Source organism: Eubalaena glacialis, chromosome 11 (genome assembly GCF_028564815.1).
Source record: "Eubalaena glacialis isolate mEubGla1 chromosome 11, mEubGla1.1.hap2.+ XY, whole genome shotgun sequence".
In the NCBI taxonomy this organism is placed as follows: Eukaryota; Metazoa; Chordata; class Mammalia; order Artiodactyla; family Balaenidae; genus Eubalaena; species Eubalaena glacialis.
In genome coordinates, this window is record NC_083726.1 from 9,941,023 (window position 1) to 10,189,315 (window position 248,293).

The following is a 248,293-nucleotide window of genomic DNA, read 5'->3' on the forward strand; positions in this document are numbered from 1 at the left end:
ACATGCCGCGGAGCAACTAGGCCTGTGAGCCACAATTACTGAGCCTGCGCGTCTCGAGCCTGTGCTCCGCAACAAGAGAGGCCACGATAGTGAGAGGCCCGCGCACCGCGATGAAGAGTGGCCCCCACTTGCCGCAACTAGAGAAAGCCCTCGCACAGAGACGAAGACCCAACACAGCCATAAATAAATAAATAAATAAATAAATAAAACCAAAGTTTAAAAAAAAAAAAAAAAGAGCAGCCATTTGAGAAGATAACATACCCAGATTTAGGGGTTTGGAACACAAGATTTTGTGAGCAAGAGGCAGGGTTCCAAAGAGGCTTCAGTTTCAGGGATCTACTTGAGAGTTAAGAGGCAACTTCTTGTTCCTGTCTGCAACTACGATCAAATCTTTTTTTTTTTTTTTTTTAATATTTGGCTGCACCAGGTCTTAGTTGCGTGGCACACGGGATCTTAGTTGTGGCACGTGGGATCTAGTTCCCCGACCAGGGATTGAACCCAGGCCCCCTGCATTGGGAGCGTGGAGTCTTAACCACTGGGCCACTAGGAAAGTCCCCAATCAAATTTCATCTGTACAAACACAGCTGGGAATCTGGGATGAGAAGTCACCCAACTCCAAAGGTCTTGATAATAGTTCTTCAATTTTTTTTTTTCTGGCGAAATTGCTCACCACTATCCTACATATGCCTCTATGAGGTAGATTAAAAAAAATATTAAAATCTCAATTTGGCAGAAGAGCCAAATATTGTGGCATTATACTCTAGAATAATATTGATATTTAGAATCTTACCAACTGGCTCTTCCAGAAAAAGTTCAAGTTCAGAATGTGCTGACACCTGATGGTAAGCTAAAAAACATGCCCTTCTCATTACAGGGCTTTACCCAGAAAAAAAAATATTCTCAGAGAAGGTGCTTCTTGAATAGAGAAATCTGAAATCACATTTTAGAGAGGGAATTCCTTACCATCTTTACATCCTCTTTCGGAAGACAGGTTAGAACCTAGGTTCAAATCCTAGGTCCACTATTTACTAGCTACGTGACCTCAAGCAAGTTAATTAACCTCTCTGTGCTTCAGTTGTCATCTCAAAAAAAAAAAGTACCTACCTAACAGGGTAGCAGTAAGTGAGTTAATGTAAGTAAAGCACTTAGAAGAACAATGTTTGCAAGCCTCAATTACGAATCATACACAAATATAACTGTAATCCTTAGGTGGCTTACAAATTATAAAAATTTAAGATAACTCAAAAGTTGTTTGGACGAGGGCAGAGGACTCCCAACCACATGGTAGGCACACAAGCAAATGTGTTAAGTGATAATTCTGTGTTTAGTGTAATGGTGTTGTTAAAAAGAAACAAGCCCAAAATGGAGTCACTTGTGTTGAGCCCCACCAAGATTTAACACCTAACCTAACTGCAGTTTCAACCTCTATCAGGAGTAGAATCTTAAACCAATCACTCTGGAATTTCCTGAACAACACTAGTGAGGTAATCTGCCTGATTAGACCCCTTGCTTCCTATAAGGGAATGTGACCTTCCCTAATACAATCCACTCTTTCTTCTGCCTATTAAAAACTTTCCATTTTGCACAACTCCTAGGAGCGCCTTTCTATTTACTAGGTGGGATGCTGCCCGATTCATGAATTGTTCAGTAGAGCCAAGTAGATTTTCAGATTTACTCAGTTGATGTTTAAGTGTTGAGCTGTGTTGAAGCAGGATTAAAGAAATGACTGAATTCAGTGATCTTTTCTTTTATTGTTTTTCCAACTTCCTGAACAAAAATCCAAAAGGATAGCAACACTAAAGTGGATGATGAATATTTGCTGAATCCTTCCACATGTCTTTGGGTTAAAAAAAAAAAAAAAGGAAAAACAATCCATGTGGGACTTAGTTCATGTTCCTGACACACACAATGCACTTACGCCTTGAGAAAACTCAGAGGAAAGCTCTATGGCAGCCACTGTGAGAACAGACGGGAACCCGAAGGCAAAAGGGCAGTGGTCTGTGAGCAGCAAGCCGAAATACGACACCAAGGAACTGAAATAGGACTATTCCACTTGAAACGTGACTCCCGGCGAGGCACTTACCCTCAGAGCTCCTGGAAAGTGAGGGCGGTCGGGCCCACTAAACAAGAGAATTTGCGCCCGACCGCGTCATTAAGGTGCTTTGAAATCACCTGGCGAACGGCATGCTAGACAAACATAAAACGGCCAGCGCAGGTGAAACTAGTCCGGGTTCGCGAAAGCACTCTGCCCAAAAAGCCTGATCAGAAGGACGGGAGGGCTGGGGAGAATCGCGAAGTGTAGCCGCAGGATGGGTCGCCGCCCCGGAACTGAGCCGACGCCCGGGGGAGGAGAGGGGCGGGACAGGCACCAGGGCGGGACTCCCGCCGGCCGCCCGGCCTGCCCAGCCCCGGAGGGAGAGAGCAGAGGATCCGGGCACCAGCCGAGGAGTCGGGCACTAGCTCTACCTGCGGCGAGACGCCGCTGCAGCCGCCGCCGGGCTACCCACCCCACACCGCCAGGGGGCCCAACGCAGCCTGCACCCGCGAAACAGACGCACGGCGGCCGCGGCCCCAAAGCCGGCGCCGCTGACGTCAGGCCGGCGTCAGAGGGGACGCCGCGGCGGGGCGGGAGTTGGGACGGCGAAGGAGGGCGTTTTCGGAGCACGCGCCGGGCTGGGGCCGCTGACGTCGGGCTCAGGTGCGCGCGCTCACTCGCCCGCCCGAGCGTGGCCCAGGTGGCGGCCCGCAGCTCCAGGTGGCGGCCTGCAACGGTGAGGGGGCGACCGGCGGCGCGTCCGCAAGCTGTCCCAGCGGCGCGGGGGACCGGGCGGGGGCAGGGTTAGGGGAGCGGCGGGAGGGCGCCGCGGCTTGCACTCACGTGACGGGCGGGGAGGTTGGGGTGGGGGCGGCGAGCTGGGTGGGCCCGGGCCCCCGAGGGCGAGACGAATTGTCCGGCCCCACCCCTCGCGGGCCTGCCCGTCGCAGTGCAGGACCTTCCTTGGGGCTGGGGCCGGACCCGCCGCGCAGCTTCCCTGGGCAGCGTGGTCCTCTGCGGCGGCCCGCCCGACCGCCGGAGCTGACAGGAGTTGTCTCCCCCGTAGGGCCGCGGCGAGAGGGTGAGAGTCCGCGTTTTCCGAGGGAGCTGCGCCGGCCTCGGCCCCGCGGGGTCCCACCGCACCCTAGAGGATGGAGAGCCTCCCCCGACGCCCCAGGAGGGCCCGCGATCCCACGCTGGCCGGCCCTCGCTAGCTGCTCGAAATTTGCGTTTTATCCACCACCTAGGCCTTGTCTCCTGAGTCAGTGGCGTTGTGGTTCCAAAGAAATGGAAGAAAAGGAGAGATGTGACCGACTCCGTTCGGTCCTTCTGCCTTGAGGCCTGGTTGGCATTTGCAGAAAGGAAAATACAGCAAGAAAATCGTGTTTTTTTGGAAGCGGTAGAAGAGGAGGGTGGAAGAAGGAAAACAAGGTCTTAGATTTTATATGATTTTTTAAAACTTCTGCACTTCGACAGTGGTGGCAAAATACACTAAATCCAAAAGTTATCTTTCTTTTGAGAAGAGGGGGATTATTTTTCCTTTTGATTACAACGTTTTCTCCCCGTGACAAAGCATAAATCATGGACACCAGAAAATAAGGTAGACCTCAGGAATCCTGAAAAGACTGAGAAGCTTACATTCCTCCTCAGGAGGGAAGAGTGGGGTGTTTTTAGCCCTCTCTGGAACCTAAAGCGAAAAACATGAGTTGCGTGCCATGGAAAGGAGACAAGGCCAAATCCGAATCATTGGAGCTGCCCCAGGCTGCACCCCTACAAATCTACCATGAGAAACAGCGCAGGGAGCTTTGTGCTCTGCACGCCCTCAATAACGTCTTCCAGGACAGCAATGCCTTCACCCGGGAAACGCTGCAAGAGATTTTCCAGAGGTAGGGGCCTCCTTCTTGGTGTCTCTATACTTTTGTGGTCTTTTTGAATTTTTATGCATGGGGCAACGTCTCTGCTGCATAAACCTTCAAACCAACAGGGATTGTTAGCTAAATGCTGTTAGCAGGTATAAGAGACACAGGAATGGGAAAGAGAATAACCAGGACCATTTACTGAGCACTTACAGTGGCCTGGGCACAGTGCTAAGAGCCTCAGTGGTGTTATCTCAAGTGATCCCCTCTACAATCCATTGGAATCTGTGTTGTCATTTCCATTTTATGGATAAAGACAGGGCTCAGAGAAGTTCAGTAATTTGCCCAAGGTACCATAACAAGAGATGAAGCCAGGCTTGAATCCAGGTTTGTTGTTGCTGTGCTGTTGACCACTATGCTGTTAATGCCTCTCAAGTCCTGCCCCCAAGGAGTTTAGAGCCTAGAAGGGGGACAAGATATGTACACACTCAGTCACCTGTCATCAGAGTTGGAATGTAGTGGGTTCCATAAGAAGGGAATATACACAGTGCTCAGCTTTTCTATGAGGCCATGTGCTGGCCTTGGTGCTCTTCATATGGTGTTTTGTGTAGCTTTCCTAACAGTAGATTTACTGTCTCTATTTTACTGATAAAGAAACAGAAAGAAAGGTCAGGTAATTTGTCCAAATACCTTCTAAGTAGCAAAGCTGTGATTTGAAGCTGACTCTAGGTCCCCTCCCCTTTCTACTTCATTCTAGAGGGCCTTTCTTATCCACTTTCCAAATGCTACCGGACAGGTTGATAGAAGTTCAGCTTTCTTCTGTCAGCTTTGACGTTCTAAAATTCTTCTCTCAAAGGGTATGAGAAATGGTTCTGCAGTGGCTGGTTCAGCACGTGTGCTGTCCATAGCAACTTTTGACAGTGAGCCTGTCTCACTACTCCAGCTTATAAAGAGTTATCATGCTCAATTCTCGGTGCAGAGAAAGCCCAAGAATTCTTCAAGCAATGTATATTGGCAGTTCCAGAAGACCCTTCTCTGACTCCATTCAGAGATGAAATGATTGCCCCAGAGGGCCTGAATTACAGCTGGGAACAACCTGTTTGGGGTGATCTATGAAGCATAGGTATGGACCACTTACCCTGAAACAACCATAGGCCCTCTCTTAAAAGAGTGTTAATCCCAGTGTGCTGACAAAATTGTAATGAGAGTAATTATTTTCCAGTGCCAGTAATAACCATAGTAATGCCTTAGCAGGGCAGATGTGTCCTTTGCATCATGGCCATCATCTGGCAAGTAGAATTAACTCTTCTCAGGAAATAGGGCCCTGGGAGGTGAGATAATTTGTCTCAGATTGCTAGGTCTTGTAACTGAAAGTAGAAAAGAGGCCAGTCCATTAGACTGCTTCCTTTTGGCCAGCCATTAATATATCTTCTACTCCGAATTGGATATTTGCAGATTATTTCCTAATCGAAGTCTAGGGAGAAGAAAAAGACTGACAGTGAGTCCTTGAATGTGCTTGGTACTTGGTACTCTGTAACAGTCCTGCAACAACCTTATCAGTAGTGATCCTAGGAAACTAGGGTTCCATTTAGGCAATTTGCCCAGTTTCACTCCCTAGTAAATGTCAATTCCAAGATGCGGTGTGTCCATTCAGAAGTTTTCCACTTCTCTAAAGTTGGCCTGGATCTGACATGATGATGATCACTAACACAGATGTACCCTCACTCTGTGCAAAACACTGTTCTGAGTGCTTTCCTTGTGTTAACGCACTCCTGACACCAATCTTAAGGGTAGATCCTGGGACTTCCTTGGCGGTCCAGTGGTTAAGACTCTGCACTTACACTGCAGGGGTCACCGGTTGGATCCCTGGTCAGGGAGATAACATCCCACATGCTGTGCGGCCAAAAAAAAAAAAAAAAGGTAGATCCTGTTATTTTTCATCTTTCCAGATGAGGGAACAGAGTTCACAGAGCTGTTAGTTGTAGGATTTGGTCCCAAGCTTTGTGAATGGAGGGCCTGCTTTCCTATCTGCTCTGCTACTTCCTGAGTATTGGGAAGGTGTCTCAGAGCAATTGCATCATCAGTAGCTGTTCACCCTGCTGGGAAGTTGGGCCTGGGTTTGAAGATGTGGGCTATAAGCTGTTTGTGGGTAATAGCAGGACTCTTTCAGCTGTGTTTTCCCTGATTGAAAGAATGCTAAATATTTGCTAAACACTCACATGGAACCAAAGTTCTCCTCCTGGCTTTTGAAGCTTTAGCAAGTTGTACTACATTCCCCCAGGTACCTATAAGCACAATGTAAAGATCCACCTCAGAGTAACAGCAGACCAGTACATATGAGAATATATGTACCCTACCACTCCAGAGGTGGAATCCTGTATGGAGTATTTGATATGGGAAGATTCTGTGTGGATAAATAGAAACAAAGAAGTGTGAAAGGGATGAGAGGAAACAAAGGGAGGAGAGGTGAGGGAGAGGAGATAGAATTTTTTAAACAAACATTTACTAGCTGCCTTCAGTATGCCAGGCACCACTACACACTGTAAAGAAAACAAGCTGAACACGACTCAGCTGCTGAGAAGTACGTCTTAGAACTATCCATTGACCTGGCCTTGAGAAAAGACTTAAGTGAATTTAGAACCATGGAATTCGGAACAATCTAAAGGGAAAAAGATAATCTATTTGGATTTTAACAGAAAAGAAGAGTAATGTTGGCAGTAATGTTAACTAGATAATTTTGAATTCCCACATCTTAAGTTCTATGCTTTTTTGAAGATGTGGCTGATGAATGGTAGAAATGGGACAAAATTTTTGATTAATGCCATTTATTGAGAGGAAGTTCATCCTAGCAGTTGAATTTTAGCCAGACAGAAGAAATACACAAGCAGGGTGGAGTTTCAATGCAGTTGTGGGTAAGAGATGACTCATGGTTGGAATAGAAATGAATAGGAATTTAGACAGGACTAAGCTAATGACTCGGCAGCAACACAGGAACAGGGAAGAGAGGAGTCAGGTGTGACAGGCTCAGTCCAGGATTTGAAGATAGTGGTCACGATTGCAGTGATAGCAAAGAGATCATTGGTTTGAAAAGGATGAACAACTGAAATTGGAGAAAAGGTCAGACTATAAGAGATTATAGATACTGGTGAACATCCTCTACCACAGAGAAGCCCTCCTGCCTCCCCATTAAAAAGTGCCTGAGCACACATTTAAAGGAAGGAGCCACATTTAAAGGTATGGTGGTTGTAAATTGAGAAAAGGTGTTGTTGAGTGTTAACCTCTAGAGATTTAAATTTTCTCATCCAAGGGCCAGGCGGAGTCCTCCTCGTCATCATCATCGCCAACACCTACAGAGTACTTTTGTGCCTGGCGCTGTGATCTGTGCTTTATGTATTTAATCTGTGCTTTATGTATTTAATAATTTAAAAACACATTAGGAAGTTCTGAGCCATATTTTCTAAGGTCACACCTCAGAACTTATAAAAAGGAAAAAATTAAGGGAAAAAAGGAATCTTGATGAAATGTTTCCACATCTCCTTTTCATTCAAACCTGAAACATCACCTTAGCCAGACACAGTGGTAACTACAAGAGAGGACCAGAGACTTAACTGAGGGCACAGACATCAGTGGAGAGACCTGGACGAGAACCCATCTTCTCAGTTGTAGATCACTTCAAATCTTGTGGCTCTAACCTCTGCCTATGGTGACAAAAATGAGAGGCTAGCGTATAGTCCAGAATTTCCGTGGAAATAATTAAGACAGTCCTGAATAGGAGTTTGCCGAGGAGTCCCAAGAAAACATTCCATTGGGACAGAGTAGAATTCCCATGGAATTCAGTGGGATCAGTGTGTTGAAATATCCAGGAGACTGTTCATTGTAGCTTTAGGTTTAGAAGTGGAATCCTACCTCTGCCACTCAGTAGCTGTATATGACTGTACAAGTCACCATAACCTCTTTGTACCTCAGCTTCCTTACTTACACTATGGGGTTAATTTCTATCTCAAGATTGTTGGAAGGATTAAGTGATAAATCTCATAAAAATAGCTAGCACAGTGGGCACTTGATTATTGTCAAAGTAAAAACAAGCACTGGTATAATGGGCACACTGGATGGATCCCACTTATTCAAATGGCCACTCTTCTAGGAGTGAGATGGAAACCATTCTTAGCATTTCCTATATTGATTGGTTTGACAAACACATGGTTATGCAGTTGCCAGTGCCCAGCTGTGAGAGAGAGAGGAGATGAGTCATCCCCTTTGCTTCGGGAATTTACTATTTTGTTGGACATGTATAAAATAAATGAATTCTTCAATGGTCCTATAAGATAGGAATCATTCCCATTTTTACAGAGAAGCTAACAGGCATGGAGATTAAATCTCAGAATTGATATTGATGCTGCTTGGATGTGAACTCAGATGTGTGTGGTCCTCCTGATCTCCCTCCTTTTTCTACTGCACTGGAGCCAGGAAGGATTCCATGGAAGAGGTAGGATGTTAGGCTGAGCTTGAAGAAGCTTTAGGATTTAGCTTGAAACAGGAACTAGGATAAAAGAAGAGAGGCCACGTGGTCATGGTGCCTGAAGTACACTAAGCCCAATGAAAGGGAAACAGCAGGTCAAGTGGGGCTGGGAGGGTTGGAGTTGGCCAACCAGGCAACTGGTTCCACTGACAGTTCTTATGTAAGTGAGTGAAATGATACCTTGGTGAAGGTGGCAGGAGCATAAAGGCTGAATAGGTGGAAGGAGCATTTGGAAGCAAGGAGGTTAATTTAGGAACCTGTTTCAAAAAATCCAGGTGTGGGACTTCTCTGGCGGTCCAGTGGTTAAGACTCCACGCTTCCAATACAGGGGACGAGGGTTCGATGCCTGGTCGGGGAACTAAGATCCCACATGTCGCATGGTGCAGCCAAAAGATTTTAAAAATTTTTAAAAAATCCAGGTGTGACAGACCTACTAGAGAATGGACTTGAGGATATGGGGAGGGGGAAGGGTGAGATGAGACAGGGTGAGAGAGTGTCATGGACATATATACACTACCAAATGTACAATAGATAGCTAGTAGGAAGCAGTCGCATAGCACAGGGAGATCAGCTCGGTGCTTTGTGACCACCTAGAAGGGTGGGATGGGGAGGGTGGGAGGGAGGGAGATGCAGAGGGAAGAGATATGGGAACATATGTATATGTATAACTGATTCACTTTGTTATAAAGCAGAAACTAACACACCATTGTAAAGCAATTATACTTCAATAAAGATGTTTTAAAAAAAAAAAAAAATCCAGGTGTGAGGTGAGGGGCCTCCAGTTAGGGGAGAGATAGTAGGAATAGACAGGCAAGGATTTGAATCTGAGATTGAATATGTAGGACAAGGAGAAGAGACACTTGGAACACTAGTCCTAGAAGGTGCACCTCAGAAAAAATGTGTGGTCAAACCTGTTTGGGAACTGAAACCTTTTGTACACCCTCTCCCCGAGACTCAAGGTAAATATTAGCATATTAGGGGCTTCAAGAAAACCTGTAGGAAACCTGTTTACTTGATTCATTCAGCTATTGTATTAAATGCCTCTGTGATCCTCTGAGGAGCGCATTGGGGGGAAACGCAGCACTAAGGTTTGAGCCTGGTAGGGAGTTAGATGGTGAAAGAGGTGGAAGACTCAGCAGTTTCTTTGCTGGAACCTTCATGCCTCTACTGGCTGGAGACTTCTCTGAAGGTATTGAGAAGCTACTGAAAAGTTGGTGAAGGGAGAGGAACTTGATATATCTTCAGATAGACTTTCATATGCTTTCTCATTTAATCCAAGTGCCCAAGAACCCACTGAGAGCCTTTGTCCTGTTAAGCTACATTTTAGGCCCAGGCCAAGGGACTCAGCTGGCCTTTCCTCTTATCAGCCCACTGCCACCAGCCACTCTGATTCATGAGTCCTTGCCGTAAGACAGCAAGCAGAACTTTGGATTCAAACAAACCCGAGTTTGAATCCTAGTTCTGTCCTTTATAAGGGAAGTGATCATGGGCTAGTCATTTTAAATCACCAAACTTCAGTTTCTAAACCCATAAAATGGTAATAATGCATAGCTTCTTATAGGTTTATTGTGAGGATTAAATGAGACATATATGAAAGCATCTGTCATCAGGCGTGGCAGAGAAGTTTTCACTAAACGGTATTTATTGTCACAGGTAGAACAAAGTTTGGTTGCAGAGTGGAGTTTAGTGTCCTTAGATCCCCTTCTTTGCTAACTCTGGAGGCTAGCATATAAGCCCTTATTATTTTAAGGGTCCACTAATATTTACAGGGCAAGAGAGAGGGAAAACAAAATAAACATGGAAAACGTTTCAACAAACGTCCCTTGAGCACCTGTCACGTGCCAGGTATTCTTTGAGGTCTGGTGATGGGTAGAGAAGGCCCCTGCTGTCATTCTAGTGTGGAAAAACACGCAAGTCAGAAAACATGTCCAGTAGTAACACGAGGTATAATTAAATTAAAGCAGGTGGATGTAAGAGGAAATGACTGGGAGAAACGTAAGGTTGGGTGGTCAGAAAAGGTCTCTAGGGCAATAACACTTGAGACCCAAAAAATGAGCAGACCAAGTGGAGATCTACGGGAAGAGGATTCCAGACAGTGGAAACAGTGAGTGCAAAGGCCCTCAAGTGAGAAAGAGCTTTGTGCGTTCAGATAGCAGAGAGAAGGTGTTTGTGCTAAGAGGTAGGGATGAGGTCAGCAGAATCCTAAGGGCCTTGCAGTCCAGAGGAAGTAGTTTAGATCGTATTTAAGTGCTTTGGGAGCCTTGGAGGGTTTAAGTAGTGGCAAGAGTATGTTTTATGTTGGAAAAATATCAGTATGGTTGCTGTATATAGAGTATAAGATTTCTTAAGTTTTTAGAGTTGACCTAAAGATCTGATTCTCTTCTGGAGATGGCATTCAGCAACCTCCTAGACATCCGCTCTCCACTTTTATTCCTGAGGAACTCACGACATTTCCCTTCCTCCCCTTCACACAGAGGTGAAAGGCATGCTGCCCCTTCCTTCAAGATGGCCTTTCCTCAGGTCCTGGCCTGCGCAGCCTATGAAAGCAAATTAATAGGATTGGGAATGCCTTCAGAACTGACCTTGTCATGAGATGGAGGAGTGGCTAAAGAGGCCTGGGCAAAGATGGCTTAAAGCCAGTGAGCAAACCAGACTGCAGTTGAGTTTTGTTTATCTGGTACAAAATTTTTTTCCAATTTGTGTTTGTTTTTTTTTTTTAATTCAGGTATTTTACACACATGTATATTCAGAATACCCTTAGGTGGTTCATGAATCTCAGTTTAATATGGGCCTAACTACTTTTTATTGCCTTATGTGGCCCCAGTTCATACATTTATGTTACCTGTCTGAGCCCCTGTAGGCGTTTGAGTATTTAATGATTGATGATTACCAAGTATGCAAGCCTTAAACAGAAAGCATTTAAAGTGTAAGAAATAAGAGTAAGAAATACCACCCATGCAATCAAAATATCAAATACTATTTTTAATGTTTAAAAAAAAGGCTGTATCAAGGCAGGAAGATCAACAAGGAAGAAGACTGCAGAAATGGGAAGACTGGGGATTTCATAGATGAGACTCCTTCATGGAACATTCTCTGTATCCATTGAATTCACTGGAGACACACTTTCTAAATGGCAGGCAGATAGGCCCCACCGCTACTGAATTACTGTTTTTCATAAAAGGAAAGGTAATCCCTAGGGCAGCAGGAGCCCAGACTTCAAAATACTTTGGTAAAAACTCGTTACATTTACTTGAATGGGAGGAAACAAGCTTCCAGGGGCAGTGGTGTAAAGTGCTCTTTTGTCCCTGCCAGTGCAGGGCCAGGAGGGGTTAGGTTGACCAGTAAGTCTCAGCTTTCCTCCTTTCACATTTGCAGGTTGTCTCCAAACACCATGGTGACCCCCCACAAGAAGAGCATGCTGGGAAATGGGAACTACGATGTGAACGTCATTATGGCAGCACTTCAAACCAAAGGCTATGAAGCTGTTTGGTGGGACAAGCGCAGGTAATTGAACCAGGCTTGACTTAATGAGAACTGGCACTTGCTGGGGAGGTGGCCAGTGGTGGTGCTACAGCTGGGGAATCCTGGGGAGTTGGCTGCTGCAGAGCCTGACACCGTTTCTGTTCTGCAGGGATGTCGGCGCCATTGCTCTCACTAACGTTATGGGCTTCATCATGAATCTGCCCTCCAGCCTGTGTTGGGGTCCACTGAAGTTGCCACTCAAAAGGCAGCATTGGATCTGTGTTCGAGAGGTGGGAGGTGCCTACTACAACCTCGACTCCAAACTGAAGATGCCCGAATGGATTGGAGGCGAGGGCGAGCTCAGGTACCTGTGTGGCTGATGTAGTGGCAAGTTGAGCTTATCTTTGGACAAAGGAAATGAAATTCCTAGCTCCTTGGATCCTCTCCTTATTGTTACTTAGAATCATAGGGTTTCAGACTTCAAAGACCTGAATGTTTGATGGCCCGTGAAGACATTAAATCCCGTTGGTAGAGAAGTCCCATTTCCTGGGATGCTGACTTTCTAGTCTGGCGGGACTGGCATTGTAACGTTCTCCGCCTTGACAGTATAGCTGCCAGTTCAGTGAAAGGAAGGCAAACATTTGGGCCAGAGGGGGCTAAATTTCCCTGGAACCAAAGAAGAAACTCTTTCTTCTTCTTCTTCTTCTTTTTTTTTTTTTTTTTTTTTTTTACAATTAGAAGTCCTTTCGAGTACTTTGGGCTCTGTTCCTCACCGAACTGGCTACTGTTGGCAGTAACACATGAGGATGAGCAAAAATTCAGATTGGAAATTTAACTGGACAGATTGAGGGGTAACCAAATGTGGACTCCTCCAAGAACAGATCACCACTAGAGTGTGTTTAGGGCAGCCAAGGGTATAAATAACAAGGGTCCTGTCTGGCGAACACGTGGCCCCAAGACTGGAGTTTGCAATTTTACTAGTATTTTCATTTTCTCTTTCATCTACCCTTTTTTCCTGTAGGAAATTTCTAAAACATCATTTGCGAGGAAAGAACTGTGAACTCCTGCTGGTGGTACCAGAAGAGGTGGAGGCCCATCAGAGTTGGAGGGCTGATGTGTAACACAGTTCTACCCAGCCTTCCCTCACCTCAACCCCCGAAGTCCTCCGTGATGTGCTGTGGCCTCTATAGTGGGTCTGCCCTTGCCATGTCCCCAAACATCTCATTGGGTTTTTCCCCTCAGATTTGACAGTGCAATAGGACAGACGTGGGGACTGTTACAGAACCAACCAGCGTTACTTGTTCTGGGAAAGGAAAGTAGGAGCTCTGTGTGTGTAGGGCAAGCTCTGGAAGACTTTTGTTTTATTTAAGAGAGGAGAAAGAAAGGTGGGTCTTAGCTTATTTCCCCGTTTCTCTGAGGACTTGCCAGAGGCTCTGCTGGAGTTCACTGCTGCTCTGACTCACCTGGAGATGCTGCCTCCACTTCCCCTTTCCTGGCAACCAGTGGGTCTGAAGACACAGTACAGGCAAAGCCCATGTGACGGGTTTGAAGGACTTAGAGCAAAAAGGCCTCTCAGGAAACCATCTCCAAAACTGCAGCAGCAGTATAGCATGCTGTCTCCAACCCTTAATGCCGCCCTTACCCCATTTTTAAGAGTAGTTTATGGCCATCCTTGGAGTTTTATAATGAAAAGTTCTCTAATATTCCATGCCGGGTGGTTGAATCCTGCGATATTCTAGTGTGACAGGGTGAGCTAGATACCTAAGAGGATGTGGCCAGAACCAGGCTGGGGCAGGCATGGGCAGCCTGTCCACCTCACTCCAGCATCGTCCCTCCCACTTCACTGCATTGCATTGGTTTAGGAGGCTTTGGGGCACAAGATAGGCAAAAGGGCAGTTTTCCCAGCTGACCCACTCTGGCAAAAATCAGGAAAAAAATAAGACTGCCTCTGACATCAAATTCTACTAGTTTGAGACAGTTGGGCAAGGAAAGTATTGGGAAGATAAGCCTTCAGAGACTTGGAGCAGCTAGAATGGGTAGAAGTCCTAGGCTTGGAGCCCCTGTAGTGACAAGAAGCAGAGCCCTCACGTTGGGTGGATGTGTGCGTTACGCTTTGTCATCTCTGTAGCTTCCTTTACAGATCAACTGAGAATGGACCCGCCCCCTACCTCTTTAAATAGTTGTAGGCCACTTTTCTCCCCGTAACTTGGGAAAACAAAAGGAGAAGTAAGGGTCATACTACACCGCCTGTCACCACAGTGGCTGTGGTTGTCTCAGGGCAGGCGGGCAGGCAAGGATGGCCTGTCCAGCCCTCACAGGTCAGTGGTTTCGGCAGGTCTGAGAGCTGCCCCACTGGCCAGACCTCTCCAATAGCAGAGCCAGCCTGGGGCTTGCATGTCCAGCCTGAGCAAGCTTAACGGGATGAAGCTGAGGCTTTCTCCCCACTGTGACTGGAGTGCATGTTTACACCAGCACTTTTTCTGCACATGTATCTTCAATCCAACAAGGCCATTTTTTATGCTGAGTAACAGAGGCCACCAAGCGGCTACTGCATTACACCCTCTCAGCAAGTGGCCGCATTCTCTTCTGCACCATTTTCTACACCAGACCTGCTTGGCACCACAGGGAGCTCTTCGCCCCTGCACAATGACATTCCAACCACCACCAGCCAGAAGTTACAGCCAACCTTGCTGATTGTCACGAGCAGGACCTTGGGTCCACTGGCACTGTCAGTGACGTAAGCCATTTCCTGGGAGGAGGAGGAAACTCCTCGCCACCAATCTGCTTGGGCCTGTGCAAATGGCACTTCAAAGGAGTCCCCATGCACTTGGAGTCCATGAGCCAGTGGGATATATGCAAAGACGCTTAAACATTTCAGGGCTGGTTTCTCTGTTCATATCCAATTCTGGTGCTTAGGAACAGGGACCTATGCTGATGCCCAAGGGCAAAAAGCCCCACTTCCTTTAAGAAAGGGGGCAGGCCTGACCCTGATGCCCAGTAAGGGGCAACCCTAGGCTTTTTGTTTTTCTTGCTTTTATTCCTTTTTGTTGGCCTTGTGCTGGGTTTGTTTACAAAAGATGTATTTTGTTTAACCAAATATTAAAAATGGAAAACTCCATACATAAATTTCATCTGTCTGAATTCTGTAATTATGTACATTAAAAAAAGTGAAGTTTAGTATGATGCTGCTTTGGAAGGAATTCACTACCACCATAAGTCATCTTTTAGAGACATACTGTGCTTTGGCCAGACCTCTCACTTCAAAAATCCAGACAAAATACTCACCAAGTAGGACTTGATTCAAAAAAAGCCCGAGACACTTTTTGATTTAATTTGTAAAAACTAGACTCCACAATATGAAGAACCCTAACCCTAATCTTAAGTACAAGTTTTCTTTACTGACAAGTGACTATTTTTCCCTGGTTAACAGGTGGAAGATTATGTATTTACACAGAGGACTTGGGAGTCCCCAGCACCAAGTACATAGCAGGATTCTGAGCCAGACTGCCTAGATTTGAATTCAGATCAGGGATTTTCTATTCAGCCTGGAACAGATCACTTAACCTTTCTGGGACTGTTTTCCTCCACTGTAAAATGAGAATACTACCACCTCCTAAATTGTATAGTATAGTTCCAGCAACCCACATAAAAGACTTAGTACTGTTACTAGCACAATGCCAATAAAAATGTGTGTGAAATGGAAAAATTACAAAGTTCAAAGATAGAGCTACAGTTGGATTCACTGTCAATAGCTCATCAGCAATTACAGTTGGTCCTCAAACAAACAGCACAGGTTTGAACTCTGGGGGTTCACTTACACGTGAACTTTTTTCAAGAAATACTACAGTGCCACATGAACTGTGATTGGTTGGACAGCAGACACATCGAGGGCCAATGATAAAAGAGAAATGCACAGGCTTTTGACTGCAAGGAGGGTTAGTTCCCCTAACCACGTGTTGTTCAAGGGTCAACTGTATTGTCGAAAAGAACAAACCCAAGATGTTCTATTTGCAACCTTCCTATCCCCAGACTAGATAGCAGTACTGTGTCATTCCTTACAAGTCCTTTATAATTATTGTGTTTTTTATTTTTTTTCCCTTTGGCCGAGCTTCACAGCATGTGGGATCTTAGTTCCCCAAACAGGGATCGAACCCGTGTTGCCTGCCGTGGAAGCACAGAGTCCTAACTACTGGACCACCAGAGAATTCCCCCTTTATAACTGTATAATGTCATTGTAGACTGTGCAAGTACATGGACCCAATCCTTTGCTGGTGGATCTGAAACTGATTGCTTGAACTCAGAGAGGTTCTTGGTCAAAGACGAATTTTTTTTTACCTTTGGGAATTTAACTAACTTGGGCCTAAGGGGTCAGTCGTGGTGCTGGCTCAGGTGAGAGAAAATGTGAGGGGCAGTTTTCTTTGCCCTTCTAAAATGGTCTAAATAATTTCAAGGTATGTATGACAAGCACTTGGAAGACAATTTTGGTTGGAATCATTTTTTAATATTTAAATAGAAAAAGTGAGCACTGACTTTGTTTTCTCTTGTAGACACACACACATCTAACAGCCAAAATATGCAGAGGAAATGAGCTCCTGCTCTGTCCTCCACAGTCCCCATCTTGTGGTTGAAGCTGTTGCCAGCCCTCCTCCATCCTTTCCAACATACACAGAAATTCACAGCACAGCTGTAATGCATTTTATCTCGTGTGCACGTCCCTCCCCAACATCCCCATTCTTAAAAACCAAACAGTCGTTAATGCTCAGGGGCACATCCTTCCCGATGGCATCAGTTCCTACCCCACAATGGGATAGTGAGGAGATCTTCCGTCAGAAGTAATTGAGTGAAAGGGGTGGGATGGCCGGAGCTGGAGTAACCGTCTGTACTGCTGCACTCTGGTATCAGAGTGAGGACAGAAGAAATAAGTCAGGAGAGCGTGGAGGGCACAGCTGCAAGTGAGGAGTCTCTCCATGAGACAATGTGGGGAGAATTCTCCCCACCAGGTTTAGATAGATCAATGTGCCAAAGTTAAAAAAAAATAAAATAAAAAAAAAATCCAATAATCAGCAGTTCAAACACTATTGAATTTTCAAACTTCTCCCACCAAGACAGGCCAAACAGCAGTAACAATCTAGATCTTTCCGGGAAGTGAAGGTAGAGCCCCGGGCATTCCTCCTGACAGCCCTGTATTAGGCCCTAGAAGTATCTGGAAAAGAAAAGGAGGGGTGTAAAGCATTGTACAGACCTAGGGCTCTCATTTTCATCATACCTGTCGAGGCAGACAAGGTCTATGAAAACAGTGCTGAGGGCACAGTCAGGCACCTCAAAGAGTGCGGGCCGGATCCCGATCCCTACCGGCACGTTACCCGCCCTACCTATAGGTGCTGGAGGAATAAACACCCTGCGTCTCCACTACTGGCAAAAAGCCCAGGGTCCGGGCTCACCTGCCGCTGCTGCAGCTGCTGCTGCTGCTCCATCTGCAGCTTCTCGGTCTCAAAAACGACCGGAAGCACCAGGATCATGAAGGAAGTGGTTCCAATCCACAAGGCTGCCCTGGAAAACCTGCAGCGGGAGCGTGAGCATGATGGCAAGACAAAAACACGCAGCTTCACCGAGAACTCAACCAGTAACCAAATCTCTCACCCTGCACGCGCCAATGTTTTTGGTAGGCGTGTTCTACCCAACTCCTGCGCTGTACTCCTACCGGAAACAGGAGGAGCAGTTCCAGGGACTGTACATCTAGTGAGAGCAGTCTGAACATTCTCCTGAGTTCTCACAGTGCTACTTATACGTTAGTTATATCACATAATCTGAGATGATCCTCACAACGACCCAGCCCAATAAGAATCCTCACTTTACAGACGAGGAAATAGAGACCAAGAAAGGTTAAAGTAGCACCAGTCCAAGGTCACTCAGTGATCTAGCTGGCGGGCTGCCCTCCAACCCAGGTCTGCGCTCCCAAAGCCCGTGTTCATTCAGGGCACCTCAGTCACCCCAGGCACACCCCAATGTCTTTGCCCTCGTCCCTTACCTGTACATTTTTTGAGCCACGAAAAGGGAGAGATCAAAAGTGGCTCCAGCCGCGGACCGGACTCTCTCCGGGAACATCTCCGTCAGACCCCACAGTCTCTCCGACAGAGTCTCATCTAACTGTGGTGGAAGAGGCGCGGATATGGGCCGAAGCAGCGGTAACCACCCCCCGACGCCGGGACATGCCGGTCTCCTGGAGCTAGGGCACCCCGGCCCCAGCGGGGCCTCACGCCGCCTCCCGGAGACGCCTTTGCTCGGACCTCTCCAGGCGCCACGACGCGCCTTCGTCCCGCTCCTGCAGCACGCGGAGCCCTCACCCCCGCTCCCCGCCCGCACCCTCCCAGCCCGCCCCGCGGCGCCCAGTACCTCCTCGTCGTCTTCCTCCTCCAGCTCCTCCTCAGGCTTCTCGGCATCGCCTTTCGGAAGCAATTCGTCCGGGGACAGCGGCACCCCAGGGCCAGCGGCGGCGGCGGCGGCGGCAGCCATGGCTGTGGGGGACACCGGAAGCGGAAGAGGAGAGGCGAGTGCGGCGCCGACGGCGGACAGAGCTGCCCTTCCGGGAGCCGGAGGCTGGAGGGCTGGGGAAGAGCGCCCCCTCTGGTAGGCGGGCTTCACCGGCCTTCAGCAAAGGGCGGCCGAGAGGTCGGAGAACGTGAGCCATATGGGAAACATTAAAGCCCTGAATCGGGGTGCGTCAGCCGTAATTCTGTTCTGTGGGCTTAGGGTGAGCCCGAAAATCTGCATTTTAACAAGCCTCCCAGAGATCACACGTAGACAAACACGAATCCAGTTTCATTTCCCTGAGGGCTGTGTTTGGTAGGAGTAAATTAGAGATTTGGAGATTTATTGGTCTTCTGGGAAAACGTCAAGTAAACAGTCCCAATGTACTAAAACAAAGGCGAGTGTGTACCAGGCACTGTTTGTGCGTGCGAAGGGCGGGGGTGGGAGGGGCGCTCATTTAATCTCTACATCAACCCACTGAGGTGCTACTATCCCCATTTTTTTTTTTTTTTTTTTGGCCGGGCCGTGCCGCATGCAAGAACTTAGTTCCCCAGCCAGGGATGGAACCACTGCCCCCTGCATTGGAAGCCGAGAGTCTTAACCACTGGACTACCAGGGAAGTCCCTATTGTCCCCATTTTAGAAATGAAGAGATTGAGGCACAGTACAGGGTTGCTGCAAGTATTTCTGGAGGATGGATTTCAAGACGTGGGTTTGCTGGCCAAAAAGTATGAACATTTAAAAATTTGGTAGGTATTAGCTAATTGCCCTCGGAATTATTATATCACATACTTTCACAATAGTAAATGGAAGTGTCCTTTTCTCCACACCCTCCCCAGCATTAGGTATTATCCATATTTTCATATGATGGATGAAAATGCTTCTTTTTATAATGTGTCCCACAAGTTATTAATACAAGGGTAATTAGATATACCTCTTTAGACAACTGACCTTGGAACCGAAGAATCTCAGGATTGGACAGTCCCGATCCTTATCTGATACTTGAGAGACTTGTCCTGTGCTTACATATTCCGGGGAGGGCGGGCGGGGGTTTGCACTTTCTCCAGATAGAGTCCTCAGTCCTCTTTACCTTTGGATAGGGCAGCTCTAACTACAAAAAGTCTTCATGTCACAAAAGGGTGCCTACTGTCTGATTCCATTAGATAAAAAAAGACAGGCAAAACCAATCTATGGTGAGAAAGGTAGTGATTCCCTTTGAGGAGGAAGAGGAGGTAATATTTGGGAAGGCAGGAGAGTTTCTGGGGTGCTAGTAAAGTTCTATTTCTTGACGTGTGTGGTGTTTACATGGGTATGCCCATTTTGGATAATTCATCGGGCTGTACATTTATGAATTATACTTTTTGCATGTATTTAAATTTTTTTTTAAAGTAGGCTTGAAACCAAGCAGGACCCTGTGGGTCCCTCCTGGGTACAAATCCTTTCCCTGTCCCTGTTTCTTGTTTGTAGGAAATAGGCTTCTTTCAGCTTCCCTGACCTTCCCTGAGTTCCAAAGGGCAGGTTCAAACAGTTGCTAATCAGGGAAGGGAGGGAATGCAGAAACAAAGGAGGAGCAGTCAAGAAACAGTGCAGCGATCCTGGTTCCTCCTCAAGAGATATACATAACCTTTGGGTTCTGCTGCAGGAATTAAGGTCCCCACGCAGGTGGAGGATGGTAAACTCAGGCTGAGAGCAAGATTCCTGCAGCACCGCCCTGTTACCTCACCACCAACCAATCAGAAGAAAGTCTGCACACAGTGGAAGATAAGGAAGACTCTGACCCTCTCCCCAAATGATTCTCCCAGAATCTTTGGAGTTGGTTTTTGGACATGAGTCCGCCTTCTCCCCAGGTTGCTGACCTCCTGAATAAAGCAACCTTTCTTTTCCAACCAACACTTGTCTGAGTATTGGCTTTCGAGCAGTGAGTAGCGGAACCTGAGTTCAGTAACAGGCTAGCTCTACATAAATGCAAGGGCAATCAAATGCCAATGGCTTTTGATTTTCTTATGGGCTCTTTTAAGAAATGCTGGAAGACCAACACTCTTGAAGGGTAGAGAAGGCAGTCTTATGTGGAAACTACAGACATCATTGACTCTGATGAAATAAAATTCATATTTTATGGCAAGACAAGAAAAATTTAAACATAAAATCTTTCTTTGCCTGTTTGGGCCTCCTCCCTCCCCTTTAGTGTGTATTGTGCACCTGCATTAACCAGACCTCCTTAGGAGATAGCCTTCCTTCTTGTAAAAGGCCATGATGACCCATGACCCACTACTCCCTGTGTACACATAGATCTGGATTGTGTAGACTGTCAATAATACGTCATTTAACATATAGCACTCTGTCTCAAAAACTTATATAACTGTGCTTTGACCTCTAACAGATGGAAAAATTCTCAGAGCTTTCTGAGAGGCTTTCTCCAGGTTATAATCCTCAATTTGGCTCAAATAAAAGCCTCCATTTCTTTCTTAGATCGACTGATTAATCTTTTTTTATTTTTCCATCGACAACTCCAAGTGGAAAGTCACAATGCTAATATGAAGAAGTTTTTGGAAAACTTTGACCAATTAATTTTGTTTATATTCACAAACAGTACATGATTTTTTAAAAAATCTATGTTTAAGGCTGAAAGAGCTCTTTCAATATTTATGAAATTGTCAAAGGATTAGAAAAAATATTGGGAATCATGCCATGCAGAGCATTCAAACCTTAGGAATAGATGTGATGATCTAGAAAAGGCAAAGTGAGAAAGACAGAGCCCTGTGGAATCAGACAGGTCAGGGGGTACTTAGTCAAAATCATAGACAGAAAGTAGAATGGTGGTTGCCAGGGGCTGGCAGGAAGGAGGAGATGGGGAGTTAGTTTTTGATGGGTATACAACAGCTTCAGTTTTACAAGATGAACAGTTATGGAGATGGGTGGTGGTGATGGCTGTACAACAGAATGAATGTACTAATATTACTTAACTGTATGCTTTAAAATAGTTAAGATGGTAAATTTTATGTTATGCGTTTTGCCACATAAAACAATTTAATTAAAAGCAAAATAAAAATCAGAGTAATAACAACAAGAAAAACAGAACAACTATCCCCCAAAAAAGGTCAGGGGTGGGGAGGGGCACCTTCTTCCCCCAATCCAAGAGATTCGAGGAGGAGCTGCTGGAGATGAAGGAGGGAAACCTTCACTGAAGGTTTCAAGGGGAAATGCTCAGTGGCAGCAAAGAAGACGTATGGTAAGACTGATGCCAGCCTAGGGGCCTCAATCGAGGCACAAGTGAGGGTGCCATCAAGTAAGTGGTAATGTCCCATGCTGGGCACAAAGCTGACTCTGCCATCTGGATGGTGACGAGGTGTTCTGGAAACCCACCCCCTAACTCCTCTCATTCCCTATCCCTCAAGTCCATGGTCTCCACCTTTCCTGTTCCTGTCTTGTCAGAACGTGAAACTGGTAGTATAGTAGTTCCTAATTCAGTTCGCTTCCGTGTGGGGCGTAGATCCCTTTGAGAATTTTACAAAAGCTATAAGTACTCCCCCCCAATAAAACATACACATTAGCCCATATCTGTACAATTGTGCATATGGATCCCCTTGTTAAGCCTCAAACTGTAAGATTTCCTCTGATTTTTTTGCACCCCCTCCCTCACACCTGCAAAACTTTCCATCTCAGCTCTTCAGTAACAGTTCTTCCCTAATCTGACACTCAGCTCAGAAATTTACAAAACCGTTGTAGTGATTACAAATGATAATGTCAGGTAGACAGCACTATTTACTTGGGTGCCCCCAGAAGTAGTAGATTAGGTCAATAAAGGCTTTGAGGAGGAAGTATTTTAGCCAGAACCTAATAGATGTATCGGACAAAGAGGTAAATCTTTAAAGTATGTAGCATTTGTTTTTTCTTTTTTTTGGCCACACTGCCCAGCTTTCAGGATCTTAGCTCCCTGACCAGGGATTGAACCTGGGTCCTCAGCAGTGAAAGCGCAGAGTCCTAACCACTGGACTGCCAGGGAATTCCTGAAAGTACGTAGCATTTCAATGGGGGGAAAAAAACCAACAAGGGTTAGGGTGGTGACATATAGCTGATTCTTTTTCCCATTTCTTACAGATTTTCATTAATAGGATTATCCTTGACTCAGCTCACACACCACGTCCATCAGCAAACTTACAATTTGATGGTGGGCTCCACCTTCAATTCCTGCCTAGAATTTGACCACTTCACCTCCTCTACTGCCACTTCCCTGGTCCCAACCTTGCGCTCTTCAGTCTGTTCTGTTCTGATCACACAGAAGCCAGAGGGATCTTTTTTTTTTTTAAAGTCAACCATAGCATTCCTCTGCTGAAACTCACCAATGGCTTGCTTCCCTCATCACCCCAAATACAAGTCCTTCTTCACTGCAGAGCCGTCCCACATGGCTGCAGCCCCCTCAGGTGCCAGTGGTGGTGCGGAGGGGACCAGGACCCACGTCACTATGACAACCAAACGTGCCCCTCCTGACTCCAAAGGTTTCAGTCCTAGCTCCTTCCCTCCCAGCTGTATCACCTTGCTGGGCTTGTTTCTTCATCTGAAAGCAGGGGATGACGATAACAAACTTGAAAAATTCTCATGAGAATTAGAAATATAGCCCGTCTTTGGTTTATGTCCCAATAAACCCATCATAAGTTGAAAATATAAGTCGAAAATGCATGTAATACCTCTAACCTACCAGACATCGTAGCTTAGCCAACTTACATGTGCTCAGAACACTTATATTAGCCTACAGGTGGGCAAAATCATCTAACACAAAGCCTATTTTACAAAAAGTTTTGAATATCTCATGTAATTTTTCAGATACTGTACTGAAATGAAAATGAAAAACAGAGTGGTTGTCTGGGTCCAGACTGGTTTTAAGTGTGTTGATTGTTTATCCTCGTGACTGCATTCTGATGGGGAGCTGCAGCTCACTGCCACTGCCTCGCATCACGAGCATCGTATTGCATTTCGCTAGCCCGGAAAACTATCAAAATTCAAAATTCGAAGTACAGTTTATACTAAATGCGTATCACTTTTGTACCACCATAAAGTCGAAAAATTGTAAGTTGAACCATCATAAGTCAGGGGGACTGTCTACAGATGTCTGGTATCCAGGGTGCAGAGTAAATGGTTGCTAATGATACTGGTCTAGGAATAAGCAAATTCTCAATTACGCCTATTATCTGCACCTGAAGATTTACACCCTCATATAGTATCCTTTTCCAATGTCTTCTGAATTAGTCTCTCCTATTATCAGGAAGGAAGGTTATGGGCTGGGGCTACAGATCGTGCTTCTCTATCCATCCCCCATGGAGCTGGCCCTGAGGATGGCCTACGCACAGCAACCTCCATTTGAGGCAACCCCCCCACCCAGCTCCCCTCTTTCACTGTGGGCTGGGAATCAGCAGGCTCCCACACTTCCGCTGTCTGATCCTAGACCAGTTTCTGAACCTCCTGGGGTTTGGTTCCTTATCTGCCAGTAGGCATGCTGACTGACAGGCCCTGCTCCACAGGGCTGAGCTGAGGAGGAAATGAGAGTGTGAGCACCATCCTGAGCCCCATCCAGGTGGGTGACAGGTGTTCTGGCCTTAGTAGCCATCCCTGGTCTAGAGCCTGGGGCTCTGTGACCCCACCCTCAGTGCCTTCCCCCTTGACTTTGGAAGCTCGACTCCCTCTTACTGCCTTTGGCTGGCTCCCTCCCCCAGCCAGAGAAGCCCAGCTCACTGGAAGACATAGATTCCCACTCCGGGAGACCAGCCCCCCATCCCAACCACTCGGTCCCTGCCCGGTCCAGGCTAGTTCCAACACCCCGAAAGAGGAAGGCAGGGGAATCTGAGCAGAGAGACCGCTCTGTTCCAGATCAGCCTCGGCCAACGCCCAGGAAGCTGGAATGCTTCTCCTGCAACGGTGACCTTCCCCCACAACCTAAAAGTTCTGTCTTTGGATGGAGCATCGGAAGCTTAGAACCCAGCCTCCATTATTTACTTCTTCAAGAACTGATGTTTCTTTTTTCAGTCACTTTGGCCACAGAGAGATTATAGAACATCATTTAATTGAAAAAAGTAGGGTAAACAGGAAAGTAGCACAAAAATATAGTGTTGCCGTGGGAGGTCGGTGCTTGCTGCTGAGAAGCTGAAGCCAGAGGAGGCTGTGGATTTGGGGAACGAGTATTCTTTAAAGGAGGGAGAGAGTGGCCTGAAGGGCAGAGAACCAGGAGAGCTCCTTATCTGAGACCCCTAACAACAAGGCTCTGTACACCTGATGCCACACCACACACAACAGTGTGAGGGGATGATACGATGAACTCCGTCCAATGAGGGTGAGCCTGGGCCACGGGCATTTGTGTGTTAAGTGAATGGAGAACACCCAAAGGCCTCCGTCACCCCAGACCTCCCTGAGGAGGCCTCCCTGTGCTGTGAAGCACAGGACTGGCCTGGAATCCACTACGCTGTCACCTTCCTACTGCCGACCTTAGGGGGCCAGTGCCTTTGGCCCCATTATATGATACTCTCCCAGGACCTAATCCACTAGTTTGGTTAAAAATTCCCTCAGCCACATCCTCTTCTTCTGACGAATGGGTTTCCCCCTGTGCTCCTAACGGGTGTCTTCGGGGTCTTCATTTTCTCCGCCGGCTGACACTCTTCAGTTCATCCAGCTCCTTCTCCATTAAGTGGGATTCGGCAGTGGTCTCAGAGAGCTGGAAGTAGAGCAGCAAACCGTTATAAAGGAGGACGTTTCTGGGCTACGTTTCTGGGCAAGGCCAGCCCTGCGTGCTGGGGGAAGCCCCACGGCATTTCCCTTAATGCTGCCGGCAGCCTCCACGACGGGAACCCCTTGGTAACTGGGCAGAAAGTAACCTCCTGATGACCCAGGGCCTCAAGCACTTGAAGAACATTCACCATCCATTCTATCAACATTTTTGATCACCTAGGATTGCGTGGCACTCACTGCGCGAAGGACACCAGGTTTCAGGGGATGAAAAAGGCAAATATTGGTGATTTTAAGGTTAAAGGACTAAGGTCTAAGTTGCTTCTGAGTCGTGGCTCACATAAAAATGTTTAAAAAAGCATGCCACTTCCCGCATCAGAATCCTTCAGTGGCCTTTAGAGGAAAGGGTGGAAGACACTCCAGGCAGGGACGGAGAGATACAAACTCCAGAGGTCAGCTTACTGTGAAACAGAAGAGCTGCACTTCCTGAGCAAGACACTATTCCAAGAACTTTGCTTATATTATTAACTCACTAATGAGGTAGATCCTACTATCGTGCCCATTTTATTGCTGAAGATACTACGTTTCTTACAGATACAGAGCAGTTAAGTAACTTGCCTGAAGTCACACAGCCAGTGGTAGAGCTGGGCCAGGGACCTGGGCAGTTTAGCTCTAGACACATGCTCTTAACCACTGCAGTGTGTGCTCTCCTGCCTCTCAACCAACCGTCACACACACCCCTAGGCTCAACAGGTTGTTGGGTTTTTAAAAGCCACAGGAAACCGATGCCAACGCAGAGAGTGCCCCTCGGCAGGTCTGCACGGGGCACTGACTAATGGCTGCGTGGTGCAGGACCTCGCCCAGCCAGGAGCAGGCTGCCCTTCTTCCTGAATGCCTTCATCCCAGCCTCCATTCCCACCTTTATCTTTCCACATTCAGCTCAAATATCCCTTCCCCTGCAACATCCTCCTGACTGGACAGAAGGAATCTCTCTCTCCCATGTGTGGATGCCAGGCCCCGGACAGACTCTAATCACTGCCCTTACCATGAGGCACTGTCACTATGTTTACTGTCTATCTCCCCACTAGACTGGGAGCCCTGGAGGGTGGGGACTGCGTCTGATTTGGTTTTGCATCTTTGGATTCACAGCAATGTACCTGAGCAAACTGGCACTCGAGAGGTGTGGGCTGGCTGAAAGGACTCGCAGTGGACCTGCCCAAGGAGAGCCAAGGCTTCCCTCCCCATCACCCTCCTCACCATGTCCAGCAGGATGTCCACCTTCAGCCGCAAGAGATTGTTCTCTTCCTCCAGCTGCTGGTTCCGCCTCCGGAGGCGCTGGGCCTCCCTCCGGTCCACACCTCCACTAATCCCTGTCTCTGGTGGAAGGACACAAGCAGCAGTCACAAGGGGGGTTTCCTTCCACCATCTTGCTGGGCAAAATGGTAGGAAATGCAGCCCACCTGCTATCCACTGGCCGTTTTCAAACTTCAGGCTCTGCCCAGCCAGGTTCATGGTGGGCGTTCCATAGTCAAGGCCCAGCTCCACCTCCCGGGTCGACCGATCCAACTGTGGGGGAGACGCGCAAGCTGGCTTCGGGAGGCCGGAGCACAGAGGCTCTAGGCCCAGCACCTCTCCTGCTAACGGTACGATCCCAACAACTCATTTCTTCTCTATAATCCTTACCCAGCACATTTAGTAATTTTTTTTAAGTCAGAAAATTAAATAAGGTATCCCCAAAACTTTTAAACTATAAGAGAGAAGAAACGTACAGCTTTATACCATAGATATTTTCTGGAAAAGCTATATATGCTGAAATTTGCAAACTGAATTATTTCGTATCTACAGGGCACTTACCAGTTTAAGAAATCCTACTGTAAATTTTTAATAAAGTGAAAAATTCTTTTTAAATTTAATAAGCCCGAGCTATCATTTGTTTCTTATGGAGCTACGTATGTCCTGGAAAAGGCATAAAATGCTAAGGCCCAATGAGTAGTAGTAGCTGTTCTTTAATGTGTTTTTCAGTGTTTCTACAGCTCACTGAGCGCCCACCCTGCACCAGGACTGGTACTGGATGTACAGAAATGAATGCAACCCCTCTGCCCTCAAGGAGCTCAGAAACTGTCTTTGGAGCGGTGATATATTCTTTTTTTTTTTTAATTTTATTTATTTATTTATTTGTTTGTTTGTTTGTTTGTTTATGGCTGCGTTGGGTCTTCGTTTCTGTGCGAGGGCTTCCTCTAGTTGCGGCAAGTGGGGGCCACTCTTCATTGCAGTGCGCGGGCCTCTCACTATCGCGGCCTCTCTTGTTGCGGAGCACAGGCTCCAGACGCACAGGCTCAGCAACTGTGGCTCACGGGCCTAGTCGCTCTGCGGCATGTGGGATCTTCCCAGACCAGGGCTCGAACCCGTGTCCCCTGCATTGGCAGGCAGATTCTCAACCACTGCGCCACCAGGAAAGCCCTGATATATCCTTTTGAACGCTCTTAATGATAGCAAAACATCATCCTTTGAGAATAAATTTGATTCTTAGACATGACTAGAACTGATTCTTGGACAAATCTTCGGAGTAAAGTGAAGTCAAATTGGATAACATCATTTGGTCCCCAAAATCATAATGAGGACGACTATCTTTTAAGGTTCTTCAACAAGCTCTGACAATAATTCCCAAAAAGGAGTTAAAAAATGTTTTCAGCAATAGCAATAATATGAATTAAAAAGATGCCCTCCCACGAGGATACCTCTGGAGGACCACACTTTCCATAAGAAACCAGGCTCAATGCTCCAGTCACGCTGCACACCAGGTTGAGCCCCGTGCTGACACTCACATTATGCAGGTTGGAGAGAGACGCAGACTTCCGAGGGGGCGTCTTCTTCGGACTGAATGTACTCCCAAAGAGAGGCATCTTTGGCCTGATGAAGGAAAGGTCAATGCTCCCTTCTCCTAGGGTCAGAAAAAGTCAGGGATACAAAGAGTTGGGTCAGTGACCTTGCACCCCTGTCCTGGAATCATGAAAACACACATCTTATCATGTGGCCATTAACAATCCTGGGTAACAATCCTCAGCTTCCATGTGCTGAGTGCTCACTATGTGCTAGGCATAGTGCCAAAACCTTGGCAATATCTCAGGCCTCACAACCACTCTCTGTTTAGTTCCTCTTCCTATACCTATTTGACAGATGAGGTTTAGAAAGACTAAGGTCCTAAGTGTGAGCGAGTATTAGAACGCAGGTCTGTGTGGCTCTACAGTTCACGTTAACCACAGGCAAGTACCTAACTGGCCTGTCTTAAGTTTTGTCACAAATTGGCATCACCCGATTTACACTCTAGGGCAAGGCATGTGATCCTACTTATTCATGAACACTGGTAAGACTCACAGCTAGGGTAACAGCTTCTACATATACTCCATTTTCAAGAAATGAAGCCTTTTCTGGGACTTGCCTTTTTGCTTCTTTATTGGTTTCTTTTTAAGTTTTCTTCGTTTTTCTTAAAATTTTATTTATTTTTTTGGGCTGCATTGGGTCTTCGTTGCTGCGCGCGGGCTTTCTCTAGTTGCAGCGAGCGGGGGCTACTCTTCGTTGTGGTGCACGGGCTTCTCATTGTAGTGGCTTCTCTTGTTGCGGAGCGCGGGCTCTAGGCGCTTGGGCTTCAGTAGCTGGGGCACGAGGGCTCAGCAGCTGTGGCTCACGGGCTCTAGAAAGCAGGCTCAGTAGTTGTGGCGCACGGGCTTAGTTGCTCTGCGGCATGTAGGATCTTCCCGGACCAGGGCTCGAACCTGTGTCCCCTGCGTTAGCAGGCGGATTCTTAACCACTGCACCACCAGGGAAGTCCTATTGGTTCCTTTTTGATTAAAGAAGTTCTTAATTTTAATGGGATCTAACTTATCAAAAAATTTTTTTAATGATTAGTGTTTTTGTGTCCTATTTAAGAAATTTTTGCCTACTGTAAGGTCATGATATTTTCATATATTAACTTTTGGAAATTTTCTCTTTCGGCTTTCACATTTAGGACTATGACTCATCTGCAATTAACTTTTGTATGTGGTGTGGGGCAGGGTCACAGTTCATTTCTTCCCATGTATTACACAATTTTAATGTGCAATACACAAATAGCTTAAAAAGATTCCCTCTAAGAAATTGTAGACCGATGATAACAATAATGAAAGCACAGGTGAGCAAAAAGAAAGTATCAGAGCTCTCCCTTTTCCTACTCCCAGGTGTAAAAATCTTCCTTCACCACATTATGAGACAGAAATAGTAATGTGTTTATCATATCTGATAGGAAGTTGGCCAAAAAAAGAGGGAATTTCTCAAGACTATCTGCAACAAGGTTTTATGTCAACTATCATTAAAAGATAACTCATGGTAGGAATTCATCACAATTAGCAAGACATATATTAAATGAGAAAATGAAGAAGAAATTCTGTGCCGTTTTCAGTGATGCAGAAATTAACATCACTAAAATTAATGATAAAAGTTTAGAAGCTTCTTTGGAAGCTTTACAATACATATATACACTGTACAGAAATATATGCATATATGACTTATAAATAAATAAATAAGACATTTAGAGGTATGTGCTCATGAGAGTTTTACTGGTATGTGTTTGTGATTAAAAACAGTGGTAGAGGGCTTCCCTGGTGGCGCAGTGGTTGAGAATCTGCCTGCCAATGCAGGGGACACGGGTTCGAGCCCTGGTCTGGGAAGATCCCACATGCCGTGGAGCAACTAGGCCCGTGAGCCACAACTACTGAGCCTGCGCGTCTGAAGCCTGTGCTCCGCAACAAGAGAGACTGCGATAGTGAGAGGCCCACGCACCACGATGAAGCTTGGCCCCCGCTTGCCGCAACTAGAGAAAGCCCTCGCACAGAAACGAAGACCCAACACAGCCAAAAATAAATAAATTAATTAATTTAAAAACAAACAAACAAACAGTGGTAGACAGCCCTGAACCAAGATGGCAGAGTAGAAGGACGTGCTCTCACTCCCTCTTGCGAGAACAACAGAATCACAACTAGCTGCTGGACAATATCGACAGGAAAACACTGGAACTCACCAAAAAAGATACCCCACATCCAAAGACAAAGGAGAAGCCACAGTGAGACGGTAGGAGGGGTGCAATCACAGTAAAATCAAATCCCATAACTGCTGGGTGGGTGACTCACAGACTGGAGAACACTTATACCACAGAAGTCCACCCACTGGAGTGAAGGTTCTGAGCCCCACGTCAGGCTTCCCAACCTGGGGGTCCGGCAACGGGAGGAGGAATTCCTAGAGAATCAGACTTTGAAGGCTAGTGGGATTTGATTGCAGGACTTCGACAGGACTGGGGGAAACAGAGACTCCACTCTTGGAAGGCACACACAAAGTAGTGTGCACATCGGGACCCAGGGGAAGGAGCAGTGACCCCAGGGGAGACTGAACCAGACCTACCTGCTAGTGTTGGAGGGTCTCTTGCAGAGGTGGGGGGTGGCTGTGGCTCACTGTGGGGACAAGGACACTGGCAGCAGAAGTTCTGGGAAGTACTCCTTGGCATGAGCCCTCCCAGAGTCCGCCATTAGCCCCACCAAAGAGCCCAGGTAGGCTCCAGTGTTGGGTTGCCTCGGGCCAAACAACCAACAGGGAGGGAACGCAGCCCCACCCATCAGCAGTCAAGCAGATTAAAGTTTTGCTGAGCTCTGCCCACCAGAGCAACAGTCAGCTCTACCCACCACCAGTCCCTCCCATCAGGAAACTTGCACAAGCCTCTTAGCCTCATCCACCAGATAAGGGCAGACAGCAGAAGCAAGAAGAACTACAATCCTGCAGCCTGTGGAACAAAAACCATATTCACAGATAGATAGACAAGATGAAAAGGCAGAGGGCTATGTACCAGATGAAGGAACAAGATAAAACCCCAGAAAAACAACTTAATGAAGTGGAGATAGGCAACCTTCCAGAAAAAGAATTCAGAATAATGATAGTGAAGATGATCCAGGACCTTGGAAAAAGAATGGAGGCAAAGATCGAGAAGATGCAAGAAATGTTTAACAAAGACCTAGAAGAATTAAAAAACAAACAAACAGAGATGAACGATACAATAACTGAAATGAAAACTATACTAGAAGGAATCAATAGCAGAATAACTGAGGCAGAAGAACAGATAAGTGACCTGGAAGACAGAATGGTGGAATTCACTGCTGCGGAAGAGAATAAAGAAAAAAGAATGAAAAGAAATGAAGACAGCCTAAGAGACCTCTGGGACAACATTAAACGCAACAACGTTCGCATTATAGGGGTCCCAGAAGGAGAAGAGAGAGAGAAAGGACCAGAGAAAATATTTGAAGAGATTATAGTCGAAAACCTCCCTAACGTGGGAAAGGAAATAGCCACCCAAGTCCAGGAAGCACAGAGAGTCCCATACAGGATAAACCCAAGGAGAAACACGCCGAGACACATAGTAATCAAATTGGCAAAAATTAAAGACAAAGAAAAACTTATTGAAAGCAGCAAGGGAAAAATGACAAATAACATACAAGGGAACTCCCATAAGGTTAACAGCTGATTTCTCAGCAGAAACTCTACAAGCCAGAAGGGAGTGGCATGATATACTTAAAGTGATGAAAGGGAAGAAACTACAACCAAGATCACTCTACCCAGCAAGGATCTCATTCAGATTTGATGGAGAAATCAAAAGCTTTACAGACAAGCAAAAGCTAAGAGAATTGAGCACCACCAAACCAGCTCTACAACAAATGCTAAAGGAACTTCTCTAAGTGGGAAACACAAGAGAAGAAAAGGACCTACAAAAACAAACCCAAAACAATTAAGAAAATGGTCATAGGAAGATACATATCGATAATTACCTTAAACGTGAATGGATTAAATGCTCCAGCCAGAAGACACAGGCTTGCTGAATGGATACAAAAACAAGATCCATATATATGCTGTCTACAAGAGACCCACTTCAGACCTAGGGACACATACAGACTGAAAGTGAGGGGATGGAAAAAGATATTCCATGCAAATGGAAATCAGAAGAAAGCTGGAGTAGCAGTACTCATATCAGATAAAATAGACTTTAAAATAAAGAATGTTACAAGAGACAAGGAAGGACACTACATAATGATCAAAGGATCAATCCAAGAAGAACATAAAACAATTATAAATATATATGCACCCAACATAGGAGCACCTCAACACATAAGGCAACTGCTAACAGCTATAAAAGAAGAAATTGACAGTAACACACTAATAGTGGGAGACTTTAACACCTCACTTACACCAATGGACAGATCATCCAAAATGAAAATAAATAAGGAAACAGAAGCTTTAAATGACACAATAGACCAGATAGATTTAATTGATATTTATAGGACATTCCATCCAAAAACAGCATATTACACTTTCTGCTCAAGTGCGCACGGAACATTCTCTAGGATATATCACATCTTGGGTCACAAATCAAGCCTCAGTAAATTTAAGAAAATTGAAATCATATCAAGCATCTTTTCTGACCACAACGCTATGAGATTAGAAATGAATTACAGGGAAAAAAACGTAAAGAACACAAACACATGGAGGCTAAACAATACGTTACTAAATAACCAAGAGATCACTGAAGAAATCAAAGAGGAAATCAGAAAACACCTAGAGACAAATGACAATGAAAACACAACGATCCAAAACCTATGGGATGCAGCAAAAGCAGTTCTAAGAGGGAAGTTTATAGCTATACAAGCCTACCTCAAGAAACAAGAAAAATCTCAAATAAACAATCTAACCTTACACCTTAAGGAACTAGAAAAAGAAGAACAAACAAAGCCCAAAGTTAGCAGAAGGAAAGAAATCATAAAGATCAGAGCAGAAATAAATGAAATAGAAACAAAGAAAACAATAGCAAAGATCAATAAAACTAAAAGCTGGTTCTTTGAGAAGATAAATAAAATTGATAAACAATTAGCCAGACTCATCAAGAAAAAGAGGGAGAGGACTCAAATCAATAAACTTAGAAATGAAAAAGGAGAAGTTACAACAGACACCGCAGAAATACAAAGCATCCTAAGAGAATGCTACAAGCAACTCTATGTCAATAAAATGGACCACCTGGAAGAAATAGACAAATTCTTAGAAAGGTATAACCTTCCAAGACTGAACCAGGAAGAAATAGAAAATATGAACAGACCAATCACAAGTAATGAAATTGAAACTGTGATTAAAAATCTTCCAACAAACAAAAGTCCAGGACCAGATGGCTTCACGGGGGAATTCTATTAAACATTTAGAGAAGAGCTAACACCCATCCTTCTCAAACTCTTCCAAAAAATTGCAGAGGAAGGAACACTCCCAAACTCATTCTATGAGGTCACCATCACCCTGATACCAAAACCAGACAAAGGTACTTCAAAAAAAGAAAATTACAGACCAATATCACTGATGAATATATATGCAAAAATCCTCAACAAAATACTAGCAAACAGAATTCAACAACACATAAAAAGGATCATACACCATGATCAAGTGGGATTTATCCCAGGGATGCAAGGATCCTTCAATATACGCAAATCAATCAATGTGATACACCATATTAACAAATTGAAGAAGAAAAACCATATGATCATCTCAATAGATGCAGAAAAAGCTTTTGACAAAATTCAACACCCATTTATGATAAAATCTCTCCAGAAAGTGGGCATAGAGAGAACCTACCTCAACATAATAAAGACCATATATGACAAACCCACAGCAAACATTATTCTCAATGGTGAAAAACTGAAAGCATTTCCTCTAAGATCAGGAACAAGACAAGGATGTCCACTCTCACCACTATTATTCAACATAGTTTTGGAAGTCCTAGCCACGGCAATCAGAGAAGAAAAAGAAATAAAAGGAACACAAATTGGAAAAGAAGAAGTAAAACTGTCACTGTTTGCAGAGGACATGATACTATACATACAGAATCCCAAAAATGCCACCAGAAAACTACTAGAGCTAATCAATGAATTTGGTAAAGTTGCAGTTTACAAAATTAATGCACAGAAATCTCTTGCATTCCTATATACACTAATGATGAAAAATCTGAAAGAGAAATTAAGGAAACACTCCCATTTACCATTGCAACAAAAAGAATAAAATACCTAGGAATAAACCTACCTAGGGAGACAAAAGACCTGTATGCAGAAAACTATAAGACACTGATGAAAGAAATTAAAGATGATACCAACAGATGGAGAGATATACCATGTTCTTGGATTGGAAGAATCAATATTGTGAAAATGACTATACTACCCAAAGCAATCTACAGATTCAATGCAATCCCTATCAAATTACCAATGGCATTTTTTAAGGAACTAGAACAAAAAATCTTAAATTTTGTATGGAGACACAAAAGACCCCAAATAGCCAAAGCAGTCTTGAGGGAAAAAAACGGAACTGGAGGACTTCAGACTATACTACAAAGCTACAGTAATCAAGACAATATGGTACTGGCACAAAAACAGAAACATAGATCAATGGAACAAGATAGAAAGCCCAGAGATAAACCCACGCACCTATGGTCAACTAATCTATGACAAAGGAGGCAGGGATATACAATGGAGAAAAGACCGTCTCTTCAATAAGTGGTGCTGGGAAAACTGGACAGCTACATATAAAAGAATGAAATTAGAACACTCCCTGACACCATACACAAAAATAAACTCAAAATGGATTCGAGACCTAAATGTAAGACCAGACACTATAACACTCTTAGAGGAAAATGTAGGAAGAACACTCTTTGACATAAATCACAGCAAGGTCTTTTTTGATCCACCTCCTAGAGTAATGGAAATAAAAACAAAAATAAACAAATGGGACCTAATGAAACTTCAAAGCTTTTGCACAGCAAAGGAAACCATAAACAAGATGAAAAGACAACCCTCAGAATGGGAGAAAATATTTGCAAACGAGTCAACGGACAAAGGATTAATCTCCAAAATATATAAACAGCTCATGAAGCTCCATATTAAAAAAAACAAACAACCCAATCCAAAAATGGGCAGAAGACCTAAATAGACATTTCTCCAAAGAAGTCATACAGATGGCCAAGAAGCACATGAAAAGCTGCTCAACATCACTAATTATTAGAGAAATGCAAATCAAAACTACAATGAGGTACCACCTCACACCAGTTAGAACGGGCGTCATCAGAAAATCTACAAACAACAAATGCTGGAGAGGGTGTGGAGAAAAGGGAACCCTCTTGCACTGTTGGTGGGAATGTAAATTGCTACAGCCACTATGGAGAACAGTATCAAGGTTCCTTAAAAAACTAAAAATAGAGTTACCATATGATCCAGCAATCCCACTACTGGGCATATACCCAGAGAAAACCGTAACTCAAAAAGACATATGCACCCCAATGTTCATTGCAGCACTATTTACAATAGCCAGGTCATGGAAGCAACCTAAATGCCCATCGACAGACGAATGGATAAAGAAGATGTGGTACATATATACAATGGAATATTACTCAGCCATAAAAAGGAACGAAATTGGGCCATTTGTTGAGACGTGGATGGATCTAGAGACTGTCATACAGAGTGAAGTAAGTCAGAGAGAGAAAAACAAATATCGTATATTAACGCATATATGTGGAACCTAGAAAAATAGTACAGATGAATCAGTTTGCAGGGCAGAAATTGAGACACATGTAGAGAACAAACGTACGAACACCAAGGGGGGAAAGCGGCGGGGGGGTGGGGGTGGTGGTGTGATGAACTGGGCGATTGGGATTGACATGTATACACTGATGTGTATAAAACTGATGACTAATAAGAACCTGCTGTATAAAAAAATAAATTAAATAAAATTCCAAAAAAACCCACAAACAAACAGTGGTAGACCCACAACCTGGAAGATGGCATTTGGGCTGGGGCACAACACTTTAGGACTTGGACAAACCAGAATGATTCCAGCTTGGTGGTGGACGGGACAGCACTGAGGACTAAGATGATGAGGGAATTTGAAGCTGTGCTACCATGTCATCCAAAACACAGTGGAAGCCCCTGGCATTGTTTCTGCTGGAAAAAAGAAAAAGGGTGGAAGAGGGAAGACAATTAATCTTATGTCTACAGAGGGTGGAACAGGAATGAAATGGGAATATCCAGAAAGATTTTTTAAAAAAATTAATTAATTTATTTATTTTTAGCTGTGTTGGGTCTTCATTGCTGTGCGCGGGCTTTCTCTAGTTGTGGGAGCGGGGGCTACTCTTTGTTGCGGTGTGCAGGGTTCTCATTGTCATGGCTTCTCTTGTTGCGGAGCACGGGCTCTAGGCGCGCAGGCTTCAGTAGTTGTGGCATGTAGGCTCAGCAGTTGTGGCTTGCGGGCTCTAGACCTAGACCTCAGGCTCAGTAGTTGTGGCACACGGGCTTAGTTGCTCCGTGGCATGTGGGATCTAGACCTCAGGCTCAGTAGTTGTGGCGCACGGGCTTAGCTGCTCCGCGGCATGTGGGATCTTCCCGGGCTAGGGCTCGAACCTGTGTCCTTTGCGTTGGCAGGCAGATTCTTAACCACTGCGCCACCAGGGGAGCCCCAGGAAGAAAGACTTTTAACTCAAAAAAGAAAAGGTCACAACAAAAACTAACTAATATCACTTCCTGCATATCCACTAGGGTTTGGACACAATGCTGGGCACACTTCATAAATTTCTTTTATTCTTTGTAGTAACCCCATAAGGTAATTTTCCTGTCCATATCAGAGATGAGAAAACTAGGGCTCGGAGAAGTTATCCAATTTTCCCAAGGTCCACAGCCATGGTCAGCTGGCTAAAGATGTGTATCAAATTATCCTCGTATTAATAACTTGTGGGGGGGACTTCCCTGGTGGCATATTGGTTAAGAATCCTCCTGCCAGTGTAGGGCACATGGGTTCGATCCCTGGTCTGGGAAGATCCCACATGCTGCGGAGCAACTAAGCCCGTGCACCACCACTACTGAGCCTGCACTCTAGAGCCCACAAGCCACAACTACTGAGCCTGCGTGCTGCAACTACTGAAGCCCGTGTGCCTAGAGCCCGTGCTCCGCAACAAGAGAAGCCACCGCAATGAGAAGCCTGCGCACCGCAACAAAGAGTAGCCCCCACTTGCCGCAACTAGAGAAAGCCCGCGTGCAGCAATAAAGACCCAACGCAGCCAAAAATAAATAAATAAATTAATTAATTAAATTAATAAATAAAATTTAAAAATTAAAAAATTTTTTAAAAATTTTAAAAATTAAAAAAATTTTTTTAATTAAAAAATTTTAACTTTAAAAAATCAAAAGATAAATTAAAAATTTAAAAAAAAACTTATGGGGTACATCATAAAAGGAAGCATTTTCATCCATCACACTGGCAAAATTTAAGAGCTCAATAATATCCAATGCTGGTGGGGGTATGGAGAAAAAGACTTTCATTTACTCTTCGTGGAAACATAAGATGCTATCATTTTTTCAATTAGGCAAAACCTAGCAAAGTTTTTCATGTGCATACTTTTTGGGCAGCAAATCTGCTTCTAAAAACTCTCCTCCAGAAAGAATTGGACATGTTCACACAAATGTTCTCTATTGTTGATAACAGCGCAAAATAAGAAACAATCCAAAATGCCTACCAGTGGTTGGTGTAGCCAAATACATCGTGGCACATTCTTATAAGGGAGTACTAGACGGCAAGTAAAGACAGAGAGACAGCTGTACATGGACCACTCTAACATTAAAAAAGCAAGCGAGGGACTTCCTTGGTGGCGCAGTGGTTAAGAACCTGCCTGCCAATGCAGGGGACATGGGTTCGAGCCCTGTTCCAGGAAGATCCCATATGCCACGGAGCAACTAACCCCGTGCACCACAACTGCTGAGGCTGCGCTCCAGAGCCCGAGAGCCACAACTACTGAGCCCACATGCCTAGAGCCCGTGTTCCACAACGAGAAGCCACCGCAATGAGAAGTCTGCGCACCGCAACGAAGAGTAGCCTCCGCTCGCTGCAACCAGAGAAAGCCCGCCCACAGCAACGAAGACCAAACGCAGCCAAAAATAAATAAATAAATAAATTTAAAAAAAAAAGCAAGCAACAGAACAATGTGTAGACTATAATCTCACATGACAAGACAAAAAGAAAATAAAAAGCGAGAATATAGGTCGCTAAATAAAAAAGATTTGGAGGGATAAACTGCACACAGTGGTTAAATCTGGGAAAGGAAGTAGGATGGCTGACTCAACTGAATTTGCCATTTTTAAAAACTTTTCATTTTAATTCTAATTTTTTTTGGCCGAGTCACGCAGCTTGCAGGATCTTAATTCCCCAACTAGGGATGGAACCTGGGCCCCTGGCAGTGAGAGCACCGAGTCCTAACCACTGGACCACCAGGGAATTCCCTGAATTTGCCATTTTAAAGGTTAAAAAAAAAACAAAAAACAGCCTAATAGTGGCAATTTCATGTTACAATATAAAGTTAGATTAAAGAAATATATTTCTGGATTTAATAAATTATTACAATGATAATATATCCATATATTACTTATGAAAAAACAAACCAAACAAATGAACAAAAAACCAGATGAAAAGCAGTCCCTGCCCCTCCAAGACCTGGAGACATTTTTTTTTTTTTTTTTTAATTTATTTATGGCTGCGTTGGGTCTTTGTTGCTGTGCATGGGCTTTTCTCTAGTTGCGGTGAGTGGGATCTACTCTTCATTGCGGTGTGAGGGCTTCTTATTGCGGTGGCTTCTCGTTGCAGAGCACGGGCTCTAGGCGCGCAGGCTTCAATAGTTGCGGCACACGGCTCAGTAGTTGCGGCGCACGGGCTTAGTTGCTCCGCGGCATGTGGGATCTTCCCGGACCAGGGCTCGAACCCGTGTCCCCTGCATTGGCAGGCGGATTCTTAACCACTGTGCCACCAGGGAAGTCCCTGGAGACATTTGAAGAAGGAAAAATAAGCCAAGTTGTTCTTGCAAAGCCCACAATGGTGCTAAGAGCACTAAGCCTGAGCATATCACCTGGACACAACAGACCAAGTTCTAGGCCTGGCTCTGCCCCTCAGTTGCCTGCTAAACCCTGGCCAAGTAACTATATTCCTCCAGGTTTTAACAAGGGCACTTCACGCATGACCTCACTCATTCTCACAACACTTAAGCCAAGCACCGTCACCAATATATTACAGATGAGGAAAAGGAAGGGTCTGGACTAGCTTTTATTTATTTATTTATTTATTTATTTATTTTAAACATCTTTATTGAAGTATAATTGCTTTACAATGGTGTGTTACTTTCTGCTTTATAACAAAGTGAATCAGTTATACATATACATATGTTCCCATATCTCTTCCCTCTTGCATCTCCCTCCCTCCCACCCTCCCTATCCCACCCCTCTAGGTGGTCACAAAGCACCGAGCTGATCTCCCTGTGCTATGCGGCTGCTTCCCACTAGCTATCTATTTTACATTTGGTAGTGTATATATGTCCATGACACTCTCTCACCCTGTCACATCTCACCCCTCCCCCTCCCCATATCCTCAATGGACTAGCTTTTAAGTCAGATCCACTCATCTACAAACAACTCTGGCTGAGATCCTGGGATCCTAGAATATTAGTGTGGACCAAGAGGTCCCAGCTGTACCCTTGGCCCAAGGAAGCCTTCTTTCCAGTGAAACTCGCTGGAGAGAAAGGGCTCAGCACAAAGGAGAGCTTCTAGGTTCCAACCATTGCTCTGCTTCTCAACCCCAGTGGGACCCTGCAACTTACCTTCCCTGGGCCCCAAGGATAACAGTAGTACCCACTCACAGACTGTTTTGTGCTTCAGTGTTTTTAAAAAACTGTGGCATTTGATGCTCACAACAACCCTGGCAGAAGTAGATCAAGTAGTTTGTTCCCGTCTACAGATCAGAAAACTGAGGCTTAGAGAAGTTAAGTAACTTGCTCCCAATCACGCCGTGGGAAGGCGGTGGAATTGGGCTTCAAATAAGGTCTACTTCTCTGCGCTGATGATAATAATCACTTCAACACTGTGCAACGCTTTACAGTTTGCAATGGGCCATAAAATACATTATCTTATTTTAATCTAACAAGAAGGTGAGGAAGCAGTCTCTCGCTTTCATCGGACTCTCAAAGAGTTAAGAGCCAACCAAGTATAAGCCACGCAGGTACACGCCCACCCAGGGCTGTTAACTAACGGTAGCAGACAAACGTTCATTCGCACGCTCTCGTTAATCACCTTCACAGCTGACTTACGAGAGGAATTACCACCCCAATTTACAAACGAGGAAACACACTTGGATAAAGGAGGTGACGGGCCTGAGGTAAACCCGGCCCCCACCCCCTGCTCCACGCCCTCCGGCTGCCCCAGCTGCGGGGAGGCCCTGGGTACCCTGGGGAACGCCCGGGTGTCCCAACCCTCCTCGGGCCCTCGGGCGACGCCGGGCTCGGAGACGTACCTGACGTGCCCCGGAAGCTGAGGTTCCAAGAGAACCCCCTGACCTCCCGCTAGGTACCCAGCAGAGGCCGCGTCCCCCGCCGCGACCTCGACCACGGGCGCCTCCTCTCCGCCGGCCGCGCGCACGCGCACACGCAGCCCCGCCGGGCTCTACCACCGAGGGAGGTGGGGGTGCCCGGCACGGCACGGTCCCCAACGCGAGCCTACGCGAAGCACCAGAAACTCTTGAGGACTACCCCCGATATATTTAATAGACTCCACAAAGGCAGTGTCTTCTGGAGTCACTTCCATGCCCCGTGCTGTAGGCTAGGACGAGGAACCACACTCCCCCTCCCCACAAACCCCTGGGTCTGGTCTCCCTACCGGGGCCGTCGCCGTGGTAACGGCGTCTCGTGGACGAGGTGGAGGCTCGCCTCGCCTCCGTTGTCGTGGGAAAGGTGCGAGTGGTGGCTGCGGCCCGCGTTGCCTGGAGAACGTCAGGACTTACAAACGCAAAATGGGCCTCTCCCCGACGTCCCTCCTCCTCTTCCTCCTCCCAGACCACAAAACAAAGCGCACCCCTTCCTGGTGGATGTGGGCACAACGGGTGTCGGGTGTCCCATCCAGAACTTTACAGGGTCCCCTGAGGGAGCCGTGGCGGAATCGGCCCCGAGTTCGTCGGATTCCGCCTATGTCTTCAGGTAAGATGAACAGACAGACAGTGACCCTGCCTGCCAGCCTCCCCACGCCGGGCCTCTCATCGGCTTTGACGGGCAGGGGAACCTGAGGTCAGGGGCCGCTTCAAGGTCGCACAGTGAGCAAGGGGGCAGAGAACTACTCGAGAATCAACTCTAGATCTCCTAAAATCCTAACTGTGTGTATTACTGGTTCCATTTGACAAATGAAGAAACTCCGGGTCATTCAAGGGATATTTACTGGCTGCTTAGTGAGTGCACCAGGTCATCCATCCAGTGAGGGGCAGGACCCATAGGTCTCTGGCTCCAAGTGCAGTTTTCTTCCAACTACACGTTACTTCATTGAAAAGGGGAGAGTTCCGTGTCCTAGAACCAAACCACATGGTCTAACCCAACACAGTCCAATGGAAACATAATGTGGGCCACATATATAATTTAGAATTTTCTAGTAGCCATATTTTTTAAAAATTAAAAAAAAATCAGGTGATGTTAATATGAATAATGTTTTAACTCATGTGTCCCAAATATGATCATTTCAACATACAATCAATATTTTAAAGTTTATTCTGCTTCAGTTTTTAAATTTTAATTAACTAAAATTAAGATTTTAGTGTTTCGGTCACACTAACCAAATTCCAAGGGCTCAATTGTTACATGTGGCTAGTGGCTACTGTGATGCACCGGTCTAGTCTTTTCCTATCTTTCTACTGTGTGTCCCTCTGCTTGGGTGGTATTTCCCCTCCCCACTTATCTAATTAACTCCTGCTCTTCCTTCAAGTCTTGACTCCCTTGACTAGGTCGTTATCCACTATTATGTCGTCTCTCACAGCACTGTGTCCCTCCCTTTGAAGCAGTGGTCAGTTATAATTCATGGTTATGTATATAATTAATTATCACTTGTCACCCCTAGTAGACATAAGCTCCATTAAGGCAGGGATAAAGTCTGGTTTAGCTCACCATCCTGTCCCCAAGTAGGGACACATTGCTGGCTGTGTTGGGCAGTCAGTAAGTAGTCATTTAATGACTGAAGTTTAAACGGAACAAAAGTCTGTCTGACTCCAAAGTCAGCATTGTTTTAACTTGTTTAACGTGTTTAAGTTAAAATGTGTTAACTTTAAACAAGGGACTTTCAAATCTCAGCTGCCAGAATATGTGCTCCATGAGGGCAGAACGTTTTTTATTCTTCCACTCACCTGCCCCTAATATACAGCACAGTGCTGGGCACGGGGTGGATATTCAATAAAGTTAGTTTGCTCCCCCATCCATTTTTTCTCCCCAAATAATGACAGTAAAAACTTACCATGCTTCAGAGAATACTTATCCTAAAATGATATGATGAAAATTTCAGAAGGGAACAGAGTATTTTAAATGTGTCTTTTAACAAGCATAATATTCAATTCTCCCATTAGGCATGGGTAATAATGTTAAGCTAAAGCAAGAGGCTTCTTAACAGGGTCCCCCTAAGCCTGGCTTTTCAGAGAACATGGAGTTTTCCAGTCATGCTGGCGGGGATGGGTGGGTGGGTGGAAGAAAAGTGAGAAGCCCTAAAATGCACCTGCCTCCTCTTTACCCTCACCCCCTTGCCTGTATGGCTAAAGACTAGGGGCAGGAGGCAGGAAATAATAGTACTGACCTGAGCCTGGGCCAACCTTTCCTACAGTCCAACTGACTTAGGACAGCCCAAAATGGATGGCCTCTTTGGACCAGAAAGAAGTGTGGTGAGTGAGTTAAAAATGGAATCAAATATTGAGTGAACCTAATTCCTAGAGAGTAATTTGCCTAATGGAGAAAGACGTAGAAGCAGATAATTCTGGTTCTGTATTGTAAGCGCTGTAATAGAGAGTTGAAAGCAGAATCCTGGACTTCACAGAAAAGGGGTGGTACTAATGGCCTGGAGTAATTCAGGAAGGTTTTCCAAAAAGACGTATCACCTGGACTGATTGAATGGAGGGAACTGCATGTACAAAGGCATAGAGGCACAAAGCGCACAGCATGGCAGGGACCAGGAAGGAGTTCGGTGGGGCAGGCATGTAGGATGGATGGCTGGGGAGAAGAGAGCAGAGCGGAAGGCATGAACCGAAGGAGAAGAAAGGAGACTGTGGTGAAAGGGCACCTCGATTAAGTTTCCCATCAAACTATACCTTTTCTCTCTCTTTCCATTATGTCTGAGCTTCTTGAGGGCAGGTCTGAGTCTTTTACTTCATTATAACCAGGCCTATACCATCAGGCTCTGGACAGGGAGGACCCACAGATGGTAGTGATGAACTCCTCCTGGCCAATAAGCAAGGACCCAGGAGAGCACTGTGGCCAGAATATTCCAAATCCAGGAGGAAAAGTAGTGTGGGGCCAGTTTCCTGAAAGGGAGCAGAAAGCCTCAGCTAGATTAGGAGCCTCATGCTGAGGAGATGGACACAGTATCATAGAAGCCCAACATCTGAGAGCCGAAAAGGGGCTTAGGGCCCTAATCCAAATCTCTGACTTTACAGGTGAGGCTCAGAGAGCCAAAGAGATTTGACTGCATTTCTAATTTGGAAACTGGCTTGCTGGATGGTCTGGAGCCCCGTCTTTTCAGCAGTCTAGTCTTCTTATTTTTATTTATTTCTTTATTTGGCCGCACCGTGTGGCTTACGGGATCTTAGTTCCCCAACCAGGGATGGAACCCGGGCCCCTGGCAATGAGAGCGCCGAGTCCTAACCACCGGACCACCAGGAATTCCCTAGTCGCCTTATTTTTAAAACCAGAATAATTCTCATCAGGGGGTGGTGGGGATCAGCAGGTAGAAAGCAAAAGTACATATGCCTTGAAGTTCTCTGTTAAGAATGTGGTACATATATACAATGTACACATGTGGGCTTCTCATGTGGTACATATATACAGTGGAACATTACCCAGCCATAAAAAAGAACGAAATAACGCCATCTGCAGCAACATGGGAGGACCTAGAGATTGTCATATTGAGTGAAGTAAGTCAGACAAGGGAAAAACAAATACCATATGATATCACTTATATGTGGAATCTAAAAATATGGTACAAATGAACTATTTACAAAACAGATAGAGTCACAGATGTAGAAAACAAACTTATGGTTACCAAGGGGGAAAGGGGCAGGGGAGGGATAAACTGGGAGATTGGGAGTGACATATACACAGTACTATATGTAAAATAGATAACTAATAAGGACCTACTATATAGCACAGGGAACTCTACTCAATACTCTGTAATGACCTATCTGGGAAAAGAATCTAAAAAGAATGGATATATGTATATGTATATGTATAACGGATTCAGTTTGCTGTACAGCAGAAACTAACACAACATTGTGTTAAAAAAAAATCAGCTATACTCCAATAAAAATTTAAAAAAAAACAAAACAATGGGCTTCTCAGAGAAAAGCCTTTATTCCCCATTAACATGCAGCATGTGCCTCGCTATCAGCCCTGCTTACGAGATGAGCACGGTTGTGCTTTCTAAGATGGTTGTATGCTATCTGTGATTCCCAGGAGGCTGGTGGAACAGGAAACAAGATTGTAGTGAGGAATGAGAGGCTCTTAAAAGCGGAAACTTACTGTTTGTCAGCTTACAAGAAACTGGACAATGGCTGATTTCAGGAAGATGGATGTCATCAATTTCACTGCCTTGCCAATGGTGCCAGTAGATGAGCACTCGGCTGTCTCATTCACCGCACGGAAAGCAGTGAAGGATGCCATGAGGAAGAATCTGGAGGACAGTCCACCCTGTATCCTTCTGTGGTGCCGTCCGCAACGGAGACCAAATACACCCGTGCAGAGGTGTAACCTGGGCTCGAGTCTATAACACACACCACTTAACTAGCTCGTTTCTTATATGTTTGTTAATTTTTTTCAATGACTTAAGCCCTACCTGTCGTTTAAAAGAATAGGAGGCTGTGAAGGATTGTTTGTCTTGAGTTTGTTTTACTAAGATAATCAGAAAGAGCCCTAAAGGAAGACATACTGGAAATATTCGTTGAAAGAATGGAGAAGAAGAGAAAAAGTGTTCTTTTTCCCCCATTGTCTCTTTCTTTCCCTTCTGCCTTCCAAAGAATTAAACTTATAGATAGAAACTAAGTTGTAGTCCAACCCTCTGCCCTCAGACTAGTTAGCTGAGTACCCAACTTCTTAAAAAAATTTTTTCTTTTTTTTTTTGTGGCCATGCCGCACCGCAGCTTGCAGGATCTTAGTTCCCTGATCAGGGATTGAACCCAGGCCCTCGGCAGTGAAAGTGCAGAGTCCTAACCACTGGACCACCAAGGAATTCCCTTTTTTTCTTTCTTTTCTTTTTCTTTACTCCCTTTAACCTTTCCTCTTCTCACCTGCCACTGCCAGCACCTCTACCTGGGCCCAGACTTTGCCCCTTCTGACATCATCCAGGCTCTACCAGCATCTTTCTTCTCTGACTCTGCCTTTATTGATCTCACTTCTGACCCTGAACCTTGTATCTCAGGGACCCACAGAATCCCGTCTCTGGGGGACCATAGAACTCATCCAGCAAATAAAGACCCTCCCAGGTTATAAATAACCCTGTCTTTCCGTCTTATATAGAGCTCATTTACCTTCAAGTCATGCTCCTGCCAACCAAACCGCATCAGCTTACTTTCCATGCCTCTCAGAAACCCTTCTCGAGATGAGCACAAATGATCCCATCAGGATCTATTTCAGGGTCTCACTTTCCTGGGCCTTTTTCTAATGTACGCTCTTTCTTCTTAATCCTACACTTATCTCAACCTAAGTAATCCATTTCACTTCCTATGATTTGTCGTGTCCCTCCTTGGCATCTTCATTCGTCAAGTATCCTCCGATTTGTAAGAACACTTGAGGGTAATGGAAGTAACAGTGAACCTTGCTATATGTGAAGGCAGTGAGGAGTGGTAGGATTATGGGGCTTTTACAAAGGATATATCCTAGACCAATTGAGGCTAAGACAGAAAGAAATGCAAATGTAGAGAGGGTAGTAAGAGGGTCCATTGAACTGAGCAACGATTTCAACAGTGATAAACAAGGTCAAGATGCCCTTGGACCTAGGCATCCTTCACCTGAAGGAAACAACTCTCTGTGTGACTGTGTGCATCACAGCGTTATCTGTAGTTGTAAAAAAATTATAAAAAACTTAAATATTCAATAGCCAAGGGACAGTTAAGTCTATTAAGATGCATTCTCTAAATGGATTTGTATTCTGCCATTTAAAATATTATGAAGATTATTTAGCTTTATGGAAAATAATCGTAATAATGAGTAGGAGAGAAGTCAGAGTAGTAAAATAGGCATCCAATGATATTATAATTATGTAAAAAATGTGTGTATGTAATAATGCTAGAAGGAAGTCTCCCCAAAACCTAACAAGTTGTTAGGGTGGTAGCGTAATGGGTGATTCTTTTTATATTTTCCAAGGTATCTAGAATATGGTTAATTTTTGTTTATAATTTATAAAACAACTCATTTAACACAAAATAAAAGAAGTGTGAATGTTCGCAGAGAAAATAATTAAGTGAAAAGACAGCACAGAGGGCCCTGAACCAAGATGGCGGAGTAGAAGGACGTGCTCTCACTCCCACTTGCGAGAACACCAGAATCACAACTAGCTGCTGGACAATCATCGACAGGAAGACACTGGAACTCACCAAAAAAGATACCCCACATCCAAAGATAAAGGAGAAGCCACAGTGAGACGGTAGGACGGGCGCAATCACAGTAAAATCAAATCCCATAACTGCTGGGTGGGTGATTCACAGACTGGAGAACACTTACACCACAGAAGTCCACCCACTGGAGTGAAGGTTCTGAGCCCCACGTCAGGCTTCCCAACCTGGGGGTCCGGCAACGGGAGGAGGAATTCCTAGAGAATCAGACTTTGAAGGCTAGTGGGATTTGATTGCAGGACTTCGACAGGACTGGGGGAAACAGAGACTCCACTCTTGGAGGGCACACACAAAGTAGTGTGCGCATTGGGACCCAGGGGAAGGAGCAGTGACCCCAGGGGAGACTGAACCAGACCTACCTGCTAGTGTTGGAGGGTCTCCTGCAGAGGTAGGGCTCACCGTGGGGACAAGGACACTGGCAGCAGAAGTTCTGGGAAGTACTCCTTGGCGTGAGCCCTCCCAGAGTCCACCATTAGCCCCACCAAAGAGCCCAGATAGGCTCCAGTGTTGGGTTGCCTCGGGCCAAACAACCAACAGGGAGGGAACCCAGCCCCACCCATCAGCAGTCAAGCAGATTAAAGTTTTGCTGAGCTCTGCCCACCAGAGCAACAGTCAGCTCTACCCACCACCAGTCCCTCCAATCAGGAAACTTGCACAAGCCTCTTAGCCTCATCCACCAGATAAGGGCAGACAGCAGAAGCAAGAAGAACTACAATCCTACAGCCTGTGGAACAAAAACCATATTCACAGATAGATAGACAAGATGAAAAGGCAGAGGGCTATGTACCAGATGAAGGAACAAGATAAAACCCCAGAAAAACAACTAAATGAAGTGGAGACAGGCAACCTTCCAGAAAAAGAATTCAGAATAATGATAGTGAAGATGATCCAGGACCTTGGAAAAAGAATGGAGGCAAAGATCGAGAAGATGCAAGAAATGTTTAACAAAGACCTAGAAGAATTAAAGAACAAACAAACAGAGATGAACAATACAATAACTGAAATGAAAACTACACTAGAAGGAATCAATAGCAGAATAACTGGGGCAGAAGAACGGATAAGTGACCTGGAAGACAGGATGGTGGAATTCACTGCTGCAGAAGAGAATAAAGAATGAAAAGAAATGAAGACAGCCTAAGAGACCTCTGGGACAACATTAAACGCAACAACGTTCGCATTATAGGGGTCCCAGAAGGAGAAGAGAGAGAGAAAGGACCAGAGAAAATATTTGAAGAGATTATAGTCGAAAACTTCCCTAACATGGGAAAGGAAATAGCCACCCAAGTCCAGGAAGCACAGAGAGTCCCATACAGGATAAACCCAAGGAGAAACACGCCAAGACACATAGTAATCAAATTGGCAAAAATTAAAGACAAAGAAAAACTTATTGAAAGCAGCAAGGGAAAAACGACAAATAACATACAAGGGAACTCCCATAAGGTTAACAGCTGATTTCTCAGCAGAAACTCTACAAGCCAGAAAGGAGTGGCATGATATACTTAAAGTGATGAAAGGGAAGAACCTACAACCAAGATCACTCTACCCAGCAAGGATCTCATTCAGATTTGATGGAGAAATCAAAAGCTTTACAGACAAGCAAAAGCTAAGAGAATTCAGCACCACCAAACCAGCTCTACAACAAATGCTAAAGGAACTTCTCTAAGTGGGAAACACAAGAGAAGAAAAGGACCTACAAAAACAAACCCAAAACAATTAAGAAAATGGTCATAGGAAGATACATATCGATAATTACCTTAAACGTGAATGGATTAAATGCTCCAACCAAAAGACACAGGCTTGCTGAATGGATACAAAAACAAGATCCATATATATGCTGTCTACAAGAGACCCACTTCAGACCTAGGGACACATACAGACAGAAAGTGAGGGGATGGAAAAAGATATTCCATGCAAATGGAAATCAGAAGAAAGCTGGAGTAGCAGTACTCATATCTGATAAAATAGACTTTAAAATAAAGAATGTTACAAGAGACAAGGAAGGACACTACATAATGATCGAAGGATCAATCCAAGAAGAAGATAAAGCAATTATAAATATATATGCACCCAACATAGGAGCACCTCAATACATAAGGCAACTGCTAACAGCTATAAAAGAGGAAATTGACAGTAACACAATAATAGTGGGGGACTTTAACACCTCACTTACACCAATGGACAGATCATCCAAAATGAAAATAAATAAGGAAACAGAAGCTTTCAATGACACAGTAGACCAGATAGATTTAATTGATATTTTTAAGACATTCCATCTAAAAACAGCAGATTACACTTTCTTCTCAAGTGCACACGGAACATTCTCCAGGATAGATCACATCTTGGGTCACAAATCAAGCCTCAGTAAATTTAAGAAAATTGAAATCATATCAAGCATCTTTTCTGACCACAACACTATGAGATTAGAAATGAATTACAGCGAAAGAAACGTAAAAAACACAAACACATGGAGGCTAAACAATACGTTACTAAATAACCAATAGATCACTGAAGAAATCAAAGAGGAAATCAAAAATACCTAGATACAAATGACAATGAAAACACGATGATCCAAAACCTATGGGATGCAGCAAAAGCAGTTCTAAGAGGGAAGTTTATAGCTGTACAAGCCTACCTCAAGAAACAAGAAAAATCTCAAATAAACAACCTAACCTTACACCTAAAGGAACTAGAGAAAGAAGAGCAAAGAAAACCCAAAGTTAGCAGAAGGAAAGAAATCATAAAGATCAGAGAAGAAATAAATGAAATAGAAACAAAGAAAACAATAGCAAAGATCAATATAACTAAAAGCTGGTTCTTTGAGAAGGTAAACAAAATTGATAAACCATTAACCAGACTCATCAAGAAAAAGAGGGAGAGGACTCAAATCAATAAACTTAGAAATGAAAAAGGAGAAGTTACAACAGACACCGCAGAAATACAAAGCATCCTAAGAGAATGCTACAAGCAACTCTATGTCAATAAAATGGACCACCTGGAAGAAATGGACAAATTCTTAGAAAGGTATAACCTTCCAAGACTGAACCAGGAAGAAATAGAAAATATGAACAGACCAATCACAAGTAATGAAATTGAAACTGTGATTTAAAATCTTCCAACAAACAAAAGTCCAGGACCAGATGGCTTCACAGGGGAATTCTATCAAACATTTAGAGAAGAGCTAACACCCATCCTTCTCAAACTCTTCCAAAAAATTGCAGAGGAAGGAACACTCCCAAACTCATCCTATGAGGCCACCATCACCCTGATACGAAAACCAGACAAAGATACTACAAAAAAAGAAAATTACAGACCAATATCACTGATGAATATAGATGCAAAAATCCTCAGCAAAATACTAGCAAACAGAATCCAACAACACATTAAAAGGATCATACACCATGATCAAGTGGGATTTATCCCAGGGATGGAAGGATTCTTCAATATTCACAAATCAATCAATGTGATACATCATATTAACAAACTGAAGAATAAAAACCACATGATCATCTCAACAGATGCAGAAAAAGCTTTTGACAAAATTCAACACTCATTTATGATAAAAACTCTCCAGAAAGTGGGCATAGAGGGAACCTACCTCAACATAATAAAGACCATATATGACAAACCCACAGCAAACGTCATTCTCAATGGTGAAAAACTGAAAGCATTTCCTCTAAGGTCAGGAACAAGACAAGGATGTCCACTGTCACCACTGTTATTCAACATAGTTTTGGAAGTCCTAGCCACGGCAATCAGAGAAGAAAAAGAAATAAAAGGAATACAAATTGGAAAAGGAGAAGTAAAACTGTCACTGTTTGCAGATGACATGATACTATACATAGAGAATCCTAAAGATGCTGCCAGAAAACTACTAGAGCTAATCAATGAATTTGGTAAAGTAGCAGGATACAAAATTAATGCACAGAAATCTCTTGCATTCCTATACACTAATGATGAAAAATCTGAAAGTGAAATTAAGAAAACACTCCCATTTACCATTGCAACAAAAAGAATAAAATATCTAGGAATAAACCTACCTAAGGAGACAAAAGACCTGTATGCAGAAAATTATAAGACACTGATGAAAGAAATTAAAGATGATACAAATAGATGGAGAGATATACCATGTTCTTGGATTGGAAGAATCAATATTGTGAAAATGACTCTACTACCCAAAGCAATCTACAGATTCAATGCAATCCCTATCAAACTACCACTGGTATTTTTCACAGAACTAGAACAAAAAAATTCACTATTTGTATGGAAACACAAAAGACCCCGTATAGCCAAAACAATCTTGAGAACGAAAAATGGAGCTGGAGGAATCAGGCTCCCTGACTTCAGACTATACTACAAAGCTACAGTAATCAAGACAGTATGGTACTGGCACAAAAACAGAAATATAGATCAATGGAACAGGATAGAAAGCCCAGAGATAAACCCACGCACATATGGTCACCTTATCTTTGATAAAGGAGGCAAGCACATACAGTGGAGAAAAGACAGCCTCTTCAATAAGTGGTGCTGGGAAAACTGGACAGCTACATGTAAAAGTATGAAATTGGAACTCTCCCTAACACCATACCCAAAAATAAACTCAAAATGGATTAAAGACCTAAGTGTAAGGCCAGACACTATCAAACTCTTAGAGGAAAACGTAGGCAGAACACTCTATGACATAAATCACAGCAAGATCCTTTTTGACCCAGCTCCTAGAGAAATGGAAATAAAAACAAAAATAAACAAATGGGACCTAATGAAACTTAAAAGCTTTTGCACAGCAAAGGAAACCATAAACAAGACCAAAAGACAACCCTCAGAATGGGAGAAAATATTTGCAAATGAAGCAACTGACAAAGGATTAATCTCCAAAATTTACAAGCAGCTCATGCAGCTCAACAACAAAAAAACAAACAACCCAATCCAAAAATGGGCAGAAGACCTAAATAGACATTTCTCCAAAGAAGTTATACAGATTGCCAACAAACACATGAAAGAATGCTCAACATCACTAATCATTAGAGAAATGCAAATCAAAACTACACTGAGATATCATCTCATACTGGTCCGAATGGCCATCATCAAAAAATCTAGAAACAATAAATGCTGGAGAGGGTGTGGAGAAAAGGGAACACTCTTGCACTGCTGGTGGGAATGTAAATTGATACAGCCACTATGGAGAACAGTATGGAGGTTCCTTAAAAAACTAAAAATAGAACTACCATATGACCCAGCAATCCCACTACTGGGCATATACCCTGAGAAAACCATAATTCAAAAAGAGTCATGTACCAAAATGTCCATTGCAGCTCTATTTACAATAGCCAGGACATGGAAGCAACCTAAGTGTCCATCATCAGATGAATGGATAAAGAAGATGTGGCACATATATACAATGGAATATTACTCAGCCATAAAAAGAAACGAAATGGAGTTATTTGTAGTGAGGTGCATGGAGTTAGAGTCTGTCATACAGAGTGAAGTAAGTCAGAAAGAGAAAAACAAATATAGTATGCTAACACATATATATGGAATCTAAGGAAAAAAAAAAAAAAGGTCATGAAGAACCTAGTGGCAAGACGGGAATAAAGACACAGACCTACTAGAGAATGGACTTGAGGATATGGGGAGGGGGAAGGGTAAGCTGTGAGAAAGTGAGAGAGTGTCATGGACATATATACACTACCAAACGTAAAATAGATAGCTAGTGGGAAGCAACCGCATAGCACAGGGAGATCAGCTCGGTGCTTTGTGACCACCTAGAGGGGTGGGATAGGGAGGGTGGGAGGGAGGGAGATGCAAGAGGGAAGAGATATGGAAACGTATGTATATGTATAACTGATTCACTTTGTTATAAAGTAGAAAGTAACACACCATTGTAAAGCAATTATACTCCAATAAAGATGTTTTTAAAAAAAGGAATACAATTTGGAAAAGAAGAAGTAAAACTGTCACTGTTTGCAGAGGACATGATACTATACATACAGAATCCTAAAAATGCCACCAGAAAACTACTAGAGCTAATCAATGAATTTGGTAAAGTTGCAGTTTACAAAATTAATGCACAGAAGTCTCTTGCATTCTTATGTACACTAGTGGTGAAAAATCTGAAAGAGAAATTAAGGAAACACTCCCATTTACCATTGCAACAAAAAGAATAAAATACCTAGGAATAAACCTACCTAGGGAGACAAAAGACCTGTATGCAGAAAACTATAAGACACTGATGAAAGAAATTAAAGATGATACCAACAGATGGAGAGATATACCATGTTCTTGGTTTGGAAGAATCAATATTGTGAAAATGGCTATACTACCCAAAGCAATCTACAGATTCAATGCAATCCCTATTAAATTACCAATGGCGTTTTTACAGAACTAGAACAAAAAATGTTAATATTTGTATGGAGACACAAAAGACCCCGAATAGCCAAAGCAGTCTTGAGGGAAGAAAACGGAGCTGGAGGAATCAGACTTCCTGGCTTCAGACTATACTACAAAGCTACAGTAATCAAGACAGTATGGTACTAGCACAAAAACAGAAATATAGATCAATGGAACAGGATAGAAAGCCCAGAGATAAACCCACACACCTATGGTCAACTAATCTATACAAAGGAGGCAAGGATATACAATGGAGGAAAGACTGTCTCTTCAATAAGTGGTGCTGGGAAAACTGGACAGCTACATGTAAAAGAATGAAATTAGAACACTCCCTGACACCATACACAAAAATAAACTCAAAATGGATTCGAGACCTAAATGTAAGACCAGACACTATAACACTCTTAGAGGAAAATGTAGGAAGAACACTCTTTGACATAAATCACAGCAAGGTCTTTTTTGATCCACCTCCTAGAGTAATGGAAATAAAAACAAAAATAAACAAATGGGACCTAATGAAACTTCAAAGCTTTTGCACAGCAAAGGAAACCATAAACAAGATGAAAAGACAACCTTCAGAATGGGAGAAAATATTTGCAAACAAGTCAACGGACAAAGGATTAATCTCCAAAATATATAAACAGCTCATGAAGCTCCATATTAAAAAAAACAAACAACCCAATCCAAAAATGGGCAGAAGACCTAAATAGACATTTCTCCAAAGAAGACATACAGATGACCAAGAAGCACATGAAAAGCTGCTCAACATCACTAATTATTAGAGAAATGCAAATCAAAACTACAATGAGGTACCACCTCACACCAGTTAGAACGGACATCATCAGAAAATCTACAAACAACAAATGCTGGAGAGGGTGTGGAGAAAAGGGAACCCTCTTACACTGTTGGTGGGAATGTAAATTGCTACAGCCACTATGGAGAACAGTATCAAGGTTCCTTAAAAAACTAAAAATAGAATTACCATATGATCCAGCAATCCCACTACTGGGCATATACCCAGAGAAAACCATAATTCAAAAAGACAACATGCACCCCAATGTTCATTGCAGCACTATTTACAATAGCCAGGTCATGGAAGCAACCTAAATGCCCATCAACAGATGAATGGATAAAGAAGATGTGGTACATATATACAATGGAATATTACTCAGCCATAAAAAGGAACGAAATTGGGTCATTTGTTGAGACATGGATGGATCTAGAGACTGTCATACAGAGTGAAGTAAGTCAGAGAGAGAAAAACAAATATCGTATATTAACGCATATGTGTGGAACCTAGAAAAATGGTACAGATGAACCAGTTTGCAGGGCAGAAATTGAGACACATGTAGAGAACAAACGTATGGACACCAAGGGGGGAAAGCGGCGGGGGTGGTGGGGGTGGTGGTGTGATGAATTGGGCGATTGGGATTGACATGTATACACTGATGTGTATAAAATTGTTGACTAATAACCTGCTGTATAAAAAAAATAAAATTCAAAAATTAAATAAATAAATAAATAAGTGAACTGTGGGGGGGAAAAAAAAAAAGACAGCACAGAAAGGCAGTGAGCTGCTGTTCTTTCCAGGCTCGCTGCATCCTGTTCTAATTGCGTGTAGTCATCACCCAGAAAGTTTCCTTAACACACTCACCTCCCAGCCTGGCGCACTGGCTCCATACAGCAGGTGAACCAAGGGATTGCTGACACAGATCTGAGTCCCAACCCGTTGGTGCACAGCCTGGTAAGTTATGAGTGCTGAGGCAAGGCTTCCAGGAAGGAAGGGCCCTAGAGGCCCCTCTACTTATTTGAAAGCACATTTGCACAGTAGAAGTCTCAAAGATATATTTTTTAAATTAATAAACTTTATTCTTAGAGAAGTTCTAGGTTCATAGCAAAATTGAGCTGAAAGTACGGAGTTCCCACATACCCTTCCCTGTCCCCACACATGCACAACCTCACCATCACCAGAGTGGAACATTTATTATAATTGATGAACCTAAATTGACACATCACATTCACCCAAAGCCCATGTTTACATTAGGTTTCTCTCTTTGTGCTGTGCATTCTATGAGTTTGGACAAATGTATAATGATATTTATCCACCCTTATAGTATTATACGGAATAGTTTCACTGCGCTAAAAATCCTCTGTGCTGCTGTTCATCCCTCTCTCCCCCCAATCCTTGGCAACCACTGATCTTTTGCTATCTCCTTAGTTTTACCTTTTCCAGAATGTCATAGAGTTGGAATCATAAAGTATGTAACCTTTTCAGATTGGTTTCTTTTACTTAGTAATATGTCCTTAAGGTTTCTCCATGGCTTTTCATGGCTTGATAGCTCATTACTTTTTTGCGCTGAATAGTATTCTGTTGTTTGGATGTCCACAGTTTATTTATCTGTTAACCTACTGAGGGACACTTTGGTTGCTTCTGAGTTTTGGCAATTTTGAATAAAGCTGCTGTAAACATTCGTATGCAGGGTTTTGTGTAGACATATATTTTCAGTTCATTTGGGTAAATACCAAGGAACATGAATCCTGGACCATATGGTAAGAGTATGTTTAGTATAGTAAGAAACTGCCAAATTGTCTCCCAAAGTGGCTGTGCCCTTTTGCATTCCCACCAGCAGTGAATGAGAGTTCCTGTTGCTCCACATCCTCATCAGCATTTGGTGTGGTCAGTGTTTGGGATTTTGGCCATCCTAACCAGTATACTGTGATATCTCGTTGTTTTAATTTGCAGTTCTCTCATAACATGATATTAAACATCTTTTTATATGCTTACTTGCCATCTGTATATCTTGTTTGGTGAGGTGTCTGTTGAGGTGTTTGCCCCATTTTTTAATTGAGTTGTTTTCTTATTGTTGGGTTTTAAGATTTCTTTGTATATTTTGGATAACAGTCCTTTATCAAAAGTATCTTTTGCAAATATTCTCTCCAGTCTGTGGCTGGTCTTCTTTTTCTCTTGGCATTGTCCTTTGCAGAGCAGAAGTTTTAAATTTTAATGAAGTCCAGCTTATCAGTTATTTCTTTCATGGATCATGCCTCTGATGTTGTATCTAAAAAGTCATTGCGAAACCCAAGGTCATCTAGGTTTTCTCATCTAGGTTATCTTCTAGGAGTTTTATATTTCGGTCTGTTATCCATTTTGACTTAATTTTTGTGAAAGATGTAAGGTCTGTGTCTAGGTTCGTTATTTTGCATTTGGATGTTCAGTTGTTCGAGCACCATTTGTTGAAAAGTCTATCTTTGCTCCAATGTATTGCCTTTGCCTCTTTGTCAAAGATCAATTGACTTTGTTTATGTGGGTCTATTTCTGGACTCTCTAGTCTGTTCCATTGATCTATTTGTCTGTTTTTTTGGCCAATGCCATGCTGTCTTGATTACTGTAGTTTTATAGTAAGTAAGTCTTGAAGTCAAGTAGTGTCAGTTCTCCTTCAGTACTGGGTTTGCTATTCTGGGTCTTTTACTTCTCCATATAAAGTTTAGAGTTAGTTTGTCAATATCGACAAATAAGTTGCTGGGATTTTGATTGGGATTGCATCGATCAAGTTGGGAAGAACTGACGTCTTGACAATATTGAGTCTTTCCATCTGTGAACATGGAATATCTCCATTTATTTAGTTGTTTAATTTCTTTCATCAGTTTTGTAGTTTTTCTTATTTTTATCTTGTACATATTTTATTAGATTTATACCTAAGTATTTCATTTTTTTGTTAATGTAAATGGTATTGTGTTTTTAATTTCAAATTCCACTTGTTCATTGTTGGTTATAGGAAAGGGCACATATCCAGTTGATTGATGATGCTGTTGAGTTCAGCTATTTTCTTACTAATTTTCTGTCTGCAGGATCTGTCCCTTTCTAACAGAGGAGTATTAAAGTCTCTAACTATTATAGTAGATTCATCAATGGATTCATTGTCCATGCAATTCTTTTTTTGCCTCATGTATTTTGATGCTCTGTTGTTAGGCACATACACATTAAGATTGTTAAGTCTTCTTGGTGTATTGACCCCTTTATCATTATATAATGCCCCTCTTTATCCCTGATAACTTTCCTGGATCTGAAGCCTGCTCTAAGTGAAATATACTTTTTTTTTTAATTGGTGTTAGTATGGTATATCTTTCTTCATCCCTTTACTTCTAATCTATATATTTATTTATATTTAAAATGGGTTTCTTATAGACAAAGTATTTTGGATCTTGTTTTTGGATTTACTCTGACAATCTCTGTCTTTTAATTGGCATATTTAGACCTTTCATGTTTAAAGTGATTATTGATATGGTTGGATTAATATCTACTATATTTGTTCTGTTTTCTATTTGTTGGCCTGTTCTTTGTTCCTATTTTTAAAAATATTTATTTATTTTTAATTTATTTTTATCTTTTGGCTGTGTCGGATCTCAGTTGCAGCACGCGGGCTCTTTGTTGTGGCACGTGGGCTTCTCTCTAGTCGTGGTGCATGGGCTCAGTGGTTGCGGTGCGTGGGCTTAGTTGCCCTGCAACGTGTGGGATCCTAGTTCCCTGACCAGGGATCGAACCCACGTCCCCTGCACTGGAAGGCGGATTCTTAACCACTGGACCACCAGGGAAGTCCCCTTTTTTCCTATTTTTGTCTTCCAAACTTTTTCTGCCTTTTGTGGTTTTAATTGAGCATTTTATGTGATTTTATTCTCTCTCCTTTCTTAGCATGTCAATCATACTTCTTTTTGTACTTTTTGTACTTTTTTTAGTGGTTGCCCTAGAGTTTAAAATATACATTTACAACTAATCTAAGTCCACTTTCAAATATTATTATACCACTTCACGGGTAATGCAAATACTTTATAATAATAAAATGTTCCTAATTCCATCCTCCTGTCTTTTGTATCATTGCCATCATTCATTTCATTTCACTTGTGTATGTGTGTATATGTATATACACACACATTGCTACTATTATTTTGAACAAACTGCTATCTGTTAGATCAATTAAGAATAAAAAAACAAAATTTTTTATTTTACTTTCACTGATTCATTCTTTGATGTGCTTCCTTTCTTTATGTAGATCCAAGTTTCTGACCTGTATCATTTTCCTTCCCTCTAAAGAACTTCTTTTAGCATTTCTTTCATGGCAGATGTACTGGCAACAAATTCCCTCAGTTTTCGTTTGTCTGAGAAAGCCTTCATTTCTCCTTCACTTTTGAGGGATAATTTTGCAGAGTACAGGATTCCAGGCTGGCAGGGTTTTTTTCTTTAACACTTTAAATATTTCACTTCATTTTCCTCTTGCTTGCACGGTTTCTGAGAAGTCGGATGTAATTCTTATCTTTGCTCTTTTATAGGTAAGGTATTTTTTTTCCCCTCTGGCTTCTTTCAAGATTTTTGTTTCTTTTTTTTGTGTGTCTCTGTTTAAATATTTATTTATTTATTTAGGCTGCGCCAGCTCTTAGTTGCAGCATGTGGGATCTTCATTGCCGCATGTGGGATCTTTAATTGTGGTATGCGGGATCTTTTAGTTTCAGCATGCGGACTTCTTAGTTGCAGCATGTATGTGGGATCTAGTTCCCCAACCAGGGATTGAACCCGGGCCCCCTGCATTGGGAGCACAGAGTCTTACCCACTGGACAACTAGGAAAGTCCCTAAAGATTTTTATCTTTGATTTTCTGAAGTTTGAATATGAAATGCCTAGGTGTAGTTTTGTGGGTTTTGTTTTTGTTTTTGTTTTTTGCATATATCCTACTTGGTGTTATCTGAGTTTCCTGGATCTGTGTTTTGGTGTCTGACATTAATTTGGGAAATTTTCCAGTCGTTTTTTGCTTCAAATATTCCTTCTGTTCTTTTCTCTCTTTCTTCTCCTTCTGGTATTCCTATTATGCATATGTTACACTTTTTAATAGTTGTCCCATAGTTCTTGGACATTCTGTTCTGTTTTGGGGTTTTTTTTTCAGTCTTTTTTTTTCTCTTTGCTTTTCTGTTTTGGAAGTTTCTATTGTCATTTCTTCAAACTCAGAGATTCTTTCCTCAGCCGTGTCTAGTCAACTAATAAGGCCGTCAAAGGCATCCTTCCTTTTTGTTACAGTGTTTTTGATCTCTAGCATTTTTTTTTAAAGATTTTTTTGATGTGGACCATTTTTAAAGTCTTTATTGAATTTGCTACAATATTGCTTCTGTTTTATGTGTTTGTTTTTTTGGCCACGAGGCATGTGGGATCTTAGCTCCCCAACCAGGGATCAAACCCGCACCCCCTGCATTGAAAGGCGAAGTCTTAACCACTGGACCGCCAGGGAAATCCCCTCTAGCATTTGTTTTGGACCCTTTCTTAGAATGTTCATCTCTCTGTTTACATTATCCTTCTGTTCTTGTATGTTTTCTGCTTTTTCTGTGAAAGCCCTTAGAATATTAATCATAATTTTAAAAAATTCCTGGTCTGATAAGTCCAACATTTCTGCCATGTCTGACTCTGGTTCTGATGCTTGTTTACGCTCTTCAAACTGTGCCTTTTGCCTTTTAGTATGCCTTGTAATTTTTTGTTGCAAGGTAGATATGATGTACTGGGTAAAAGGAACTGCAGTAAATAGGCCTTCAGTGATGAGGTGGTGGGTGTGAGGGTGGGGGGGAAGTGTTCTGTAGTCCTATGGTTGGGTCTCAGTCTTTTGATGAACCTTTGGTACCTCTGGACTGTGGACTTCACCATTGCTTCTCAGTTTTTGACCCCCGCTTGGGTGGGACAAGATAGCTAAATGGTGCTAGAATTGGGTATTTCCCCTCTCCCAGGTGGGTTAGGCTCTGGTAAATTATTGTCTCCTGAAGGAAGACAAAATGCTATATGGGATATTTAAGAATGGTTACGTTTCCTCTGCACTTCCACGTGGGGTCATCAGCTGGAGCAGAACAGCAGTGGCTGTCTTTATCAGAGCGTGAGGTCTCCAGGTTGCCACAGTCCCCACCACTCCCTGCCGCTCCTGATATGGAGGCAAAGTGTTGGTTGCCACATGGTCTTACGCTTGGCCAGCTTCACTCATTTATGTTACTGACTATGTCTCCAAACACAATGAGAGAGACTCAGACTAGATGAGGACCCAAGTCATTTGTTGGCAGTGCAGTTCTGTAGATTGGGAGGACTTTCTCTGTGGGTTCTCACTTGGCCTGATCTTCAGTCCACCATGCTCCCTGGCCTTCCTTCTCTCCCATCCCTTCTCTCTGCTTCTTCGGTCTGTCTTAACCCTGCTCCTTTACTTCCTGCCAGTTCACTCCACCTAAACTTCCTCACCCCTTCCTACCTGGCGTCTTGCTCTCCACCAAGTTCCTCTGGCCCAGGGTCCTGAACCTGGTGATTTGCCTCCACAGTTTTTAGCTTTACCCTCTCCTCGGCTTTTCCAGTACTGATTTTTGGTCCAGTTTAGCTCTTGAGTCAACAATCTTTTTCTTTTATTAAAAAAAATTTAAATAGCAAGGTAATGCATGCTTATTCTAAAGTATTCAAGTATCTACAAGTATGTAAGTAAACAGTGAAAGTCACTTTCCCTCCCAGCCCTAGATCCCTCCCTAGAAGTAACCATTGCTAGTTATGTGGTGTGTGTCCTTCCAGAACTTTAAAAAAATACATTAGAAATATACAATATAGACATTTAGGGTTATTGTTTTCTTTTAGGGTTATTGTATCCTTCCAGAACTTTTAAAAAATACATTAGAAATCTACAATATAGACATTTAGGGTTATTGTTTTCTTTTTTAATGTAATCAGGATCATACCATAAATATTGTTTTGGAAGCTGCTTTTGTTTTTTTCTTATTTATTCATTCATTTATTTATTTATTTATTTTTAGCATAAATACCTCTTGGAGATTTTTCAAAGTCAGTGCTGTTGACTGATCCCATTCTTTTCGTAGCTGCATAATATTCGAAAAGTTGGATATGGCATAATTAATTTAACTCTTCCCTATCAATGAGTATTTCAGTGGTATTTTCATCATAGTGAACATGTGAATATTTTTGTACATGTATCTTGGGACTCATTTGCAAACATTTCTGCAAGCTAGAGCCCTAGAAGTGAAATTTAAAATTTTGGTAAATACAGTCAAGTTACTTTTCACAGAAGTAAAGGCATTCTTCACTGAAGTGGAAAGGACACCATGAGCTTCTGTTTCCCCTACCCCACTGTCGAACACATTCTAGAATTGAGTTGTAAATAAAAGCAAAATAGACACACACACTATTTGGAATGATTCCATGTAAAAAGCCTTACATCTCTGTATGTGTGCACGAGGGTATAGCACCAGAGGCACAAAATAAGACTGTCAGAGTTTAAATTCCTGCTGCTTTACTGTTTTCTCACACTGTGACATTAGGTAAATTATTTAACCTTTATGAGTCTCAGTTTCCTGTAAAATAGTGATAACATTAATAATATATCTACCTCATAGATGTATATCTCTGAAAGAACTGGACGAGTTAAGACTCCTGAAAACCCTTAGATCAGTGCCTGGCCCACAAGAAGGACATTATATATGTATAAATGTGTAGGGGAGAAGTCTGGAAGGATGCATATCAGATGGAGTCAGTTCTGGAAAGGGAGTGGGATGGAAGGAGGTAAATTGTTTTTACTCTGACTACTTCTGTAACGTTTGGGTATTTTACAACAAGAATGTATTTATATGTCGGTTCTGTGGTTTTTTTAATGATAACTTTAGAACCAGGAAAATGAATGAGATTATCCTCCCAGTAGCCGGATCTGGTGGCTTTTCAAGGCTGCCCAGCATCGGCACAGCTCCTCGGTGTTCTTCATTGCCACTCGGAACCAGGACAGGGCTGGCAGGAGCAATCGTGGATCCTCACGTGACCTGGAGGAAGCATCCTTCCTGCTCCTCTGCACAGGCAGCTGGTCAGATCTGGCAGATGCTGACTGCCTGTTACCACCAGAGCCCACCCCTGGGCTACCCTGCCCAACCTCTGCTGGCTGCGGTGCGCCCTACCCTTTATTCACCAGGCCTTGACTGCGTGGCTGCTTCTCCCACGTCAGCACCAGGCTCCACGCTGCCCTACCAGATGGCACCTAGCACGTACCTGGTGCATAAGGAGTGTTTAATAGCTGTACTAGCAAATGAGTGAGCCGCCTCCTTCTGAGACCCAGACACGCCCCCGCCGATTTCCCCCACAGCCATGTCCTATTTCTATTCCTTCTCCCATGCCCTAAATGTGGGTTCCCCCCCAGACTTTGGCCATGAACTTGCCTAGCTCTTCTTTCCAGTCTCCTTCCTTTGCGAGCTTGTTCACCCACCGTCACAGCTTCACCATTCACTCCAGCAGTAGGTGTGTTCCTTCCTCTCCCGATAGGCCACTGCCTCTGGAAAGGCTTTCCCTGCACCCTCACCCCAAGACCAGTGTAGGTGCCCCTTCGGGGCGCCCTTCTGGCATCCTGTCCCTCCCCACAGCAGCACCGATCACCTCGTAATCATCGGCTTCTCCCTGCTAGTCTCTGAGCCCTCGGAGGGCAGAGATGGGCTTCACTGCTCACGGCTGCATCTTCTCTTGGACACCGGCCCGGCACCTGGCTTGTAGTAGGTGCTCAGGGAAGATTCGTGGAATGAATGATATGTTTGCAAATTCTAGCTTCTCACCTGTATTTCAGTCTCATATTCCCAGCTACCTAGAGCAGTGATACCTAAACCTAGCTGATCATCAGACTCCCCTGGGAGCTTTTTAAAAACTAAAAGTGAAAAGAGCCGGCACAGGCCTGTGTGCTGTGTATGCTCTCATCTGAATAGGTACAGAATACCTCTAGAAAGCTGTGCAAGAAACTAAGGGTCTTGGGTGAGCAGTAGGAAGGAGACTTTTGACCATATTTGATTTTGTACCATGTAAAATATTTATTGTTTTTTAAATTTAAATAGAGAACAACTCGGGGGCCACAATAAATAAACAATTCAGAACCCAATAAGGAATGATGTTTATTCCTTGGATTGGATGTTTATTCCAGATTCTAATGAATCTGTATATCTGAATACTGCGGCAGCAAGGCTGGTCATCAGCCAGGTTTGGGAGCTGCATTCCCAGGGAACAGCCCCACCTGTAGGTCCTTCTGTCGTCTCAAATGCAAACTCAGGTCTCATCATTCTTGCCTTAAAACTTGCTTTTCCTCCAGCGTTCAACTCTCTTTTCTGTTCTTTCTCTGTGCAAATCTTGTCCATCCTTCCGGGCCCTGACAGTATCAGCTACAGTGACATCCTGGCAGGAATCAAAGACATGGCTGTACTGACACACACCCATCCGATTCGTTCATCCATCGTACCTTCTCTGGTGTACTTAATTGGAGTGACAGTGTTGATGCATAGGCTTAGCAGTGTGACCCCTTCCCTGACACGCACACACACCTGCGCACATTCCAGTACCTTTAGCTCATCGTGCAGGCCGGGGCTGCCAGCTCAGGAGAAAGGCGGGGGAAGGCTGGAGGGGCATTTCACGGTTTATCAAGCTAAGGAGAGATGCCTCATCCCTCGTATTCCCAACGCTCGTGCCCCGCCACTTCTGGCCGGTCCTCTGTGACTGCTCCAGCCCATACCGATCTTACTCCTTTGAATCCTAAACATAGCAGTTTAGGACTTAATTGTTCCACGTGTGTTGATTTGGTTCTCTGAATAGACTGTAAACTCCTTGAGGGTGGTGAAGACATAATCATACTTTAACTTTGTTACCCAAGCTCAACGCTGGGCTGGTTGACAATCAGTACCACTTGCTGGGTCACTGACATTCATTTTCCTTTCCTCCCTTTTTGGCAGGGCTGGGGGGAAGAGGAGTCAGAGATCAAGAGAAATCTCTTGAGAGGTCAGGGGTATGATGATTAATAATAATAATAGTTACCCTTTATTGAGCAGCTCCTATCTGAAAGCCTCTGTGCTAGTGTTTTAAAGCGTATTAAATTCTTTATATCTTATCCTTATAAGAGCACTGGGAGGCAGGTATTATTATCCCCCTTTACAGAGGTCAAACAATAGCTTGTAACCCGTGGAGCCATGATCGGAACCCTGTTCCCAATCCTGTACTCCTCAGAAGCGTAGCCAGGAGGAGGGGCAGGTGAGAGAGCGTGGGGGTGGGGGACATATCGGTGGTGACACTCAGGGGGATGAGGTCAGTGACACAGACGGCCACCAAGGCCCTACCACCTAGTGGGAGACAGCAAGGGCATGCCACGAACTTTGTTCCAGGCCTTTTGCACAGCCTACTCCCTGACCCCTGCCCTCCTCTAAGATTTGCACTAACCCCTAAAACCTTATTTCTTTTTTGGTTTTTGAAGGCAATTGAGAAATACGAGATGGAGAAGAAGGCTTTAAAAGGAGAGAGAAGTCGCGGCGGCTTGGGAGACAGAGGCAAAACTCCTTTCTCACAGCCTTGATGGTGTTTTTGTGGGGTTTGGTTTTTTAGTATCTAAAATGTAATTGAGTCGGAGTCTGGAGTTTCAGATGAGGATATTTTTAGCCTGTTCTGAAAGAGCCTTTAATCTGACTTCTTGGCATTGGGCAAGGAAGGAGGGAGGGACAACACCAAACGACCTGTATGGGACACACTGCACCAGGTGCTTTCATACGTATCCCCCTGTGAAAGGTTCCTAATGCCCCCTACCTGTGAGGCGGGTGCCGTAGAAAGTGATGAGAGAATAGGCTAGGGGGTAAGGGAACAACTTGCCGAAAGCCACACAGCTTGTCCGCGGCAGGTCCTGGATTCTCCCCAGCCTGACTTCAAAGCCCACGTTTTATCTACTCCTCCTGGCTGCTTCTCTGGCTCAAGCAGTCTAATCAAATGAGGGGAATCTTAGGAAGTCAGCAACCCAGGTGGCATCTAGCGAGACTAATAGTGTGCGTGTCATCTGACTGCCAGGTTGAAAAATCACAGGTATGATTGCCACACAGCAGTGGACAGACCCCGTGGTTACTCACATCCTATTTCTCTTCTTCCATACTTCTGCAGAAAAGAGCGAAAGAAAATCTCAGTGTATTTGCAAAGGCTCAGAATCCAGGAATGTCAAATCTTTCATTATCAGAAGGGTAAGGGATCTATTGCTAGGTCTGTTTCTGCTGGGCATGGAATAGATTTATTCCCAGGGAGGGGATACTTGGCACCTGGTTGGTGATTACGCAGGAAAATGGCAGAGTTCCCTTTTTAGAGAATCTTAAAGTATTTTAATAATGCTGGAATTTCTCATAACGCCTCAAAAAGGTAGAATGAAGAGTGTTCTAGAGGTCATTTGTCTGTTTATTTTTAGAACTCAGAGAAGATGTTTGCCCTTAGAAACAATGAGTTCAGATTCAGTTCACACAGCCACTGTGCTCTGCAGCTCCACGGGGCGCATTCCCACAGCAGTGCTGGTTTTGTCGATCACTGCAGCTAGCCCGGGACGCTGACAGTCAGGAGCAGTCAGAGGACGTGTCCAGCATCAGGCAGCTTTTCGGTGGCGGAGCCCTGCTTCCCTCTCAGATCCTCGGACCTGCGGCCAGGCTCTCTCTGCTGCCTCTGCAACCGCAGCCTGGCCCCGCCATACAGCCGCCCCAGTTAAGATCCTCCTAAGCTGGCTCTTTAAACTACCCAGCTCGTGTGTATTCAAACCCTGAAATGCTGGGGAACACGTTATCCTTTTTTCACTTTTTAGCCACACAGCATAAAGCCCGATGGTTGACGGTCTGCATTGAAACTGTCATACTACCCATGATGGTGGCTGAGCACATTTAAATGTCCTGTCCAAGGCAGGACAGCTAGTAAATGGGGGAGCTGACATCTGACTCAGAGTCAAAGAAGTTAATCACTGAGTTCTTCCATTGTCAAGGCCATAGCCCAGTTAGGAACTCAGTCCCTCAGAATGTTTCCAGTAGGTGCCTTTGGGTGGTGGTAATTGGTTTCCTCTTTCTACTTTTCTGTATTTTTACATTTTTTATAGTCATATTTTATTTTTATTCTAAAAATCCATTTAATGTATATGTTAAGAACCATAGGGATAGTTGTATCCTTTGATCTAATAGTGCCATTTTGAGAAATTCATACTAAATAAATAACCCCAAAGGGGTGAACCGTATGCTCCAAGTTACTAATAAATAATATTAATTTGAAGTGATCGGTGAGTAGTTAAATTAAAGCAATCTTGTTAACAAGATATATTATTTTAAATGATAAATTTGAAGGCAGTGTAACAATGTGAAAAATCTAAAGTTAAGTGGATAAAGCAGGACATAAAAGTGCGTGTGTACATACACGTATTCTAAAATGACTGAAGTAACATACATATTTGTATACATGTGCTCAAAGCCAGAAAGGGAAAGTGGAAATAATGTATATAGGTGTTTGGTAAGGGGTGCTGGGATCCTGAACGCACTCTATAATGCACTCTGTCTATAAGGTTGTTATACTGTCTCCATGATAAAAAGGAGCAGATACTGTATTGTTTTAAACTGTCAAAATGATGGACCCCATTTTCATATTCTGCTTTTTTCTTCAGAAAACAGCAGACAAAAATATGCTGGCAGAGCTGTACCAGTATCCACAGTTTGACGACTCTAAGCCAAACAACCTTCCAAATGGGGTGGACTTCTATGACATGGTGGGCAATGTGATCCAGGCTGAGAGAAGCCCCCTTAGTGGCAAGGTAAGGAAAGAGAGCGGCAGCCCCTCTGTGATATCCAGCCAGCCTCACACCAACCTGCGCGGCAGACACAGCGGTCCCAGTTTTACACACCAGGAAACCAAGAGTGGTGGCAATTAAGTTGCTGAGGGCCACACAGTTTGCAAGTGACTGAGCTGAGATTAGACCCCAGGCCCACGTTTCCTCCAAAACCTACATCCTTTCTCCCAGACCTCTGGTCTCCCAACTGTTCTGATCACGTATCCTATTAGCACAACATTTTGAGTTCACACCCTCATGATATATGTTTCTTTATAAATGATATATGTGTTCTGTTGTCAGTCACGATGTTGTATATTGGTAAATTTAATTTCTTTTTTTTCTTAATTAGACATTAGTTAGAATATTTACTTCCCATACCCTGTGGTACCCCTTGGGGTGAGTCACCCACTTGGAGAGCAGTTCACACTGGGTTCCTTAGGAAGGAAGGAAGGGAGAATTCGAAGGCCCAGAAGAACCTGTGTGCGTGTGAGACAACGCTGGCCACTCAGGAGCTGGGGGATAGTTGTGAGGAGGGGTGGAGAGGGGAAGAGGCCCAGTAAATGGTCTCGGCAGCCTTACAGCTGTGCCTCATCGCCCTTCACGATGGCACAACTCCAGGGTCCCCAAAGCAGCTATGACATTGTATCCTCAGCTCCTAACTAGTCACCCCCACCCCCATTCTTGGGACCCAGCTTTTCAGTCTCTTCTATCTGTACTTCTCACTGCTGCTTCACACCGCACCCCCATCCCTCCCTCTTTCTCCCTCTCCCTGGCCCCCCCATCTCCTCCTCCCTCTCTCCCTCTCCCTTCTCTGCCTTCTTCTCCCCGTCTTCATGATTTTTCCCTGCTGCCCTCTCTCTGGCTGTGTCTCTACCTCTGTTCCATCTTGCATTCAGACTTCCTAAGAGCAGTGATCTGTTTAGGCCAGTCACTGCCCAGTATGACAATGGTGTTTGCTGGATTTCCAGTGCCGGGCTCTGGCGTGGACTGCAGTCAGTAAGCGGCCTTTCCCCAGCTGCTGGTCCCCAGGGCAGGCAGTGGTCACCCTGGGGTCAGGTGCCTGATCCCCTGCTTTCTTTATCAGAGAGGTGGAGGGGCAGCAGGCACTCAGAGCATCGCATTCTCTCCAGGACAGTGTAAAAAGATGTCCACCACATGGTTCTTGTGACAGCAAGGAACTGGAGGGCAGTACATCTTTGGTGCTTAAGTAGCTCTCTGGGCTCCAGTTTCTTCTCCTATAAAATAGGGATAACAATAGTCTCTACCTTGAAGTATTATTGTAAAATTAAATAAGATAATGTACATAAGCACACTTAGCACAGTGCTTAGTAAGTCATAATTGCTCAAAAAATGATAGTTTTTATTATCAATGTTATTAGAAAATTTTAATGATCAATAATAGAAGAACAGTACAGTCATTTTTGGTTTATACATGAGGGACTACTTAGCCACTACAATGAATATTTATGAAGAGTGTATTTTAACATGCTATGCTATGTTGTTAATTGAAAAGCATCAGTATATAAAACTCTGCAATACAATGTTACGTAAGCACACACAGGAAAATCTGGGGTGAAACTATACCTAGCTATCACTAGCATTCTCTGAGTAATAAGATTGTAGTTTTTAAAAAAATTTTTATTGAAATATAGTTTATTTACAATGTTGTGTTAGTTTCAGGTGTACAAGATTATAGTTTTTTCTTCTTCCTTTTTCTATAATTTAAAAATGGGGCTTCCCTGGTGGCGCAGTGTTTGAGAGTCTGCCTGCCAATGCAGGGGACACGGGTTCGAGCCCTGGTCTGGGAAGATCCCACATGCCGCGGAGCAACTAAGCCCATGAGCCACAACTACTGAGCCTGCGCGTCTGGAGCCTGTGCTCCGCAACAAGAGAGGCCGCGATAGTGAGAGGCCCCCGCACCCCGATGAAGAGTGGCCCCCACTTGCCGCAACTAGAGAATGCCCTCGCACAGAAGCGAAGACCCAACACAGCCAAAAATAAATAAATTAATTTAAAAAATAATAATAAAAAAATGTGCAGTGAAAAAAAAACAAAAAACAAACAAAAAAAAAAAAAACAAAAAAACTGCTGATCCCAACCCCACTTCACACCAATTAAAACAGAATTTCTAGGCATGAGGCCCAGGCACTGGGTTTTTTAAAAAAAAAAAAAAAAAAATGGAAGAAAGACCTTTGGAAATGGATGGTGTGTTTCACAGATCCGCCATTCCTGGGAGACCTTCCAGCCATCTTTGCTGCCCCTGATAGGCCCACTGGCCCAGCCACATGAGCTCTTATTCCATTTGCTGTGTGGGTGGCCCCCAGAACAGCGAATACTATGCTACTTAATGTCCCATTTTTTTAGGTCCCCTGGGGAATGTTTTCCTTAGACCTTAATCCCAAGAAAAACTGTGCATCTACTGGAATGCTTTTAGTCTTATAACTGATGCTGGTTCCTGCTTTTCTTTGGCTCCCAGGAAACCCAAGGCAAATCCGTGCCCTGCCTTTAAAAGGACCCTCTTCCATCCTGCTCGGGGGCCATCCCAAACTTTTACTTGCTTCCTCCTGGGATTCCTTCTCTCAAATGTCTGTTTACCTGTGAACACCTTCAGGGCAGGGACTCTCCATCAACATCACGAGCACGTAGGTGCTCGATAAATATCTGTTGAAGAGCTGGAATGAAATCTTTTTGGAAGGAAGCAGGAGTGTGAATAAATAAGCAATAAAGAACGAGCACACTCTTAACAAGTGTTGCCTAAGTGCCTGGCACTGTTCTAAGTGAGTATGTGTGCTCTTTGTGTGTGTCACTCATTCATTTAACACTCATAGCAGTCCTGGAGGTAGAGACTGTCGTCATCATCATCTCCATTTCCCAGATGAGGAAACTGAGCACAGACAGTTTCAATAACATTGCTCAGGGTCACGCAGCTAATAAGCTTAAGAGCTGGATTAGAATCCAGGCAGTGCAGTATCAGAGTCTGTGCTCTCCACCTCTCTGACGATACTGCCTCTCTAAGGAAACGTGAGGAATGGCGGGAAAGACAAAGCCAAGAGCACGGCTCAGAGAGCTCCTTGCTAACTAGGGTGGCTTGTGTATCAATGCAGCACGCCCTCAGCTTCTGTAGGCTTGAAGGGAGTGCCAAGGAGTCTTTCCCTTTGCATCCAGGATGGGGGCAAGAGAGAGATCTCTGCTCCTCCTAATGGTAAGAGGAGAGGCAGCCTTACCATGTCTCTGGGGCCAGGCTGCCTGCTTTTGAGCCTCCCAGGCTGTGTAAGCTTAGGCAAGAATCCTAACCTTTCGATCCTCATTTTTCTCTTCTATAAATTGGGGATAACAGTTCCATCATCCAGCACCAACAGCAGAGATAGATGATGAAAAATAAAGTGAGATAATGAATGAACGGCATAGCTCAGTGCCTGATACATGGCAAGCATTCAACAAATGTTACATATTATTGTGGTAGCAGCTTTGGAGTCAGGGAAGGTTCAAGACCCAGTTTAGGACAATGAAGCCTGAATTTTCTGCCTCTCTGAGTTCACTGATAATTCTGTTCTAATTTTAGAACTCCATATGATTACTGCTAACTCAGCAGGATTTCATGGTCCAGTGATTTGCATCTGTATAATATCTATATGTTTGTTGTTACTGATTATTATTGACTGAACACAGATGACAGCATAGAGCAACTGCCTAGACTTATGGGTTCCGATTCTGGCTCTGCCACTTGCTGGCTGTGTTACTTTGGGCAAGAGACTTCAGCAATATATTTATTTATTTTGGCCGCGCCACGTGGCTTGCAGGATCTTAGTTCCCCCACCAGGGATCAAACCCATGCCCTCAACAGTCAAAACGCAGAGTCCTAACCTCTGGACCTCCAGGGAATTCCTGTGACTTCATCAGTTTAGTCCTCAGTTTCCTCATCTGTGAAATGGAGATAATAACACATGCCTTGTGTGATTATTGTAGGGGTTAAATGAGAACATGTAAAAACACCTGGCAAGGTTAATAATTGGCACTCACTGAAAGGTTAGGTGTTTTTTTTCTTTTAAGTTGACCCCAAAGTATGTTGACTCCAAAGATGACTGGCGGGGAGGTGGTGTGATTAATGACAATAACAAGCCATGGAACATAGGCGGAAAAGCAGGTTTTGAGTGGAGATGATTATGAATCTGGCTGTGTGATTTACTCCAGGTAAATTTCAAAGAATAAATAAGTAAATAAATAAACAATAACAATAGAAATAATCATGTGAATTTTGTTTCTTTTCAAGTCTTTCTGTTCAGATAGAGAATTAGAGCAGTTTCTCTCTTCTCCTTCTGTAAGAGCCATATGGCTGGATAGCTTCTGGTGGATCTTTCATGAAAGGTACCAGGTAAATGCAAATCCGATGGCTTCTCTCCCTCACTTAAGTTATTTTTCTGTGGCACAAACCCCAGCCTCTTTAACATGGGCTGTAAGCCCTTCTGATTCCACGGAGCTTCATCTGTCACACCCTATCCCTTCCCCACCCATGCCTCGTCCATACACTCTGGGCTGTAAACATTGCACCACGTCCTGCAGCTCCCCAGAGCATTAAGAACTGGTCCGTGTCACATGGCTGGTCAATGGCAGGGCAGAGAGTAAAGTCAGGACCTCCTGGCCCAGAGTTTGGGTGCTTTCCTCAACATTCTGCCTCTCTGTATGTGTTTTATAGATCCTATAAAACAAATCAGTGTATTATTTCATAAATAATATGAGATTAAATACCTTGAGAATAAGATTCCTAAAAATGAGAGAAATACTTAGTTAAGATTCCCAGTCCTTGGCCGCTTCAACAAGGGGCTCTAGTAATTCCTCTTCTGTTTTTATTCCTGGTAGCCAAAGAAGGAAGTCCAGAGCAAGCTGTTCGACCGGATAGCCCAGCACTATGCCTTTCTTTTGTCTGGTGAATCCAGGTCCCACTACGAAGAGGCTCTCTTAAAAGTGAGCATCAGTCGCTTTTGAGGAAAAAAATCACATTAGATAGCTATTCACTTCTGGTGCCAAGTTAATGCCCTTAACGTGCTTTCCATAAGGGAGTAATTAGTAAGTTGTGATATCTTCATATACTGACTTGTAATGCAGCAGTTACCAAAAATAAGGTAGATCTATATATACTGATAGGGACGATGTAATGATGTATTTCAAGTGAAAAACAAAACTCCATGTTAAAAAAATTATACGTATATGTATGTGTGCCTATGAGTAGAAAAAAATGTCTGGAAAAATATTTACCAAACTCATAGCAATGCTTATTATCTCCAGGGAATAAGGTTATAAGAAGCTTCCTTTTATATTTTATTTATTTCTATAGTATTTAAATAAGCATGAGATTTTAAAATTATGAATATACATGTGTACTTTTTATATATGTATGTACATATATACTAAAAGGGTTGCTAGAAGAAAATATAAGTGAATATTTACATGATTTGGGGGTGGGGAAGGACTTTCTAAATAAGACGCCAAGGGAATAACCATAAAGATGAAGACTGATTTAACTATATAAATTATTTAAATTGCTACAGTCAAAGTTAAAAGGCAAATGAGAAACTATGCAAAAATACTGGTAACATATATGCCACACAACATAAAGAAGTCCTACAAATCAATAAGAAAAATGGACCAATGGACAAAGTACATAAACCAGAAATTCACCAGGGAAGAAATAAAAATGGGAGAAAAAGTTCACCTTTGACAATAATCGAGGGAATTCCCTGGTGGTCCAGTGGTTAGGACTCTGCGCTTCCACTGCAGGGGGCGCAGGTTCTATCCCTGGTCGGGGAGCTAAGATCCCGCATGCTGTGTGGTGCGGCCCCCAAAAATAATAATAATAATTGAAAATACAAATTAAAACAATCCTTTGATACATCTTTTTACCTGCAAGATTGCATAGATTAAAAAGTGTAATTCCCAGTGTTATGAAGGACATAGGGAAATGGCACTCAGACAGCCTGAGTGGGAAGTGAATTGGTACAGATGGGCTAAAAGGCACTTATACTAGTTAAGTGTCTGCTTAACAAGTTGCTTAGGCTTTCTGTGTCTCAGTTTCATCACCCATAAAATGAGGATAATAATGCCTCTCTCGTTGAGTTGTCCTAAGTATTAAATGAGATGATGTTTGTAAGGCATCTGACGTATCACCCAGCACACGATAAGCCCCCAATATATAATAGCTGCTATTATTACTCTTATTATACCATCTTCTGGAAGCCATATTTGAATATATAGTAAAAGCTGCTTTCATTTATGCATTCAGCAAATTTTTTTATGCATTCAACAAATTTTTGATTGCTTAATATGTGCCAGACACTGAGCTAGCTTAATAAATAAATATAATTATTCTGATTAATTTGTAATGCAAAGTCCTAGAAACAAGACAATATCCACAGATGCGGAATGTTTAAGTAAATTTTGATATGGTCACTCAGCACAATATTATGAAGGTCACTACTGGAAAAAAAAATCCCAAAGAGCTTATAGTAACCCGGGGAAGTATTTATGTTATGATGTTAAATTAATTAAGCCAGATATATATGTATAATTTGACCTTAACCATAGTTAAAAGCAACAACAGTACCACTTATGCACAGGAAAGGAAAAAAAAAAAAACAGGAAGTAGGACTTAATATTATCTCTGGGACACAGCAAGATGGGTATGTCAAATGTACTTTGTCATCTTCTGCGCTAATCTTTGGCCAGGTTGTAGAAGGGGCTGAGGCACAGACCACATGCAGAGGAGCTGGGGGAGGGGGGGTTTGCTGGCCAACGTAGCATGATGTTTGAGGAGTGGTCCCCAGGTAGGGTAAGGGGTCCACCGAGATGTGGGGCAGCTGCAGATAGAAATTGCTTCCCTCATGAACAGGAAGGCAGCACGGTGTCAGGTAGAGAGTTTTATCACAGGTCCTTTCTGAAGTCAGGGGCTCTTTTCTGGGTGTGGAAATGTCCAGAATATTGCCTGAGCTCTGCTTGCCCCACAGAGGTTGCCATCACTTCTGAGTAAAGCCCTGTACACCAGCTTCTGCTGCTGCTTCCCTCAGTCCTGGTTCAACACTCACGAATTCAAGTCTGACGTCTGTAACACGATGAGCCTGTGGATTTCAGGTGAGAGGTGGCTACTTTCTCCCGGGGAAAGCAATTCCAGAAACACGTCTTCCACCCGAGCCCAGGTAGGTTCCTGTTTGCCATCACACCTCTTCATCGAAGCAGTTGTTCTTTTCTCTCCTTGACAATCAAGAAAGTAAAGTGTGTGGTTAGAGCCCGAGGAGTACTGATGATCCTCAAACAGTTCTGAGACATTCCTAGTCCCCTTTCGTCCCCAGCTGCATCGGCAGGGAGCAGGTTTCGGCACAACCCTGTTAGTTAACAATATGCTGTAGGCCGATGGACCCAGGAACCCAAAAGCAGTGTGCTGGCTAGATAATCCCACCTTCCACCCCCACTGTGACCCCACTTGACCCCTCTCCCTGCAGCACACACAGTGCCAGCTTGATGTTTGCCTGTCAATTACTTTTCAGTCTCCTTCCTCACGTCCCCCATCTCAACCCAGACATCCTCTAAGGTCGTTGAAAGCTGAGAGGTTCCCTGTGTACTAGGTACTGTGCTGAGTAAGCACCTTTCACATTTCCTACTGTGTTGAGGGTCTCCGAGATCACGTCCACATTAGGAGATTTGGTAGAACTCACAGGTCTCAGCATACAGTTGTATTTATGGCTAAGATTTATTATTGTGATGTAGTAAGGGTACACAGCCAGATCATAAGGGGAAAGACAGGCAGTGTTTGGAGGAATTCACGTGCAGCCCTCCTCCTCCCATGAGGAGTTATGCAGAGCCCCTCATCCCACTGCAGTGAACACGTAGCAACATGTGTGTGATGTTTCTGCCCAGAAGCCCATTAGAGAAACAGCGCCCAAGGGTTTTACTGCGGGCTCTTCATGGAGGCACCTCTGTCTATCATGTACCAAAGTTCCAGGGAAGCAGGTGTTTAGCATCAGCTACATTGTTATATAAACAGTCTAGGCGCAGTGAGTCACTCTCATCAGCTAGGGAATAAAATTTCCCCCAGCTTTATTGAGATCTAATTGACATAGGGCACTATGGAAGTTTAAGGTGTACAGTATGATAATTTGATACACGTATATATTGTGAAGTTTTTACCACAAGCAGGTGAGTTAACACATCCTTCACCTCACATAATCCCCATCATGTTGTTGTTGTTTTATGGTGAACATCTAAGATTTACTCTCAGGACTTCCCTGGTGGTGCAGTGGTTAAGAATCCGCCTGCCAGTGCAGGGCACACGGGTTTGAGCCCTGGTCCGGGAAGATCCCACATGCCGCAGAGCAGCTAAGCCCGTGTGCCACAACTACTGAGCCCGCATGCCACAACTACTGAAGCCCACGCACCTAGAGCCTGTGCTCCGCAACAAGAGAAGCCCCCGCTTGCTGCAACTAGAGAAAGCCCGCGCGCAGCAACAAAGACTCAACACAGCCAAAAATAACTAACACGAAAAAATAAATAAATAAATAAAAAGATTTACTCTCAGAGCAACTTTCAAGTGTACAATACAGTGTTATTAACTGTAGTCACCATGCTGTCCATTACATCCCCGGAACTTGTTCCTTCTCTAACTGCAAGTTTGTACCCTTTGTCCCACATCTCCTGATTTTCCCCACCCCCAGCCCCTGGCAACCACTGTTCTACTCTCTGCTTGTATGAGTTTGGCTGTTTTAGATTACACACACATAAGTGAGATCATACAGTATTTGTCTTTCTCTGTGAGACTTATTTCACTTAGCAAAATGTCCTCAGGGCCCATCCATATTGTCACAAACGGCAGGATTTCCTTCCTTTTTATTGCTGAATAATGTTCTATTGTGTATATATGCCATAGTTTCTTTACCCATTCATTTGTGAGTGGACAGTTAGGTTGTTTCCAGGCCTTGGCTATTGTGGATAATGCTGCAATGAACATGAGAGTGCAGATATCCCTTTGAGACAGTGATTTCATTTCCTTTGGCTGTATATCCAGAAGTGAGATTCCTGGATCATATGGTACTTCTATTTTTAACTTTTTGAGGAACTTCTATACTGCTTCCATAGTGGCTGTTCCAACTTACATTCCTATCAACAGTACACAAGAGTTTCCTTTTTTCTCACAACCTGGCCAGCATTTGTCATCTCTTGTCTCTTTGACAATAGCCGTTCTAATAGATGTGAAGTGATAATCTTATTGTGGCTTTGATTTGCATTTCCCTGATGATTAGTGATGTTGAGCGCCTTTTCATGTACTTGTTGGTCATTTGTATGTCTTCTTTGGAAAAATGTCTATTCAGATCCTTTCTCTTTTTCTAATTGGATTGTTTGGGTTTTTTTGCTACTGAGTTGTATAAGTTCCTTACAGACTTTGAATATTATCCCCTTATTAGACATATGGTTTGCAAATATTTTCTCCCATTCTGTAGGTTGCCTTTTCATTTTGTTGTTTCTTTTGCTGTGCAGAAGCTTTTTAGTTGAATGTAGTCCCACCTGTTTATTTTTGCTTTTGTTTCTTGTGCTTTTGGTATCATACCCTCCAAAATCACTGCCAAGACCAATGTCAGGGAGCTTTTTGCCTGGGTTTTATTCTAGGAGTTTTATGATTTCAGGTCCATTTAAGTCCTTAATCCATTTTGAGTTGTGAATGGTGTAAGGGGGGTCCAGTTTCATTCTTTTGCATGTGAGTATCCAGTTTTTCCAACACCATTTATTGAAGAGACTATCCTTTGCCCATTGAGTATTCTTGGCTCCTTTGTTAAATATTCGTTGATCATATATACATGGGTTTATTTCTGGGCTCTCAATTCTGTTTCATTGATCTGTTTTTCTGCTAATATTATATTGTTTTGATTTTCATAGCTTTGAAATATGTTTATTTATTTATTTTTATAAATTTATTTATTTACTTTTGGCTGCATTGGGTCTTCGTTGCTGTGTGCAGGCTTTCTCTAGGTGCAGTGAGCGGGGGCTGCTCTTCGTTGCGGTCCACGGGCTTCTCATTGCCGTGGTTTCTCTTGTTGCGGAGCATGGGCTCTAGGTGCACGGGCTTCAGTAGTTGTGGCATGCTGACTCGGTAGTTGTGGCTCACGGGCTTAGCTGCTCCGCAGCATGTGGGATCTTCCCGGACCAGAGCTCAAACCCATGTCCCCTGCATTGGTAGGCGGCTTCTTAACCACTGCGCCACCAGGGAAGTCCCTGTAATATAGTTTAAAAACAGGGAGTGTGGTGCCTCCAGCTTTGTTCTTTTTCAAGATTGCTTTGGCTATTTGGAGTCTTTTGTGGATCCATACAAATTTTAGAATTTTTTTCTATTTCTGTGAAAAATATCATTGGAATTTTGATAGAGATTACATTGAATCTGTAGATGATTTGGGGTAGAATGGACATTTTAACAATATTAATTCTTCTGATCCATGAACATGGGATATTTTTCCATTTATTTGTGTCTTCAATTCCTTTCATCAGTGTCTTAGAATTTTCAGTGTATAGATCTTTTAATTCCTTGGCTCTAAGTTCACTCCTAAGTATTTTACTGTTTTTGATGTTATTGTAAATGGGGCTGTTTTCTTTATTTCTTTTTCAGATAATTCACCGTTACTGTATAAAAACACAACCGATTTTGGTATGTTGATTTTATATCCTGGAATTTTACTGAATTCATTTATTAGTTCTAACAGTTTTTGGTGGAATCTCTAGGGTTTTCTATATATAATATCATGTCATCAGCAAACAGAGACAGTTTTACTTCTTCCTTTCCAATCTGGAAACCTTTTATTTCTTTTTCTTGCCTAATTGCTCCAGCAAGGACTTATAGTACTATGTTGAATATGAGTGGTGAGAGTGGGCACCCTTGTCTTCTTCTTTTTTTATTTTTATAAATTTATTTATTTTATTTATTTATTTTTGGCTGTGTTGGGTCTTTGTTGCTGTGCGCGGGCTTTCTCTAGTTGGGGCGAGCGGGGGCTCATCTTTGTTGTGGTGCACAGGCTTCTCATTGCGGTGACTTCCCTTGTTGCAGAGCACGGGCTCTAGGCACGTGAGCTTCAGTAGTTGTGGCACGTGGGCTCAGTTGTTGTGGCTCGCAGGCTCTAGAGTGCAGGCTCAGTAGTTGTGGCGCACGGGCTTAGTTGCTCTGCGGCATGTGGGATCTTCCCGGACCAGGGCTCGAACCCATGTCCCCTGCATTGCAGGCGGATTCTTAACCACTGTGCCACCAGGGAAACCCACCCTTGTTCTTGATCTTAGAGGAAAATCTTTCAGCCTTTCACATTTGAGTATGATGTTGGCTGTGGGCTTGTCATATGTGGGCTTTATTACGTTGAGGTATGCTCCTTCTGTACCCACTTGTTGAGAATTTTTATCATGAAAAGATGTTGAATTTTGTCAAATATTTTTCTGCATTTATTGAGATGATCATATGATTTTTATCTTTCTTTTCATCAATGTGGTGTATCACATTTATTGATTTTTGTATGTCAAAGCATCCTTGCATCCTAGGGATAAATCCCACTTGATCATGGTGTATGATCCCTTTAATGTGCTGTTGAATTCTGTTTGCTACTATTTTGTTGAGAATTTTTATACCTAGGTCCATCAGGGATACTGGCCTGTAATTTTCTTTTCTTCTAGTATTCTTATCTGGCTTTGGCATTAGGATGATGCTGGCCTCCTTAAAAGAGTTTGGGAGTATTCCCTCCTCTTCAGTTTTTTGGAAGAGTTTGAGAAGGATTGGAGTTAAAAGTTTTGTAGAATTCATCTGTGAAGCCATCTGGACTCGGGTTTTTCTTTGTTGGGAGTTTTTGTTTGTTTGTTTGTTTTTAACATCTTTATTGGAATATAATTGCTTTACAATGGTGTGTTAGTTTCTGCTTTATAACAAAGTGAATCAGCTATATATATACATATATCCCCATATCTTCTCCCTCTTGCGTCTCCCTCCCACCATCCCTATCCCACCCCTCTAGTTGGTCACAGAGCACCAAGCTGATCTCCCTGTGCTATGTGGCTGCTTCCCACTAGCTATCTATTTTACATTTGGTAGTATATATAAGTCCATGCCATTCTCTCACTTCGTCCCAGCTTACCCTTCCCCCTCCCTGCATCCTCAAGTCCATTCTCTACACCTGCGTCTTTATTCCTGTCCTGCCCCTAAGTTCTTCAGAGCCATTTTTTTTTCTTTTTTTTTTTTAGATTCCATATATATGTGTTAGCATACGGTATTTGTTTTTCTCTTTCTGGCTTACTTCACTCTGTATAACAGCCTCTAGGTCCATCCACCTCACTACAAATAACTCAATTTCGTTTCTTTTTATGGCTGAGTAATATTCCATTGTATATACGTGCCACATCTTTATTCATTCATCTGTCGATGGACATTTAGGTTGCTTCCATGTCCTGGCTATTGTAAATAGAGCTGCAGTGAACATTGTGATACATGACTCTGTTTTTTTTTTTTTTTAAAGATTTATTTATTGATTGATTGATTGATTACTATGTTGGGTCTTCGTTTCTGTGCTAGGGCTTTCTCTAGTTGCGGCAAGCGGGGGCCACTCTTCATTGCGGTGTGCGGGCCTCTCACTATCGCGGCCTCTCTTGTTGCGGAGCACAGGCTCCAGACGCGTAGGCTCAGCAGTTGTGGCTCACGGGCCTAGTTGCTCCGCGGCATGTGGGATCTTCCCAGACCAGGGTTCGAACCCGTGTCCCCTGCATTGGCAGGCAGATTCTCAACAACTGCGCCACCAGGGAAGCCCCATGACTCTTTTTGAATTATGGTTTTCTCAGGATATATGCCCAGTAGTGGGATTGCTGGGTCGCATGGTAGTTTTATTTTTAGTTTTTTAAGGAACCTCCATACTGTTTAGCATAGTGGCTGTATCAGTTTACATTCCTACCAATAGTGCAAGAGGGTTCCCTTTTCTCCACACCCTCTCCAGCATTTACTGTTTGTAGATTTTTTCATGATGGCCATTCTGACTGGTGTGAGGTGACACCTCATTGTAGTTTTGATTTGCATTTCTCTAATGATTAGTGATGTTGAGCATCCTTTCATGTGTTTGTTGGCAATCTGTATATCTTCTTTGGAGAAATGTCTATTTAGGTCTTCTGCCCATTTTTGGATTGGGTTGTTTGTTTTTTTCATATTCAGCTGCCTGAGCTGCTTCTATATTTTGGAGATTAATCCTTTGTCAGTTGCTTCGTTTGCAAATATTTTCTCCCATTCTGAGTGTTGTCTTTTCATCTTGTTTATGGTTTCCTTTGCTGTGCAAAAGCTTTTAAGTTTCATTAGGTCCCATTTGTTTATTTTTGCTTTTATTTCCCTTTCTCTAGGAGGTGGGTCAAAAAAGATCTTGCTGTGATTTATGTCATGGAGTGTTCTGCCTATGTTTTCCTCTAAGAGTTTTATAGTGTCTGGCCTTACATTTAGGTCTTTAATACATTTTGAGTTTATTTTTGTGTATGGTGTTAGGGAGTGTTCTAATTTCATTCTTTTACATGTAGCTGTCCAGTTTTCCCAGCACCACTTATTGAAGAGGCTGTCTTTTCTCCATTGTATATTCTTGCCTCCTTTGTCAAAGATAAGGTGACCATATGTGTGTGGTTTTATCTCTGGGCTTTCTATCCTGTTCCATTGATCTATATTTCTGTTTTTGTGCCAGTACCATACTGTCTTGATTACTATAGGTTTGTAGTATAGTCTGAAGTCAGGGAGCCTGATTCCTCCAGCTCTGTTTTTCTTTCTCAAGGTTGCTTTGGCTATTCAGGGTCTTTTGTGTTTCCATACAAATTGTGAAATCTTTTGTTCTAGTTCTGTGAAAAATGCCATTGGTAGTTTGATAGGGATTGCATTGAATCTGTAGATTGCTTTGGGTAGTATAGTCATTTTCACAATGTTGATTCTTCCAATCCAAGAACATGGTATATCTCTCCATCTGTTTGTATCATCTTTAATTTCTTTCATCAGTGTCTTATAGTTTTCTGCATACAGGTCTTTTGTCTCCTTAGGTAGGTTTATTCCTAGGTATTTTGTTGTTGTTGTTGCAGTGGTAAATGGGAGTGTTTCCTTAATTTATCTTTCATATTTTTCATCATTAGTGTATAAGAATGCAAGAGATTTCTTGCATTAATTTTGTATCTTGCTACTTTATCAAATTCATTGATTAGCTGTAGTAGTTTTCTGGTAGCATCTTTAGGATTCTCTATGTATAGTGTCATGTCATGTGAAAACAGTGAGAGTTTTACTTCTTCTTTTCCGATTTGGATTCCTTCTATTTCTTTTTCTTCTCTGATTGCTGTGGCTAAAACTTCCAAAACTATGTTGAATAATAGTGGTGAGAATGGGCAACCTTGTCTTGTTCCTGATCTTAGTGGAAATGGTTTCAGTTTTTCACCATTGAGAACGATGTTGGCTGTGGGTTTGCCATATATGGCCTTTATTATGTTAAGTTCCCTCTATGCCTACTTTCTGGAGGTTTTTTATCATAAATGGGTGTTGAATTTTGTCAAAAGCTTTTTCTGCATCTATTGAGATGATCATATGGTTTTTCTCCTTCAGTTTGTTAATATGGTTTATCACATTGATTGATGTGTGTATATTGAAGAATCCTTTGCTTCCTGGGATAAACCCCACTTAACCATAGCGTATGATCCTTTTAATGTGCTGTTGGATTCTGTTTGCTAGTATTTTGTTGAGGATTTTTGCATCTATGTTCATCAGTGATATTGGCCTGTAGTTTTCTTTTTTTGTGACATCTTTTTTTTTTTTTTTTTTAACTTCTGGGTTTATTTATGTATTTATTTATTTATTTATGGCTGTATTGGGTCTTCGTTTTCTGTTTGAGGGCTTTCTCTAGTTGCGGCAAGTGGGGGCCACTCTTCATCGCAGTACGCGGGCCTCTCATTATCGCGGCCTCCTTGTTGCGGAGCACAGGCTCCAGACGCGCAGGCTCAGTAATTGTGGCTCACGGGCCTAGTTGCTCCGCGGCATGTGGGATCTTCCCAGACCAGGGCTTGAACCCGTGTCCCCTGCATTGGCAGGCAGATTCTCAACCACTGCGCCACCAGGGAAGCCCTTTTGTGACATCTTTGTCTGGTTTTGGTATCAGGGTGATGGTGGCCTCATAGAATGAGTTTGGGAGTGTTCTTCCCTCTGCTATAATTTGGAGTAGTTTGAGAAGGATAGGTGTTAGCTCCTCTCTAAATGTTTGATAGAATTCGTCTGTGAATCCATCTGGTCCTGGGCTTTTGTTTGTTGGAAGATTTTTAATCACAGTTTCAATTTCAATGCTTGATTGGTCTGTTTATATTTTCTATTTCTCCCTGGTTCAGTCTCAGAAGGTTGTGCTTTTCTAAGAATTTGTCCATTTCTTCCAGCTGGTCCATTTTATTGGCATAGTGTTGCTTGTAGTAATCTCTCATGATTCTTTGTATTTCTGCAGTGTCAGTTGTTACTTCTCCTTTTTCATTTCTAATTCTATTGATTTGAGTCTTCTCCCTTTTTTTTTTTAAGGAATTACTTTATTTTTATTTATTTTTATTCTTTTTTTTTTTTTTTGGCTGTGTTGGGTCTTCGTTTCTATGTGAGGGCTTTCTCTAGTTGCGGCAAGCGGGGGCCACTCTTCATCGCGGTGCGCGGGCCTCTCACTATCGTGGCCTCTCTTGTTGCGGAGCACAGGCTCCAGACGCGCAGGCTCAGTAGTTGTGGCACATGGGCTTAGTTGCTCCACGGCATGTGGGATCTTCCCAGACCAGGGCTCGAACCCGTGTCCCCTGCATTCGCAGGCAGATTCTCAACCACTGCGCCACCAGGGAAGCCCCCTTTTTTTCTTGATGAGTCTGGCTAATGGTTTATCAATTTTGTTTATCTTCTCAAAGAACCAGCTTTTAGTTTTATTGATCTTTGCTATCGTTTCCTTCATTTCTTTTTCATTTATTTCTGATCTGATCTTTATGATTTCTTTCCTTCTGCTAACTTTGGGGTTTTTTTTGTTCTTCTTTCTCTAATTGCTTTAGGTGTGAGTTTAGGTTGTTTATTTGAGATGTTTCTTGTTTCTTGAGGTAGGATTGTATTGCTATAAACTTCCCTCTTAGAACTGCTTTTGCTGCATCTCATAGGTTTTGGGTCATCGTGTTTTCATTGTCATTTGTCTCTAGGTATTTTTTGATTTCCTCTTTGATTTCTTCAGTGATCTCTTGGTTATTTAGTAGTGTATTGTTTAGCCTGCATGTGTTTGTATTTTTTACAGATTTTTACCTGTAATGGATATCTTGTCTCATAGCATTGTGGTCAGAAAAGATACTTGATATGATTCCAATTTTCTTAAATTTACCAAGGCTTGATTTGTGACCCAAGATGTGATCTATCCTGGAGAATGTTCCATGAGCACTTGAGAAGAAAGTGTATTCTGTTGTTTTTGGATGGAATGTCCTATAAGTATCAATTAAGTCCATCTTGTTTAATGTATCATTTAAAGCTTGTGTTTCCTTATTTATTTTCATTTTGGATGATCTGTCCATTGGTGAAAGTGGGGTGTTAAAGTCCCCTACTATTATTGTGTTACTGTTGATTTCCCCTTTTATGGCTGTTAGCATTTGCCTTATGTATTGAGGTGCTCCTATGTTGGGTGCATAAATTTTTTTTTAAATTTATTTATATTTATTTATTATTTTATTTTTGGCTGCGTTGGGTCTTCGTTGCTATGCGCGGGCTTTCTCTAGTTGCAGCAAGCAGGGCCTACTCTTTGTTGTGGTGCGCAAGCTTCTCATTGTGGTGGCTTCTCTTGTTGTGGAGCATGGGCTCTAGGTGCTCAGGCTTCAGTAGTTGTGGCTTGTGGGCCCTAGAGTGCAGGCTCAGTAGCTGTGGCACACAGGCTTAGTTGCTCTGCAGCACGTGGGATCTTCCCAGGCCAGGGCTCGAACCTGTGTCCCCTGCATTGGCAGGCGGATTCTTAACCACTGTACCACCAGGGAAGTCCCTGGGTGCACAAATATTTACAATTGTTATATCTTCTTCTTGGATGGATCCCTTGATCATTACGTAGTGTCCTTCTTTGTCTCTTGTAATAGTCTTTATTTTAAAGTCTATTTTGTCTGATATGAGAATTGCTACTCCAGCTTTCTTTTGATTTTCATTTGCATGCATCCCCTCACTTTCAGTCTGTATCTGTCCCTAGGCCTGAAGTGGGTCTCTTGTAGACAGCATATGTATGGGTCTTGTTTTTGTATCCATTCAGCCAGTCTGTGTCTTTTGGTTGGAGCATTTAATCCATTTACATTTAAGGTAGTTATCAATATGTGTGTTCCTATTACCATTTTCTTAATTGTTTTGGGTTTGTTATTGTAGGTCTTTTCCTTCTCTTGTGTTTCATGCCTAGAGAAGTTCCTTTAGCATTTCTTGTAAAGCTGGCTTGGTGGTGCTGAATTCTCTTAACTTTTGCTTGTCTGTAAACGTTTTAATTTCTCCATCGAATCTGAATGACATCCTTGCTGGGTAGAGTAATCTTGGTTGTAGGTTTTTCCCTTTCATCACTTTAAATGTGTCCTGCCACTCCCTTCTGGCTTGCAGAGTTTCTCCTGAAAGATCACCTGTTAACCTTATGGGGATTCCCTTGTATGTTATTTGTTGCTTTTCCATTGCTGCTTTTAATATTTTTTCTTTGTATTTAATTTTTGATAGTTTGATTAATATGTGTCTTGGCGTGTTTCTCCTTGGATTTATCCCGTATGGGACCTTCTGTGCTTCCTGGACTTGATTGACTGTTTCCTTTCCCATATTAGGGAAGTTTTCAACTATAATCTCTTCAAATATTTTCTCAGTCCCTTTTTTTTTCTCTTCTTCTTCTGGGACCCCTATAATTTGAATGTTGGTGCATTTAATGTTGTCCCAGAGGTCTCTGAGACTGTCCTCAATTCTTTTCATTCTTTTTTCTTTATTCTGCTCTGTGGTAGTTATTTCCACTATTTTATCTTCCAGGTCACTTATCCCTTCTTCTGCCTCAGTTATTCTGCTATTGATTCCTTCTAGAGAATCTTAAATTTCATTTATTGTGTTATTCATCGTTGTTTGTTTACTCTTTAGTTCTTCTAGGTCCTTGTTAAACGTTTCTTGTATTTTCTCCATTCTGTTTCAAAGATTTTGGATCATCTTTACTATCATTACTCTAAATTCTTTTTCAGGTAGACTGCCTATTTCCTTTTCATTTGTTTGGTCTGGTGGGTTTTTACCTTGCTCCTTCATCTGCTGCGTATTTCTCTGTCTTCTCATTTTGCTTAAATTACTGTGTTTGGGGTCTCCTTTTCTCAGGCTGCAGGTTCATAGTTCCCATTGTTTTTGATGTCTGCCCCCAGTGGGTAAGGTTGGTTCAGTGGGTTGTGTAGGCTTCCTGGTGGAGGGGACTGGTGCCTGTGTTCTGGTGGATGAGGCTAGATCTTATCTTTCTGGTGGGCAGGACTGCGTCCAGTGGTGTGTTTTGGGGTGTCTGTGAACTTATTATGATTTTAGGCAGCCTCTCTGCTAATGGGTGGGGTTGTGTTCCTGTCTCGCTAGTTGTTTGGCATAGGGTGTCCAGCACTGTAGCTTGCTGGTCATTGAGTGGAGCTGGGTCTTAGCATTGAGACAGGGAGAGCTTTCGCCATTTGATATTACATGGGACCAGGAGGTCTCTGGTGGACCAGTGTCCTGAACTCAGCTCTCCCATCTCAGAGGCTCAGGCCTGACCCTGGCCGGAGCACCAAGACCCTGTCAGCCACATGGCTCAGAAGAAAAGGGAGAAAAAAGAAAGAAATAAAGAAAGAAAAATAAATAAAGTTATTAAAATAAAAAACGATTATTAAAAATAAAAAAATTTAAAAGTAATAAAATTTTTTTAAGAAGAAAGAAAGAAGAGAGCAACCAAACCAAAAAACAAATCCACCAATGATAATAAGAGCTAAAAACTATACTAAAAAAAAAAAACGGACAGACAGAACCCTAGGACAAATGGTAAAAGCAAAGCTATATAGATAAAATCACACAAAGAAGCATACACATACACACTCACAAAAAGAGAAAAAGGAAAAAAATGTATATATATGTAAAAAAAAAGGAAGAGAGCAACCAAATCAATAAACAAATCTACCAATAATAATAAGCTCTAAATACTAAACTAAGATAAACATAAAACCAGAAACAAATTATACACAGAAAGCAAACCCCAAGTCTACAGTTGCTCCCAAAGTCCACCACCTCAGTTTTGGGATGATTCGTTGTCTATTCAGGTATTCCACAGATGCAGGGTACATCAAGTTGACTGTGGAGATTTAATCCGCTGCTCCTGAGGCTGCTGGGAGAAATTTCCCTTTCTCTTCTTTGTTCGCACAGCTCCTGGGGTTCAGCTTTGGATTTGGCCGGGCTTCTGCATGTAGGTCGCCTGAGGGCATCTGTTCCCCACCCAGATAGGACGGGGTTAAAGGAGCAGCTGATTAGGGGGCTCTGGCTCACTCAGGCCGGGGGGGAGGGAGAGGTATGGAATGCGGGGCGAGCCTGCGGCGGCAGAGGCCAGCGTGTGTTATCCTGGGGAAGTTGTCCCTGGATCCCGGGACCCTGGCAGTGGCGGGCTGCACAGGCTCCCGGGAGGGGCGGTGTGGATAGTGACCTGTGCTCGCACACAGGCTTCTTGGTGGCGGCAGCAGCAGCCTTAGCGTCTCATGCCCGTCTCTTGGGTCCGCGCTGATAGCCGCGGCTCGCGCCCGTCTCTGGAGCTCGTTTAGGCGGTGCTCTGAATCCCTTCTCCTCGCGCACTGTGAAACAATGGTCTCTTGCCTCATCGGCAGTTCCAGACTTTTTCCCGGACTCCTTCCCGGCTAGCTGTGGCGCACTAGCCCCCTTCAGGCTGTGTTCACGCCGCCAACCCCAGTCCTCTCCCTGGGATCCGACCTCCGAAGCCCGAGCCTCAGCTCCCAGCCCCCGCCTGCCCCGGCGGCTGAGCAGACAAGCCTCTCGGGCTGGTGAGTGCTGGTCGGCACCCATCCTCTGTGCGGGAATCTCTCCACTTTGCCCTCTGCACCCCTGTTGCTGCGCTCTCCTCCGTGGCTCCGAAGCTTCCCCCTCGCCCATCCCCCATCTCCGCCAGTGAAGGGGCTTCCTAGTGTGTGGAAACCTTTCTTCCTTCACTCCAAGGAGCTGTGGGAGCTCCCTCCCACTGGTGCAGGTCCCGTCCCTATTCTTTTGCCTCTGTTTTTTCTTTTGCCCTACCCAGGTACATGGGGAGTTTCTTGCCTTTTGGGAAGTCTGAGGTCTTCTGCCAGTGTTCAGAAGGTGTTCTATAGGAGTTGTTCCACATGTAGATGTATTTCTGATATATTTGTGGGGAGGAAGGTGATCTCCATGTGTTACTCCTCCGCCATCTTGAACCACATTCCCTATTTCTTGATAATTCAGTCTTAGTAGGTTGTATGTTTCTAGGAATGTATCTATTTCTCCTAGGTAGTTAGGGAAAGTTTTATATCAGGTGCCAACCAAGGGCCAATCTTGCAAGCAGGCTTTTTTAAGGACAGTAGGCTTGAGACTGCTATGTTTACTATTTTCTGCACACCTATTCAGTCCTTTTAACATATGCAGCATCAAAGAAGTCCTAAAGGAAACAAATGGGGGAGCAGGTATTCAGACCCAGGCTGTCCCACTGCAAAGCTAGGTCTTTGACCACTATGCCATCTTGCCTCCCATTCTCTGACTCTTTTCTTTCTGTTCCTTCTTCCTATTCACCTTTTTGTCCAAGACCGTGCCTCCTTCCCCTAATCCACCCTCAGTAATAAACCTCCTGTCTGCTTGCTTTGTCCAATGAAGACAGCAGCTTTGCATAAGGGCTCAAATTTTTCAAGTAATCTTTGGTCTTTTCCATCCTAAATCAAAGAACTGAGAGAGATAGTGGAATTTCTCTAATATCTGAGGATTCAGGCTCCAAGAAATCAAGACTCTGAAACACGTGGTTCCCTTAAAAGAAAAGTATTAGCCCCATAAACATCGCCATCGAATATTTCAGGCAAAGCCATTTCTGGTACTTAGCAAGGTGTAATAGTATGGGTTTTTTGGTTTGTTTTGTTTTTTTATAAATTTATTTATTTATTTATTTACTTATTTTTGGCTGTGTTGGGTCTTTGGTGCTGTGCGCAGGCTTTCTCTAGTTGCGGCGAGCGGGGGCTACTCTTTGTTGTGGTGCGCAGGCTTTTCATTGCGGTGGCTTCTCTTGTTGCAGAGCACAGGCTCTAGGTGCACAGGCTTCAGTAGTTGTGGCACGTGGGCTCAGTAGTTGTGGCTTGCGGGCTCTAGAGCACAGGCTCAGTAGTTGTGGCGCACAGGCTTAGTTGCTCTGCGGCATGTGGGATCTTCCCAGGCCAGGGCTTGAACCCGTGTCCCTTGCATTGGCAGGCAGATTCTTAACCACTGCACCACCAGGGAAGCCCAGCAAAGTGTAATAGTATGTTGAACAAACATTTACTAAGTGCCTATTTATTGTGTGCCAGGTCCAATACTAAGCCCTGGAGGTGCAAAGATGAATCAGACCCAGCCCCTACCTTCAAGGCAGAGGAGATAGACAGGAAAACAAATAATTACTATGCCTTCACATCTGTGTAGCGTGTCACAGGTTCACACATCTGTGGTGTGATCTGATCCTCACACTCACACTGTCAGGAGGGCAGGGTGGGCATCACATCTCCATTTTCCAGGTGAAGAAACCAAAGTCTCGTAGAGAGGAAGTGGCTCACTCAAGGCTACAAGGCCAGTGCTGGGAGGAGGGAGGAGGGATAATGCTGGAAGCCCAGCCTCCCCGGGACCAGCAGGGGCATCTCAGAGGCCTCTGTCTTCCATTTTCTGCCTCCCTTTCTCTTTTGCAGAAGTTTTCACGATCACTCTTGACTCCCTCTTAGGTATATATCCTTGCCCACACAGCTATAATAGCTGGGACTACTCGAAACTGGATCCAGAGAGATTCCGGAGAGAAGAATTAATGTTGCAGAGAAAAAGACTGCTGAAGGGTAAGGTGCCAGCTAAGGACTTCCGTCCCCTCTGTCCCCTGCCACACCCAGCTACCATCTCGTCCGGGCTGGGAGGGACCTTAATACCGAAATCCTCAGGCCTGGTTCTCTCTCACGTACCCCAAACTAGCCTCCAAAATGACTGAAATGTTAATGCTTAGCAACTGTAGAGTCAGCACACCAGAAGTGCTGGGATGTGTGGGAATTTTAAAATAGTAGATGTCAGTTATTAGGTGTCTACCATGTGCCAGGCACCAGGTATCCTTTTTTTTTATATATAAATTTATTTATTTTATTTTTTTATTTTTGGCTGCATGGGGTGTTTGTTGCTGCGTGTGGGCTTTCTCTAGTTGCGGCGAACGGGGCCACTCTTCGTTGCAGCGCGTGGGCTTCTCATTGTGGTGGCTGCTCTTGTTGCGGAGCATGGGCTCTAGGCGCATGGGCTTCAGTAGTTGTGGCACATGGGCTCAGTAGTTGTGGGTCACAGGCTCTAGAACGCAGGCTCAGTAGTTGTGGCGCACGGGCTTAGTTGCTCCGCAGCATGTGGGATCTTCCCGGACCAGGGCTCGAACCCATGTCCCCTGCATTGGCAGGCGGATTCTCAACCACTGCGCCACCAGGGAAGCCCCAGGTATCCTTTTGATTTAATCCTCACAACGGCCTGGTGAAGTACACATTAAATCCACTTCACAGGTGAGGAGGAAACCAGAGTTCAGAGAAGAAACTTGCCCGAAACCAACTTTCTTTTCGCACTTAACAGACATGTAAAGAGCGCCACGTGCCAGGCGCTGTGCTAAATAAACACTGGGAACACGGCGTGGAGGCAAGCACAGCCTCCGCTGTGTGGTCTAGTGGGAAATCGAGGTCAGGCAGTTATCCTACTGTGGACAGGGCACTGGTGACGGGTATACAGGGTGCTGAGGCAGCAGGAGGCGGGGGACCCAGTCCAGTCCGGAGAAGGTCAGTAAGTGGCAGGAGAAGCGGAGGACCACTGTTCCAGGCAGAGGGGACGGCAAGTGAGAACACCCAGAGGCACTGAGGGGACAGAGAGGCAGTCCTCGTGGTGACAGTGAAAGGACTGTAATGGGCAACCAGCCCGTGGGTGGCTAAACCAGGATTCAGCTCAGGACTGTGAAGCCAGGGCGACGCCTCCTTGGGGTTAGGATAAATTTACATCCTAAAGCTGGGGGCTGTCTGCCCCTTTTTATGGGGCACCCCAGGGATGCAGCAAAGCCTTGTCTTTAATGGTCAGTAGGACCCAGGGGGCAGACAACATCTGGCTAATCAAACCCCCGTAGCAACACCTATGACCCTTTGGAGGGGATAGGAGTGAGGAGAGTTTTTTTTTTCTTAAATATGGTGAAAACAGTTCATACTGTCAAAGAGCATGTATCTGAGCACCTAGCAGTAATCTGAATAAAAATAATGCTAATGCACACGTCGTGCTCTGCACCAGCCACTGTTTGACTTGTGTCATTCCCCACCGCAGCTTTATGAGAAATCCTGTCACCTCCATCTTACAGCAAGAATTGAGGTGCAGAGAGGCTCGTGTGCCCAGGGTTTTCCAGCACAGTTGGGGAGCCAGGATTTTGTCCAGATAGGCTAATCAGTCTCCTGCTTCGGTCAGTCTGGCCTCTCTGACCAGTTAAACCATTCCCCTCCCTCAGTCTAACGCCCTCGGGGAAAGCAAGGGTGCTCGGCAGGAAGGAGGGACCTCCTAAGAGGCAGTGCTGTCTCACCGTGGTGAGCTTCCTATCCCTGGAGGGCCCTGGCAGAGCTGCCGCATGCTGCCTAAAAGGTTCCGTGTTGGGTGGGAAGTTGGGTGAGGTGTCCCCTAAAGACCCTCTCTCTGAAGGCTGGAAAACTGCAGTTAGGATTGTGGCTAGGATAAACTAGGGTGGGGGAATTGTCCCCAAGGCCATGTTAACTTTCGGTAATTCCCTAGGACACACGCAGGACTCAGTGTGTAGTCGTACTCACCGCTGTGATCTATTGCAGCGAAAGGGCACAAAGCACAATCTGCAAAGGGAAAAGACACGTGGAGCAAAGTCCAGTAAAACCAGGCACAGGCTTGCAAGAGTCCTTTCCCGCAGAGTCACACAGGACCCGCTTTAATTCCCCCAGCGAGTTGTGACAACTCGTGTGAAATGTTGCCTGTCAGAGGACCTCGTTAGGGACCCCAATGCCCAGGATTTTATTGGGGGCTGATCACATAGGCGCTCCCCTGTGTGATCACATACCCAGATTCCAAACTCCCTGAAGGAAAGTGGGTATTCAGCGTAAACCACATTGTTTGCACAGACAGTTTAGGCACAGTGAACCACTCTTATCAGTGGTGGGAGCCCTCCCGAAAGCTACATCCCCAGATGCCAATCAAGGGCCAACCCTGCAAGCAGGACTTTTCAAGGACAGTAGTCAGGACTGCTGTGTTAACGCTTTTCTGCACAGTTGTGAAGATGGACGTGAAGCCATAAGAAAGATGGAAACTCATGGAAATTCAAGAGCTTTCAAGCACAGTAGGACAGGCCAGGAGGAGACTGGAGCTGGGGCGGGTTCCAGATTCTAAGCAGCTCTAAGCATCTAGCAGCCAGCATTTGTAGATGTTACATTTAGAAGTAAGAAATCAAGAGGAGGATCAGGTCTGTGGAGAAAGGCTATACGTTCAATTTTAGATGATGAATTTGAGGGAAGGATGGAACATCAGGTGGAGATGTCTAAGACATTGTTGGTGATACGGCTAGGGGAGAGATCAGGGCTGGGACTCCCGACTGAGGATTTATTCAAATAGATGTGTTTGTAGAAATTACCTCTAAATGGGAATTTCAAAGAAGGGAGAAGACAAGGAGGCTGAGGTCAGAGCCTTGGGGACCTCCTACACGCAGCAGGCGGCAGAAAGAGGAATCAGAGGCAGGAGGAGCCCAGAAAGAATAGGGCTGTGGCAGCCAAGGTGGGCTATACTGAGGGATGGTCAGTGGTGCCAACTACTACAGAGAGTACCACTGAACCAGGCCTAGGAGGAAGCCATGGAATCATACGGTTACGTTGTTGGTGATCTTTATATATCGGCTTTATTGAAACCTAATTTACATAACATAAAATTAACCCTTTTGAAATGTGTAATTCAGTGATTTTTAGTGTATTCACATCACCACTAATTCCAATACATTCTCATCATCCCCCTCCAAAAAAAACCCTGTTAGGGAACTTTGAAACAGCTATTAACATCAGGTGGTAAAAGGCGGGGCCCAGATTTCAGGGAAAGTGATACAGAGGTGAAAACAGAGTAGAGAAAGGTGTGCTGGAGGAATTAACAGGGTTGGGGGTAGGAGAGCCACCCTTGTTTAAACAAACACCATCGCTCTTAGATGCCAGCTGAAAAGAGCGGAAATAGACTGGGTAGGGGAGGAGGGCAGGATAGTTCAGCAGCCCCCTCTCCCGTGAGGCCTCCTTCCTAGGGTTGGTTTCCTGGTTCAGGAGGCAGGCTGCTGGGCCTTCACCTCTCTGCCCCACGTGGCTCCCGTGGTGTGGCAAAGACTCGCTGCTCTAAGTGTGATCCAAGGACCAGCAGCATCGGCGTCTCTTTGGATTGACTAAAGCAGAGCCTGCAGTTTGCCGGGGTCTCCCAGGGATCTGTAAGCACATTCCAGTTTGAGAAGTCCTGGTCCAGGGCACAAGGGAAGAGCATACCTGGCAGCCCTTAGGGAAGAGTATGGCTGCAGTTATCAGTTGGAAATTATAATAGCCACCACTTATTTTTCTAAGCATTTGCAGCTACTGACTCAAAAGGTTTGCTTTCCCAGCAGTTGTCATGGACACACAGGAATTTCAAAGTGAAAAAAAAAATCTAACCTGGAAATTGTCTGCAAATTTAATGACATTTCAATGAATATTAAATTTAACATCCTAAGAGGTTGATAGATTGTTACTCTTTTAAGTGTTTAGTCCAACATTTATTCATTTCAGTTGTGCAAAGTTCTGAGTTTTTGTTTTTCTTTTGAAGCCAGTGCTTTTTTTGTTTTTTCTTATGGGTTGAGTGCTTGCCCTGTGTACTCTCTGCATACATCATTTTCTTTAATTGGCTCATCAGCCCTTCAAGGTAGTTAGTATTCACACCCTTTAACAGGATCAGAGATGTTAGGTAATTTGCCCGAGGTCACTCAGCAGGTGGAATGACCGAGAGGCTCTGCTTTGTCTGAGGCCAGTCCTCTTGCTGTTGCTGTTGCCTCCAGGGAGGGGGGCTGTCTCAAAGCTCCTGCTCTGCAGTGTCACCCCCAAGACAAGAAGGAACTGAAGAACTACTTTTCTTCTCTTCCTTAGAAAGAAATTTTTCTTTCCTCACTTCTAGGAGATACTCCGGCCGGAAGTCCCCCCAGAGCAGGAAGGTCTGCTGCCCTCAGGTGAGTGTGAGGCACAGACCCAGACCCCTTGGAGCCCCCTAAGCTTCAGTGACTTCCGGTTGGTTCCGCATCTCTGCACTCCCTGCCCCATCATCTCAGGGAGGGGCCCTGCTAGTCCTCCAGATATACATGGATGAGTGGGGCACTAAAGGGTAGCCAGAAATGCAAGGACTGGGGGGAGAGAGGAAAGGAAGCAATCTTCAAGTGTAGGCCGCAGCACAGGTGCTTCTATATCTTCTCCTCCCCAGTGACCCTCATCTCCAGCCTGAACCTGGCCCTCCTCCCGACACCTCCTTGTGCCTCTCTGCCCAGTTCCTCTTCCCTGCTGCGTAGCGGCCAGCACCACCACTCTTCTCCCTTCCACTCCCAACACCCCAGGCAGAGCTCCCTTCACTAGTGCAGTAGGCTCCTGTCTCCCTCAGGCTCTCATACCCCGCAGTGTTTTCAAAACACAAATCTGATTACATCATCCTGTCACCACCTGGCCCTGCCCTACTCCCCCAGCCCTAAACACCGTCCTCTCAGCCCAAATGAAAAACACCTTCCAAGCCTCGGAAAGCTTCCTCCTGCCTTGGGGTAGACGGCCCTGCGGGGCCCTGCCATGTCTGGCCAGCCCTGTTGCCACCCTCCCGGACTCTGGGGCTCCTGCTGCAGGGACCTTTTTCCATGTAGACACCACACCCCCTACCTATACCTGGCCTCTGGACCTGCCTTTCCTTTTGTCCCAGGAAAGATCCCTCCACCACTGCCCTCACCATTGTCAGCATCTCCTCCCACTGGTAGCTCAAAATCATCCAACGCTACCAACCAAGGCCTATTTTTTTCTGATAAATGTCCAGGCAAACTAAGAATGGGGCCTTCCACTGCCTGTTGTCGTAAATAACACCTTACTGGCACACAGTCACAGCTGCTGGTTGATTATCGCCTTTGACTCTGCGGCAGAGTTGAGTGGTTGCTATAGAGAATCAATGGCTTGCAGAGCCGGAAACATTTACTCTCTGGCTCTTTGCAGAAGTTTGTCGCCCCTGTTTCAGGGGACACATACTTACCCTTCCATCTCAGCTGAGGCCCTCGTCCTCAGGGTCGGCTGTCTTGACCCTGGTCTGGATTTGGATCCTTGTTGTCTGTGCTCACATCCCTCTCCTTCAGAGCACTTATATAGTTATTCGGTCATGACTCTGATCACGGCGCTCTCCCCAGCTACTCTTTGAGCTCTGGACTGACGTCCCCGTTTCTCGTGCTTCATTCTTAACAAGTAGCTTATGAGACTTGATCTGCTGTTAGAACAGCCTTCCCCCTTTGTTTGGTGCAAAGTTGGGAGTGTTTCCACCCTGGAACCTTCACCAAAAGGATGTTTGGCATGGGTGGAGGTGTGCCTTTCTTCTGTAAAGTGGGATTAAGGGATACTGCCAACACCTGCACATTCTCAGGACGATCACTCACAGAAAACAGTAACTAAGGAAACTTGAGGAGCTGGAAATGGGTGTTCTTAGAACCAGCAGTCCCACTATTCCTTGGAATGTCTTCGTGTCCCCACAGGGGTTGACGGTCTCTGCCTAGGAGCCTGGTCTCACGGGTTCAGATTCTAGCTGTGCAGACTTAGACAAGTTACTTAACTCTCCTAAGACTTGGTTTCTGCAGGTGTGAAATAAGCACAGGAACAACAGTGCTTTCTTCCTGGCACCACGAGGGTTGCAGCACACCGACTGTGCAGCTGGGCTCCCTGTAGATCCACAGCCACACGTCTCAGCTGGGCACTCAGCCCTGCCCGCCTGCGCTACCGCGCTTCCCCAGCCCGTCCAGGCTCCCACTCCTCCAAAGCCTTATTTCACTCTGTTCCCTTTGCAGAATTCTCCGGCTGCACTCGTCCTTTCCCACGCGCCCTCCACCCCAGCATCTCCCAGGGAATGTCTTAATTGAGAAATTAGAAGTAGTCAGCAGTAAGGCCCTCGCCTGCCAACCACGAAACAGCCTGCCCCCATCTGTACCTTTGCCGCCTGCCAACCCGGAGCCTGTGGAGGAAGGGCCCTGCCCCCCACTTGTGCTTGGACCTCGCCCCCTCGGCTTCCACTCCTGCACTTGGCACCCTCTTTCTTGCATCATCGTTTTCCCCTGCTCTGTTGGATCACTCCCATCGTTGAACAGTCCTGCTCTAGCATCTCTTGCCTTTGCAAAGAAAATCCCCTTTGTCTCTGCACCCCCATTTCTTGCTGCCTTTCCCACAGAATTTCTTGAAAGACTCGTCTGCACCAGCATCTCCTTTCCTCAGCCACTCCAGTGGGTTCCTGCCCTCCGTGTGCCTCTGCACCTGCTCTGGCCAACCTCGCCTGGCCCCTAATCTGTACACTCTTCTGGTCTGTGTCATGTGGTGGGCTGCTCCCATCTTCATTTTTTTTTTGGGGGGGGGACTGCGTTGGGTCTTTGTTGCTGCGCGCGGGCTTTCTCTGGTTGCGGCGAGTGACGGCCACTCTTCGTTGCAGTGCGTGGGCTTCTCATTGCAGGGGCTTCTCTTGTGGAGCACGGGCTCTAGGCGTGCGGGCTTCAGTAGTTGTGGCACGTGGGTTCAGTAGTTGTGGCTCACGGGCTTAGTTGCTCCGCGGCATGTGGGATCTTCCCAGACCAGGGCTTGAACCTGTGTCCCCTGCATTGGCAGGCGGATTCCTAACCACTGCGCCACCAGGGAAGTCCCTCCCATCTTCTTGAAATGCCTTTTTCTCTTAGCTTCTACGTTGCCAGACTTTTTCAAGGGTCTTCCTTCCCGGCTGGCTCCCTGTCTCATCAGTCAGCTCTAGCCTGGCTCCTTCCCCTTCTATCTATATATTCTTCCCAGCTGGTCTCATCTGGTCTGGTGGCTTTAAATACCACGCATATGCCAGTAACACCCAAATCTCCCTCCACACCCTGGCCTCGCTTGAGACTTAGGCAGGTCTATCCAACTGCCCTGTTGGCCTCCCTGGGAGGCTCTCAACTTAGCAAGGGGAGGGGAGAGCACTGATTCCCAGCCCTGGCGTCACTCCTCTCCTGGCTCGTGGCAGTAGCCTCTTCCTGGGCTCCTTTCCTTCACTCTTAGCCCCAGCCCAGTCGCCACACGGCGACCAGAGTGACCTTTGACAGACAGACACCAGACGAGGTTGTTCCCTGCTTAAACCTCAGCAGCTTCTCCCGTGCCCTTCAAGTGAACTCCAGACCCCTTAGCCTGACCTGAACCGCCCTGCAGAATCCAGCCACCATCTCTCTCTCTCCAGCCTCCTCACTTCCATTCCCTCACTGCACTTCCTTCTGCCTCTGGGGCGCTCCAGGCCTGTGCCCAGTTGCGTCACTAGCTGTCACCTTTGCCTGGAACGTGCTTTCCTCAGGGCTCCTGAGGGAAGGGCTGGCTCCTTCTTGTCCTTCAGATTCCAGTTTTCTGTCATTGCCTTAGTGGCGTCCCTGGCTCCCCGGCCACTCTCTGTCATCACGTTGCCTATTTTGATTCCCCGCACAGTGCTTACCACGCTTTGCTATTCTTCCTGCAGGATTTATATGTTGTTTAGTATCTGTCTCCCCCTATTTGAATGTAAACTCCATGAGAACAAGACCTCTTTTCCTTTATCCCTGTCCTATCTCAAGCTCCTAGAATAGACCACGTACAAAGAAGACGCTCAACAAATATCTCTTGACTTCACAAAGGAGGTCATCTATGTAAACTCTTCACCCTGTGCTTAGTGAATAATGGTGCTCTATAAATGTCAGCCTCCAAGAGTATAGACGAAACAGGCACTGTGGAGGGACAGCTGTCACTCCCAGACCGAGATCAAAATATTATTCAGTGTTTTTGCACTGCCTGTCACAACCGTGTCAAACACATGTATTTTCTTGTACTGGAATACGTAAAATCTTCTGACAGTTATTTCAGAAACCCAGCTAAGAGAGTCAGTTTTCTTCCCCCAGAAATAGAAATAATCAAAAGCTTTCCAGCCTTAAAAGCAGCTGAAGTTTTACTGGGCAAACCAGGATGGAGGGAGTCATCAAATTCCTCGTGCGGGCAGATCCTCTCTCTTCTTTTTAGCAAACATGCTTTCCCATCTGCTCAAGGAAATAGTTGGCTGTGTTCAAAATGTGCTTTTCAATGGCAGCAATCTGTCTGGGAGCCCACAGTTCGGGGGAATGAATGGCAGTCACTCTAAGTCTCTGACGTGTGGTTTGCCCTTCTCCCACTTCGTGTTGAGAATTTGCACAGTGGGAATGAAAAAGCATCTAACGGTATATCTGACTTCTGCCATGAGGCTCAGCTATAAATAAGGGCTCCTACCTATTAGAGACCGGGTCATTCGTTCATTTAATAAAATGAGAGAATTGTCAAATAAGACCTTTGTAAAGAGGAATCATCATCAGAGTTCTTATTTGCAAACAGCGGAATCTACTCCAGCTACTTTAAACAGGAAGAATGTATTAAAGGGTATTAGTGGTGCACGGCTCCCCAGGATGGGCCAGTGCTTTGGTTTCAAATGCCATGCCACCAAGAACGATGCCCAAACCATACACCCCTGCAAAGGTACGCTAATGTGCGCCGACCGATGGTAGTGGGGACTGATGCTCAAAACTCCACTCTGCTTTCCTTGAAAAGCCAGTTGCCCCTGTCAACAGTCTCTCCAAAAGCTAGAGTCTCGTTGGTTCCCCATTTCCCCACATTGCTCATTTCCAACTTGAAGTCTCAGGCAGGTGCGTTGCCTCTGAGGGCTAGAGCCTAGGTAAAATGTCTACACCCAGCCACAAAAGAAGCTGGGAGAGCAGCTTAAGTCTTTCACTTTGGGGCCTGGATCTCATGAACGTGGAGAACATGTGACAAATGACACCCCCAGAAAGTGCCATTTGAGCTGAGAACCAAAGGATGAGAAGGAGTCAGCCATTAGAAGAGTGAATGAAAGAACCTTCCAGGAAAAGGGAACAGCATGTGCAAAGGCCCTGAGGCAAAAAAAATAAAAGGGAGTTGAGATATTCAGGGAACAGAGAGAAGGCCAGTGACGCTGTAGCCCAGTGTGTGTGTGTGTGGAAGAGGGGCAGGAGTCGAGGCTGGAGAAGTAGCAGGGGCTGGATCTTGCAGAGTTGGGCGGGTCATAGTAAGAAGTATGGATATAATTTCAGTGCTGTGGGAATCCATTGAAATAAGGGGATGACATGATCTGATTTCTATTTTTTAAAAGATCACAGTGTCTTCTGAATATGGAGAATATAATTGAGAGGGGGACAGAAGACCAGTTAGGAGGCTTTTGCAGTTGTCTAAGGAAGAGGCAGTGACAGCAGGAGGCAAGAAGCAGAGAGATCTGGAAGGTGTTTTGGAGATGGATATTTCAGCACTTGCTAATGGATTGGCTTTGGGAGTGGGGACAAGGGGGAAAAATAGGAGGAGTCAAGGATGCGTCCCAGTGTGTGGCTTAAGCAGCTGAAGGTGTGTGGGGTTTGTGAGATGGAAAGTGAAGGGTCGGGGGTGGGGGAAAGCTATCAAGTTCAGTTTTGAACTTGTTAACTTTAAGATGCCTGTGAGAAGTGCAAATGGAGATGTCAAGTAGGTAGTTAAACATGCAAGGCCAGACCAGAGGAGAGGCCAGGGTTAGAGAAAAAACAATTTCTACCCAAGTTTCATGTATTTGTGACAAAATATCGCGACTACGAGTGAGTGACCACCATGGAGCCATAGGCAAAGGCAGAGAGACATACTAGGCTTGGTTCCAGAAGAGCTAAATTTTCCCACCTATCAGTTATATAGCTTTGAGCAAATCTGAACCTCTCTGTTCTTATTTGCAAAATGGGCATCATGACTGGTATTAATTCTTATAGATTCAATCTAGGTTTAGGAGATGTCCCATAAATTGTTGTCTAGCCATGTCCTGTCAGAATGTTTGCTCATTTTAGCCAGAATTTTCCCAAGTTCCAGAGCATGGGTACATAAGGGTCATTTAACAATAGTGATCCAAATTCCTGCAGCTCATTCCCATACCTGCTAATACCAGATCTGCAAAGCCCACTTCCCTCGCAGACATTCCAGGGCATCCCCAGATTGAATCTCACGTTGGCTCAAAAGCAGGCTTCCCTGCTGCTCTGTCCCATCACAGCTAAGCTCTCAGTGTGCAGAATCTGAGCGGCAGGGTGACACGGGGTGGAATGGTTCCATCTCCTCTGTGCCATGGTAGGAAGGGGGTCCCAGAGGAGTCTTAGTTTACCCCCCAGCCCAGCAATAGTCACCTTGCCTCATACATTCAGAGGGCGGTTGCTGGTCACAACACAAGAGAGTGAGTGGGAAAGGACTTTGGAGAGTCCACCATGTGCAGATTTTCTTTGCATATATCCTCCTAGTCCTTACAACATCCCTGCGCGGTAGGTAATGATTATCTGTATTTGACAAAGGGAGAAATAGACTCAAACTGGTGAAAATTTGCCCCAGGCCACACGGCTGACTTCAGATGACATCAGGATGCTGTCATTCTGAGCTCTTTCTGCATCATAATGCTGCCTCTCCAACAAATACGAGGGTCTAATAACTTCAGCCAAGCCCATCTCCTTGCGTCTATTCTCTGCTCCACGACAGATCGCTCCGAGGCCTGTTAAGAATGACCATGATGCTTCACTGTGCCCCGGGACTGTCTTTTCTCTAACAAATCCGAGTAACCACTTCAACACTATACAAATCAGTAGCTGTTGGACAACCAGCTGCATGGTGGATGGGAAGTCCTTTCAGCTTTCTTCTTCCCATTCAAATATCATATTTATATAAAAGCAAAGTGATAATTGTTGAGGCTGGTGGACTGCTTGTCTGCCACTTGGTGGGCCATCTGTTTAACATTGCCAAACTCCTACTCATCCTTAAAGACAGAACAAAAGTGTCTTCTCTCCTTGGAAGCCCTCCAGCTCTGCCCCAAACAGAATCACGCATTCGCCACTCTGGCTTCCTAGAATACTCTGCTGGTACTGCTGACGATTAACTGTTCCCCAATATTTGTTGTTTCCTCCCTCTATAAAAAAAAGAGAACCTATAAAGATTCCATTTCCTCACCTCCCTTACATCTATGTGTAGCCATGTGACTCAGATCCAGTTAATGAGATTTAAGCAGATGTGCCTTGTGGCCGTTTCTGGGAGCCCTCCTTCAAAAAACAGCTCATGTGACTCCTTAGTCTCTTTGTCCTTTTCTCCATTCTGCTGCCTGGAATGTGAATGTGATGACTGGAGCTCTAGTTGCCATCTTGGACCCTAAGAACAAGGGTCCTATCTTAGGAAAGTTGGAACTGAGCTGGAAGAAGTCAGAGTCCCTAAGGACTTATCACAGCAGAAATAACATATAGACCCTGAATTGCCTACCTTCAGACTATTACGTGGGAGAGAAATTTCTACTTAGTTTGAGCCACTATTAATTTTGAGTCTCTGTCACTCACATACAAACCTAATCCTAAGTTACATTACCTCTCTAATATGTGGTACTTTCCACACCTTAGCATAATTGTCTGTTTACTATTATCTCCCCTGCTAGACTGGGAGCTCCTCTAAGCAGAGATTCGGTTTCAGGTTCTGCCCAGTGCCAGACACATTAGAAGTTGCTCAGTGAAATGTTTCCTGAAGGAAGTGTGGTGAGTGACTGCATAAACAACCGTGCAATGTCAGCGGAGCACTTGCCACGAGCAGCAACTCATGCACTTTGCATGCATTAGCTGACTTAATCCCCATAAGAACCCCACGAGGAACCGTGCAATCGAGAGGTTCGGTGACTTGCCCGAGATCACCAGCTGTTGAATGACAGGGCTGGGACTGGAGCCCCAGTCTGCCTCAGTCCCCAGCTCACGTATTTTCTACATCAGCCACTGCTCTCCCCTGTGCTCCCAGGATGGAGGGCTGAGTTGTTGAGCTGTGCCTGAAAGGTCTCCCTCTACGTGTTCCTTTGTTGAGAACAATGACAAATATCTAGGAAACTGCACGTATACTTTTTGTATTCCTCTCACTACCAGTTTTACTAAGTTTGTTCTTCTGTGTTTTTGTTTTTTGTTTTTTCCTCTCTTGGCATCTTCTGATATGAATTCAACCAATGAGAGAACCTCTTTTGCCCAGAAGAATTCAATGGATGGCTCACAAATACAGAATACCTCAAAAGGTACATTAACCACCTAAAGGGGAAATGAAGGCTTTTGGTTTAGTTATCATCTCCAAAACCGTAGTTTCTTGGGTTTTTTTGAAACCTAATCTGCCACCCTCATTTGCACCTGTGGTTCTAGCCTTGGGCCTTGACATCAAGCAATATCTTACGAGGAGACACAATTGTCTTTTCAGTTCAGTTATCACTAGTTAAGTTCCACTTTTGTGATAATGAGTTCAGCACAGTGCTAATATCTGTGGGGAAGAGAGATTGTTGGCGATGGAAGAAAATAAATCTAAGATATGATCACTGCTTCTCTCCCCCATCAGAAACCAGCATTTATCGAGTTAGAAACTGATTTGTACCTGGGTGCTAATTTACAAAGGTGACTGAGCGACCACACAGGTCAATGCCATTGAAAGAAAACTTTGTTACTCTCAGTTCTAGAAACGGGAGGCACAGCTCACCATGCAGGACCCTGGGCGGGAGCTCCAGTGTTGGTTAGGAGGCAGAAATTGCTACTGAAAGCTCGGCCTCTCTGGACGCCGGTGCCAAATGCAATCCCGGGGACAGAGTTTTGGGTGAAGTAGAAAAGGATAGCTTTATTGCTTTGCCAGGCACAGGGGGACACACTGGGCTTGTGCCTCATAAAAGCTATGTGTCCCAACCCCAGAGGATTTGATGAGGGGTTTTATAACAGTGGTTCAAAGGTGGGGTCCTGACAAGATTCAGGTGTGTGCAGGGCTCGCCCCCCTTAATCTTGTCTCAAGTGGTTTTCTTTTTTAAAATTTATTTATTTTTTGGCTGTGTTGGGTCTTCGTTTCTGTGCGAGGGCTTTCTCTAGTTGCGGCAAGTGGGGGCCACTCTTCATCGCGGTGCGTGGGCCTCTCACTATCGTGGCCTCTCTTGTTGCGGAGCACAGGCTCCAGACGCGCAGGCTCAGTAGTTGTGGCTCACGGGCCCAGTTGCTCCACGGCATGTGGGATCTTCCCAGACCAGGGCTCGAACCCGTGTCCCCTGCATTGGCAGGCAGATTCTCAACCACTGCGCCACCAGGGAAGCCCTCAGGTGGTTTCTTGGCTGCTCCTCCCTTGATTAGCAACTGTTTGAATCCACCCTTTGGAACTCAGGGAAGGTCATGGAGGCTGGGGTCTTGCCTACAAGAAATGGTGGACAAAAGGAGGCCTCCGTGCCCGGGCTCCACTTGGTTTCAGGGCCTGGCAGCCCCACAGGGCCCCACTCAGTTTCAAAAGGAGCAAGGGGAAAGCACAGGCCACAGCCCTTACTGGGATTTCCTTGGGAAAGGCAAGACACGACAGGGTAAACAACTTAGGATTGGCTATATTGAATAATTCCGGTGGGCTTTGGAGTATAAGGGCCGTCCCTAGTTGTCTGGCACCTGGGCCTGGGCTGATTTAAGTCAGGGGAAATATTGGCTTGGTGTGAGAGTTAGATAAAGGAGGTAGTTCAGAGTATGAGCTCTGGATCATGGAGGAGATGTAAACAACTTTGGCCATTAGTTTGGCCCTGTAATTAACGGATGCCAAATAGACAAGTATAGAACCTAAGAAACCTGAGTTAGAACATAAACACTTAAGTATCATTCTAGACCATTTCACACATGTCATCAGTATTTGAAAAAAAGTTAAGCAATCCTTTTTCTTGATGCAGAAATGGAGAAGTATGTGAATTACATCTCAATAAAGCTGTTAAAAAAAACCCAAAACTTGGGGGCCACTCATTGAGAGGTATAGAGGGGATTCCAAATAGAGGTAAATATTTGTGGGAGACTTTGCAAGTCCCCAAAATATCCATATATAGACCTATGAGTCAAAGAGGAAGTATCAAGAGAAATTAGAAAATATTTTGAACTGAGTGAAAAGGAGACCTTTTTTCCTAATATGACCATTTAATGCTATAGAGTTCCCTCTGAATGCTAGGCATCCCACAAATGTTTTAGATATAGTATTTTTATCTTTATTCAGTTTGTGTTGTTTCTACTTTGTAACTATCATAAATAATGCTGCTGTGAACATTCATGTACAAGTTTTTGGGTAGACATGTGTTTTCATTTCTCTTGGGTGTATGTATACCTAGGGTGGAATCGCCGGGTCATATGTTTAAAATTTTGAGGAACTGCCAAACAGCATTCCGAAGTGATTATCGTACATATTTTAAAGAATGTAAGAGGAGGAAAATACAGTATTATATTTACTCTATATAACCAGATAGATTTATAATATATATTATATATTTACTATTTATATTCTATATTTACTATATATATTGTACTTACTATATATAACCAGATATTTAGAGTTTCTGTTGCTTTTCCTTCATTCCTGAAGTTCCAAGTTTCCCTCTGGTATTATTTTCCTTCTTACACACCCCCCTCCCAAAAGAAAACCCTTCATTTAAAATAAGCCTGCTGGCAATGAATTCGCTTAGTTTTCTTTCTTCTGAGAATGTCTTTATTTCACCTTCATTCTTTTTTTTTTTTTTTTTATGGCCTACTCACAAGACTGCCTTTATTTTTTTTTTAACATCTTTATTGGAGTATAATTGCTTTACAATGGAGTGTTAGTTTCTGCTTTATAACAAAGTGGATCAGCTATACATATACATATATCCCCATATCTCCTCCCTCTTGCGTCTGCCTCCCACCCTCCCTATCCTACCCCTCTAGGTGGACACAAAGCACCGAGCTGATCTCCCTGTGCTATGTGGCTGCTTCCCACTAGCTATTTATTTTACATTTTCACCTTCATTCTTGAAGGATATTTTTTTCTGGTTATAGAATTCTGGGTCGACAGTTCTTTTCTTTCCACACTTTCAAATGTTGTTCCACAGCTTCTGTCCTCAAGGGTCTGAGGAGAAATCCACAGTCATTTAAATTCTTGTTCCCCTTTTGTGTCAAGCATTTCTCTTAGACTGCCCTCAAGTTGTCTTGCCTTTCAACTGGTTGATTAGGATGTGTAGGGGCACGGGTTTCTTTGGCTTTGACTTGACTGGGGTTTGCAGAGCTTCTTGAAACTGTAAGTTTATGTCTTTTGCCAAATTTGGGAGGTTTTTCCATTTTTTTTTGGTACCACACTCTCCTTTCTTTTTAGGACTTTGATGACACAATTTTAGACCTGTTGATATTGTCCCATAGGTCCCTGAGGCTCTGTTCATTTTTTCCGGTCTTTTGTCTCTACGCTGTTCAGACTATGTATATAATAAAAATACAGATTTGATCTTTGTCCCCAGTTCCTGGCACAGAGCTCCTAAAACCCTTGGGATTTCCTGAGTGATGGGAATGTCTTTTGCTATTCATTATTAGCGACTTCCAACCACACCTGAGTATATCATAATATAGTGACCCAGGTTGGGGCCTTAGATAGCTTCAGGATAAGACCCAGAAAGACCAAAACATGAGGGACTTCCCTGGTGGTCCAGTGGTTAAAAATCCACCTTCCAATGCAGGGGACACGGGTTCGATCCCTGGTCAGGGAACTAAGATCCCACATGCCGCGGGGCAGCTAAGCCCGCGCACCACAACAAATGAGCATGTGGGCCACAACTATAGAGCCTGCGTGCTCTGGAGCCCGCACGCCACAACTAGAGGAGCCCACGCCCTGCAATGAGGAGCCCACGCACCACAGCGGAGGATCCCGCGTGCCGCAACAAAGACCCAAAGCAGCCAAAAATAAAAATAAATATTAAAAAAAAAAAAAAAAAAAAAAAGACCAAACATGATTAGAGGGTGGGAACTTTCAGCCTCACCCCTCCCAGCCTCCAGGGAGGAGAGAGAGACTGGAGACTGAGTTATAGAAACTCCTGAACAATGTGATTTGGTGAACTTCCAGGTCGCTGAACACATTGATGTGCTGGGAAGGTGATGTGCCTGAAGAGGGCATGGAAGGTCCGTGCTCCAGCCCGCACACCGTGCCCTATGTCTCTCTTCCATTTAGTTGTTCCTGAGTCGTGTCTTTTATAGTAAACCTGTAATAGTAAACATAGCACTTTCCTGAGTTCCGTGAGCCATTCTACTGAATTATTGAACCCAAGGGGGTCATGGGAACCCCCAAACTTGTAGTTAGCTAGATAGAAGCATGGGCGGCATTTGACACTGGTGCTTGAAGTGGGGACAGTCTTGTTGGATTGAGTCTTTTAACTAGTGGGATCTGACACTAATTCCAGGTAGATTTGGATTGAATTAAATTGTTAGACACCCAGTTTATTTCAGAGAGTTGGAGAACTGGTGTGGAAAACCACACATATGATATTAGAAAACACACAAATTGGATAATTTCTATTGATCTGTCTTCAAGTTCATTGTCTCCTTCCTCCATCACCTCCATTCTGGTATTGATCCCATCCAGTGAATTTTTTATTTCAGTTATTGTATTTTTCAGTTGTAAAATTTCTATTCAGTTCTCTGTCATAGCTTCTATTTCTCTACTGAGACTTTCTATTTTTTCATTTATTTCAAAAGTATTCACCCTTACTTCTTAAAGTACTGTTATAATAGCTGCCTTAAAGCCTTTGTCTGATGATTTCAACATCTGAGTCATTTCAGGATTGGTGATGCTGATTGTCTTTCTTCCTTGAGGATTTATCAGATTATTCTGGTTCTTTGTAGGTTGAGTAATTTTGGATTCTATTCTGGATATTTTGAATATTTTGAGTCTTGTTTAAATGTATGAAGAATGTTGGAGTGTTTTGTTTCCTTTGTTTTAGCAGGCAGTTCACCCAATTAGGCTCAGGTCATAAGTTTTGTAATTGTGGTTTCAATGTTAGTTCAGTTTTCAAAACTTTTGCAGTGCTATTTTGATCTGTCCTAAATGTGTGCGACCCAGGGACCACATTTGAGACTTGAGAAGTGATCTACCCTGTAGTTCAGTTCTCAAAGCCATCTGTTTAGGGTCAGTTACACATTTATATGTGCAGCTCAGGGGTGAGCATATGCATCCATACACAATTATTTAGGATTCCTTTCTTGATCTCTCTCCTCTCTGTAATTTCCCCCATATACATATACAGAGAGAGAGAGAATTTTTAGCAGTTCCTTACTGCAGGTCTCTTGGTAAGTTCCCTTGGTTTTTGTTTTTCTATTAATGTCTTTATTTCATCTTTATTCTTAAAGGATAGTTTTGCTGGATATACACGTTTACCTTAATGCTTTGGTGATTTCATTCCACTGTCATCTTCTAGCTTCCGTTGTTACTGTTGAGAACTCTGCAGTCATTCTAATTGTTATCTGTTTATAGATAATCTGTTGTTTCTCTCTTCCTGTCTTTAAGATATTCTCTATTAACCTTCTACAGAAGAACCATAACTTTGTGCAAGAGTTGGATATTTTTTTCTCTTTTAATCACAACACCTTTCCTGATTCTGCTTAGCATTTTTAAAGCCTTTAGGCTCCTTCTTCCTTATTCCGGGACCATACTGTATTGTACAGAGAATTCTATCATGGAACATGAGTTAGTGTTACACTTATTATTTACCTGTCTTTTTTTCTTACTAAGCTGTGAGTTCCTTGAAGATAGTCTACTTCCAGCACCTAGCATGGGCCCAGCACATAGTAAAGGCTCAGCAAAATGTTGGATGGATGGATAGAAGGATGGGCAGATACATTAGTAAATGGACAAATGTATGGCCACAAGTGTACATCTGGCTAAAATGCAAGTGAAATTCTATGAATTTACCTGAGTGACTTCCTCTAGCATTTCCCAATGATCTGAATATACCCAGGCATTTTCACATTAATAGAAAGCTGAGGTCTACCATATGCTCTTTCTCATCATAGCTGAGAAGCCCTATTGATCATTTTTTGTGCATATTGCATTGACAGAGCATAGTTATCAGACTCTGGTCTTGAGGAAAGCAACACAACAAGTCAAAAGGATATCAGCAGCAAGAGAACTTGAGAATATGCTTCCTAATCCGGTGAGCACGTGATTGCAAACTTAATAGCAGAGATGATTTAAAGGGGGCTAGGAGATATGGCTAGAAAAGCTAGCTCTGTGAAGATGTCAGGGTAAGAACTGGGGTATTTCTGATTGTAGACTTGGGTGAAACAGTAAGGAAATCTCCTAAGGGTAATTACTGACTGAGCTAGGCACAAGTTGAGTGAGAATTTTGCCTGGATTTCTCCAGGATTTAAATTACTTGCTTGAAACTCAAGAGCCTTGGTGTAGTGGAAAGAGAGCAGAGTCTCAGTTTTCTACTGTATAAAATGGGGACAATAATTCCTAGGTCCTGGTGTTCTTATGAGGTTTACCTGAGGTAGTGATGATAATTAACATGTAATGAACACTTACTCACTACATGTCAGGTGCTATACTAAACCTGTGCATACAGTGTATTTTACTTTACTGTTACAGTCGTTTGAGATAATTACTCCTGCTATTCTTCAGTTTATTAGTGAGGAAAGTGATGCTCAGAGCAGGTAACTAATTTGTCCAAATTCACAAAGCAAATAAGTGATAAAGGCAAGACTTGCATGCAGATCTGCCTGACTCTGAGCCTGAGCTCTTAACCTCTGAGCTTTGCCACCAGCACAGCCCCCAGAACACAAGAGATGAAGGATTACGGTGTGTTCTCTCCTCTTCTCCTCCCCTCCCGCAAATCTTCCCTACAAACCTCAGTGCATGGTAGTTTATATCAATGGCACGTTCAGTCTTATGTAGTGGGAAGAGGCCCTTAGGACCCTGAACAGGGCAAGAGGCTTTAGGGCTTCCCCAAGCCACCAACTAGCAAGGGAGTCAGGCCATAGAATTTGGATCAAGTATAGCAAGTATTGTAGAAGATTTCTTTCTTTCCTTCTTTCTTTCTTTTTTTTTCCTTTTTTTTGGCCGCGCCGTGCAGCTTGCAGAATCTTAGTTCCCTGACCAGAGATTGAACCCGAGTCCTAGCCACTGGACCACCAGGGAATTCCCTGTAGAAGATTTCTTGAACGTTCTTCATTTCTCCATAATTATTCCACTGCCTATTTCCCCTCAGCATTTAGCAGTGAAACTTTTGAGAAGTAGCAGGGCCTGGTGGAAAAGACAGACAGACATGGGTTCAAATCTTGGTGCTGCATCTATCTCCTCAGCTGTGTTACTTGAGCGAGTTGTTTAACTCTTCTGACCTTCTTCTGTAAAATGGGGGAAATAAAGCCCAGCAGTGTTACGGTCCTTACTGCTGACGGGCCTCGTGGGGTTGCTCTAGAGATAGAGACAAGGAGATGAGTAGTCATGTCCTACTCTGGGATCTGTCCTGGTGGGGTGGTGAAGCCCAGCAGTTAGAGTGGATAGTGGCCGAGTTTGACAGGAGTGGAAAGCAGCTGAATGGCCTGTGAATGGCCTGGCAGACACATGGAAGGGAGATGCCTCAGTGAGCTATTCACCGGGGGTGGGGTGGGGGGGACCTTCTGGATGTTCCTGACAGAAGAGCCAACACGTGACTCTACCACTTTAAGAAGCACAGCACTGATACACTCTGCTGCCCATTCTTTTTTTTTTTTTTAATACCATAGTTTTTATCGGAAAGATCTCTGCCTGTGGTAAAACCAAACAGTATTAAAGGATATGTAACAAAAAGTTAATCTCTCTTCCACGCCAGACCCTATGCCCCCTCCCCAGAGGCAAACCAAGTTTTTCCTTATATCCTTCTAGAAATGTCTGATGCATGTCAAGGAATATAAACCATTTTTTTAAAACAAAAATTGGTATAATATATACACTATTTTGCACCTTGCTTTTTGGACCTAGCATATAATAGCTAACAATTATTGAATGCTTATATAGCAAACATTGTTCTAAACACATCATGTATATTAATTCATTTAATCCTCACACAACCCTAAGAGAAGTAGGTTTTATTTATTATCTCCATTTTATGGATCAGAAAACTAAGGCTCAGAAATATTAAGTATCTTGCCCAAAGTCAAATAGCTAGTAAGTGGTAGAGCTAAGATTTTTTTAAAAGCTATAATTCACATACCATAAAAATCAGCATTTTAATGTAAAATTCAGTGGTTTTTAGTATAGTCACAAGGTTCTATAATCATCACCACTGTCTACTTCCAGAACATTTTTATCACCCAAAAAAGAAACCCCATACTCATTAGCAGTCACTCCCCAGCCCCCTCTCCCCACTGCCTCTGGAAACCACTAATATAGTTTTAGTTTGTATGAATTTGCCTATTCTGGACATTTCATATAAATGGGAATCATATAATATGTGGCCTTTTATGACTGATTTCCTTCACTTAGCATAGTGTTTTCAAGATTCATCCATGTTATAGCATGTGTCAGTATTTCACCTTTTTTATGGCTGAATAATATTCCATTATATGACTATACCAAACTTTGTTTATCCATTTACCAGTTAATGGACATTTGGACTGTTTCCGCCTTTTGGCTATTATGAATGACATGGCTTCTATGAACATTTATGTACAAATTTTTGTGTGTACATATGTTTTCTATTCTCTTGGATATATACTACCTAGGAGTGGCATTGTTGGGTCATATGGTAAGCCTACGTCTAACTTTTTGAGGAACTGCCAAACGTTTCCACAGAGCCTGTACCATTTTACATTCCCGCCAGCAACATACGAGGGTTGCAATTTCTCCACATCCTTGCCAACACTGGAAATGGAATTTCCTTGCCAATGGAAAATATTCCATTCTTTTTGGTATAGTTATCCTAGTTGGTATGAAGTAGTATCTCATTGTGGTTTTGACTTCCATTTCCCTAATGACTAATGATACTGAGCATCTTTTCATGTGCTTTTTGGCAAGTTGTATATCTTCTTTAGAGAAATGTCTGTTCAAATCCTTTGCCCATTTTTAGATTAAGTTTTTGTCTTTTTGTTGTTGAGTTGTAAGAGTAGAGCCAGGATTTTAACCCAAGCAGTGTGACTCCAGACCCCATGTTCTAAATCAGACTCTGTACTGATTTCAACATATCTTAGAGAGTATTCCGAATGAAAGCACATACAGATCTATCACAATCTTATTTCATGGTTGCACCTGTATTCTATAATTGATTAACCATTTTCCTATTGGTGGACATGTACGTGCTCCCAGTCTTTGCTATTATAAACACTGCTGTCTTGAACATCTCGGTATTTGTGTGTTTCTTGGCTCATATGTACAAGTATACATGTAGGAAGAATTCCTAGAAGTAGCATTGCTAAATCAATCGTATATCTTGAATTGCTCTCCAAAGAAGTTGTACCAATTTATATTCTCACCAGCAGCATGTGAGAGACTATCCATGTACCTTTGCCAATGTTGTACATTATCAAATTATTTGTTGCCATTCTAATGAGGGGAAAATGCTATGTTATAATTGTTTCAATATTAATTATTTAATTATGAGTGAAGTTAAATCTATTTTCCTATAGTTATAATCCTTTGGAATTTCTATTTCCGTGAAATGCCTCTTCATGTCCTTTGGTTTTGGTTTTGTTTTTTTCTATTCTTAGTGGAAATATTTCTGTTTCTAAGGTTCTTAGTCTTCTGCTCATTTTTGATTTGTAGAAGCTCAATTCTTAGTCAATATTTGGCAAAAAATGTTTCCTGTTTAATCTTTTTACTTTAATTATGGTATTTTATTCTAGAAAATTTAAATTTTTATACAGACATGTTTATTGGTCATCTCTTTTATGGCTTCTGGATTTCATTTCCTACTAAGAAAGATCTTTACCACTCCAAGATTTTATGAAACATTCTCTCCCATTTTTTTTCCCCAATGTTTTTATATTATCACCTATTTTTTTTTTTTTAAATAAATTTATTTATTTATTTTTGGCTGTGTTGGGTCTTCGTTTCTGTGCGAGGGCTTTCTCTAGTTGCGGCGAGCGGGGGCCACTCTTCATCGCGGTGCGCGGGCCTCTCACTGTCGCGGCCTCTCCTGTTGCGGAGCACAGGGTCCAGACGCGCAGGGTCAGTAGTTGTGGCTCACGGGCCTAGCCGCTCCGTGGCATGTGGGATCTTCCCGGACCGGGGCACGAACCCGTGTCCCCTGCATTGGCAGGCAGATTCCTAACCACTGCGCCACCAGGGAAGCCCTATCACCTATTCTTAATAAAAAACTTATCTCGCATAACCCAGATGTCACCAGGGGTTACTCTACTCCTTTGAATTTAATTAAAGGTTGGTTCAAGCATTTGTTATATGATTTGTTTGGAACCTCATACCCTTCCCCAAATATCTGAACTCTGGGGACTTATGTTTTCTATGGCACCGAGCTCCTCTTCTGTCCTGCATGTGCTGTGCACGTACCACCTCTTCCCTTGATTTTCACAAAAACTGCTCACATAAGGCCTGTGTGGGTATGTTGTGTATATAGAAAACTTTACTAAGTTTAAAGAGATGGGAAGAAGGGGGACCATATCACAGTAATGCAAAGACCTTTAATGTGAGTTGCCCTTCTTAAAATCCTTTAGTCATCCCACAATTTGCAAGACCATTCTCTATAGTCGTGTGCACTTTCCTCTCTCTTCTTTCCCCAAACTCCTGCTCATCCCTAATGTAGAGCAACGTAACTCTCACTCTGCCTTTGGCTCTAATCTTTGTTTTCCTGAGAAAGGACAGTCCCCTCCCTCTGGTGTATTCTGGTACCAGTGAAGTCAATTTTTTTACATCCCTCTACGCTAGGAATAGAAGGAGACCTCAGTAACTTGATAAAGCCATTAGCAACAAAGAACCTACAGAACAGTGGAACAGTGGAGGCGTTTGGCTTAACACCAGGATCAAGCAAAGGACACCCATCATTCCACCTCCCTTTGAAGTTGTTTTGAATCAGGGCATCCAACTTCAGGGCTCCCTTACCTCCCTAGGCCTCAAAGGATTTTCCTTACTTTCTTATAAGCTCCTTCATTCATTTAAAAGGATTTTTAAATATTTGTCTAGCATTTTTTAGGTGTTTTGTCATGAGTTTAGGGTATTCTATTAAAATTTTAATGGCATACACTGAAGACCTGGCAATTTCACTTCTAAGAATCTATCCTGTAGAAATGTTCGTACAAGGCCATCCCTTACAGCATGAATCTGTACCAGCAAAAACTGAAGAAAATTAACATTTCAGTAGATAAATAGGTAAACTGTGAAATGTTCATAATATAGATACTCTGTTGCTGTTAAAAACAAGACAGATTTATACCTTATCATATGGAAGAATGAAAGTCAACAATGTCTAAAATCAATAAATCAAGAGAATACTATAGGCAATGTATTTAGATACTGATGAGTGAAAAATTAAAGTAATAATACATGGTGTATAGTATTCTATTTTTATTTTTGAAATACATTTTTGGTATAAAGTCATTATGTGCTTATAAAAAGGTTTGGAAGGATATGCGGAAAAACACTAATAGTATTTATTCCTAGGAAATGCAAGTGAGGATGGAGACTCTTATCTTTTACTATATACATTTATACATTGTATGAATTTTTCACAAAGAACATAAATTTATTTTGTAAAAAAAAAAAAAAAGTTTTTACTCTCAGAGATAGCAGAAAAGGATATGTAAATGTCAAAACAAAGAACTTTTTAAAAAGATATACAATTGGCCCAGAATAAGGAAGAGGATGGTCCCACTTCAGATGGTCCCATCTAACATGTGTTCAGGGAGAGGGACCAGGCTGGAAAGAAAGAGGGTCCAGGAGTTACTGAAGGCACTGAAGATGTTTAGGTTGGAGAAGCAAGACTTAGAGAAGATGTGAGGGCTTTCCTCAAATTTTTTTTTTTTTTTAGACACGCTCTGCGGCTTGCAGGATCTTAGTTCCCCGACCAGGGATTGAACCTGGGCGCAGCAGTGAAAGCGCTGAGTCCTAACCACTGGACCGCCAGGGAATTCCCTCCTCAAATATTTTAAGGACTGTTATGTAACACACAGTCTGGAGGGAGATGGGTTGGAATTACGAGAGTCAGATTTTTATCTAGAGGAAGAAAGAACTCCATAGGAGTCCAAGCTGCTGTCATTTTAAACCAGCTCTACCCTCTGGCTTGGCTGCAGACTGTCTGCTGGTTCTTGTTCCACTCTGGCTCTCAAACCATGTCATTCCTCTTGCCAGGTCTCTGATGCCAACCCCTTTACTCTAGCTCCTGCTCTGCTTTCTACCTGCCTCTTGGAGCTGAGGTTCCAGAACGACTCTCCTCTTGCCTAGTGGCTTGTCTTTGCCCAGTGCTATGGCTCTGAGCCAGCCCTTTCCCTGGGAGGAGAAACCGGATGCTTACTGACAATGGAACTGGATGTTTCAGAAGGGAGTGTATTCCTTGTTTCCAGAGTTAGGGAAGCAAAAATGGGCAAATACCTACTGAGAATATTATTGAAATGATGTGTATCAGTTGGGATTCTTTGCTTACAAGTAACAAAATCTGCCAACTTGAGCAAACACTGCAAGAACATTGAGTAGCTGAACAGTGTGAGAATCAGTCCAGGGACCAGGAGGAGAATCAAGGCAGTTGCAACCCTTGAACCAGCTTTTCAAGGTGACATCTCTGGTATGGGTGAACCCCCATGTGTTTTCAGTCTATATTTCACCCCACTCAGGACTCAAAATCCCAGAAGCCAGAGTTTTGATTGACCAAGCTTATTCCATGTGCTCTGGCTCTAACTGGGTAGATGAGAGGAAAGCTCTGGCTGGCAGAGCCTACAAAGGCTTCTAAGGCTCCCTCCTGTGGCTCTCATGGGGAGCAAGACATTTGATTTAAAGTCCTTCAAGCCCAGATGCAGTAGAGGGCAGGTAAACCCCCAAACACACAAGAATTGGGGGTTGTTAGCAAAAGGAGAATGGGTACTGGGCAACCGAAAGAACAGCACTTGAATAAATGTGGAACTAGATTAGTGGTTCTAGATCTTTGGACTTTTCTAGACTTCGAAAAACTTTTTTTTTTTTCACTAAATAAGTTCATTAAAACAAAGTGACTGCTATCTGGTATCGTCATCATTTCATAAAAGAAAGGTCATTAAGGTAAAAAAGTAGAAAAACAATCTCAGAATAAAAGAGAGTCCTTAAGTGAATAAATTTCCTTTAGGTCATGGAATTCCCTGTCGGTGCAGTGGTTAGGACTCCGTGCTTCCACTGTAGGGGCACAGGTTCGATCTCTGGTCAGGGAACTAAGATCCTACAAGCTGCGTGGCGGCAGCCAAAAAAAAAAAAAATTACTTTAGGTCAGATTTATTACAATGTATTTTTCCTTGTTTCCCTCATTTTGCTGGAGACCATTGAACACAGACTGGCCCCCATTTGGAGATGGGCTTTTAGGAATCATTGGACTAAATGATCTATAGGTGCTCTACTAACCCCAAGTTTCTGTGATTCCAGTGGAATCTTGCTATAGAATAGTGGTTCTCAACTGGGGACAGTTTTGCCCCCTAGGAGACATTTGGCCATGTCTGGAGACATTTCTGGTTGTCACAGCTGGGGGTGAGAGGCAGAGTACTACTAGCATCTCTTGGGTAGAGACCAGGGAGGCCACTCAATGTCCTACAATACAGAACAGTCTCCCACAACAAATCTGGCCCCAAATGTCAAAGTGCCAAGGTTGAGAGACCCTGCTATCGATAGAGGAAATCTCATTAAGCAATTAAAATGAATAGGACAGAGAAGAGTGTGGTTACGTGCTGCTGCAGCCTTCACTCATGAGATAGAATTTTTGTCTGGTTAAATTATAACCGCTTCTTCCAAATAAAATGTATTTTTTAAAAAATACAAAAGAAGCACATAATCACCACTGACATTTTGGAAAAAGGCAGAGGAATATAAGGAAGGAAAACAGATTACTCTCAGCCCCTGCCTGTTCTCTTTCCTGATCTCTGTTTCCTCCTGGTTGTCTATTAGCATCTGAAATACACCACATCCAAAACAGACCTCTTGATTTTCCTGCCCTGTCAACCTCTTCCTCCCCACATCTTCCCAGCTGGGAAACTGGCACCTAACTCTTTAGAGTCACCCTTGACTCCTCTCTTTCTCACACCTACGTCGACTCCATCAGCAAATCCTGCCAATTCTGCTTTCATAGTATGTTGCAGATTCCATCACTTCTCACCCCTCCCCGTTCCCAGCCCCAGCACTGCCTCAACCACTGCAGAGGCCTCCCAAGTGCTCTTCTAGTGTCCACGCTTACCCACTGCAGTCATTTCTCCACACATCAGTTAAAGTAATCTTTTTTTTTTTTTTCATTTGTATTTTTTGGCCCTGCCATGTGGCATGTAGGATCTTAGTTCCCCAACAGGGATTGAACCCACACTCCCTGCATTGAAATCACAGAGTCTTAACCACTGGACCGCCAGGGAAGTCCCAGTTAAAGGGACCTTTAGAAAAAATTAATCAGATGTACCCCAGCTCAAAACCTTCCAGTGGCTTCCATCACACTTAGAAAATCCTAACTTCTTCCTGTGGCCCAGAGACGCAGCTCCTTCTTCAGCCTCATCATTTGTTCTCATTTGAACCGTGCAGGCCTGGTTCCTGTCCCTCAGCCACACCAGGCTCCTGTCTGCCTTGGGGTCCCCTGCACTTGCTGTCCCCTTTGCCTGGAGCATCGCACAGATCTTCCTTCCATCATTCAGGATCTGCCAGGATCGCTCCTCCTCGGGGCAGTCCTCCCTGACCTCCCCATGGAAAAGATCCCTCTCCTCCCCAGTCTCCCATCCCACCACCCACACCCCTTGCCCTACTTGATTCTTACCTAAAGCCCTTATTATTCCATAGTATCATGTTATTCTTTTACTTGTTGATTTGTTTATTGTTTTTCTCTCAACTATGATACAAGCTCCGTGAGGGCTGGAATTTGTCTTATTCTCGGCTGAAAGGCCAGTGTCTAGATCAGTGTGTATACGTAGTAGTCACCCAATAAATATTTGCTGAATGAATTGTTCACATTTTGATAACTATGCTTCTAGTCTCTTATCTATCATTTTTTTTGGTTGATTGATTTCATATAATTATATTCATTTTATATAAAATATATAATATTATCTACCTAATTTTATATCTTGATTTTTTAAATTACCGTTATATCTGAAACAATATCTTAGTACCAACTCTTCATAAACAATTTAATAGTGGTGTACTCCTCCTTTGGGTAGAGATATCAACATCTCCTTGAACATTTAGGTTGTTGTAACCTTTTGCTGTAGTAATTGTCACTGCAGTAAACATTACAGTGCCTAATCTTTTTTTCTTGTGGATAATTTCCTTAGGATAGCATCCTAAAACTGGAGTTACTAGATAAAGGATATGAGTACCTTTACATTTCTTAATATGTGCCATAAAAATGATAATATCCTTTATTTTTTTTCCTATCTCTTTCCTACTCAGTCTTACCCTGCCTGCAAAAGCCCTGAGATGACTTCAAACCTCTTCAACATTTATGGGAAAAGCCCTCTGATTGTATACTTCCTCCTGAACTACGCCTCTCTGCAGCAGCCTGGCAAAGACGTGTTGATGATCAGGAGGGAAAAAACCAAGACCATCCCATATCCTTTCCACCATGGGCTGGGCACGCATTACTGCAGGCCCCTGCTTCCTCTTCCCAGAAGCAGGGGTGAAGAGACAGGCACCCAGCCCTTAGCACAGCACCTGACACATAGCAGGGGCCCGTCAAGGGTGACCATTGTTACAAGCCTACGGGTCAGAATCTTGATCATTTTAATTCCAAATCTGCCTCATGTACTGGCTGTGTGGGACCCTGGGCAAGTCGAATTTCTCTGTGTGCAATAATCTCTTCCTTTCTACCAGGAAGAATGGGCTACTTAGGGACTCTAACATATTTTGCAACTCAGCAATGCCTCCTAGATGCTCATTGACCCCACAGTATATATTGATCAGGAATTTTGGTGTCTAGGTGTGTGTTTCTTCCAGCACCCTCCTCACACACACCCCTCCCCAGACCCATCAGCAAATTCTTGGCCCCGATGACATTTATCCTAAAAATATGGTAAAAAGCTCAGATCTTAAGAAAACAGGTGTGATATGTGTTGGTGTCCCGAGTCTTAACAGTTTACCATAGAGGGTCAGAACATGGAATCAAATAGACCTGGATTCAGGAACCAACTCAACTGCTTACCAGCTGAGTGATCTTAGACAAGTTCCAGCTTCTCTCTGAGCCTCATTTTTTTCATCTATAAAATGGAGATAACAGTACCCGCCTCATAGAGTTGTGATGCGGAGAACAAGCACAACAGCGGTAAAGGCTTATTTAGCACAGTGCCCGGCAGGTAACAAATGATTGAATGTTACCTATCAGCATATAGCTCCCCATAAGGAGGAGCTTTCATAGTGAAGTAGGTAGGACTTAACTCCTGCCCTATAGCACTTCATATCCACAAGCGTATTTATATATCTGTAGGCAGAGATTAACAACGCACAATTCATAGTACTTTATTGTTTATAAAATGCTTTCCCTTATATCACCTCACTGTTCTGTAAAGACAGTGTAGTGTAGTAGAAGGAGCCTGGGTTGGGGATACACAGCCCTGGATTTGAGTCCCAGCTCAGCAACCCACTGGCTTTAAGATCTCATGTGCACAGCTTAACCTTTAAGCTCAATATCTTTATCAACTCATTCCTAAAGTGAGGATAGTTATACCAAATCAATAGTGTTGTGACCAGGATTAAATGGCATACAGCTGGTACTAAAAAAAAATAGTAACTATCATTATTATCATTAACATCATCTAAGGTAGGTACTATTATCCCTATTTTATAGATAAGGAAGTGGAGACATAGAGGATGACATAGATTGTCTGATGTCCCACAGCTCATGATGAGTGTGGCTGAGATTCTGACCAGTTCAGAAGGGGTGGAGGGGTGGCGAAGGTAGAGAGAACTTTTCAACATACAAACCTGAGACGGGGAATGAGGACTGGGCCTGAAAGGAAAGGAAAGTTGGAATCCCTTCCTATTCACCACTGTGATAAGAGAGTAAGAATTTTAGATGATAGTCTAAAATAAGCACTTCCTAGCCCTTCCATCAGCAGGAGGGGAGAAAGACTTTATTAAAAGATGGGGAACAGCCTAGCCATGGAGAGGATAGCTTCTTTCTTTCCCAAGCAGGCCATGGAGTGGTTTCCTGCTCCGATTTCCAGAAACAGGTCGGTTTCCCCACCCTGCTGTCACACCCACCTCCTCCGCATGTACTGGACACACCCCACTAATAATAATGCTGAGTCAGTACCAACTGACAGTGTGGGATTTTCCTCGACATGAAAGCCACTGAGTCCGCACTGACATACGTTGAGGTCATCAGCCTGACCCTGAGCAACATGAAGAAGCGGAGGGACGACCTCCGCCAGCTGAACCGGCTTCACTGGAGTGAGTGGAATCATTTCAGTGCGTACCTGAAGGAGCTGCACAACAACTTCCGCAGGTATTTAAGGGGCCTTCAGGGCAAGAGGCGTGGTTTCAGCATTTGTCTATCGCAACACGTCACACTAATTTGTAACTGGGGTCCAGCCCTGTAATGACCTGTGAAGCGCATTCAGCTTTCTTGTGGTCAGAATGTAAACACGATAACAGAGACCGGATATTTTTTTAAAGTTATTTTTTCCTAACTACAAAAACATTTATGCTCAATGAAAACAAACAAAGAACCTGGAAAAGCACTTACAGGTACACATGGCCAACATTTTTCTATAAATTCTTCCAGTCTTTTTTCCTGGACACACGTATCTGGATCGCTAAACAAAAGTAGTAATCGCGCTGTCAGACTATTTTTAGACTTTCCCCCCCATTAGCAGCATATTATGAACATTTTCCTGTGCCTTCTCCCTCTTCAATATTTTTATTCTATTTAGAAAATTTTCAGACCTTTCAGAAAAGTTTAAAGGACAGTGCCATGGACACCATTATGCCCTCACTGCGTTTACCAATTATTCACACTTTGCCACATTTTCCTTCTCTCTCTAATAATTAGGTCAAATAAAAATTTCCCCAATTGTGCCCAAAGTACCATTTTTGGTTTTGCTTGCTGCTCCAGGATCCAGTCAAGGATCAGGTATTGTATTTTGACGTTCTGTCTTTGGTGTCTTTTAGTCTATGATAGTGCCCTGGCCCCCAGCTTTGTTATTATTATTATAATTATTTTTTATGACATGGACTTTCTTGAAAAGCTCAAGCCACGTTCTAGATTTTTCTGATTATTTCTTCAGGGTATCATTTAACTTGTTCCAATTAATCTCATATTTCCTATAAGATGGACATTGGATCTATACTAGAGGATTGATTAGATTCAGGTTAAGTCTTTTTGCCAAGAATACTTCACAGAGACCTTGTAAATTCATGTTATACCTCATTAGGAGAAACTTAATGTCAGGTTGCCCCACTGCTTGTTTAAGGTGGTCTCTGCCAGAGCTCTCCGTTGTAAGCCTACATTTTTGCCTTTCTAATTAGTCAGTAATGAATGGTGTGATTCTTTGAGACTGTGAATATGCTTTCCCAACAACCTTCATCCAGTGGTTTTAGCATCCATCCACGGTCTTTGCCTGAATCAGTTGTTACATTTGGGGTTGCAAAATAGTGATCTTCTATGTCTACTATTCCTCCTGCTTTTATTAGCTGGGGTTTTTTTTGGTAAAAAGGAGCTCACCTTCTTTTTTCACTCTTTGCCTCTCATGTCTTCTCTGCCTGCCCCCATAACTCTTTCATGTCGCCACCGTGAAAGAGAAGCTTGCAAGAGAAGCTTGGGAAGTATCTGACAAAGGAGAAGGAGATTTTCATGACTGGATTAGACCAGAACTGGTCACTTTGTTATCCAAAACAAAACTGGATTCAGTTTGCAGGGGAGAAAGGGGGGAATTGCTGTTGGCTAGACAGCCATCTATATCTGCCATAGTATGAGAGAAAGAAAAATATGAACTCATAGATAAATACTTTGTTATGCAAAGTGATACAATCAAGTTATTTCTAAAATGTGCTGGGACACAGACAAACAACACATACACACACACCTGTTAAGCACCAGCACAGAAATGCAGTTCAGCCTAAACTTTCATCAAAAGATGATTGGTTAAACAAACTATCAAACGTCCATACTCTGCAGCCAAAAAAATGGTGATGTTGATCTATTTCTATTTTACAAGGAAAGATGGTCACAACATATTAATGGCCCCCAAATCACGTTATAAAATGGTGTGTATAAATAGGCACAGTTGTTTATCCTTATTTTACAGATGTGGAAGCTGAGGTCAAAGGACAGAACCTTAGAGGGCAACTGCATATGTAGGAGAGGATAGAGTATGGGGTAGAGGGAGAAGGAGTGACCAGAAGGAAGGAGGAGAGCTTATATTTAAAGGCAGACCAACAGAGAATGAAGCTGAGAGAAGAAGGGGAAGTAGTAATCAGCAGTGTGAGTGCCAGACACCGAAACTTGGGGCTGAGACAGGTTTGGTGATTTGGTAGAGAGAGCAGTCAGACACTAGAACATGGGACATTAAGGGGAAGGTATGAGTCCCCATGTGGGGGTGGGAGGGGGGAATAACTAGGAGGCAGAGGAACAAAATTCTGAATCAAAAGGCAAGATTGGATGGTAACAGGGCTCTTTAAAAATAAGGTGGAAGACTCAAGCCTATATGAAGAGGGAGAGATTGGAGGTGCAGGTGAGGGAGGAGAAGGCCACGGTGGGTTAAGGGAGAGGGCACAGGAATTGCTCTTTAGGGCTCTTTGCTTCTGCCTCTGTTACTGTAGTTCATTATGCTGTTTGTTCTGTAGTTCATTGTCCCAGCAAATATTTTCAGCACCTTCTATGCACCAGGCATTTTATTTTGTGTACAAAACATTGTTTTGTAATGTCTGTCTCTCCCAAGAGTTGTAACAATTCTTGAGGGTGGGACCCATGAATGGCAGAGGCTAGAGGCGGAATATAGGCTTTTTCACTTACTAGCTCTATGATATTTGATCTGTCACATAGGTCATTTAGCTTCAGTTTCTTTGTTGATTTAATGAAGATAGGATTTCCTACTTTGTAGGGTTGTATTGATCAAATAAAATAAGGCATGTAAAGCCTTTTCATAACCAAGCCCACAGTAAATGATTGTCTAAGTTAGAATTAGGTTTGGCTTCAAGTGACAGAAGAGCACAAAATAGTGGCTAAAACAAGATACAAATCTATTTCTCTCATTTACAAGGAGTCCAGTAGATATGGCAGTTCACAGTGTCAGGGATCCAAGCTCCTTTTATCTTATTGCTCCCTAGTCCTCAGCCTCATGTTCCAATATGGCTGCTCAAGCTCCAGCCATCAGGTCCACATTCCAGCCAGTAGGAAGGAAGATGGACTTCCTCCTGGAAGTCACAAATACATCTTCCATTTTCATTCCATTGGCCAGAACTTAGCTCCATAGCCACACCCAGTTGTGGCATTAACAAGGCAAAAATAGTTTAGGGTTAACATTAAATTCATATAGAATATTCAAGATTAAGCCTACAGAGGGAATTCCCTGGTGGTCCAGTGGTTAGGACTCCGCTTTCACTACCAAGGGCCCGGGTTCAACTCCTGGTTGGGGAACTAAGATCCCTCAAGCCATGTGGCGTGGCCAAAAAAAAAAAAAAAAAAAAAAACGGATTAAGCCTACAGAATATTTATTTCAGAAATATATAAGGAAATCCTTTTTTAATAATGACATCCTTATCAGGTGAATTATAGTAAAGATTTTTAAAGTCAGGAGAAACTTTGTAATTATGTGTTAGCAATTACATTGCCAAATACATCCACTTTTTGTTAGATAAGGTATTATCAAGAAACTCAGCATGGCTTCTATTAATAAAGTGACTCTCAAAGTTTTGTCTCTAGAAAATAATGGTGGCCTTAAAATACATCCGTGTTGTTAGACATCAGGGCAGGGCTACCCTTGGGAAAGTAGGGTATGACTGAGCAGGGGTATGAGGGGGCGTCTAGGGGGCTGGCAATGTTCTGTTTCTTGATCTGGGAGCTGGTTACATGGATGTGCTCAATACATGAAATCTCCTTGAGGTGCACATTTAGAGTTTGTGCACGCTTTGGTATGTATGTCATACTTCAAGAAACTTTTAAAAAATGGTGACCATCTACATCCACCGATGTAAAGGACATACAGAGCTCAGAGAACCTTATCAAGCACTCCAGGGATGCAATCGGCAAATCCAGAATGGGAAATTCTGTAGGACAAATAACCTGGTTTCTTCAGCACATAAAAAGCAAGGAAAATAAAAGAGGGAGGAGGTGCTGTTATTGTTTAGAAGATACTGGAGAGATATATTAATCAAAACATTGTTTGGATCCTGACTTAAATCAACCGCTTGAGATAATTATCTCAATTATGAAATAACTGGGGAAATTTGAACACTGACTTGGTTTTAGAAGATATTAAGAAATTCCTTTTATTGGTATATTCCCTTTTTTAAAGACATTATAATAGTTTTGTAGTTATGTTTTAAGAATCATGTCTTAAAAAGATACATAATGAAGTGTTTATGGATGAAATGACGTGGTGTCTGGGATTTGCCTTAAAATAACCTATTTGGGGTGGGAGGCAAAGGAAGTAACAGATCAATCAAGACTGACTTCAGACTGATAACTAATGAAGCAAGATAATGGGTAAATGATGTTAATTATACAATTTTCTTTACTTTTATATATGTTTAAATTTTTGAACACTATCTTTTTTTTTTTTTTAATCATGGCCATAACAAGATCAAAAGGTGACAAATGCCCACGTGGAATAGTATTGATACTTGTAGGTGGGCTAGGACTCTTTTGGGACATCAATTACCACTTGTTCCCCTAACGTAGCGTATCAGCTGGGAGCACTGCCATTGACATTGGACAGACCAAAGCTGTAGGAACAGCTCTGTTTCACCCTCAATATGATTTAGGTCCATCATTTAGCCCATGTGAGGCTTGGATACCTCATCTACAAAACAGGGACACTACTCACAGAGTCGTTGTGTAGGTTAAAGGAGATGTCTAGCTTAGTGCCTGGCTCACAGGAAGTACTCAGCAAATGACGGCTATTAGAGGTAATATGTGTGACCCCCCACACCATGAAGAGTGCAGGGGCCAAAACAGCACTGGGTCTTGCAGTTGGAAAGTTTGCCACAGGGGAGGCCTAGAGCGGTCTCCCTTAGAAAAGGCGATCCAGCAGCTGTTTTGCTGGGGTCTCTGCTCTAGGTGGAGGAAGAGCCTAGCTGGCACGTGCAGATGGAGCTGTACAATGAAGAAGCGGGGTCAGTTGCTGCTGCAGAACTTAGTTTCCTTGTGAGTCCAGAGCCCTGATCCTTAAACTTGTATGGGGGCAAAGCACCCGCAATTCAAAATGCCCTTTGCAGAGTTTTATGAAATGTTTCAACATATGATTCTCTCATACAAGCTAAAGATGCTTCTACTAGTGGAAAATGGGAGCCTAAGACATGTATAGGCTTCTACAAATCAAGAAATGACAATATAGAAAATATTATCAAGGAATTATGACCAAGTTTTCCTGTTAGAAAATGTCATCATAGCAAGGACAAATGCAGTTCGCTGCTTGTTCTTTGTCTCTCCACTGCAAGCAGAAGCAGGCTCCAAAAGGTTAAGAAAAAGTTGTGGCAGAAAATGCCAAAAATGAGAATTCTGTGTCAACACAATTTTTTCCTTTGACTTGGGGAAAGACCCTCATTGTTGGAATAACCACTGGTTTAGGCCAAGTTCAACACTAGTTTCTTAACACCAGTCTTTGTACATCTATTCTGCAGCAGCAGAGAAGTATATGACAGCATCTTAATTCACTTGAATGTATATTTATTGCTATTTTGGCTGCCTTGAATGTCCATAACCTGCTTCTTCATCGAGTGGAGGTCCACTGACATTTCACAGATCAGCTGGTATATCTTCCAGTTCAGCATTTCCGTTGTGTACCCCAAATGTACCTGAACATGCTCCACTGAAAACCTTCTCCTGTAATAACAGCAGCAGCAGCAAGCAACATTAATTGAGCACTTCCTATGCACCAGGCACTGTGCTAATCGCTTGACCTACGGTAACTCAATTAATCCTCACCACTACCGTAGGTTCTATTATATTACCATGTTGAGATGAGTACACTGGCAAGGAGAGGTTAAGTAACTTGCCCAAGAACACACAGCAAATGGCAGAGCCCCAAATTGAATTCAGCCTGCCCTCAAGCTCATGCTTCAGCTTTCTCTCAGACCGTTGGTTTTCCTCACCTGTCTTCCTAATTTGAGTATGATCCATTGAGTCAGGGACCACATCTTATTCCTCTGTGTCCCCCAGGGCTATATGACTCGCAACACATAGCAGGGGCTCAGTGACTGAGTTGCTGCTGTGCAGCCAGCTTTCTGCTTCAGTCAGTTGCTCTTGACAGATGTAATGAATGAATTCGTAAATATTTGCCTCTCTTTTCATGTGAAGATAGAGTGAAACGATGATGCTGACTCTTTAGTCTTTTTCCATGTGTCTTTGTGATTTTCCCCACAGGGAGGTGAAGAATATTTATCAAAGAGCAAAAGACAAAAAACAGGCGAACCACATGTTCATCCAGCCTTCAACCTTCATTGAGGACTCCCCTGAAAAGAAATCTAGAAGCCATCAGGGGGAGATTGCATTTCTTTTGAGGTTTGTTTGAACGAAGACCATGGGAAAAGTAGAAATGTGAACACTTTAGGAATTCTTAATATGTGGAAAAGTATACATAAAAGTCCACTCACTTTTATGTGTTAGTAACTCAACTCTCACTTTATTTTTATTATTATTAATGGTAGTAGTAAGAGCTACCAATAACTTTGTACTTCCTCTATGCCAAGCATTCATACTTTATGAAGTGTATTATGAGTCAGAGCTCATAGGTTGCAAGTGCCAGGAAACCAGCTCAAACCAGCTTGAGTGGAAGGAAAATCTCGTGGCTTCAGTAACTGGGAAGGCCACATTCAGGCTGGCTGCAGGCACGATGGACCTAAGGGCTCAATGATATTTTCAGATTCTCTCCCTTTCTTTCTGGACCCTCTTTGCCTCTGTGTGCTGGCTTGCTTTTCAAGCTGCCCCTGCCCTCAAAGAAAGAAAGAGGGCCAAGAACAGCCCCAACCCTATGTCCTTATAAGTGCATGACCTAAAAGGAAAGGAGGCACCCTCTCCCAGCCTCCATAAACCAAGCCTCAATAAAAGTCTCTGATGGTGACAGAGGTGACAGAGGTGACAAAGCCTCTGTACACTGGTAACGAATTGAATCTCTGAGACAGAATTTTGGGTAAAGTAGAAAATAATAGATTTATTGCTTTGTCAGGCAAAGGAGGACACAGAGGGCTCCTGCCCTTGAAACTGTGTGTCCCAACCCGGGAGGATTTGATGAGGAGTTTTAAAGCAATAGTTCAAGGGCAGGGTTGTTGACAAGAAAGATTAGGGTGTGTGCAGGGCCTGCACTCCCTTAATCTCAGCTCAGGTCTCCTAATCTTGATGAGCTTCTCTGGTCCCTTTAATCTTGCCTCAGGTGGTTTCTTGGCTGCTCTTCTGCCCTTTGGAACTCAGAGAAGGTCATGGAGGCTAGAGTCTTGCCTACAAGAAACAGGGGACAAAAAGGCTTTTGTGCCCAGGAGCCCCACAGGGTCCTTCTCGGTTTCAATGGCTCTGCTTGGTTCATGGTTCCACACATCCCTTCTGAACCAACACTGTGTTCAGGAAGAAGAAGTGCTATTACTAGCCAGACCTGACCGTCCCTGTGGCCTGAGAGAACAAGGCAAAGTCAGTGACATGGGGTAGAATGGGTGAGATGCCATCAGACAAAAACAACATGCCCAGTTTATTTGTATCTCAACAAAACCCTATTAGATAGCATAACACCCATTTTACTGAAAGAAAACAGGCACAGAGAAGACAAGTAAACATTGACTGAAGACCTACTATGCCAGGCACTAAGGATGCAAAGAAATAAGTTAAAAGTTCTTGCCCTCAAGGGCTCATAGTATAGAAGAAGGAAAAAGATATGTAAATAGATAACATGCAACAAATTGCATAGGTCCTAAGAGAGGACTTCAAAAGAGAACAGAGTAGGGAGCAGTCAGTTCTTTATATTTGCTAGGCAAGGGGGGAGGGGAAGAATGGGCTGGAACTCTAGGCAGAGAGATGTTCAAGCCAATTTGCAGAGCTAAAAGTTACCAGATTGCAATTGGGTCTGGCTGATTAGAGAGTGAGGGAGAGTTGAGGCAATGAGGGGCATCAGAGGGTCTCACATGCCACCTTCTGGATTCCACCGTCCTGTAGTGCATAGGCATCCAAGAGTCTACTGAAATTATAATTTTCAATTCTGGAATTTACATCCATTATTCTGAATAACATGCTTACATATGCATTCTTGATTTCCTTTTAGACGTTATATGTTGATAAGGTTTTCCAGATTGTTAAAAGCTATCAAAAACCAAGCAGCATCATTTTCCATATTCTCAAATGTATCATATATAGTCTATGTATATCGTATTAATATATTCTGTTAGGTAACGTGATCATAACCAGGACAGATGCAGTTAGCTGCTTGTCCTTTTTCTCTCCATTGCAAGCAGATGTAGACTCCTAAGGTTAAGAAAAAGTTGTGGCAGAAGATCCTGAAAGTGAGAATATATTCTGATAATTTCTTCTTCATTTTTTTAATCTTGGAGTTCTCCTTCTCAGGCCCTCATCCTCCTCCAGTCTGGACTGGTGTGCTCAAGGTCTGCTCTCAGTTATCATTTTGGGGCTTTTTTTCACCATTATCCTAGGGCTTCCCTTAGTCAACTTCACTTTGTTGGAGTCTCCCAGGTCACATGTCTTTCTCTTTCTTGTTTACTTACTCATTTTGCTGGAGCACATCTTCTAGTAACTCTCAAGGGAAAGGTACATAGAAAGTTTTTTTAGTCTTTACATGTCCAAAATGACTTTGCTCTTGATTAATATTTGAAAAATGTTTTGCTGGGAATAAAATTCTAAGTTCAAAGTCAGTATTCCACAGAATTTTGAAAACTTTTTTTTTCCTACCTTCTAGTTTTACTGTTGAAAAATTTGATGCCATTCTGATTCCTATGGTCTTGTATGTCACCTCCACTCTCCCCACCCCCAACCCCCGTGGAAGTTTTTAGGATATTGTCTTTCTCCCTATTATTCTGATGTTTCACAATCATGTGCCTTGGTATGACTCTTTTTCTTAATATGTTTCATTGGGATTGGGAAGCCTTCTCAAACTGGAGAGTAGTGTCCTTCAATTCTGAGAATTTTTCTTTTATTATTTCTTTGGTAATTTTCTTCCCTTTATTTTCTTAGCTCTGTTTTTCTGGAGCTGTTATACTCAGTTGTTATACCTCCTGGACAGATTCTCTAATTTTCTTATTTTTATTCTCCTCTTGGCATCTGTATGAATTTCTGTCCTACTTTCGAGAAGAGTCTCTACATTTTATCTTCCAATGACTTCTTTTAATTTTTAAAATTCTACTGTAGTATTAATTTCCTAGAGTGAGGTCTTTCTTATATTTTGGTTGTTCCTTTCTCATAGCATCCTATTCTTTTTCATGGGTGCAATATTTTCATCTATTACTGAGAACATTAATCTTTATTTTTAAAGTTTCTGACCCCCATATTATTTCTGTGGGTTCCTTTTCTTAGGTACCTTTTTACATTTTTTGCTTGTTTTCTTGTTTTGAACTCTCATCTTTGAGGTTTTCCTTAAATTATTGATAATCCTGGGCTGTCTTTTTCTTTTTTTAAAAAATATTTATTAATTTATTTATTTGGCTGCGCTGGGTCTTAGTTGCGGCATGCAGGAATCTTTTTTTTTTTTTAGTTGCGGCATGCGGGATCTTTAATTGTGGCATGAGAACTCTTAGTTTTAGGTTCACTCTTAGTTGCAGCATGTGGGATCTAGTTCCCTGACCAGGGATGGAACCTCGGCCCCCTGCACTGGGAGCGCAGAGTCTTAGCCATTGGACTACCAGGGAAGTCCCCTGGGCTGTCTTAGCTGACAGTGGAAGTTGGTATCAGTGGTCATGGCTTCTCAGTTGGTTGGCTCTCTTTTTTTTCATGATCAGGAAGCAAGCCAGCTTTCTCATTTGAGAGACTCTCAAATATCAGCATCTGCGCTCTTTTCTCAGAAGCCATTCAGTTTCTTAGGGGAAGAATCCTCCAGTCATTTGCCTGTGGGACATATGCCTGGCTAATGGCATTCTGGAAACAGAGGAAAGGAAAGGGGGATAAAGATCCTGCATTTAGTAGAGCCAACTTCCACTTAACTATTTTTATTTTCTACTAATCTACTATGCCCAAGACTGTAGCCTCTTTATTTTAATTTCCCCAGAAAGCAAAACAAAAGCACAAGAAAAACTTCCAATTTTCATTTTGACTCTCAGAACAATTCTTTGATGTAATATATAAATTAGGATTTTATTTAGTCTTATATAACAGAAAAATTAAAAATAACAATGGCCCAAAGGTTGATTCTCACATATAAAAGAAGTCTGAAGGTAGACGATATAGCCTGATATGGTGTTTCAGGGGCTTCAGGGAGCCAGGCTCCACCATCCTAGCCCTTGGTATCCTTCCTCTGGGACTTCCATGGTCCACCAAGATGGCTGCTGGAGTTCCAGGCAACCTGTCTGTTTTCCAGACCAGAAACTATAAGAAGGAAGGGAAGCAGAGGGCTAACGTCATTCTCAATCTCTGTCTCTCTGTCCCTCTCTCTCTCTTTCTTCAAAATATATTTTTAGAGGAGTTTTAGGTTCACAGGAAAATTAAGAGTAAGGTACAGATGTTTCCCATGCACTCTTGCCCCACCACACGCAGAGCCACCCCCATTATGGACTTTCCCCACCAGAGTGGTATATTTGTTACAACTGATGAACACACAGTGACACATTATAATCATTCAAAGTCCATAGTTTACATTGGAGTTCACCCTTGGTGTTATACATCCTATGAGTTAAGACAAATGTATAATGACATGTGTCTACCATTATAGTATCATACAGAGTATTTTCACTGCCCTAAAAATCCTCTGTGCTACTCTTCTTCATCCCTCCCTCCATCAGACCCCTGACAACCACTGATCTGTTTATTGTCTCCATAGTTTTGCCTTTTCCAGAATATCATATAGATGGAATCATACAGAATACAGCCTTTTCAGATTGGCTTCTTTCACTTGGTAATATTCATTTTAGGTTCCTCCATGTCTTTTCATAGCTTGATAGCCCATTTCTTTTTAGGACTAAATAATATTACATTATCTGGAGGTACCATAGTTTATCTGTTCACCTACTGAAGGATGTCTTGGTTGCTTCCAAATTTTGGCAAGTATGAATAAAGCTGCTATAAATATCTGTGTGCAGGGTTTTGTGTGGATGTAAGTTTTCAACCCTTTGGGTAGATACTAATGAGTGTGATTGTTGGATCCTTTGGTAAGAGTGTGTTTAGTTTTGTAAGAAACTATCAAACTGTCTTCTAAAGTGGATGTACCATTTTGCATTCCCACCAGCAATGAATGAGAGTTCCTCTTGCTCCACATTTAGTGTTGTCAGTGTTCTGGATCTTGGCCATAATAGGTGTGTAGTGGTATCTCATTGTTGTTTTAATTTGTGTTTCCATGATGATGTGATGTGGAGCATGTTTTCATATGCTTATTTGCAATCTGTATATCTTCCTTGGTGAGGTATCTGTTAAGATCTTTTGGGGGCTTCTCATTGTGGTGGCTTCTCTTGTTGTGGAGCATGGGCTATAGGCGCTCGGGCTTCAGTAGTTGCGGCACGTGGGCTCAGTAGTTGTGGCACGTGGGCTCAGTAGTTGTGGCTCTTGGGCTCCAGAGCACAGCCTGAGCAGTTGTGGCGCACAGGCTTAGTTGCTCCGCGGCATGTGGGATCTTCCCAGACCAGGGATTGAACCCGTGTCCCCTGCATTGGCAGGCGGATTCTTAACCACTGCACTACCAGGGAAGTCCCTTTGGCCCATTTTTAAATCAAGTTGTTTGTTTTCTTATTGTTGAGTTTTAAGAGTTATTTGTATATTTTGGAAAACAATCTTTTATCAAGTGTGTCTTTTACAAATATTTCCTTCCAGTTCATGGCTTGTCTTCTCATTCTCTTCACATTATCTTTTGCAGAACAGAAGTTTTTAATTTTAATAAGGTCCAGTTTATCAATTCTTTCTTTCATGCGTCAAGCCTTTGGTGTTATATCTAAAAAGTCATCACCAACCCCAAGGTCATTTAGATTTTCTCCTATGTTACCTTCTAGGAGTTTTATAGTTTTTCTTTTTTTTTTCTTTTTTTTTTTGAGTTTTGCTCAAAATGTGTATGTTCCATTTTTGAGTTAATTGTTATGAAAGATGTAAGGTCTCTGTCTAGATTCTTTTTTTTTTTTGCACGTGGATGTCCAGTTGTTTCAGCACCTTTTGTTGAAAAGACTATCTTTGCTCCATTGTATTGCCTTTGCCCCTTTTTCAAAGATCAGTTGATTATACTTATATGGGTCTCTTTTTGGGCTCTCTATTCTGTTCCATTGATCTCTTTGTCTATCCTTTCACTGATATCACACTGTTTTGATTACTGTAGCTTTATAGTAATTCTTAAAGTCAGATAGTGTCAGTTCACCAGTGTTGTTTTTCCCCTCCAATATTGTGTTGTCTATGCTAGGTCTTTTACCTATCCATATAAACTTTACAAATCAGTTTGTCAGTATCCACAAAATAACTTGATGGGATTTTGATTAGGACTGCATTGAATCTACAGATCGAGTTGGGAAGAACTGACATCTTAACAATATTGTCTTTCTATCCATGAACATGGAATATCTCTCCACTTATTTAGTTCTCATTGATTTCTTTCATCAGAGCTTTAGTAATTTCCCTCATACAGATCTTATACATATTTTGTTAGATTTATACCTAAGTGTTTCATTTTGGGGGTATTAATGTAAATGGTATTGTATTTTTGATTTCAAATTCCACTTGCTCATTGCTGATATATATCAATAGGAAAGAAATTGACTTTTTAATTTTTATTTTATTTTTATTTTTTGGGGTGCCGCACCACACAGCTTTGGGATCTTAGTTGCCCGACCAGGGATTGAACCCAGGCCTTCGACAGTGAAAGCACGGACTGCCAGGGAATTCCCACGATTGACTTTTTTATATTAACTTTGTATCCTGCAAGTATGCCATAATCACTTATTAGTTCCAGGAAGTTTTTTGTCAATTCTTTTGGATTTTCTACATAGATGATCATGTTGTCTGTGAATAAAGACAGTTTTATTTCTTCCTTCTCAATCTGTATACGTTTTACTGTATTGTATTGTATTATTGCATTAGCTAGAACTTCCAGTACGGTGTTGAAAATCAGTGGTGAGAAGGGCATCCTTGCCTTGTTCCTGATCTTAGTGGGAAAGCTTCAAGTTTCTCACCATTAAGTATGGTGTTAGCTGCATATTTTTGTAGATATTCTTTATCAAGTTGCGATAGTTCCCCCTATTCCTAGTTTGCTGAGTTTTTATCATGAATGGGTATTGGATTTTTAAAGTGCTTTTTCTGCATCTATTGATACGATCATGTGATTTTTCTTCTTTAGCCTGTTGATGTGTCAGATTATATTAATTGATTTTTAAATGCCGAACTGGCCTTGCATACCTGGGACAAATTTCACTTGGTCACAGGGTATAATTATTTTTATACATTGTTGGATTGACTGGCTTATATTTTGTTGAGTATGTTTGCATCTATGTTCATGAGAGATATTGGTCTATAGTTTTCTTTTCTTGTAACATCTTTGTCTGGTTTTGGTATTAGGGTAATTCTTGACTAGTAGAATGAGTTAAGAAGTATTCCCTCTGCTTCTATCCTCTGAAAGAGATTGTAGATAATTGGTATAATTTCTTCCTTAAATGTTTGGTAGAATTCACCAGTGAATCCATCTGAGCCTGGTACTTTCTGTTTCTGAAGGTTATTAATTTTTTATTCAATTTATTTAAGATATATATAGCTCTATTCATATGGTCTATATCTTCTTGTGTGAGTATTGGCATATTGTGTCTTTCAAGGAAATGGTCCAGGAATTCCCTGGTAGTCCAGTGATTGGGACTCAGTGCTTTCAGTGCCGGGGCCCGTGTTCGATCCCTGGACGGGGAACTAAGATCCTGCAAGCCGCACAGTGAGGCTGAAAAAAAAAAGGAACTGGTCCATTTCATGGACCAGTTGTTTATAGTACTGCTTTATTATCTTTTTAATGTTCATGATTCTGATATTAGTAATTTGTGTCCTCTCTCTTGTTTTCTTAGTTAGCCAGGCTAGAGGCTTATCAATTTTATTGATATTTTCAAAGAACCAGATTTTGGTTTTGTTGATTTTCTCTACTGATTTCCTGTTTTCAGTTTCATTGACTTCTGCTCTAATTTTTATTATTTCTTTTCTTTTGCTTACTTTGAATTTAATTTGTTCTTTTTCTGGTTTCCTAAGGTGGAAACTTTAGATGATTGATTTCAGATCTTTCTTCTTTTCTAATATATGCATATAATGCTATAAATTTCCCTCTAAGCACTGCTTTCAGCACACTCGGCAACCACATTCTCTTTTAAGGAGCATTTCCAGAAGTCCCACAAGTTTTGATAAGTTGTGTTCTCATTTTCATTTAGTTCAAAATATTTTTAAATTTCTCTTGAAATTTCTTCTTTGACCCACGTGTTATTTAGTAGTATGTTGTTTAATCTCCAAGTATTTGGGAATTTTTCCAGCTCTATCTCTGTTACTGATTTCTAGTTTGATTCCATTTTGGTCTGAGAGCAGGCATAATGTGATTTCTCTTCTTTTAAATTTGTTAAGGTATACTTTTTGGCCCAGAATTTGGTCTGTCTTGGGGAATGTTACATGTGAGCTTGTGGAGAATGTGTATTCTGCTGTTTTGGGGTGATGTAGTCTACAGATGTCAATTACATCCATTTGATTGTTGGTATTGTTGAGTTCAACTATGTCATTACTGACTTTCTGCCTGCTGGATCTGTCCATTTCTGATTAGAGTGGGTGTTGAAGTCTCTAAATATGATAGTGGAGTCATCTATTTGTCCTTGCTATTCAATTAGTTTTTGCCTTATGTAGTTTGATGCTCTTTTGTTAGGATCATACACGTTAAGAATTGTTATGTCTTTTTGGAGAACTGACCCCTTTATCATTATATAATGCCCTTCTTTATCCCTGATAACTTTTCTTGCTTTGGAGTCTGCTCTGTCTGAAATTAGTATAGCTACTCTTGCTTTCTTTTGATCAGTGTTAGCACGGTATATTTTTCTCCATTCATTTACTTTTAATCTATAACCACATTCTCTTTTAAGGAGCACTTCCAGAAGTCCCAAACAACATTTCCACTTATGTCTCATTGCTAGAATGTGACTACATGGCTACAGCAATTTCTTTCTTTTTAATAAAATATTGTTTAAAAAAACATTTAAAATGTTCTTTTATTAAAATAATAATTATTATTTATAATTCTAATATAATTATAAATATTATAATTAATATTTATAATATTAATGAGGTACAATTTCCCATAAGATTTGCCCACTTTAAGGGTACAAAATTCAATGATTTTTAGTAAATTTACAGAGATTTGCAACAATTACTACAATCTAGCTTTAGAACTTTTTTATCACCCCAGAAAGTTCCCTCATGCCCATGTGTAGTCAATTCCTATTACCCTCTCCCTTTTTAATAACCTCCCTGGAAATACCATATAACATTACCAGTTTATTTCAAAGGCCAGATATTAGTCACATGGTGATGTTAGTTTCAAAGGAGCCTGGGAAATGTGTGTCGGGTTTTTTTTTTTAATCTGGCTCCATTGCTAAAGTAAAAAGGGAGAGTGGATGATGGGTTGTTAACTAACCATCTGTATCACAGATAGATGGTGTTATACTCTCCATTTCAGAGATGAAGAAACCAAAGCTTAATGAGTTAAGAAATTTAGCCAAGGAAAACTTTCAGTCTTAAACCTTCTAGTCAAAATTTTCCTTCAAACCAGAAAAAGACCACATTTTTTTTATACTAGGAGTTTAGCTTGAGGCCCACCTGTTTGAGCCATGGAATACTATAAGTTCAATGGTCACTCATTAGCAGTCTTTCCGATATCCATATTAGATTCTCAGAAATACAAAAAGCCAACTATTTTAATTCACCAATATTATTGTCATTCCCTCAGACTTGACTATCCTTCAACTACTTTTTTTTAATTGAAGTATAGTTGATTTACAGTGTTGTGTTGATTTTTGTTGTACAGCAAAATGATTCAGTTATACATAAATATACATTCTTTTTTATATTCTTTTCCATTATGGTTTATCTTAGGATATTGACTATAATTCCCTGTGCTATACAGTAGGACCTTGTTGTTTACCCATTTTACATAATAGTTTGCATTTGCTAACCCCAAACTCCCAGTCCATCCCTCCCCTTCCCTTTCGACTACTTCTTAATCTAGCTAACCCCTCACTAACCCTTAAAATCCAGTTCCGGCATCACCTCCAGGAAGTCTTCCCTGACTTGCCTTCTCAGGGTATTGTCCTGTGCTTTCCTGATCACATGCCACAGAACATAGCCTACTCTAGTTATAGATTTGCTTGTCCATCTCCCTAGATTGAGGTTTGTCCTTAAGGTCAGGAATACTGCTCTAGATGACCTTTTTTTCCCAGGGCCTAGTGCAGGGCCTGGCACCCAACAGGTCCTCAGTCAATACTTAGAAGATGAATGAGGGAGTCGTTGCAGTGTATCCAGCACTCTGCTGCAGTTATTTGCTATTGCCAATGTTACTGACTGATTTGTAAACTTTTTCTTTCAATACCTATCAAGATTCTACTGAAACCTTCGAAGAAATCGCACTGAATTTTTGAGCCAATTTTTGTTGATGTCTTTTTTGTTTCCCCCACAGGAAGGAAAAGGAGGAGAGGGAAAGAGAATGGAAACAGAAATTGAACCACTCTTCTTTCTCACCATCAAGCCCTGATGAATTCTATTCCCTGGCACTAGGAAGCCCCTACAAAATCTCTGACATTTCTGCTACCAGGTAGAACAACAACACGAGAAAAAGAAAATTGTGGCCAAACACTAAGAAATAGAAATAACTATTCCCAGGATAGGGGAAAGATTCCACTATAGTTTTTGCTAGGCTGAGTGAAAAGCAGGAGTGGGGAGATTTTTGCTTAGGTCACTACTTTTAGTCGTGCTAACAATATTAAATTATAATATAATAATCATAGCTACCTTTAACTAACTGTTCACTCTGTACCAAGCACTAAGGTAAACACAATACAAACATGACCTCATTTTAACCTTCATAACAGTCATATGAGGTAGAGATTATCTAGTGCATTTTATACAGCAACAAGCCCAGATTTGGAGAGGTTTCAAAAGTTCCCTGCAGCAGACCCTGGGTAAATAACAGTAGATAAGACACAGTCCCTATTCTCAAGGGGCTCACAGTCTGATAGAGAGAAGGCAGATATATCAACAAATAAATACCATAAGTTCCAGAAGTGCTGTTAGACAAAGGAGACAAAGAATGCAATGGCCTGGGAGCCATGCAGACACATTTTATAGAAGTGGTGTCCCTTGACCTCAGTCTAGAAAAGATAAGGTGCTTGTAAGGCAGGAGGAGGCGGATGAGGCAAGGGGTTGGCATTCTCAGTAGACGGAGCAGCAGAGGCAAAGGCTCAGAGGCAGGAAGTAATGTGGCAGGAGGTCAAGAAAGTGTGTGAGGGGCTCCAGGAGAGGTGAGCCTGGAGAAGATTCCTGGACAAATCATGAAGGGATTTTATTTTCTAAGTCGTGGGGAGCCACGAAAGATATTAAACAGGGAACCACGTGGCCATATTTGGATTTTTAAAGTCCTGATGGCAGATGGTGGTCTCCATGAAGGGAGTATGTATGTACTTTGAGGGATTTGCAAAGTCTCGGGCAAACATTTACCTCTACGTGAAACCCTGACTATACCACTTGATCAGTAGTCCCCAAGCTTCCTTGATCTTGTATCTTTCTTAGTAAAACATTTATGAGAACTCAGCCCCTAATAATATATTAATTATTCAGTAATAATATATATAGTTCTATGCTAATATAATATGTATACTATAATATAAAACATACAGAAAATAGAAATTAAAAAGAATGAGATAAAAATATATAAATAGAAGTTCCAGTATCTTCTCCTATTGTGGATCCATCTATGGGTGGGGATGACTACTCTGGATGAACCCCAGGTAAAAATTAACCAGGTAAGGGAGTTAACTTTTAGTTTCCCCCACAGGAGAAGATGAAGTAGTAGAAGGAGCTTTGACTCTAAAAAGATCTGGGGTTTTTAATCTTTGCCCTGCCCCCTCTGTGGCTTTCAGTTAAGTTACCTAAATTCTCCAGGCCTGTTTCCTTGGCCATAAAAAATGTGGAAGTTTGTTAATGTGTAAACGAGCTAACCCATATAAAGAGTCTGGCATAGAACTTGTCAATAATTAATAGGCAATATATTATTGTTTTCATAAGCTTCTTACATTCCTTAATCCAGGAAGCCTTCGAGCATGCTTGAGAGCACTGGTCTGGCCCAGCCCAGAAAGACTCCCTGGTTTTCTAAGCCCTGGACCAGCTGGGTTCTCATCTCTTAGGGCAGTCCTTACCCTGTGCTTACCCACCATGGGGGACTGAAATGTCGAAGTTCCAGAAAATATACAAGTTCTTATTCATAGGGAAGAGCCTCCAAAGTCTAAAAGTTTCACATTCAGATGGGGCACAGCCTGTGTCCAAAAATATCCCACTAGACACCTCTTTCAGAGATCATTAAGGACTGGTGACCCCAGACTTTTAGGAGCCTGAGGAAGAGCAGACCTGCTCTTCCTGTTACAAACACTGGAAGGGAAATTGAAGGGAAGCTGTCCCTGGCCCTGTGATAGGCATATTCCATCGGTTATCTTACTGAAGTCTCAGAACAGTCCTGTGAGGTAAATTTTATTTTTCTTGGTTTTTTTCTTTTAATATTTATTTATATTTGGCTGCGTGGGGTTTTAGTTGCGGCACGCGGGATCTTTCATTGTGGCGCGTGGGCTCTCTGTGCAGGTGGGCTCCAGAGCACATGGGCTCTGTAGTTGTGGCACACAGGGTCAGTAGTTGTGGCACATGGGCTTAGTTGCCCCGTGGCATGTGGGATCCTAGTTCCCCGACCAGGGGTGGAACCCGTGTTCCCTGCGTTGGAAGGCAGATTCTTAACCAAAAATAGGAAAGTCCCCCTATTTTTCTTGTTTTACAAAGGAGGCAACTAAGACTCACTTGAGTTAAGGCCCAGGCTCCCCATGGGTCTCTTTCAAAAATCCATATCTCATCAGGCTACTCCTTTGCTTAAAACCTGCGGTTTCTTCTCAACCCCTAAGGATCCTAGGGATAAAATCCAAACTCTTAGACCCGAGGCCTTCATGAGGTGGCCCTGCCCACCTCCCCTCTCTCCTCTGTCTTCACGCACCACTCCCAACCACCTTTCAAGCCACACTGAGCCCCTGCAGCTGCATTAAGAGGCCAAGTTCTTCCAGCCTCCAGGCCATGCTTGGCACAAGCTTCTTCCTCTGCAGGAAAATTTCCCCTCCTACCCCTGGCCTCCTTCCCCAGCCAGCTCCTCCTGCTTCTTCAAAGTCAGTGCAAATAATGACTCCTCCGGGAAGCTTTCCCTGACACACACACAGAAGATCAGCGTTCAGCACTTCTCCTCAAAGCTCTCAGACCTTCCATACCATGAAAACTTGCTGAGCCCAAAGCAGTGCAAGGAACTACATTGGAACATTCTGGACTGGGAGGTTTGGGGCAGACCCATTTTTGAGAAAGCATCCAGCAGTTGTTTCACATAGTTTCTGCACTAGAATAGAGGACGAAGCCAGCTTCAAGTGCACATGCACTGAAGGGTAAAGGATCAGGTGCTGACATACTCGGCATTTTCCTGAGTTCAGAGCCTCGATTCTCCCATCTGTCGGGGACAGGACAACTAGAAGTCATAGTGCTCTAGGCAGAAACCTATAAAAATATTACCAAATTATTTTGGTAATAAAGGACTATTGACTAAGATAAAATGTGAATCTTTAGATAGCTGCCAAGTTATCTTAAAATAACATAACACATAATATGTTAAGAAATCACAACTAACTTTTCTCTTAATTATAACTTTTACTTACTCATTTGTTTTTATCACCTTGAGCACACAACACAGTTGTGTTTGCCAGGTCCTTATTCTCTTTTAAGCATGATACGTGTATTATTTAATTCTCACAGCACCTCTGTGAGATATGGGATGTTGTTATCCTCATTTTACAACTGAGGCAACTGAGGCTTAGAGAGGTTAGTGACTCTTGCTCAGGTGCTCACATTTGGTAAGCAGTGGAGCCAGGATTTGAAACCAGTAGTCAGACTCCAGGGCCTGGGCTACAGCCTAACAAGGCTTAAGAGGTAAACTTGGGACTTCCCTGGTGGTCCAGTGCGTAAGGCTCCGCGCCCCCAGTGCAGGGGTCTGGGGTTTGATCCCTGGTCGGGGCACTAGATCCCACATGCATGCCGCAACTAAGGGTTTGCATGCTGCAACTAATAAGTTTGCATGCCGCAAGTAATAAGTTCGCATGCCACAACTAAGACCCGGCACAGCCAAAATAAATAAATAATAAATAAATATTTAAAAAGAGATAAACTTAATATGAAGAAAGTTTTATCAGTCCATTTTTTCCTTTGATTAGAGAAACAGCCACTGATATTGGAGTACAGCAGCATGGTTTGCACCCCATTGGTTTAGGCTATGGAATCTCCAGGTTAAGAGGGGCTTTTAATACTATTGTTTTTGACATCCATTTTAGAATTTAGAATGCAAGAGGAAACCAACCAATTCAGTTCATTTTAACAAGTATTCACTGCTCTTTCCTCTTCCTTGAACATACTTTGGCCACTTTTTCATCTGGCTAGATCCTATCTGACCCTTAAAGCCCACTCAGATGTTGTCACTTCCAGGAAATCTCCCCAGACTGCCCTAGTGACTGCCTATTTTATACTCCACCGAATATGTCCTACTCTCATGGAGTTGTCTGTCTCCCTCTCTGTACTGTAAGTCTCCCAAGGGCCTTTTATCATTAAGCATTGAGTCTCCTGCACCTGTTCCTGTGGCTGGCACATAGTAGGGATTCAGCAAATTCTTTTTTTTTGGCCGTGTCATGCAGCTTACGGGATCTTAGTTCCCTGACCAGGGATCGCACCTGGGCCCCTGGCAGTGAGAGTGCGGAGTCCTAAGCACCGGACCACCGGGGAATTCCCGGGATTCAGCAAATTCTTGATGAGGGAATTAATGATTAGCTAATGTGTGTTTAGCATTCTGCTCCAGTTAATTGCTTATAGAAAAAAATAACTTATTACATTTTAGAACTTTGTCTGTCTATACTCAAAGTTAGGAATAAAGCCTCTTAAAAATCACACTTTTTTAATTTTTGTTTTTATTTTAAGTAAAGTAATACATATTCATCCTTTAAGAATCAAATAGAGAGGCAACTCTGGGGCCAGACCACCTGGGTTTTAATCCTAGCTCCACAACCTACTAGCTGTGTAAGCTTGAGCAATCATTTAACTTCTCTGCACCTCAGTTTTTTTATCTGTAGAATGGGGATGATAATATTATGTATAGCATAAGGTTGTTATGAGGATTAGATTGGTTAACATTTGTAAAGAAAGCACTTAGAACAGTGCGTGATGCAAAGTAATATATAAGGCACATTAAATTAACTGATTGAATTAACCAATGCAAAGCATAATATAAGGCTTATTAAATTAACTAATTAATAGTTCTACAAAGCTTGTTACAAAAAATTGCACTCCTCTGGACCCCCTTTCCCATTCCCCAGCAACACTTTCCACTTTCTTAACTGATTGTTTTGGTATTTGTTTTCCTCCATATGTCTAAATACCATGGTGCTCTGGCTCCTTGATTTTTTAGTGCTAGGCATTATCTATTGAATTCACACTAGGAAAAGTGAGGACTGGGCTCTCTCTCACTTGCACACACTTCCGCTCTCCCATCCTCCCAATGTGTCTCTGTTGTGATTTTGGTTGGATCATTAATCAGCATTATTATACTATCAACACCACTGCCATGAGCTACAGAGTATACTTTGGTTATTTTTATTTCTTGCAAAACTTTTTGCTATCCCTGGAACTAAGTCTCTTTTTCAATCTGCCTGTTTTCTTTCTCTCTCTTTTTTTTTTTAATGTACTCACCTCAGTTTATCCCCAAATTTTCCCTTGGTTGTATAAGTCTCCCAGTACATTCAGACACTTTACATAATCTATCAATTCCACATTCATTTCCCAGCCTTCTGATCTGCTTCACTCTAAGTGGCTGATTTCCAGGCTGTTTATATAATCCTGGGGATTCCTTTCTTCATTCTCTTGCTCACACTGGTTTTTTAATCTGTTTCTCTTTGTATCTTTATGGTTCATCCACAGAAAGGTCTTCAAGAAGTCAAAACCAATGCAGAAAAAGTAGTCTTCCTTATCCTCTCACCTTCCAGCTCACCTGCATGAATCCTTATCCAAGAATCAGAAGAACTTTTTGGATGAAGCCTGCACATGTTGTTGGATTTAATCTAAAATAGAAACAACAAAACAAACAAATAAAAAATAATACTGCAATACATTTAGTCATTCGCAGTCCATGGGACAAAGAATATTAAAGTCCTCTCCTACCCTGGGCCAAAGTCAGGATTTAAACTGACATAAAGTCACCTCATTCATTCATGCATTTGCTTACTAATTCTTTCATTCACTTGTTTATTAATAACAACACTATGGAGTATATATTAGTATGTATTATATAACAGTAATCATAGGAGACATCATTTATTGAGTACTTACTATGTGCTAAGTGCTCTAAATCCTTTTCAAACATTATCTCAGATTAACCCTCCTGCCCCCTTCTCTCCCCAAGGTGGGTGTTGTTACCTCCATTTCTCCTAGGAGGACACTGGGGCTTGGAGAGGTTGAGGAAGCATTCACTAGGTATCTATCCTATACCATGCTTGCACATACCAGGTCCTGTTGACACAGAGATGAATAAAGACATAGTCCCTGACCTTAAGGAGCACACAGTCTGGAAGAGGGGGAGGATGTGTAAACCAATAAATGCATTAATGCTGTGCTAGAGGTTTGTCTGGAATCCAAGAAAAACCAAGTCCAGAGAGACTTCACTGAGGCTCAGAGGTACAGGGGCCAGTGTGTAGAAGGACCTGCAGGTTGGCTGAGGGGCTTGGCCTTTATCATTTGGGCCTTTGGGCACAAGGGAGTAACGTGGTCTGTGTTAGAACAGTCTGCCCAACCCAGCCAAGAGGGAAAAAATCAAGCAAATCGCCGTTTGCCTGAACCAGGAAGCAATTAAGTATATTCTTGGGACCTATGATGTCCCCCACAGATAAACATCTTCACTTGAACCTGAGTGTAATTCTAGGGGACCCTCTTGGAGAACATTACCCAGGTAAAGGGATGAAAGAAGGGTAAAAGGGAAGAGCTCAAGCTTTGGCCCCAGAAAATTCAGGGCTTTGAATCCCTGCTCTGCTTCATAGTAGATATATGACCTTAGGTCTAGCAGCTTTTGTGACTTGACTTTTCTGAACTTGTTTTCTTGAATGCAGAAAGGGAATGCCTGCCTAGGAAGGTAGTGCTGTTGTGATAGTTAAATGAGATAATTTATGCAAAGTTCCTGGCTTAGCATATTTCACTTGGTAATTGCTACCAGCTATTGTTGTTGTTGTCATTGTTGTTACCATTGCTGTTAAAAGGTATACTCTTCTCCTGAAACTAGGACATGTTGAGCATGTAAACCAGGACATGTCTTTCAGGATATTCCTTTGTACAGCTTGGGTCCAAGACCATCCCTACTCAGACCCCTTCCAGAAATTACTGAGGACTCATAACCATAGGCCTCTCAGGAAGTTCACGATGAAAAGATCTGTCTCTGCTCTTTGTAAGTATTAGAAGGGAAAATTATGGTGAAGAATTCTTTGCCCTTCATAAGTGGGGGATGGAGAGAGGGTAGGGTGTCAAAGGGAACTAACATTTAAGAAGCATTAACTGTAATGTGGGATAAAGCAAATGAGTAATTGTGTAATACCCCAATTCTGTCATTCCTACTGTGGCTGAGAACCAGTATTCTCAGCATGGAAGTAAGGAAATTCAGATGTTAAACTAGAAGAAATGAAGTTAAAATGCTATAGTCCTGATTTTGAATTGATTATGAATTGAGGATATATTTTATCTTTAAAAACAAACAACTAGTTGCTAAAGAGGAGAGGGGAGGAGAGGATGGAAGGGAATACAAAGAGGCCCAAGAAAACTTTTGGGCATGGTGGTTATGTTCACTATCTTCATTGTGGTGAAGGGTTCACAGGTTCACACACCATATACAGGCTTTAAATATTTAAATATGTTCAGTTTCTTGTATGTCATTTATACCTCCTTAAAGCTTTAAAACAACAGCAGACAGACAAACAACAAAAGAAACCTACTAACTCTGTCCATTGAAATGCGCTAGAAATAAAGACTGACCAAGTAGCAATGACCTGGACTGTGGTTTTGAAGTACAGTTTGCACTAAAAGGGATACAGGGATCCTTGAAGAAGTGTCTGGTTCCAGATCTAGGGCAGGAAAATCATGAAATGAACATGGAACATCTTGTCATACTAGACAGCAAGGAAGCTACCAAAGATGAGAGTCCTGTCAGAAAGACTCAGTAGCCAAATTAGAGAGAATCCCATTGGCTTAAGATGGGACAATTTAAGCATAATAATAATAATAGCCATGGATTGAAGCACGTCAAACATGTTTTCACCCATATGTTCATATCATTACTTTAAAAAAATTAACTGGTCACCATTGAAGGATACTAGGGAACCAATTCATTATTTTGAAAACTAGCAAATAAAGAAAACAAATCAGCGTTTATCATGCCATTCCCATATGAATTGTATTAGCAGGTAAGCAAACAAGAGATGAGGGGAAGTTTCTCTTTTAGAAATATTCCACCTAATTAAAATATCACCATTTTGCAAACCCTAATGAATTAATGGATCTAGGTTGCTGCTTACATCCCCAAAAGATAAAAAGCCATTAAATGCCTCTTGATGGTAGACCACAATACCACCTATGAAATAGTCTTTACTAAATAATCAAATCTGGGTCTGATCTAGACTCTAGCTGCAACTATCATAATAGGAAATACAAAGGACAGAGAAGCAAGTTAACACCAACGGGATGCAATGAGCAAAATCGAGGCTTTGGAAAACTCCAGAGCAAATGACTCCATTTTTTTTAAAACAAATAAGTTGCAAGGGAAAAAGAGAGGGAAATCTGTAGATTAAGAGAGACCTAAAAAGCATCAATAAATTGCAACATGCAGACATTTTTTGGATCCCAGTTGATCCAAGCTTTAAAAAATATATGGCATGTATGAGACAATTGGTTTTTTGAATGCTGCCTGGATAGTTGATATTAAAAATTATTATTTTGAGGGTGTGATAATGGTGTTATGGTTATGTTTTTAAAAAGAGTCCTTATCCTTTTAGAGATACATACTGAAATATTTACAGAAGAAATTATATGACATGTAGAATTTGCTTCAAAATAATATGAAAGGGAGGAAGTGGATGGAGGTGTAAGTGAAACAAGACTGGCCATGTGTTGAAAATTGCTGAAGTTGGGTGATGGGGATATTACAACATTTTACTTAAAAACATTAAAGGCATTACTGGGGACTAGGTACTTTTAAGCATATTTTTACAGATTATTTTGTCTTCTCTTATAGCCCTGTAAATGAAGTACAATTTTCTCTATTTTCAAACTGAGGCCTTTCTTGATTGAAGCTACCATTGCCCCTGTCTTGGACTTTTACAGTGTTCTCCTAGGTATTCTCCTTGCCCCCTCCAATCCATTTTCCACACAGCAGCCCAAATACTTCAAGTATCTTAACCCATTAATTCTCACAACTCAGTACCAATACTGTTCTTGGTTTTCACATGAGGAAACTGAAGCACAAAGAGGTTTAAATAAATTTTCCCAAGAAAATAGGAAAATGTAAATGGCTGAACGGTACTATAAGTCTGGCATAGTTGCCATGCCTATGTGTACTAATATCATACTTCTATAAATGGAAAATAAAATCACATATGAACATACAAGATCTGTCATATACTAGTTTAGCATATTAATAGGCTGAGAGCCTGAACACTGGAGCCAGACTGTGAACCTTAGGCAAGTCACTTAACCTCGTGGTGCCCCAGTTCCATCATCTGTAAACAGAGATAATAATAGTTCCTACCTCATGGTATCTTTGTGTGAAGTAGATGTGTTCATCTGTGGAAAGAAGTTAAGTGATGTGTTAGCTATCAACAAACGTTACCTTTGGCATCTGAGAGTTCCTTTCTCCCTAGTACCTTTCACTCCAGCAGAACCACTTGCAGCTCCCTAAATAAGCCTCTGTGTTCCCTCTGCCTTTCCCACCCTGCCCAGCTGGCAAATCCTCACTTATCCTTTCAGCCCCAAATTAAGGGTCACCACCTCTGTGAGGATCCCCCAGGGAGAGGTCTACTTGGTTCCCAACTGTGTGTATAATCCCTCTTATCTCACCATGTGTGTTATTAATCTGTTTCTGTATCTGTCTTCCCTAGTAGACTCATCCCTCCTTGAGAGTAGAGACCTGTCTTTATCTCCATATCCAGCAGAGAGCTGGGTCCAACAGTGTTTAATAAATGTTGGTTAAATAAACGGTCGTGAGCATGCCTCTCTGGGTAGCTGTGTGCCAAAGTTAGAAGTTTTTCAAATTTGGAAATAAATCTAAATAAATAAGAAAAGCCTCAAATGACTGATATGTATGTATGTATGTATATGTATATACGCTACTGCAATTGCCTATAAACTTATCTATAGCCCACACTAGGGTTTGTATCTTGTTTGTTGATGAATCCCTGGCAACAAACACCTAGTACAGTGTCTGACAAATAGTAGGGTCAATAAACATTTTAAAAAATAAATGTGCTTAAGGGGAGGTATACCCAATGAAATTCTCTTTTTGTAATGACCCTTCATTCTTTAGTTCTGTACTAAAGCATTTCTCAGATTTGAGCTCTTGAAACCAAGAATATACAAACTGGTGCATAGGCACCAGTTTGAAGCTACCCAACTGTACACGGTGCAGTTATATGCCTCTATTTGATTATAAGGTGGTTGTCCACAGAGGGGCAGTAAAGTGTAATGGTTTAAAATTCAGGTCACCTGTAATTCCACTGCCTGTTTTTTATTTCTTAGAATATCATAAAATGACACACATTTTAAAGATTTTGTAGAGACCTTGTGGACTCGCTGAAGGATTTGAAAAATTGGGAAAGCTAATTGACACAATTACTAATTGGTTACTAATTGACACAAAAGCTTTGGTTTGCCATGCTCTATATCTAGGATAGGAAAGTAGCATTTTGCCATGCAGGATTTTTCTCTAACACCGTCATTCTTATAAGTCTTTTACGGCTTCTGAGTTTTGTGTCATACTTAAAAAGACTTTTCTTGCTCTGAGATAGTAAAAAATTTTCTCATGTTTTCTTCTAGTACTTTTATTATTTTATTGTTCAGATTTAATTTCTTGATCCATCTGGAATTGTTTTTGGTATAAGGTGTGAAGTATGGTTACAATTTTATTTTTCTTTCAGATGACTGCCTAGTTTGTTCCAACACCATTCACTGAATTCATTTCCCCACTGATCTGAAATGCCACCTTCATCATATTCAGAATTTTTGTAAGGTATTAAAGACTAGTGTTTTTTTGTTTTTGGTCCTGATTTGAGTGGAAAGATCTTCAAGTGTACTTTTGAACTACCCCAGGGTTTTGGATTTTTTTTAAAAAAAATTTTAAAGTTGCATATAACCATCAATATCCTATCCAAATGAAATTTTTATACTTACTTCACGAATTTGTCATTACCAAGCTCGCTTCAGTTTCTTTAAGTGTACTGCACACAACCTTCAAATATTATGAACATTTCTCTCTCCCAGCTGTCACTACACCAAACTACATATGTTATATTTCCCTAAATCATCTTGCTGTGCTCTTTGCAGCTCTTCTGTACAGTTGATGTCTCCATCTAACAAGTTGCTCAGAAGTTACTATAATTGTTTTAGGTGAGGCCCAAAGTGAAAGCCTCTCATCACTATCCAGTTCATGTCAAAAATGGGCGTTAATTTCCATTTAACATGGACAGGTTATGTTTCTGGAAAATAACAGATTTTGAAGAACTATGGCAGTTATTTGTCGGCTCTTTAAACAATCCACCTGGGGGGAAGGGGAATGTCCTACAAACTGCCAGCTGCTATTGTGGGAATTTTTTGCTATTTATTCCAGCAAAAAAAGATTCAGACACTGAAGAAAAAGGGTCGCCCTGTACTAGGTCCTGAACCCAAAGAACTGTTTGCACAGATATTCATCCAAGATACATCGCAGCCTCCACCTCAACAGATGCTCTTTCAAATGTTTCATGACTCTCCTCAATAGTCAGTCTCCATTTAAGGGGAGGAGGATGACGCCGCCAGAGATGGCTCTGCTGGCATGAAGGCTGGCCTAAAATTTCTATTTAAAAGCTGGATCAAAATATGTTTGGCTTCTGTTGTCTATTTAAAATTTCAAGTTAAGACGAAGAAAAATTACTCTCCATCGTGAATGGGCCTTGGGTGCCTCACTCACAGACTAGAGTGGCAAATGGTAAGAGAGTCACAGAGAAAGAGAAAGTAGGAGCGCGGACTGAGGTATTAGGTACAGACTGTGAAGTCAGATATGAAAAACTTGGAGTGAAAAGAAAAGCCTTGAGCAGGGGGAAAGACCCCCGTATTCGACCTCCTAACCCGAGGATCCTGATTAAGATAAGCATTCTGCATGTCACCTGTCACCACGTCAGCCACCTCCGCTCAGCACCCCTCCCCCGCCTCATGGTCTTCCACCTCCTGACCCCTTTCCAGCGGCCTCTCTTCATATCAGAACACGCCCCATCTAAGGGCCTTCTTTCTCACAGCAGCCTGTCTTCACCTCAGCGCCCACCTCAGTACCCGCTAATTCGATGCGTCTCCTCAGTGCCCCCACCTCAGTCCTCTCCCTGACCTCAGCATCTCTCTCCGCTCTAGAGAGGCCCCAGCCTCCCCTCCGACCAAAGCCCCTCTCCTCAGCACACTCCCTCCACCTCAGCGCCCCCCCTCACCCCAGCGCGCCACCCTCAGGGGCTCCTTTTGCTGCTCCAAGTTGCTCCCCTTCTCCCCGGCCCTCCCGCCACCCCGCCCCCTCGTCCTCTGCCCCGCCCCGGGTTCCGCCCCTCGCTCTTCGCTCCGCCCACGGTGGGCCCGCCCCTCCGTCCGGGTCCCGCCCACGCCAGCGGCGCGCCCGAACTAGTCGTTTGGCGCCAAACCTCTCTGTCAGCGACGGGACGGCAGTCTCCGCGTTCTGGTTCCGAGGCAGAATCCCTGAGGACTGGAAGGCCCGGGCGGGGGGCGGAAGGGATTCAGATACCTTGAAAACCTCCGGGAGACTGTGGGTACGAGTGGAGTTTGTGGCAAAAAGGGAAGGCGGGTGAAGAATCTGAGGGGAAACTCAGGGTTTCCTTTCTTTGGTCATACTCGGTTGTCGTTGCCGGGCCCTGGGCTGGTGGCTTCGTGCGTCCCGCCCCCAACCCAGCCCCCGGAGGGAATCTCAGTGCTCTCGAGGGATTTCCAGCATCCTTATTTTAAACCAAGTCGGACCTAAGTCTTGAAGAGGCCTCCTCGGCCTTCTTATGAGGGAGTCAGGTGTCAGGAAAACGGCTGGAGGCGGGGTGGAGGCGGTGAGGGTGATCTGGACCGCGCTCCCCACGATGAGGGACAGCTTCTGGTGCCTTAAGCCGAGGTGTCCGGGAGCCCTACCTTGGATTCAGCTGTTCACCCCGTCAGTTGCTATTTGAGATAGATGGAGAACAATCTTTTTATCAGGGAGAAAAGAAAGGACAGTCACTGTGGAATTTGGGGTTATCATACATACGATTAGCTATCTGAATGAGGGACCGTACTCCAGAAGATTCCATCTCCACTGTCTCCTCGTTTGCCTCGAATACTTTGCTGTTCAGAGGTACTAGGTGGTAGCGACCATACCTCTACCTTAGCAGTTTGTTCCCCTTCTGGGCCGGGCCCCAACCCGAATTTGGTGTTAAGCGAAGAGATTGAATAGACCAAGAAAACTGATTACTTGGACCACGTTTTCTAATGAACACAGTCATACCTTGTAGATTCCTGAGATCTTAAAACAACTGCTATAGTGTTAAATCAAAGACTCTTTATCTGCTTATTGGCCCTAATATTTTATCATGTTTAAATATTGGGTATCTGCCATAATTTTACATCTTAAAAAAAATACATCATGAAACTAGTAAATACTATAAAACAAAATACATCTAATGTTTATTAAACAAAAATATATATGTTACAAGAGAGCCCATTCATAATTCCCAAGCAGGAAGTCATCCCTCAAATATGAGAAAAAATATATATCTTTTTTTTTGAGGATAGACTAAGTTCCAGGTGCCAGGGAGAATACAAGGAAGATTGACTTAAGGCCAAAGTTCTTAGAGTGTTGTTAAGCAACATAAAAGTTGAATAACAATATGGAATTCTAATATTCTACTTCTAAATAACATTCCAAGGCAACAAAAAAAGATATTATTAGTCATGATTAATTGTGCTATAGGAAATTGAAAGATGATACAAAGTGGCCAGATTTGAAGAAAGAGAAAAGAAACTAAGTCCCCATCCCCACATACACACACCAACAAAAGAAAGAATGCCACAGGCTTGGAGAAAGAAGATAGGCCAGCCCAGTTGTTCCAAACTAAATATTTTTCTAATTGTCCTTCTGGTCCTTGATACCTGAAATGAAATCAAGAAGGTCTATGGGCAAAGGATTTTGTACTATATGATCTATGACTACTTCTTAACATTTCTTATTTTTCCAGAATTGATTATTTTTCTGCTGTTCACCTTTCAATATGAAGGAGGATCAAGTTGTGCTGGAAGAACCAGGATTCCAAGATGAAGAAGTATGGCTAGAATGTTGAAAGATATGTAGACAGTCAGTCATTCTACAAAAATGAAGTTCCTTCTCTGTTAACTACTATTTTTAGAAACTGAGATTAGAAATAAAACATAGTTCTGGAGAGAGGCAATATTACAAATATGTAACAACTTGTTTGGCAAGGGGTGCTAAGATTAGCTACTTAGCAGCTGGCATGAAACTATTTTAATAATTTAACAACTGGTATGGCCATACTGGTACCTATGCTTACTGGTACCGAATAGCAGAGGAAGGAGTGCACGGTCTGGTGGGGAAGAAGATTGAGAAAACATATTTAAAAATAGATTGTGCTGTTCCACTCTTTTGGATTAAGGTCTTAAAAATTTGGAGAGGCCATGGGATTTCTCTGGTGGTCCAGTGGTTAGGACTCCGTGCATCCACTACAGGGGACTCGGGTTCAATCCCTGGTCGGGGAACTAAGATCACGAGTGCCTGTTGGGCTTCGCAGTGCTTTCAGTGTTGGCACTTCTTTTAAGTATGTAACAATGTGTTTGAAAAAGCGTTATTGATCCTACCTCAGTCTGTCTAGAGAAGTGGAATTTGAGGCATTTTGGAGTGACTCATAATACTGAATTAACTCTTTAAAATATGGAAACAGTTGGATATGAAGAATCAACACTCCTTTTTTTCTGTTCCATGTCCTTTAGGAATCTTTGTTTCAAGACATTGACCTGTTACAAAAACATGGAATTGTAAGTATTTTTTCAATGCTGTGTGAAATTGTCCATTTTAGAGTTTCTCGGGCTTGACTCTATTGGCATTTGGGACTGGGTAATTCTTTGTTGTGGGAGACTGTCCTGTGCATTTTAGGGTGTTTAGCAGCATCCCTGACTCCTAACCACTCACTATATGCCAGTAGCAACTCTCTAGTTGTGACAACCAAAAATTTCTCCAGATATTGTCAAGTGGCCCCAGGGGGCAAAATTGGCCCTAGTTGAGAACCACTGGTCCAGCTGGAGGCATTCAGAGCTACCTACTGTTTTCATCAACAGAAAATTCACCTTCTGTGTCATGTGATTAAATGACATTGAGAGAAATCAAGACTTTAAGTAACTAGCTAGATGAATTTCAATAGCAATCAGTTGGCAGTAAGTAACTTCTCTTACCCTTTGAAGCCCTCACATTTAATCTTTTTCAGTTGAATTTAGAAAATTGGAGCAAGAGAAAATCCTGGTCTTTTGGTTATGTAGTTATTTGCATTCTCCAAGGGTAAAGAAAAAAATCTTTAAAAAATTTTAAAGAACATTTTGGTAATGAAGTTCTGTAGAAGGAAGGAGCTGAACTGAGGGGGTGAACGTGTGATAAATTTGTTAGCTTTCCTACCAACAGACTTTTCTTTTGAATTCCTTGTTACATTGCCATGGTCTCACTAACATTCTTAGGAAATCAGGGCACAGCCAGAACATTTGGCATCATGCTGGGTATGTTCTACTCAGATATTTCCAGAACATTTGGCTACATGGTGGGTGGGTTCCACCTGGCTGCTTGTATAAAATTGGCATCATGATGGAAGTAGATGGACACAAAAGCACATGACATAGTATGGGAGCCTTTCAGGCTGGCATTTTCTCAATCTGCTGCACCCATTCTTTTACTTACAGAATGTGGCTGACATTAAGAAACTGAAGTCAGTAGGCATCTGTACCATCAAAGGGATACAAATGACAACAAGAAGAGCGCTATGCAATGTCAAAGGGCTGTCAGAAGCAAAAGTGGACAAGATTAAAGAGGCAGCCAACAAGCTTATTGTAAGCAAAATCCATTCTTTGTTGTTTTAGCTTAGAAGGGCCCTGTGGGTCTCTGTAGCCTTTCTCATTATGTACACTAGAAACTATTGTGAGAACTCTGAATTCCTGTAGATCACAAGATATTATACGCCCCATGTTAACTTTTCATCATGTCGGTTTCAAAGCAATTAATTTCTGAAAGAATGAGACAGGGTTAAGAGACCTGGAAAACTATGAAGGTAATTATTTTTTACCAAAACTTTTCTTTTTGTCTCCCCTTATATTACTTTTTTCCGTTTCTGTGTCTCTGCCTTTCCTTCTCCTTTTCTTTTTTTTTTTGGCCATACCACGTGGCTTGCAGGATTCTAGTTCTGGGACCAGGGATTGAACCTCGGCCCCCGGGCAGTGAGAGCACCAAGTCCTGGCCACTGGACTGCCAGGGAATTCCCTCCTTTTCATATTTTTTATCTTCCTCCTCCTTATTTTTGTCTTATCTCCTCAAACATTGTATCTATGGCTGTTGTGAAGTGCTCAGCAACAAAGAATTTGCTCTCTCCTGCTATAGGCATTTGATAAGAGAGCATTGCATTTGAAAATGACAGCAGTGGCTGGGTCTACATGTGTGCAGTTAAGATAGATATGACCAAGAATGTGCTCACTGAGGCACCTGAGCTTAAAGCTAAGTGAAACCTATACCTTGTAGCTGGGCCCACAGAACACAAGAGACCTATGCAGCTGAGAGGCTCCAAGCAAAAACACATGCCTTTGACCCAAGCTTTTGTGTAGAGCTTTTGGGGGCCACTGGAAGCACCAGCTCTGGAAATAAGAATATACAGAAAGGCAAAGTCTCCCTCTTTGCAGAAGAGCAGGCTTCTCCATTTCTACATGTGTATGTGAGGCTCTCATTCCCACCAAGTCCTAGAAAGTCTCTTCACTGACAGCCATCCAGTTTCCTTCCCCAGAGGCAGTCGAGGCATGAGAGTGATGCAGTGTGGTCCTGAGCTTGGAGAGGACCCAAGTGAACTGCTCTGAACACAGCTCAGTTGCTTTACCTTCTGAGTACTCTTGGGCAGTATACCTGCAAGTCAGTTCCATAACTGCCAGGGTATCTAATGAAGCCCTAGAGCAGTACCCAGGGTTTGGGAAACTGCTACTTTATAGCTCCTAGGCATTAGTCTTCTTTTCTTTGGAAAATAATTCTATTACCAAAGAAAAGAACCTCTCTCCTTCTCATGTACCTACTAATGCACCAAGAGTCTTATCCTTTCTTAACTAAAGCTGTTTATTCTGAAAGAAAGAGAAAGCGATTGAGACATAGAGGGAGAGACAGACAGAGACAGAGAGAGACAGTTAACTTCACAGTACAGTGGTATGTATCAGAATCATCTGGAGTGGCTTGTAAAGAACACAGAGGCCTAGGCTCATTGAATTAGGATTGGGCGTGGGCTTTTCCCCCACTTCAAGTTCTCTGAAGTTTGAGAACCACTGTCATAGTATAAAACAACAAAGAGGGGAATACATTAGACCACATCAGGACCTATTTTCACTAGTTATAACACTGCATCAGCTGTAGCTCATTAATTCAACCAATATGTAGTATATCTAACATGAAAAATATTGTATCATGAATATTGAAAACTGAAATTCCTGTGCTCCTTCCAACTTCTAGAGCTGGGGGAAATGATGCTATTGAATGAAATCAACTGAATCACTTAGTAAAGTACGATTCTACTTTATGCCATAAATATATCTCATTTAATCCTTACAACTCACCTGTGAAAGCGACACTATTATCCCCGTTTGACCCAAAAGAGGAAGCCAAAGTACAGCAAGATTAAGTAGTTTACCTGACATCACATAGCTAATAAGTATTAGAGACATATTTTGAACCTTGGTAGGGTGGCTCAAGAGCCTGTGTTCTTTTTTTTTTTTTAATTTTTTCTTTTTTTTATTGTGGTAAAATAAACAACATAAAATTTACCATCTTAATCATTTTTAAGTATACAGTTCAGTGGTATTAAATACACTCACATTGTTGTTGCAGCCATTACCACCATCCCTTCCCCATAACTCTTTTTTTTTTAATTTTAACTCTTTTTTTTTTTTTTTACTTTTATTTGCATTTATTTTTTTTGCGGCATTTATCCCCAGACCATAGTTTTTGTTTCTTCAGTTTCTTCTGGAATATCTTTTTCTTCTGTGTAACCTCCTCTTCTGGTTTAGGAACAATCTGTTCTTTTTCAATAAGGATCATCTCAGTATGGCAGGGAGAGCTCATGTATGGGTTGATCCGACCATAAGCTCTGTAAGTCCTGCGCCACATCTTGGGGGCTTTGTTCACCTGGATGTGCTCAATGACCAGAGAATCTACATCTAAGCCCTTAAGTTCAGCATTACTCTCTGCATTTTTGAGCATGTGCAGTAAAAGTTCAGCACTCTTTTTGGGCCACCAACCCTAAGTCCAGCCCCACTGTTTCGCCTGGGCACACCTACCAGCTCCACCATTGTAAAGTCGGAATGGCACACATTGCTTCTTTTTTTTTTTTTTTTAACATCTTTATTGGAGTATAATTGCTTTACAATGGTGTGTTAGTTTCTGCTTTATAACAAAGTGAATCAGTTATACATATACATATGTTCCCATATCTCTTCCCTCTTGCATCTCCCTCCCTCCCACCCTCCCTATCCCACCCCCTACACATTGCTTCTTTAAAGTGACATCCTTCAAGTACTTGGTGGCTTTTCGGATATGCATACCCTTAATGGCCTGGGCAGTTTCACGAGTGTTCTTAAAGTGAACACAAAGATTTGAACCTCTTGATTTGCATGATTTTGTGGGGTTTTCTGGGTCAAGTGAATAGCGAACCATTTTTAGAGGTCACCTGGAAGCAAGCAAGAATAATTCTGTCAACATATATTTACAGTAACTCATATAGTTTATATATGTACTAAACACTGCCGGAAGCTACTCAGAGAGTTGTTGTTTTCATGATTAATCCAAAGGTGTCCTAAGAAATGCCATCATTGCAGTCTTTTCTTTTTAAATTTAATTTAATTAATCTATTTTTTTCTATTCTTTTTCAAATTCTTTTCCCATTTAGGTTATTACAGAATATTGAGCAGAGTTCCCTGTGTTATACAGTAGGTCCTTGTTATCTATTAACAAGGTTATCTATTTTAAGATAAGAGCCTATGTTCTTAACCATGATCTTGTGCTGCCTTCAAAGACAAATGAACTGTAGCTTATATCAAATGATGACCCTGGTAATCAAGTATATAGCTTTTGGTGGGATTTGAAATTAAAACCCTCATCTTATACGCTTTTTGAACTTTTTCTTTTGTCTTTCTGTAGGAACCAGGATTCCTGACTGCATTTGAGTATAGTGAAAAGAGGAAGATGGTTTTCCATATCAGCACTGGGAGCCAGGAATTTGAGTATGTATCTCATATTTTTTATAACCACTAAGCACAATCTTTGGAATACTGTATTTCTTTTCCTCTATCCAGGTTGTTATTTTGCTATAAGTAGTAGAAATAGCTTCTTATTTTGCAGAAGTTTTTTTTTTTTTTCTCAAAAGGCAACTGAAGCAAATAAATTCCAGACTGCTTGTAAAAACAGGATTAAATTTCTTACAAGAAATTCAGACCCAAAATATAAGTAGTTTCTAAATCAGCCTATATTAATCTATAAACCATTTAAAAAATTAGTTTAACTTTTCATTTCCCTTTTCTTCTCCACTGATGAAGGAAATTCCATTTCACTTTTGGTTTTACTTAAAAATCGGTTGTTAGAGTGAATATTTTAGAAGAAATAATGCAGTGTTGGTTTTGCTCTTCAGCCTCAGCAGTTTTAACTTCCCTTTTTATTTATCATCTTATGATTCCTGAGACATAGTCATCATCTTCCCAATGCAAATTGACTAGAATGTGGTTTTTTTGCCTCTACCTTAGTAGGCAGAGTTACTGTTTCATAAGTCAGAGCAGTGGCCAAGATCAATTTGAACAAAAGCAGTATTTCTTCAAAGTATTCCTCAAAACCCTGACCTCACAAAAAACTGCAAGAAAAAAAGAGTTCATAGTCAAATATGCCTCCACTTGAATGTCTGCTAGGCAGCTCAGACTTCACAGGTCTGAAACCAAACTTCTGATCTTTGCCCCAGATCTGCTCCTCCTAAAATCTCCCTCATCCTGAGCTCTTTTTGATCCTCAGATCTGAAACCTTAGTGTCATCCTTAGCACATTTTTTCCCCTCTCACACCCTAACTCTAATCTATTAACAAATCTTGTCTGCTCTACCTTCAAATATATTTAGTCAGAACAAACCAACCGGGCTTCCCTGGTGGCGCAGTGGTTAAGAATCCACCTGCCAATGCAGGGGGCACGGGTTCGAGCCCTGGTCCAGGAAGATCCCACATGCCGCAGAGCAACTAAGCCCGTGCGCCACAACTACTGAGCCTGCATGCCACAACTATTAAAGCCCGCGTGCCTAGATCACATGCTCTGCAACAAGAGAAGCCACCACAATGAGAAGACCGCGCACTGCAGAGAAGAGTAGCCCCCGCTCGCAGCAGCTAGAGAAAGACCGCGCAGCTACGAAGACCCAGCGCAGCCAAAAATAAATAAATAAAAATAAATAAATTTATAAAAAACAAAACAATTCTTATATTAAAAAAAAACCAACCAGTTTCTTCAACAAATCAACTATAAGGAATAAAAAAGAAGAGATGGAATCAGGGAGAAGACCTAGAGATTAAAAGAGATTTAAAAGACATGTCACTTAATCCCAATATGTGGATCTTATTTTGGATACTGATTCAAACACACACGGATAATAAGACATATGAGACTGAAAGTTGAATACTTACTAGATGGTTGATATTAAGGAATTACTAATTTTTTAAGTGTGATAATGGTAATACAGTTATGTTAAAAATAAGAGTCTTCATCTTGTAGAGATACCTACTGAAATAGTTAGGATGAAATGATATGTTGCCTAGGATGTGCTTAAAGTAATATGAAAAGGGAGGGAAGTGGTTGGAGGTTTATATGAAAAAAGGTTGACCATGAGTTCATAGCTGATAATTTTTGAAGCTGAGTTATAGATACATGAAGGTTCATTATTATACTGTTTTTGTCTACTTTTGTATGTTTGAAATTGTCCATAATAGAAAGTTTATATATATATATGTGTGTGTATATATATATATTTTTTTTCTATTTGTGTCTATATGTGTACATAGAAAGAGAAGAAATACGAATTCAATTACTTCTCACCACCTTCTCCTTTGTTACCTCACTGGTCTAAAACACCTATTAGGATCTCTTCTGGATTATTAATAATAACTTCTAACTAACTTCCCTCCTTTAGACCTTGCCCCTACCATTTATTCTTCACATAGGAGCCAGAATAATCCTTTTAAAACATAGGTCAGGGCTTCCCTGGTGGCGCAGTTGTTGAGAATCTGCCTGCCAATGCAGGGGACACGGGTTTGAGCCCTGGTCTGGGAAGATCCCACAAGCCGCGGAGCAGCTGGGCCCGTGAGCCACAACTACTGAGCCTGCACATCTGGAGCCTGTGCTCCGCAACAAGAGAGGCCGCGATAGTGAGAGGCCCGCGCACCGCGATGAAGAGTGGCCCCCACTTGCCGCAACTAGAGAAAGCCCTCGCACAGAAACGAAGACCCAACACAGCCATAAATAAAAATACAAAAAAAAATTTTAAAAATTAAAAAAATTAAAAAATTAAAACATAGGTCAGATCATAACACTCCTCTGCCCAAAACACCCTAATGACCCCATCTCACTCAGAGCAAAAGCCAAAATCCTCTCTAATCTCAAATCTAAGCTCATCTTTAATTCATCTTGTGGTTTGCTATGTACCAACCACACTAACTTCTTTGCTATTCCTAGAACATGCCAGATACACTCCCACCTCAGGGCCTTTGCACTTAGCATTCCCTCTGCCCGGAACACTCTTTCGTCATTACGTTCATGACTTGCTGTCAGGTTTTTCAGGTCTTTGCTAAAATGTCCACTTCTCACTAAGGCCTTCTCTGATCAATTTATTTGAAAATTTATTCGAAAACTCCCCATCTTCATCCTCTGCACATCTTATCCCCTTTCTGGATCTAATTTTTATCCATACCATTTAATAACAACTGACATACCACACATTTTGCTTATGTTTATTGTCTGTTCTCTCATTAGAATGGAAGCTCCATGAAGTGATGGATTTCTGTCTCTTTTGTTCGCTGCTTTACTCCAAGTGCATAGAGCAATCTCTAACACAAACTAGGTGTTCAATAAATATTTGTAGAATGACTAATTGAATGAATAAACAAATAGTGAATAAAATAAATTAGGGAAGTGCAATATACTATATTCTCCTCTTGGAGATTCACACATTTTATTAAAGGGTCTGAATTCCTGCAGTGAAATAAAACACCTCTTTAACCTAGCATTGCCTCAAATTTTTAAAATCACAGAACTTTTTTTCAAGTAACAGCTAAGGAAAAGTCTTTGGTCCAAGACAAATTGGTCAAGGTAACTTGATTCCGGGACTTCCCTGGTGGTCCAGTGGGTGGAACTCCATGCTCCTAATGCAGGGGGCCAGGTTCTATTCCTGGCCAGGGAACTAGATCCCGCATGCATGCCGCAACTAAGAAGTCCACATGCCACAGCTAAAAGATCCCGCGTGCCGCAACTAAGACCCAGTGCAGCCTAAATAAATAAATAAATAGATAAATAAAACTTGATTCAAATGACAACTTGATATTCTCCAGTTGCTCTACCATGTCATGGTTTAAGAACCATTCGGCTTAGAGAAATTATTACTCTCATAGTGAGCTTTCTGGTGTCCTCGGTGTTGGGTTTTGGGGCACATAAAAGATTACTCAGGAGCTAGGTTTTTTTAAATTAATATTTTATTTGTTTAAATGTTATATAATTTTTTCTTAAGCTGCGAGGCTATTTATAAATTTGGCAAATTTTAAGGGAGCCTTTCTAATATGGTTAACTAAATTCCCTTAAACATTTTAAATTATATTTATAAATTTATTATATTATATTTCCTCTGAGAACTTTACCTGTGTAATTATTAAAATCTTTCCAATTATCTGAATGTCTTATAAATTTAATAAATTAAACTTATAAGTATAGTGAGTCTTAGACACTCTTAAATGTTCAAATACTGTGTATAAACTTAGTTATCAACTTAGAAACTGCAGGTCTATATCATTTAATCAATTAGAGGCTAATGTGTTATTATAAAAATGTCAAATTCTCTTAAATTTTGAAAGTTCTCAGGTACCAAATATGCACAGATTATTCCCAAATCTAATATGAAAATAGTAATCTGTGGGTTTGATTTGTGTCTCCATTTTTAAATCTTCCTAGATTTAAAAACACTATTTCTGTATCTAATTGTAAATTTTCCTGAGTTTCATAAGGGAACAATTATGCTATCCCAAGTAATTTGGGGTACCCTTTCAGTTAAATTTTGGGGTCACTTTTTCAGCATATCAACCAGAAATTTCATCTGAGATTTTCCAGAGCTATAGCCTTTCAGGGTGATTTTTCTCAAGATGAGGAGGGCCAAGTATCAATAAAACTCTCTTTAATAGTTGGTAGGTTTATAGAATCCCTAAGTATTGGGTTAGCCAAAAAGTTCGTTCGGGTTTTCTGCAAGACGTTATGGAAAAACCCGAACGAACTTTTTGGCCAACCCACCAAATGGAGTGGTCTCTCCACCGTGTCCTTTATGCGGGTCAGTATCTAGATTTTTCTTTTTCTCATTAAAGTCCATAGCCCTCACTAAATCTGTGGATAACTTCCAACATTACTTCAATTTACACTTAAGCTGCTCTCTTAAACAACGTAAGTGTAAATCTGTTAGATAATCCATCTCTTAAAGCTTTGTCTAATCTGTGACCATGTCCCAAAAGTCATGCTAATAAAAACTACAAAGATTTTTGGGCTTCCCTGGTGGCGCAGTGGTTAAGAATCCACCTGCCAATGCAGGGGACACGGGTTCGAGCCCTGGTCTGGGAAGATCCCATATGCCGCAGAGCAACTAAGCCCATGTGCCACAACTACTGAGCCTGTGCTCTAGGGCCTGTGAGCCACAACTACTGAGCCTGCGTGCTGCAACTACTGAAGCCCATGCACCTAGAGCCCGTGCTCTGCAACAAGAGAAGCCACTGCAATGAGAAGCCCGTGCACCACAACGAAGAGTAGCCCCCCCTCACCGCAACTAGAGAAAGCCAGTGCACAGCAACAAAGACCCAATGCAGCCAAAAATAAATAAATAAATAACTACAAAGATTTTAAAAGTGCTCTTACCAGGTCTTAGCACAATTGCCATAATTAATATTTGTTGCATTAAATGAATGAATGAGATTAATTAACCTTAGGTCTTTCCATATCAAGAGTATGTATTAAATGTGCTGTATCACTGCATTACCAGTTAAGTGCATGCTGTCAAAATCTGACAGTTATTCTTCTATCTGCTAGTGTTACCTGTCACGTCTTTGAATATTTTCTATTCTGACATGTTCTTCATAGAATTTGGTTTGTGTGAGATAAGCCAATCATGGTGACAATCACTGGATTCTCCTAATATCTATTTTTCATGTTTTTCAGTACATTAAAAAAAATTGGATATTCAGTTGACTTTTAGAAACATAGTCCCAGCACAATATGAAAAACCCAATTAATAACTAAAATCATTTATTCGCACTCCAGTTCAGTTCTTTAGAATTACTGAAATATAAGCCCTGCATAGCCCATTTCCTATTGGTACACAGGAGTAAGAACAACAGGGCTTATAAATTGTTTTGTTGATCCCCCTGCCCATACACAGTATAACCTGTGATCTAAACAGGTGGGAAGCCGTTTATTCAGCCAAGAATTCCTGTTCATGTTGGACAGATAGAAAGATATATAGATAAATAGAAATGATACTAATGATATTAGCACTTTCTCCTTTCTTGATATCTCTATTTCTGTTCCCATTACTAAAGCTTACTTTCTATTTCTAGTAAGTTGCTAGGAGGTGGAATTGAAAGCATGGCAATCACAGAAGCTTTTGGAGGTAGGTAGAACCTTAATATTTTGTTATATGAAAAATATGTGTATATATACACACCCATATATATATAATTAAGTAGTCAATTGTAAATTGTATCTATTTTGGAACTTATGAAATATCAGTTATCATGATGCAAGATCATTCTGGGCTGCAATTAAAATATATTCCAACATTAACAGATGAGTTTTATTGGCATTTTTCATCTTTTTATCTCTGATTCCTATAGAAGAGATTAGAATTTTTTTCTCTCATACCTTCAGGGGGTAGTTGTATAATGAGACCGATCTTATTTCTAAGAAATACATGTTTCAGGAACATAGAGAATGGATTTCCCTTCCCTTATTGTATCCTCTATTAAAAAATAAAGTCAGGAATTCCCTGGCGGTCCAGTGGTTAGGACTCTGCGCTCTCACTGCCAAGGGCCCAGGTTTGGTCCCTGGTTGGGGAACGAGAATCCCACGGGCCGCACAGTGTAGTCAAACAAAAAAAAAAAAGTTCATGCATAGCTATGTTACGTACTATTCCTGACAGTTCCAGTATTTTCAGTCCTCAGAGAACTAAATCTGTTTTTTGGTTGTTGCTTTTTTTTTTTTTAATATTTATTTTATTTATTTATTTATTTGGCTGCATCAGGTCTTAGTTGCAGCACACGGGATCTTTTAGTTGCAGCATGTGGGCTCTTAGTTGCAGCATGCAGGATCTAGTTCCCTGACCTGGGATGGAGCCCGGGCCTCCTGCATTGGAAGCGTGGAGTCTTAACCCCTGGACCACCAGGGAAGTCCCGTTTTTTTGTTTTGTTTTGTTTTTTTGGTGTTGATGTTTCTGTTGACTTGGAGAAATAAATCTGTGTTTAATTATTTCAGTTGACTCTCAGTCTTAATGGCTTACCTGCTGTTGTATTCATTGATATTTGTGAGCTTATTTCTTGATTTTAATCTGTTGGAGTTCAATAGGCCTAAATTGGTGAGTGGGGACATTTTTCTCTGGAGAGAATTTGCTTTTGTTGGTAGCTAGGGAATACCACCAATCTGAGGATCCCTCTGGGATCCCCCCTGAGGATCTCAGGTCAGTGGGAGAACCCCAGGCTCTCATTCCTGTGGTGGAGTCTTAAACTTTCATTTATATAACTATTCCTAAGGAAAATTTGGTTTAAGTTAATTATTATCTAAAGGACAGTTCTGAAAAAGAAAACCTTTTAAAAGTTGTTTTTACTACTGGTATTCATATATGCAGAATCCATTCATGACACAGAGGTACTTTATGTGTGAGATTTGACAGTTGGAAAAGAAAACCATACTCTGAGGCCATATTTATTCTTTACGAAAATATCTAAAAATTAACTATGTATTTTTTTTTCTATATTTCACAGAATTTCGAACTGGAAAAACCCAACTCTCTCATACCCTCTGTGGTAAGGATATGTAACAACAACAATTATAGCAATAACAATAATAATCATAGCTATCACTTACTATTCTACTTTATGCCTGGTACTTACATAATCTCATGTAATCTGAACAAACTTGCAAGGAAACTAAAACTCAGAGACATTACATAAACTGCCCATGGTTACACAAATACCAGAGCTGGTCTTTGAATGTGTGATGCTTGAGGTGATGTATGTACTGCACTCTGAACACCTGAATGGAAATACGGAGGAGGTAAATGGGTATATGAATGTATTGGTGGAGAGAGGTATTCATTCATGGTCTCGATTTTTCCCATTCTATCTTTTCTATATTATATTTATGAGAATGTCACAGAATCTTTTGAGGCCTAGAATTCCTTACTTTCCATAGAGTAAGGTTGGAACTAAAAAAGACTTAAATGTTTCTAAAGCAAAATAAGCAAAAATACCTCCTTTTGCATAAAGACATCACACTACATTTCTTTGACCTAAGTAGAAGGAGCATGGAAAAGTGTTTAATAAGGGGATTCTGGCATCAACATAGCTCTGCCAATAATAGCTGCGTGACCTTGGGCAAGTTGCTTCACCTTTCAGATTTTCCCCATCAGTAAAACAGGAGTAATGATAGTGCCAAACTTAGGGTTGTTTTGAAAAATAAATGAAATAATGCATGTACTTTATGTAAAGTAATTCCTTAGTGTTAACTACTACATATAAAGAAAATGCATTTAAAATTTTGACATACGTTAATTGAAAAGTTACTTAAATGAGTTATGTAGCATAAATTATATTTATGATTATTTCTTACAGAAAAAAGTTAGTGATACTTAAATTCTACTTCTTTAGGAGAACTAAATTTCATGAATATCTCCCATTGTGAAAGATATTGACATTCTTTGTTGAACTACTACTATGCTGGCAGAATACTTATAATTTTACCACTGGTTAGTAATATAAAAATATAGCATGCTCTTTAGAAACTAAAGGATCATTATTCTTTGCTACATGGCTAGAGAGTTGCAACCAGCCTAAATACCATGTTAATTTATATACGCATTTGTACAAAGTTTATTCACTCTTACTAATATTAACTAAATTTTAATTGCTTTCTAGTGACAGCTCAACTTCCAGGAGCAGGTGGCTACTCAGGAGGAAAGATTATCTTCATTGATACAGAAAATACTTTGTAACCCTTTTATTTACGCAAGTTGCTAACATAATAGTGAGATATAGTACTGTTACTATAAAAGAGAATTTGTTTGAAATATGTCATTTTGTGATCACCCTGTAAACCAGCAATAATGAGAAAAGCCAAGGGAAAACAGTTGCTAGTCGAGTTCGCAAATCACTTTTTCCCCCTGAAATTTTTATTTTATTTTATTTTATTTTTTATTGAAGTATAGTTGACTTACAATGTTGTGTTAGTTTCAGGTGTACAGCAAAGTGATCCAGTTTTATATACATATATATATATATATATGTATATATACATATATATATATTCTTTTTCAGATTCTTTTTCCCTTATAGGTTATTAGGTTATTACAAAATATTGAGTATAGTTCCCTGTGCTATACAGTAGGCAGTAGGTCCTTATTGGTTATCTATTTTATATATATTAGTGTGTATATGTTAATCCCAAACTCCTAATTTATCCCTCCCCACCACTCTTTCCCCTTTGGTAACCATAAGTTTGTTTTCTATGTTCAAATCACCTTTTTTAAAAAAAGGTTTCACTTCTGCAAATGGGTTTGGTATAAAATTGACAAAACAAATACATGAGAGGAAATTACATCTTATTTGTTTTTAATTCTCTTACTTCTCCAAAGATTTAACTTAATAGCTAGAAGATTATTGACTCATTCAAAGTCATGGTCTCAAATAAAGGAAAAGGTCTGAATTGAACAAAAATACAGAAGGAAAAAGAGAAGAACCTGTTTGGGTAACAAAAAGAATTGCAGTTTTATTGAAGTGTAAGTTATTTCAGAAAGCAAGACTGGAAATGTGGGTCTTAGACATGAAGGGCCTTGAAGCTGGATGATGGGTGTAAATTGGATTCTTTTGCAATATTCTAGGCCAGTAATGAGATTTGATGACTGTATTTGGTAGACAAAGGAAAGAGAGGCTTGGGAAACCACTCTTAGGTTTGTCTAGATACTAGGAAAATAATGATGACAGAATTGGGAAGATCATGTTTCAGAGAAAAGGTGATGTTTCATTTTAGTATGTCGAATATGAGGTACAGAAGGACATCCACCATATGGCAGTTGGAAATGTTGGACTCAGCTTGAGAAAGGGGTAGGGCCAAGGATATGGAATAGCCAGGGGGAGGCAAGAGAACTTACATAGAGAGAAGAGAAGAGAACTGAGAACATAACTTTGGGGTGTGCCTATGTCTAGGAAGAGGGACTAAAAAGACAAATCAATAGAGACAGACAAAGTAAGAGGATATCTGGTTGTGGATGCTAAGCATAAGGAAAGTTTCAAGAAGAAAATGGTAGTCAGTGATGTTCCACAGAGAGAGAGAGAGAGAGAAGGTGCAAACTGAAAAATATCACTGAGGTTTGCAATTAGGAGTCCAAGAGGCCATTTGCAGTAAAGTAAGATGATGGAAGCTTGTTGCAAATAAACAGTAAGGAATTGAGGCAGTGTGTAATTAACCAATAAATAGAAGAAATACGGTAGTTTGAGGAGCTATCGGGTTCAGAGGACATTCTTTTTAACAATAGGACTGTAGGAAGAGGCGCTCAGCTGGAGTTCAGCTAGTTTCAGAAACAGTGGATTAAGGATGGTTCTTGAGAGTGAGGAATTGTTCTTGCAGAATAGCTGCCACTGTTTGGGCAATTTGGATTTTATCAAGAATGGCTGAAAGAAACAGTTAGGAGCCAGGTCATATGCAAGAGGGAATAGGGAGGAACAGCTGGGAGGAACAAGGACATGCAGGGGCCCGAGTGGAATGTTCTCACTCTTTCAGTGTCTCTTACATGTATACTGCTCTCTCTTGGTACTTTTCTTTTTATGTGTTTATATTTTGCCTACATAATTATGTTTTACACTTACCTATGGCATAGATTATTTTATGACCCTTAAATCCTCCACAGTGCCTTGCACTGGTAATTGGTTAATATGGTAACCGATTCCATATGGGAATCAGTTAATAAACATTTGTAAATTGATTTGAACTTCCCTTCAGCATAAGCCCAACTTTTACATTCCTGGTTACATAGTCACCCGGTTTTGTAAAAACTGACATAGTGAAAAACATTTTTTATTGCCTCTTCCAATTCCTTGTCTTCTTTGATTTGTCCACCAAAAACATCTACTGGGTATACTCAGCAGCAATAGAAGATTTAAGTGGCTGTCACTAAAGCTCTGAAGAAAACATATATAGTGCTGTAGGACAGAGATGGCTGGGAAATCCTAAAGACAATTCAATTAAATGTTTACTGAACTAGTTCCAAGTGTCACAAATAAGATTATAAATGGTCCTTACTTTACAGTTACTTATAGTATGATCAGTATTATACAAATACTGTAAACAAAGTGAAATGAGACCACAGACATGCATTTTATTTTATCTTACTTCACTTTAGAGAATATTATAGACATATTGTTGGGATCACCAAAGACCTATAAAGAATGTTTATTACTCCTTTATAGTCTAGATAGGTATGTGATTATTAGCATCTTCCAGAATACCTTTTCAGGTACACTGAATTTGCCCCCCTATGAATTTACTAATTTCAGAATGCTAACACAACTCCTTTAGAAGAAAGTGGATTTTAAACCCTAAATAAACCAAAAACTATATGATAATAATTCCCTTCTGGACACTTGAAGTTACTTTTTTGACCCTTTGGTTTATGTAGTCAACTTTATCATTTGTTGGCAACACGTGGTTAGTGATATGTTAAACTATTTCATGTTGAACAAGTGAGGAATATGAAGAGAGTGAATTAATTCACTTTGAAGTGACTTGAATTATAATTCAGTGATATTATCTTCCTAGAATAGGTCTATATTTATTGAACTGAGAACAACAGAGATTCACAAATCTTAGTTTCTAGTTTTTCTCTTGGAACTGATTTGCTGCATAATCCTGAGTCATTTGCCTAATCTCTGTTTGTCAGTGTCCTCCTTTGTAAAGTGTAATAGAGGCCATAACAACTAACTTCCAAGGTTATTGTTTAGATAATTTAATATTTAAATTCATCACTGTCTCATTATTTCTATCACTGTTATCACTACCTAAGGTATTCATTAATTGAGGCACTTACGAAAAACAAAGTCTGATATAGATTTTAAGTGATTATTAGTATCCTCCAGAATACCTTTGCAGGTACAGTGTTTTGCCTCTCTTTGATACACTTGCTACGGTATTATTTTTTGTAGTTGTTGTCTAAACTTTTTGGAATTGATTTATTAAATCCTTAATCCTGGCATACTCCAGCCGTCCAGATCGCCTTCGGGACATTGCTGATCGCTTCAATGTAGACCATGATGCAGTCCTGGACAATGTACTTTATGCACGTGCATATACTAGTAAGAGCCCCATGCAATTGGATGCTTAGGCTGTTTTAAGGTTGGCAGCACTGATTTATTACTTGAGTGATGCTTACAACATTTTGACACTATTCTTTTCTCTTTCTATTTTACTTTTCTCCAAATTTATTTAGTCAGTCCACAAATTTTATCATCTGGTAAGTCCTTAGACATTGAAATGCTCTCAAATTATTTCTTATTCTTCGTCTTTGAAATGGAGAGTAACATTCTTTTTGGATAAGGTAGCATTTGGTATGTATGCTAAGGTAGAATATGAAATCATATTTAATAAAGTCATAAATAAGAAAATCCTTCAAGGACTCTCTTTTGCCTGACTCCCAAGAGCATACATGATCTTAGCCTCTGCTTCTAGTTTTTATAACATTTTCCCACTGCATTTCCCACCAGGTGAACATCAGATGGAGCTACTTGATTATGTAGCAGCAAAGTTCCATGAAGAAGCTGGCATCTTCAAACTATTGGTACGAGCTTTTAAATATTGCTCAGTCTAGAGCTATTTAGCATATTATCTTTCTTCTGTTGATTCCAATTCAAATTAACTTCTTCCTTCCATTTCCAAATGCATTATTTATTTTTACATTAATCCTACACAGATCATTGATTCAATAATGGCACTTTTCCGAGTGGATTTCAGTGGTCGTGGGGAGTTGGCTGAACGGCAGCAAAAACTGGCCCAGATGTTGTCACGACTCCAAAAAATCTCAGAAGGTAGATTTTTTCCCTTAATTTTTAAAAAATAAATTATTTATTTATATTTGGCTGCGTTGCTGTGCGCAGGCTTTCTCTAGTTGCGGCGAACAGGGGCTACTCTTTTTTTTTTTTTTTGGCTGCATTGGGTCTTCATTGCTGTGCGCGGGCTTTCTCTAGTTGCGGCGAGCAGGGGCTACTCTTTGTTGCGGTGCGCAGGCTTCTCATTGCAGTGGCTTCTCTTGTTGCGGAGCACCGGCTCTAGGCGTGCGGGCTTCAGTAGTTGTGGCACATGGGCTCAGTAGTTGTGGCTCGCGGGCTCTAGAGCGCAGGCTTAGTAGTTGTGGCACACGGGCTTAGTTGCTCCGCAGCATGTGGGATCTTCCCGGACGAGGGCTCGAACCCGTGTCGCCTGCATTGGCAGGCGGATTCTTAATCACTGCGCCACCAGGAAAGTCCCTCAGAAGGTAGATTTTTAAAATAAATGGTGATATCAGAATAGCACCTGTGACTGTTTGCTAAGTAGGTTTTGTAGAGAAGCTGAGAATAATGTCAGGAGGCAATCCATTTTTTAAAAATAAAATTTCCTTCATGGGAATACATCTCTTTTTTTAAACCAAAAATACTGATTCTAATACAATAAGGTACCTAAATATTATAACAATAATAACTTTAATTTATGATATCAATGTAAAAACAGGAATGTAATCTTGTTCATCAAATAAATTCATGGCACAATATTTCTAAACTCTGAGATCTAAGCAATGAACTTTTAATATTCACATTGTCATTCTCTTAGTTTCTTAATTTTATTTCTTGATGCAGAATATAATGTGGCTGTGTTTGTGACCAATCAAATGACTGCTGACCCAGGAGCAACTATGACGTAAGCCCTAATATTCTGCTTTTGTATTTCACAAAAGTTAATATCAAAAGGGTTAGAGTGTAGAATAGGAAATAATTCCAAAATCATCAGCCTTGATGTGGACACAGATATGTCACAAATCACTTTTTGTCACAAATCATTATTTGTTATCCAGATCTATTTTTCTCTAGTTTTTTAATAAAACAAAGCAATAGTTTAACTATTTTCAGAGATAATTTGGGTTCCTTTTTGTCTAGGACTGAAAGGATATTGGAGGACAATAAGAAAAAGATCTTAGGGAAATAAAAACTTATATTCCAGATACATGAATGGTTTCTAATGCACTGATAAGCTGTTAGCCTACAAACAAAAAAAGCAGGCTCTCTACAGGATATACATGAGATATATTTATAAGAGGTCCTATGAGAGAAGTCTCCTGTTTGAAGAAACAGAATTTCACTCCACACTAGGCATATTCAGAATTTGTTGAAGTACTTGTGTACATAATAAACATATTGATGGCTCTGCTTGAAAGATGGCAGTGAATAGAAAGACAAGGAGATGGTGGTGTGATGAATTGGGAGATTGGGATTGACATATGTATAAAATGGATAACTAATAAGAACCTGCTGTATAAAAAAATAAATAAAATTAAATTAAAAAAAAAGAAAAAGAAAGACAAGGAGAGCTAAAGTAGTATAGTGAAACAGAAAGTTCGAAGAAGGACTTCTCTGGTGGTCCAGTGGTAGCGGCTCCGTGCTCCTAATGCAGTGGGCCCGGGTTCGATCCCTGGTCAGGGAACTAGATCCTGCATGCCACTACTAAAATATCCCACAAGCCGCAACTAAAGAAAAAAAAGATCCTGCATGCCACAACTAAGACCCGGCGCAGCCAAATAAATAAATAAATATATATTAAAAAAAAAAAAAAACCAGAAAGAAAATTCGAAGAAAGTTCAGTTGCCACCATCAAGAGTTTTAAGCATTTTGTATCTGAATAAGCAGTCAAAATAGCCCTGAATCTATGTACTGCTTTTTTAAAGGTCTTTTCAGCAACTTCTTATTTATAATAATTTTTAGCCAGAGAAAAGTTGCAAGACTAGCACAATGAATCCACAAATATCATTTGCCTAGTTTCATCAGTTGTTAACATTTTGCCACATTTTTTCCCTCTGTGTGTTTGTGTGTGTGCATGTGTATGTAAAATCTCTCTATATGCTACATACACACACATGCTCATATATGTAAAAGTGTATATGTTTTGTGAACCTTTTGAGAGTTTTTTTCTCTGAACCAGTGAGAATTATTTGCAGACATCATGACACATCACTTCTTAGTAAGTCAGCATATCTCTTCTAAGAACAAGAACATTCTTCTACATAACTAAAACATAATTAGCACAGTCAGGGAATTTAACATTGGCGTACTATTTATCCAATACACAGTTATATTCAAGTGTCTCCAATTGTTCCAATAATATCCTTTGTAGTTTGGGGGGTTTCTTGTTTTGTTTTTGATTCAGGATCAGTTAAGCATCATGCATCCCACATACTTGTCATGTCTCTTTAGTTTCCTTTAATCAAAACAGCTCCTCAACCTTCGTTAGATTTTTGTGACACTGACTCTCTTTTTTGGTGGCGCTGTGCAGCATGCGGGATCTTAGTTCCTCGACCAGGGGTTGAACCCATGCCCCTTGTATTGGGAGTGAGTGACATTTTTGAAGCGCACAGGCCAACTGTTTTTCAGAATGTCTCTCAATTTGGAGTTGATTTTTTTCTCATTATTTAAAATGTTGAACACTTTTGGCAGAAAAACTACTAATATATAAGTGATGTTACGACCTTTTCCATATATTGCATCAGGAGGCACACTGGCAGTTTGTCCTTTTATTAGTGATAAGTTTGATCATGTGATTAAGATGGTGTTCACAAGATTTCTCCATTGTAAAAGACCTTCTCCTGCTTGTAATTAATAAGTAATTCGTGGGGTGATACTTTGAGACTTGTGTAAATATCATGTTCTGCACCCATTGGATTTAATATCCATTGGAGATTCTTGCTTAAATCATTACTCTGATGGTTGCAGTACAAAGTTCTGTTATTTTAAAACTGAGTCAGTACATCATTTGGTAGCAGATAAATCAGTCATTGACATATATATTAGAAGATATTTGATATGATATTCTAAATTATGTAAATTGTACTGAAGTGAACATATCACTCTTTAGGCATTTTCTAAACTAAACCCTAAGAGTATTGCTGCATCTTCTGCAGTTTGCTATAGCTCTCACTTTTCAATATGCTTTTATGAATATTTTCTACTTAATTACATGAGATTCCAATGTGAAAAGTATTAATTACACGAAAGGTTTTAAGCAAGGTTTTTTTGTTTGTTTGTTTTTTGGGTTTTATTGGCCGCACCGTGCGGCAGGCAGGATCTTAGCTCCCCTACCAGGGATCGAACCCGCGCCCCCTCAGTGGAAGTACAGAGTCTTAACCACTGGATCGCCAGGGAAGTCCAAGCAAGTTAAAAAGATTGAGGAGGGGGAAATCAATCATTTATTCATTCAGTATATATTTATTGAAAATCTACTATGTATCAAGGTTCTAGGAATTCACTAGTGCACAAAAGAGACTATGTGCCTTGCCTCCATTAGGAAAAAAATAAATGATGTCCATTTAACTCAAAATTTTAAAGTCTTGGTAGGTCATGCATTGTCTGTAGTCCCTGAGTGGTTAAGGCAATATTCTCTGTTTTATAGGGTGTCTTTCATATACAGGACATGAAGTACTTCACAAAGAGAATAATTTTAAACTGAAGAGAAATGGGAGATTTTTAAGGCTCGCTTTAAAAAGAGAAAATGACTCATTGGCTCAGAGGGAGGAAGTGGGTTGCATTCAAATAAAACAGTACAAGTTAAAGAGCAATGTTCTTTCTTCAGGTGTAGGGAGGGAACATTGAAGAGGCCAAAACTATCGATCTAGAGTTAGAAGACAAAGGAAGTCTGTGGAAATTAGGTCAGATAGGGTTCTTTTTCTTATATTTGTAGAAAGTTTCAAAAAGAGTAAAACCATTTTGAATTGACTCCAATAAGAGAAAAATAGAGAGGTGACAGAACGGAAATAATTGCAGAAGTTCAAAGAGGGGAGGAGATTTATAATGAAGTAAGCTAAGAAAAGAGCCAAGGAAGGTAACAAAGACTAGTATTTTTGCTGGGTGAATCTGCTTTGAAACAGCATCTCCTCCACCTAGCCAAGTTATACGGAAACAAGTTTCACTATAGTATATTCTAAAGTACATTATAACAATACAAATTAAATGCATGTGCTGTAAAGCACATAAATTGCCACAGCTAAATTAAAAAAGAAAACAGACAGTTTTAAACCAAAGGATTTCAAATGCTATTAGAATACTTCCCATAAAGGAAATATCTTTGTTTCTCAGTGTTAAGGAACTCCAAGCTGCAACTCCCCTGGAGCCTGTCAGAGAAATATCACTATAATTGGTATGAGTACCCAAGTACACTGACAATAATTGAGGCTTCTATCCCATGCATTATACTTGATGGCACATCGTATTAAAAAGGAACAAAATTATAGAGGCGAGGAGCTGCCATATGATACACCAGAGCAGTAACTCCTAGATGAGGCTTACAGATACAGATTTTAGAACTGGAATGATCCAGTTGATGAAGGCCTGGAAATAAAGTCAAAGTTATCAGCCTGTAAAGCTCCATACCACAGCAAAAATAAGATAAGTAACAAATAAGACCATGATGTTGCCCCCTACTTCATTTGTGTATTTGTTTCCCTAAAAGTCATCGTAGAACATTTGCAGTCTTGTAAATGTGCAGTTTATTCTTTAAGGATGTCACTTACTGATTCTACATCATTAGTATAAATTAAGAGACAATATCGGGACTTCCCTGTTGGCGCAGTAGTTAAGAATCTGCCTGCCAATGCAGGGGACATGGGTTTGATCCCTGGTCCGGGAAGATCCCACATGCCGCAGAGCAGCTAAGCCCGTGTGCCACAACTACTGAGCCTGCGCTCTAGAGCCCGCGAGCCACAACTACTGAAGCCCGCGTGCCTAGAGCCTGTGCTCCACAACAAGAGAAGCCACTGCAATGAGAAGTCTGTGCACCGTAAGGAAGAGTAGCCCCCGCTCACTGCAACTAGAGAAAGCCCCCACACAGCAACGAAGACCCAATGCAGCCAAAAATAAATAAATTAATTAATTTTTTTTAAAAAGGAGGCAATGTGGTTAGAGAAAAAACATTAAACCAAAGTCACTAGCATGGTGACCTTGTGCAACATTTAAATTATTTGAATTTTACTTTCCTCTCCCTCAAAATTAAGAGCGCTTACACTTATTCGTTGCTTAGCATGTGCCAAGTGCTTTCGTGTATCATCTTATATAATTCTCATATCACCCCAACATAACTCAGCCTCGTAGACCTCCCTGTTCTATGAAGCCAGTCTCAGTATATTGCTATATCTCTCCCCAACCCCCCAACCGCCCCACCCCCGAATTCTATCTTCAAAATTTTGAAAAATGTGTAGATTTTTCTGCATATTTTGGGAGGAAATGGGGGGTGGGAGTTATTTAACAAAACTTCTTAAACATACTCCTTTTTTTTTTTTTTTTAACCATCTCTTCTTTTTCACCAAAATTCTCTTTATCTTCCTCTAATCTCAAAACATCCTCCTCTCTCCTGGACGTGGTTCACCCAGTCTTTCTCTCAATGGACCCCTTCTCAAAAATTCCATCTTTAAGCTTAACCCTTAGTAAGTCAAAAGCACCAGGAGTACCAGTTGTCCCTCAAGTTTGCCCTTGCCCAGACCCCTCAAGGTCTCCACTCCAACCAGTATTTGAGGTAGACACTATTATTATTCCTAATATATAAAGGAGGAAACAGAGTCTCAGAGTGCCTACTTGCTCAATCATACAGTTAAAAAACAGGAGTCAGATTTGGAACCCAGGTATCTTTGACTTCAAAGTTTATGCTCTTTTAGTCTCACTGTGCTATTCTTCCTATCTCACTCCCAGAAAAATATCACCTGCCCTACCATCACCATAATCCTATACTCCCTGCACCCTAATTTGCAGTTGGAAGGTCAGGAAGTTCTGGGTCTTACTGTTAACAATATAACAGGCTGTATCCTGTTCAACCAGAGGGGGATAAATGAAACAATCTTTCTTGGCCCCTCTTTATTCCTAATATCCACCCCCATCTCTTCCTCCTTCTCATCATACTCCCCCATCCCCTGAGAAAAGGAGGAAAGAAGAGAAGATAATATAAAAGAAGGGGAAATAAGAGAGTAGGCTAAAGGAGGCATGTGGGTGGTTTTCTGAAGCCGTTTTTACTTGGTCAGAAATAGAAGTAAATTAAAGCCCTCTAAAAGAATGTGGAATGCTATTACACCTTCTTGTACTTTACCTCAAGACTTGTTTATAACTGCTAGAATACTCAAGAAGTTCAAAGAAACTTTAAGAAATGTTTCTTGATTTACATGTCACTGAAAGAGTGTTTTAACTGAATCATTTAGTTAAATAATAATAGTTACTACTTATTGAGTATCTCTTATGTGCCAAGATTACTGAAAGGGTAAATCTAATGCTTTATAGATGACCTGGCACAGTTCCTGGCATGTAGTAGGCTCCCAATGAGTTAGATTAAATATATCTTGAATCTTCACAACAGCCCTAAAAAGTAAGGGGTTTTTTGTTCCCATTTTACAGTTAAAGAAACTGAGATTCATAAAGGTAAATAATTAGCCCAAGGTAACATAGATAATAAGTGAATCAGGATTAGGAAGGCAGATAATAATAACTGCAGTCACTGGGTTAATGCCTTACCTAAATTATTTCATTTTATTGTTACAACTACCATACCAGTTAGGTACAATTATTATCCTCCATTTAAAATGAAGAAACAGACACTTAGAATGATTAACAATTTTCCTGAGGTCATATGGCTGGCTGATAAGCCAAAATTTGAACCCAGGTCTAACTCTAAAGCTCTTACACCACTTAGCACATTGAGGCTGTATGTGCCTGGGGAAAGGTTAGCATGCTGTCATAGGAGGCGCTTTGCAGGGATGTATCCATTACCCTGGTGAGTTGACCAGTGTTCAGGACCCTCAGCCTTACAGACAGAGATTTGATTTGGTCATCCTACTGAGCACAAATCCATTTCTCAGGGACAGACTCACATTAATCAAACTCATGAGACTCAATGAAAGATCAGAGGGCCAGTGGACTGATAAAGAAAAATGTAACTACATTTGAAGTTCTTTTGACCAGAGCATTCTCTCCTTGTAGGCAGACCTCTATAGGAATCCAAATTTTAATCCAAAGCTATTTACTAAATATGGAATCCAAGCAAAGGGAAATAATTAGATGAGGTAGAAGAGTGTCTGCCACATAGTAAGGACTCAGTAAATCTTGGTTGTGAATATTATTGTTAATAGCCAACCACACCGGCGCGGGGGGCGGGGGATCTCCTAAACTTATATGAAAATTTTTGTATATGTACATATGTGCATTTTTCTGGGGGAGAGTCTATATCTTTTATTAAATTATCAAAGTGTTAGTGACCTACAAGAAAAGTCAAGAGCCATAAATTCTACATGAAATTCTACACAGAATCCTGAACACTCTGATGGAGCAAGTAAAATTTGAATTGGCTTGATATTCTCCCAGAGCTAAGGCTGTTATGCTATGTTGCAATTTATTTTAATTAAGTATAACCTCTTACATTATGAGTCACTTTTTAGGACTTTTTTCTCCCCATATTATCTTTCCTACATGATTTCTTAGCACTTTTGCAGATCCTATCATTTATTTCTCATTTAGTTCATTCAAAATCATCTCCCTTTGGAAACGACATTCTTTTTTTTTTTTTGATTTATTTTATTTATTTTTATTTTTGGCTGTGTTGGGTCTTTGTTGCTGCGTGCGGGCTTTCTCTAGTTGCGGCGAGCGGGGGCTACTCATCTTTGTGGTGCGCGGGCTTCTCACTGCAGTGGCTTCTCTTGTTGCGGAGCACAGGCTCTAGGCGCACGGGCTTCCGTAGTTGTGGCACGTGGGCTCAGTAGTTGTGGCTCGTGGGTTCTAGAGCGCAGGCTCAGTAGCTGTGGCACACGGTCTTAGTTTCTCCGTGGCATGTGGGATCTTCCCGGACCAGGGCTCAAACCCGTGTCCCCTGCATTGGCAGGCAGATTCTTAACCACTGCGCCACCAGGGAAGTCCGGATATGACATTCTTAACACTCAGGCTCTTCACCTGGAGTAATCAATGACAGGCAGTAGTACCTATTCTCTTTTGTGCATAGGGTACCACATTGGTAATAACAAACAATAATTTGCTAAGAAAAAAACATAGCCATACAGCTAAAACCTACAGATTCCCGCTCTTCCTTAGATTATCTGTAAGGGGGTGGAGGCGGGGAGGATTACTTCAATTAGGGGGAAATCCTGTCTCCTTTTACATTTCCCTTTCTGTCAGAACACCCTTTAAAAGTTCCTTGAGCCCAAGACCTGCGCGCAACCCCACTTCGCCGAGCCGTACGCAGCCATGCTCTCCGTCCGCGTCCCGCTCGCCACCATCGCTGACCCGCAGCAGCAGCATCCCCTCCAGCTCTCGCCTATGAAGGGGCTCAGCCTGGCGGACAAGGAGAACACTCCCCCGTCCCTCAGCGGGACCCGCGTACTGGCCAGCAAGACCGCGAGGAGGATCTTCCAGGAGCCCGCCGAGCCGCAGAACCCTAAGCTATCTGCCCCCAGTGTGGAGGATGAACCACTTCTGAAAGAAAACCCCCGCCGCTTTGTCATCTTTCCTATCGAATACCATGATATTTGGCAGATGTATAAGAAAGCTGAGGCTTCCTTTTGGACAGCTGAGGAGGTGGACCTTTCCAAGGACATTCAGCACTGGGAAGCCCTGAAGCCTGAGGAGAGATATTTCATTTCGCACGCTCTGGCTTTCTTTGCAGCAAGTGATGGCATAGTAAATGAAAACTTGGTGGAGCGGTTTAGCCAAGAAGTTCAGATTACGGAAGCCCGTTGTTTCTATGGCTTCCAAATTGCCATGGAAAACATCCATTCTGAAATGTATAGTCTCCTCATTGACACTTACATTAAAGATTCCAAAGAAAGGGAATTTCTCTTCAACGCTATTGAGACAATGCCTTGTGTAAAGAAGAAGGCAGATTGGGCCTTGTGCTGGATCGGGGACAAAGAGGCTACGTATGGAGAACGTGTCGTAGCCTTTGCCGCAGTGGAAGGAATCTTCTTTTCTGGTTCTTTTGCATCGATATTCTGGCTCAAAAAACGAGGTCTGATGCCCGGCCTCACATTTTTCAATGAACTTATTAGCAGAGACGAGGGTTTACACTGTGACTTCGCCTGCCTGATGTTCAAACACCTGCTACACAAACCTTCGGAGCAGAGAGTCAAAGAAATAATCGTCAATCCAGTTAGGATAGAACAGGAGTTCCTCACGGAGGCCCTGCCAGTGAAGCTCATTGGGATGAATTGCACTTTGATGAAGCAGTACATCGAATTCGTGGCAGACAGACTTATGCTGGAGCTGGGTTTTAGCAAGGTTTTCAGAGTAGAAAATCCATTTGACTTTATGGAGAATATTTCACTGGAAGGGAAAACTAACTTCTTTGAGAAGAGAGTAGGCGAGTATCAGAGGATGGGAGTGATGTCCAGTCCGACAGAGAATTCCTTTACCTTGGATGCTGACTTCTAAGTGAACTGAAGATGTGCTCTTATTTTGCTGATTTTTCTTTTTTTCCTTCTCATCAAAAGAGAAAAAAACCAGCTACTTGAACTGTATTAACCAGCTACACCATAAATCACCCATAATGTTCATTAATGGCATGTTTAAAACTGTGTAGCTACCTCAAAATCAATCCTGTTAATGCTAGTGGGGTCACCTAGATTGAAAGCATAGACAGAAGCTACTCGGATTCTTACGAAAGATCTTGTCCCTGTTTGGCGTTTGCAAGCAGGCTGGCTGTGCATGACTTCACCCTGGCTCTTAACAGCACCTTCCTTGGCCTCAAAGTGTGGGGAGTCAAGCAAGTTTGATCCAGCAAGATTAAACAGTTACTACCACAAGGCAGTAGGAAGACATCAGACTCACTGCTTCAGATTTTAAAGCAGATTTTAAAGTTTACTTATGATTTGTATATAAAACTGGCACTTTACACACAAATAAACATAGTTTGTACTGTCAAAAAAAATAAAAAATAAAAATAAAAATAAATAAAAATAAAAAAAAAAAGTTCCTTGAATTACAGCTTCTTTGAAGATATATCACAAATCTGTGTCTAAAAGGATCTAATTTGGAGGAAACCCAAATTGTCTTCTCTTCCCGTATCCATTCAACAAGAGTTATTGAGTGTCTTTTATATTATAGGTACTTTTCTAGGCACTGGAGTTACTAAAATGAATAAGGATTTAGAGTATAGTTGGGGAATGAGACCCATGAATTAAAAATTATAATGTAGTGTGCTTTAATAGAGTTATATACATAGTGATATGAGAGGACAGGGGAGGTAGGCTCTACTCTGTTTCGGGGTATCAGGCATGGTTTTCAAGAAGGGTGAGTAGGAGCTAAATGAGCAAACACAGTAGAAAAGGGGCTTTTGCTTCAGAGATAATTGAGTTTATAAAGGCACTGAGGTATAAGAGGACTTGCTGAAATAAGAAAAAATAAAAGTTTGAGAGGGAAGGAGGAAGAATGAGTACAGCTGTAGATAAGTACAGTGGGCCCTTCGTATCCATAGGTTCCACATCCATGAATTCAACCAACCTAGGATCAAAAATAATCAGAATAAAAAAAGCCAGAAAGTTCCAAAAAGCAAAATTTGAATTTGCCGTGCTCTAGCAGCTATTTACATAGAATTTAAATTGTATTTACAACTATTTATGTAGCATTTACATTGTATTAGGTATTATAAGTAATGTAGAGATGATTTAAAGTATACGGGAGGACACAATATTGTAAATCAACTATACTCCAATAAAAATTTTTTTTTAATTTAAAAAAATAAAAATAAAGTATATGGGAGGATGTGTGTAGGTTACATGCAAATACCACACCATTTTATATAAGGGACTTGGGCATTCGTGAATTTTGGTATCCATGGTGGGGAGGTGGGTTCTGGAACGGATACCCCTGTGGATACTGAGGGAGGACCGTATGTAGGTAGCAGAAAAAAAGAAGCAGAAGTTGAGGGACTGTCTTCCTGAGAGCTCTCCTTTTCTTTGTGAAGAAGCAGGCAATGTCATCCAAAGTTAGGGAAAAGAACAGAAAAGTGCGCTTAAGGAGACTACTGAAAGTTTGGTAAAGGGGAGGTGAGGTTAACCATGCTCATATAGAAGAATTACTAGGCAGTATGGAGAGACCATCTGTGAGAAGCATTAACATAGCTGTTAAAACTTCTCTCTGCCCATTTAGCGAACCCCGACTCTCCTTTCTTGTCCCCTCTTCATAGCAGTTTCTAACTGGTCTACCTGCTGTGGGGGCACCTATCTTTCTATTGCCCAATATTCTCCTTGGTATTTTTGTAACTTCTATGTCTTAAGTTCAAAAAATATTTTTGAGCACCCACTGTGTGGCTGGTTGCTACAGAGCTGAATACAATGTCATGTGCCCTTAAGGAGCTTAGTGATAGGTAATAGGCGAGGGATTGAGGGGGAATATAATATGTAAATAATAATAGCACTAAAGGCAGGACATGAAAAATGCGCTAAAGAAGCATAAATACAGTGTTTGCAAGTTCAGAGTTCACAGCCCAGCTGAGAATATCATCAGGCCCTCAAGCAGCCCATCTATGTAGAACATAGGATTCTTTCAAGACCTTGAAGAACCACCTGTAATGGAGGGTAACCTGGAAAGTTTAGAGTTATTCCATTAAAAAGAGTGGCATTGATCTGTAAGCATTATAGAGACAATTCATCTCTAGCTGTTTCATCCAACTGAAAGGGCTTCATTGCTTTACTACGCTTTCAGCTGTCTGAGTAAAGCAACCTATCTTCTGACTTCTTAACTCCTGTCAGTCTCACCTGCCTGGATGCTACTTTCTTGATAGTGGTTCACTCCAAAACTAACTCTCTGTTCTTGTTCTCACGTTGGACCTGCTGAATCAATCAATCCTATCCAACCCCAGCCAGCTGGTCCTAACCTGTGAGCCATTTAATCAAGCAGCAGTTTATTTTTTATTTTTTTCAATTGTTTGACTCCGCAAAAATCAGAAGGCACTAACGGACAGCCAACCAACCCATCCCCGTGGTACCCTGAGTGAAGACAGGTCAGCTTAGATATATGATGGACTAAAATCCCACCACCTAAGACTCTAAGCAGTGAGATGAACAGTCATCAAAAGGCAGCAGTTTGGGACTTCCCTGGCGGTCCAGTGGTTAAGACTCCGCACTTCCACACAGGAGGTGCGGTTTCGATCCCCAGTCAGGGAACTAAGATCCCATGTGCTGCGAGGTGTGGCCCCAAAAAATAAAAAATAAAATAAAATAAAAGCAGCAGTTTATATTAGCAGACTCCTTTCCCAGAGAGCTTCATATCCCCATTAACCTACAATCTCTTTAGCTTCGCGTCAATCAGCCACATCGTCACTACACCAAGCCTCATGCTTACAGTAAACAGAATCCTGAACTTCATGGAGCAAGCAGAATTTGAATTGACTTGCAACTGAATTCTCCCAAAGCTAAGGCTATTATGCTACACCAAAATTTATTTTGATCAAGTGTAACCTGTTAGTTTAAGTTCAGTTCCATTTATTGATGATTTTGAAGCCTAGATTTTCTTCTGCATCAAAGGAGATGATCTTGTGATTTTCGCCTTCATTCTATTGATATGGTGTATTACAATGATGATTTTCCTATGTTGAACCACTCTTGCATTCCTAGAATAAATACTACTTGGTCATGGTGTATAATCCTTTTGATATGTTGCTGGATTCGGTTTGCTAGTATTTTGCGGAGGCTTTTTGCACCTAGGCTTTTTTTTTTTTTTTTTAAAGATCACCAAGCAGACACTTTTGCATGCCCAGTTGGAGAGTCTGTGGTCCTATCTAGTCTTTTTTTTTTTTTTTTTTATTAATTGTTTTGTGGGGTTTAGGCATTGAGATTTTTTTTTTTTAATTAATTAATTTATTTATTTTTGGCTGTGTTGGGTCTTCGTTTCTGTGCGAGGGCTTTCTCTAGTTGGGGCAAGTGGGGGCCACTCTTCATCGCGGTGCGCGGGCCTCTCACTATCGTGGCCTCTCTTGTTGCGGAGCACAGGCTCCAGACGTGCAGGCTCAGTAGTTGTGGCTCATGGGCCCAGTTGCTCCGCGACATGTGGGATCTTCCCAGACCAGGGCTCGAACCCGTGTCCGCTGCATTAGCAGGCAGATTCTCAACCACTGTGCCACCAGGGAAGCCCCACACCTAGGCTTTTTTGAAGGGCTTATTATATTAGGTTTATTAAGAACCTTTCACTTCTTGCCAAGTGAGTGTTAGTCCCCTAGTGAGTATATCTCTCAAGAGTGTCAATATTTGTAACTACATTGCAATCATAATATATTTTTGAATTGATAAGATCATAGTAAGAGCTTATCTTTTCTGTATCCTATTTTAGAAGAATAAACTTTAGACATTAGCGATAAAGATATTTCTGAGATTCTTCTCACCTCAAATTCATAACCAGTACAACATTGAAGGCTTCCAATGTACAGTTAATGAATAAGAAGGAGGTTCTCAATCTGCTCTCATTTACAGCATAGCATCATGAGGGAGGGTTGGGTATTACTTATTCATTAGACTAGAATAGTGCTTGGCACACAGTAAGCCATTAATAAATACTTCTGATACATGAATGAATGAATAAATTCAATCTTTGTATTTTGTAAAGAAAAATTGCTTAACCCCAAGATTTATCCTAAAACAGTGAGTAGTGTTTTATTTGTGTTTTTTATTTTTAAAAAATCAAACAAAACATGAACCATTTATCATAGGAATCTCAGAAGCCTGAACTGGATGGCAATGGGGTACATAGCAGCTCCAAACTCTAGCCCATTCCCTGGTTTATGAACAAGCCTCTGCTTGTTTAGAACACAAACCTACTCTGTCCCCTGCCATACTCCACAGAAAGGTTGCCTTGTAATTGCAGGTAGTACTGTATATAGTCCATATGATGAAACCTGAAAAGGTGTTTTATTAATTCAGTTTTCAGGCAGACCCCAAAAAACCCATCGGGGGACACATTCTGGCTCATGCTTCAACAACAAGAATAAGCTTGCGAAAGGGAAGAGGAGAGCTGAGAATTGCCAAGATTTATGACAGGTAAATATTTCTTATCTTAATCAGATTCTCGTGCATATGGTATTAGATAGAATTGCCTCTCCTGAGAGGCTATAATTATTCCACTGGCAGACACTACATGTTTGAATTTCCTTCTCAAAAAGTATTCAATTCATTGGGAAGTCCCTGCTACGTACTGGGTTCTAGGGATTTGGGGATCTTGTTGACAAACTGACTTGGTCTCCGACCTTCCAAATCTTACAGTGAAGCTAGAAAATGAAATAATTGATTCCAGTTGAAGTGAGGTAAATACAGGAAAAGTACAGCATGTGATAGGGATGTTCTTCTTTCTTTCTGCCAGTTTTCTTTTCAGGTTTCAGTTTAAACATCGCTTCCTCAAGGAACCTTTCCCTGACCGTTACATTCTAAGCTAATACTCTATATTACACCTTTTATTCTTTCACAGTACTTTACTTATTTAATTAACAGTTATAAGCTTAGATTTTACCAGCAACAAACCTAAAGCGATTTGAATTGGGGAGGCATTACCCACCCCTTCCTGAGCATTGCTGCTGACCCTTTTCTGTGGACCTCCCCCATTTTTGCCCATCTGTTGTGTTTATCTCTGAGGGGTTGGCAGGGGAGGGTACCCCCACCTTTCCTGCAGCTGTTCCTCAGGAGTCATGACTTTGACTGGGTCTAGAAAGGTTGAGCTGGAAGGGGTGGCCCCTGGTCGCTTTCTGAGCACATGTCTCAGAGACCTGGGGCTGGTGGGACCGCTGTTGGAGCTGGATTTCAACACATAGTGTGCCGCTGGGCCAGTTGGTAGGGTTGCTGAGCTCCAGGCCTCTACCTCCAGCTCTTGCAGACCTAGGCCCCTCTCTGACCCGAGAAAGCTCCTTGGGCCCTTGAAGCTGATAAACCGAGAGAGTAAGGAAACATTCTTTAGAGTGAGAAAGCTAATGTTTCAGCCACTTAGAGATAAACTGCAAAACTAGAGCCTGGCATGGGGCTGGGGCTAAAGATTTTTCTCGAACTTTTCAAGATTTGCAAGTATGCAGCTTGGAAGGAGGCTGGTGGTTTTATTGTTAAAAAAAGCAATAACGTGGCTTTTCCTGTAAGGCTTGCATAGTACTTCTTACCCCTCTCCTGTCTCCCCCTGCAAAGATGGTGCTGGAATGTTCTGGAAGGTCATGTCACCTTCAGCTTCTCCTGTGGAAACTGAAGCCACTGGGATTTTCTGTCCAAATTCAAAAGGAGTCATACGTGTGTGTGTGTGTCTGTGTGTATGTATATGCATATATGTAGATGTACATATATACACATACACTCATTTTATGTATGTACATGCAAGTATTATATATATTATACATATATATACATGTGCAAATATATGAATAAACTTTGACAACATAATTGATATACATGGTAAAAATAAATAAATAAAATCAAACAGTACAAAAAGAAGAGTTATAAGCTTAATAAGTTTTTACAGAGAAACCTATTACATATCAGCTGTTCTAGACTCTGGGGATAGAGCAGTGAACAAAACAAAAAGACAAGGCCCTGCCCTCATGGAGCTTACATTCCATTGGTAATGATTTATGTAACATATGTCATCCCCACTAGACAGTAAATACCCTGAGGACAGAGATACTATTCTCTTGCTTACCACTGTATTCTTAGTGCCTCGGACATAATAGATGTATTTGTGACTGACTGATTAGCAATCCTGGCAACAAGGTAAAGATTTGTAATAACTCTTTACCCTAGGGAGGGAAAAATCAGCCAAAAAGGAATCAGATGAGCTCTTAATCTGGTTTTGGCTATGAATCACAGTACTTACTATGTATTGTCATTGAAAAATATTAAATAATCAGTTCCCCCCTCTATCTGGTTTTTATTCAGACCATTTTGCTTTTCATCATCAGTCCCTGTAGAAGACTGTGATACACATATGCAAGTGCTATGCTTTGTGGAGCTTCAGGAATCTCTAGAAATTTGTTACAAATGTTCTTTGTTGAATTAAGTAGATAGTAGGATTGTTCCATATTTTTACTAAAATTTCTTGGTCTATATCTTGGACAGATTGCTGTGCTTAGAACTTTCCCAAACATTTTTCACTCTGAATTGTAATCAGCTGATTACATGTACATCTCCCTCACTACAGGGACTGAGTCTGGTTCACTAATGTCCCCAGCACCTAGCATGGTCCTTGGCACATAGTAAGAGCTCAATAACTATTTGTTGAATTAATAATGAATTCCATCTACATGTTCAATCATTTGTATATTTAATCAAGTCCTCCAAACTTTTAGGAACAAATAACCCCTGCAGTTTTTACAGTCCTAAGAGAACACTAGGGTTCTGCAGACTCAACAAAGGATAATTAAAATTATCATAGAAGTTAGTCATGTCAACTTTCCATAAATCTGAATAAAAATAGCAAAACTAGATCAGAACTTAAAATGTGAAAACTTAATTTGCTGTGCATCTTGTACTTCCTTCTTTCTGGTCCCTAAAGATTTCTCACAAAGAATTCTCCTTGACTTTAGAAAAAACTTTTTGGTAGAGAAGATCATGATGCTAAAAATGATAGCTAACACTTACTGAGTGGCTACTATGTGTTACGCTTCTGCCAAGTGCTTTATTTATTTACTTTTTCGTTGTTTTTAAGGACTACCTTAAGAGATAGAGATTATTATCCCCATTTACACATGAGGAAACCAAGGCCCCAAGTAGTTAGGTAACCACTGCCCCTCTACAGTCTATTTTAAACACAGAAGCCAGAATGATCCTTTGTAACACCAAGTCAGAGCATATCTATCCTCTGTTTAAAACACTCCAATGGCTCCCCATTCTTAACTCAGAATAAAAGCCCATGTCTCTACACTGGTTTACAGAGCACTACATGAATGGCCCTATTCTTATTCCTCCTGCTTTCCCCCTTGCTCACCGTGCTTCAACCTCAGTGGGCACCTTGATATTCTAGAAACATGCCAGGCACACTCCTCCCTTAGGGCCTTGCTTCTGTGATTATTGCTCTCCCTGCCTGGAATAAGCTTCCCCCACATAGCCCTCCTTCTGGCTATCTCCCTCACCTCCTTCAAGTCTTTGATCAAATGTTACCTTCTCAACAAAATGCCTATCTTGATCTCCCTATTTAAAGTTGCAGCTAGCCTTGTCCCAGTTTCCATACTTCCAATCTCCCTTATCCAGCTCTATTTTTTTCTTTCCCTATAACACTTTTTTCTAACATATCACATATTTATTTATTTATTATGTCCATTATTTATTGTCTGTCTGTCCTTCCCCCAAATATAAGTTCCACAAGGCCAGAGATCTTTGTCTATTTTTTTCACATACGGATCTCAAGTGCCTACAACAGGGATATAGGAAGTGCTCAGTAAATTTTTTTTCTTTTTTCTTTTTTTTCAAATTTTGGCTGCGTTGGGCCTTCATTGCTGCATGCGGGCTTTCTCTAGTTGCAGCAAGCGGGGGCTACTCTTCGTCGCAATGTGCATTGCAACAGCTTCATTGTGGTGGCTTCTCTTGTTGCAGAGCATGGGTTCTAGGCACACGGGCTTCAGTAGTTGCAGCACGTGGGCTCAGTAGTTGTGGCACGCAGGTCCTAGAGCGCACGGGCTTCAGTAGTTGTGGCATGCGGGCTCTAGAGCACAGGCTCAGTAGTTGGGGCGCATGGGCTTAGTTGCTTCTCGGCATGTGGGATCTTCCCGGACCAGAGTTCAAACACTGTCCCCTGCATTGGCAGGCGGAGTCTTAACCACTGCGCCACCAGGGAAGTCCCAGTAAATATTTTCTTAATGAGTAAGTGAATGCACTTGCCCCACATCACAAAACCAATAAGTAATGAAACCAGGATTAGAAACTATGCTGTCTGAATCTAGGGTCTACACTTTTAACCACTACACTATTTCTTAGTTTATTAAGGATTATCTATTCAGGGTAGTAATAGCTAGTCTGCTATAGCTACTCCCATGGCTTCAACTACTACCTTATACAGATGTAAGAGAAAGACATTTCTTGTTAAAACAGAATTCCCCAAGAATTGAGCAGAAAAGGGTTCTCATAATTCCCAGGAGTACGGGAGTGACTACAAAAGGGAACCTAGCCTTTTTCCTTGAATAGCCTATAGTTACTGCTTCCATAAGTAACTATAACTGGCCCTCAAGTGTATATTTTCTCTCTTTAAAACTTTGAGTGAATAAAACCCCCATTTATTTTATTCTGCTTAGCATATCTGAGATCAGTGAACATTAAAACTCTACTGAATTCAAAGGAAAATCAAATTTTAAACAATTACAGAAAATAAAAAGACATACAAATGGTCAAGTTTCTAAAGTAATTGTTTTTTATTCTGTTTCAAAACCAAAACAAACAGACAAGCAAAAAACCCTGGTTCAACTTTGCGGATACTTCGCTTGGCTTCCCTCTTTCTCAACTCCTTGTCTTCCTGCCATTTTTAAGTGGCTGACTATTTTCCATCAAAGTCAAAAAGTTATTTTCTAATTCCACTCAGGCCTTCTTATTCTTCAACTCCAACTTCACTCTAGCAAGACCTACTTTATCTATAGCTCATGTTCTATCCTCCAGGGAGATTCCTCTGCTCTTTCTTAAGGGAAGTAACCTTACCCATGGTGTGCTCAAAGTATACTAGCTAATCTGCACCCTCCAAACAAAACAAAACAACCAAACAAACAAAATCAAAAAACAAAAACCAATTTTGCATGACAATATAGCCTACTGATTAAGATCATGAGCTTTGGAATCAAATACCTTAGTCTCTAATCCTAGCATCTTCAATTCCCAGCACTGTGACCTTGATCAAATTACTTCTCTGAACCTCAGTCTTCTCATCTATAAAATGTGGATAATAATACATACCCAACAGAGTAATCGTAAAGTTTAAATGAAATAATATAAGGGAGCCTGACACATAATAGTTAGTAAATACTTAATAAATGGAAGCTATTAATATTACCGTACAGTCACCATAACCTGAATATAATAACAGCACAAAGTAGCAGTAGGCTCTTTCTCTCATGGTCAGTGATTTTCAAATTCCTATTTTTAGTCTAACATTTTATTCAAGTGTTAGATATTCATTTCCAACTACTTGCAGACCTCCTCGACATCAGTGCCCCACAGGTATCTCAAGCTCAACATATCTAAACCTAACTTCTTATTCTTCCTCTCTTTCTTATACACAAGACAAGCTTCTCTATTCCTACTCTTTTGTTCATGCTAGAAACGGAATACCCCAATTTCTGCCTCAAAGGCTTCTGTGAAGTCCTCTATTATCTATGAAATCTTTCCTGATCAACCTAGCCTGCATAACTTCTCCTTTCCTTAGAGTTCTATAACATATACTGACTTTATGGAACTTAGCTTACTTTGCATATTTGTTATGTCATAGCTCACCTTTTAGGCTTCTTGAGAGTAAAGACTCTGTCTCATTTTTGTAAATTCTGTGGGGTCTAGTACATGCTAAAGTATGATTTTCAAAGAGTTAAAAACATCACTTTCTGCAAATAAGCATAAAATGGACGTGTCAAAGATTTTATTCAACTCCTTAATTAATGAGGAAACCACTGATTCAAAGGATAATTTGAGGAACAGAGATTTATGTAGTCGGTCAAAGCAATGCTGAAATAAATTTGATAATAGATGCAAAACTGGTTAATATCCTACCAGGCAATAAATTGTAACATTTGAAGTTGTGTTTTCTACTGGAGAGAAATCAATTGTTTCTGTACACAATGAAATTCATTTCCATCGCTATAGACTGGCATCCTAAGAATAATCTGCATTATTAGTTTTCTACAAATTAATCTCTACTCCTATAGAGCTGTAGAATAAATTAAAAGGTAAAATTTAAAAGAGCATGAAATCATGACTCGTACAAGTATAAAATGTCAAAGATTTTATTTAACTCATTAACTCATGCAGGAACCAATAAGATTTTATAACCAGATCAAAGGAAAAATCAAATTACCACACATATGTAGTCAAACAAGTAATGCTGAAATGAATTATAAATTGATAAAAAATGGGTCAATATCCATAAGACAATAATCAATTGCATTCCTCCTCACACAATTTACATTTCTATGAACCAGGATAATTTGTATTACTCATAGTTTTCTACAGCTCATGGAGTTGTAAAACAGCTCAAAGACAATGAAAGCCACGGAGTCCTCATAGATTTGGATAACCTGGAAGGATGTGTTAGGAAACCTATTTTTTCGCTGAAGGTACTCAGTTATCTTTTAGTTCATTTCAAAGTCTTTCATGGTTTTTGCCTACATTAGTCTAGTCAATGGAAATGTGCACACCCATTTAAAAATTTTTATTGAGGTATAGTTGATTTACAATGTTGTGTTAACTTCTGCTGTACAACAAAGTGATTCAGTTATACATATATATATTCTTTTTCATATTTGTTTCCATTATGGAAACAGGATATTGAATATAGTTCCCTGTGCTATACAGTAGGACCTTGTTGTTTATCCATCCTATATCTAATAGTTTGCATCTGCTAATCCCAAACTCCCAATCCTTCCCTCCCCCATCCCCCCCTTGGCAACCACAAGTCTGTTCTCTGTATCTGTGAGTCTGTTTCTGTTCATTTGTGTCATATTTTAGATTCCACATATAAGTGATATATGGCATTTGTCTTTCTCTTTCTGATTTACTTCGCTTAGTATGATAATCTCTATGTTCATCCATGTTGCTGCAAATGGCATTATTCTATTCTTTTTTATGGCTGAGTAATATTCCATTGTGTATGTGTGTGTGTGTGTGTATACACACATATACATATATATATACACTACATCTTCCTTATTCATTCATCTGTCAATGGACATTTAGGTTGTTTCCATGCCTTGGCTATTGTAAATAGTGCTGCTGTGAACATAGGGGTGCATGCCTCTTTTCGAATTATAGTTTTGTCTGGATGTATGCCCAGGAGTGGGATTGCAGGATCATATGGCAACTCTATTTTTAGTTTTTTGAGGAAGCTCCATACTGTTTTCCATAGTGGCTGCACCAATTTACATTCCCACCAACAGTGTAGGAGGGTTCCCTTTTCTCCACACCGCCTCCAGCATTTGTTATTTGTAGACCGTTTTTTTTAATTTTTATTTATTTATTTATGGCTGCGTCAGGTCTTCGTTGCTGCACGCAGCTTTCTCTAGTTGCAGCAAGTGGGGGCTACTCTTCATTGCAGTGAGCAGGCTTCTCATTGCGGTGGCTTCTCTTGTTGCGGAGCACGGGGTCTAAGCATGCAAGCTTCAGTAGTTGTGGCACACGGGCTCAGTAGTTGTGGCTCGCGGGCTCCAGAGCGCAGGCTCAGTAGTTGTGGCTCACGGGCTCTAGAGCGCAGGCTCAGTAGTTGTGGCGCACGGGCTTAGTTGCTCCACGGCATGTGGGATCTTCCCGGACCAGGGCTCGAACCTGTGTCCCCTGCATTGGCAGGCAGATTCTTAACCACTGCGCCACTAGGGAAGTCCTATTTGTAGACTTTTTAATGATGGCCATTCTGACCGGTGTGAGGTAATACCTCATTGTAGTTTTGATTTGCAGTTCTCTAATAATTAGCAATGATGAGTATCTTTTCATGTGCCTATTGGCCATCTGTATGTCTTCTTTGGAGAAATGTCTATTTAGGTCTTCTGCCCATTTTTCGATTGGGTTGTTTTTTGTTATTGAGTTGTATGAGGTACATACCCATTTGAATCAGATAAGCCCCTAAGGGTCTGCTACACAATACCTGACAGTGCACTGTAAGAACACAGTTATCCCTTTTTGCCTATTTCCAAGTGTGGGGTAGTTTTTCTTGACGTTTAGAACCTTACATATAGAAGTTGTTCGATAAATGTTTGTGATGGTTGATAATACTTGTAGGAAAATTCTGTAGTCCACATTTAGCTGTACCAACTCACATGTTTCTGGAGACTCAGACTAATAGGAATATGATGCTGTGACATGAATATAGTATTTATAGAAATAGAGCTTTTTATAAACTTGTGTTCCTTTGTATTCTGTTAGCCCCGAGATGCCTGAAAATGAAGCCACCTTCGCAATAACTGCTGGAGGAATTGGGGATGCCAAGGAGTAGGTGGCGAATTGATGCAAATTGCTTCTTAGTGCTTATTAGGAGCTGAAGAAATGGAAAAGCAGTCTCAAATTTCAGGTCTTGAAGTAAGAGTCTAGTTTTTTTCATGTGTTATTAAAGGAAAGTCAGCAAAAGAGAATTAAATCATATTTATCTTAAAGGTCTCTGATTTATAATAACTACACATTGTATGTCGGTTCAGGAATATAAATATGTATATGAATGAATAAACCTTTTGAAAAATAGTTGGGGAAGGGGTACCTCACTTTAGCTTCCCAAAGTGAGCCACTAAGCAGATGGCAAGTCTAAGAGCTCAGAAATGTCTCCTCCTCCTACAGCTGCCCCCCAAACACTTACAGAAGTGAATACACTTCCAAAGGAGGGAGACATTTAAGGGAAGAATGTTTACAGGACACACAAAAGAGCTTTTTTATTTATGATATCAAACTATATATTCACATTTATAGCAACAGAAAAGAAACATTAAATTAAGCTAAATTTTAAATCATTTGACTTTTCGACAAGTTGAAATTATTTTTTAAAAATGTACTTCTGATACATACATATTTTATTGGGAAGATAAAAAGGAAGGTAATTAGGAACTTTATAATTTTGGGTGGTCAAGATAGCATGACTTTTATATTTTAAGTTTTGGGTAGAGAATTCAGAATCTTCTTTAAAATATTAAAGTTAATTTAAATGTAAAATTTCTGGATACTAATTTTATAAATATATAAAAAATATTGGTTTCTCTAATTAAATGAAAATAAAATCTAGTTTTTAAAATGTATGTATGATAAAAATATTTATTAATTAAAACACTAATAATATTTACAGTGACAATCTTTATAGATCTCAGAAAGATTTCATCTCTTATGTTGCATCCACTTGTATGAGAATTCAAGTATTGAAAGTACCATTTGTTACAAAAGGTATTTGATTATCAATTAAGTCATTAACTCACCAATTGTATATTGAATGCTAAGTGCTAAAGAATGTACAAAAGAAGTATGGTTCCTGCCCTCAAAGAATGTGTATACTAGTTAAGAGAAAAGACTAATATTTATGAAAGTATGAGAGGACAAATGATTATAATTAATTTGGATTGTGTGATGCCAAAAATCGGAGAGGAAAGGTTAAGCTGTAGGACAGCATGTGCAAGGTATAGAAGCTGGGATTTGGAAACAGAGACCAACCTGGCAAGCAGAAATTGTTCACAGTGTGGAGTTCTGGGAAATAAGAGCTTTTTAATTTTATTATTTTTAAAGCTCAGAAGCTGCTCCTCTGAATAAGCAGACGTTAAAGTCACTGTGGAGCAGATTTTCTGTATTCTGCAAAGTCAGTTAAATGCCTTTTCTTAGTATGCAAATATAAATGCACACTTTTTCTGGGGAAGGGAAGGTTTTGCTACTTGATAAAAACAGCATCCACTAGAGATTCCCTGGTATGCCAAGTCCTGGAGAAGGAATGGACTAATTTGTATAGGAGCCCAGAGCTGTTTGATAGGAAAGGAAATAAAACTCCCAAGATTTGAATTTCAGAAAAATTTTCTAGGTTAAGCTGAGTACCCCCCTGACAAGGAGAATTTACCCATTGGTGTAGAGTTGGAAACCAGGGCTCAACACAAGGGCCTACAGTTCTGTGGGGAAGGCTGGTTTCAATATGGCTCGTGGCTAAGGCTGGAAACCTCTCTGGATCCAGCCACTCTGATATGTCCTGCTTTGGAGAACAGTAGCTGAGCATGTGAATGTGAACTAAAAAGCTATAAACTTGGGGCTCAACTTTGGGACAGCATAGCAGATTGTGCAGTGCCCACTGAACTTTTCTAGGTCAGGGTTCAATTTGCCACCAATGATCAAAGCATCAGGTCTTTCCAGTCCTCCCTCTCCATCTGACTGTACAAATAGCTTTGGCTTATTCCAAGCGAGAGAGAGAGACTCAAATAAGAGATGTTATTGGTCAGGACTCTTTTAGTCGCAAGCCACAGAAACTCAAACTAGCAAATGCAAGACATGAATTCACTGGCTCAAGAGAGTTTGAGAAGTCCAGAAGTAAAGCTGACTTTAGCCACAGCTGGAGCCAAGATCTCAAAGAGAATCATCAGGACTTTTCTCTCTGTCTCCATCTCCTGCTCGGCTCATTTCCATGCTGCTATTGTTCTTTGACACGCTCTTGCCACATAGTAAATAGTCAAGATGCTGCTTGTATCTCTAGGCTTATATCCCAGCAAGTTATAAAACACACTAGAAAAAGCATGCATTTTTCTTCCACAGATTATTCATTCTGTGGAAATAAGCAAAAACCACCAAATGAGAACAGAGGCTATTTACTCAGAGTTTGCTACAGCAAGGGTCAGTGACCTTCATTTGCTTTTGGCAGAGACTCAAAGGCAGGCAGAGGAATGGGAAAGCTTTATAGAGAAAAATAGGAAAGGCCTCAGGTATGCTCTGATTGGAGGTTGTTGGCATGGGAAGTTGGAGGATTAATTTGATAGAGATGCAGAAAATGGATAAAGGAAATAATAGTGGCATCAGGGAGATAATTTAGGAACGGTTATGATAAATCAGTTGTGAAGTGATAAAGAATGCGACTCGGGGGACTTCCCTGGTGGCGCAGTGGTTAAGAATCCACCTGCCAATGCAGGGGACACGGGTTCGAGCCCTGGTCCAGGAAGATCCCACATGCTGCGGAGCAACTAAGCCCGCGCGCCACAACTACTGAGCCTGCGCTCTAGAGCCTGCAAGCCACAACTACTAAAGCCCGCGTGCCTAGAGTCCATGCTCCGCAACAAGAGAAGCCACCGCAATGAGAAGCCTGCACTCCGTAACAAAGAGCAGCCCCCGCTTGCCGCAACTAGAGAAAGCCTGCGTGCAGCAAAAACACCCAATGCAGCCAAAAATAAAATAAATAAATAAATAAACTTAAAAAAAAAAAAAGAATGGGACTGGGGTGATAGCAATGAAATGGACAGTTCAAAAAGGTAGTTAAGATTTGGTGTGAGATTGAATATAAAAAGAGGAAGAGAAGGCAGAGTCACAGGTGACTTGACAAAGTTCTTTAACCTATGAGAGGAGATTATGTTTGTATCGTGAACACGAATGAAGAAGTGTAGAATAAAGATTAGGTATTTTACCTGGGAAGGTTAGCTTGTATTAGTTTGCTAGGGCTGCCATAATAAAGCACCACAAACTAGATGGCTTAAACAACAGAAATTATTGTCTCACAGTTCTGGAGGCCAGAAGTCCAAGATCAAGGTTGGTTCCTTCTGAGGGCTATGAGGAAGAATCTGTTCCATGCCCCTCCCCTAGCTTCTGGTGGTTTCCTGGTAATCTTCAGCATTCCTTGGCTTGTAGAAGAATCGCCCTGATCTCTGCCTTCATGTTCACATGGTTTTCTCCCTGTGCACATGTCTTTGTGTCCAAATTTCCCCTTTTTATAAAGATACCAGTCATATTGGATTATAGGCCCACCCTACTCCAGTAAGACATCAGCCTAACTAATTACATCTACAATGACTCTATTTCTAAGTAAGGTCACATTCTGATTAATTGGGGGTTAGAACTTCAACATATAAATTTTAAGGGGGACACAATTAAATAACAGTAAGAATCAGGTACAGTTAAGGGTCAGACACCAGGATGCACAAGATACCACTTGAACTCAATACCTGCTACAATCAGAAACATGGAAGTCAAGATCTGGGGAAACCTAGTATCCATTTAGAAAATGAAGAGATTGAAATAGATGATCTCTTCCATCCTTTCTAACTTTCCTGTTCAATCATTCTGTAAAGAACAAAGAACAGGGACTTCCCTGGTGGCACAGTGGATAAGACTCCACACTCCCAATGCAAGGGGCCCAGGTTCAATCCCTTCTCAGGGAACTAGATCCCACATGCATGCCACAACTAAGAGTTTGAATGCCACAACTAAGGAGCCGTGGAGCCGCAACTAAGGAGCCCACCTGCCACAACCAAGGAGCCTGCCTACCACAACTAAGACCCAACTAAGACCCAGTGCAACCAAATAAATAAATAAATAAATAAATATTTTTTTAAGAAAAGAAAAGAACAGAGAACAAACAAGGACAGAAAGCCAGGAGATCAGAATAGGGTGGTCAAGCCAAAAATAGGGAATACAATAGACTAGACTCAGAGAAGGGATATCTTTCATGAAGAGGAGAGGGATTGGGACCTTAGACACCAAGTTGCAGCCAGTCAAGTCTCCTTCACCTGACTCAGGGTTGTTGGATGTTTATCATTTTTTTTGGTTGCACAATTTCCATTTATCCATCATAATAACACCCTGGTTTTCTTGTAAAGAGTCACCTCTCCCCAGTTCATGTAGTCTATCCTGAGACACTGGATACTGAGCGACAGTCACAAGGATGAGAGCATGGGTTAGAGGCCACTGATACATGCAATGACAGCAAGGGCAGTAGGGCCAGCAGCAGTGGCATTGACCTGAACAAGCTGTTCCTGCTGCTAGACGGCAGGTTTCTGACTCCTAAACTGCAGAGTTGCTTAGACTCCTGTCCATTCCCATGATGGTTCTCCAGCCTCCTGCCAATTCAATGACTCCTAATGTCCTTCTGATAAATTTCTCTTTGCTTCAGTAGCCAGAGTTGGATTCTATTACTTGCAATCTAGAACTCCACCCAAGGTGACACCCAAATGCTGCTTCAGGGGACCAGAAAAAAGGAAGCCAGGAAGGGCTTACTTAACAGTCAGGTGGATGATTCCTTATTATTCGTATACTTTCCTATACCAGTCTTCAATATTTTATTTATTTTTTTATGTTTGTTTGTTTATTTATTTATTTTTGGCCACACTGGGTCTCCGCTGCTGCACGCGTACTTTCTCTAGTTGCGGCGAGCGGGGGCTACTCTTCGTTGCGGTGTGCAGCCTTCTCATTGTGGTGTCTTCTCTTGTTGCAGAGCACGGGCTATAGGGGTGTGGGCTTTCGTAGTTGTGGCACGTGGGCTCAGTAGTTGTGGCTCGCGGACTCTAGAGCGCAGGCTCAGTAGTAGTTGTGGCGCACGGGCTTAGTTGCTCCTCTGCATGTGGGATCTTCCCAGACCAGGGCTCGAACCCGTGTCCTCTGCATTGGCAGGAGGATTCTTAAGCACTGCGCCACCAGGGAAGTCCCTACCAGTCTTCAATACTTTAAAAGGAAAGTTGTTGAAGAGACTATTAGTCAGAATTTTTCTTGGCTGAACCCAAAATAATAGTGTCTTAAAATCGAGGTTTGTTTCTATCTCATAGACAAGAAATCTGAAGCCAGGCAGTCCAGAGCTATTACAGTGGCTCTACTTTGTCATCAGGACTCCAGGCTTTTGTCTTTCTGCTTCCATCCTGCTCTTGGCTTCCATTCTCAAGGTCAGCTCATGGCCTAAGATGTTACTGGAATTATGGTCGGAGAAATCAAGTTGGGCGAATGAAGGTGAAAGGCAGAAGGGCAGAAAAAGGTTCTTTCCAGCTGAGTCAGCTCCTATGAAGCACCCCCCCGCCAACACACACACACACAAACACACACACACAACACTTCTGCTTACAACTCATTGGCCTGAACTCGGTCATATGGCCATATCTATATATAAAAAAGTAGGAAAATACTGTCTTTTGTTCTAGGCAGTGATATGCCCAGCTGAAATTCGTAGTTCTATAATTAATGAGGAAAGGGAGATTGGCTGTTGGGTAAGCAACTAGCAGTTTCTACCACAAAATCTTCTTTTACTTTCTCAGCAATGACAAATTTCTTGAATGTCCATCACAGTAAGTCCCCTACATACGAACATTGAAGTTGTGAACCTTCAAAGATGCGAACGTGCATTCGTATATCTAATCACGTAAGTTAGTTCATGTGTCTGCTGTACGTTGTCACATACGTGCATCCTCTACAAGTGGTTGTGCTTTTGTGTACTTTGTATAGAGTACAATAGTACAGTATCTTTATTTCAAGCCCAGGATGTCTGGAAGCAAGTGTAAAAGCAGCGGTGATGTAGCTGGTACTGCTAAGAAGTGCCAGGAATTGGAGGCCCAGAGAAAGGATGAAGAGAGACAAGAGGAAGAAGAAGTAACTGCAGAACCAAAGAGATTCACGATGCAGGAAATGGCAAGGGGATTTTCTTTATTTGAGGAGGTACTGTTAGTTTTTGAGGCACAGGACCTGAATGTAGAATGGTACATGAAGGTTGCAGCAGCTGTTCAGAATACAATCCAGTGCTACCGTGTCATCTATGACAAGAAAAAAAAGAGCTACTACCCAGACATCACTGGATCGTTTTTTCAAGAGGGTAGATAGAACTGAATCCAGCAAAGAACCAGAACTTTTGCCATCAATGTCAGGCGTGAGTGAAATGGCAGCTTGCCTTCCATCTCCTATTGCTGACGATCCTTCAGCTCTACCATCTTTCACCCCTTCTCCCTCCTCCAGTCAGTAACTCTTCTTGCCTGTTCACTTGACGCCAGCCCCCGTATGCCAGCTGTTGTACTGTACTACTGTACTTTTCAAAGCACTGTACTGTAAGATTAAAACTTTTCTTTATTTTTTGTGCTTGTTTGTTTTCAATGTATTTTTTGTGTGAAAAGTATTATAAGCCTATTACAGTGCAGTACTATATAGTCGATTGTGTTAGTTGGGTACCTAGGCTAACTTTGTTGGACTTATAAACAAGTTGGACCTACGAACACTCTCTCGGAACTGAACTCATTCGTATGTAGGGGACTTACTGTATATACTATGCAGAGCATTTCAGGAGTTTTGTACTTGTACCAGCAAATTTGGTTGAGGAGTATATCAGTTAGAATGCCCTCAGCTGCAAGTAACAGAAAACCCAACTCAAAGCAACCTAAACAATGAGGAAATATGCCATCTCATATAATAAAAAGTCCAGGGACTTCCCTGGTGGTCCAGTGGTTAAGAATCAACCCTCCAATGCAGGGGACGTGAGTTCGATCCCTGGTAGGGGAACTAAGATCCCATATGCCCCAGGGCAACTAAGCCTGTGCACTCTAGAGCCGGCACGCTACAACTAGAGAGAAGCCCGCGTGCCATAACAGAGAGCCCGCGCACCACAGCGAAAGATTTCACACACCGCAACTAAGACCCAATGCAACCAAAGTAAATAAATAAACAAATTTTTTTTTAAATTAAAAAAGTCCATAAGTCAACCAACTCCTTAGTTAGTTAATTCAGCAACTCTATAATATTATCAAGGGCCCGGGTTCTTTCTTTTCTCTCCACTTTCCCATCATCGTTGTGCTGGTTTGGGTCTCTAAAAGCTCCCCTTATGGTCAAAAGATGACTATAGCAGTTCTATCTTCACATCCTAACTTGATCACATCTAGAAGAAGGACAAGGCATTCTTTTAGAAGCAAGGAAACGGCTCACTCATACAGCTGCATTCAGTTCATTGGTTGGCTGGAGGGTCTAAGATGGCCTCGCCCATATACCTAGGGTCTTGGTGGGGATGGTTGAAAGGCTGAGACTTCTCTCTGTCATCATTCAGTAGTCTAGCCTGAGCTTCTTTACATGGCAGCTGGGTTCCAATAGGGCAAGTGCTTATCAAGCCTCTACTTGCATTATGCTTGTTAGTGTCTCATTGGCCAAAGCAAGTCACACAAGAAACCCGGAGTCTTTGTGGGAGGGGACTACACTGGGGCTTGAATACCAGATGTGTTTTCTTGGAGGTCATCAGTATAACAGCTTTCTCCAAGGTACTGTGTTGTGCCCTTTGGGGTGGGGAGAGTTTGTCTTCAAGAGCTTACAATATGGTAAGGGACATGAGACACAAACTCTTGTAAAGTTAAATAGAAACACATGATTTAAATATTTAAATAACATTTTAAAGACTATGTAAGTCTGAAGGCAGGCACAGAGAGGGGTTTCAGCCTGGAAAAGCTAGTTGGATTTTTTTCCCAGGAGATTTCATATGGTGGTGAATGTTCCATGCCTCAGGGTCAGGCCTTCAACCTTCATCTTCAATATGTTAGTGCCCCAGTACTGGTTAATTTCTAGAGAGATGTCTCAGTCTGATTAAGCACACAATCTGCCAGGGAGAGTATACCAGGATGCCAGTGACACTGAAGAATAGAATATAATGTCAAGCAGACCAGATGTGAAGATTGACCTGAACAACCAACCCATTGCCTCAGTGAGCAAGTTCATGTGAAGCTGAAGGTGCTTGATGAACACGGAATCAGAATAAGCCTGCTTGGATATAAAACTAGAATTATTCATGGGTTCTGGTTGCTCATTACATTCATCCTCATTCATTCATATGTGTATTTTAAATGTATTATGAAGTATTTAAGATAAAAAGGCATAAAAAATAATACAATTAATATTCATAAAATAAAACATGATCAATACAATTAAAGACCCCTAAATATCCTATAGGATTGACTCTCTTTCCTCCCCCACAGAATTATTCACTTTTCTGAATTTGTTGTCAAATACTTTTATGCATTTCTTTATTCTTACTGTATATATATACATATATACATATATATATATATCCCTAAGTAATAAAACATATTACCTTGCATTCAACCAATATTGAGACACCAGTTAGGTGCCAAGTACAACAGATATAGTAATGATTAATCAAGACAGTCCCTGAAACGTGGAGTTATGGGGAAAATCACCCAAATAACCACAAACATGGTTAAGTGCTGCAAAGCAAAAGTACAGGAAGCTGTGAAAGTACCCACTGAGGGAGCCGCCTTTTCTAGGGTTAACCTGACCTGGTATGGGGCAGGTACAAAGGCCTGTCCGGCACCTTGGACATTCACATTGGCTTGATAGGCAACCTCTACCTTGGGTAGCTCTTGAATGGCTGCATTGCCAACCTCCCCTCTACTCCCTTTCCCAAGTAGTTTCACCCCTTCTTGGCAGAGAGCAAAAAGCCTGTGCTGAACACTACAGTCCCAATTCAATTCACAAGTACTACCAAGGGAGTCAGTTCCGTCATTTCCCAATCTGAGAACTGGTCTTTGCAGCGATTCCAATAGGTTGAGGAGGTAAAGCCATGTGAATCTGCTTACACTGACTTATTTACTCTGAGCAGGAGCCATTTTGAGGGGAAACAACAGGTCTGCATCAACCGCATAAATTCTCAAACATACATGTCTAGAATTACATATGTATACAAAAGCAAAAGTCCCTTCTTTTGACTCCACCTGATTTCCATCCAGTACCTACAGAACCAACTCCAGATCAGGTAGGGGTGTGTGTGTGTGTGTGTGTGTGTGTGTGTGTGTGTGTGTGTGTGTTAGGGCTTGGTGTCCTTGTTTGGCACAGTCCTTCATCAGAGATAACCCTAATGCTAGTTGGTTTTCCTCCAAGTGTGTGCAAACAATAGTTTGCCTTTGTGATCAAAATTATGTAAATACCAGAGCTTCCCTTCTCATTATATAATATCTTAGCGATGCTAGTTGGTGTTTAACTAACCTATTGATGTTTTCACTGTCTTTGTCCTTATGTTCTAATTTTTGGTGCCAGTTTGCTTTTCTTCACATTATTAAGTCTACGTATTTCTAGAATACAATTGACTGTAACATAATTACATACTTTGGGGTCACCTCTCCTCCTTTCCATTTTATTTCTTAGCAGGATGTTGCCAACTTTCCTCTCTGACTCTCGACTCAGCTCCATATCGGATCAACACCTCTATATCTGTCTGGGGAACACAGAGGAACCTATTAAAAAACATGAACACAGCTCTCTAACTCTTGCTCAGCTACTAAGGAGTTTGGTCTCTATTTTAGCATATACCTACTCCCTCCCCTCTAGCCTAAGAGACCTGACTTTTGGGGCTGCCCAGTGTCCATTCTTCCATATCGAGGCACAAGATTTCCACTGAGGAACACCCTCACTTCAGGGTGGTCTTGGTGGGATGTGAACCAGGTGTCAGTCTCCCCAGAGAAGCTGACACCATGTCCTATACAGTGGGGGCAGGCACTGAACCCTCTTCCAGGCTGAGTCCCCGGAGTCTCCAGCTAACCTATATAGCTTCTACCAGAGGCCCCATGCCCTAGGGTTTGTCTCCATGGCTTTCCAAAGCCCTTTCCAAACCAAGGAAATAAGTTCAGAGAGGCCCAGAGACCTACAGATGATGCACAGCCCCTGGGGAGCTCTGGGCACACAATAAACCCTTTCCCTGGCCACCCAGTAGGGAGGGAGAGAGGGCAGGACCTTTACTGCACACCCTCTGGGTCCTAAAACACAACCGGAGCAAGTATTAGCCCTGCTCCTCCAGTGCTGTCTCCTGGGCCCTAAGGCTGTGGGTGAGTTTTAGTTAATGAGCTGGGCCAATTCCTTAATTCATACTAGGTAGTGGCTGACCCCTTCCTCCTGATGAGGACCACACCCCTCCTCCCTCCCCTGTATCTCTCTGCCTCCTTCTCAAGAAACGGCACTATCAGGACTTCCCTGGTGGTGCAGTGGTTAAGAATCTGCCTGCCAATGCAGGGGACAGGGGTTCGATCCCTGATCCAGGAAGATCCCACATGCCACGGAGCAACTAAACCCGTGTGCCACAACTACTAAGCCTGCGCTCTAGAGTCCATGTGCCACAACTACTGAAGCCCGCACGCTTAGAGTCCGTGCTCCGCAACAAGATAATGCACCGCAATGAGAAGCCTGCGCACCGCAAGGAAGAGTAGCCTCCGCTCGACGCAACTAGAGAAAACCCGCACGCAGCAACGAAGACCCAACGCAGCCAAAAATAAATAAATTTATTTTTTTTTAAAAAATGAAACTGTCACATCACTCTTTGAAATGCATCCCAATGGAATTTAAATACCATTTGATACCAACATCATCGTTTAAAAATACATGAATAAGGGACTTCCCTGGTGGTCCAAGGTTAAGACTCCACTCTCCCACTTTGGGGGCATGGGTTCGATCTCTGGTTGAGGAACTGGGATCCCGCATGCCATGTAGCCAGAAAAACCCCCAAAAAACCATGAATAAGCTCTTCAAGAGTTGAACATTTTATATGGTTCCTTTTCCTCTTTGAACTCTTATTTTCTTTCCAGAATTTTAACTTATATTTTTACATCAAATGTCTTATTCATCACTTAATTTTATTTCTCTGTGTATTAAAATTTCTTCTGGATTAAGTTATTGCAATTATTAGAACAAAATTAAGCAAAGCAATTTAAATATATTACAACTCTTAATAACTATTAAACAGAAAGTAAAATTTTTAATGGAAATGCATATTTTAATAAGATAGAAAGAGACTAAGGGGGGGCTTCCGTGGTGGCGCAGTGGCTAAGAATCCGCCTGCCAATGCGGGGACGAGCCCTGGTCCAGGAAGATCCCACATGCCGCGGAGCAACTAAGCCCGTGCACCACAACTACTGAGCCTGCGCTCTAAAGCCCGCAAGCCACAACTACTGAGCCTGTGTGCCACAACTACTGAAGCCCACGCGCCTAGAGCCCGTGCTCCGCAACAGGAGAAGTCACCGCAATGAGAAGCCTGTGCATCGCAACAAGGAGTAGCCCCCACTCGCCGCCACCAGAGAAGAGCCCGTGTGTAGCAACGAAGACCCAACGCAGTCAAAAAATAAATAAAATAATTTTTTTAAAAAATAGAGACTAAGAAAAAGTAAATCCTGTATCCATAGAAAAATATTACTTTTGGCAATTTTTTTCTCCCTTTCTATAGCCATTAAGTGCTGAGAAACTTTGATCACATAATTTAGTAGGTGGGAATGGAAAGAGTTTTGTTATGGTAATGTCCCTCAATTCTTTGATCTTCTTCCAAGTTATATGGCAAAAATCCAGTAATCTATCTTAAGAAGTTATTTTTAAGGATCTATCAGCTGAAAATTCCACGTGGTCCTCCTTCCATTTTGTTGAAAACTAAGAACCAGAATTCTCATGATTTGCAAAAGGATATGTTACCAAGTCGTTAGAATCATTTACTTTTTTCACATCAATATTAGCATCTCTAATTGTCCTTCTATTTGTCGCCTCTGAGATTTTTACATCCATGGCAAAGTCCATAGTAAGATTTTGAGTAGAAGAGAAATATTCTTTTTGTTTGTAATGTGGGAGGGTGCAATTACGGACATATTTCTCAGTCATATCAATTTTAGAAAGGAATATATATGAAAGTTCAATCTGGAAATAGACTTCCTGAAAACTCTGTTCCATTGTGTCCCTTTTATGTCATAGTTTGAAGGCAACTGCTTTAGGTGACCTTGTTAACTTAACGACCTCAATATTCTCAACCCCTTGTATCTAAAGTACAATTGACCCTTGAACAACACAGGGGTTAGGGGTGTCCTACCTCCACGCAGTTGAAAAGAGGCCTATAATTTTACAGTTGCCCTTAAATCTGACGTTCCACATCCATGTATTCAACCAACCTCAGATCTTACAGTACTTATTTAGTGAAAGACATCGTGGTATAAGTGGACCTGGGCATTTCAAACCCCTGTTCTTCAAGGGTCAACTGTACAATAAGCCAAACTATCAAAGAACCAATGTGGGTCATACCAAGATAGAAAGCAGAGGCATTATATTTCTCATTTGGGTAAGTTTAATGACTATGCAATCACAGAGTTGTGAACCAGTCACAATAACTCCTTCAGGGCTTATACAGCCTAAAACATAGTAGAAATTTAATTGTTGGCCAATTCCTACAAAATTCATCCTTGACTCTTGTTTCTTTCATATCCCACTCATCAAGAAATCGTTGGCTAGATTTTCGATCAGCCCATTTCTCCTTTACCCACTGCTATTAACCTTACCAAGCGCCATCATTTCTTGCCTGGATTACTGCACTAGCTTCTTAATTAATCTGCCTGCTTCTGTCCTAGCTCACTCTCAATTTATTCTCTAGACTGCAGTGATAGGGGTCCTTTTATTATGTCACTCTGCTTAGAACCTTTCAGAGATTTCCATTTTACTGGAAGGAAAAGATAAAGTCCTTAAAGTGGCCTACAACTCCTTCAAACTCCATAATCTTGCCCTCTCCTGTCTTTTCTCCTTGCTACTCCAGTTACATTCTGCCTCAGGGACTTTGTACTCTTTCCTCTGTGTTAGAAAGCCTAGCTCCCTCACTTTAGGTCTCTGCTCAAATGTCACTTGATCAGGAAGGTCTTCCTAGGACATCCTATGTAAAATACTATGTCACAAGTATACTACCTTCCCCAACAGGCACACATACACTATCCCTTTTCTATGCTTTTAATTTTTATTTAAGTTAGCAACTGCCTGACATTTATTGTCTATCTCCCCACTAGAGTGTAAAATCCACAGGCGCAGGGACTCATTTGTTCACTGCTGTGCCGCAGTGCCTAGCACAGTGCTTGGACCATTAGGTCTTCAACACTTGTCCAATGAATCCATGATTGTCCATCTTGTCTATGGTCTAAGACATCTGCACGACCCGTCACGAAACTCCTTTCATTATGCTACTTTTCTAATAACTTGGGAAGCACTCAGAACAGAGAAGGAGACATCACTCAGCCCCCACAACGAGGGACCTCAAATCTCCTCCCCCTTCACCCATCTGTAAAAATAAGAGACGTTCAGCGAGCTGCTCTGCAAGGGCCCTAGCAGCTGACAATTCTGTGACGCTGCCTGGCCAAGCTTATGAGACTTTAAAGTGCAGCTAGAGAGAGAAGGAAGCAGGTAGAGAGAAGGAAGTCATCTTAGAAGGAATTGAGAGAGGAAGGCAGCCTAGCCTGGTTAAAAACACGTACTTATGCCTTCACCTTTTCAGGGTCTCAAGACCACCGCTTTTAAACCTTTTCGTCTCGGGAGGGCACTAGGGGCCTGCCACGGGCCTCCTGAGGCAGCGCCATTTAATGGCGGCCAAGGGGCCTCAGCGTCTAACTTAAGAGGGTCTCCACCCACATTTCCGTTCTTTGTTAGCTAACTGTGCTCAGTCGGGGACAGTGTAAATATTCTGTTCAGAAAATGCACTCCAGTGTGAACCAAGCATAGCAGAGAGTGATCTAACTCAGCTGGGACGTCGGCGCCTGACCAACTCCCCTAAGAACCGACAAGGGAAATCCATCATGGCCGCCGGCGACAGAACAGCGAGAGGCAACTGATAGGAAATGGCGCCGGGGCGCGCGGCAGACTCGCAAGGCCCAGGGCGGCGGGGTCAGATGGCTGGCAGGACCATCTTGGACAGCCAGCCAGGGACCCTGAAGACGCTCCTGGGCGTTTGGCACCTGGAGACCCTGAAACTTGACGCCTTCAATATGGAGGACAGTTATTGTCTCTGCAAAGCAACTTACACAAGCAGGCCCGGGTTCCGTCCCGTGTCGGAACCCGGCAAAATCCTCTATTCTCTAAACAGAATGCGTTACGCACACTGCGCATCTTCGCAATAGTGGGCCGGCTAACGACGCAAAGAATGTTACGTCGCTCTCCCCCTCCGCTCCCTACCCCTAGTTCTGGTTCAGGTGGTGCGAGAACTCTACGCCCGATCCGTACTTTGTTTCTCTGCTACCGACCGCAAAGTGCGCCCGCCTCCGCAACTGACGTAAAATGCTTCCAAGAATACCGTAGTACTCCGCGAAGCCCGCGGGCTATTCCGAGACGCTGTTTACGTATCGTCTCCGGCGTACGTAGCGTTAAGCTGGAGCAGTCTCAGCGCTGGCCGCCATTTTGTGCAGTCGCTGGGAAGGAAGGAGACGCCTAAACCGCGGCACTGCCGGGTTTGAGCGTAGCCAAACCTACCCACTGCTTCTGTAACCCCGATTCTCTGTGTTTTGCTCCCGTCTCCGACGAGAGAGGCGGCGACGGTGGCGTCTGCGACGGGAGACAGCGCGTCGGAGCGAGAAAGCGCCGCGCCTGCCGCCGCCCCAACAGCGGAGGCGCCGCCGCCATCGGTCGTCACTAGACCGGAGCCGCAGGCCCTCCCGAGCCCGGCCATCCGTGCCCCGCTCCCAGATCTCTATCCATTTGGGACCATGCGCGGAGGCGGCTTTGGGGACCGGGACCGGGATCGTGACCGTGGAGGGTAAGGGGGGAGGAGGAGAGGAAAGGCCTTGTGTGCACGCGGGGCGGGGAGGAGGTTGCTTCCTGAGGAGACCGCAGCCTGCGGTCGAGCGGAAGACTTTAGAGCTGACTGCGAGCGTGGGAGCGACGCTCCCGACTGTGGGAGGCGAGGCGACCCGGGACGTAATACCGGTTTAGAGCGCGGGCCTCTGGGTGGGCCTGGGCCCCCGGGTCACTGGTGACCCGGCATGGGGGGCGGCGGCGGCTTGGCGACGCCCCAGCCCCTGCTTGCGGACGGTCGTCGTGGCGCGGCGCGGCCCGGCCTCAGCCCCGCGGGGAGCAGGAGGGGAGGCCTGGCTGCCGCCGCCAACTCAGCCCGGGCCTCCTTCGTTTCCCGGCTTTCGAGCCCGGCCGATTTGAGCAAGTCATTTGATCTCTCCAGGCCTAGTGTTCATCCGTGAAACTCGGATGTTCTTGCTGAGAGAAGAGGATGAGGTCTCCGAGTTCAGCCTGGGAAAATCTTTTACGCGAAATGGCTTCCCTGTTCATGGAACTGGAAACCTGGCTTGAAACTAGAGACTAAGAGGCTGACTGGTAGTCTTTAAAATATTTAAAAATTACCTTTAGTCGTATTTTAAAATAATTCGATGGAAGCACATTGGAATGCAAAGCGATGGGATTACTTGCCCTCTAAATGGTCGTCTGGGGGGAGGGAGTTTTGGGTTTGGTCGTTATTACAGGGTTTTTTTTTTTTAATTTTTCAGTCTTTTTTTTTTCCTTATCTAATTGGACTGAAGCATTAACTTCTCGGCCTAGCTTGAAAATTTTTGATGTTGTAATGCCACGGTTATTGGGTTGGAAGTTAACAGGATTAAACCTGGAGTCCTCCCAGATACTGAGATTCAAGTCTTAATGTGTCCCCGCCTACACCGTTAAAGGAAAAAGTTGCTTTAGAGATCCGTGTTGACTTATGCTGTTTACTTTTTTGTAATAAAAGTTTTATCTATGGGTAAAAAGTTTATGTGACGCCACTTCTTAATATATATATATGAGTGTGTGTGACCTTGGGCAAGATCCTGAACCTTTGTGAGCCGATTTTCTCATCTGAAAATGGGGATAGTAATTGCCTTTGCATTGTTCTCCAGAATTGAGATACTGTGTATAATTGTCTCTCTGTAGTAGGCATTCTGTTAATGCTATTTTCTCAAACATTTTTGTCTTGTGGTTCAGATACACAAGTACCAGACCTTCTAGTCACAAGCTCCTCAATTATCTCTTAATTTACTAACTAAAAAGGATTGCTTTGACTTATACCTTGTTATGAAAGAAAATATTTGATTTTAGCACTAAATTCAGAGGGCTGTAAGTGGAATGTTTGCTTAGTGTTTCACAGTATAGCTAAATTTAGAAGTGAATTTCAGTGCAACCACTTAGGAAAAAGAACTTAATGTTACCTAGTAAAATGAAGATGACCCAGAATTCCTCTCTTAAGCTTTATACCCTAGACTCTTAGGCCTACAGAAACCCTGTACACATACCCCGGTATCCATGTTTATAACAGTGTTGTTCATGACAGTATTAGGAGCAGCTCAAATGTCTGGATAAATTCGTACAATAGACTGCAGTACAGCAGTGAAAAAGAAAAACTTGCATCAACATGGATGATTCACAAATATAATGTTAAGTAAAACAAGTTAAATGCTAGAAGAATAACATAAGGACACTAACAAATATGACAAGACCAATAAACAACGCAATGGTTAAAATTCGAGGTACTAGTTATGATAGGGATTGTAAACTTGAAATAGGCACATGGAGGCTACCAAGGTACTGATAATGGTTGTTTTTTTACCGTGGGTGTTTGGTTTAATATCTTACTGTATATATGCTTTAATAATAAAAGTTCCTTATTTGAAAAGAGGAAAAAGTGAATTACTGATCCATTCCTAGTTTACCCCACCCATATTGACTCTTAAGTATCAGATGACATTAAAAAAAAGACTTTAGAAATAATTCATTTCAAACAGAATGGCACTCTTTAATAAGGTCTATGCCCTAATTCTACCTTTACTATGAAATTTCCTGTGTTATTTGAATTGCTGCTGTTTGTTCTGAACTGAACAGCTGAAATGGATTATTGTTTTGAAAGGGGAATGAGTGAGGTGGTGTACGTACACGGACAGTACAAACGTGCATTGTACATTTAAACTAGCTTGATTTTGCATGTTAATGTACAAATCTTCAAAACTGGGATTTATTGCAAAGCCAAATTAAACTTAATACTCGGTAAAAACATTAAATGAGCAGCATGGTATGCAGGGGGTTAGGATATGTGCATCTTTAAATGGTGGCACAAATATACTCAAATTCTACAAGAGAAAAGGCTCAAGTTCTAGGTTGTTATTTTAAGGTCTGGGTAGCCCTGGAATGCAACAGCAGCAGCATTGAAATGGCATCTTCTAGGAATCACATAAATTTATATAATTAGGCAGCCAATCTCTGAAAATTGGTCTTGGGTCATTTTTATTCTTTGCAAGACTGACAATCTAATGACTTGGCTTTTTTATTTGTAGAGTACCTTATTTAAAATTGTGTTAGTTGCTTCACTTGCAAGTGAGGGGGGAGGGGTCAATCCATGTAGTTTTAGGTCTGTTCAGTCATAAGCCTGAGGGCATATTGAAGGTGTCATAGATATTGATCAACAGTAGTATAAATGGAATCAGCCAAGTTCTGCCTTTTGAATGTAAATATTTAATAGTCCCAGTAAAATTTCCAACCATCAGTCTTTGTGTGTATTTAGAGAAATGTATAGCTGGGTCTTTAAGCCAAAGAATTTTAAGAGCATTTTGAATTCCAGGAAATTGAGGCCCTTTAGGATAGTTAGTACATGTTTAAGTGGAACCACTTGCAAGATGATATTATGAATGAGTTAGAGTGGAAAAGAATTAAATTCAGTGTATTTTCAGGAGTAAGGAAATGGGATGAAAACATACTGTATATTTGTCCATCAGACAATGGCCTGCACTTTAATAGGTTGAAATACAGAAATGAAGACCATCTTAGTGTTGGGATACTTCTAGGAAAAGTAGAACGTATCAAGTTCGGCTAATGGCCATAATTGTATTCCAGTTGAACTTGTCTGTTGTGAAAGACAGATAAAGCAAAAAGATTGATTTTTAAATAGAGATTTAAAGACCTTAAATAAGCCTTATTAATGGTTCTTTTAGCAAATTTATAGTTAATAGTACTATTTGCCTGTGAACAGAAAGGAGAAAGAAGATAAAGTCGAAGGAAAGATCATAAATTTTTGCCCTGGCTATTCATTAGCATAAACTAAAGGTGAAGACTAGCCTACCAGTCTTTTAGGGGTCCTAGTAGTTTTCCTTAGCAGATTAGCAGGCAAAAGGAGTGCTCATCACAGTATAAAGGGGTAAGGGGTTCAAGAAGCCGTTCCAAGTATGGAGCCACTTGAACTGTTTTTCTTCCTGTCCACAATTTTGCCCTAATTTAAACTTTTATGTCCTCACCTACATTTCAGAATATTACATAAGAGTAGAGACTTCTATTCACTTTAGTATCTCTAGCACCACTTAAAACAGTACCTGGTACATAGTTGGTACCCAGTAACTATTTGTTGAATGAATACAATTAGGCCAGCTTGTACTGAGTGTTTACTATGCCGGATACTGTTTTAAGCACTTTACATGTAAATATTTTTTTGGAGGGGGCTGGTAATATCTTAAGAGTCCCATCTTTTTACATGTTTTTATGGCACCTAAGGTATTTTGCTTTAAAAACACTAAAAAGCTAAAAATGTTGGTGTTTCTAGATTTGGAGCAAGAGGTGGTGGTGGCCTTCCCCCAAAGAAGTTTGGTAATCCTGGGGAACGTTTACGTAAAAAGAAGTGGGATTTGAGTGAGCTCCCCAAGTTTGAGAAGAATTTTTATGTTGAACATCCAGAAGTGGCAAGGCTGACTCCGGTAAGTTTGGGGGGTTTCATTTATTTACTTTTTTTTCATATACAGTAATGAACCAAGTAGGTACGTTAGCCAGAGTATACTCATATACAGCCGTTGCTGTTACATGTTTTAGTCTAGTGTGGTGGCACTTTCCTTGGTTCTTGTTAGGATTGCTGATACAAGAGAAACCAGTAATACCTAATGTATTACTTGGTTCTCATTTGTTGGTTATATTTTCCAACCAATTTGTTATGTGATTTTAGCTGTATATGAGGTGTCATGTCTTTTCATCTATGAAGTAAATTAAAAATTTAAAACATGGGCTTTTACTCCTGTTTGTATTTTTAACCTCATGATTATTTTGGACTCTACGCATGACATGGTAACTTGTTCAGAAGAAAGTGTAAGGAAAGAGCACTTGGTCCGAAGTTCCACATTTTCTCCCTCTTCCTACTTCTGGCCTTGGGCAATTTACTAATCTTTCTGAGTAACTGTTTTCTCATGTGGAAAATGGAACGGTTGCTAACCTGCTTCATTGACTCAGAGTTGGATGAAGCTGAACACATATGAAAGCACTATAAGAAGTGTTATACATATTTTCCATTGTAATTGTGGATTTGATGATAATTGTTCTGCTGTATTGGAACATAAAGTTTTGCATGTTTAGAATAACTTGTTTACTGATTTGTCTTACTTTGTTGTCTTACATAGTATGAGGTTGATGAACTACGCCGAAAGAAAGAGATTACAGTGAGAGGAGGTGATGTTTGTCCTAAACCTGTGTTTGCCTTCCATCATGCTAACTTCCCACGTAAGTGTTTTTCAATCCAGTATCTTAATTGTTAATTTAGCTTGAACGGTCAGTGTGGTCATAGGTTATTTAAAGGTTTTGACCCAGGCTCAGGATTTTGTTGAAAAGACAAGTAGAAACCTTTCACAAAGGTTTTTGGGGGTTTTTGTTTGTGTGTGTGTGTTTGTGGTTTTTGGTTTTTGTTTTATCTTTAATGCTCATGTGTTCTCTGCTTAGAACTTTTTAGGGTTTTTTGCTTTTTTCCCCCATCTTTCCCTGGGGTTTTGCCTCTACCTTTTAGAAAACAGCAAAATGAAATTGCTTTCTAGCTGGTTAAAATTTGAATTAGATAAACAGTAAGTGACTACCATGTACCATGGTAGTCATTACCATGTTAAATACTTCAGAGCAGTGGTTTTCAAGTTTTCGAGGATAAGGGTAGATGGCTGTGGCAGTAGCCTTCTTGAGAAGTAGTAATTATAATTAGCAGATCAAAGATTCAGTACTGAAGAAAAAAACAATACTAGGAGAGATGTAAAGCTGGGTAAATCTTGCCTTCAATGAGCTTAACAGTTTTTTAAATTTCTTTTGGCTGTGAGTCCTTAGTTTTACTTAAAGTAGTAATATCGATTTTCATACAGAATACGTAATGGATGTGTTGATGGATCAGCACTTCACAGAACCAACTCCAATTCAGTGCCAGGGATTTCCCTTGGCTCTTAGTGGCCGGGATATGGTGGGCATTGCTCAGACTGGCTCTGGGAAGACATTGGCGGTATGTACCAGCAAGGGAAGGTTTTTAATATTGTGGTAACTTATTTTGCTATTGTAAATACTCCATATGTTCTCAATTCTTGAAATTCTAATTCAGATAGGGATAATATTTCAGCTTTTTTAGCTATCTGAAATATGTGGAAGTATTTTATGTTCAAATATACATTGCACATATGTGTAACAGTTGTGAGTTCTGTTTTCCCTTTCCTAGTTACTTAGGCGTTATCAATTACTGTGATAATTTAGAACAATTAATATAATGGCTTAGTTTTGGTATAACACTGTCCTTCTTTCCCCCCACCCCAGTATTTGCTGCCTGCTATTGTTCATATTAACCACCAGCCTTACTTGGAAAGAGGAGATGGCCCAATTGTAAGTGCGTTTCAGTTTGTTTACACTTCTAAGAATGACTACAACTTAATGATTATTGTGTTTCAAGCACTGTGCTTTACATATGTTCTCAGATTTCATTCTCAACCCTACCTTCCATATCTGGAAGAGAGATTATGTCTATCTTACTGATAAATTTTAGACACAATGCAATTAAATGACTTGCCCAGGGTCATATAGGAATTAAATGGCTGAGCTTGAATTTGAACCACTCTTACTTTTAACCATTATGCCCATTACCTTCATATAGAGGCATTTACTCTGCATTAAATTCAAGTGCGATTCTTAATTGCTCATTGATGCTATGAGGGTTAAAAAAGTATGAAATGAGATCCTTGCCCTGTGTCTGAGTCGGGTTTGGGATGTGTAGTCTTTATGGTTAAGTGATGCGTCTGTAAATGTTTATAGAGCAGCATGATTTTCTTGTTTGATCATTTTCATTTATGCTATTTACTGTAAGATTTCAGTAGTGGTCTTCAAACATTTTGAATGTACATTCTTAACTTTTTTTTTAATAGAGCTTGCACTCACTGTGTATGTTTATGAATACATTATTATAGTATGTCTCAATGTATTCACAACAAGAAATAATGCATTACCTTTCATTAACATAATACGTAATGTATTCCATATGGCTAATAGAGTTAGCTTTATTGTCATTAGTTAATGTCTAATGGATCAGTACACCGAGTGAGAGTCATTGTTAACGGTATATATGATACCTGTTTCAAAGTGTCTTAATTTTGTATTTTTTGGCCAACTTCTTGTCACGTTGTGTATAAGTCATCCTTGTTTTTGCCTAATGTGCCTGGCTAAGAGCTTAAACTAGATGTCAGAAAAGTGTCAGCTTTGCTCATTTCCTGTTCATCTGTTTCTTTTTTTTTTTTCTTTAATTGGGATACAGTTGATTTACAATGCTGTGTTAGTTTCTACTGTACAGCGAAGTGGAGTTCCCTGTGCTATACAGCAGTTTCTCATTAGTTATCTATTTTATACATATTAGTGTATATAAGTCAATCCCAATCTCCCAATTTGTTTCTAATATTTAATCCATGGTTTTGCAGGAATATTTTATAGCTACCTACTCATTTTGTGAGTTGTTTAGTTAAAACTAGGTAATACAGTCTGTAAATCTACTTACATAGCACACATAATGGTAATGAATCATGTGTCAAAAGTCAACCATCATACCACATGCCAAGTATTAGTTCTCATAATTTTTGCCACACTCCAATGCACTGTCTGATACCCCCTGCCTTCCCAACTCCCCACCCCATCACATACTTTGAAAGTACCAAATTACACAATAGAGAATTAAATAACCTTTTTGTACTTTTTTTTTCCTCCTTAAACTTGGGGTAGGTGTCTCAAGTGATTTGTTTGTTTGTTTGTTTGTTTTAGTGTCTAGTTCTGGCTCCTACCAGAGAGCTTGCCCAGCAGGTACAGCAGGTGGCTGATGACTATGGCAAATGTTCTAGATTGAAGAGCACTTGCATTTATGGAGGTGCTCCTAAAGGTCCCCAGATTCGAGACTTGGAGAGAGGTAATTTAAAAAAGTAGTGTTTTAAGAATTATTAGTTTCTCTCATTTTACCAATTTCTATAAATGAAATTGAAGAAGAAAATAGTGGATTCTGGTGGAGGGGGGAGATCAGTATTTTAGCAGCTTAGAAATTCTCAGATATGGTTAAAATGCTATTTTAGGGAAGTTCAGTGTGACTAGAGACTTAAACTTTGTCGAGGTTTGGATGATTATACATAAATTTTTGTTACATCATGCTTTTCCAGGCACTGTGTTAAAATTTAGTTAGTGCTCTGCAGCACTGAGTACAACCACCAGAGTTGGTGCTTCTTAGTTTGCTGAGGCTTGAACAGTGTATAAAGAATTCTTAGTTGGATAGATCTTTGGTTTTGTTTTACAGGTGTCGAGATCTGTATAGCTACTCCTGGACGCCTGATAGATTTCCTGGAGTCAGGAAAGACAAATCTTCGCCGATGTACTTACCTTGTACTGGATGAGGCTGACAGAATGCTTGATATGGGCTTTGAACCCCAGATTCGTAAAATTGTTGACCAAATCAGGGTGTGTAAAGCTGATAATTCTTTGTCTTACACCCTTTGCCTGTAGTAGTTACTTAATCTAAAAGAAAGCCTTTCCTTTCCTTTCCGGATAGCCTGATAGGCAGACATTAATGTGGAGTGCAACCTGGCCAAAAGAAGTAAGACAGCTTGCAGAGGATTTCCTTCGTGATTACACCCAGATTAACGTAGGCAATCTGGAGTTGAGTGCCAACCACAACATCCTCCAGATTGTGGATGTCTGCATGGAAAGTGAAAAAGACCACAAGTATGAAAGATTTCACTGTTTTGATGATGCTGATAAACCTTTCCTAAACTAAAACTAAAGTGTTACAGAAGCCAGTATTTTTTAGGCTTGAAAACATTAAAAGCATTGCTAGCTTTCCAACAGTCCATTCTTTATATTATTCATCAGAGCTTGTGGTTAAAGGCAAGGATTCTGGATCCTTGGATTTGAATCCCAGTTCTGATAATTACCAGCTGTAGAGAAAGTAATTTGAAAAGAAAGTACTAAAGCTTTGGAGGGTTGATAATGCAAACATAGCTTCTGCGTGATGTGTAGGGGGGGTCTTCTCTGGATGACTGAATTGTTTGGTCTTGTTCTCAGGTTGATCCAACTCATGGAGGAAATAATGGCTGAAAAGGAAAATAAGACAATAATATTTGTAGAGACGAAAAGACGCTGTGATGACCTCACTCGAAGGATGCGCAGAGATGGGTGAGTGTAGCACTGAGGTAATTAATTTGCCTCAGATTTTATAGTTCAGTAGGAATTTCTAAATTGGTGTTGTGAATGTTGTATAATATTTCAACAATGCCTAACATGTACTTTGCTCTTTTCTTCTGACAGTTGGCCAGCTATGTGTATCCATGGAGACAAGAGTCAACCAGAAAGAGATTGGGTACTTAATGGTGAGTTCAAAACTAAGCATTGTCCTTATACTCTGTTTCAGGGATTGGCAAACTTTCTGTAAAGAGCCAGGTAGTAAATATTTTCGGCTTTGCAGACTGTATAGTGTTTTGTGTCACAACTGTTCAACTCTGCTGTTGTAGCACAAAAATGGCCATAGACATTATGTAAAGAGACAGCCTGGCTGTGTTCCAACAAAACTTTATTTGCAAAAATAGGCATTGTACCAGATTTGACCCAAAGACCAGGGTTTGCCTAGCTCTGCTTTAGTTAATTGACTATTTGGGGCATTTTTGTCATCTCCACCATACTTCAAGGTCATTAATTCTGGCTCTTTACACCACTTTTTCACCACTTAGACCACCCTTTCTTTATCTAATGAGTTCTTGTCTTTATAGATTTGTACACCAGCCCGGAAGCTCCCCACATCCCATACTTGTGGGATTTTAATGGAGGCTTCATCACGTTAACTCAGTCTCCCTCTCCTCTCTCCTCTCCTCTCCTCTCCTCTCCTCTCCTCTCCGGGAGTGGGGCTCAAAGTGCCAAGCTTCTCTGATCATGGCTTGGTCTTTCTGGTGAACAGCCTCCATCCAGGAGCTATTCTGGAGCCCATCAAGTGTCTTTTCACTAGAACAAAGATTCCTGTCTTGTTCTTGTTCTTGTTCTTGTTCTTGTTCTTGTTTAGGAACTCTTGTTCAGGGACCAGGGTCAAAGACTTAAGTATTAGAATAAAAGTTTCTCCTAGCATCCCTGTTTAAAAGGGTTTTAGGAGCTCTGTGCCAGGAACTGAGGGCAGAGACCAGTATATATATTCTGTTATTTCACAGGGCAAAGTTAATGGTTTCTCCTTTCATTCCACATCTTTTAAACTTCCTCCCTTTCCATACCCCCTCCCCCACTCCCACTTTTGGTTTTGTTTTATTTGGGAGACAACTTTGCTGTCATAATTTAAGAGAAGAAAATTTCGAGCTCATGTTAATTTTGTTACACATTGCCATACCATTTTAATGGTACTTCATTATTAGAGGTAAATTTTTTGATCTGTTGCTCCTCTGCTAAAGGTGAGTATAATAAATATTTTCGAAAGAATTACTATTATCTTTAAATTTAAAAGAGCTTGGCGTGTTCTTACACCATTACTTGAAGTTTTAATATGATAGGGTAAGAAGGCCAGATAGCTGGGAATGTTGATTTGGTCATTTTTTAAGATATATCACGTTGTAACCTTAATTTTATAACTTGGCTTTCATGGTATTATCCTTGTTTTTCAGAGTTCCGTTCTGGAAAGGCTCCCATTCTCATTGCCACAGATGTAGCCTCCCGTGGGCTAGGTTTGTATAGATAGGTGTCTCTGTCAATGGTATCTGTATCTTTTGGTTAAAAGATTTGCTTGTCTTTTCACATTAGAGTTGCATATACATGTGTTTAGTTAAATATTTAAAAGAGAAGAATTACATACAAAGTACGTGATTCCCCTCCCCCCCATGATTTTTTTTTTAACCTTGGTGGGTTTTTTTGTTTGTTTTGGGGGGTTTTTTTCCTTTTATTTTCAAAGTCTCTTCCTGCTCCTAACAAACAGGCTTTGGTCTGCAGCAAGGCCTAGGCATGACTATTTAAACCGTTAGAGGGAGAGGAGACATTCATTTGCACAGCTCAACTTCTTCCTGGTTTTATTCTATATTCTGGGTGAATAAAATGAGCCCAATTGAACCTAGCTATTAGAAGCTAGTTTCTTCAGTTATTTTTTTCCCTCTACCAATCTATCTGTGGATGTCCAGTTCCATAAATGCTAATATATTCTGGGGATTTAGTGAATCTATAGATATGATATCTTTCAGCACTTAAATCTGCGTTGCCCAATTTAATTTACTGAAGTAAAACTATCATGAGCACTCAGTTATCCCCTACTCCCACCCATACTCATATCATCGATGCGCTGTCTTCCAATTTAAGAACTTAATTTGAAGCTGGTGTTCTGGAGTTTTCAACCCATTACGAGTTAAGGTATACAGAGATACTTTGTGGTACTTTAGCCCATTATTCTGAGCAAAACAGGTGTAACTCAAAACTTATATTTTAAAAAATGATAGAGTATTTCTGTCACAAAGATATTTTTAAATTATTGACAGATACTAATTTCTTGCCCAGGAAGGCGAGAAGCACCATATTCCCTTATGATATTCAACATAAAGAGAGCAAGTATTCAAACTGGAATACAAAAGTAATGAAGGCTTTTTAAACATTGCACTCATCATTCCCTCCTTCAGAGGTGGTGACTTGCAGCCATGACTGAAAAATTGTCTCTGCCCTCTGAGGTCATGTCTGGATCTGTGCGGTTAGAACTTGGACCTGTTGGGAGAAGAGGCTGAGGCCTGAAAGCAGTTTACATAAAAGCTTTCAGTGATGGTGGTTTTTAAACAGGCTTGCTATGTGCTGGTAGCTTCTTTGTGCATCTTGCCTAGACAATTTAAAATATTTGTTCCATGTCCCCCTGCATTTCTAAACCAAATCAATTGGCTGCCATTAGAATAACTTAGACTCTTCGTCCCACCCCCACTCATCCAAGAGAGGGGAAAGGGAAGGTATCTGAGTCTGTTTCTTGTTACTCAACATCAGTGCTTGTTTTGGGCCCCTTTGTTTGCTGCCTTGTAAAAAATCAAAAGGAAGGGGAAAACCCACCAAAATGGCAGAATGCTGACCAAGGTCCTACAAGATCCTGGAAAGTGAAGGCTTCTACCTCATTAGACAGGGGTGCAATTTTCAGCTGAGTCACCAGGCCTTTTTTCACTTCCTGTCGAGCGATGGCCTCTTAAATGTTCCCTTCAGGTAAGTTCTTCGATTCCCATAATTTTATAATAGTCATTCTCCGGAAACCACTATCTATTCCCTTTCCAGTGGGATATTTTTTTATTTTTCCTTTTTTTGTTTAAACTACACACTGTTAAACTAAAAGTATTGAATTTATTTTGTTTTGTTTTTTAACAGAAGCTTTGATAGCAGCTGCAGATCACTCAGTACATGGCCGAGGCAAATCTACATTGGCCCGAAGCAGCTCTAGATGAGCCTATTGGCTAGTCTCAGCCCCTCCCAATTAGTGATTGGAGATTCAGGCCATGTCATAGGGCTTGTCAGACAAAAAGTTCTTACCCTGGGCAGCTGGCCAAAACATTAACTTTTTGATTTCTTACCCTGCAACAGCATCTTCTCTAAAGACACCAAGGTAATATTGTGACAGTGCACAAATAACATCAGGGCAGGCTAGACTAGACTGGAGAGAAACAAGTTCTACGCTTGCTCTTATGTGCCCTCAGCCAGCTATATCTGTGCACACACAAGCCACCTTTCTAGTATGAAGAATTTGCACCATGTCTGCCCCCTATTGAACCCTTCCAGAAGTATTCCCAAGTGTTGATAGCTGAACTGTTGACTCCAGTCCCCAGTGCTTTCTGCTAGGAAAGCACACATCTGTGCATCCAGCGCAATAATTCACCCTGCTCTGCTGCCTGTGGTCATACACAGTGGGAGTGAGTAAGGAGCATTATCCTAGCCCTGAAGATGTGGTCATGGAGCATAATTCCCCATTCCCCCCGTCTCAGATCCATCCTGGCCCTGTAAATTTTTGTTTTCCCTTTGTTACATCAACGACCCTAGCCGGAGACTCACGCTGCCCCCTGTGATAAGTGCCTTCTCGTCTTTCTGGTGTGATTTCAGGACTTTAGGGGTCAGTAAAGACTGAGGAGCCTTTATTGTAATAAGAAACAGACATAATGCCCCTTTCTTCACAGGCCCTTTAACAACAGCTGAATTTTTTTTTTTTTAAATCATCTCCCCTTTCCCCCTGAAATTAATCCAGTCTGGGCAATAGATGCAGTCTGACCCTTTGGATGTAACTTACATTTTTTTTATTAATTATTTTTTTCTACAATCACCCCAATTATCCTTGGGGGAGGCGTTGGAGGACCTGAAATTTTTACCCGAACCCAGGTTCTCCGGCGCTTGGCAACCAAATGGGGCTACAGAGAAGCATCTAAGCCAGTTCACAGAGCGAGCGTGTGTGGGGACTTCTCACTGCCACGGACCCTTGATGCATGCTCCCCGCGCTCCAGTGGTCCCGTGTCAGAAGGCGGAGTTTTCGAAAGGAGGCCGCCAAAAATAAAAGGCAAAGAGACGGGATCGGCTGCAGCGGTTTCCCAAAGGAGGAGGGAGTGTGCATCGGTCTGGTAACAAACAGAGAATGTTTTTTAATTATTTATATCACAAAAATCTGTGTTTTATCTAGGATATTTTCTGAATATTCTTTGTAAAATGCAGATTTTTTCCACAAAACATTAGGATTCTTTGTTATATTCTTAAATTTGTTTGTTTAAGTAGGTAAAAATATACATTTAGCTGAAAGCATTACACTAACATTTACATACTTTAAGCTTTAGGAGGTTATTCAATCCAATTCCCAGCAGTGGACAGAACATTAAACTTGTGTCTCAAGGTTTCATGGTTTTTCCCACACTCTTTGGCTGTTTAATTTTCCAGGTTACATAGACAATCTTTGATAATTGAAGCAAGGACTGAGTTGAAGTAACCTTGAGTTGAGAAAAAAACCTCATTTGGCAGAGCTGGGCTTGGTAGTACAGTGAAATTTTAGTGTAATGTGCTCTTGTGGTAATTGAAAGAGGAAAGGTAATTTGGATATTTCTGCAAAGGAAAATAAGTGTGTATTTAACTTTGGCTCTGATCAGTTTTGTTTTGTTTTTTTTAATATAAGCAAAAAAAATTTAAATATCTTAAGTCTCCATGAAAATGTAGTAATAAAGTATATGAAGTTTTTGTTTTTGTTTTTTTGTTTTTTTTTCTTTTCATTTTGCTCTGTGACTGGTTTAAAGGTAAGTTTGTTATATTACTGGTAGATTTTGCCAGGCTTCTCCCAACAGAGTAGAAGTGATTTGGCCTTGTAGCTTAAGGATGGTACCACCTTCTACATTCCAGTTTTGAAAAAGATGGAACTGGAATTTGGTACAACTCCTGTCAGTATATTGGTTAAGATACAGAAGAGGCAGGAGTTTGGATGGTTGAATGGGATTTCCTTAGGATTTTACAGCTGATAAAGATGCCGCTTCCTCTGCATGTCCCAAGCATCATTAATCCTCTTTTACTCTGTTGGGATGAGTCTTTTTTTGTTCCTGTTCAGAGTGGTTACTAACTTAATCTTCTCTCCTCTTGCTGTCATCTGCATTCGTGCTTCCCACCTGTTGTTGGCATGTCCTTTACCTTCTCTTTCCCTGCCACATCAACCTACACACTGACGCATCGTTGGCTTTGAAGATGTGGAAGATGTCAAGTTTGTGATCAACTATGACTATCCAAACAGCTCAGAGGATTATGTGCACCGTATTGGCCGAACAGCCCGTAGCACCAACAAGGGCACCGCCTACACCTTCTTCACCCCAGGGAACCTAAAGCAGGCCAGAGAGTTGATCAAAGTGCTGGAAGAGGCTAATCAGGCTATCAATCCAAAACTGATGCAGCTGGTGGACCACAGAGGAGGCGGCGGAGGAGGGGGTAAGGGTAAGTCCTGGAGTTTTCCAGGTACTGCCAAGGTATCTTTTTTGTGTGTTCATTGTGCCTTGTTTTTTTAAGCCAGTGAAGGTTAATGTATGTTGCTTAATAATTTTTCATAATCTCTTCTAAGTAAGACAATGTGAAGTTTGGGAGCCTGTCATAGCCTTAGTAGTATGTTAGGTTTTCGGTTTTCCGTATGGAGAAGTCAGTAATTTTATACCATTTCATGGTAGTAGAGACAGGCATAGTTACTGGATCTGAATTTGACAGTTGCAAAATATAGTAGGATCTGGGTTTCCTGCCTACAAGTTTGTTAGGTTTGATAGGATGTTTTCCCCCCACTTACTGTATGTTGGAGCTTTACATCAGAATTCCCTTCGAGGTTTTTAAAATGCAATTGTTTTTTTTTTTAAGTGGGTTTGGAATTGAACTAGAAACCTGAACTTTTTCTCTAAAACTTGTGAGATGATTCTGATGCAGTTAGGTCTGCAAAGCAACATTTGAGAACCAGTGTGCACTAGTAGAGGATCCCTTCGTGGTCGTATGAACTTAGCTGCATGCCTTTTTTTGTTTTTTACACCTTCCTTACCATTTTTCTTACATTTTTAAGAGTGTGTTTCTTGGTAATCCTCAAATAAAGAAAGGGCCTAAGAGGTGAGAAGTTGAATATCATTTAATAATGTTTACCGTTCTTTTGAGTATAAAGTGCTGATTTGGAAGCTGGCCTAGCGCTTAATTAAAGATCAAGAAAGAATATTGAGTACTTTTGTACTGAGTAGCATTTTTACATGTGGTTATGTTTGGATCATATGTGTAGCATTGAAAATTCCTTGTGTCCTCATCAGGAGGTCGTTCTCGATACCGGACCACTTCTTCAGCCAACAATCCCAATCTGATGTATCAGGATGAGTGTGACCGGAGGCTTCGAGGGGTCAAAGATGGTGGCCGGAGAGACTCTGCAAGCTATCGGGATCGTGGTGAAACCGATAGAGCCGGTTATGCTAACGGTAGTGGCTATGGAAGTCCAAATTCTGCCTTTGGAGCACAAGCAGGCCAATACACCTATGGCCAAGGCACCTATGGGGCAGCTGCTTATGGCACCAGTGGTTACACAGCCCAAGAATATGGTGCTGGCACTTACGGGGCCAGTAGCACCACCTCAACTGGGAGAAGTTCACAGAGCTCTAGCCAGCAGTTTAGTGGGATGGGCCGGTCTGGGCAGCAGCCACAGCCACTGATGTCACAACAGTTTGCACAGCCTCCGGGAGCTACCAATATGATAGGTTACATGGGGCAGACTGCCTACCAGTACCCACCCCCTCCTCCTCCCCCTCCTCCTTCACGTAAATGAAGCCACTCAGGTGGTAGTGACTTGTGCAGACTTAACTACATTTAAAGGAACGCTATCTTTTCCTTTTTTTCTTCTTCCCTTTTTCTTTCTTTTTCTTTTTTAATTTTTTTCCCCAACCATTGTGATTTGTCTTTCCATGCAGATTAGTTAGAATTCACTGCCAGGTTTTTTCTGCCTGCCAAAATGATCCAGTCTGTAATAACAGATTTTGTAAAAGTATATATATATGTATAGCCGACTGGAAGAGATTTTTTCCCTCCAACTTCTTGCATGTTGAGGATGTTTGAGCTATTTTTCATCTTAAAAAGTAAGGTGTTAGGCCCTTTTGTGGGAGCCCATTTTTTGTTGTCCTGAGTTGCGGTGGGGGGGAGGGTAGAGGGTTGAATTCTGCAGAAGAAGACGGCATCTGTGCTTTAAATTGCTCTCGTTACTGGAATAGAAAACCAAGAGGGAGTTCCCTGCACATTTTCTGTAGTGCTTTTTAATGTTTTTTCAAGCTGGAACAGGGTTCCTCAGGCCTGATGAGTTTTTAAGACAGTGCTTTGCCATTGTCATTTTGGCTGATTGCTTGTTAAGTGCATTTGACAGTTTTTTTAAAAATTCCTAATTGGCTTTGTCTCCCTTACACTCTGCCTTCCCCCTTCCCAATTACTGAAAAATAACCATTTTAGTTGTCAGGTTAGAAATTAAATTGCTGAGTCTTGAGTTTTTTTAAGTGTATCCTTTAAATTAAAAACCCCAAATGTTTATTGTAATGGTTAAATGTAGCATCTCAGCATCTGGGTGGAAGCTGCCTATTTTTCTTCCCCATATTACCAGGGACCATCTGTGAAATTCATTTTCCAACCAGACAGCTGCTGTGAGCAGAATGAACATAAATGCTCACTGGAAATTTATGAACCAGTTAAATATGCATTCACCTGCAGAGTGAGAACCACGTTTAATTATAAACAGTATACTCCGTGGGCAGGTTTTCTTTTTAAACTCAGTATTTGTAGAGCTAGAGTAAAAGCAACCCTTTGCCAGCTACTCAGCCCTTTTGGCCAAGTTATCTTGAAGGGTCTTAAGGGTTTATTAAGAACTCTTACTCTCTTCATACTCCCGTTCTCTGCAGTGCTTTGTAACAGCTTTTGGGTGCAAATTTTCCTCAGCATCCTTTTGCACTCAGCTTTTTACAGGTAGGTAGTGCTTAAGAAAAGTTACAGAGGACTAAAGTCCAAGTCCTTTCACTTTTCCTCCACCTGAAAGGTAGGTGAGATTGTCCCCTTCATAGTAATACCAACTGTTTTACTGAGACTTCATATAGCAGATGGGCCTGGAAAGAATTTTCTGCTCTTGTGTTCACTGTAACAGGACAGGGAGATCAGACAGCCTCAGAAATCTTTTCGTATCTAGTGTGGGACTTAATTTTTTAATACTGTTATCGATATTGTTCATTCACAGTGTAGTTAAAGGGGGGAGCCTCCACTGCATTCTTTGGCTTAGGCCTGAGAGTGCTTGCTGGTTTGTAAGATCAAAATATCTAAATACTTGAGGTTTTTGTTTTTGTTTTCCTCTTAAAATTCTTCAGGGAGAGAGAAGGGATTGTTTCTGAGGGGTACTGAAAGTGTGGTTGAATGTGCGACATACAGGTAGGTTGTCAGCATAAGCTGAAATGTATGCATGTGAGAACTTTGACATCTCCCCCCACCCCCCACTTTCTTCTTTCTTAACTTTTTCTCGTCCTTATAGAAGTTGAGGCTGAGGGAGGACGGTAGGCACAGGAAAAACATGGCAACACCGCTTTGTGCTTTCAAACCAAAGTGTCTCCCCCCCCCAAAAAGTTCGTCTAAGCACTGATTAGTCCATTGTAGGCATTTTTTTCTACACCAAAATTCTCATTTTTTTTTTTTTTTTTTTTTTTTACACAAAGGTGCCACCACAAGGGGTGTCCTACTCTCTTGCAAGTCTTGAAAGCATCCCTTTGCGGGAAAGGTCTCTGGGCAAGCAAGCAGTATTTGGTCTGCTGCTTGCTTTCCTTTTTCCACCAGGGATGTTGTAATCATAAAGTCAAAATAACAGCATATCCCAAAACTCAAAAGCTGTTGTGACCTGAGCACAGCTGAAATCTAGTAGTTTTTCCTGTATAGCTCCAGAGTTAAGTCTTCTGCCTCTATGTCTGCCACTCATAATTCAGGTTCTGCCTTTGCTTCAGAACGTGAGCAGAAGAATCCTCATTTGAGGCTAATTATTGCAGTCATGATTGAAACTCATTTAGGGAAAGGATTTCTATATTAAGCTGTGGGGCTGCTTCTCCCCAGTCCCTCGCTAACAATTCATTGTGTGGACTTCTCTCATCTAAAAGGTTGGTGGCTTTTGCTTGGGATCAGTGCTCTCTCTATTTATGTCCTTGCTGGTTTCTGAACACATTCCTGTTGCGTTAAGACTTGAAAGATTTGTAGATGTATGATGTTCAGGCACAGGATGCTAAGAGCTTAAGAGCTTATGTTACTATTCTTAGTTTGTAAATTGTCCTTTTGATACCATCTTGTTTCTTTTGTAGGTATAAATAAAACACTTGACAATAAGGTGTGAGATTTTTATTGCTTAAAAAATTCTGACTACAGGCCAGTGACAGTCTCTTAAGAGTTTATTTGCTTCAAGACCACGTTGGTTGACTAACACCTTAGTTAGCACCTAAAAATGTGAAAGGGGGGGTGGGATTAATTGTTCTTAGTGCGAAAATTTGAGTCACGAAGCAACAAGACAGTACCTAGTAGGTAAAGCCTGGGGTATTTGTTTCCTCATAACATTTCCCACCTGTCATATCACCTTTGTATCTTTACTCCCTAAACTTGATGGTCTCCTACCTGGAAAGTGAAAATTAATCACAACAGTACACTCCTAATACTTGGGACTGTCTGTGATCTTCATTTGGGGCTTTTGCCTTATACACAGCAGGGTATATTTCCAGATTGGGATTGGCTGTTCCCTAGCATGAGTCTCACACTACGGCCTTAGAGAGTAATAGTTGACTTGATCCATTCATGGGTTAAACACCTAAGGTTTTTATGATGGTCCAGTTGACATTGTGAGGGTACCATACTTATGTAATTGGCCCAAGTTTTAATTACCTCTATAATTTAAGGGAGATACTGATGAGAAGGTCTTCTAGATAGAATGATCAGCGCTTTGCTGAATTCCACACTAAGCATTTTTCTGAATTCAGTTTTAACATTTGGTCTCAGTCATGTAAAAGTCACCCAGGAGAACACTTCAAATAGTTTGCTTCATGTCCATGTTAAGGTGTAGAACATCTCTGAGGACCTTCAAATTGGCATTGGAAGACTTAACTTCTTTCCTTTAAGGACTGGAAGAAAATGACTGAAATTAGAATCTATCATGAAAGGACTCCTTTTTAACTTTGTGCATAATCTTAGTATCTAATGCCTATTTCACAGTATGTATTCAGATGTTAGAGCCAAGGGGAAACATCACTGCAGGTTAACTATAGGTTCACTGACCCCATCTTGGACCCTGATGCCACCACCCCCTCTTTTGGCAGGCCGTGAATCTAGCAGTTGTCCTCAATTTATTTCGCATCTCACACCCAGTGCATTGACAGTTTCTATCAACTCCACTCTCGAGAAATGTTCCTATCTCTTCCCACTGATGACCACCTCCTGGACAATTCCAACTGCTCCATAGCCTCCTTGCTTTGGCTGCTTTTTATCCTACACAGCAGCTGGTGGATTGGTTTTCAGATGACCCCAATTGCTGCCGTTTGTGGTTAGAATGCAGTGTGAATGCCTTACCCTGACTTAACTGAGGCCCTAGGTGATTAATCTTGGTTGACCTGCCATATCTAGGTTTACAGTTGACTGTACTAGCCTTTTTGTCCTTTATCATACCAAGCTGGTTCCTGCCTTGGGGCTTACACTTAAGCTGTTCTCTCTGGAATGTATTTGTCCTATATTTTCCTAACCCAAGTATTTTGTCAAGTGTTATCTCATAGCTGTCTTCCGTGTACACTGCTTAGTACCTAAAATATCCTACTGGTCTGTATTATTTTTTCATGGCACTTACAGAGTTTCCTGAAAACATTTGTCTTCCCATGTTAGAATGTAAGCACCATGAGGGGCACACAGACTTGCCTCTGTTCACTTCCATATCCCCTCAAACATTGACTGGATTGGTAACTGAGGCAGTGCCAGCAACACTGTTCTCGCAGCACCTACCTTTGGTCACATACAAGTAGAAGAAGTCACAGTAGAAGATGGTTTGTACTACCCCAGACACCACTGCAATTTGGTCATAGAAATTCTCAGTCTGGTACCGCCTGATCCAGTTAGCCAAGTAGAGGGCCCGGTATAGCCCAAGAAAGAACAGGTAATGAGTAGTAATGGTCTCAGCCTCTCCAGTCTTGCTGATCATGAAGAGCTGGGGCAGGATTGCCACTGATTCCAGGTAGATAGAGAAAGTCCAGAGGATCTGAGCCAAAGAGAGAAGTAGCCAGAGGAGGTTGATCAAGAAGGGGCCATCTTTAGAATTCAGTTACTAAAATAATGTTTATTGGAGAGAATACAGTGAAGCAAAAGAATTTTTTTTAAGATGAACTAGTTCACCATTTATTCAGGTCTTATTTATTTGCTGCTTTGCGTGGCTTGCAGAACCTCAGTTCCCCAACCAGGGATTGAACCCGGGCCACGGCAGTGAAAGCCCAAATCCTAACCATTAGTCCACCAGGGAACTCCAGAATCATGTTCTTGAAATTTTTAAACATGTTCATCAGTGTATCATTCCACCCCTTTCTTTGTACATAAAAAATATTTTTAAGAGATTCAAGCGTACTGCTTTTTTCACAAGCATGAACGTTGCTATAGAACAATTTTTAATTGTTGCGGAATTCTGTCATACAAACTTGCTTTAATTGAGGCTGTGGTTTCTCAAAATGGAATCGATGAACACCAGCATCAGAATCTCCTCAGATGCTTGTTGCCCCAAAGATTCTTGGGTCAGAGGCCAGACCTGAGCTGAAATCTGGGTCTGGACTGTGCTCTAATATCCACTAATCACCAGTTGGACAGAGGGTCTTAGTCTTAAGTGGTGCTGTGATGCCTGCTTTGTTTATGAACACGACTATTTAGATGTGCCCATTTTCAAGAGAAGCACTGTCAATAGCTTACTGGCAGTTTCTAAACTTATAACAATACAAGAGTAATGGCCATGGTTGTGGCAGAAAGGTAGCCCAGACGTTACCAAGGGTCCAGAGGTAAGGACTTTGGGGAGTGTGTTTACCTTTGGGAATTAGTATTCTGGGTCCCTTCCCTTACCTCCAGAGGAGTGAAACTGTAGTTTTCAAGGAAGGAGAGGCCAATGACTGGGACCAGAAGAAACTCCAGGCGGAATGTGTCATTCTCACTGTCAAATGTTTTCCGGAATTTCCCATAGATCATGTACACTGTGACATAGGCACAGAGGAGAAAAACCACCTAAAAAGGGAAAGAGACACATGGGAATCGATAAGGTCATTTCCCAACCTATTTGCTGGGCTTCAAAGCCACCCTGAGTTGGGACCTACCAAACCCAAGGGCTAGTGTTCTGCCTTAAGGTGGAAAAGGTGAAGTGTGCTTGCACATTTCTCTTGGGCCAATGAACCTAGAATCTGAAGCTAATGACCTTTTTGTTAAGTAACTCCATGCTTCTAACTGGGACTGATAGTGCTACCATGAAGACTCAAAGGTGCCCAGGCGTCCTTTCACTGTGGAATGTTAGGCAAAAAAAACCAGAATTGGTCTTTGTCGGGGGACTTAGTGGCATTCCATGGCTCTTTTATTTTTTTTTTTTAATTTATTTTATTTACTTTTGCCTGCGTTGGGTCTTCGTTGCTGCGTGCAGGCTTTCTCTAGTTGTAGCGAGTGGGGGCTACTCCTCGTTGCGGTGCGTGGGCCTCTCGTTGCGGTGGCTTCTCTTGTTGCGGAGCACAGGCTCTAGGTGTGCAGGCTTCAGGAGTTGTGGTTCGAGGGCTCTAGAGCGCAGGCTCAGTAGTTGTGGTGCACGGGCTTAGTTGCTCCGCGGCATGTGGGATCTACCCGGACCAGGGCTCAAACCCGTGTCCCCTGCATTGGCAGGCGGATTCTTAACCACTGCGCCACCAGGGAAGCCCCCAGGGCTCTTTTAAAGCCTCAACTTCCTGGATCTGCATCAGTGACTTGAGAGCATTCTTCCACAAAGACTTGAATCAGTTGACCATCAATCCTTCAGAAAAGTGCTCTTTTTCTAACTACAGTAGCTGTCCTCCAGCATATAATAGTTTTATGATCTGGCCTCTAACGTAGGCCAGAGGCTCTCAAACTTGAATGTGCATCAAAATCATATAGATGGGGGCTTCCCTGGTGGCGCAGTGGTTGAGAGTCTGCCTGCCAATGCAGGGGACACGGGTTCGAGCCCTGGTCTGGGAAGATCCCACATGCCACGGAGCAACTAGGCCCGTGAGCCAAAACTACTGAGCCTGCGCGTCTGGAGCTTGTGCTCCGCAACAAGAGAGGCCGCAATAGTGAGAGGCCGGCGCACCGCGATGAAGAGTGGCCCCCACTTGCCGTAACTAGAGAAAGCCCTCGCACAGAAACGAAGACCCAACACAGCCATAAATAAATAAATAAATAAATAAATGGATCATCACATTAAAAAAAAAAAAAAATTCATATAGATGGCTGCCCCTTCCCCTGCCCCCAGAGTTTCTGATTTAGTAGGTTTGAGCGAGCCTGAGAATTTTGCGTTTCTAGCAAGTTCGTATGTGATACTGCTCTGCTGGTCCAGGACACTAGCCTAGAAAACTAATGTTTGCACTTCAAAACTCAGGTTATTTCCTCAAAGTCTTTTCTCACCAGAACGAGGCACACATGCTCTGTGTCACCATACCCCCATGTAAAAATACTCATTGCTGCTTGTGAGCACATGTTCTGTAAATGTCTGTGCACCAGTCTGTCTCCCCTGGGAGAGGAGATTCCATAAGCGGATCTAAGCCCTGTCCACCTCTGAATCTAACTCAGGGCCCAGCATAAAACAAATGCTGGAATGAGTGAATGAATCAATGAAATGGAGATCACTTCTTCATTTCACAAATTTGGAAACTGCCCTCTTTGAGGATCCGAGACCTCATTCAGCCATGGCAGGGGCTGGGTTTACAGTCCCTGCCAGGACTGCCCAAGTCAGACCCTTGGGCAGAGAAATAAACTAAGCAGGTGGTGTTTGCTACTTCTGTGTTGGATTTAAGGAGACAGCGATTTCAGGACCTCAGACTTAAGTTCACACTGAGTTCAACACCGCACAAGTAACAGCATCCTCCATTCCACCAATCCCAGGAACAATATGCCCAGAATCCCAAAGGGACATCCCTGATATGGAGAAAGAGAACTCACTTTCGGTTAAATATCTTCTGGGTGCTAGGTACATTACACAGATTATCTTGTGTCATCTTCACAATAGCTCTGCAAGATAGGTAGGATTCCTCCCATGTAGCTTTTTTTCCTTAAAAACAGGACTCCTGGGCTTCCCTGGTGGCACAGTGGTTGAGAATCTGCCTGCCAATGCAGGGGACACGGGTTCGAGCCCTGGTCTGGGAAGATCCCACATGCCGCGGAGCAACTAGGCCCGTGAGCCACAACTACTGAACCTGTGCGTCTGGAGCCTGTGCTCCGCAACAAGAGAGGCCACGATAGTGAGAGGCCCGCGCACCGCGATGAAGAGTGGCCCCCGCTTGCCGCAGCTGGAGGAAGCCCTCGCACAGAAACGAAGACCCAACACAGCCAAAATAAATAAATAAATAAATAAAAATTAAAAAAAAAAAAACAGGACTCCTATTAGACAATGTGCCCAACTAAAAACTAATTTCCCAGCCTCCTTTGCAGATAAGGATGGTCAGTGACATGTAGATGGAAGTCACTGGAAAGCTCTTTAAAAAGGGCTTACCCAGCTGACAGGCAACCTATTGCTCTTTCTCCCCTTCCTCCTCCTTCCCGTCCTGAATGTGATGTGATGGTAGGAGCTCTAGCACCTATTTTGTGACCCTGAGGCAAACCTGAGGCTAGATATCACATTCAGGACTAGCTATATCATTTGCAGGGCTTCTTGTTAAAAAATAAGTATTTCAAAATGGCAACAGCAAAGCATTAAACCAAGCATAGGGCCCATCTGAGCAACTGCACAGGTAACAAACCCAAGTGCTGGTTACACTAAAGCTGGCAGAGCAGAAAGTTAAAAGGAGATGCCATCCCAGCCCTAGACTACGCACTTCCAGATTTTGTGTTACAAATGAGATAAAAATAAATCCTTACCTTATTAAAATAACTCAAGTCTCTGTTACTAGCATCCAAACCGTTACATCCCACTTTACTGACTCTGAAACCTGGGCTCCTTCCACTAAACTGTGTTGGATGGTTGGTTAAAATCTCAGAAAATGTCTCATCCCAACCAAACCTCACAGCTATGGCCCAGGGCTGAGAGATGCTCAGTTTCTCCGTCTATAAAACAGGACCAAGCTTCAAAGCAACAGCTTCCCATGGCAAAACCGAATCCAAACTGTTCACCTGGATCATCTGCCCTCACCCAGCCCTCTATCGGCACCCCTACCACCAGCAGGTAGCCCTCGCCTGCTGAGCTCCCACCGTGCCTGCCTTCTGTCTGTCCTTTGAATACACCAAGCTTGTTCCTGTCTTGGGGGTCTTTGCATCAGCTATTCCATCTGCTTAGAATGCTCTTCCTCTGAGCTTCATTCCTTGTGTCACTCAGATCTCAGCTTACACGTCACCTCTTTGGAGAGGCCCTTCCTGATGAACTCCCTAAATAGCTCCCTAGTCGTTCTCTATCACGTAACCCTGTTTTTAAAACTTCTTTCGTTATAATTGAAGGAAACATCGTCCTATTTTACTTATTTGCATAGCCTTATCCCTAACCAGTTTTTCTTACTTGTTTTATTATCTGTCTCCCCGGTTAGAATGTAGGTTCCGTGAGTATAGGCGCCTCATATATCTCCTTCAGGTACCTAGCTCACAGTAGGTGCTCAATAAATAATTGTCAGATAAATGGACGAATAAGTTCTCTGAAAGCTCAGGGTACCGTGTTTGATTTTTTGCTTATTTTTTAACCATTGTAATAGCTAACCTTTATTGAGTTTTTAATATATGACAGCTATTGTGTATTTACATTTATTACCTCGTTTAACTTTCACAACAAAATCCTCTGAGGTAAGTACACCTATTCTTCATTTTGTAGAGGAGGAAACCAAGGTGCACAGAGGTCAGAAGACTTGCCCAAGCCCAGGTCCCACAGCTGCTAACAGCAAAGCCAGGATTCAAATCCAGGTCTGCCTGGCTCCACAGCCTAAGTCCCCAAGTATACTGTCTCACTGTCTGGGGGGTGCTTGGCAGCCCCCCACCATGGCTGCCCATCCCCCTTACCTTCATTACTGTGTTGTAGATGGAGATGAAGTTGGTGAACAGGTCCAGGTACCTGGTGGTGAAGACGAGAGCGAAAAGGATCTGGCTCTTCCCAGAGATGCCTGTAGCCGGATGGGGACAGGAGACAATAAGAACACAGACGGCCAGGCTCACACACACTCGAGAAGCCCAGAGCCTGAGTTGGAAAGGCCTCCAGAGTGTCCACTTCATAATGACACCCTGTCCAAGACACTGTCACCCTCAGAGGGCCAGGAAACACCCCTTCCCATTGGGTCACTTGAGTCTATTCCTCTCATTAGGCTGTAATCTGTCACCCAGTCTCCAAATCAAGACATGAACACCAAGTTCCCAGGGCCCCTGTGCGTGCCTGCCTTGGTTCCTGCTCTGGGGAGGGCGTGGGGATGGGGGGAGTCAGGCTTGCAGGGGGTAGTGTCAAGGCTCCTCTTTGCTCTACCCCCAGGGTTCCACTGACAATCCCCAGAGCTCCATCTTTTGGAGAACAACTCACCAACTCTACAAGGTGCTGATTCACCAGGGAGACCGCAGCAGGTGGAGGAAGGCACAGGGCCAGGGGAGCATTCTATTTTATTTTTCCAAATTTTAAAGATTAAAAAAGCTTTTTTTCTAGTTATAAAAGTTATGACTATTTTTACTCATTGTAAAACAAAAACCAGATAATACATAGAGATGTAAATTAAAAAGCAACAATCATCTGAATCCCAAAGTCTGAGTGTGCGATCTTCCAGATCTTTGTTGGTCTTCCAGATCTTTGCACACATACACACGACACATATGTGCACACATATGACACATATGGACGCATCAAGTTGACAAAACTGGGTTCGTACTTTCCATGCTATTTCCTCATCTGCTTTGGTCTCTTTAAACTTTTTGTTTTGAAACAATTTTAGATTTACAGAAGAGTTGTAAAGACAGTACAGAGAGTCCTACCCTTCACCCAGCTTCCCCTAATGGTAACACCGGGCATAATCACGGAACATTTGCCAAAACTAAGAAACTGACATTGGTATAGCACTATTGACTGAACTCCAGACTTTATTCAGGTTTCACGTTTTCCCACTGATGCCCTTTTTCTGTTCCAGGATCTAATCCAGGAATCGAGGCTACATTTAGCCATCATGCTCCTTAGTCAACTTTTGCCCACTTTTGATACATCGTGGAGGTGGTTCCTGGATAAAAGCAAGCAGCTGCCCTGCCTCCCATTTCTCTTGCCCCATTAAGCCCACAGCAGTCTGGATACTTCACCAAACCACTCCCATGGTCCCTGATGCCCACGTTTCTGCATCCAAACGTCAACTCTATCTCACCCACCCAACTCCTCAAGAGCCAGCTAAGCACTCCGTCTATCCCAACCACACCTTTCTCCAGGTTTCTGTGACCGTCCACACTGCCGGCTTCTCACCTCCTCTGGCCACTCCTGTCCTCCTCAACACCTAATCCTCAGAGGGCTACCTCTCTTCTCCCTCTGTCCCTTTGCCATCCCATCCCACACACAAGGGACCCTCTGGCTCCAGACTCTCCTTGGATCTCTGACCTATATATTCCTGCCTGACCAGATCCACCGTCTCCCCTTGAACCCCTCCTTCTCCTGTCTTCTGTCCTTCTTCTGCCACCATCATCCCCTTTGTGCTCAAGGTAGAAAACCAAGAGCCATCCTTGAGCCTCTCTCACCTTTGTCCCCTCACCCCTGGATTTTATTCTAACTATGATGGATCTACTGGGGAGTTTGACACCAAGAAGTGACATTACCGGATTCAGGGTTTGATTCCTTTGTACGCCTGATCTGTGCCTTTTCTAATTATTCCTCTGGTGAGGGACATTTTGGGGAGAGGGGACAATTCTAATGACTGAGGATGAACACCGCTGAAGCCCCTAATATTCTGGAGAGGGCTGGGTCCACTTGCCAGCTTTCCTACCGGCATGGCAACCCTGAGCCTCATACTCCTCATCTGTAAAATGGGGCAGGACTAAATAGGATTCAATGAGACCCCGAGTGCCTCCCTGGGGGTCTGGCAGTGGGGTTGGCTGTGGGTGAAGGAGCCCCCTGGGGGAGGGGGTCGGAGTCCAGGAGGCAATACTGATCCAGCTCGGAGCTATGCCTTTCGTTATGCCATATCCCTGAGCCCTCACTGAGGTCTGGCGAGGGGGGTCCTCAGCCCCATTCAGGAGGGTCCAGGAGGCGGCTCTAGTGGGGGATGCTTGGCTACCCCCTCACTCGGCCTTTCCCCACTCCTCCCCTCTTTCCATCCCCAGCCTGCCAGGCCCCTGGGCTTCACTCACATTTTCCTTAGCTCTTTGGGAGCCCTGGAGGTCTTGAGCACAATGTTTTTTTCACACTGTTTGGAAAGCAGTGAATAATTTCCACCAAAGCAAGCTGCGCATGGAGACCCCAGGACACAGAGGAGACCAGGAGCCAGTACCTGGCCAGAGTCCCTCAGGGGACCCACTGGCCAGGTACAGACCTCCTGCCATTTGACAGATGGGAAAACTGAGGCCCAAGGTTACACAGTGAGTCCGTGGCAGAGCAAGAATGAAGCTCCAGTCTCCTGCCTTTGGGGCTGGGTCACAGGGGTATCACACCAGGCCCTGCTCCTCGGGGCTAACGGGCTGGCATCCAGGAACCTCACCCGCTCCGTTCTCAACCAGGCCTGTGCTGATTCCTCTCCGCACACACACAGGCCCCACTGCTCACCCGCCCTTTCCTTTTCCCATAGCACTTCGCTTCCCTGACAAACCGTATCATTTACTCGGTTGCTACCACTGTAGCTGGTTGGCGGTCTCCCACTGATAGAGTCAGCTCCACCAGGCCAGGATCTCTGCCTGTTGCCCGGTTATATCCCAGGTGCCTGGTACAATGCCTGGCAGAGTGGTATGGGGAACAGAGCCCCCTCCTGGTCACGGCTGCTCACCCCGTCCAGGGCCCTCCGTGGCAGGGACAGGTCCAACCTAGATTCTTCCTCTCACTGGAGCCCCTCTCAGGGCTCCTGGCCCACTTCCCCCGAGGGGGAACCTGAGGGTCTGTGAGTGCCTATTTCCCTGGAGACCCCAAACCCGAATGGCCTCCAGTTCTGGAATCACTCCCTCCGCAATGACCCTCACACCAGCACCCACCTCTCACCCCCACCAAGCCCCCTGGGCTGGCAGCCTCCACTACGCTCTCTCTGCTTCCTCTCTCAGCCTCTCCACACAGCTTCCAGAGTCCCCTTCTGAGCCCCCTCCCCTGCTCCCGAACTTTCCTTGGCTCCCAGTCCCCACTCCCTACTTGACAGACAAGGCCCTTTCACATACGACCACCCACCCCCCTGGACTCATCTCCCTCCCGGACCACCCCGAAATTGGGCTGCTCACCATTCCTGGGACATGCCCTGCCCTCTGTGACATGACACACCCTTCCTGGGTGACACCCTGCCTGTCTTCCAGGACCCAGCACAGAGCTGCTCCCTCCATGAAGCCTTCAGGGGTCCACTCTGCCTCCTTGGCGCCCACAAGGAGCCTGGGCACCTCTCTGTATCCCCTCACCCCAGTGCCAAGCACAGGGCAGGCGCGTCCAGGACACCAGTGGACAAAGATGGCTGCAGGCAGCTCGGGCAGCCTCTTAATACACTGGGTCTGTTTGGCCACCACCAGTCCAGCCCTGAAACTTCTCCAACCCCCTAGCAGGGCGGCCAGACTGCTGGGCAAAAGGGGGACCCCCTCCCGCCCTCCCTGGGCTTCTGCTCATGGGCAGCTCCATGCCCACCTGGGCCTGGCTGGTGCCCCTCCTGCCACATCATAGCCGCCTGAGGCACAGGATGGGGAGGAAAGAAGGCCCAGCTTGGGGGGAGGGGGGAAGTCTGGGAGGGGGAGGGGAGAGTGGTGGGGGCAGGAAAAGAGAAGACCTTGAGGGTCTGGAGCCGCTTCCTGTGTGTGCACCTCCTTCTCCCCCGCGCCCCCGTCCCCACCCTGGGCCTGAGTGAGGGCAGAGAGAACAATGGGCCCCAAGGGATGCTGCTCCTGGGCAGCAAAGGGGGTGTCACCTCCTCCTTATCCCCCTCCTCTTCCAACTAGCAGTGGCCACGCCAAGCAGGGGAGAGAGGGGGTCAATGGAGGCGCAAGCCCATCCCACCTCCGTAACTTCCGCGGGTCCTTTTTCTGTGATATGGTACAATTTTAAGTTTTCTTTGGAAGCTGAGCTGCGCAAAAACAGTTTCAAGCACCCCCAAGCCGAAGTCCCCACCCTCAACAGACATTCAGGAGGCTCCCCGTAAGCCCTGCAGCAGGGGCGTGGGGCCGGCCCTCCGCCCCCGGGGCCCCACCTCCCGCCCGGAGCGCCCCTCACCCGTGCAGCACTTGGACCGCCAGATCTTCCCCAGGAGCAAGATCATGGCCAGGAGGTGGCTCAGGTCGCCCAGGATACGAAACACGTTCATGGTCCGGCCCGCTCTCAGCCAACTCCTGGGAAACTTTCTGCCGGGCGAGGTGGCTGCCACGTCCCCGGCCCCGGCCTCTGGGTCCCGCGCCCCCGAGCTCCGCGCTCCCGCCCGAGCGTCGCCGCTCCGCCAGCGCGCTCTTGGCGGGGCGGTGACGTGGCCGAGCCTGCCGCCGCGCCAGGGAGCCAGGAAGCGCCGCCGCCCGAGATCCCGAGATCCCGCCTCCCGGCCCAGCCCAGCGCCGCGGCTCCCGGGGCGGGGCGGCCCCGCGGGCTGGGGGGCTTCCGGCCTGGGGCCGCCGCCCGCGGCCTGGGCCCGCCACCCGCCGCCCGGGCCGCTCTGTGTCTGCGAGGTGCCCGCCACGTCCCGCCCGCCCCCGCGATGCCCGGAGAAGGGTCCGCCGGGAGTCCGGGACTCTGCCTCCCCTGCTCGGAACCCGGGGTCCTACCGCACGTGACCGTGGGCAAGCCACTGGGCCCCTCTCTCTGCCTCGGTTCCCTCATCTGTACACAGGGCTAAGAAGACCCGTGCTGGGGTGAAGTGGGATCCTGCGTGCCACTGCTTGGCATGAGCTTAGCAGGTTGGAAGCCCCCCATAAACGGTGACCCACTGCTATTGTCATCATCAGCCTGGGGTTGGAACTCCTCCGTCCTCCGGTGGGGAGAAGAGCTGGAGCTGGGTTTCCCACCCTCTCACCTGTTAATTTGAAGAGCCGCCTTGTCCTGACCTGACCTGTTGGACAGTGGTAACCAAAGACTCTCTGGTTGGGAGTCAGGCTGACCTTGGTTCCAGCCTGGGTGCTGAGAGACTTCCCCTCTCTTGGCCTCAGCTTTTTCATCTGTAAAACGGGGTCACTGTGATCATGGAAGAGATCAGGTCTCTCAGGGAGATCCAGGGTCCTCCCTAGTGTCTCCCTCTTCTTGGTGTGACAAGATGTTAAACAGGAGCACAGGCCAGAAGAGACTCCAGAGGGCTGGGGAATGGTGGCCAGCAAGTTGGGAGGGGTGAAGGGTGAAGGACCAACTGTGGGCAGGAGTCCTATCAGTGCTGTGTGACCTGAGCAGGTCAGACACCCTCTCTGGGCCTTGGTCTCTGCATCTGTAGTAGTGGATCGCATGTGCTAAGGGCCCTTATCACCGCCGCCCTTTTGACCCCTGTAGCCCCTTCTCCCACTCAGGACCTTCATCTCTCCCTAAATTACTGGCTTCCTTTCTGTGCCCCACCCCCCATCACAGACAGCCAGAGAGGCTTTGCCATGATGAAGTCTGTCACTCCTCTACTTGTGACCCTTCCATGGCCCCCTCACCATGACTCCCAGGGCAAGGCAGTCTTTTGAGACTCAAAATGTGGTCCAAGGACCAGCAGCATCTGTATTGCCTGCTGGGAATGCGGAATCTCGGGCCCCACCGCAGACCAATTGAATCAGAATCTGTGGTTAAACAAGATCCCTGAGTGATTTGTGTGCACACGGAAGCTTGAGAAGCACTGATCTAAGCAAAACTAAGAGGGAGGTACTGTTATTATCCCCATTCTACCCTGGGGAAACTGAGGCACAGAGAGCTTAAGTAATTTGCTTAAGGTCACACAGACACTAAATAGTGGAGCCTGGATTCCACCACACAGTCTGACTTCAGGGTTCATGCAATTAAATCATGACATTACACTGTGGGTTGTCATGGGAGGTGATGAGCTCCCTGTCATGAGAGGCAGGTGAGCAGGGGGGTGGGTGCCATTTGTCACGGATGCTGCAGTGGGGACTCCTGCCCTGGCCGGGATAGCCATCAAGTATTGGGCATCTCCTGGGTGCCAGGCATGAGTCAGGCACGTTAGCCAGGTTCTCTCCGTTCAGCCTCAACAGTCACCCTCAGAAGCAGGCTTTAAATCCTCACTTCGCAGGAGAAGCCTATCGAGGCCCAGGGAAGTGAGGTGCGTGGTCACAGTTCTTCCGGGAGGAAAAGCCGGGCACTCATCCAGGGCTGTGACAGGTTCTGAATGGGCTGCTATGTTCCCTGCTCCCCCGGCCCTGCCCAGATACCTCCCCTCCAGTCAGTGCCCAGAGAAGGCGGTGGCTATTTAAATCCCTCAGGTGTGGCTACAGTTCTCTCTGCCCGACCAGCTGGCATCTCCTTCTCAGCGCCCACCTCCTCCCCAAGCCAGGGAAAAGCACGTGCATTTGCCATTTGGTAAAACATCTGTCCTCTTGAGAAGCAGCCCCAACTGCCAGCAGGGGATGGAACAAGGCTAGAATCCTCCTCTTCCCTCTGTTTCTCCAGGGGGACCACAGGGGAAGTGGCCCAGGCCAGGGGAGGTCTGAGGAGTGACCACCATGGTGGTGGAGGGGGAAGAACTCAAGATCTTGTCCTGGGCCTGCCACAGTGGCCTTGAGCCTGCCTTGTCTCCTCCTTGGGCCTCAGCTTTCCCATCTGTTGATGGGGATAATGAAGAGAGAAGTATTGCTGACTTGTTACTCGGTCCTCCTTATATCTAGTCTTCCCAGTCTCCCTATGAAACTGATACTCCCTATGTCTCAGGACAGAAAACTCATCACCCCAATTTTGCAGATAAGGAAACTGAGGCTCAAACTTGTCTCTTGCTCCCACAGGTCGCATAGACCTCCTCTCCCCAAGGTTCTACCACTCTGTCCTTAGTAATCAGCCCTGCCTTTTTCACACCTACTCCATCTTCAAGGTGGAGCATTTTTCAAAGCTCCCAACGAAGAGCAGGGAAAAATCCCCTACTCAGTTTACTCCCCTGGCTCTAGCGCAGGCCGGCACTCCAGCCACCTGCACTGTCGGACCTGTCTTTCCCGGATGCTGGGTGGTTCCCGGCAAGTCCCTCACTGCTCAGCCTCAGTTTCCTGACACTCGAAATTTGTCTGCTGTAGGAATGCAATTGAGGGGAGGCCAAGGGGGAAATTTCCTTCAGTTCAAAGGGCAAGGATTCTTTTTCCCTCATTAAGAAAGCAAACTGTATGTTCAAAGTCAGATTTATGGGAGAGTGAACGGGAGAGTTGCTCAATTATAGGAAGAAAGAATGTATGTATAGTCTTTTTTTCCTACCTGGTCCTAGCCCTTTGTTATATTTCACCGCTCTTTTGAATATCCTGCTAACTGCCTCAAGTTCTGTGGGGAAGGAAAGTGTGGATATAAAGTGAAAATCACGATCCTGAGGACACCCCACCACTTAACCAGCTGCCTCTGGCCGGGCAGGGCCCTGGAAGGAGGTGCGAGCTATTGGCCCGGGCTCCCGGGACTCCCTTCGGGTTCCTGGGGGCCGCCTTGGCTTTTTCTGGTCTCGGCAGCAAGTGGACGCTCCCGCCGTGGAAGGAATGAACTCTTCCCAGGCAGCCCCGAGCCCGAGGTCCCACCGCCCGCCACCCCCCACCCCGCCCCCGAGGCGTGGACGAGTCTATTCCCTAATAGAATGGGGGTGGGCTGAGGGCAACCTTCCTGTGGTTCCGCCTCAGGTGTTCTGGAAGCTTCCCCCTCCCCACTCCCGCTCAATACGTTTTGAGTGACACACGGCAGGGCCTAGTATGCGCCCCATTTTTACCCGGCGGGAAACCAAGGTTCCAAAACCTCTCTTCCACTTTCAGTCCCAAGCACATTTATTGAAGACCAGCTGTGTGCCAGGCGCCTTGCAGGTTGATTGTAGGTGCAGACTTAAGAAGCCCTTGGGGCACCGTGGGAGGCGGGTGCCTGTGCATGCATTGGATATGGCGCAGAGGAGAGAGTGATTACCCTGGGCTGGGGGGAGTCACGAGGGAGAACTGCAGTTAGGAAGGCTTCAGAGGATGCCAGAGCCGGGCATTGAAGGATGAGTAGGAGCTTGTCTCAAGGACAGAGCCTGGGGGAAGAGAGTAGAGTCCCAAGTAGAAGGAACTACATGCGCAAAGGCGCAGAGATATGTATGATACCACTCCCTGGCCGGGGCCTCCCAGTGCTGCGCAGCCAAAAGAAGAAAGGAAAAAAAAAAGGAGAGGGGAGAAGGATGAACATCAAGGTTAGAGAGACATTTGTTCGAGGCTCAAGCTCCACTACGTACGAGCTGTCCGAATTCGGGCAATTTATTTAACCTCTCCAAGTCATAGTGTTCTCATCGGTAACTTGAGGGTAAACCAAGTACTGACTTCAGAGGGTAGCTATCAGGGTCAAAGTTAGCTAGGTTTCTAAAGCGCTTTGCAAGGAGTAAACCACGCAACAAATGCCAGTCCCTTGCTCCCCTTTACAGGACACTGAGGCCCAACGAGGCAAAGCAGAGCCGGGAGAAAACACGGAAATTCCGTGTCCTCAGAAGGCAATCACTCCCTCGCCGGTTTATTCCCGGAGAAGCGCAAAAGAGAATTATTTGTAACCTCTCGGTCTGAGGAAGCCTTCTTGGGCGCTGGAAGTGTTCTGTATCTAGATCCGAGTAGTGATTACATGAGTTTTATACATACGTAAAAACTCACTGAGCTGTACTCTTAAGGTGTATTACTGTTTGTTAGTTACACCTCAATTAAAAGAAAAAGAAAAACAAACCAACCCTTGCCGCGATGCCCTGGCGACACCTTGCCACTGGCGACAGCTGTCTTTCTGAGACTCCAAAGGCCAATCTCCCAGCGTCCGGCGCAGGCACAGCGCCCTGCGCGGAGAATCGCGCACCTCGCGCAAGGACCGGGGCGAGGTTCCCAAGGCAACCGCAAGCCGCTCGCCGAGTCTCCGGAATGACGAGGCGCCACCGAAGACCCGGAGCCCGGATTCCTGAACCGGAGCCACGGAGCGAGGCTGGAGCGAGACGGCGGCTGGCCAAGTGCGGAGGGGAGCGACTCCGCGCCCTTTGTCCTTGCGCTGGCATTCCGAGGGCATCTGGGAAACTCCACTCCCAGCCCTGACTGTGGCCATAAACTGTTGTTTGAATACACCCCTAGGGATTCACTCTCGGCTTTCCAGGTGGGGAGATGGAGGGCTTGGCTACTCCCCAGTACCATAGGGCAAATCAGGGGCAAAGCCAAGCTCCGCACCCTGGTGGCCTGCTTTCCAGCTTGTGTCTCGCACGCAGTCAAGTGGGAGGCACATAGGGCTGTGTGCTGGCATCTCCTTGGGGTCTGGTTCCAGCTCTGCTAGTGCTCTGTGGTCTTCAAGTCCCCTCTCCTGTCTGGGTCTCAGGGATGGGGACAATACCACCAATATCTCAGAGTAGTTGTTACCAAGTATGTGAAACAACGAGTGTAAACGTGGCTTATAAACTGTAAAGGGCTTTGCACGTGTCAGGGACCACTACCATCGCTAACCTACTGCCTTCTGGTCCTCATCATAACCCCAGCCCCAAATGCATCCTCGGTGACAACCAGCTGCACAGTGAACCTGGGGCTCCGGACTCTCCATGCCGGGAGGTTTCCAGTCGGTAGATGAGAGTTCCCTGCCCCCATTTTCTGCTTCCTAAGGAATGGGCTCAGGGCAGATCTCCCACAGGCACCAGGGACCCTTTGGTCCCCAGACCACCCAGTTAGAGGGGTTCACAGAGACATCACCCTCCACCCATCCTCCTAATTTTCCACCCTCTGGCTGGATCATAGAAGGTCCCAGAACACGTTCCCTGGACAGAGCCCAGGACTAACACTACTCAGTGCCCTTTGAATGCCACATGCTGGGCATGTTTGGACAGTTGTGTATTCATGTGCTGTGAGGCTGTATCTACATTGGTGTCTGTGTGTGTGTGTGTACACATGTGCCCGGCATGCATATGTTGGGGGGTGTGTGTGTGTACTTGGGATGTGTATTTGAGTGTGTGTATGTAAAAGTGTGTATTTATGGCTGTGTGGTATGTGCTTGCAGGTGTATGTTGTATATTTGTGGCATATGTGTTTACCCATGCATCTATTTGTGTCTTTGATGCTGTATATGCATATTTAGGTGGACATTTGTGAGTTTGTACTTGTGTGCACAAATGGGTGTGTAAAACTGTGAGGTCTGTGATTGTGCATGTGTGGGAGTGTGCTGGGGGTCCTGGGTGCAGGAACTCTTTTCTCTCCCAGCTCCCCTCATCTGGGTGACCTTCCCCTAGCTAAGGACTGTGGCCTCGGCCACAGACATGCTTCAGGTCACTCTTGCCCCCTCTGCAGACCTATGGCTGCCCAGGTCTTTAGCTTGCCTGGGTCTTTGGCCAGTGTGGGCACCAGGGGCAAGGGTGGGTGGGTGAACCTGGGGCCAGGGCTCGTGTGCCACCCCCTCTCCGCCTGGCCTCTTCCCCTCCCCACAGCAGGAGCAGTAGCGGGAAAGGTTGGCGGAGGGGGGCTATTTTGGGAGCGTCTCCTTAGCAACAGCTGCCACGGCCGTCTGTGGCGGTTTTCTATAGGTGCTAAAATATTCCACCCTGGTGACTACTGAGTGCTGGGGGGTGGGCGAGGGTGGGAGTGGAGGGCGGGAGAGACCCCTACAGTCCTCTGTCCCCAGGGCCCAGCTTGCTAGGATGGGTCCTCTGGACCCCCAGTTCCCCTTTCCCCACCTCCGGTCCTCACCCCTCAGGGCTGCTGGGACTTTAGAGCTCTGAGGCAGGCCAGCTGTGTCCTGGTGTGATTTCTAATCTAAGCAGCTGGGCTGTCTCAGTTTGCCCCATCTGTAGAATGGGCTTGTCTGACTTTAAGGAGCTCTCTGGGCCAATAACCTCTGGCTCTGTGGCTCTGGCATTTTGTTTTGTTTTGTTTTGTTTTTTAATTTTAATTTTAATTTATTTTTAAAACATCTTTATTGGAGTATTATTGCTTTACAATGGTGTGTTAGTTTCTGCTGTATAACAAAGTGAATCGGCTATATGTATACATATAATCCCGGATCCCCTCCCTCTTGCATCTCCCTCCCACCCCCCTAGGTGGTCACAAAGCACCGAGCTGATCTCCCTGTGCTATGCGGCTGCTTCCCACTAGCTCTTTTACATTTGGTAGTGTATACATGTCCATGTCACTCTCTCACTTCGTCCCAGCTTACCCTTCCCCCTCCCCGTGTCCTCAAGTCCATTCTCTACTTTATTCCTGTCCTGCCCCTAGGTTCTTCCGAACCATTTTTTTTTTTAGATTCCATATATATGTGTTAGCATACGGTATTTGTTTTTCTCTTTTGGCTCTGGCATTTTGAGGTGGACTTTTCCCTCCCCTCCCCAGCTGTCCCACCTGCCTGGCCCAAGTCCCCTTCCCCTCCAGCCCTCCCAGCCCTCTGCACAAGCTCTCCGGGTCCCTGTGGGACCAGGGAGGCCTGGCTGGGCTGCCAGAGTGAGCCAGTTAGTGGGTGCTCTGCTGGCCTGGGATGACCTTTCCCCAGAAACTAGGAGCAGGTTCAAATCATGGCTCAGATACTTGCCTACTCCCTCAGTGGCCCCAGGAAAGGGTCTTCCTCTCTCCAGGTTTCTTTTTTTTTTTTTTCCTCCAGGTTTCTTACCTGTGAAACTCAGCGAGTTGTTATGAGGGTCAAATGGGAGAATGGAGAATGGGCAGGAAGCTTTGGCAAAATGTACAGATGGACGAAGGTTTCTACTTTCATTTCCCATCAAACTTCAGAGCAAGTCTCACCCTTGCAGAGAGTTGTTCCTGGCCACCCGGGCCATGCCACATGCCTCAGTTTCCCCGTTGGTAACAAGTGCGGTGTCATAGAGCTCTTGTAAGGATTAAATGAGACAATGCTCGTGAAGGTCTAGAGCAGTGCTGGCTGATGACAGTCACTCAAGAGATGCTTGTTCTCTGCCCTCCATCCGGGGGGGCTTCTGCGTTAGATGATGACAAAGTCTATTTGCCCTTTGGGGCCCCAGTCCAGACTCTCCCATTACAGATGAGGCCTCTGAGGTCCAGTGAGGACAAGCAACTTGCCCAGGGTCACCCAGGTTCTGACACCCAAGCCTACCGCCCACACCCGTGCAGCCTCTGCACACCTGTCTCCCCTGCCTCCCCGCCCCCTTCCCCACCCCTGCGCCGCACACGGCTAGAAGCTACTTAAACAAAATTCTTCCTTTAGTCTTTAATCATCCTCAGAACATCCCCTTAAAGTGGATATTGTCCTCCCCACTTTACATATGAGGAAACCGAGGCCCAAAGAGGACAGGTGAGCTGCCCAGAGTCACACAGGGGTGGATGGTAGAGAAGAGACTCTTTTTTCGGGGGTCCACGAAGCTCTCCCTGCCTGAAGCTGTCCTTTCTGCCTCTCCCCACTTCCTTCCAGCCCACCCTCAGCCTCCACAGGACTCTCCTTACAGGAGATGAGCAATGAGGGCTGCATGCTGCAACCCCAAGCCTAGCAAGGGGACCATCACCAGATGCTTCCTCTCAACCCCTGTGACGTCACAGCCACCAGGCCTCCTCCTCCTCTTTCCCTGAACTCACTGCTCCTGAGCCCCCATTCTTTCCTTAAACTGGTGCCCAGGGACCTAACATTGGGTTTGATCCCATGGGAACAGATGCTCTAGGTCTAAAGACACCCTTGTCTCCATCTCCCCCTTCTTCCTGCCCCTCCTCCTTCCCCTGTACCCCACACTCCCAGGGCAGCCACCAGGCCAGGCCTCTGGCCAGGTGAAGAGACCACAGGCCATTTGCCTCACCTGCATCCTCCCACTTTCAATTCATGGAAAGGTATGACAGGTACCAGGCACACATGGCCACTGACCCAGCATTCAGATTGCTTGAGTTCCCCCACCCATTCACACACCAAAGACTCATTCCATGGAACATCAGTCCTGGTTGCCGCCCGGTGAGGGCACAGCAGGGTAATGAGGAAGCGGGGCATGGAATGGGATACGTGCTGTGTGGCTCTGCACAGCGTTGAAGGGAGGACCAAGAAGGGATGGTCACATTTATTGAGCACCGACTATGAGCTGTGCATTTCTTGTGCATCCACCTCACTTGATCTGCACCTGTGAGGGGAGGGACAGTGAGGGTCCTCATTTTATAGACAGGTTAAATAGAAAATTTGCTCAAGGTCATGAAGCTCCATGTGCTGTTGAGCCCAGGTTGGCCTGACTCCCAAGCCTACTTAACAAGAACCAAACTTGTGCCCGGTGCTGGATGAGTGAATGAGTAGGTGAGGGCAGCAGGAGGGCTTCCTAGGGGAGGTGGCGTGGAGGCTGACTGGGGAACAACAGGAATTCTCAGAGCAGAGAAGGAGGAAGGGCATTTCAGGCAGGAAGAACAGCACGTGCAAAGGCAGAGAGGTGTGGAAGCATCTGGTGTGTTCTGGAATCTATAGGAATCAGGATGTATGTGTGGGTACGTGGGGTGTGGGATAAGGTGGGGCCTGACTGTACATCACGCTGAGGAGTTGGGACTGGATCCTTTCAGGTGAGGGGGGTCTGCGGGGATTGGACACCGTCACGGTGGTTCATGTGCTGTGGTTCCTGTGCCTGATGCAACTGCAGAGGATCAGCTTGAAGGCAGAGCAGGAGAAGATTTTATATTCAATAAATTCTCAATCCAGCTTTGGGATGCCTCAGTCTCCCTCTCTTAACTAGGGCCAGTCAGAGATGGCCAGGTTCCCAGGTAAGTCCTTCTGGCTGTCTAACTGCAGGCATTCTCTCATCCTCCTACCCTGCATCCTCCAACCTCCTGCGTCCTCGGAGGGTTGGAGTGAGGTGCCAGGATGGCCACGGAAGTGGCTGGCTCACCAGGGGCTGAGGCGCTGGGGTCCTCTCCCTGCAGTCCAGAGTGTGGGCCCAGACCTGAGCGCACTCAGGGCGAGAAGGAAAAGGGCGCGATCCTCCCTTATAAAGACACTTTGGGGTAATGGGGACGCAGAGAGAGACTGGGGTTTGACCCGCCTCTGCCACCTCTGGGTGACCTTGGGCAAGCCTGTGACCCTTTCTGGTACTCAGTCTCCCAGGCTGTAAAACGGGGCGGTGCTACCTAGCTGATTGTGAGGGTCATTCCAACAGGGCCACACTTCCGTCTCCCGGAGCGGGGTGTGTAGGGTCCTTAACTGCCCGTTCTTCAGGAGGGGAAGGGGACCATAGAGGGGAGTGGCCCGGCGCTACCGAACCCGGTACCGACCCTCTCCCACCCACTCCCTCCCCAGCACGGAGGAACCCTCTCCACCTGCCCCTGGGGGGCGAGAAAACCCGGGAGCGCACCCTCGGAATGGGTTCTGGGAGGAGTGCTCCTGGAGGGAGGAGGAAAACCCGGGCAGGATCTCGGGCAGGAGCGGACCACGCGGCCCCCAGCCCGTGCTCAGCCCGTGCTCAGCCCGCGCGGCCGGCGGGTGGGAGGGGGTGTCATGCCTGGCTAGGCTGAGGAGAAGGGGCAGGGCCGGGCCCCGCGGGCCGCCCGGGGCTCCGGGGCTGGGGGTGGGGGCGCGCGGCCTCCGCAGTGGGGCGCGGGTCACGTGTGAGGAGGGGCGAAAGTCTCGCAAAGCCGGGCGGCGTGCCGCGAGTTGGGAGTTCTCGGCGCGCCGCGGGCGGCGGGAGCTCGGGCTCCCGGGCAAGCCGGGGACGCGGCAGAGGCGGGGGCCTGGGTCCGAGACCGCGGGGGCCGCACCGAGAGTGGGAGGGAGAGAGAGAGACAGAGGCAGGGACCGGAGCGAGACAGAGACACGCAGGGGAGAGACAGGGCAGGGGTAGAGGAAGGCAGGGGACAGACTGGGAAGGCGACGGAGACGAAGACAAGGACCGGCAGGGAGAGACCGAGAGACCAAGGGGGCAGGAGAGACCGGGAGAAACAGAGAGCCGAGGGCGCGGCGGGGGAGGTGGAGGCAGAGCCGGGGCTGGCCGGCCGCGAGGGTCTCGGGGCCAGAGGCGAGCGCAGCGGGGCAGGGAGCGGAGCGCAGGGCGGGGGACAGCGCAGAGTGACAGCGAGAGAACAGTGGGGGCGGCGGAGGGAAGGCGCCTGCGGCGGGGGCGGGGGGCGCCAGCGCCATGGGTCCCCGGACCCCCGCGCTCTGAGCCCCGGCCCGGGGCCCGACGATGCTGAAGCCGAGGCGGCGCCGAGGGCGCGGCGCGGGGCAGCGCTGAAAGTTGGGCGGCCCGCGGGGAGCGGCGCGGGACGGCCCGGAGACCGCGAGACCCGGGGACCGACGGACCGACCCACAGGCAGCCGGGGAGGGGGGCGGGGCCGGCCCGCCGAGTTCGCGGGGAGGGGGCGCCGGGACACCCTTCTCCCCGCCCGGGACGCCGCCCGCCCGACTGCGCCTGGGATGTAGCGCCCGCTCGCCGCCTCCCGGAGACTCGTCGGACCCTGCGCCCCGCGGTAAGCCGGGCCCGCGCTCGTCGCTGGCGCTGTCCGTCCGTCTGTCCGGCCGCGTGCGTGTCTGTGTGTCCCAGGGCCTGGCGGCTCGGTCCCCGCCCGCTCAGCACCTTATCCCTGACCCGGGTTCCCGCGGCCAGGCGTGCGTTCAGCGCGGTCAGGCGACTCCCCGGGACCTGGTGAGCTCTGTCCTCTGTCCGTCGTGGAGAGCGTTGAGATCTGGGTTTCTGCCAGGAAGGGGGGTAGAGGTGAATGAAAGGGGCCTTGACCTCCTGCCCCGGCCGTGACCTTTCCCTGCCTCTACCCACCCCCAGCTGTCACACTGGGTTGGAAGAGTTTCAAGGCAAGTGACTTGTGTCTCCTTTCCACCTCCCCAACTGCAGCCTGTTTGCAAATGGCCCTGACAACAAAATCCCACTTCTCATGTTTTGAGCACCTACTTTGGACCCCAAGACCCTAGGGTTGGTGGACAGGTATCCAGAGAAGAAGGCAGTTCACATTTCACAGTGGTGGAAACAGGCTGTGGAGAGAGGCAAGACTGCTTTTCCCTCCCCAGACGGAGAACCCCAGGGAAAGAGGGCCCTGGAGTAGGGAAACTTCCCTGCAACCGTGCAGGTGCGCAGTGTCCCCCGACCAGAATCTACATGACACCTTTGCCCCCAGAGCCTAGGCTCTGGGATGGGGAGAGGGTGGGGGAGGGGAGAGACAGGTGGAGGGTGGCCTGGCTGAGTTGGCAGGTGAGGGCCTCAAGAGAAGTAGGATGTCAAGAAGCAGGTTGAGAGAACGGGGAGCTGAGGGAGGGAGGCCTAAGGGCCTCCCAGAGAGGAGCCAGACCCGTGTGTGTGTGTGTGTGTGTGTGTGTGTGGTGTGTGTGTGTGTGTGGAAAATGTCTGTTCTGCTTCTCCCCCACATCCAGTCTTGTGACCTCCAGGGCTTTGGGGCTTTTTGGAGCTGTTGGCAGGATTTGGGGGACCTGAGAGCCAAACGGTGGTCCTGGCTTGGCCTGGGATGAGGGGAACAAAACCTCGAAGATGGTGGTGGGATAAGGGCTGAGGTGCAACATGGCAGGAGCAAAGGCTGCTGGCCGTTGAGCTGACCCATAGCCAAATGGGAGTCTGGAAGGCTGAACCTAGAATATTCTACTCTGTTCTCCACTGGGAGGATGGGCTCTTTCTGGGGTTTTCCACAGTGGGCAGTAGGCCTTGTATATCCTCCATTTAGGCTTCTAGAAATCAGCTCAGCTAGCTGAGGAACCAGCACGGTGGACAAGTCACTCTCCTCCCTGACCCTCAACTTCCATATCTGTGGAATGAGGACACTATTCCCTGTCCCACTGACCTCCAAGGGGAGGAGGGGGCGCCTGGTGTCATATGAGCTGAGGGCTGTTCAGGCTGGGGAAGCGCTGAACACATGGGAGTAAGGACTCATTTTACCTTTGGAAAGATGACCAGCTAATGGGGAGAGGGGAATATGGCCTGAAATAAGGCTGACCAAGAAGGGGAGTATCCAGAATTAGAGGGGGGAGCTGGGCCTTGGGAGCTATTCCTCAGGAACCTTTGGGTTACCCTCGAAAGAGAAGCTCCTCTCCCATAAAAAGTGTTGGGGTGACTGGGAGCAGACAAAGCTGGCCTTGAATTTCTGCTGGGTGACCTTGGGCAGCTGGCCTGACCTCTCTGAGCCTCAGTTTCTTCAACTGGAGAGTGGGGATGACGGTACTGACTTCATTGGGTTGCCAAGTGGTTTACAGACTATGTCAGGCCTCTGGAAGCAGCTGACACAAGCCTGGAGCATAGTAGGTTCTTAACAGACATTTGCGGAGCAGAGAATAAAGTAGCTTTAGGAGATGCCGTGAAAAAATTTCTTAGCTTAGGATCTAAGAGGGAAGGGGAGGAGGAACAGTGTAGGCTTACAGGGCGGGCTGGTTCTTAATGTGGATCTGGGGGAGGCGGGGGCGTGTGCTGAGGGGGGTGTGAGGAGGAGGGGGCCCCTCTGCGGGGACCACTGAGTCACGAGGACATGTAAGCGACATGACAACCAGCAACATGGTAACCAGGAGACTAGCGGCGGTGGGAAATGGAGCTGGAGCGGTGTGCTGGGGGGGCAGGACTGGCAGCACCAGGCCTGGAGGGTCCCAGCGGCAGCCAGGCCGGCCTCTCAGAGTGAGGAGGGGAGGCCCCGAGGCCAGGTGGGCTAGGGAGGAGGTGGGGGCCGGCGTCGAAGGAGGGAGGCATTTCGGGGTCTGCTGGGCAGGGGGCCTTCTCCTGCACCTCCCCAGGCTCCTCGCTCCTCTCCTCCACATCTCCACTTTTCATGCCTCTCCCCCTAGGATGCCAAATTTGGCTCACGCAATCTGTCGTCTCTCTTCTGAGATTGGCATCGGGACCAAAGCCGAGTGCATTACATCACCACCGCTCCCCTTGCACGAGGAGAGAAGGAGAGGGAGGGACAGAGGGCTGGGGGGCAAGCGGCCAACCCTCAACTTTCTTTCCTGTCTTCCTGCTCACTCTTCCCCCTCAGTCCCAGGTGTTGGGGGCTTCCGGGAGCAGCCAGGCAGGGCCTCGAGGCAGAACAAGGGCTCTAATCTCGGAGATCCCAGAGCAGGGCAGGAGGTCAGGCCATGTTGCTGTCCCCCTGGCTAGGTGAAGCCTGGGAGGCAGGGAGCCTGGGTTTAGGACCCCAATCTGTCATTGCTCTGCTGTGTGACCTTGGGCAGCCCCCTCACCCTCACCCCGCACAGAGTCTACATCTGTATCGAGAACAGTTGGCCATTCAAGATCTTGATGACTCTCCTGAAAAAAGATGCCCTTGAGTCCTGCTCCTCTCCTGGGCACAGAGGAGGAGTCCTGAGTTTTGAATGGCTCTCTGTGACCTTGAGCAACTGACTTTACCTCCTTATGCCTCCATCTCCTCACCTGTAAAATGGGGTGATAGAACCCTCAAAAGCCCTAGATGTGAAAGAGGTACTAGACACGACAGAGGGGGACGGGGGAAGAGACAGGGTCTCTGGCATGAAACCAGGCACTCAGGGGCCCCACGGCTCCCGGCACGCTGGGCTGGAGGTGGGGGGCAGGCCGATGCAGCCATTGGCAGGAGAGTGTTTCAGTTCAGACAGAAGGCTTGGCAC

The 248,293-nt window shown here is 43.2% G+C and overlaps 8 protein-coding genes, 2 non-coding genes and 1 pseudogene across 18 annotated transcripts; 5 read left to right on the forward strand and 6 right to left on the reverse strand.

Moving 5' to 3' along the window:
* The first annotated feature begins 2,269 nt into the window (after positions 1-2,269).
* Positions 2,270-15,055, forward strand: JOSD1 (Josephin domain containing 1). 3 transcript variants are annotated; one of them, XM_061205797.1, is made up of 5 exons: positions 2,307-2,771; positions 3,102-3,921; positions 11,786-11,914; positions 12,042-12,236; positions 12,894-15,055. In XM_061205797.1, the coding sequence occupies exons 2-5, from the start codon at positions 3,737-3,739 to the stop codon at positions 12,991-12,993; spliced, it is 609 nt and encodes a 202-aa protein (XP_061061780.1). In that variant the 5' UTR covers positions 2,307-2,771; positions 3,102-3,736; the 3' UTR covers positions 12,994-15,055. The 3 variants fall into 3 exon arrangements, with proteins under 3 accessions (XP_061061779.1, XP_061061780.1, XP_061061781.1); XM_061205798.1 differs by having other exon boundaries at positions 2,307-2,698; XM_061205796.1 differs by lacking the exons at positions 11,786-11,914; positions 12,042-12,236; positions 12,894-15,055 and having other exon boundaries at positions 2,270-2,771; positions 3,102-3,731.
* Positions 15,056-16,351: 1,296 nt separating this feature from the next.
* On the reverse strand, positions 16,352-18,415 carry TOMM22 (translocase of outer mitochondrial membrane 22). The gene is made up of 4 exons (XM_061205135.1): positions 18,266-18,415; positions 17,901-18,019; positions 17,314-17,431; positions 16,352-17,075 (listed from the first exon to the last, which is right to left on the reverse strand). Exons 1-4 carry the CDS (start codon positions 18,383-18,385, stop codon positions 17,001-17,003), a joined length of 432 nt encoding a protein of 143 aa, XP_061061118.1. The 5' UTR covers positions 18,386-18,415; the 3' UTR covers positions 16,352-17,000.
* Positions 18,416-24,433: 6,018 nt separating this feature from the next.
* Positions 24,434-40,972, reverse strand: CBY1 (chibby 1, beta catenin antagonist). Of its 5 annotated transcripts, none has more exons than XM_061204634.1 (7): positions 40,525-40,630; positions 36,028-36,143; positions 30,541-30,590; positions 27,936-28,051; positions 26,571-26,676; positions 26,368-26,486; positions 24,434-25,099 (listed from the first exon to the last, which is right to left on the reverse strand). In XM_061204634.1, exons 4-7 carry the CDS (start codon positions 28,011-28,013, stop codon positions 25,019-25,021), a joined length of 384 nt encoding a protein of 127 aa, XP_061060617.1. In that variant the 5' UTR covers positions 28,014-28,051; positions 30,541-30,590; positions 36,028-36,143; positions 40,525-40,630; the 3' UTR covers positions 24,434-25,018. The 5 variants fall into 5 exon arrangements, with proteins under 5 accessions (XP_061060617.1, XP_061060615.1, XP_061060616.1 ...); XM_061204632.1 differs by having other exon boundaries at positions 36,028-36,146; XM_061204633.1 differs by lacking the exon at positions 30,541-30,590 and having other exon boundaries at positions 36,028-36,146.
* On the forward strand, positions 40,911-141,020 carry FAM227A (family with sequence similarity 227 member A). Its single transcript, XM_061206628.1, has 19 exons — positions 40,911-41,203; positions 44,699-44,934; positions 54,897-54,979; positions 64,511-64,583; positions 65,182-65,258; positions 66,701-66,847; positions 71,136-71,237; positions 71,723-71,827; positions 73,864-73,987; positions 88,823-88,935; positions 89,691-89,890; positions 93,276-93,327; positions 101,384-101,444; positions 107,263-107,357; positions 116,732-116,889; positions 118,629-118,781; positions 124,860-124,997; positions 135,289-135,423; positions 140,862-141,020. Exons 2-19 carry the CDS (start codon positions 44,793-44,795, stop codon positions 140,899-140,901), a joined length of 1,998 nt encoding a protein of 665 aa, XP_061062611.1. The 5' UTR covers positions 40,911-41,203; positions 44,699-44,792; the 3' UTR covers positions 140,902-141,020.
* Positions 141,021-149,452: 8,432 nt separating this feature from the next.
* DMC1 (DNA meiotic recombinase 1) lies at positions 149,453-189,334 on the forward strand. Of its 2 annotated transcripts, XM_061204174.1 has the most exons (13): positions 149,453-149,503; positions 150,186-150,230; positions 151,140-151,286; positions 154,618-154,700; positions 160,304-160,356; positions 161,723-161,764; positions 162,875-162,947; positions 166,212-166,303; positions 166,712-166,785; positions 166,918-167,032; positions 167,837-167,897; positions 181,117-181,233; positions 189,265-189,334. In XM_061204174.1, the coding sequence occupies exons 1-13, from the start codon at positions 149,453-149,455 to the stop codon at positions 189,332-189,334; spliced, it is 1,023 nt and encodes a 340-aa protein (XP_061060157.1). The 2 variants fall into 2 exon arrangements, with proteins under 2 accessions (XP_061060157.1, XP_061060159.1); XM_061204176.1 differs by lacking the exons at positions 162,875-162,947; positions 166,212-166,303.
* On the reverse strand, positions 153,407-154,134 carry LOC133101281 (large ribosomal subunit protein uL22-like; annotated as a pseudogene).
* LOC133101814 (small nucleolar RNA SNORD58) lies at positions 154,230-154,295 on the reverse strand. The gene has a single exon (XR_009702706.1). It is a non-coding gene; the product is annotated as a small nucleolar RNA SNORD58 (small nucleolar RNA).
* On the forward strand, positions 175,434-176,667 carry LOC133100292 (ribonucleoside-diphosphate reductase subunit M2-like). The gene has a single exon (XM_061204173.1). It carries the CDS (start codon positions 175,454-175,456, stop codon positions 176,633-176,635), a length of 1,182 nt encoding a protein of 393 aa, XP_061060156.1. The 5' UTR covers positions 175,434-175,453; the 3' UTR covers positions 176,636-176,667.
* Positions 179,124-179,275, reverse strand: LOC133101845 (small nucleolar RNA SNORA79). The gene has a single exon (XR_009702735.1). It is a non-coding gene; the product is annotated as a small nucleolar RNA SNORA79 (small nucleolar RNA).
* A 14,704-nt stretch (positions 189,335-204,038) lies between the features above and the next one.
* On the forward strand, positions 204,039-222,678 carry DDX17 (DEAD-box helicase 17). Of its 2 annotated transcripts, none has more exons than XM_061206105.1 (13): positions 204,039-204,325; positions 208,133-208,283; positions 208,974-209,073; positions 209,694-209,827; positions 210,133-210,198; positions 211,618-211,759; positions 212,138-212,298; positions 212,390-212,562; positions 212,902-213,012; positions 213,145-213,206; positions 214,476-214,535; positions 218,524-218,766; positions 219,606-222,678. In XM_061206105.1, the coding sequence occupies exons 1-13, from the start codon at positions 204,276-204,278 to the stop codon at positions 220,109-220,111; spliced, it is 1,959 nt and encodes a 652-aa protein (XP_061062088.1). In that variant the 5' UTR covers positions 204,039-204,275; the 3' UTR covers positions 220,112-222,678. The 2 variants fall into 2 exon arrangements, with proteins under 2 accessions (XP_061062088.1, XP_061062089.1); XM_061206106.1 differs by having other exon boundaries at positions 204,045-204,325; positions 218,524-218,760.
* KDELR3 (KDEL endoplasmic reticulum protein retention receptor 3) lies at positions 222,676-234,146 on the reverse strand. The gene is made up of 5 exons (XM_061206107.1): positions 233,888-234,146; positions 229,549-229,649; positions 225,424-225,582; positions 224,329-224,581; positions 222,676-223,460 (listed from the first exon to the last, which is right to left on the reverse strand). The coding sequence occupies exons 1-5, from the start codon at positions 233,976-233,978 to the stop codon at positions 223,420-223,422; spliced, it is 645 nt and encodes a 214-aa protein (XP_061062090.1). The 5' UTR covers positions 233,979-234,146; the 3' UTR covers positions 222,676-223,419.
* Between the last annotated feature and the right edge of the window lie 14,147 nt (positions 234,147-248,293).

What these genes read in the sequence shown, in the direction of transcription:
- LOC133100292 (XM_061204173.1), top strand. Translation starts at nt 175,454, where the DNA reads ATGCTCTCCGTCCGCGTCCCGCTCGCCACCATCGCTGACCCGCAGCAG.
- DMC1 (XM_061204174.1), top strand. Translation starts at nt 149,453, where the DNA reads ATGAAGGAGGATCAAGTTGTGCTGGAAGAACCAGGATTCCAAGATGAA. An exon ending in TGTTACAAAAACATGGAATT is followed by an intron (nt 150,231 to 151,139) that starts GTAAGTATTTTT and finishes TTTTACTTACAG; the next exon opens with AATGTGGCTGACATTAAGAA. An exon ending in ATTGCCAAGATTTATGACAG is followed by an intron (nt 181,234 to 189,264) that starts GTAAATATTTCT and finishes GTATTCTGTTAG; the next exon opens with CCCCGAGATGCCTGAAAATG.
- CBY1 (XM_061204635.1), bottom strand. Translation starts at nt 28,013, where the DNA reads ATGCCTCTCTTTGGGAGTACATTCAGTCCGAAGAAGACGCCCCCTCGG. An exon ending in CTCTCTCCAACCTGCATAAT is followed by an intron (nt 26,677 to 27,935) that starts GTGAGTGTCAGC and finishes TCTCCCCCACAG; the next exon opens with TTGGATCGGTCGACCCGGGA. An exon ending in AAACGGCCAGTGGATAGCAG is followed by an intron (nt 26,487 to 26,570) that starts GTGGGCTGCATT and finishes TCCTTCCACCAG; the next exon opens with AGACAGGGATTAGTGGAGGT.
- KDELR3 (XM_061206107.1), bottom strand. Translation starts at nt 233,978, where the DNA reads ATGAACGTGTTTCGTATCCTGGGCGACCTGAGCCACCTCCTGGCCATG. An exon ending in TCTACAACACAGTAATGAAG is followed by an intron (nt 225,583 to 229,548) that starts GTAAGGGGGATG and finishes TTCCCTTTTTAG; the next exon opens with GTGGTTTTTCTCCTCTGTGC. An exon ending in CTACTTGTATGTGACCAAAG is followed by an intron (nt 223,461 to 224,328) that starts GTAGGTGCTGCG and finishes ATTTTCTTCCAG; the next exon opens with TCCTTAAAGGAAAGAAGTTA.
- JOSD1 (XM_061205796.1), top strand. Translation starts at nt 2,310, where the DNA reads ATGGGTCGCCGCCCCGGAACTGAGCCGACGCCCGGGGGAGGAGAGGGG. An exon ending in CCAGGTGGCGGCCTGCAACG is followed by an intron (nt 2,772 to 3,101) that starts GTGAGGGGGCGA and finishes TCTCCCCCGTAG; the next exon opens with GGCCGCGGCGAGAGGGTGAG.
- TOMM22 (XM_061205135.1), bottom strand. Translation starts at nt 18,385, where the DNA reads ATGGCTGCCGCCGCCGCCGCCGCCGCTGGCCCTGGGGTGCCGCTGTCC. An exon ending in AGGAGGAAGACGACGAGGAG is followed by an intron (nt 18,020 to 18,265) that starts GTACTGGGCGCC and finishes CTTCCACCACAG; the next exon opens with TTAGATGAGACTCTGTCGGA. An exon ending in GTGGCTCAAAAAATGTACAG is followed by an intron (nt 17,432 to 17,900) that starts GTAAGGGACGAG and finishes CTCCCGCTGCAG; the next exon opens with GTTTTCCAGGGCAGCCTTGT.
- FAM227A (XM_061206628.1), top strand. Translation starts at nt 44,793, where the DNA reads ATGGCTGATTTCAGGAAGATGGATGTCATCAATTTCACTGCCTTGCCA. An exon ending in TCTTTCATGAAAGGTACCAG is followed by an intron (nt 71,238 to 71,722) that starts GTAAATGCAAAT and finishes TATTCCTGGTAG; the next exon opens with CCAAAGAAGGAAGTCCAGAG. An exon ending in CTGCACAACAACTTCCGCAG is followed by an intron (nt 118,782 to 124,859) that starts GTATTTAAGGGG and finishes TTTTCCCCACAG; the next exon opens with GGAGGTGAAGAATATTTATC.
- DDX17 (XM_061206105.1), top strand. Translation starts at nt 204,276, where the DNA reads ATGCGCGGAGGCGGCTTTGGGGACCGGGACCGGGATCGTGACCGTGGA. An exon ending in AAATTGTTGACCAAATCAGG is followed by an intron (nt 212,299 to 212,389) that starts GTGTGTAAAGCT and finishes CTTTCCGGATAG; the next exon opens with CCTGATAGGCAGACATTAAT. An exon ending in TGTAGCCTCCCGTGGGCTAG is followed by an intron (nt 214,536 to 218,523) that starts GTTTGTATAGAT and finishes TTGGCTTTGAAG; the next exon opens with ATGTGGAAGATGTCAAGTTT.